Source organism: Pseudophryne corroboree, chromosome 5 (assembly GCF_028390025.1).
Source record: "Pseudophryne corroboree isolate aPseCor3 chromosome 5, aPseCor3.hap2, whole genome shotgun sequence".
Taxonomy (NCBI): Eukaryota; Metazoa; Chordata; class Amphibia; order Anura; family Myobatrachidae; genus Pseudophryne; species Pseudophryne corroboree.
The window spans coordinates 767,678,952-767,967,309 of NC_086448.1; the positions used below are offsets into that span (position 1 = coordinate 767,678,952).

A 288,358-nucleotide genomic window follows, 5' to 3' on the forward strand; every position below is an offset into this window, starting at 1 on the left:
CCAGTTTGTGCAAGGAGAGATTAATTGCTTCTTTTTTGGGGGGGGTCCAAACCAACCCGTCATATCAGTCACAGTCGTGTGGCAGACCCTGTCACTGAAATGATGGGTTGGTTAAAGTGTGCATGTCCTGTTTTGTTTATACAACATAAGGGTGGGTGGGAGGGCCCAAGGACAATTCCATCTTGCACCTCTTTTTTCTTTTCTTTTTCTTTGCATCATGTGCTGATTGGGGAGGGTTTTTTGGAAGGGACATCCTGCGTGACACTGCAGTGCCACTCCTAGATGGGCCCGGTGTTTGTGTCGGCCACTAGGGTCGCTAATCTTACTCACACAGCTACCTCATTGCGCCTCTTTTTTTCTTTGCGTCATGTGCTGTTTGGGGAGGGTTTTTTGGAAGGGCCATCCTGCGTGACACTGCAGTGCCACTCCTAGATGGGCCCGGTGTTTGTGTCGGCCACTAGGGTCGCTAATCTTACTCACACAGCTACCTCATTGCGCCTCTTTTTTTCTTTGCGTCATGTGCTGTTTGGGGAGGGTTTTTTGGAAGGGACATCCTGCGTGACACTGCAGTGCCACTCCTAGATGGGCCCGGTGTTTGTGTCGGCCACTAGGGTCGCTTATCTTACTCACACAGCGACCTCGGTGCAAATTTTAGGACTAAAAATAATATTGTGAGGTGTGAGGTATTCAGAATAGACTGAAAATGAGTGTAAATTATGGTTTTTGAGGTTAATAATACTTTGGGATCAAAATGACCCCCAAATTCTATGATTTAAGCTGTTTTTTAGTGTTTTTGGAAAAAAACACCCGAATCCAAAACACACCCGAATCCGACAAAAAAAATTCGGTGAGGTTTTGCCAAAACGCGTTCGAACCCAAAACACGGCCGCGGAACCGAACCCAAAACCAAAACACAAAACCCGAAAAATTTCAGGCGCTCATCTCTAATTAGAATGCTTAATATTTGTAGACACTCCCTTACTAATATGTGTAAGCCTGAATCCTCAGTGATGGTCCCTGAGACCAGGGTAATGCTGGGAAGTGGGTGGTCCAGTGTGCAGTGTGCCTGAAGTTGGTGATGGAATAAACAACACAGCAGTGACCTCACATGTCTCTGTGTCCTTATGACTGGATTTACAAACATATGAACAAAACACCTACCTCAAGCTTGGTGCTTTGACTGTGTAAGTCAGGAGTGGCCAACAAGTCAGAAACAAAGAGCCAAAAATTTTGTCAGGCACGTCAAAGAGCCGACATTGAGCCGCAAGCGCACATGCAAAAATGGGGTGTGGCCTTGTGCCTGCTAGGCCACGCTTTTGGTATGAAATACATTTAAAAAACCAGATCCACATAAAATACATTTTTAAAGTCAGATCCAACATAAAATACATTTAAAAAGCCACTTCCACATAAAATAATTGAGAAAGAAAAATCCACATAAAATATATTGAAAAAGCCAGATTCACATAATACACTTCCGCTCCCCCATGTGTTACTCCAGCCAGCACCCTGCTGTGTCACTTCAGCCAGCTACCTCATGTGTCACTCCTGCCCCCCCCCAACCCCCCCCCCCCCCCCCCCACACACACACACACTTTGCGCCATTGCAGCAGCCCCTTATGTGTTCTCTGTTTGCCAGTGGGTGTCTCACCTCTAGTATCTGGCTCTCTCTGTTCTCAGTCCCCGTAGTGCTGCTGCCTGTCTCGCTGGAGTGCAGCAGTTTCCGGATCTGTTATGGTCACGTGACTTCGAGTGTCGGGAGCCACATTTGAATAAAGAAAGAGCCACATGAGGCTCAAGAGCCACAGGTTGGCCACCGCTGGTGTAAGTGCTACAGGACCCTTGTTCATTTTAAAGATCATTATTGTCGTTCTGACCTTGTTCAGGGTCATTGTTGTTTTCTGGGTAGTATGTTTATTGCATTATTCGTTATTTGTCCGCTGATTTATATTATTCATTTCTTTCAGTCGATAATGAAATGCTTTGCAAACATTGATTTTTCTCCTGTCTCATGTTGGGAAATAAGTATTTCACCTTTAATGTAAATTTAAGGTCTCTGCAGCGCCAATTGGCCTATTCACGTTACTGTGTTTTACAGTCCCCTGGGTGATGTTATGGATATGATACACACGGAGAAGTAAGAGGAAATTGCGCACCAGTCATCATTACAACGGCAGACATTTTTGGGGCACAGTGTTAAATGCAAGAAGTCTGAATATAGGGTCCGATTCAGACCTGATCGCTGTTGTGCGAATTTGCACAGCGGCCGATTATTGAAAGATTGCGCATGCGTAGGCACAGCAATGCTCAGCCGCGACCCCAAACAGCGATAGAATGGTGAGAAAATTTCTATTGCACGGCGTACGCAAGGTGATTGACAGGAAGAGGACGTTTGTGGGTGGTAACTGGCCGTTTTCTGGGAGTGTCGGGAAAAACACAGGCGCTGCCAAGCGTTTCCTGGGAGGGTGTGTGACCTCAGCTCCGGCCCCGATCAGCCTGTATCGCACTGTAGGAGTAAGTCCTGGGCTGCGCACAGACTGGAAAAATCATTAGATGGTGAGTGAGTTGCAAACGGATTTGCAGATGTCCACTGCCTGGCAAAGTTTTCGCATGGCGTACACATGCATTCGCACACTTGCACGGAGCGGGTTTTCACTCTCCCTGGGCAGCGACTATCTGATCGCAGCCATTTGCAAATTTGCAGCACAGCGATCAAGTCTGAAATTATTAGGCCCATGGTTGCATAGGGTTACATTTACTAAGCAGTGATAAGAGTGGAGAAGTGAGCCAGTGGAGAAGTTGCCCATGGCAACCAATCAGCACTGAAGTAACATCTATAATTTGTATACTATAAAATTATACACAGCTGCTGATTGCTTGATGGGGAAACTTCTCCACTGGCTCACTTCTCCGCTCTTACCACTGCTTAGTAAATGTACCCCATAGTCTTGGAAGGTGAAAAACACACCTCAATGAGCAGCCACAGAGCCTCGAGCAATTGAAATGAGTCGCTACCCCACGTGCTAAGCCCCAGAGGGTGCACTTAATGTAGATTTTCCCTTGCAGCTGCAGGACCTCATCTAATCTATGGGTTAACGTACATTAGCTGTGGGTTTATAGTTTGTGGAAATTGCCTATTAACTGAATTAGCCGAGTGGTAAACACTGTGGCTAATTGAATTTGTCCCCAAAATCACATTATCACATTACTAGTAATAAAAAAACAAACGCTGTTATTGCAACCTCCATTATTCTTTTTAGCAAGCACTATAATGCGTAATATTAAAGCAGCAATCCCACACAGAAAGTTTTTTTTCTTTAAATATTAAGTTACTGTAAAAACTTTTTAAAAGTGTTATTTTTCTTAGCTGTTCTAGAAAGCATTATCTCCTTTTCAACTTTCTCTGGAGGGTAGACAAGCCAGTCACACCCACAGACTCACAGCTCTCAGAATGTCATGACACTCCAAAAGAGGGGAGATACAAGGGAAGGATTTTATAGGCATTCAGAGGGGAAGCAGTTAGCCGGGATCCCGAGGGAGGACACAATCCTGTCATAGAAATACAGTTACCAAACGGGATGCCGGTGTCAAAATACCGACAGACGGCATCCCTATCATCCTGACAATGGTTCGCACTGCCATCCTGCTGGCGGGGGGGTAGGGTGGTGTGGACGGGAGGTTAGGTTTAGGCACCAGAAGGTGGGTTAGGGAGCAGGGATGGGAAGGTTAGGGTTAGGGACCGGGGAGGGAGGGTTAGGCACATAGAAGGGGAGGTTAGGGTTAGGCACCAAGCGGGGAGGGTTAGGTTTAGGCAGTGGGGAAGGGAGGGCTATGCTTAGGCATCAAGTGGGAAGGGATAGGAACCACCGGGGACGGTTAGGGTTAGGCATCCACAAGGGACGGTTAGTGTAGGGAAAAGGTGAGGGTTAAGGGGCTAAACGGGGGGCTGCTGGGATTCTGATGGATGGGATGCCGCTGTCATACTGAACTCATACAGAGTTTAGAAGGGCATTCCAAAGCTTCTCTCCTAGCTACATCATGTATCATGTGACTGTAGTTGTGATGGTAGTCATGTGGTACTTAATTGCAGCCTAAGGAAACTGGAATTACCGAGGCTCTTCTTGCAGCCTTTCACAGTGATTATGAAAAAGAGACACCTCATTTATCATGGGATTGCTGCTTTAATCTCAACAGCCTTAAACCTCCTAACAGCTGAGGATTGTCATGTGTTCCTCAATTATAAAAACCAACCTAATACTTAAATATTAAATGAAGACACGGAGACATAGATTTTTCAAAAAATTGTCAGCTATTTATTTAAAATGAACTAATGCAATCTAATGACTGCATGAGATGTTAAACTTCAAAGTATGGTGGCACGATAGAACGGCTAAAACATCCCTAACCCCCGAACAAATAAAGGCGGTCCAGCAGATGTATACCAGTCAATGAAGGTGAGCGCACTTAAAATCAACCACCAATCGAACTCCAAGCAATTTCCTAATCCAAAAACAGGTAACTTGACGTTCTTTCCCGACAAAAGCGAGGTTCTGCTTAAAGAAACCACGGTCCGCCACCATACCCCTAACCCAAAGAACCCACTACCGAAAACAGATCCTCAATGAATAGACACAATCCATCTCTAGCTAAGTGAACCCCGTCTGGTTTAAATAAGTAAAAATATCAAAATGTAATTCTTTGGTGCCAAACCACTGCACCTCCACTACCTAACACAAATTTGGCTACATATTAATTGACTTTTCCTCCTAGCCACATCAATTGCTCTACAATCGATCACTCCTTGCCAACATAAACGGGGCACCATACAAGACCACACCACTCTACAAAACGGCCAAGCCTTCATAATCTCCTCCAAATCCCGTATCATCGACAACCGCAGATCCACTGCCTTCCTTTTACCCAGATCATTGCCACCTAAGTGAATGACCAAAATCCTAGGCACACCTAAAAGTCTAGCTTGCTCAAGAAGTTTGGCCTTCAGCTCCTGCCATAGCATACGCCTCACTCCTATCCATCTCACATCTGCCGACCTTTGAAATCATGGAGCCTCACCCGAGGCCATAAACAGCCAGCCAAAAAATATGAGTGACCAATCACCCAAATGTCAAACCTATCATCCCGCAAACCTATAAGGAGGGAAAAGCAAAAAAAAAGAAATTTCATTTATATCAACCAATTAAACCATAACGGGAATTAAACTGCTAGTAAATTGAGGATCTTCCAAAAAGAAAATATTAATAAGGAATAGAAATTTCCTTTTGGACAAGCTTCAAGCCAATCGAAGCAACATAAAGATACAGGAGGACCAGCCAAATTAATAAAAAAGGGGGGTGGGGGGTCGGGGAGTGTTGAGGGGGGGTTGGGATTAGGCTCACACAGATGAACTTGGCTGGAGGTGAAACTTAAAAACCTGCTGAGGGACTTTTTAATTAGAATCCAATTAGCTGAATTAGATATTAACTAGCCAAATTCAGTCCATCAGTCCAGGTAAAAAATTGTCAAAGAACTCCAGACCCCCACTGCCAACAGTGATGAGTAGCTAGCCATCCGAGTAGGGAGGACATGGAAGACAAAACAAGACCACAATGACGTAAAAGACCACTGAACAACCAAACTGTTAATATTAAACAACATTGCACCTACTCAACAATCGGCCGAATGTAACGCTTGTAACTAGTCGACTTCCATCGGGCCAAAGCCTTAATTTCGGCCACCGAAAACCCTGCGGATGCTGCAGAAGTGGCGGCCCCGATTCTAAACGAATGCAATCCGAAGTCACGAGGGGAAAGGCCCAAACCGGACAGGCAGTGCCGCATCATCCAATTAAATTTATACCTTGTCAAAGGTAACCCATCATAATGCAGAAGCCAAGAACCTTCCAACGAGGACCTCACCTCCGGGTAACGATTAGCCAATGTCACCGGACAACATCTCCTATCAACCGATGGCACCAAAGTGACCCATCGGCCCTTACCCAACTGGTCCGTTTTAGAGCGATGCAGCATGCACAGCAAAGACCCATCCCCCACGATAACATCCGAACGCAGCATAATGGAATCTGCCTGTTTGGAATCTGCAACCAACTCAGACACCCTAAATGCCCCATGAAACGCCATGGAAAAAGCTAATTCAAATAAGTGTTTCAAAGCTCGAAACCACCACTTCCGCAACCACCCTAATGATTGAAGGAAGGAGGGACACATCAATAGGCCGCCTCCTATCAGGCGGAACTGGCGCTGAGCGCGCCCATCCCTTCAGAGCCTTCGATAAAAGGAAACGCTTTATTTTGTTTTGGGGGGGGGGGGGGTTAAAAGAGGCTGACCTAGCCCCCTCACCAGACTCATAACACTACTAACCACCCCCACCCTCTTCTCCTACTGGACAAAAAGCCCCAACCCATAATGTCTCCCCAGGCCTGCCCCCAACCTATCAGGTTTAACCCACTCCTTTCCTATTCTGTCATTATGTTTTCTTTTATTTTACATGTTTATTTCCTAAAAGACATGTTGGGCCCAATTCAGAGTTGTGCAGAGAGAGTTAGATTTGGGTGGGGTGTGTTCAATCTGAAATCTAAATTACAGTGTAAAAATAAAGCAGCCAGTATTTACCCTGCACAGAAACAATATAACCCACCCAAATCTAACTCTCTCTGCACATGTTACATCTGCCCCCCCCCCTGCAGTGCACATGGTTTTGCCCAACTGCTAAAAAATTTCCTGCTGCGATCAACTTGGAATTACCCCCATGGTTTTGCCCAACTGCTAATAAATTTGCTGCTGCGATCATCTCTGAATTATACCCGTAAAGTTTTGTATACTATACATTTTAGGGGAGGGATCCTGGCGCTCACCATACCGACGCCAGAATCCCGACAGCCGACATACCACAACTATTCTCCCTCTTGTGGTGTCCACGACACCCCTGGAATGAGAATAACTAGCATGGTAGCGCGCCACTGTGCCCACAGTCTAGCGAGCGCAGCAAGCCTGCAAGGGGCTCTTTTGCGCTCACCCGCTGCCTGCATGCTGGCGGTCGGGATCTCGGCACCGGTATGCTGGGCATCGGGATCCCAAGCGTCGGCATAATGTAGTAGACCCATATTTTAGTAGTAACTACACAACTGCCTTTCCTCTATGAGCAAGAATGGTACAAGTTCTTCGCAAAGACCTATGCGTGACAATATCTTATCAGCACCATACTTATCCCTCTTCTACAGATTTAGTTCTCAGGGGGATATGTATCAAAGCGTGGAAAGTGATAAAGTAGAGAGAGAGATAAAGTACCAACCAATCAGCTACTAACGATCATTTTACAGGCTGTGTGAAAAATGACAGTTGGGAGCTGATTGATTGGTAATGTATCTCTCTCCACTCTAGCTTCAAGCTTTGATACATCTCCCCCTGAGTGTAAGATTGATTAATGGGGAGATGTATCAAACCTTGGAAAGAGTACCCAAAAAAAGTCAGGAGCTGATTGGTACATTATCTCTCTCCAAGCTTTGCTGCATCTCCCCCTTAGAGCTGCACCAGTAGCGGATCTTGCCACGGGCAAGCAGGACTTTTGCCCTGGGTGCCGCCTTCCGGAGTGCGCCGCACCATGGCAAGATCCGCCACTGTGCCCCCCGCAGTACCCCCCGCTGGTCCCCCGCTGCAAAGGGAACCAGACGCTACGCATCTAGTTTCCCTTCGTGAGAGGACCTTTGCGCACCGCACAGCATTGTGGCACAGACGCTAGGGGTCATAATTGACCTCTACTGTCTAATTTAGAGATGTGCACTTGAAATTTTTCGGGTTTTGTGTTTTGGTTTTGGGTTCGGTTCCGCGGCCGTGTTTTGGGTTCGACCGCGTTTTGGCAAAACCTCACCGAATTTTTTTTGTGGGATTCGGGTGTGTTTTGGATTCGGGTGTTTTTTTCAAAAAACACTAAAAAACAGCTTAAATCATAGAATTTGGGGGTAATTTTGATCCCAAAGTATTATTAACCTCAAAAACCATAATTTCCACTCATTTTCAGTCTATTCTGAATACCTCACACCTCACAATATTATTTTTAGTCCTAAAATTTGCATCGAGGTCGCTGGATGACTAAGCTAAGCGACCCTAGTGGCCGACACAAACACCGGGCCCATCTAGGAGTGGCACTGCAGTGTCACGCAGGATGGCCCTTCCAAAAAACACTCCCCAAACAGCACATGACGCAAAGAAAAAAAGAGGCGCAATGAGGTAGCTGTGTGAGTAAGATAAGCGACCCTAGTGGCCGACACAAACACCGGGCCCATCTAGGAGTGGCACTGCAGTGTCACGCAGGATGGCCCTTCCAAAAAACACTCCCCAAACAGCACATGACGCAAAGAAAAAAAGAGGCGCAATGAGGTAGCTGTGTGAGTAAGCTAAGCGACCCTAGTGGCCGACACAAACACCTGGCCCATCTAGGAGTGGCACTGCAGTGTCACGCAGGATGGCCCTTCCAAAAAACACTCCCCAAACAGCACATGACGCAAAGAAAAAAAGAGGCGCAATGAGGTAGCTGTGTGAGTAAGATAAGCGACCCTAGTGGCCGACACAAACACCGGGCCCATCTAGGAGTGGCACTGCAGTGTCACGCAGGATGGCCCTTCCAAAAAACACTCCCCAAACAGCACATGACGGAAAGAAAAAAAGAGGCGCAATGAGGTAGCTGTGTGAGTAAGCTAAGCCACCCTAGTGGCCGACACAAACACCTGGCCCATCTAGGAGTGGCACTGCAGTGTCACGCAGGATGGCCCTTCCAAAAAACACTCCCCAAACAGCACATGACGCAAAGAAAAAAAGAGGCGCAATGAGGTAGCTGTGTGAGTAAGATAAGCGACCCTAGTGGCCGACACAAACACCGGGCCCATCTAGGAGTGGCACTGCAGTGTCACGCAGGATGGCCCTTCCAAAAAACACTCCCCAAACAGCACATGACGCAAAGAAAAAAAGAGGCGCAATGAGGTAGCTGTGTGAGTAAGATAAGCGACCCTAGTGGCCGACACAAACACCTGGCCCATCTAGGAGTGTCACTGCAGTGTCACGCAGGATGGCCCTTCCAAAAAACACTCCCCAAACAGCACATGACGCAAAGAAAAAAAGAGGCGCAATGAGGTAGCTGTGTGAGTAAGATAAGCAACCCTAGTGGCCGACACAAACACCGGGCCCATCTAGGAGTGGCACTGCAGTGTCACGCAGGATGGCCCTTCCAAAAAACACTCCCCAAACAGCACATGACGCAAAGAAAAAAAGAGGCGCAATGAGGTAGCTGTGTGAGTAAGATAAGCGACCCTAGTGGCCGACACAAACACCGGGCCCATCTAGGAGTGGCACTGCAGTGTCACGCAGGATGGCACTTCAAAAAAACACTCCCCAAACAGCACATGACGCAAAGAAAAAAAGAGGCGCAATGAGGTAGCTGTGTGAGTAAGATAAGCGACCCTAGTGGCCGACACAAACACCGGGCCCATCTAGGAGTGGCACTGCAGTGTCACGCAGGATGGCCCTTCCAAAAAACACTCCCCAAACAGCACATGACACAAAGAAAAATTAAAGAAAAAAGAGGTGCAAGATGGAATTGTCCTTGGGCCCTCCCACCCACCCTTATGTTGTATAAACAGGACATGCACACTTTAACCAACCCATCATTTCAGTGACAGGGTCTGCCACACGGCTGTGACTGAAATGACGGGTTGGTTTGGACCCCCACCAAAAAAGAAGCAATTAATCTCTCCTTGCACAAACTGGCTCTACAGAGGCAAGATGTCCACCTCATCATCATCCTCCGATATATCACCGTGTACATCCCCCTCCTCACAGATTATCAATTCGTCCCCACTGGAATCCACCATCTCAGCTCCCTGTGTACTTTGTGGAGGCAATTGCTGCTGGTCAATGTCTCCACGGAGGAATTGATTATAATTCATTTTAATGAACATCATCTTCTCCACATTTTCTGGAAGTAACCTCGTACGCCGATTGCTGACAAGGTGAGCGGCGGCACTAAACACTCTTTCGGAGTACACACTTGTGGGAGGGCAACTTAGGTAGAATAAAGCCAGTTTGTGCAAGGGCCTCCAAATTGCCTCTTTTTCCTGCCAGTATAAGTACGGACTGTGTGACGTGCCTACTTGGATACGGTCACTCATATAATCCTCCACCATTCTTTCAATAGGGAGAGAATCATATGCAGTGACAGTAGACGACATGTCCGTAATCGTTGACAGGTCCTTCAGTCCGGACCAGATGTCAGCATCAGCAGTCGCTCCAGACTGCCCTGCATCACCGCCAGCGGGTGGGCTCGGAATTCTGAGCCTTTTCCTCACACCCCCAGTTGCGGGAGAATGTGAAGGAGGAGATGTTGACAGGTCGCGTTCCGCTTGACTTGACAATTTTCTCACCAGCAGGTCTTTGAACCCCAGCAGACTTGTGTCTGCCGGAAAGAGAGATCCAAGGTAGGTTTTAAATCTAGGATCGAGCACGGTGGCCAAAATGTAGTGCTCTGATTTCAACAGATTGACCACCCGTGAATCCTTGTTAAGCGAATTAAGGGCTCCATCCACAAGTCCTACATGCCTAGCGGAATCGCTCCGTGTTAGCTCCTCCTTCAATGTCTCCAGCTTCTTTTGCAAAAGCCTGATGAGGGGAATGACCTGACTCAGGCTGGCAGTGTCTGAACTGACTTCACGTGTGGCAAGTTCAAAGGGCAGCAGAACCTTGCACAACGTTGAAATCATTCTCCACTGCGCTTGAGACAGGTGCATTCCACCTCCTATATCGTGCTGAATTGTATAGGCTTGAATGGCCTTTTGCTGCTCCTCCAACCTCTGAAGCATATATAGGGTTGAATTCCACCTCGTTACCACTTCTTGCTTCAGATGATGGCAGGGCAGGTTCAGGCGTTTTTGGTGTTGCTCCAGTCTTCTGTACGTGGTGCCTGTACGCCGAAAGTGTCCCGCAATTCTTCTGGCCACCGACAGCATCTCTTGCACGCCCCTGTCGTTTTTTAAAAAATTCTGCACCACCAAATTCAAGGTATGTGCAAAACATGGGACGTGCTGGAATTTGCCCAGATTTAATGCACACACAATATTGCTGGCGTTGTCCGATGCCACAAATCCACAGGAGAGTCCAATTGGGGTAAGCCATTCCGCGATGATCTTCCTCAGTTGCCGTAAGAGGTTTTCAGCTGTGTGCGTATTCTGGAAACCGGTGATACAAAGCGTAGCCTGCCTAGGAAAGAGTTGGCGTTTGCGAGATGCTGCTACTGGTGCCGCCGCTGCTGTTCTTGCGGCGGGAGTCCATACATCTACCCAGTGGGCTGTCACAGTCATATAGTCCTGACCCTGCCCTGCTCCACTTGTCCACATGTCCGTGGTTAAGTGGACATTGGGTACAGCTGCATTTTTTAGGACACTGGTGACTCTTTTTCTGAGGTCTGTGTACATTTTCGGTATCGCCTGCCTAGAGAAATGGAACCTAGATGGTATTTGGTACCGGGGACACAGTACCTCCAACAAGTCTCTAGTTGGCTCTGCAGTAATGATGGATACCGGAACCACGTTTCTCACCACCCAGGATGCCAAGGCCTCAGTTATCCGCTTTGCAGCAGGATGACTGCTGTGATATTTCATCTTCCTCGCAAAGGACTGTTGGACAGTCAATTGCTTTGTGGAAGTAGTAAAAGTGGTCTTACGATTTCCCCTCTGGGATGACCATCGACTCCCAGCAGCAACAACAGCAGCGCCAGCAGCAGTAGGCGTTACACGCAAGGATGCATCGGAGGAATCCCAGGCAGGAGAGGAATCGTCAGAATTGCCAGTGACATGGCCTGCAGGACTATTGGCATTCCTGGGGAAGGAGGAAATTGACACTGAGGGAGTTGGTGGGGTGGTTTGCGTGAGCTTGGTTACAAGAGGAAGGGATTTACTGGTCAATGGACTGCTTCCGCTGTCGCCCAAAGTTTTTGAACTTGTCACTGACTTATTATAAATGCGCTGCAGGTGACGTATAAGGGAGGATGTTCCGAGGTGGTTAACGTCCTTACCCCTACTTATTACAGCTTGACAAAGGCAACACACGGCTTGACAAATGTTGTCCGCATTTCTGTTGAAATACTTTCACACCGAAGAGCTGATTTTTTTGGTATTTTCACCAGGCATGTCAACGGCCATATTCCTCCCACGGACAACAGGTGTCTCCCCGGGTGCCTGACTTAAACAAACCACCTCACCATCAGAATCCTCCTTGTCAATTTCCTCCCCAGCGCCAGCAACACCCATATCCTCCTCATCCTGGTGTACTTCAACACTGACATCTTCAATCTGACTATCAGGAACTGGACTGCGGGTGCTCCTTCCAGCACTTGCAGGGGGCGTGCAAATGGTGGAAGGCGCATGCTCTTCACGTCCAGTGTTGGGAAGGTCAGGCATCGCAACCGACATAATTGGACTCTCCTTGTGGATTTGGGATTTCGAAGAACGCACAGTTCTTTGCGGTGCTTTTGCCAGCTTGAGTCTTTTCATTTTTCTAGCGAGAGGCTGAGTGCTTCCATCCTCATGTGAAGCTGAACCACTAGCCATGAACATAGGCCAGGGCCTCAGCCGTTCCTTGCCACTCCGTGTGGTAAATGGCATATTGGCAAGTTTACGCTTCTCCTCCGACAATTTTATTTTAGATTTTGGAGTCCTTTTTTTACTGATATTTGGTGTTTTGGATTTTACATGCTCTGTACTATGACATTGGGCATCGGCCTTGGCAGACGACGTTGCTGGCATTTCATCGTCTCGGCCATGACTAGTGGCAGCAGCTTCAGCACGAGGTGGAAGTGGATCTTGATCTTTCCCTAATTGTGGAACCTCAACATTTTTGTTCTCCATATTTTAATAGGCACAACTAAAAGGCACCTCAGGTAAACAATGGAGATGGATGGATACTAGTATACTTATGGATGGACGAGCGACTGCCGACACAGAGGTAGCTACAGCCGTGGACTACCGTACTGTGTCTGCTGCTAATATAGACTGGATGATAATGAGATGAAATCAATATATATATATATATAATATCACACTAGTACTGCAGCCGGACAGGTAGATATATTTATTATGTAATGACTGATGACGGACCTGCTGGACACTGTCAGCTCAGCAGCACCGCAGACTGCTACAGTAAGCTACTATAGTAGTATGTATAAACAAGAAAGAAAAAAGAAAAAACCACGGGTAGGTGGTATACAATTATGGATGGACGAGCGACTGCCGACACAGAGGTAGCTACAGCCGTGGACTACCGTACTGTGTCTGCTGCTAATATAGACTGGGTGATAATGAGATGAAATCAATATATATATAATATCACACTAGTACTGCAGCCGGACAGGTAGATATATTTAATATGTAATGACTGATGACGGACCTGCTGGACACTGTCAGCTCAGCAGCACCGCAGACTGCTACAGTAAGCTACTATAGTAGTATGTTTAAAGAAGAAAGAAAAAAAAAAACCACGGGTAGGTGGTATACAATTATGGATGGACGAGCGACTGCCGACACAGAGGTAGCTACAGCCGTGGACTACCGTACTGTGTCTGCTGCTAATATAGACTGGATGATAATGAGATGAAATCAATATATATATATATAATATCACACTAGTACTGCAGCCAGACAGGTAGATATATTTATTATGTAATGACTGATGACAGACCTGCTGGACACTGTCAGCTCAGCAGCACCGCAGACTGCTACAGTAAGCTACTATAGTAGTATGTATAAGGAAGAAAGGAAAAAAAAAACCACGGGTAGGTGGTATACAATTATGGATGGACGAGCGACTGCCGACACAGAGGTAGCTACAGCCGTGGACTACCGTACTGTGTCTGCTGCTAATATAGACTGGGTGATAATGAGATGAAATCAATATATATATATATAATATCACACTAGTACTGCAGCCGGACAGGTAGATATATTTATTATGTAATGACTGATGACGGACCTGCTGGACACTGTCAGCTCAGCAGCACCGCAGACTGCTACAGTAAGCTACTATAGTAGTATGTATAAAGAAGAAATAAAAAAAAAACCACGGGTAGGTGGTATACAATTATGGATGGACGAGCGACTGCCGACACAGAGGTAGCTACAGCCGTGGACTACCGTACTGTGTCTGCTGCTAATATAGACTGGATGATAATGAGATGAAATCAATATATATATATATAATATCACACTAGTACTGCAGCCGGACAGGTAGATATATTTATTATGTAATGACTGATGACGGACCTGCTGGACACTGTCAGCTCAGCAGCACCGCAGACTGCTACAGTAAGCTACTATAGTAGTATGTATAAAGAAGAAAGAAAAAAAAACCACGGGTAGGTGGTATACAATTATGGATGGACGAGCGACTGCCGACACAGAGGTAGCTACAGCCGTGGACTACCGTACTGTGTCTGCTGCTAATATAGACTGGATGATAATGAGATGAAATCAATATATATATATATATAATATCACACTAGTACTGCAGCCGGACAGGTAGATATATTTATTATGTAATGACTGATGACGGACCTGCTGGACACTGTCAGCTCAGCAGCACCGCAGACTGCTACAGTAAGCTACTATAGTAGTATGTATAAAGAAGAAAGAAAAAAAAAACCACGGGTAGGTGGTATACAATTATGGATGGACGAGCGACTGCCGACACAGAGGTAGCTACAGCCGTGGACTACCGTACTGTGTCTGCTGCTAATATAGACTGGATGATAATGAGATGAAATCAATATATATATATATAATATCACACTAGTACTGCAGCCGGACAGGTAGATATATTTATTATGTAATGACTGATGACGGACCTGCTGGACACTGTCAGCTCAGCAGCACCGCAGACTGCTACAGAAAGCTACTATAGTAGTATGTATAAAGAAGAAAGAAAAAAAAAACCACGGGTAGGTGGTATACAATTATGGATGGACGAGCGACTGCCGACACAGAGGTAGCTACAGCCGTGGACTACCGTACTGTGTCTGCTGCTAATATAGACTGGATGATAATGAGATGAAATCAATAATATATATATATATATATAATATCACACTAGTACTGCAGCCGGACAGGTAGATATATTTATTATGTAATGACTGATGACGGACCTGCTGGACACTGTCAGCTCAGCAGCACCGCAGACTGCTACAGTAAGCTACTATAGTAGTATGTATAAAGAAGAAAGAAAAATAAAAACCACGGGTAGGTGGTATACAATTATGGATGGACGAGCGACTGCCGACACAGAGGTAGCTACAGCCGTGGACTACCGTACTGTGTCTGCTGCTAATATAGACTGGATGATAATGAGATGAAATCAATATATATATATATAATATCACACTAGTACTGCAGCCGGACAGGTAGATATATTTATTATGTAATGACTGATGACGGACCTGCTGGACACTGTCAGCTCAGCAGCACCGCAGACTGCTACAGTAAGCTACTATAGTAGTATGTATAAAGAAGAAAGAAAAAAAAAAAACACGGGTAGGTGGTATACAATTATGGATGGACGAGCGACTGCCGACACAGAGGTAGCTATAGCCGTGGACTACCGTACTGTGTCTGCTGCTAATATAGACTGGATGATAATGAGATGAAATCAATATATATATATAATATCACACTAGTACTGCAGCCGGACAGGTAGATATATTTATTATGTAATGACTGATGACGGACCTGCTGGACACTGTCAGCTCAGCAGCACCGCAGACTGCTACAGTAAGCTACTATAGTAGTATGTATAAAGAAGAAATAAAAAAAAAACCACGGGTAGGTGGTATACAATTATGGATGGACGAGCGACTGCCGACACAGAGGTAGCTACAGCCGTGGACTACCGTACTGTGTCTGCTGCTAATATAGACTGGATGATAATGAGATGAAATCAATATATATATATATAATATCACACTAGTACTGCAGCCGGACAGGTAGATATATTTATTATGTAATGACTGATGACGGACCTGCTGGACACTGTCAGCTCAGCAGCACCGCAGACTGCTACAGTAAGCTACTATAGTAGTATGTATAAAGAAGAAAGAAAAAAAAAACCACGGGTAGGTGGTATACAATTATGGATGGACGAGCGACTGCCGACACAGAGGTAGCTACAGCCGTGGACTACCGTACTGTGTCTGCTGCTAATATAGACTGGATGATAATGAGATGAAATCAATATATATATATATAATATCACACTAGTACTGCAGCCGGACAGGTAGATATATTTATTATGTAATGACTGATGACGGACCTGCTGGACACTGTCAGCTCAGCAGCACCGCAGACTGCTACAGTAAGCTACTATAGTAGTATGTATAAAGAAGAAAGAAAAAAAAAAACCACGGGTAGGTGGTATACAATTATGGATGGACGAGCGACTGCCGACACAGAGGTAGCTACAGCCGTGGACTACCGTACTGTGTCTGCTGCTAATATAGACTGGATGATAATGAGATGAAATCAATATATATATATATAATATCACACTAGTACTGCAGCCGGACAGGTAGATATATTTATTATGTAATGACTGATGACGGACCTGCTGGACACTGTCAGCTCAGCAGCACCGCAGACTGCTACAGTAAGCTACTATAGTAGTATGTATAAAGAAGAAAGAAAAAAAAAAACCACGGGTAGGTGGTATACAATTATGGATGGACGAGCGACTGCCGACACAGAGGTAGCTACAGCCGTGGACTACCGTACTGTGTCTGCTGCTAATATAGACTGGATGATAATGAGATGAAATCAATATATATATATATATATAATATCACACTAGTACTGCAGCCGGACAGGTAGATATATTTATTATGTAATGACTGATGACGGACCTGCTGGACACTGTCAGCTCAGCAGCACCGCAGACTGCTACAGTAAGCTACTATAGTAGTATGTATAAAGAAGAAATAAAAAAAAAACCACGGGTAGGTGGTATACAATTATGGATGGACGAGCGACTGCCGACACAGAGGTAGCTACAGCCGTGGACTACCGTACTGTGTCTGCTGCTAATATAGACTGGATGATAATGAGATGAAATCAATATATATATATATAATATCACACTAGTACTGCAGCCGGACAGGTAGATATATTTATTATGTAATGACTGATGACGGACCTGCTGGACACTGTCAGCTCAGCAGCACCGCAGACTGCTACAGTAAGCTACTATAGTAGTATGTTTAAAGAAGAAAGAAAAATAAAAACCACGGGTAGGTGGTATACAATTATGGATGGACGAGCGACTGCCGACACAGAGGTAGCTACAGCCGTGGACTACCGTACTGTGTCTGCTGCTAATATAGACTGGATGATAATGAGATGAAATCAATATATATATATATAATATCACACTAGTACTGCAGCCGGACAGGTAGATATATTTATTATGTAATGACTGATGACGGACCTGCTGGACACTGTCAGCTCAGCAGCACCGCAGACTGCTACAGTAAGCTACTATAGTAGTATGTATAAAGAAGAAAGAAAAAAAAAACCACGGGTAGGTGGTATACAATTATGGATGGACGAGCGACTGCCGACACAGAGGTAGCTACAGCCGTGGACTACCGTACTGTGTCTGCTGCTAATATAGACTGGATGATAATGAGATGAAATCAATATATATATATATAATATCACACTAGTACTGCAGCCGGACAGGTAGATATATTTATTATGTAATGACTGATGACGGACCTGCTGGACACTGTCAGCTCAGCAGCACCGCAGACTGCTACAGTAAGCTACTATAGTAGTATGTATAAAGAAGAAAGAAAAAAAAAAACCACGGGTAGGTGGTATACAATTATGGATGGACGAGCGACTGCCGACACAGAGGTAGCTACAGCCGTGGACTACCGTACTGTGTCTGCTGCTAATATAGACTGGATGATAATGAGATGAAATCAATATATATATATATAATATCACACTAGTACTGCAGCCGGACAGGTAGATATATTTATTATGTAATGACTGATGACGGACCTGCTGGACACTGTCAGCTCAGCAGCACCGCAGACTGCTACAGTAAGCTACTATAGTAGTATGTATAAAGAAGAAAGAAAAAAAAAACCACGGGTAGGTGGTATACAATTATGGATGGACGAGCGACTGCCGACACAGAGGTAGTTACAGCCGTGGACTACCGTACTGTGTCTGCTGCTAATATAGACTGGATGATAATGAGATGAAATCAATATATATATATATATATATAATATCACACTAGTACTGCAGCCGGACAGGTAGATATATTTATTATGTAATGACTGATGACGGACCTGCTGGACACTGTCAGCTCAGCAGCACCGCAGACTGCTACAGTAAGCTACTATAGTAGTATGTATAAAGAAGAAATAAAAAAAAAACCACGGGTAGGTGGTATACAATTATGGATGGACGAGCGACTGCCGACACAGAGGTAGCTACAGCCGTGGACTACCGTACTGTGTCTGCTGCTAATATAGACTGGATGATAATGAGATGAAATCAATATATATATATATAATATCACACTAGTACTGCAGCCGGACAGGTAGATATATTTATTATGTAATGACTGATGACGGACCTGCTGGACACTGTCAGCTCAGCAGCACCGCAGACTGCTACAGTAAGCTACTATAGTAGTATGTATAAAGAAGAAAGAAAAAAAAAACCACGGGTAGGTGGTATACAATTATGGATGGACGAGCGACTGCCGACACAGAGGTAGCTACAGCCGTGGACTACCGTACTGTGTCTGCTGCTAATATAGACTGGATGATAATGAGATGAAATCAATATATATATATATATATAATATCACACTAGTACTGCAGCCGGACAGGTAGATATATTTATTATGTAATGACTGATGACGGACCTGCTGGACACTGTCAGCTCAGCAGCACCGCAGACTGCTACAGTAAGCTACTATAGTAGTATGTATAAAGAAGAAAGAAAAAAAAAAACCACGGGTAGGTGGTATACAATTATGGATGGACGAGCGACTGCCGACACAGAGGTAGCTACAGCCGTGGACTACCGTACTGTGTCTGCTGCTAATATAGACTGGATGATAATGAGATGAAATCAATATATATATATATATAATATCACACTAGTACTGCAGCCGGACAGGTAGATATATTTATTATGTAATGACTGATGACGGACCTGCTGGACACTGTCAGCTCAGCAGCACCGCAGACTGCTACAGAAAGCTACTATAGTAGTATGTATAAAGAAGAAAGAAAAAAAAAACCACGGGTAGGTGGTATACAATTATGGATGGACGAGCGACTGCCGACACAGAGGTAGCTACAGCCGTGGACTACCGTACTGTGTCTGCTGCTAATATAGACTGGATGATAATGAGATGAAATCAATATATATATATATATATATATAATATCACACTAGTACTGCAGCCGGACAGGTAGATATATTTATTATGTAATGACTGATGACGGACCTGCTGGACACTGTCAGCTCAGCAGCACCGCAGACTGCTACAGTAAGCTACTATAGTAGTATGTATAAAGAAGAAAGAAAAATAAAAACCACGGGTAGGTGGTATACAATTATGGATGGACGAGCGACTGCCGACACAGAGGTAGCTACAGCCGTGGACTACCGTACTGTGTCTGCTGCTAATATAGACTGGATGATAATGAGATGAAATCAATATATATATATATAATATCACACTAGTACTGCAGCCGGACAGGTAGATATATTTATTATGTAATGACTGATGACGGACCTGCTGGACACTGTCAGCTCAGCAGCACCGCAGACTGCTACAGTAAGCTACTATAGTAGTATGTATAAAAAAGAAAGAAAAAAAAAAAACCACGGGTAGGTGGTATACAATTATGGATGGACGAGCGACTGCCGACACAGAGGTAGCTATAGCCGTGGACTACCGTACTGTGTCTGCTGCTAATATAGACTGGATGATAATGAGATGAAATCAATATATATATATATAATATCACACTAGTACTGCAGCCGGACAGGTAGATATATTTATTATGTAATGACTGATGACGGACCTGCTGGACACTGTCAGCTCAGCAGCACCGCAGACTGCTACAGTAAGCTACTATAGTAGTATGTATAAAGAAGAAAGAAAAATAAAAACCACGGGTAGGTGGTATACAATTATGGATGGACGAGCGACTGCCGACACAGAGGTAGCTACAGCCGTGGACTACCGTACTGTGTCTGCTGCTAATATAGACTGGATGATAATGAGATGAAATCAATATATATATATATAATATCACACTAGTACTGCAGCCGGACAGGTAGATATATTTATTATGTAATGACTGATGACGGACCTGCTGGACACTGTCAGCTCAGCAGCACCGCAGACTGCTACAGTAAGCTACTATAGTAGTATGTATAAAAAAGAAAGAAAAAAAAAAAACCACGGGTAGGTGGTATACAATTATGGATGGACGAGCGACTGCCGACACAGAGGTAGCTATAGCCGTGGACTACCGTACTGTGTCTGCTGCTAATATAGACTGGATGATAATGAGATGAAATCAATATATATATATAATATCACACTAGTACTGCAGCCGGACAGGTAGATATATTTATTATGTAATGACTGATGACGGACCTGCTGGACACTGTCAGCTCAGCAGCACCGCAGACTGCTACAGTAAGCTACTATAGTAGTATGTATAAAGAAGAAATAAAAAAAAAACCACGGGTAGGTGGTATACAATTATGGATGGACGAGCGACTGCCGACACAGAGGTAGCTACAGCCGTGGACTACCGTACTGTGTCTGCTGCTAATATAGACTGGATGATAATGAGATGAAATCAATATATATATATATAATATCACACTAGTACTGCAGCCGGACAGGTAGATATATTTATTATGTAATGACTGATGACGGACCTGCTGGACACTGTCAGCTCAGCAGCACCGCAGACTGCTACAGTAAGCTACTATAGTAGTATGTATAAAGAAGAAAGAAAAAAAAAACCACGGGTAGGTGGTATACAATTATGGATGGACGAGCGACTGCCGACACAGAGGTAGCTACAGCCGTGGACTACCGTACTGTGTCTGCTGCTAATATAGACTGGATGATAATGAGATGAAATCAATATATATATATATAATATCACACTAGTACTGCAGCCGGACAGGTAGATATATTTATTATGTAATGACTGATGACGGACCTGCTGGACACTGTCAGCTCAGCAGCACCGCAGACTGCTACAGTAAGCTACTATAGTAGTATGTATAAAGAAGAAAGAAAAAAAAAACCACGGGTAGGTGGTATACAATTATGGATGGACGAGCGACTGCCGACACAGAGGTAGCTACAGCCGTGGACTACCGTACTGTGTCTGCTGCTAATATAGACTGGATGATAATGAGATGAAATCAATATATATATATATAATATCACACTAGTACTGCAGCCGGACAGGTAGATATATTTATTATGTAATGACTGATGACGGACCTGCTGGACACTGTCAGCTCAGCAGCACCGCAGACTGCTACAGTAAGCTACTATAGTAGTATGTATAAAGAAGAAAGAAAAAAAAAACCACGGGTAGGTGGTATACAATTATGGATGGACGAGCGACTGCCGACACAGAGGTAGCTACAGCCGTGGACTACCGTACTGTGTCTGCTGCTAATATAGACTGGATGATAATGAGATGAAATCAATATATATATATATATATAATATCACACTAGTACTGCAGCCGGACAGGTAGATATATTTATTATGTAATGACTGATGACGGACCTGCTGGACACTGTCAGCTCAGCAGCACCGCAGACTGCTACAGTAAGCTACTATAGTAGTATGTATAAAGAAGAAAGAAAAATAAAAACCACGGGTAGGTGGTATACAATTATGGATGGACGAGCGACTGCCGACACAGAGGTAGCTACAGCCGTGGACTACCGTACTGTGTCTGCTGCTAATATAGACTGGATGATAATGAGATGAAATCAATATATATATATATAATATCACACTAGTACTGCAGCCGGACAGGTAGATATATTTATTATGTAATGACTGATGACGGACCTGCTGGACACTGTCAGCTCAGCAGCACCGCAGACTGCTACAGTAAGCTACTATAGTAGTATGTATAAAGAAGAAGAAAAAAAAAAAACCACGGGTAGGTGGTATACAATTATGGATGGACGAGCGACTGCCGACACAGAGGTAGCTATAGCCGTGGACTACCGTACTGTGTCTGCTGCTAATATAGACTGGATGATAATGAGATGAAATCAATATATATATGTAATATCACACTAGTACTGCAGCCGGACAGGTAGATATATTTATTATGTAATGACTGATGACGGACCTGCTGGACACTGTCAGCTCAGCAGCACCGCAGACTGCTACAGTAAGCTACTATAGTAGTATGTATAAAGAAGAAAAAAAAAAAACCACGGGTAGGTGGTATACAATTATGGATGGACGAGCGACTGCCGACACAGAGGTAGCTACAGCCGTGGACTACCGTACTGTGTCTGCTGCTAATATAGACTGGATGATAATGAGATGAAATCAATATATATATATATATATATATAATATCACACTAGTACTGCAGCCGGACAGGTAGATATATTTATTATGTAATGACTGATGACGGACCTGCTGGACACTGTCAGCTCAGCAGCACCGCAGACTGCTACAGTAAGCTACTATAGTAGTATGTATAAAGAAGAAAGAAAAAGAAAAAAACCACGGGTAGGTGGTATACAATTATGGATGGACGAGCGACTGCCGACACAGAGGTAGCTACAGCCGTGGACTACCGTACTGTGTCTGCTGCTAATATAGACTGGATGATAATGAGATGAAATCAATATATATATATATAATATCACACTAGTACTGCAGCCGGACAGGTAGATATATTTATTATGTAATGACTGATGACGGACCTGCTGGACACTGTCAGCTCAGCAGCACCGCAGACTGCTACAGTAAGCTACTATAGTAGTATGTATAAAGAAGAAAGAAAAAAAAAACCACGGGTAGGTGGTATACAATTATGGATGGACGAGCGACTGCCGACACAGAGGTAGCTACAGCCGTGGACTACCGTACTGTGTCTGCTGCTAATATAGACTGGATGATAATGAGATGAAATCAATATATATATATATATATAATATCACACTAGTACTGCAGCCGGACAGGTAGATATATTTATTATGTAATGACTGATGACGGACCTGCTGGACACTGTCAGCTCAGCAGCACCGCAGACTGCTACAGTAAGCTACTATAGTAGTATGTATAAAGAAGAAAGAAAAATAAAAACCACGGGTAGGTGGTATACAATTATGGATGGACGAGCGACTGCCGACACAGAGGTAGCTACAGCCGTGGACTACCGTACTGTGTCTGCTGCTAATATAGACTGGATGATAATGAGATGAAATCAATATATATATATATAATATCACACTAGTACTGCAGCCGGACAGGTAGATATATTTATTATGTAATGACTGATGACGGACCTGCTGGACACTGTCAGCTCAGCAGCACCGCAGACTGCTACAGTAAGCTACTATAGTAGTATGTATAAAGAAGAAGAAAAGAAAAAAAACCACGGGTAGGTGGTATACAATTATGGATGGACGAGCGACTGCCGACACAGAGGTAGCTATAGCCGTGGACTACCGTACTGTGTCTGCTGCTAATATAGACTGGATGATAATGAGATGAAATCAATATATATATATAATATCACACTAGTACTGCAGCCGGACAGGTAGATATATTTATTATGTAATGACTGATGACGGACCTGCTGGACACTGTCAGCTCAGCAGCACCGCAGACTGCTACAGTAAGCTACTATAGTAGTATGTATAAAGAAGAAAAAAAAAAAACCACGGGTAGGTGGTATACAATTATGGATGGACGAGCGACTGCCGACACAGAGGTAGCTACAGCCGTGGACTACCGTACTGTGTCTGCTGCTAATATAGACTGGATGATAATGAGATGAAATCAATATATATATATATATATATATATATATAATATCACACTAGTACTGCAGCCGGACAGGTAGATATATTTATTATGTAATGACTGATGACGGACCTGCTGGACACTGTCAGCTCAGCAGCACCGCAGACTGCTACAGTAAGCTACTATAGTAGTATGTATAAAGAAGAAAGAAAAAGAAAAAAACCACGGGTAGGTGGTATACAATTATGGATGGACGAGCGACTGCCGACACAGAGGTAGCTACAGCCGTGGACTACCGTACTGTGTCTGCTGCTAATATAGACTGGATGATAATGAGATGAAATCAATATATATATATATATATATAATATCACTAGTACTGCAGCCGGACAGGTATATATATTTATTATGTAATGACTGATGACGGACCTGCTGGACACTGTCAGCTCAGCAGCACCGCAGACTGCTACAGTAAGCTACTATAGTAGTATGTATAAAGAAGAAGAAAGAAAAAAAAACGGGTAGGTGGTATACAATATTATATATATATTATATACAATTATATATATATATATATATTAAACTGGTGGTGATTATTAAACTGGTGGTCAGGTCACTGGTCACACTATCAGCAACTTGCAAGTAGTACTCCTAAGCAGACAATCACAATATATATTATACTGGTGGTCAGTGTGGTCACAATGGCAGTGTGGCACTCTGGCAGCAAGTCCTGCTCTCAGACTCTAACTGCTCCCCACTGTCAGTGTCTCCCCCACAAGTCAGATATACATTATACAGTCACACTATCTATCACTTCAGCAAGTAGTAGTACTCCTCCTAATGCTCCCCAAAATTACTACTGTGTCTCTCTCTACTCTAGTCTCACTCTCTTCTCTATAAACGGAGAGGACGCCAGCCACGTCCTCTCCCTATGAATCTCAATGCACGTGTGAAAATGGCGGCGACGCGCGGCTCCTTATATAGAATCCGAGTCTCGCGATAGAATCCGAGCCTCGCGAGAATCCGACAGCGGGATGATGACGTTCGGGCGCGCTCGGGTTAACCGAGCAAGGCGGGAAGATCCGAGTCGCTCGGCCCCGTGTAAAAAAAAATGAAGTTCGGGCGAGTTCGGATTCCGAGGAACCGAACCCGCTCATCTCTACTGTCTATGCTGTGCTATGGGAGAGACGTCATGACTGACGTTTCTCCCATAGATCCGAGGAGAGGAGAGAAAAAGAGCGGCGGAGTAGGAGGTCTGCAGCGGTCTAGAATCAGGAGCCGGGATCGTAAGTATACATTTTTCTTTTTTTTTTTTTTCTTTCAGCGGCGCTTCAAGGGGAAAAAATGGGGGTGTAACTGACCACGCCCCCATATGAAGCCACGCCCCTATATTTTTGCCCGGGGCGCCACAAGGGCAAGAACCGGCCCTGAGCTGCACACAAGTGTGTTTGTACGAAGTGAGGTGAAAAAAAAAAAAAGAACAAAATTTGGCACTTACAGCAAATGCTCAGGAGGTGGTACTGTGCACTGCAGTAACACTGTGTATCCAAATTAAGAACTTCCATATTCAGTCTTTTCAGTTACAGTTAAAGTTTGAAATACATGAGGTGTAAAATTCGCTCCCACACAAACCAGCTGCAAGTTCTGTAAATGATGATGACGACGACTGTCACATCTGTGCTATAGATGCGTCTATTAAATTTAAAGATACACTTATTCTAAGAAGCATGCTGTATAAGACGCTGTATATGGTGCTGTATACATTACTGTTAATAAAATAGAATTATAATACAGGTAAAGGGTACAGACATATCTTTGCTTATATAGGGCAACTACCTTAGGCCTTATATGATCCGATCCAGTATGTATGGATATTTACACATTGGGGATCATTCTGACCTGATCGCACGCTAGTTTTATTCGCTGCACTGCGATCAGGTCATAACTGCGCATGTGTATACACCACAATGCGCAAGCGCATCGCACAGGTACAAAGCGGATCGGTGCTGGGCGATGGATTGTACAAAGAATCCATTCGCACAGCCGATCGCAAGGAGATTGATAGGAAGAGGTCATTTGTGGGTGGAAACTGACTGTTTTCTGGGAGTGTTTGGAAAAATGCAGGCGTGTCGAGGCGTTTGCAGGGCGGGTGTCTGACGTCAATTCCAGGACCGGACAGGCTGATGTGATGGCAGCGGCTGAGTAAGTTCTGGGCAACTCAGAAACTGCACAAAACTTTTTTGTACCGCTCGGCTGCACATGCGATCGCACACTTGCAAAGCAAAAATACTCTCCTCCGTGGGCGGCGACTATCTGATCGCAGCAGTGCAAACAAAACCCTAGCGAGCGATCAGGTCTGAATTAGGCCCATTACCTCTTACTATTTTTTGAGTAAGAAAAACTATTCAACAGGACTTAGGCTTAGGTATTAAGCCTTAAAAAGTGATAGAGTGATAAAGTACCAGCCAATCAGCTTCCTAACTGCCATGTTACAGGATGTGTTTGAAAATGACAGTCAGGAGCTGATTTGTTGGTATGTTGTGTTCTCTGGGCCTGATTCAGAGATATACGCAAATGCATTGCGAGTGTGTATGCAGTGGATGTGCGAAAATTTGTAGCCCCGTAGTAGCCCAGCATGGTGGCAGAAAGTAAAGAGTTGCAGGCTCAAACACGCCCCCAAAACAGTCGTGACACATCTGCATTTTTTCTGCCACTCTCTGTTACTTCCCCGAAATGGTTCCTGACTATCAGTCACTTTGCAAATATATGTATGCTTTCTGCGACCGCCATCACACAGCCATTGCGGCACATGCGCAGTGTGACTTAGATGTATGCGCAGACCAACAATAATCGTTCAACTGCAAAATAAAAGGGGTTTGCGCACATCTATGAATCAGGTCCTCAGTATAGTCTGCTGTGTATGGTCTTAGTTAGAAACAACCTACCTGTATAGAAATTATTTTAAATATTGTAAATAAAATGTAACTGAACACTGTCCAGTATGTGTAATGATAGAGTTGTATTTTATTATCGGTTTACTATGTGTGGGGGGGATTCAATCCAACACAATGGCCACAGATCATACTTGCCGACATTCTGGCTGCTCTCTGCGGGAGAGAGCAGCCAGGTCGGCTCAGCAGGGGGGCAGGGGCAGGCTGTGACGTGGGGAGGAGGTGGACCGGAGGCGGGACGGGGGCGGATCAGGGGCGGGACGGGGCGGAGTTACCAAATCACATCCTTTAAGCCAAGCCCCCACTCTGTAATGCCGCGATCCCCGGCATTACACTGCAGGGGGCGTGGCTATGATGACGCGATTCAGCAAGAATCGCGTCATCAACTGCCCGGACCGCCCACTTTACACAGTAAGTGGGCGGACGGGCAGGGTGACACCTGGTTCCGGGAGACTTGCCTGCTCTTCCGTGGGGCCGGGAGGGTCACCCGATTTTCGGGAGCCTCCCGGCCATTCCGGGAGAGTAGGCAAGTATGCCACAGATTGACTAAGGAGTGATAAGATGAGATGATGGGGTCATTCCGAGTTGATCGCACGTAGCAACTTTTTGCTGCTCGTGCGATCAACTAGACGCCGCCTATGGGGGAGTGTATTTTAGCATAGCAGGACTGCAATCGCTTGTGCAGCCCTGCTATGCAAAAAAAAGTTTCACGTAAAACAAGACCAGCCCTAGACCTACTTACCATTTGTGACAGATCCAGCGATGTAGGTCCCGGATTTGACGTCAGACATCCGCCCTCAAAATGCCTGGACACACCTACGTTCGCTGGACCACTCCTGGAAAACGGTCAGTTGACACCCCGACACGCCTTCCTCCTGTCAATCTTCTTGCGGTCGCCGATGCGACCGCTTTCCTCGTTCCCGGCATCGTTGCCCGGTGACGGATGTCGCCGGGCAATGGCACGCGTGAACAATGCGCACGCGCAGATCCAACCCGATCACACTGCTGCAAAGAAGTGCAGCGTGTGATCGGGTCGGAATGACCCCCGATGTGTGATCAATCATGTGAAACAAAGGGGGTAATTCCAAGTTGATCGCAGCAGGAAATTTTTTAGCAGTTGGGCAAAACCATGTGCACTGCAGGGGGGGGGGGGGGGGCAGATATAACATTTGCAGAGAGAGTTAGTGTAGATTTGGGTGGGTTATTTTGTTTCTGTGCAGGGTAAATACTGGCTGCTTTATTTTTACACTGCAATTTAGATTTCAGTTTGAATACACCCCACCCAAATCTAACTCTCTCTGCACATGTTATATCTGCCCCTCCTGCAGTGCACATGGTTTTGCCCAACTGCTAACAAATTTCCTGCTGCGATCAACTCAGAATTAGGCCCGTAGTACGTTATGTCGGCGGTCGGGCTCCCAGCGGCCAGCATACCGACGCCGGAATCCTGACCGCTGGCATACCGACAGCTGCGCTCGCCACGTTGTGGCCACGCTATCTATTCTCCCTCCAGGGGGGGTGGGGGCGTGGACCCCCAAGAGGGAGAAAAGCTGCCGGTATACCGGCGGTCGGGATTCCGGCGCTGGTATGCTGGTCGTTGGGAGCCCGGCCACCGACAAACAGAAGACCACCCGTATAGAGTATACACTGTGTCACAGTGTAAAACCTGAATGTATCGCTCGTCCAAAAGGGGTGTCTGCTTACAGTTCATGCATTTTTTTTAACTAAAGATTGTTAGGGTAGCCGTGGCCTAATTCATAAAGGCCAACTCTGTGTGAGATTCCGGGAGACTTCCTGAAATATAGCTGATCTCCCTGACAGACTGAAGAGCATACCTCCCAACTTTTAATATATAGGAAGAGGGACTTTGCTGCGCGCGTTCCCGGAAAAGGGGTGTGGCCTACAAAATAGGCGTGGCTTCACAGGTGGACCCGCGTTCGCGAGCCACGCCACCGTTTTCGTCACTGAGGGGGCATGCCCAGCGCTCTGTGAGCCGCTGGCATGCCCCCTCTCTCTCTGACTTCAGTGAATAGACGCTAAGCAGGGCAGCGAGAGACAGAGCCTTTCAACTGCCCCCCCCCCCTCCACCATGGGACACTGTGGCCCGCGGGTGGGACAGCGGGACAGTCCCCAAAAAACGGGACTGTCCCGCGAAAATCGGGACAGTTGGGAGGTATGCTGAAGAGTCTACCATCATTCTCTCCCCACCATGGAGGAAGCACTGGGTAGAAGAATAAGAAGGATGTGTGCTACAAGAAAATGGCCACAGATTTCCAGCACACTAACCTAATGGCTGCATACCTGGATGTGTGCCTAAGGCATACTTACCTACTTTTATGGTCTCCTCTCCAGGAGAAGCCTGGACAGGAGACACTGTCTGCAGTAACACTGCATTGGGCTCATTTACAATTGGATGTAAGTCAATGTTGGGATCCGGTCTCTAGGTTGACAAGACTTAGGTCGACAATGTCTAGGTCGACCACTACTAGTCGACATGGTTTCTAGGTCAACATGTCAAAAGGTCGACATGAGCTTTTCACTTTTTTTTTTCATTTTTTTTTTTTACTTTTTCATACTTTACGATCCATGTGGACTATAATTGGGAACAGTAACTTGTGCCGAGCGCAGCGAGGCACCTTGCCCGAAGCACGGCGAGCGAAGCGAGCCCTGTGAGGCGACACGGTGCACTAATTGGGGTTCCCCGTCACTGTACGGAGAAAATGACACCCAAAAAAGTGAAAAAACTCATGTCGACAATTTGTCATGTTGACCTAGTACACGTCGACCCAGAGTCCCTGTCGACCTCCTACAAACCATGTCTACTGTCGACCAATAGTGGTCGACCTAGACACTGTCGACCCAAGTCTCCTCTATCTAACATACCACACCCGTCACTGTTATGGTACACCTTTTACATGGAGCCATACACTCTACAGCATGATGCGCATACAGTAGGTGATGATGTCACAATCCTCCAGTAATGTTCTTTCAAAAGTAAGCAAGTATTGCCCTAATTAAGTTACACATCATGCGGGCAGCTGTGCACATACTGCTCTAACAGTGAAACCCAGAGGCATATCTAGGGTAGGGCGAGTGGGGCACGTGCCCTGGGCGCCTTGGCAGGCCCAGGAGAAGGGGGCGCCGCCGGCGTCCAGGGCATCATGCCCCACTCGCCCCTGTCAACCCTAAATGTGAGGGGAGGAGAGCGAAGCGTCTCTCCCTCCCCTCACCGCCGCTGCCAGCACTAGCAGCGCTGCCAGCAGCGCTGCTGTGTCCGGTCTCCGGCGTTAGCAAATCAGAGCTTGCGGACCGGCTCCTGATTGGCTGCTGGTCCGCGAGCTCTGATTGGCTGGCGAACCGGCGCCAGACAGCCGCCGGAGACCTAGAGCGGCGAGGGGAAGGAGAGGCGCTGCGCTGCGCTCTCCTCCTCTCACATAGCAACAAGAAGCCACCGGCCGGTAAGTGACGGGGGGAAGGGGGGGGGCGGCGGCACGGGGGGGCGGTCCGGCGGCACGGGGTGGCATGTATCTGGCACCAAGTGGGGCCTGGCACTGTGGGGCATGTATCTGGCACTGTCTGTGGGGCAATGTAACTGGCACTGTGGGGCATGTATCTGGCACTGTCTGTGGGGCAATGTAACTGGCACTGTGGGGCAATGTATCTGGCACTGTGGGGCATGTAACTGGCACCAAATGGGGCATGTAACTGGCACTGAGTGGGGCCTGGCACTGTGGGGCATATATCTGGCACTGTGGGGCAATGTATCTGGCACTGTGGGGCATGTAACTGGCACCAAATGGGGCATGTAACTGGCACTGTGTGGGGCCTGGCACTGTGGGGCATGTAACTGGCACTGAGTGGGGCATGGCACTGTGGGGCATTTAACTGGCACTGTGGGGCAATGTATCCGGCACTGTGGGGCATGTATCCGGCACTGTGGGGCATTGTATCCGGCACTGTGGGGCAATGTAACTGGCACTGTGGGGCATGTATCTGGCACTGAGTGGGGCATGTATCTGGCACTGTGGGGCAATGTATCTGGCACTGTGGGGCATGTATCTGGCACTGTGGGGCAATGTAACTGGCACTGTGGGCAATGTAACTGGCACTGTGGGGCAATGTAACTGGCATTGTGGGGCAATGTATCTGGCACTGTGTGGGGCAATGTATCCGGCACTGTGGGGCAATGTATCCGGCACTGTGGGGCAATGTAACCGGCACTGTGGGGCAATGTAACTGACACTGTGGGGCAATGTAACTGGCACTGTGGGGCAATGTAACTGGCACTGAGTGGGGCAATGTATCCGGCACTGTGGGGCAATGTATCCGGCACTGTGGGGCAATGTAACTGGCACTGTGGGGCAATGTAACTGGCACTGTGGGGCAATGTAACTGGCACTGAGTGGGGCAATGTATCCAGCACTGTGGGGCAATGTATCCGGCACTGTGGGGCAATGTAACTGGCACTGTGGGGCAATGTAACTGGCACTGAGTGGGGCAATGTAACTGGCACTGAGTGGGGCAATGTAACTGGCACTGAGTGGGGCAATGTAACTGGCACTGTGGGGCAATGTAACTGGCACTGTGGGGCAATGTATCCGGCACTGTGGGGCAATGTATCCGTCACTGTGGGGCAATGTATCCGGCACTGTGGGGCATGTATCTGGCACTGTCTGTGGGGCAATGTAACTGGCACTGTGGGGCATGTATCTGGCACTGTCTGTGGGGCAATGTAACTGGCACTGTGGGGCAATGTAACTGGCACTGTGGGGCATGTAACTGGCACTGAGTGGGGCCTGGCACTGTGGGGCATATATCTGGCACTGTGGGGCAATGTATCTGGCACTGTGGGGCATGTAACTGGCACCAAATGGGGCATGTAACTGGCACTGAGTGGGGCCTGGCACTGTGGGGCATATATCTGGCACTGTGGGGCAATGTATCTGGCACTGTGGGGCATGTAATTAGCACCAAATGGGGCATGTAACTGGCACTGAGTGGGGCCTGGCACTGTGGGGCATGTAACTGGCACTGAGTGGGGCATGGCACTGTGGGGCATTTAACTGGCACTGTGGGGCAATGTATCTGGCACTGTGGGGCATGTATCCGGCACTGTGGGGCATTGTATCCGGCACTGTAGGGCAATGTAACTGGCACTGTGGGGCATGTATCTGGCACTGAGTGGGGCATGTATCTGGCACTGTGGGGCAATGTATCTGGCACTGTGGGGCATGTATCTGGCACTGTGGGGCAATGTAACTGGCACTGTGGGCAATGTAACTGGCACTGTGGGGCAATGTAACTGGCACTGTGGGGCAATGTAACTGGCACTGTGTGGAGCAATGTATCCGGCACTGTGGGGCATGTATCTGGCACTGTGGGGCAATGTAACTGGCACTGTGGGCAATGTAACTGGCACTGTGGGGCAATGTAACTGGCACTGTGGGGCAATGTATCCGGCACTGTGGGGCAATGTAACTGGCACTGAGTGGGGCAATGTAACTGGCACTGTGGGGCAATGTAACTGGCACTGAGTGGGGCAATGTATCCGGCACTGTGGGGCAATGTAACTGGCACTGTGGGCAATGTAACTGGCACTGTGGGGCAATGTAACTGGCACTGTGGGGCAATGTAACTGGCACTGTGGGGCAATGTAACTGGCACTGAGTGGGGCAATGTATCCGGCACTGTGGGGCAATGTAACTGGCACTGTGGGGCAATGTAACTGGCACTGTGGGGCAATGTAACTGGCACTGAGTGGGGCAATGTATCCAGCACTGTGGGGCAATGTATCCGGCACTGTGGGGCAATGTAACTGGCACTGTGGGGCAATGTAACTGGCACTGTGGGGCAATGTAACTGGCACTGAGTGGGGCAATGTAACTGGCACTGAGTGGGGCAATGTAACTGGCACTGTGGGGCAATGTATCCGGCACTGTGGGGCAATGTAACTGGCACTGTGGGGCAATGTATCCGGCACTGTGGGGCAATGTATCCGGCACTGTGGGGCAATGTATCCGGCACTGTGGGGCATGTATCTGGCACTGTCTGTGGGGCAATGTAACTGGCACTGTGGGGCAATGTATCTGGCACTGTGGGGCATGTATCCGGCACTGTGGGGCATTGTATCCGGCACTGAAGGGCAATGTAACTGGCACTGTGGGGCATGTATCTGGCACTGAGTGGGGCATGTATCTGGCACTGTGGGGCAATGTATCTGGCACTGTGGGGCATGTATCTGGCACTGAGGGGCAATGTAACTGGCACTGTGGGCAATGTAACTGGCACTGTGGGGCAATGTAACTGGCACTGTGGGGCAATGTAACTGGCACTGTGTGGAGCAATGTATCCGGCACTGTGGGGCATGTATCTGGCACTGTGGGGCAATGTAACTGGCACTGTGGGCAATGTAACTGGCACTGTGGGGCAATGTAACTGGCACTGTGGGGCAATGTATCCGGCACTGTGGGGCAATGTAACTGGCACTGAGTGGGGCAATGTAACTGGCACTGTGGGGCAATGTAACTGGCACTGTGGGGCAATGTAACTGGCACTGAGTGGGGCAATGTATCCGGCACTGTGGGGCAATGTAACTGGCACTGTGGGCAATGTAACTGGCACTGTGGGGCAATGTAACTGGCACTGTGGGGCAATGTAACTGGCACTGTGGGGCAATGTAACTGGCACTGAGTGGGGCAATGTATCCGGCACTGTGGGGCAATGTATCCGGCACTGTGGGGCAATGTAACTGGCACTGTGGGGCAATGTAACTGGCACTGTGGGGCAATGTAACTGGCACTGAGTGGGGCAATGTATCCAGCACTGTGGGGCAATGTATCCGGCACTGTGGGGCAATGTAACTGGCACTGTGGGGCAATGTAACTGGCACTGTGGGGCAATGTAACTGGCACTGAGTGGGGCAATGTAACTGGCACTGTGGGGCAATGTAACTGGCACTGTGGGGCAATGTAACTGGCACTGTGGGGCAATGTATCCGGCACTGTGGGGCAATGTAACTGGCACTGTGGGGCAATGTAACTGGCACTGTGGGGCAATGTAACTGGCACTGAGTGGGGCAATGTAACTGGCACTGTGGGGCAATGTATCCGGCACTGTGGGGCAATGTAACTGGCACTGTGGGGCAATGTATCCGGCACTGTGGGGCAATGTATCCGGCACTGTGGGGCAATGTATCCGGCAACTGTGGGGCATGTATCTGGCACTGTCTGTGGGGCAATGTAACTGGCACTGTGGGGCATGTATCTGGCACTGTCTGTGGGGCAATGTAACTGGCACTGTGGGGCAATGTAACTGGCACTGTGGGGCATGTAACTGGCACTGAGTGGGGCCTGGCACTGTGGGGCATATATCAGGCACTGTGGGGCAATGTATCTGGCACTGTGGGGCATGTAACTGGCACCAAATGGGGCATGTAACTGGCACTTAGTGGGGCCTGGCACTGTGGGGCATATATCTGGCACTGTGGGGCAATGTATCTGGCACTGTGGGGCATGTAACTGGCACCAAATGGGGCATGTAACTGGCACTGAGTGGGGCCTGGCACTGTGGGGCATGTAACTGGCACTGAGTGGGGCATGGCACTGTGGGGCATTTAACTGGCACTGTGGGGCAATGTATCTGGCACTGTGGGGCATGTATCCGGCACTGTGGGGAATTGTATCCGGCACTGTAGGGCAATGTAACTGGCACTGTGGGGCATGTATCTGGCACTGAGTGGGGCATGTATCTGGCACTGTGGGGCAATGTATCTGGCACTGTGGGGCATGTATCTGGCACTGTGGGGCAATGTAACTGGCACTGTGGGCAATGTAACTGGCACTGTGGGGCAATGTAACTGGCACTGTGGGGCAATGTAACTGGCACTGTGTGGGGCAATGTATCCGGCACTGTGGGGCATGTATCTGGCACTGTGGGGCAATGTAACTGGCACTGTGGGCAATGTAACTGGCACTGTGGGGCAATGTATCTGGCACTGTGGGGCAATGTATCCGGCACTGTGGGGCAATGTAACTGGCACTGAGTGGGGCAATGTAACTGGCACTGTGGGGCAATGTAACTGGCACTGTGGGGCAATGTAACTGGCACTGAGTGGGGCAATGTATCCGGCACTGTGGGGCGATGTAACTGGCACTGTGGGCAATGTAACTAGCACTGTGGGGCAATGTAACTGGCACTGTGGGGCAATGTAACTGGCACTGAGTGGGGCAATGTATCCGGCACTGTGGGGCAATGTATCCGGCACTGTGGGGCAATGTAACTGGCACTGTGGGGCAATGTAACTGGCACTGTGGGGCAATGTAACTGGCACTGAGTGGGGCAATGTATCCGGCACTGTGGGGCAATGTATCCGGCACTGTGGGGCAATGTAACTGGCACTGTGGGGCAATGTAACTGGCACTGAGTGGGGCAATGTAACTGGCACTGAGTGGGGCAATGTAACTGGCACTGTGGGGCAATGTATCCGGCACTGTGGGGCAATGTAACTGGCACTGTGGGGCAATGTATCCGGCACTGTGGGGCAATGTATCCGGCACTGTGGGGCAATGTATCCGGCACTGTGGGGCATGTATCTGGCACTGTCTGTGGGGCAATGTAACTGGCACTGTGGGGCATGTATCTGGCACTGTCTGTGGGGCAATGTAACTGGCACTGTGGGGCAATGTAACTGGCACTGTGGGGCATGTAACTGGCACTGAGTGGGGCCTGGCACTGTGGGGCATATATCTGGCACTGTGGGGCAATGTATCTGGCACTGTGGGGCATGTAACTGGCACCAAATGGGGCATGTAACTGGCACTGAGTGGGGCCTGGCACTGTGGGGCATATATCTGGCACTGTGGGGCAATGTATCTGGCACTGTGGGGCATGTAACTGGCACCAAGTGGGGCATGTAACTGGCACTGAGTGGGGCCTGGCACTGTGGGGCATGTAACTGGCACTGAGTGGGGCATGGCACTGTGGGGCATTTAACTGGCACTGTGGGGCAATGTATCTGGCACTGTGGGGCATGTATCCGGCACTGTGGGGCATTGTATCCGGCACTGTAGGGCAATGTAACTGGCACTGTGGGGCATGTATCTGGCACTGAGTGGGGCATGTATCTGGCACTGTGGGGCAATGTATCTGGCACTGTGGGGCATGTATCTGGCACTGTGGGGCAATGTAACTGGCACTGTGGGCAATGTAACTGGCACTGTGGGGCAATGTAACTGGCACTGTGGGGCAATGTACCTGGCACTGTGTGGGGCAATGTATCCGGCACTGTGGGGCACTGTATCCGGCACTGTGGGGCAATGTAACCGGCACTGTGGGGCAATGTAACTGACACTGTGGGGCAATGTAACTGGCACTGTGGGGCAATGTAACTGGCACTGAGTGGGGCAATGTATCCGGCACTGTGGGGCAATGTATCCGGCACTGTGGGGCAATGTAACTGGCACTGTGGGGCAATGTAACTGGCACTGTGGGGCAATGTAACTGGCACTGAGTGGGGCAATGTATCCAGCACTGTGGGGCAATGTATCCGGCACTGTGGGGCAATGTAACTGGCACTGTGGGGCAATGTAACTGGCACTGTGGGGCAATGTAACTGGCACTGAGTGGGGCAATGTAACTGGCACTGTGGGGCAATGTATCCGGCACTGTGGGGCAATGTAACTGGCACTGTGGGGCAATGTAACTGGCACTGTGGGACAATGTATCCGGCACTGTGGGGCAATGTATCCGGCACTGTGGGGCAATGTATCCGGCACTGTGGGGCAATGTAACTGGCACTGTGGGGCAATGTAACTGGCACTGTGGGGCAATGTAACTGACACTGAGTGGGGCAATGTAACTGGCACTGAGTGGGGCAATGTATCCGGCACTGAGTGGAGCAATGTATCCGGCACTGTGGGGCAATGTATCCGGCACTGTGGGGCAATGTAACTGGCACTGTGGGGCAATGTAACTGGCACTGAGTGGGGCAATGTAACTGGCACTGAGTGGGGCAATGTATCCGGCACTGTGGGGCAATGTAACTGGCACTGTGGGGCAATGTAACTGGCACTGTGGGCCATTTTCAGTGGCCACACCCCTTCTGGAGCGTGGTCACACCCCTTCTGGCGCACGTACATTCTTTTTGTATGGTTTTTTTTTCCGGGGGTGGGGCGCCATTTTCCATCTTGCCCTGGGCTCCGAAAACCCTAGTTACGCCTCTGGTGAAACCTTAATGATAATCTCATAGAAAACGGGATGACATTTAATTAATCAGCACGATTACCCTAAAAATAGAAATATTTAAACCAACAATTTGCCCTTTAAATGAGAATTACCATGAATGTTAAATCTGTTTGAAAAATATGAGGAGCAATATATGGTCTACACAATGCAGCCATTAATTAGTATTCTATCATTGCATATGAACTCTACGTTAGTGATGTGCAACTTGTAATGTTGTAGATCAATGGCCACAGTGTCTACATAAGGCTGCGGTATTACTATAAATAAAAAAAGGGAGGGATTTAGGTTTTGCGCCTAGACAGGTATCTAAGACTGGGTACACAGTACTTGCGATGTGCACACGATATATTGTCTGAACCGGCGGATCGGGCAATATATATATCGTATACATCAAGTGTGTATACCCTATATCGTTAATGAGGTGCACTCCCGCGTGCCGTTAACGAGGTACAATATCTTTCATTTTCAACTTGAAATCTAATGTTATTGTACGAGACGGCATGTATCTGGATGTGTGTGCAGAGGCAAACGATATCGTTCGATATCGTGATGAGACGAAATCAATATCGTTCAGTGTGTACGAATGAAATTGTTTGCGGGGGATCTTGCACAATGTCACTGACATCGGCAAGTGTGTACCCAGCTATAGTCTTTGGCACAAGAGACAGATTTTATCCCCAATAAAAACCATATGGATAGAGGTACAAAGAGTAATTCTCTGGCACTGACTAATAGGCCCTACACACTGGCTGACATGACTGCACGATATGAACGATCTCGTTCATTAATGAACAAGATAAGGTTCATATCGTGCAGTGTGGAGGCTCCAGCGATGAACGATGCGCGGCCCCGCACTCGTTCATCGCTGGTCCCCCGTCGGCTGTACATGCAGGCCAATATGGACGATCTCGTCCATATTTGCCTGCACTTCAATGCAGCCGGGTGACAGGGGGAGTGAAGAAACTTCACTTACCCCATCACTGCCCCCCCGCCGCCGGGTCGCCCGTCGGCCGTATCCGCCGTCGGGCAGCTCGGCGGCGGATCGGCCAGTGTGTAGGGCCTATAAGATACAACAAAATGATGGTGCAACTCTAAATACTCAATAATGGCCCTCATTCCGAGTTGTTCGCTCGTTGCCGATTTTCTCTATTTTGCGATTAGCCGCTTACTGCGCATGCGCGATGGCCCTCATTCCGAGTTGTTCGCTCGCAAGGCGATTTTAGCAGTATTGCACACGCTAAGCCGCCGCCTACTGGGAGTGAATCTTAGCTTCTTAAAATTGCGAACGAAAGATTCGCAATATTGCAATTACACATCTCGTAGCAGTTTCAGAGTAGCTTCAGACTTACTCGGCATCTGCGATCAGTTCAGTGCTTATCGTTCCTGGTTTGACGTCACAAACACACCCAGCGTTCGCCCAGACACTCCTCCGTTTCTCCAGCCACTCCCGCGTTTTTTCCGGAAACGGTAGCGTTTTTTCCCACACGCCCATAAAACGGCCTGTTTCCGCCCAGTAACACCCATTTCCTGTCAATCACACTACGATCGCCTGAGCGAAGAAAAAGCGGTGAGTAAAAATCCAAACTTCATAGCAAATTTACTTGGCGCAGTCGCAGTGCGGACATTGCGCATGCGCACTAAGCGGAAAAACGCTGCGATGCGAAGAAATTTTCCGAGCGAACGACTCGGAATGACCTCCCATGTTCGCAGAGCGCATGCGCTTAGTTATTTTACTCAACAGTTAGGTATTTTACTCACTGCATTACGAGGAATTTTCTTCGTTCTGGTGATCGGAGTGTGATTGACAGGAAGTGGGTGTTTCTGGGCGGAAACTGACCGTTTTATGGGTGTGTGTGAAAAAACGCTGCCGTTTCTGGGAAAAACGCGGGAGTGGCTGGAGAAACGGGGGAGTGTCTGGGCGAACGCTGGGTGTGTTTGTGACGTCAAACCAGGAACGAAACTGACTGAACTGATCGCAGTGGCAGAGTAAGTGTCAAGCTACTCAGAAACTGCTAAGAATTTTCTATTCGCAATTTTGAGAATCTTTCGTTCGCAATTCTGCTAAGCTAATATACACTCCCAGAGGGCGGCGGCTTAGCGTGTGCAAAGCTGCTAAAAGCAACTTGCGAGCGAACAACTCGTAATGAGGGCCAATGAGCTGTAAATCTGTAAATGTCTATCTGGTTAAATAAATAAATCTTTATTGATCAAGTAACATGAGTACGAATCTAATAATAATGTTATTTATATAGCACTTTTCTTCCAATAGGACTCACAGTATTTTACAGTTATATTTACGACGCAATATGCAAAACAAACTTAAGAGAAAAGAGAACTTCTGTAAGCATTTGGGTTGTATTTTTTTTTTTTTTAGGAACTAAAGGGAGATTAGTAAAAGGTTCACATAAAGAGGTGCGCCTTGAGTCTGTTTTTGAAAGATTCTAGATTGGAGGCCTCTGGAACTGTGTGGGCCAGCGAGTTCCATAGAGTCAGAGCCCCAGATACATTCACATACCTCCCAACTGTCCCGATTTCAGCGGGACAGTCCCGCTATTCAGACACTGTCCCGCTGTCCCACCCGCACGGCATCTATTCAATGCTGGGAGGAGAGCAGGGGGCTGCCCAGGTGCTCGGGGAGTGCTGGGCACGCCCTCAAAATGATGCAAAAAGGGTCCGTGACGCAGGCCACTCCCCTCCCATCACAAGCCATGCCCCCTTTTCGGGTGCGCAAGCGCCCCAATCCAGGGATATGAAAAATTGGGAGTTATGCATTCATTTATAGATTGCAGTAATACTCCTTTTACACCAAATCCCGGGTCCAACCTGGTAGTTTGAGCATGGGCAGAGCCGGGGTGGGACCCGGGTCAGACACCGTTTACGCTGCACCTCCAACATGGGTTATTCCTGGGTAGGGCTCCCTGTACACTGAAACTTGGTCAGCCCTGCAAACCTATGGATGTCATAAGAAATGGGTAGATGCTAGAATCAAGTGGGCTAAGGGACCTTTTCCGTAAGGGGGAGGAGTTACGACGCAAGGGGGAGGAGCTAGGCCAGCGGGATAGTTCCTCTACTATCCACGCCACCAACTATTACCTTTAGTAATTAGGTGGTGAGCGAAGCGGAGCGGAGCGAGCCACCGTGCCCGAAGCGTGGCGAGCGAAGCGAGCCCGCGAGGGTACTTTTCGGGTACCCTGTTCGCCCGTAGCTCCTCCCCCTGGTGACGTAGCTCCTCCCCTCAATACATCACAAGGTCCCTTCAGCCCCTCCGATATAGAACCAACCATAAGAAATGGTCTTTCTCAGGCTTACAAAGATGAGGTCATAAAAAGTTGGACTGCTCTTTGCATTGCAGCAATTCTGGGCATCGAGCTACCAGTGTGTAGCCCGGAGTTAGTGTTTGTGCATTACTGCTGTTTGATGCAACCAGTGAGAGCATGTTGCAGCTTGTGACACTGTGCTACCTAGCGCAGTGTTATTTCATAAGGGGGAGGGCACAGTGTGTGATGTCATTTCTCTATATACCCCTTGCAGCCAGGTTTTTATATATATTCTTGTAGTTGACATCATCCTTAACCGTCCCTGTCACCTGCTGACATATTTCCTCCACTCCCCTTATATTGAGCGGCTCCCTTAACTCCTTGTCTGACCAGGTAAATATGCTTGACCAGGGACGGTCAAGGGGCATGCGAGATGTGAACAGGGGCGCATGGGCACTAAAGACGGGGGGCATGCCGCGATTCAGGGGGGCGTGGACTCACGACATGCCCCCATTTATATGGAGACAGGATGGGGGAAGGGGGGGGGGGAGCAGCCAGACCAGAGAGCCGGAGGCTGCGCTACACGCGGTCTACCAGGCTCTCTGTGGGACCGGACCGGCCCACCAGCCCTTCTGGCATGTCCGGCCCTGTGCTTGATTTTGTGCCTCCTGCATATCTTCTATCCTGTATGTACCTCTCTCCTGCAATGTATTATCCATCTCCTGCGTCTGCTCTGCTCGGGCAGACCTCATCACCTGCCAGCACCCAGGAAGTTCCAGTAAGGGGCTTTTGCGATGAACCGGGTCCTAAAACCGGGTCAGACTGTTTACACTGCAGCGTGCCCCGGCTCCTTCACATGTCCAACCCTGCTCGCTAAAATGGATTGCTGGGGCTAGAGACCAGGGTTGACCTTTACACTGAGCAGCGACCTGTGTCAACCTGACAATAACCCAGGTTTTTCAGGCACTATAAAAATAAGATTTTACTCACCAGTAAATCTATTTCTCGTAGTCCGTAGTGGATGCTGGGGACTCCGTAAGGACCGTGGGGAATAGACGGGCTCCGCAGGAGACTGGGCACTCTAAGAAAGATTTAGTACTACTGGTGTGCACTGGCTCCTCCCTCTATGCCCCTCCTCCAGACCTCAGTTAAGGTAACTGTGCCCGGAAGAGCTGATATTACAAGGAAAGGATTTTGGAACCCAGGGTAAGACTCATACCAGCCACACCAATCACACCGTATAACTTGTGATAAACTTACCCAGTTAACAGTATGAACAAACAACAGAGCATCAACCAATGGATGCCAACATAACATAACCCTTTAGTAAGCAATAACTATATACACGTATTGCAGAAAGTCCGCACTTGGGACGGGCGCCCAGCATCCACTACGGAGAAATAGAATAACCGGTGAGTAAATTCTTATTTTCTCTGACGTCCTAGTGGATGCTGGGAACTCCGTAAGGACCATGGGGATTATACCAAAGCTCCCAAACGGGCGGGAGAGTGCGGATGACTCTGCAGCACCGAATGAGCAAACTCAAGGTCCTCCTCAGCCAGGGTATCAAACTTATAGAACTTAGCAAATGTGTTTGAACCCGACCTAGTAGCAGTTCGGCAAAGCTGTAAAGCCGAGACCCCTCGGACAGCCGCCCAAAAAGAGCCCACCTTCGTTGTGGAATGGGCTTTCACTGATTTTGTATGCGGCAATCCAGCCGCAGAATGAGCCTGCTGAATCGTGTTACAGATCCAGCGAGCAATAGTTTGCTTTGAAGCAGGAGCACCCAGCTTGTTGGATGCATACAGGATAAACAGCGAGTCAGTCTTCCTGACTCCAGCCGTTCTGGTTACCTAAATCTTCAAAGCCCGGACTACGTCAAACAGCTTGGAATCCTCCAAGTCACAAGTAGCCGCAGGCACCACAATAGGTTGGTTCAAATGAAAAGATGACACCACCTTTGGCAGAAATTGCGGACGAGTCCGCAATTCTGCCCTGTCCATATGGAAAACCAGATAGGGGCTTTTACATGACAAAGCCGCCACTTCTGACACACGCCTAGCCGAAGCTAAGGCCAACAGCATGACCACTTTCCACGTGAGATACTTTAGCTCCACAGTCTTAAGTGGCTCAAACCAGTGGGATTTCAGGAAACCCAACACCACGTTAAGATCCCAAGGTGCCACCGGTGGCACAAAAGGGGGCTGAATATGCAGCACTCCCTTAACAAACGTCTGAACCTCAGGCAGTGAAGCCAGTTCTTTTTGAAAGAAAATGGATAGGGCCGAAATCTGGACCTTTATGGACCCTAATTTTAGGCCCATAGTCACACCTGACTGTAGGAAGTGCAGGAATCGACCCAGCTGGAATTCCTCTGTAGGGGCCTTCCTGGCCTCACACCAAGCAACATATTTTCGCCATATACGGTGATAATGCTTTGCTGTCTCGTCCTTCCTAGGCTTTATCAGCGTAGGAATAACTTCATACGGAATGCCTTTTTCTGCTAGGATCCGGCGTTCAACCGCCATGCCGTCAAACGCAGCCGCGGTAAGTCTTGAAACAGACAGGGCCCTTGTTGCAACAGGTCCTGTCTGAGAGGCAGAGGCCATGGGTCCTCTGTGAGCATTTCTTGCAGTTCCGGGTACCAAGTCCTTCTTGGCCAATCCGGAACAATGAGTATTGTTCTCACTCCTCTTTTTCTTACAATTCTCGGCACCTTTGGTATGAGAGGAAGATGAGAAAACACATAGACCGACTGGAACACCCACGGTGTTACTAGTTCATCCACAGCTATCGCCTGAGGGTCCCTTGACCTGGCGCAATACGTTTTTAGCTTTTTGTTGAGGCGGGACGCCATCATGTCCACCTGTGGCAGTTCCCATCGATTTGCAATCTGCGTGAAGACTTCTTGATGAAGTCCCCACTCTCCCGGGTGGAGGTCGTGCCTGCTGAGGAAGTCTGCTTCCCAGTTGTCCACTCCCGGAATGAACACTGCTGACAGTGCGCTTACGTGATTCTCCGCCCAGCGAAGAATTCTGGTGGCTTCTACCATCGCCACCCTGCTCCTTGTGCCGCCTTGGCGGTTTACATGAGCCACTGCGGTCTGACTGGATCAGAACCGGTTGGTCGCGAAGCAGGGTCTCCGCTTGACTTAGGGCGTTGTATATGGCCCTTAGTTCCAGGATATTGATGTGAAGGCAAGTCTCCTGCCTTGACCACAGCCCTTGGAAATTTCTTCCCTGTGTGACTGCCCCCCACCCTCGGAGGCTTGCATCCGTGGTCACCAGGACCCAGTCCTGAATGCCGAATCTGCGACCTTCGAGAAGGTGAGCACTCTGCAGTCACCACAGGAGAGACACCCTGGCTCTGGGGGATAGGGTGATTAACCGATGCATCCGAAGATGTGATCCGGACCACTTGTCCAGTAAGTCCCATTGGAAGGTCCTCCTATGGAACCTGCCAAAGGGAATGGCCTCGAATGATGCCACCCTCCTTCCCAGGACTCGAGTGCAGTGATGCACTGACACCTGTTTTGGTTTTAATAGATTCCTGACCAGTGTCACGAGCTTCTGAGTTCTCTCTATCGGGAGATAAACCCTTTTTCTGGTCTGTGTATAGGATCATGCCTAGGAGAGGCAGATGAGCTGTAAGAACCAACTGCGACTTTGGAATATATAGAATCCAGCCGTGTTGCCGTTTCACTTCCAGAGAAAGTGATACGCTGATCAGCAACTGCTCTCTTGATCTCGCTTTTATGAGGAGATCGTCCAAGTACGTGATAATAGTGACACCTTGCTTCCGCAGGAGCACCATCATTTCCGCCATTACCTTGGTGAATATTCTCAAGGCCGTGGAGAGACCAAACGGCAACGTCTGAAATTGGTAATGACCATCCCGTACCGCAATTCTGAGGTACGCCTGATGAGGTGGATAAATGGGGACATGAAGGTATGCATCCTTTATGTCCCGAGTCACCATAAAATCTCCCCCTTTCAGGCTTGCAATAACCGCTCTTAGCGATTCCATCTTGAACTTGAACCCTTTCAGGTATATGTTCAGGGATTTTAAATTCAATATGGGTCCGACCGAACCGTCTGGTTTCGGGACTACAACATGGTCGAATAATAACCCCCTCCTTGTTGAAGGAGGGGAACCTTGACCAACACCTATTGAAGATACAATTTATGAATTGCAGTTAACACTGTTTACCTCTCGTGGGGGGAAGCCGGCAGGGCCGTCGGTGAGGGGGCATCTTCTCAAAGTCCAGCTTGTATCCCTGAGACACAATATCTATTGCCCAGGGATCTAACAGGGAGTGAACCCACTTGTGGCTGAACTGACGAAGGCGTGCCGCCACCGGGCCTAGCTCCGCCTTGCGGTGGATTTTTGTAGAGGCCGGGGAGTACTTCTGTTCCTGGGAACTAGCTGTGTTGTGCAGCTTCTTTCCTGTGCCCCCGCCTCTGGCAAGAAAGGACGCACCTCGGACTTTCTTGTTTCTTTATTCGAAAGGCTGCATTTGATAATGTCGTGCTTTCCAAGGCCGTGCAGGAATATAAGGCAAAATATCAGAATTACCAGCTATAGCTGTGTAGACCAGGTCCGAGAACCCTTCTCCACACAATCCTCAGCCTTCCACATGCCTCTTAAGTCGGCATCATCTGTCCATTGCATATTCTACAGGACACGTCAAGCAGAAATCGACATAGCTTTGACTCTAGGACCCAGTATACTCATATCTCTTTGGGCATGTTTTATATCTATCTATCTATCTATCACTTAAGACAGCATCTTTAATATATATATATATCTCTATATATACATATATATATATATATATATATATATATATATGTATATGCATACTAGGGTCTCAATCTCTGCTGATAAGGTACCTGTCCACGCTGCCACAGTGCTATAAACCCATGCCGACACAATCGCCGGTCTGAGTAGTGTACTAGAATGTGCACGCTATCTGCAGGATCCCTGAGAATAGCTAGTGCTACCTTCTGTGCAAACAGGACACCCTAGGGGAAGATTCCCAACACATCCTGGCCCTAGTGGGGAAAGGATACTGCCTGAGAATTTTTTGTGGGAAGCTGCAGTCTCTTGTCTGGAGATTCCCGCTCTTTTTCCTCATGAGAGGAGGGAAATTTACCTCAGTTTTCTTCCCCTTAACATGTATACACTTGTGTCAGGGACAAATGAGTAATCAGTGATATGCAAATCATCTTTTATTACAATAATCATATATTGAATACCTTTCAGCCATCTTGGCTGTAACTTTGCATTATCGTAGTCGACACTGGAGTCAAACTCCCTGTCGATATCAGTGTTTATTATTTTGGATAGTGAGCATTGAGAGACTCTGAAGGTCTCTGTGACACAGGGACAGACATGGGTAGATTTCCTGTCTGTTCTCTAATCATTTGTGCAATAAATTCACCTTAGCACTTACACATATCCAAACAGGTGTCGGCGTTGTCGACGGAGACACCCTCTCACACACATATTTGCTCTATCTCCTCCTTAGGGGAGCCTTTTACCTCAGACATGTCGACACACACGTACCGACACACCACACACACAGGGGATGCTCTATTTGAAGACAGTTCCCCACAAGGCCCTTTGGAGAGACAGAGAGAGAGTATGCCAGCACACACCCCAGCGCTATATGACCCAGGAATCACACAGTATCTTAGTGTTAACCCAGTAGATGCTGTATATATTGTTTTTACGCCAAATTTATGTGCCCCACCTCTCTTTTACACCCTCTCTATCGTGCAGGGGAGAGCCTGGGGAGCTTCCTCTCAGCGGAGCTGTGGAGAGAAAATGGCGCTGGTGAGTGCTGAGGAAGAAGGCCCCGCCCCCTCAGCGGCGGGCTTCTCCCGCGATTTTGTGTAAAATTAATGGCGGGGGCTCATGCATATAACAGTGTCCAACTGTATATATGCTGCTTTTGCCAGGAGGTACTTAATTGCTGCCCAGGGCGCCCACCCCTGCGCCCTGCACCCTACAGTGACCGGAGTGTGTGGGTTAGTGTGGGAGCAATGGCGCATAGCTGCAGCGCTGTGCGCTACCTCATGTGAAGACAGGAGTCTTCTGCCGCCGATTTCGATGTCTTCTTGCTTCTGCCGGCTTCTGTCTTCTGGCTCTGCGAGGGGGACGGCGGCGCGGCTCCGGGAACGGACGACCAAGGTTAAGATCCTGTGTTCGATCCCTCTGCAGTTAATGGTGTCCAGTAGCCTAAGAAGCGCAACCTAGCCGCAGTTAGTAGGTTTGCTTCTCTCCCCTCAGTCCCTCGTAGCAGAGAGTCTGTTGCCAGCAGAAGCTCTCTGAAAATAAAAAACCTAACTAAAATACTTTCTTATTAGCAAGCTCAGGAGAGCCCACTAAAAGCACCCAGCTCTGGCCGGGCACAGATTCTAACTGAGGTCTGGAGGAGGGGCATAGAGGGAGGAGCCAGTGCACACCAGTAGTACTAAATCTTTCTTAGAGTGCCCAGTCTCCTGCGGAGCCCGTCTATTCCCCATGGTCCTTACGGAGTCCCCAGCATCCACTAGGACGTTAGAGAAAGGGGTATTAGTGAGTGAGGCAGGAATGGATGAGAAGCTACTTTAAGTATGTAGGGCCCCGGTCATATAGGGCTTTGACAGTCGGTAAAGCCAATCTTGATAAACAATTTGCAAACTTACGGTTAGTTAATAGCCAGGCGGCTGCATTTTGTACCAGCTGCAAGTGGTGCAATACTTTTATAATGTATAAAATTGTATTGTCTAGATTACCGTACAATAAAATCCATTTATTATTTTGGTGTGTTCTCCGGCGGTTTCATGGAGGGGCACCTTGATGCTACCAGTTCTCAACAACATCCTACCACAAGTGAGCCTATTTTAAAAGCAATATTATGGGGCTAATTGAGGTTGGATCGCAAATTGCGATCCGGACGGAATCTTTGCGGGGGTGCCGCGGGCGCATGCGCAGCGGGCCCTACTGCGTATGCGTCCGCATTTTCTGTGGGGGCCGCAGAAAATGCGGTCGCCTCTGCCTGTCAATCAGGCAGAGGCGGTCGCGGGGCGGGAGGGGGGTGGCAACGCTCCGTTTTTAGGGAGGAAACGGGGCATTGCGGGGATGGGGCAACCTGAACGGTGGGCTGTGCGGCGTGAACGGGGCATGTCGGGGGCGCGGCAGCTTCGTGACATCACACGCAGCTGCCGCGACAGGTAAGATGACTCTGGGACTCCTGCGGCCGCAGCTAAGCTGCGCCAGCAGGAGTCAACATTAGTTTCTCTGACGTCCTAAGTGGATGCTGGGACTCCGTAAGGACCATGGGGAATAGCGGCTCCGCAGGAGACTGGGCACAAGTAAAGAAAGCTTTAGGACTACCTGGTGTGCACTGGCTCCTCCCACTATGACCCTCCTCCAGACCTCAGTTAGAATCTTGTGCCCGGCTGAGCTGGATGCACACTAGGGGCTCTCCTGAGCTCCTAGAAAGAAAGTATATTTTAGGTTTTTTATTTTACAGTGAGATCTGCTGGCAACAGACTCACTGCAGCGAGGGACTAAGGGGAGAAGAAGCGAACCTACCTAACTGGTGGTAGTTTGGGCTTCTTAGGCTACTGGACACCATTAGCTCCAGAGGGATCGACCGCAGGACCCGACCTTGGTGTTCGTTCCCGGAGCCGCGCCGCCGGCCCCCTTACAGAGCCAGAAGCAAGAAGTGTTCCGGAAAATCGGCGGCAGAAGACTTCTGTCTTCAACAAGGTAGCGCACAGCACTGCAGCTGTGCGCCATTGCTCCTCATGCACGCCTCACACTCCGGTCACTGATGGGTGCAGGGCGCTGGGGGGGGGGGGGCACTGAGGGCAATATAAACACCTTGGCTGGCAAATCATCACAATATATAGTCCCAGGGCTATATATGTGATAAATTACCCCTGCCAGAATCCATGAAAAAAGCGGGAGAAAAGTCAGCCGAAAAAGGGGCGGGGCTATCTCCCTCAGCACACTGGCGCCATTTTTTCTTCACAGTGCAGCTGGAAGACAGCTCCCCAGGCTCTCCCCTGTAGTTTTCAGGCTCAAAGGGTTAAAAAGAGAGGGGGGCACTAAATTTAGGCGCAATATCTGTATACAAGCAGCTATTGGGGGAAAAATCACTCAGTTATAGTGTTAATCCCTGCATTATATAGCGCTCTGGTGTGTGCTGGCATACTCTCTCTCTGTCTCCCCAAAGGACTTTGTGGGGTCCTGTCCTCAGTCAGAGCATTCCCTGTGTGTGTGCGGTGTGTCGGTACGGCTGTGTCGACATGTTGGATGAGGAAGGTTATGTGGAGGCGGAGCAGAGGCCGATAAATGGGATGTCGCCCCCTGTGGGGCCGACACCAGAGTGGATGGATAGGTGAAAGGTATTAACCGACAATGTCTACTCCTTACATAAAAGGCTGGATGACGTAACAGCTGTGGGACAGCCGGCTTCTCAGCCCGCGCCTGCCCAGGCGTCTCAAAGGCCATCAGGGGCTCAAAAAACGCCCGTTACCTCAGATGGCAGACACAGATGTCGACACGGAGTCTGACTCCAGTGTCGACGAGGTTGAGACATATACACAATCCAGTAGGAACATCCGTTGCATGATCTCGGCAATGAAAAATGTGTTACACATTTCTGACATTAACCCAAGTACCACATAAAAGGGGTTTTATGTTTGGGGAGAAAAAGCAGCCAGTGTTTTGTTCCCCCATCAGATGAGTGAATGAAGTGTGTAAAGAAGCGTGGGTTCCCCCGATAAGAAACTGGTAATTTCTAAAAAGTTACTGCTGGCAAAAAAAGGAAAAAGGGTACCTTTCCCGCCAGAGGATAGGTCACGTTGGGAGATATCCCCTAGGGTGGATAAGGCGCTCACACGTTTGTCAAAAAAGGTGGCACTGCCGTCTGGGGATACGGCCACTTTGAAGGAACCTGCTGATAAAAAGCAGGAGGCTATCCTGAAGTCTGTATATACACACTCAGGTACTATACTGAGACCTGCATTTGCCTCAGCATAAATAGTGCTGCTGCAGCGTGGTCTGATACCCTGTCAGATAATATTAATACCCTAGACAGGGATAATATTTTGCTAACATAGAGCATATTAAAGACGTCGTCTTATATATGAAGGATGCACAGAGGGATATTTGCCGGCTGGCATCCAGAATTAATGCAATGTCCATTCTGCCAGGAGGGTATTAGAGACCCGGCAGTGGACAGGTGATGCTGCCTTTAAAAGGCACATGGAGATTCTGCCTTATAAGGGTGAGGAATTGGAATTGTTTGGGGATGGTCTCTGGGACCCAGAGCCGGCCATAGGTATAGGCAAACTAGGCAATTGCCTAGGGCATTTGATATGCCTAGGGGCATCAGCAGCTTCTGTTGATTAAAATGACATGCGGCATGCCTATATTCTGTGTGTAGCATTTCATATGCAGATACAGCCACAGTCTCACACAGTATATAGGCATGCTGCATATCATTTTAATCAGCAGAAGCTGCTTGTGCATCCTAGCCACATAGCAATGCAAATAAGTTTCATTTTAATAGAAAAAAGGTGCCCAACGTTAGCATTGAGGCAAGATTTATGAGGACACATCTGTATCCAAGCAGAGGCAGAGGTCACAGTGTTAGTGGCATGACTGTGTGCATGTGAGTGGGTTGGTTGTGCAGTAGTGTTCGGAATATGTGTAAGGAGCATTATGTGTGTCATATAAAAATGCATTAATAATGTGCAACATATGTGTGTCATTATGTATATAAGAGCATTAATAATGTGCGGCATATGTGTAACAGGGTACTACTGTATGTGTGTCATGTGTATAGGGGCACTAATAATGTGCAGCAAATGTGTAGGGGGCACTATGTGTGTCATTATGTGTATAACGGCATTAATAATGTGCGGCATATGTGTAAGGGACATTATGTGTAAAAGGGCATTAATAAAGGCTGTCATAGGGGGCGTGGCCTAACGGGCAACAGGGAAGGCTGTGATCCTTTGGAGCTCCAGGCTGAATCTATTAATAAACGTGCCCAAGCCTACCCTAAATACTCTCTGCCGGCCTTTTTCTCACACACCCGAACCTGCTGACCCGTCCGGCGCCGGGAGCCGGGTGCTGCGGAGTCGGGGGGGCCCCGTTTCGCCCTTTGCAGTCTGCGGCCTACCTCTGGTGTTGGAGCCGGGGCCTTGATTTTTGTGGCGGGCCGCCGACGCGAGCCGTTTGCTGGACCCGGACCATCCCACCACCCACCGCGGATCGCCTGCTCGGCTGACACCCACCGCTGCGGAGATCGCCGTCGCGCTGCCGGTGGACACAGCCAGGAGCCGAGGAGAGCCGGGACCACCTGAGGTGAGGGCTGCTGCGAGCGGCGGCGGCCATCTTGTGGTTGGCGCCGCCGTATACACTAACAGTGCTGCAATCGCTGGGACGTTTTTCTGGGGTCCCCAGACCTGACACCTCACCCCCAGCGCCCTCCCTATGCTGACCCCGTGCTCTGGTGGCCACTGAAACAGATAAGACCAGCAGCACCAGACATCTCCGGCGGCCATCTTGGGATTGGCGTCACCTCAAGATCTATTCCACAGCTTATACCTCCTGCACTACAGAGACAGCAGAGCCGGAAGATCTGCTAGGTCTCCCCTCACTACCCCAAAGGCTAGATCTCTTGTTGAGGCCCGCTGGTCCACCCTGACCCGCCCACGACCTGGTGACCCCCCAACTGTTTCTCCCTCGCACTCACCACCAGAGGCGCTAAACACCACCCGCAACTCACAAATCCTCATCAACTCCGAGGCTTTTAGTGGAGATTGGCGGGGACACGCCGGCCACTGCCCATCACACCGGGCAACTGTTGCTGCTGTTACAATCCAACACCCGGTCCCCCCTCCTAGGTGGCTTCTGGACACTAAACGTACCACCCCTCCGGTCCAAGTCTCCCCACAGGAGCGAGGCCGCCTCAGCCTTCAGCTCCGCACCTATTTTTCTCATTGTTGCACTCACTTATCTACAATACGCGACCGCACAACGCGGCAACGGAGCGCTGCCTCTGATCTACCAACGGTCACCCACGGCCACGACTGTGACGCCCGACCCGCAGCCCGCGGACCTCCTCTGCCGCGGTGACTAACATACTCACAAGCGGCACCGATTGGGTATACTTCAACTCTCTAAAACACCCACCAATTCTCATGTTCCACTGATCACATCATAACTCAGCCCTCCAGTGGTTCCCTCTCTGGCAATTAATTAGTCCTACCCTAACGCTTTGTGTGGTCCCCTTTCCCTCCATACCCACCCACCAAGGTGCAAACATGTCCAAACCCAACCCGAACACAAGAAGACGTGCGGGTACAGACATTTCCCAACATTTCACCAAAACCGACAAAGGCGACAAACCCTCCCAGCCCTCTGGCCCTCCCTCTCCCAGCCTATCGTTTCCAGGTGGAGTTGACCCGCTACCCTCGCCCGCCCCATCGACCAAAGAGGATATCATGGCTCTAAAGTCGCTCATAAAGGACTTTAAAGAATCACTAGAAACCAAGCTCGACAGAGCAGTTACCTCTATTAGATCGGATATCTCATCCTTATCCTCCAGAACCTCCAAACTGGAAGCCAGACAAGACGTCCTCCAAAAAGACCATATAGAAACGGTCAGAGATATAGACCATCTAATCCAAGACATAACAGCTCCGATCCAAGAACGAGGACTTGGAAAATCGCGAAAGGAGAAATAACCTCAGAATTCGCAACATTCCTGAGTCCATACTCCCGGCAACCCTCGAAACATATCTCCAAAGGCTGTTCTCCACTCTTTTGCCAAGTGCAGCTTCTCGAGAGCTGCCCCTAGAGAGAGCTCACAGAGCCCTCCGCCCTAGACCCCGAGATGGCGAACCCCCGAGAGACGTTATCATGCGCTTCCTCAACTTCAAGGATAAAGAGATGGTCCTTCTCCCGACCCGGGGCAAACCACATATAATGTTCGAGGATGTCAAACTACAATTTTTTCAGGACTTAGCCCCCTCCACTATACTTAAAAGGAGGGAACTCAGAGAACTAACATCAGCTCTACGCACACGTGGTATACGCTACCGTTGGGGTTTCCCCTTCAAACTCCTGGTCGAATATAATGGGAAAACAGTCATCATTAAAGACCCGAGAGATGGAAATGACTTCCTATCACACCTGGAGGACTCTGACCCACTTGCCGACTACAGCTCTGGGCATCACCCACCCTGATTATCTCAGCACCTATAACCACATTGACAACTCGTTCATTATATTGTTATAATATTCCTGTTGACTACCTGTTTTAGTTTTACATCTTGACCGTTCCATCTACATACTGTATATTATCTACCCTCACCTTTCTACAGCCCACCTCGCTAGCCCCACTATTTGAAGCCCCATGGTTTAAGCTACCCCCCTGGGCCCGCCCTCAAACATACCTCATGCAACACACAGACAACCAACACACACTCGCTATCCCTATATGGGAACTAAGATGTTCAATTCGAAAATCTAACTACAGTTTAGTTCTGTTGGTATTGATGTAGTATTGCTATTACCGTACTTATTGTTTGACCTTGCATGCTACCTTTTGACCACACACCACCTACACAAAGACTCATCCGCCTCTCAGCTGCTAGTGCCTCTATCACACAGACCACCACTGGAGGGACGTGTTCCTTCAACCCCTGTACTTACCACACAAGCCCACACAGGCCCACACTGTTGTTTTCAAGCATCTAGGCCCCCCCCCCCCCCACCTCCTCCCCACCTCCCCACCTGTGCCCGTTCCTTTTCGCTGGTCGTAAGGAACTCCTACACAGGCTCACCCTACCTCCCCCCCCCCCCTTTTTTTTTTTTTTTTTTTATCCTTTCTCTCTTCTTCTCTTTTCTTTTCCCTGTCCCTTCTCTTTTTCTCACTTACATTCCATTTTCTCATCCTCCTCTCCTCTTACGCCCCCCTCTTTCTCCTACATTTCTCCTCTGTGCACTCTCCTAACGCCACAAAAGATGCCCCTGCTCCTGGCGTCCTTGAACACCAAGGGTCTCAATACCCCCCAGAAACGCTCGTCCCTGTTCCGCTCGCTTCAAACCCTAAAAGCGGGAATCGTGCTCATTCAAGAAACTCACTTCAAATCCCGATCGCACCCTTCCCTAACCACTAAACGCTATCCAACGGCCTTTTACTCTTCAAGTCAATCGAAACACAATGGGGTGGCCGTCCTGATCCACTCCAAAATCCCATTCACACTCCATTCGACCCACACAGACTCGGATGGCCGATATATCATTCTGACGGGGACGCTCGGACATCTAGAATGCACGATTGCCACTGTCTACGCCCCCAACTCAGGGCAACCCTCTTTTTTTAACACCTTTTTCTCAGATCTAAACAAAATCAGAAAAGGTTACTTAATATTAGGAGGGGATTTCAACACTGTCCCAGACACCGATCTAGATAAATCCTCTGGTCAATCCCGCCCCCACCGAGATTCTCCCTCACGCTCTTTAAATAAACACATCCTCGAATCTGGTCTCTTCGACGTTTGGCGAGCTCTCAACCCAACAGCCAGAGACTATACCTTCTTCTCGACCCCACACCAATCATACTCCCGAATCGATCTATTTTACTGCGGCGCATTGCTCTCCCAACACGTACTAGACTCATCTATCCTCACTAATCCTTGGTCTGATCACTCTATTATCACCGCCTCCTTCGACTTCCTTGACACCCCGACTACTCGCCCCAATTGGAGACTAAACGAAACGCTCTTAAAAATCCCTCAATTCCAGGAAAAGATCAAGCTAGCTTTAGCCGACTATTTTTCCCTAAACATGACTGACTCTATGTGCACCCCACTAATCTGGGAAGCCCACAAAGCCGTAATCAGGGGACACATCATTAACTACGCGTCACATAGGAACAAAGATCGCAAACAAAAAATATCGTCCCTCACAGTTGAGGTCCACAACTTGGAAACACAACATAAGCAACGACCCTCGCAACCTCTCTACTCAAAGCTCACTTCCACCAGGGCCACTCTGAACGCGCTGCTAGCCGAAAAAACCGAGCACTCACTCCGCTGGCTGAAACAAAAATTCTACGAAAAAAGTAATAAAGCCGATTCACTATTGGCCGGCAGATTGAGGGCTCGGAAAGCGCACACTGCTATTCCGGCTATCAAAGACGAACATAACATCCTCCAATACAACCCAAAGACTATCAATTCTCTCTTTCGAACGTATTATGAGCAGCTCTACAATTTACCAGACACTTCCTCCACAATAGACCCGACCCACCCCACGATTACAGACTACTTAGCCTCCGCAGACTTGCCTCATATCGACACCAACACCTCCACGGCCTTGAACAAACCCATCACCCCCGAGGAATTATCCCTTGCCATTAGTAGTCAGAAACCATCTAAGGCCCCGGGCCCGGATGGCTACCCAATGTCATACTATAAAACTTTTCAACCCGCACTACTCCCCCACCTCACGTCATTATTCAACCTTATCTTGGATGGATCTTCCTTTCATCCCCACACCACCAAGGCCGTCATTACCGTGATCCCAAAACCCAATAAAGATCCCCAATTCATTTCTAACTATAGACCCATATCACTTTTAAACTCAGATCTGAAAATCTTCGCCAAAGTACTAGCTAATAGACTTAACCCTATTCTCCCCACGCTCATACACCCCGACCAAGTGGGCTTTGTTCAATCCAGACAGGCACTCGACAACACTAGGCGTGTCGTGGATATCATCGACCACATTAATCTCCACAAGATCCCATCCCTGACCCTTGCCCTAGGCGCAGAGAAGGCCTTTGACAGAGTTTCTTGGCCCTTCATGCAACAGACTTTACAACGTTTTGGCCTTCAAGGTAAATTTCTCCAAGCCATACAAGCACTATACCAAAACCCCTCGGCCTCGGTTCTCTCTAATGGCCTACTTTCGGACCCCCTCAAAATTTCAAATGGCACACGACAGGGATGCCCACTATCTCCCCTTATATTCGCACTCATCATCGAACCCCTTGCAAGCCACATCCGGACTAACCCTGACATCACGGGAGTCCAAGTCAACCATACTCAATACACCATCTCCCTCTTTGCCGATGACATTCTCCTGACCCTGACAAACCCAACTATTTCTCTCCCAAACCTTTTCCACGAACTAGCCATATATGGCAATCTTTCGGGTTATAAAGTTAATCAGACTAAATCCGAAGCCCTCTCTTTGCACATCCCCAAACTAACTAAGCTACAACTACAACAGAATTTTAACTTTTCCTGGCGCAGACGCTCCCTCAAATATCTCGGAATCTCCATCACCAAATCTTACAACTCACTCTACAAAGCTAACTACCCCCCTCTCATCACGTCAATCCTCACTGATATCCAACAATGGGAATCTTACTTTCTCTCTTGGGTGGGACGAATTAACGCTATAAAAATGAATGTCCTTCCCAAACTTCTCTACCTATTTCAGACACTCCCAATCTCCGTGCCCACCCAGACTCTTAACAAACTCCAGTCTTCCCTCTGTAAATTTATCTGGAACCACAAAAAGCCTAGAATCCGACGAGATATCTTAGCCAAACACTCTAAAAACGGGGGTCTAGGCCTCCCTATCCTTCAACGCTATTATGACTCGGCCAGACTAAGCCAATTGGCTGCCTGGCATGCCCCAGAACACACTAAAAGATGGGTCGATCTAGAGAGCGATTTGTTGGGAGTCCCCTCCATCTCTTACTTGCCCTGGCTCTCTAGCAATATACGCACCCCATCCTATCGTACCTCCCCCGCAATAGAATTGACACTTACACATTGGCGACACCTGAACAAAAAATTAAAATTATCAAGCCACCATTCCCCCCTGACTCCCATCTGGAGCAACCCTGCATTTACCCCGGGACTTTCTCGGGAAATGGCCCGCCCCTGGATCATGGCAGGAGTTACCAGAATACACCACTTCACAGGGACGCACTCTATTAAATCATTCTCTGACCTACAAACGGCGCACAACCTACCTAACTCACTGTTCTATCAGTACCTACAAATCCGCCACTTCCTTTCCTCTCTACAATTAAAGTTCCCTCTATCGACCCCCACACCTCTTGAGAGACTCTGCATCTACAACCCCACCAGTAGAGGCACCATCTCCCTCCTCTACAAAACTATCCTCAGCCCCACACCCCCACCTCTTGAACCACACGAGATAGCATGGGAGGCTGACATGGAGTACCACCTAGAGGACGAGGGTTGGGATGCAATCCACACCGCAATTTCACAATGCTCCATCAGCGTGGCCATACGGGAAAACTCATACAAAATATACACTAGATGGTACCTGGTACCGGACCGACTGCACAGGATCTACCCCGACACCTCCAACCTTTGCTGGAGAAATTGCGGCCAAGTAGGCACATTCTACCATATTTGGTGGACCTGCCCAGTGATTGTTCAATACTGGGCAAAGGTCCGTAAGCTTATTTCTCGACTAATCGACTTACCAAAGCCCTTATCGCCCTTGAACCTCCTCCTCTGCTCTCCGCCCGAGCACATCTCCAAGGAATCTAAAAACCTAGTCCTCTTCATATCTTGCGCAGCAAAATACCAAATAGCAAGTAATTGGAAGAAACCCGAATCCCCCAACAGCCAGGCTCTCACAAATAGAATCTGGTTTGTGGCAAACATGGAATACATCACTAGCCTTCGCCATAACACAGTTAAAAAGTTCCATTCCACCTGGCTCCCATGGTACAGGCTCCACGACCGCCCCCTCCCAGGACTAAACTAATTAAAGACCCCACCTTGCAACCACAACCCCTCCTTCAATATCCCCTCCCCCCTATCTTTTTTTTTATAATTTTTTTTTTTCTTTTCCTTCTCTCTCTCTTCACTTCTTCTTTTCCTCTCTCTCTACCCTATCCTCTCACTCTTATTTTTTCCTCCTATCCTCTGGACTCACGTCCCATTAAAGACGCTGTTCAATTCCCTTGCTTTCTCCCTCCCCACATAGCTCTGGATTCTTCGGATTCCAGTTCTTCTCCCTATCAATCATACCACACTTTTCCATTGTTCTCTCAAAGAAGTTTACTTACATGTTTTGTTTTTGTAATGACCCCTCTGTTTTTACAATCTCTTGTTTACTGCTTGTATATCGACAATTGACTCATCTGTTTCTAACATAAAATAAAAATCATATGATGAAAAAAAAAATAAAGGCTGTCATAATGTGTAAGGTGCATTATGTTTATAAGGACATTAATAATGTGTCTCATATGTGTAAGGGGCATTACTGTGTGGAATTATGTGTATAAATGCATTACTAATGTGTGGCATTATATGTATAAGGTGCTCTACTATGTGGCCTTGCATATAGAAAGGGCACTACTGTGTTGTCTAATGTGAATAAAGAGCAATAAGGTGTGGTGTAATGTGAATAAGGAGCAATTCAGTGTGATGTAATGTGAATAAGGGGCTCTACTGTGAGGAGTAACGTTTATAAGGTTGAGTGATACAACTGTGGGATGTAATATGAATTATGGACACTATCACATGATCGAATGTGAATATAGTTGCAGTACTGTGTGGCGTAATTGGAATTGGGGATACTATTGTGTGGCCATGCCCCTTGTCAGCAAAAATACACCCCTTTTTGGGCTGTGTGCCAAATGTGCGAACTGTTCCTATTTAAAATATAGGGGGTACAAACACCAAAATAAGGACCGCTATGGGTGAGGGGTGATGGTGCTGGGAAAGAGGTGCAAGGTCAGAGGCGGAACCAGCGGTGGTGCTAGGGGGCACCAGCCAAAATCTTGCCTAGGGCATCATATTGGTTAGGGCCGGCTCTGCTGGGACCTCGTATCCACAGCAACAGCTGGGAAGAAAAATTTTTACCTCAGGTTTCCTCACAGCCTAAGAAAGCACCGTATTTTCAGGTACAGTCCTTTCGGCTTCAGAAAAGCAAGCGGGTCAAAGGCGCTTCCTTTCTGCACAGAGACAAGGGAAGAAGGAAAAAGCTGCACCAGACAGCCAGTTCCCAGGATCAAAAATCTTCCCCCGCTTCCTCTGAGTCCACCGCATGATGCTGGGACTCCACAGGTGGAGACAGGTGCGGTGGGGGCGCGTCTCGGGAACTTCAGGGACCAGTGGGCTTGCCCACAGGTGGATCCCTAGGTTCTGCAAGTAGTATCACAGGGATACAGGCTGGAGTTCGAGGCGACTCCCCCTCGCCGTTACCTCACATCAGCCTTGCCTGCTGCCCTCGGAGAAAGGGAGGTAGTACTGGCGGCAATTCACAAGCTGTACTTCCAGCAGGTGAAATCAAGGTACCCCTCCTTCAACAAGGCCGGGGTTACTATTCCAGAATGTTGTGGTACCGAAACCAGACGGTTCGGTGAGACCCATTCTAAAATTGAAATCCTTGAACACTTATATACGAAGGTTCAAGTTCAAAATGGAATCGCTCAGGGCGATTATTGCAAGCCTGGAGAATTTCATGGTATCAGTGGACATCAAGGATACTTACCTGCATGTCCCTATTTACCCTCTTCACCAGGAGTACCTCAAAATTGTGGTACAGGATTGTCATTACCAATTCCAGACGTTGCCGTTGGTCTGTCCCCGGCACCGAGGGTATTTACCAAGGTAATGGCCGAAATAATTATCCCGTACTTGGACGATCTCCTTATAAAGGCGAGGTCCAGGGAGCAGTTGTTCGTCAGAGTAGCACTATCTCGGGAAGTGCTACAACAGCACGGCTGGATTCTGAATATTCCAAAGTCGCAGCTGGTTCCTACGACGCGTCTACTGTTCCTGGGTATGGTTCTGGACACAGAACAGGAAAAAAGGGTTTCTCCCGGAGGAGAAGTCCTAGGAGTTGTCGTCTCTAGACAGAGACCTCCTAATACAAATACAGGTGTCGGTGCATCAATGCACGCGAGCCCTGGGAAAGATGGTAGCTTCTTACGAAGAAATTCCATTCGCCAGGTCCCATGCAAGGATCTTCCAGTGGGATCTGTTGGACAAGTGGTCCGGGTCGCATCTTCAGATGCATCGGCGGATAACCCTGTCTCCAAGGGCCAGGGTGTCGCTGTTGTGGTGGCTGCAGAGTGCTCATCTTCTAGGGAGCCGCAGATTCGGCATACAGGACTGGGTCCTGGTGACCACGGATGCCAGCCTTCGAGGCTGGGGGGCAGTCACACAGGGAAGAAACTTCCAAGGACTATGGAAAAGTCAGGAGACTTCCCTACACATAAATATTCTGGAACTAAGGGCAATTTACAATGCCCTAAGTCAGGCTAGACCCCTGCTTCAACACCGGCCGGTGCTGATCCAGTCAGACAACATCACGGCGGTCGCTCATGTAAACTGACAGGGCGGCACAAGAAGCAGGATGGCGATGGCAGAAGCCACAAGGATTCTCCGATGGGCGGAAAATCATGTGTTAGCACTGTCAGCAGTGTTCATTCCCGGAGTGGACAACTGGGAAGCAGACTTTCTCAGCAGACACGACCTCCACCCGGGAAAGTGGGGACTTCATCCAGAAGTCTTCCAAATGATTGTACACCGTTGGGAAAGGCCACAGGTGGACATGATGGCGTCCCGCCTCAACAAACAGCTACAAAGATATTGCGCCAGGTCAAGGGACCCTCAGGCGATAGCTGTGGACGCTCTGGTAACACCGTGGGTGTACCAGTCGGTGTATGTGTTCCCTTCTCTGCCTCTCATACCCAGGGTAATGAGAATAATAAGAAGGAGAGGAGTAAGAACTATACTCATTGTTCCGGATTGGCCAAGAAGAGCTTGGTACCCAGAACTCCAAGAAATGATCTCAGAGGACCCATGGCCTCTGCCGCTCAGACAGGACCTGCTGCAGCAGGGGGCCTGTCTGTTCCAAGACGTACCGCGGCTGCGTTTGACGGCATGGCGGTTGAACGCCGGATCCTGAAGGAAAAGGGCTTTCCGGAGGAAGTTATCCCTACGCTAATTAAAGCTAGGAAAGAAGTGAACGCAAACCATTATCACCGCATATGGCGGAAATATGTTGTGTGCTGTGAGGCCAGAAAGGCCCCAACGGAGGAATTTCAGCTAGGTCGATTTCTGCACTTCCTACAGTCAGGGGTGACTATGGGCCTAAAATTGGGTTCCATTAAGGTCCAGATTTCGGCTCTATCGATTTTCTTCCAAAATGGAACTGACTTCACTGCCTGAAGTTCAGACTTTTGTTAAGGGAGTGCTGCATAGTCAGCCCCCGTTTGTGCCTCCAGTGGCACCGTGGGATCTCAACGTGGGGTTGGATTTCCTGAAGTCGCATTGGGTTGAGCCACTTAAATCTGTGGAGCTAAAATACCTCACGTGGAAAGTGGTCATGCTGTTGGCCTTGGTGTCGGCCAGGCGTGTATCAGAATTAGCGGCTTTATCATGCAAAAGCCCTTATCTAATTTTTTTATATGGATAGGGTGGAATTGAGGACTCGTTCCCAATTCCTTCCTAAGGTGGTATCAGTTTTCATGTGAACCAACCTATTGTGGTGCCTGCGGCTACTTGGGACTTGGAGGATTCCTAGTTACTGGACGTAGTCAGGGCCCTGAAAAATATATGTTTCCAGGACGGCTAGAGTCAGGAAAACTGACTCGCTATTTATCCTGTATGCACCCAACAAGCTGGATGCTCCTGCTTCTAAGCAGACTATTGCTCACTGGATCTGTAGCACGATTCAACTTGCACATTCTGCGGCTGGACTGCCGCACCCTAAATCTGTAAAAGCCCATTCCACGAGGAAAGGGGCTCTTCTTGGGCGGCTGCCCGAGGGGTCTCGGCTTTACAAATTTGCCGAGCTGTTACTTGGTCGGGTTCAAACACTTTTGCAAGAGTCTACAAGTTTGATACCCTGGCTGAGGAGGACCTAGAGTTTGCTCATTCGGGGCTGCAGAGTCATCCGCACTCTCCCTCCCGTTTGGGAGCTTTGGTATAATCCCCATGGTCCTTACGGAGTCCCAGCATCCACTTAGGACGTCAGAGAAAATAAGATTTTACTCACCGGTAAATCTATTTCTCGTAGTCCGTAGTGGATGCTGGGCGCCCATCCCAAGTGCGGATTGTCTGCAATACTTGTATATAGTTATTGCCTAACTAAAAGGTTATTGTTGAGCCATCTGTTGAGAGGCTCAGTTATATTTCATACTGTTAACTGGGTATAGTATCACGAGTTATACGGTGTGATTGGTGTGGCTGGTATGAGTCTTACCCGGGATTCAAAATCCTTCCTTATTGTGTCAGCTCTTCCGGGCACAGTATCCTAACTGAGGTCTGGAGGAGGGTCATAGTGGGAGGAGCCAGTGCACACCAGGTAGTCCTAAAGCTTTCTTTAGTTGTGCCCAGTCTCCTGCGGAGCCGCTATTCCCCATGGTCCTTACTGTCAAAGACGAAAAATATCATGCTACACGCTGCCATATATTCACCCCATGCGCTTGCCCGCTGCACGTGCACATTCTCTCCCGTGCGTGCACATATTCGCAACTGCGTAATGAAGCTTCTACGGCCGTGCGCATTGGCGCGTGATGTGCATTTACGGTAGGGTTTGTGTGCGTCTAGCGGGCGACTCAAATGTTACATAGTAAATCCAAATACTATGTTTTATAGGTAATGTTCCCCTTAATAATAACTGAAAGTTTGTTTATTGTAACTGGTCGCTGGACAGGGGAATTCCTCTTTGCATGATATGAAGGGTCAGACAGGGTTTGAGCAGTGGTGTTTGGTACCTAACTAAAGAACATTTTATTAGAAACAATCCGGTGCTGGTTAGGTAAAGATTAATCGCTCCTGCGTATAGTTATGTCTATTAGTAGTTTCTGGACATTTACTATATTTGCGGTTCATTGTCCATGTGGTGGGAATCCTGAGACTCCCTCCCACCTGAGCAGTCTGGAATAGTCACAGCCCACCTGTTCAAACAAACCTATGACCTTTTGTTGTAATGTGAAGACAGATTCCTGTGTCCAATGAACAATGAGATATAGGTCCCTTTGTAGTATACTGTATGCAGTGTATATAAGGAACAGCCAGTTTGGGCCAGCTTAGTCTTCTCTCCACAACGGTTTTCATCACTGATTAACTGGGAGCTGGATATCCAGATAGCGCAGACGATTCATTCCCATGTGTGTAAGTTATTCTCTGTAACCAACTTATTCTCTGTTTGTATTTGCCATACTATCTCTCTCTCTCTGTTATTGTTAAACTGTTGTATATTGTATATGTGTAGTTATTATGTTTAGATATTTGATGTTAGCCTGTAGTGTATGAACTGTTAACTGTTTTCCCCTTTTTACATAGCTAGATATTGTTAGTAAAGGTTTTGGAACCTTAGCAAGGTATTGTGTGTTTATTACATTGCTGAGAGTATTCAGAGCGTCTCAATCGCTCAAGAGGCTTTCATACAATAGAGGTTAATTAGCATTGCATTGTGCTCACATTACAAAACCAAGGTTTACAGTATAGGCTCAACCTTTCATTGTGTTGCATACAAGGTTTACTGAGTGTCATCCCAAGAGCGTCTGCGCCGCTCGTGTTCCCCTCGTGGTCACGAGCGTCCGCTACGCTGGTAGCGTAGCATTACGGTAGTTGGCCGCCTATAGCGTGCTCGACACCAAGTGTTAAGCTGTGAGCGAGCGTGCCGCATGTGCGTCTCGACCACGGCTAAGCGTCTGCTACACTAAGTGCGTACCCTTACGGTACCCCATACACCAATTGCGTACTGAGTCTCTTACCCGCATATAGTGAATGTTATAAGATAAATATTTAGCTTTATCATTACGGAGTCCCAGCATCCACTACGGACTACAAGAAATAGATTTACCGGTGAGTAAAATCTTATTTTCTGCTGACAAGCAGAAATTGCGAGGCGAACGCAATTTCTGCTTGTAGCAGGAGGAGGGGGGGGGGGCGCCGGTCAGCATGCTGGGTGTACTTGCCCAGCGCTGGGCGGCCCCCAGCATGCGTGCAAAAGGATAGCAAATTCTGCTGATTAGCATAATTTGCTGTCCTTACTGAATTGGCCCCTAAATTTGCTTATATACCAGCGCTTTTCATCACTTTGTGATTATACTTAAAATTCCGTAATGAAGCACGGGTATTCAGCGAGTATATTATAAGTGTTGAATTAATTTGTTACTCTTTATTATAAACCTGAATGTTCCATTGATCAAAGAATATTCCTCTTCTGAATTATCTATCATTAGATACAATGAGGGACTGAATGAAATATTTTACTGTTATCGTACAAAACAAGTGAATTGACAATGAAACATTCCCTGATACACCCGTCTTCTCACTATAAGCAGAGATCAGTCATAAAATACTACTAAGCAATTCATTTAAATTCATCCTAAAAATAACCGAGGGAAATAAAACTTTTTTTGTCCATGACTGAGGGGGACATTTACTAAGCAGTGATAAGAGCGGAGAATTGAGCCAGTGGAGAAGTTGCCCATGGCAACCAATCAGCTGCTCTGTACAATTGTATAGTATGCAAATTATAGATGTTACTTCAGTGCTGATTGGTTGCCATGGGCAACTTCTCCACTGGCTCACTTCTCCGCTCTTATCACTGCTTAGTAAATGTCCCCCTTAATCCAACTAAAAACGCCTTTTTGATGGTAGTTAAGAGAACACGTCATGGTTGGGATGGTTACAATCCATAACAATGCTTTTCACCTTCCGCAGCCTGTGTTTGACATAAATATCTTTCATTGAAAGCAGCCTTATACCAATAACATGTTCTGCAGATCTTACCACTCCCTGTAAAAGCTGATGGCCAGCCATTGACCTATTCCCATACCAAACTCTAATGTAATTAGACAAAACACTTTCTACAACACAACAATAGAAATGTATTAAATTACTTTTAAACAAGTTAATTACCTGCAATTTCCTAAGAAGACAAAGGTGGTATTGTGGGTTTACCATAGAGTAATTCAGTGGAAAACATAGGATTTCTGGAGAGGGGTTTCCAAATGCAATCCACAATCTCCCACATTGCAGAACATTGGCACAAGGGCAGGAATCTGGGGGAGCGGTAGAAGAACCTAGTACAGACCCTGGACATTAATGTAAACATTGGTATTTTTATGCACTTGATACAGTGTGGAATACAGTATTAATATTTAACGCTATAATTGGTCTATATAGGCTGTATCAAACACTGAAATAATACAAATAAGTGGTCAGGAAAAGTTTAAACATACCATAATAAATAAATATAAATACAGAATAGAACCAGTAGTGCACTTTCTAAGCTCACATTCTCCCACCTCATGGTAAGGCTCCTGTCTCTTCTTCCTGGTAGCTACTCTCTGGTCCAGCGCACTGATTGAGAACTCAGATCCACACACAGCAAACTTGGTAGAAGAAACTACTACCACTGGGCATGTGCAGCAGCTCTGCTCTGTCTCCTAAACTGCATGATGTGGCGGCAGCTCTAGTAATCGTATTATATACCATTGCTATTGTTGTCATTATTTGAGCCACCTGCCAAGAGGAGGGGGAGGGGGTTTCCAGGCAACCGGAACCCCCCCCTGCGTTTGCCTATGTAATTGTATATGGCCCAAAAATATGGACACTGAGCAGTTTAAAATTGCTCATCCTCTATACCTTAGCATCAATCAAGATAAGTGGTTGTATATCTGACCTTGATTGTCTAAAATCAATAATTATCTCAGGTGGAACTCCACTCCAACAATGGTTATACTTTACAATAGAATATGATTCAAAAACTGGGACACAAATGATGAGTAAAAAGAGGAAATAAAATAGGACATAAAACACCCATGGGGTGTCCCAGCCCTGATCCCAACATAATTTGTTCTCAAGAATTTAGAAGATACATATATATATAATTTTTGTGCTAAATTCTTTTAAAGCGTTCCAGCCTCTGCACAAGTACTGGGTTGGGGGTTCCCTGTCTTCTTGATCAGGGGGCTAATTCAGTATGGATCGCAAGTAGTGATTCGTACGAAATTATTGCGGGGTGCCGCGGGTGCATGCGCAGCGAGCCCTACTGCGCATGCATCCGCATTTTCTGCCTGATTGACAGGCAGAGGCGGTCGCGGGGCGGGAGGTGGGCGGCAATGCTCCGTTTTCTGGGCGGAAACGGAGCGTTGCGGGGGCGTGCCAGCCCAAATGGTGGGCTGGTACGCGCGAACGGGGGCATGTTGGGGGTGCAGCCGCGGCAGCTGCGACAGGAAAAATGGCGCCGGGACTCCTGCGGCCACAGCTAAGCTGAGCCGGCAGGAGTAATCCTTACTTTCTGCTAACAAGCAGAAATTGTGTGCTGTTAGCAATTTCTGCTTGTTGAAGGGGAGGCGCCGGTCATCATGCTGGGCGGCCCCAGCATGTGTTCTAAAGATTAGCAAATTCTGCTGATTAGCAGAATTTGCTAACCTTACTGAATTGGCCCCCAGATCAGCAAATTTGCTCAGTTTAGCAGGGTCCACTAACTATGGCCCTCATTCCGAGTTGTTCGCTCGTTAGCTGCTTTTAGCAGCATTGCACACGCTAAGCCGCCGCCCTCTGGGAGTGAATCTTAGCTTAGCAGAATTGCGAACGCAAGATTAGCAGAATTGCGAATAGAAATTTCGATGCAGTTTCTGAGTAGCTCGAGACTTACTCCTACACTGCGATCAGTTCAGTCAGTTTCGTTCCTGGTTTGACGTCACAAACACACCCAGCGTTCACCCAGACACTCCCCCGTTTCTTCAGACACTCCCGCGTTTTTCCCAGAAACGCAAGCGTTTTTTCGCACACACCCATAAAACGGCCAGTTTCCGCCCAGAAACACCCACTTCCTGTCAATCACACTCCAATCACCAGAACGATGAAATTTCTTTGTTAGGCTATGAGTAAAATACCAAACTCTTTTGCAAATTTACTTGGCGTAGACGCACTGCGAACATTGCGCATGCGCAGTTTGCGACTAATCGCTCCGTTGTGAAAAAATCTTACGAGCGAACAACTCAGAATGAGGGCCTATAGACGTCTGGAGCTACAACAGATCCTACAAAGGGTTAACATGATTTCTGTCTTTTGGTAGAGAGAACTCTAGAGTAATTGTAAATTAAGTAGACAGACCCTGCTGAATTGAAAAATGATGATGGGTCCCAGAACGGGTGTGGTTCATCAAATCGACAGTGTCTAGGTCGACAATGTTTAGGTCGACCACTATAGGTCAACAGTCACTAGGTCGACATGGATGGAAGGCCGACAGGGTTTCTAGGTCGACATGTGCTAGGTTGACAGGACTAAAGGTCGACATGAGGATTTTTTTTTTTTGTGTCGTTTTCTTCGTAGAGTGACCGGGATCCCAAATTAGTGCACCGCGTCCCCTCGCATGGTGCCTTCACTCCGCTACCGCTTCGCTCGGCACACTTTACCGTTCCAATCGTAGTCCACGTGGATCGTTAAGTATGAAAAAATTCAAAAAAAGAAAAAAAATGTGAAAAACTCATGTCGACCTTTAGACCTGTCGACCTTCCATCCATGTCGACCTAGTGACTGTCGACCTATAGTGGTCGACCTAAACATTGTCGACCTACACACTGTCGATCTTCAGACCGGATCCCCCCAGAACAGGGATCCCAGGCAAAGCACTAGAGTAGTGAAGAGGGGAGTTTGTAAAGTAACTTTAGAAAAGCTCCTTAAAGCCACTTACACACTGCTGTGTAAACAGAGATAATTAATCTCTATGGTGCATGGGATTTCAGCACACACTGACAGTTTCCAGAATGGAAATTGATGGACCAAGAATACTGCACATAGCATTCACGGTTGTCATCCATTCAGAACACTCAGTGTGTACTGTCATCCTGTTCAACGTAATCATCGGATACAGATAACTAAACAGGGGGGTACAAGCTGTGATGCCTGGGTGTGTCTGACATCTTGTCATGTGTATGGTCTATGCTCTACTGGATTGTAGAGTAGAGAGTAAAAGGACTGTAGAACATAAACTATTAGGGATAGTATATAATTTGGCAATTGTAATGGGCTGAGCAGTTTGACTCTACACTTACATAACAATAATGCTTTATCATGTGATTTATTGAATATTTTATTTTTATGCCTTTTGTTAACGTTGTTCGATTGTGAATAACAAGCAGAAAGGAAACACCAGGGAACCCACAGTAAGTGAACATTAGTTCTTGTTGATTATTAGTGCCCTGCAGAGACCAATGCTTATTGGCCAGATAGAAAATCCTTATGGAGTCAACAAAGATCTATATGTTACTATGACAACGTAGATTGCCAAACAATAAAATAATACAGTAATAACTTAATTGTCAAAGTATATTTGCTGCTTATGTTTGTAACATTGTTTATGTACTCCTGTTGTAATAGCGAATAGTACAAAAGAACTGTTCCTTCGAAAACTTGTTCTTTGATACGTAATAATCTGCAATATGCATATAAATTATTGTGTCATTATGACATTTGTGTTATATTATTAACAAGGTTTATCAACATTATAGTGTAATGTGAATGTGATGTTGGTATAACATGATCATCACACATCCTAATTATAGTTGAAGGCAAATACCAATAATCACCAAATTTTACTAAAGTGTAACACTGTGGGTTCTCAGACCCACTTACCTCACCTGAAGCTGCCAAATCACTGACAGGCCAGTCATCTCAGCGTGTTCCTATTTATTCAACTTCAGTATAATATTCCTGCTGCATTGGGGCTGCCATCTTTGCAGAGGTCAGCTGATACCATTACAGCCAGTCACAGAGACCTTACTACGCACATGACTCCAGTGTCCAATCCATGTGCAGAGTGCCCTATGTAAACCATTCCCAGGCACTGGTGCTTTGCCAGTTCAGTTTGTTAAACTGGTTTCTCATTCCTGCTCAGCAGCTCTTATTTCTGCCTCAGACCATACATTCCACTGTACATCATCCTGCCTATACGCTCAAGCTCAGCAGTGTGTCCCATCAGTTACCCACTGCTGCCTGTCTTGTGCACACTCCACTGTGCGCATTAAGTGCATTTACTGCTCTGGCTTCTAGCTTCCTGCAATTTTCACTGTGTTCAGTGCTTCCAGCTAGTCCAGGTGGACATTGTTGGAAATCCTAGTTCATATCACTACCAGTCTGCAACACCTGGCACTCTGCTACTAGCAGTGTGTCCATTTCCAAGCAGTGTGTTAGTGCTCTCATGTTGTTCCTGCTGTTCAGTGTGGTTCTCTGCTTTCCCTAATTACACCAGTGTGCTTCTCTGTCTCAGTCTTCAGACCTGCTGCTACTGTATATCACGGCCTGCTCCTTCCTGTCTGCAGAGACATAGGCCCTCATTCCGAGTTGTTCGCTCGGAGTTTTTCATCGCATCGCAGTGAGAATTCTCTTAGTGCGCATGCGCAATGTTCGCACTGCGACTGCACCAAGTAACTTTACTATGAAGAAAGTAAGTTTACTCACGGCATTTTCATCGCTCCGACGTTCGCATTGTGATTGACAGGAAATGGGTGTTACTGGGCGGATGCACGGCGTTTTAGGGGCGTGTGGCTGGAAACGCTACCGTTTCCGGAAAAAACGCAGGAGTGGCCGGAGAAACGGTGGGAGTGCCTGGGCGAACGCTGGGTGTGTTTATGACGTCAGCCAGGAACGAAAAGCACTGAACTGATCGCACAGGCAGAGTAAGTCTGAAGCTACTCAGAAACTGCTAACTCGTTTGTAATCGCAATATTGCGCGTACGTCGGTCGCAATTTTAAGAAGCTAAGATTCACTCCCAGTAGGCGGCGGCTTAGCGTGTGTAACTCTGCTACATTCGCCTTGCGAGCGAACAACTCGGAATGAGGGCCATAGTGCTGAAACACACACGCCGGCTTTTGCCGGTCGGGAAAAGCCAGATGGCTTTTTCCCGTGCCGGTATTGTAATTAACAGTGTGAGGGGTAGGGTCCTTTCACACTGCACGGCCCCGAACCGGCTGCAGGGTTGCAGCCGGAAATATCAACTGGAAGGTCCGGCTGCCGTGCCGGGGCCGTGCCGTCTTTGAAGGCAATGAACTGTGTGTGTGAAGGGGAGCTTTCACACACGTTTTTTTTTTTTCAAGCTGTGTCTAATGCTGCGCATGCGCACAGCATTACACACGGCTCAAAGCCGTTGTATGTGAGAGACTCTGCCGGACGGCAAAAAGCCGGACAAAGTTTGTCCGGCTTTTTGCCGTCCATGAAAAACCGGAGCGTGTGTTACAGCCCTTACAAAGCACATACCTCCGTGTGGACTCAACTGTAGTTGTGTTCACAGACTCCACCACTATATTCCTGCATGCACTTCATCATCGACTGCTAGTCATCGTGCAGTCTGTCACAGCCTGTGTATTCCTGTATACAGCTAAATACTACAATTCTCCTTAGTACCATCAAGTAATTATCTATTTCTGTCTACAGGCTTCCAGCAATCCATTCCGAATCTCACCTGCAGATGGTGCACATTCCTAGTATGTATCTTACTGTGCCATAGTGTTCCTGACACAACCATCAAGAGTTCCGGTATGAATGGTCGACCATGTTATGGTCGACAGTCATTAGGTCGACCACTATTGGTCGACATTGACATGGTCGACATGGACACATGGTCGACACATGAAAAGGTCGACATGCGTTTTTTAACTTTTTTTGGTGTCGTTTTTTGCGTAAAGTGACGGGGAACCCCAATTAGTGCACCGCGTCCCCTCGCATGGCTCGCTTCGCTCGCCATGCTTCGGGCATGGGGGTTAATTCCAAGTTGATCGCAGCAGGATTTTTTTTAGCAGTTGGGCAAAACCATGTGCACTGCAGGAGAGGCAGATATAACATGTGCAGAGAGAGTTAGAGTTGGGTGGGTTATAGTGTTTCTGTGCAGGGTAAATACTGGCTGCTTTATTTTTACACTGCAAATTAGATTGCAGATTGAACACACCCCACCCAAATCTAACTCTCTCTGCACATGTTAAATCTGCCTCTCCTGCAGTGCACATGGTTTTTCCCAACTGCTAAAAAAAATCCTGCTGCGATCAACTTGGAATTACCCCCATGGTGCCTTCGCTCCGCTACCGCTTCGCTCGGCACAGATTACCGTTCCAATCGTAGTCCACGTGGATCGTAAAGTATGGAAAAGTTCCCCAAAAGGAAAAAAGTTAAAAAACTCATGTCGACCTTTTCATGTGTCGACCTTTCATGTGTCGACCATTTTCATGCGTCAACCATGTGTCCATGTCGACTATGTCAATGTCAACCAATAGTGGTCGACCTAATGACTGTCGACCATAACATGGTCGACCATCTGAACGGATACCACCATCAAGCACTATTCATTCTCTATATTCTAGGTTCCAGTTATGTAGCTGCCACAGTCATGCACTGTACCTGTCCCCCTGCCTAGTACTACTCAGCTCTCCCTCCTATTCAGTATCCTGGAAACTCATGTTCAATTATTTGTGCATCTGTGCAAAAACCAAGAAAGAGGAGCTGTGTTGTTCAGTGGCAAACGCAGGATTTCTAGAGGGGGGTTTCCAAATGGAATCCACAATCCCCCACTTGGCGGAACATGGAATACAGTATTAATATTTAACACAATATATGGCCTATAGTGTAGGCTGCATCAAACATATTTAAATAATATAAATAAGATAAGTAATCAGGAAAAGGTTAAACATACTATAATAAATAAATACACAAATATAATGGATCCAGTACTGCACTTTCTATGCAAACATTCTCCCACCTCATGGTAAGGCTCCTGTCTCTTCTTCCTGGTAGCTACTCTCTGGTCCAGTGCACTGATTGAGGGCTCAGATCAACACACAGCAAACTTGGTAGAAGAAGCTGCTACCACTGGGCATATGCAGCAGCTCTGCTCTGTCCCTTACACTGCATGATGTGGCAGCAGCTCTAGTAATCGTATTATATACCATTGCTGTTGTTGTTATAATTTGAGCCACTTGCCAAGAGGAGGGGGTTTCTGGGCAACCAGAAACCCCCCCTGCATTTGCCTATGTTGTCTATGGATAATTTTGCTTCTCTCTATTTTTATAGTCAAGCAAGCTGCCATCCCACCAGAAAATGATGAATATGAAGCCCACTCCACTATCCACCCCTCCCCTGCGTATTAAACACCCCATACCACCCTGAAAGTCATGTACCGGGACCCCTTCCTTAAGCCCAATGCCCCCTTTTATAGTTTAGTGTTCTCCCTCCCGCCCCATCTCCCATCATCTGTGCGGTAAGGGCAGGGACGGCCCGACGCATACGCGGGCTACGCAGCCGCGTTGAGCACCAGGCAGTAGAGGGCGCTGCTGCAGACAGTAAGTCACAGTGACTCACACTCTACAGCAGCGGTGGCCAGCAAGCAGCGCGCACTGACATCTCCAGCGGCAGTGACTATCTTAAATTCGGTGCTGGACGTGAGCGAATCAGAGCTCGCGGACCGGCAGCTGAGGCTACTGATTGGCTGCCGGACCACGAGCTCTGATTGGCTCACGGGCCGGCGGCAAATTGAAGATAGACACCGCAGCTGGAGACGGAGGGGTAGGAGAGACGCACGCTGCGCTCTACTCCCCTCACAGCAGCAGGTGAGAAGCAGTGAGCATCACTTTTTTTGTCGGGGGGGGGGGGGGGGAGGCACTGTGGGGACATGTGTATCAGCACTGGGGGCATATCTGGCACTGTGGGAGGCACTTTGGGGGCATGTGTATCAGCACTGGGGGCATTTCTGGCACTGTGGGGCATGTGTATCAGCACTGGGGGCATATCTGGCACTGTGGGGGCATGTGTATCTGCACTGAGGGCATATCTGGCACTGTGGGGACATGTGTATCAGCACTGGGGGCATATCTGGCACTGTGGGAGGCACTTTGGGGGCATGTGTATCAGCACTGGGGGGCATATTTGGCACTGTGGGGGCATGTGTATCAGCACTGGGGGCATATCTGGCACTGTGGGAGGCACTTTGGGGGCATGTGTATCAGCACTGGGGGCATATCTGGCACTGTGGGGGCATGTGTATCAGCACTGGGGGCATATCTGGCACTGTGGGAGGCACTTTGGGGGCATGTGTATCAGCACTGGGGGCATTTCTGGCACTGTGGGGGCATGTGTATCACCACTGGGGGCATATCTGGCACTGTGGGGGCATGTGTATCTGCACTGGGGGCATATCTGGCACTGTGCACTGTGGGGGCATGTGTATCTGCACTGGGGGCATATCTGGCACTGTGGAGGCATATGTATCTGCACTGGGGGCATATCTGGCACTGTGGAGGCATGTGTATCTGCACTGGGGGCATATCTGGCACTGTGGAGGCATATGTATCTGCACTGGGCGGCATATCTGGCACTTTGGGGGCATGTGTATCAGCACTGGGAGCATTTCTGGCACTGTGGGGGCATGTGTATCACCACTGGGGGCATATCTGGCACTGTGGGTGCATGTGTATCTGCACTGGGGGCATATCTGGCACTGTGCACTGTGGGGGCATGTGTATCTGCACTGGGGGCATATCTGGCACTGTGGAGGCATATGTATCTGCACTGGGGGCATATCTGGCACTGTGGAGGCATGTGTATCTGCACTGGGGGCATATCTGGCACTGTGGAGGCATGTGTATCTGCACTGGGGGCATATCTGGCACTGTGGAGGCATGTGTATCTGCACTGGGGGCATATCTGGCACTGTGGAGGCATGTGTATCTGCACTGGAGGCATATCTGGCACTGTGGGGATATATGTATCTGCACTGGGGGCATATCTGGCACTGTGGGGATATATGTATCTGCACTGGGGGCAGAGCCGGCCCTAATCAATAAGATTTTGGCTGGTGCCCCCTAGCACCACCGCTGGTTCTGCCTCTGACCTTGCACCTCTTTCCCAGCACCATCACCCCTCACCCATAGCAGTCCTTGTACCCCCTATATTTTAAATAGGAACAGTTCGCACATTTGGCACACAGCCCAAAAAGGGGCATCTTCTTGCTGAGAAGGGACATGGCCACACAATAGTAACCCCAATTCCAATTACGCCACACAGTACTGCAACTTTATTCACATTTTATCTTGCGATAGTGTCCATAATTCATATTACATCCCACAGTAGTATCACTTTACCTGATAAACGTTACTCCTCACAGTAGAGCCCCTTATTCACATTACATCACACTGAATTGCTCCTTATTCACATTACACAACACCTTATTGCTCTTTATTCACATTAGACGACACAGTAGTGCCCTTTCTATTTGCAACGCCACATAGTAGAGCACCTTATACACATAATGCCACACATTAGTAATGCATTTATACACAATTCCACACAGTAATGCCCCTTACACATATGAGACACATTAATGTCCTTATAAACATAATGCACCTTACACATTATGACAACCTTTATTAATGCCCTTTTACACATAATGTCCCTTACACATATGCCACACATTATTAATGCCCTTATACACTAATGACACACATAGTGCCCCCTACACATTTGCTGCACATTATTAGTGCCCCTATACACATAATGACACACATACAGTAGTACCCTGTTACACATATGCCGCACATTATTAATGCCCTTATACACATAATGACACACATAGTGGCCCTTTACACATATGTTGCACATTATTAATGCATTTTTACATGACACACATAATGCTCCTTACACATATTCTGAACACTACTGCACAACCAAACCACTCACATGCACACAGCACTCACACTGCCACTAACACTGTGACCTCTGCTTCTGCTTGGATACAGATGTGTCCTCACAAATCTTGCATCAATGCTAACGTCGGGCACCTTTTTTTTTAATGAAAATGCATCTTATTTGCATTGCTATGTGGCTAGGATGCACAAGCAGCTTCTGCTGATTAAACTGATATGCAGCATGCCTATATACTGTGTGAGACTGTAGCTGTATCTGCATATGAAATGCTACATACAGAATATAGGCATGCCGCATATCATTTTAATCAGCAGAAGCTGATGATGCCCCTAGGCATATCAAATGCCCTAGGCAATTGCCTAGTTTGCCTATGCCTATGGCCAGCTCTGACTGGGGGCATATCTGGCACTGTGGGGATATATGTATCTGCACTGGGGGCATATCTGGCACTGTGAGGATATGTGTATCTGCACTGGGGGTATATCGGGCACTGTGCACTGTGGAGGCATGTGTATCTGCACTGGGGGCATATCTGGCACTGTGAGGACATGTGTATCTGCACTGGGGGCATATCTGGCACAGTGAGGACATGTGTATCTGCACTGGGGGCATATCTGGCACTGTGGAGGCATGTGTATCTGCACTGGGGGCATATCTGACACTGTGGGGATATGTGTATCTGCACTGGGGGTATATCTGGCGCTGTGGGGACATGTGTATCTGGCACCGGGGACATCAGTCATCCACTATCTCAATGTCACCCTGCCTCAGTCACCTATTATCTCCCTGTCACCCCTGCCTCAGTTACCCACCATCTCCCTGTCACCCCTGCCTCACCAGTAACCTATTATCTCCCTGTCAACCACTATCACCCTGTACCACGGGGAGTACAATTGTGTAGCCACACCCCTTCCTTGTAAGACCACACCCCTTTTATCCCATCAAGGAACGCCAAAATAGATTTTTGCTTACTAAAAAAATAAACTTGGGCCGGCCCTGGGTAAGGGAGTAATTAGTAGAAATGACTGCTCCAGGTCCTACATGCTGAGCGGAACATAGAACACCCCCTACCGCCCACAGGACATCAAAGCTGACGCTGATAGCACACCCCATCCCTACCGCTGGAGGATAGGTAGGGGCTCCAGTGCATTGCTTTGTCCAGGGGCCTACACTGGTGTTAAAATGGCCCTGCATGGGTGCACCTGATTGCAGGCAGGGCCGTCTTTTCGTATGGGCTCAATGGGCTCTTGCCCAAGGGCCCCAGGAGTTTAAGGGCCCTAGGCTGATAGCTGAGGGTCCCCTCTTTCCAGGGGTACCAGATTTTTGAAAATCGGCCCTGGGGAACTGGTGATATCTGACTTGAAAGCAGAGGTCCCCATCCAAGCCTGTTAATTGCTCTTTCCAGTCAGATATCTCAGGTTCTGTCTGATTTAGAGATTGTCTGAGGGTATAATCCAAAAGCTGTGACTCTCCCCTTTTGGTGGACACTGGCAAATTGTCTCTACTATGCCCAGAACCAGATATATCAGCCTTCATGCAGCTGGTCCCTGCTTCAGCTCCACACGACTAATATGCAGTTTTATATTTTCGTTGGTGAATTGCTCTGGCTCCTGAACTCTGATCCCCAAGTCCCCAGTACCTCCTGAAAGGATGGACTCTCTATTTTTTCCCCCCAATCTAAGCTAAGAAATATATTTTCAGGAACTTGAGATATCTGCAGTCAAGCAATCTGCCCCCCCCCCCCCCCCCCACCAGAAAATTATAAATATTAAGCCCACTCCACTATCCACCCCTCCCCTACGTATTAAACACCCCCTAACAGCCTGGAAGTCATGTACCAGAGATTCTTCATTCAGCCCAATGCCCCCTTCTACAGTTTAGCCCCATCTGGGCAGTAAAGGAGTAATTAGCAGAAATTACTGCTCCAGGTCCTACATGTTGAGCGGAAGATAGAACACCCTCTACCGCCCATGGGACATCAAAGCTGCCGCTGATAGCAACCCCCACCCATAATGCTGGAGGATGGGTAGGGGGCCCAGTGCATTGCTGTGCCCAGGGGCCTACACTGCTGTTAAGATAGCCCTGATTGCAGGTACACGCTATATGTATATCCAGACTTAGTTACTGATTAGCTGGAAGACTTTTCAATATCAGAGTATTATTCACCTATAGGGATTTTATTTAACTTTTGTCACCACCGGATCAAAAGCTAAAAGACAGAAAGAGGACCTCATGCATGGATTTTAATGTGTAATAAACTGAAAAAGAGACATTGAGCACGATTCAATTAGAAGACAGTTGAAAAGCGCCGGGAATTAAATCCCAGGGCTTTTCAATACAGTGCCCTGTGACACCCGACAGGGTGCGAACAGAAATTAGACAAAAGTGGCGGCACGATGCTGATTTCTGCCCAGTGTCGCGATAGGCATTTAAGTTGGAGAATGCCGGTTCTCCCAACAAAACACCCTGTTTAGTCCGGGAGAACGGGCATTCTCCGACTTACCACTGCACTCTATTGAATAGGCCTGGGAGCTAATTTCTGACGGGGTGTGGTATGGAAGGTAGATAGTAACTAGGTCGACCACTATTGGTCGACAGTAACTAGGTCGACAGGGCCTTTAGGTTGATATGGTCTAGGTCGACAAGTGAAAAGGTCGACATGAGTTTTTAGTGTTGTTTTCTTCGTAGAGTGACCGGGAACCCCAATTAGTGCACTGTGTCCCCTCGCAATGGCTCGCTTCGCTTGCCATGCTTTCGGGCAAGGTGCCTCACTCCTCTACCGCTTTGCTCGGCACAGATTACCATTCCAATCGTAGTCCACGTGGATCGTTAAGGTTCAAAAAAAGAAAAAATTGTGAAAAACTAATGTCGATCTTTTGACCTGTCGACCTAGAACATGTCGATCTAGACACCCTGTCGACCTAGTTACTGTCGACCAATAGTAGTCAACCTAGATAGTGTCGACCTAGTTACTGTCGACCTAGAGAGCGGATCCCTTTCTGACGCTATTCAACTGTCTTCGAATTGAATCGTGCCCCTTCATGGGGAGTGTTTATTTTATTCAGATATATTTATTCACTGTGCCAGTTTTTTATACATAACTATTTTATTGGTGCAGCACAGGTCCAGCTCGGGCAGCCATGGATATGCTGGTACTTGTAGTTCTATAAATGCCAGCATATCCAGTTTGTTTCTGTCAGGGCTTGCTGGGACCAAAAGGCTGAGCTAAGGGAAAGAACAGATGTCCCTACACTGACATGTGCAAAATACAATTAAAAACTAAAATACAATTAAAAACTAAAATGCAATTAGAATGTCATGAAATGACTTGGCAATAGAGATGGCAGCTAATGCCAAATGGTTGTTTGCATCCAAACACAATATTATAGAACCAGCAATTTGGATATGCATATTCATGCAATACAATACAATATCTAGAAAGCTGGGATCCAAACAGGAGACTACATCACAGGCACAGCTTTGTGCAAAAGTCCCATGCGATATGCATTCACTTTCCATTTTAGTATTGTTGTTAAAATATATATATATATATATATATATATATATATATTATTTACAAAGTATAAGAATTCTCAGCTTTGCACGGAACTGGCTTGCTTCACTAAAATTGTCACTGCTCGGCTCCCTTTTGTCATAGATTAATGTTTCATACACCCAAACCTTCTTCGACAAATGCTCTACTATTGTGAAAACCACATCAAATCGGTCCAGTGGTTCTGGAGATTAGCCCGAACAAACAGACGGACGCCTACTGGGAACTTTATTTTATACTATGTAGAGATACAGGCGGGGTGCAGCTAAAAGTTTGTGGGAAACACATAGCAAAATTTGAAGGGGCCACCAATGCTTTAGATTTAGCACTGAATTTGCTAAGGACACATAGCTCCTTAAACTCGGTGCCTACTACATAATCCCTTTAATCATTATTAAAAGGAAAATTGTTCTGACATCTTTAGGTTCAATTACGTGGCTCTGAACACGGTCTTGTCTCCTTTCGTCCATACTACTTCTGATCATTGGGAGGAAGAGGCCAGAGGTACACATGAGGAGGGGAGGCAGTCAGAGGCACGCTTGGAGGATGTCAGAGGTATATATGGGGAGAGGAGATCATAGACACAAATGGAGAGGTAGGAGACAGAGGCACTCATAGGGCGGGAGGCAGGGATACATATGGAAAGGGGAGACGATAGGTGCACATGGATACGTAGTAGGCAGAGGCACTTATGGGGAGTTGGTCAGAGGCACATTTGAGGATGCAGGAGGCAGAGGCATTCATGGGAAGGACTTGCCTATATTACTGATGACTCATGGAAGCAGGGGATGGAGGAGCATTAAGGAGAGATGGGAGCTGAGAAATGTGAAAGATGAGCTGTGATGATTTCCTTCCCAGTTCAGAGTTGCAGAATGAAGCCTTGGAGGGACAGGGGAGCTGCTGCTAATCAGTCTGACAGGGGCCTGCAGCGCTGATGATCCCTGCAGCAAACTGCTTCCTAGTCACAGACTGAAGTCTGCCTGTGAATATAGTTACATAGCGAGAGGAACTAGGAGTGGGAGTGTGCAGCTGTCTGTGATTGGTGTGGTGCAGCATGGTGGTTGCCATGGGAAACCTCTCCACTGGCTCACTTCTCCCCCTTTTGACTGCTTAGTACATCTCCACCTTAGACAGTTGTATTATATTTTACATAGGTGGGTTCAATGGTGCAAGTAGAATTTTTTTGTTAGTGTTACCGATAGTAAAAAGTGGCGTGGTCACACGAAACTAGGGGAGTGGCTACATGACAATAGGGGCATGGCCACATTATGCCACACTCCGTAATGCCCCTTACACATTATGCCAAACACTGTAATGCCCATTACACATTATGCCACACCGTAATGCCCCTTACACATTATGCCAAACACTGTAATGCCCATTACACATTATGCCACACACCGTAATGCTTATTACACATTATACCACACATTGTAATGCTTATTATATATTATGCCACACACCATAATGCCCATTACACATTATGCCAGACACCGTAACACCCATTACACATTATGCCACACACCATAATGCCCATTACACATTATGCCACACACAGTAATGCCCATTACACATTATGCCACACACAGTAATGCCCATTACACATTATGCCACACACAGTAATGCCTTACATATTATACCACACACCATAATGCCTAGTACATATTATGCTACACACAGTTATGCCACTGACACAATTTTATGTCCCACACATAAAAATGTCCCTTATAAATTATGCCCCAGCAATGGGCTGTGGTACTGTATACCACCACCATATTTCTTAGTGGTACTCCGTACCACCCCATACCACCCTGTACCACCCTACTTTCAGCACTGGGTGGGTTACAGCTGCAAAGTACTAATGGGCTGGTGGGTATATATAAATTAAAGCTGTGAAGAGTTGGGGGTGACTCTTTTCTCTCCCAAACTTGCTTACCGCTACCATTAGAGCTTCAAAATATGATACCTACAAAATTGCCATATTGTGCACCAAAGACATAACATTTATTAATCTAGTAATGCCCTATGTGCATACTCATTGCCCATTCCAGTTCTGTGTACACCCACAATCTGCCCCAGTGCCCATAACTGGCATCTTTGACAGCACAAGCATGTGCACAGTGTAACTATATACAATGATGTGGTTTGTGCAGCATTAGTTAGATGCCATAAAATCTCCCATGCTGTTATCAGGGGGATGTAGTCACAATGCTGACACGCATAATGTCAACCTCACAATGTCTACAGTTATCATGATGACATTGTCGAAATGTCGACATCCTCAGAATGTTGACATATTCATAATGTCGACTTTAGGGTTAGGCTGCAGGATGGGAGGGGTTAGGCACTAGGACTAGGTTAGGGTTAGGCTGCAGGATGGGAGGGGTTAGGGTTAGGCACTAGGACTAGGTTAGGCTGCAGGATGGGAGGGGTTTGGGTTAGGCACTAGGAGGAGGTTAGGCTGCAGGATGGGAGAGTTAGGCACTAGGACTAGGTTAGGGTTAGGCTGCAGGATGGGAGGGGTTAGGGTTAGACACTAGGACTAGGTTAGGGTTAGGCTGCAGGATGGGAGGTTCAGGGTTAGGCTGCAGGATGGGAGGGGTTTGGGTTAGGCACTAGGAGGAGGTTAGGCTGCAGGATGGGAGGGTTAGGCACTAGGACTAGGAGGAGGTTAGGGTTAGGCTGTAAGGGATGGGGTTAGGGGTAGGGATGCGGGTTAGGGTTATGGGGAGACTATTCACTGGAACACTGACGCATCCGATAACTCTGCCAGGCTCATCTGACTGCTAGGACCCCCAGAAGCTGACGATGAAGCTGCCACTGGGACTAGGTGAGGCACCACAAGACAACCAGGAAATGGTTTGTCGACATTTCAACCAAGTGTGGCACTGCTCCATGAAGGTGTCCAGCGGGGACAGCAGTCTGGCTCCACATTGTCTAAGGCATTGTTTTTCAACCACTGCGCCGCGGCACACCAGTGTGCCCTGAGCAGACTCCAAGTGTGCCGCCATAGAAGCAGAGCCAGGCCCGTCAGTATTTTGCTGCTTCTGAGGCCCTGGAACGATCAATACTGGTGGGTTTAGTGGTTGCAGAGCCAGTTCTAATTTTGGGCCCGGGCAGTGTTGGGCTCTTCTGGCTTTCTCAGATGTGGCTCAGGCGTTACCTATGGAGAAGCTGCGACATGACATCCTAGGACACGCAACTGCACCATGCATCACCATTATATTTGAGTTTCCCTTGCCAATATTTAAATCTTGTTCAGTGTGCCGCAAGTTGTATAAGGTTGAAATTCTCTGTGCAACAGTGTCGTCACCATGTTGTTATAAAAACGCCCCAAAACCGCTGCTGTTGGAAGGGCCCGGCAGGGGCCCCAGTTTGCTACCCCTCCCAGTATGCCTGTGCTGTAGCCAGTGGCAGTGGCACCATCTTCCCAGTGGTCTCTTCAGGAAGATGGCGCCGCACATAGAAAGCAAAGACTCTGGCACTGTGCCAGAGTCTTTATTCTCTAGTGGCCAGCGTCATATTCCCAAATATCACTGGAATGCTGGCACCGGCTGGGTAGGACTAGGAGGGACCTGCCTCCTAAGATTGTTCTACTGTGAGGCGTAATCTGAATTGGGGGTACTATGGTGTGACCACACCCATCCTTGTGAGACAACACCCCTTTTTGTTTTGCAACTAGGGAGGTGCCTAATCCCTTGCACTGGTCCCGGCTCTGCTTAATGAGGGGGTGGGGTGGGGGGGGGGGGGTGAGGGGAATGAGTTCCACCACCACTCTGAGACCACTTTAAGCACTGCCATGTACAATGTATATAAATACAGACATTTTACTGCACTTCAACAAGGGGATCTTTCAGCCTGAAACGTCTGCTTCTTCTGTTACTGTTTGCCTGCTTTAATTAATTAAAAAAAACAAAAAAAACAAAACAAAACTCTATTGAGCATGTTTTGGTGCAACTATTCACTGGCATGTAGACTTACCTGTCAGCTTGTGTAACAGATTGTAACCAGAGCAGCCAAAAATGGGTGAAGGGAGCGTGGCAAAATGGAAGGAGGAATGGCAGCGCCTCCTGAACACCCCCTCTCCGGAAGAATAGCTTTCTCGGCACTAGGAGTCACTCAGGGGGCAGCGTTGAACATTTGTCCTCCTCAACGGTGGCCAGACCGTTTTTTGGGGCGGCTGCGTGACGTCACACACAGCCATTCCGTTAAAGAAAATGGTGGCGTTGCAGCTGCATATGCTGGGGGCATCTGCTATTCCCCATTGATCATAAAATGTATTTGTAAACAATACTTGCAGTTTTTCATCGTTGACTAACACAAAAGATGCTTGGGGCTACTAACACATGGATAAGCCACGTAAAGCTTCTCATGGGTCAGTGGCATCACAACGGGGTGCAGTCCGCATCCGAGTGTCACCCACCAAGGGGCGAAACCAAACTGCCAGATCCTCTTCAGTGACAGGAGCCGGGTGTTGCACTGTGACATTACGTGCAGCACCCAGCCCCTGTCACAGTGCAGGAGCCGGCACCGCACACACACTAGTCCCCAGGTGCAGCCCGCAAACCCCGGGACACCCGGAGCGTCAAAACTGAGATTTTGGCAATGAGGCCACACCCCTACCCTTGAGACCATGCCCCTTTCTGCCATTGCACACAGCATTACCTCCTCCCCCCCCCCCCTCCTCTCCGGGTGTCACCAGTGACAGTGACGCCTCTGCCATGCTTGTAGCAGCTGCTCCTAAGATCTACGTCTGCAGCCCTGAGTGTTTGCCCCTGTGACTTGTTGATGGTCATAGCGAAGCAGAGGCTTACAGGAACTGAAGGGATTTGGATTGAAAAGAAAGAATAATGGGGATAAGGGGTATACGTGGTATAAACACAGTCTCACCTGCACCACATCCCGTTAGAACCTCTGCCTCAATTAGGTTCCTCTGCAGAGCAGTCACTTTAAGTCGGGTTCTGTTGTATAACCTGGGCAGAGTCAAGTTCTGAGTCAAGCATGACCGGAACACCAGCTGTCAGTGCAGTGCTGTACGCTGGAAGTCCAGCTGCAGTAAGTGACTTCAAAAATTTCACTCATACTGTATAGTCATTTTGGACAGGATAGTATCGGGTGACCAGCGGTTGGGAGACCGCCGGTCACCACACCGACGCCTGGATCCCGTCTGTCAGATGGCCAGCGGGGTGGGAGTGGGGGCGAGCGCAACTTAAGCCCCTTGCGGGCTCACTGCGCTTGCCACGCAGCGGGCTCACCACAGGTCCTGTTCCCATTCTATGGGTGTCGTGGACACCCACGAGTGGGAATAGTCCCCATGCCAAGCGGCGGGCTAGTCAGTGTTCGGGATGCCAGCGCCGGTATTGGGACCGCCGGTCACATAACCGCATCCCTGTTGGACTTGAGGAGCCTGCACACTGCACACTGCACGCGTCTGGTTTTTCCTTTATTGCTCCTCTCCCTGATGTCAGATTGGGACCATACATACATCAGTTCTTCTCTAGGTCACTAAGCTATACAATAGTGAAAACACAATATAAATTCATACAGTAGATTTTGTGTGATGCCAGAACGTACAGACAAAACAGACTAAATTTCACTTTCTTTTTCTTTTTTTTTTTGTCTCGATGGTCCATAAACCGTCCCTAGAAGTATAATTGTCAAAAAAATGTCTTTGTACAGACACAACCCTTACAGTTTTATTATATGTATAGATTTCTGTTGTAGGGTTTCCCTATTTATATTTGGCCATGTAAGGCTTTGTGTAAACCCAATTTCCACTGTTGTTATGTTGCTTGTTACTGTTACAGTGTTTCACTGATAACCTCAATTAAGGACAAAATGATGAAAAAATGGGAGTAAATCTGTGAAAATCACAAACATATTACGATTGGTCTGATTCCGCATATGCTACAGAAGTGTTTTTTCAAGCACTATGCCGTGGCAGACTAGTGTGCCCTGAGCAGTCTCCAGGTGTGCCGCCATACAGGGCAGCCATCAGGGGGGGACTATGGTGGCTGGTGTCCCGGGCCCTTACTGAGAGGGGGGCCCACCCCTGGCTCCTACCGCCAATACCTGTAGAGCTGCACCAGTCTGTGAATCAACAGCAGGATGATGCACAGGGAGGACTTCTTAAAACAAGCATTATCTGAGCATCAGCTCTCTGTAAATGGTTTCTGCAGGTCCGCAACACTCCACCTATATGTATCGGATTCGTCACAATGTATGACAACACATAAGTCACATAAGGGTGGAGCAGTGCAGCAAAAAAAATTTTTGGGGAGGGAGGGTCCCTATTTTGTCAGTCCAGGGCCCCACAATTTCTGATGGCAGCCCTGCCGCCATAGAAGCTGCTACTGAGGCCCTGGAACGATCAATACTGAAGGGTTTAGTGGCTGCAGAGCCAGTTCTAATTTCGGGCCCGGGCAGTGTTGGGCTCTTCTGGCCTTCTCAAACGTGGCTCAGGCATGACCTGTGGAGAAGCTGCGACATGACATCCTAGGACACGCAACTGCACCATGCATCACCATTATATTTGAGTGTGCCATGGCAATATTTAAATCTTCTTCAGTGTGCTGCGAGTTGTTAAAGGTTGAGAATCTCTGGTCTAAGGGGCACCAGCAAAAATATTACCTAAGGCACCAAATTGGTCGGGCTGGCTCTGCCATTACCCATCCACCTTAAGTATTGCGAGTTTCCTATGTACTTTAAATATCATCTGACTCGTCTGTCACCAACATTAGAGATAGAGATCTACACAAAGGAACTACAGAATAATATCACTTTGGGCAGCAACGATACCCCGTTCAATCTGCCGCTTCTGCCCGGGGTATTTGCCAAGTTAGCTCAGTGTGAAAGGGACCCCGTAAAAAAAAACCAACAGGTTGAGTGACCTGGGAAACCAACTCAGGTAGCGACCTGGGTTGGACACCGTCATCTGACCCAGGGTCCCATTCACACTGTATAGAGAGTTGTATCACTGGCACTTGGAGATGATGTCATCTCCAAGCGCCAGCAGAAGAGAAGCCGCATCAATAACCCGTGTCCAGCATGTGGTGTGAACAGGTTTCAAAACACTAGTGGGGCAGATGTATTAAGCCTGGAGAAGGGATAAAGAAGTGATAAAGTGGTGGTAAGTGCAAGGTGATAACACACCAGCCAATCAGCTCGTAACTTTCTTTATGCATTCTCCATGCTTAATATATCTATTGTTTGAACGAGGCTGAAGTTAGCTTCTTATTCGGCCAGCTTCTTATTCACTTCTTATTCAAGCTCTAGCTTCTTATTCACTTCTTATTCGAACTCCAGCTTCTTATTCAGATCATTCAGTTTTGCAAGGGTTAATGAGTCTTGGGTCACAAATTTGACACCTGAACTCAACAGAGTAGGGTCCCTTGCATATGACCCACTTGTATTTTGCTTGGCCCAACGCTGTTTTGGACATGAAATACACCGGAAAAGTGGACACAAACACCATTTTATAAATTGCCATTTTGAATAAGTAGCTGTAGTTTTTCAAGGGTTAACTAGTCTTGGGCCACAAATTTGACACCTGAAATCAACAAAGCGTGGTCACTTACATATGACCCACTTGTATTTTGCTTGGCCCAACACTGTTTTGGGCATGAAATACACTAGCAAAGTGGGCACAAACACCATAATTTACCATTTTGAATAAGTAGCTGTAGTTTTGCAAGGGTTAACCAGTCTTGGGCCACAAATTTGACACCTGAAATCAACAGAGGGTCGTCACTTACATGTGACCCACTTGTATTTTGCCTGGCCCAACGCCATACCTCCCAACATGACCCTCTCCAGGAGGGACAGAATGCTCTGCTCCTGGACTTCCCTCTTAATCTATCATACCTCCCAACATGACCCTCTCCAGGAGATACAGAATACTCTGCTCCTGGACTTCCCTCTTAATTTATGATTGCCATCACCTGTGCTGAAACATCTTGCTTATCCATTAACCTGTTCAAAACAGGTGATGGCAATCATAAATTAAGAGGAAAGTCCAGAAGCAGAACATTTTGTCCCTCCTGGAGAAGGTCATGTTGGGAGGTATGCCAACGCTGTTTTGGGCATGAAATACACTGGCAAAGTGGGCACAAACACCATTTTATAAATTGCCATTTTGAATAAGTAGCTGTAGTTTTGCAAGGGTTACCCAGTCTTGGGACACAAATTTGACACCTGAAATCAACAGAGGGTGCTCACTTCAGAGCCGAAACTAAGGGGGGGCTAGGGGGGCATGTGACCCGGGCGCGGGATTTGATAGGGCGCTGGGATCAGCTGGGTCTGACACAGCAAAGAATCTATTGAAGAAAAATGGGATTTGTAGTCATGTGTGCTACTGCTTAGACTTTATGCAGTAGCATAGAGACTACAAATCCCATGAGGCATTGCAGAAAGCTGGCCACGGTTGCTGGAGCTAGGGAGTCAGGGTAACGTCTAGTTTCCCTTCCTCAGCAGCGGCGGCAAGCCCAAAAAAGTATACTGCCCGCCCGCACGAGCTACGAATGTGGTCAGCTACTGACCTTTTTCTGGCCCCACACAGCATTGCATTCAGCCACAGCACAGTGATGGATGGAAGCAGGACAGCGAGAGATGACCGGAGGTAAAACACACACACACATTCACTGTGACTGGTGTTAACCCCTGCAGCTCATTCAAACTACTGCTCATTTTCACCACTGTGACAGCTACAGATATATATATATATATATATATATATATGTGTATGTGGCTGTGTACATATATACACACGTATGTGTGTGTGTGTGTGTATATATATATATATATATATATATATATCATGTGTGTATTACTGGTGTCTGCTGGTCTGAGGGATATCTGTGTTGAATTTGTTTGCTTCTTATTTTTTTTCTTTTTCTTTTTCTATTTTATTATATATTTATTTATTTATTTTGGGGGGGGCGCAAAATGTCTGTCTTGCCCCGGGTGCCGTTAGTCCTAGTTTCGGCCCTGCTCACTTACATATGACCCACTTGTATTCTGCCTGGCCCAATGCTGTTTTGGGAATGAAATACACTGGCAAAGTGGGCACACACACCATATTTTACCATTTTGAATAAGTAGCTGTAGTTTTGCAAGAGTTAACTAGTCTTGGGACACAATTGTGAGACCTGCAATCAACAGAATGTGGTCACTTACATATCACCCACTTGTATTCTACCTGGCCCAACATTGATTTGTGAATGAAATACGCTGGCCAAGTGGGCACAACCACCATATTATAATTTACCATTTTGAATATGTAGCTGTAGTTTTGCAAGGGTTAACTAGTCTTGGGCGACATATCTGATACCAGAAATCAAGGGTTAGATTAGCTCCTTATCGCACAGGGGAGTCACAGAGAGCCTATGTTGAGTTAAAGTTGTCTGAAGTCAGCTCCTATCCTTGCTTGAAGGAAGCTATACTCAGCAGGATTGGGGTGACGGGTCCCAGCAAAGCCCAAGAATATTATGAGTTGCAGCTGAACCCAAGTGAGCCTCCAATGGGCAAACTGGCATAATTGGCCAGACTGAGTAAAACCTGGTTACAGACAGAAAAAAACTCTTCTCAGTGGGTAGTGGAAGTGATGGCTCTAGACCAGGCTATATGGGTATTAGACCGTGGTGTAAAACACTGGGCCTTTGCAGGCTGACCCCCAGACAATTGAGGAGCTAGCAGTGGTGATTGAGAGGTACCTGACCCTGGGAAAATTTAATAAAGCCAAGCAAGGGTTACAGCCAGTACAAAAACCCAGTACCCAGATCCCCATTGTTAAACCAAACAGCCCGTCTCCAGTCATATATTTTGAGTGCAGAGAGCCCAGTCATGCACAGCGGTGCTTCCTAAAGCAGGGTGAGCTAGTGGATTGCAGCTCAGGGAAAACAGCACAACCTGTATTCAGTATGGCGCCTGGAATTATTTCCCCAGCTGAAACTACCCTGTTTCATCTGATGGTACAGATTGAAGGCTGTGATATCTGGGCCTTGGTTGATACTGGCAATGAATTGTCTATCATCTCTGCTAACCTGGTTCTTCCTGGGTCTGGCCAGGTTGTGCTTCTGGTAAAGGTGCTATGTATACTTGGTGACATAGAAGAATGCCCATGAGTGCACCTGCCAGTGGTGAATAAAGGAAAACCAGTAAAAATGGTAGCCACAGTAGTTTCCAAACCTCCTTATCCACTAATCCTGGGCCAGGACTTCCCACTGTTGCAGGAGTTTGTTACCTGGCATGACATTGGCAGACAGACAGAGGTTGAGCTGTCGCAGGGGCCAAGATCTACTGGAAGCCAAGGTTGTATGACTGTAAAGCCATCTCTTGCCAGTGAGATTGAGACACATTAGTCCCCCATTTGCAAAAGAGTGTCTTTGCAGGACTTTAGGCGAGATCAACATAACGATGGCAACTTGTCCAATACTTTTTAAAATGTGATGGTGGTAAATGGTAAGGTATACTCTGCTTTACCACCTGAAGGTGTACCTTACTTTATGTGAAAAACAATTTGTTTTACCTTGTAACTTATTTGCAAGGTAAAAGGGTAGACCAGTTGCTGATTCCCCGAAAACACGAGCAGCTAGTATTGAGGGCGGCTCGCATGCATTTATGGGGTGGCCATTTAGGGAGGAGAAAACTCTCCAGCGTATCCAGCTATGGTTCTCCTGGCCAGGCATTCATGCTGCAGTAAAAAAATATTGTCAGGAATGCCCAGTGTACCAAAAGAATGCACCCCAGACATAATTTAGGGTGCCCTTGATTTTCCTGACTATAATTTCCATGCCTATTGAGCCAATTTTTATAGATCTGATAGGGCCAGTAGAAAAATCAGATCATGGGCATCAGTATATATTGGTGACGGTGTACTACTCCACCGGGTACCCGGGGCCATACCACTATGTAACATGAAATCTAGCACTATTGTCCGGGAGTTCTTGATGCTGTATACCCATCTAGGAATACCAATAGAGGTCCTGACCGACTTAGGTACCCCTTTTGTGTCTAAATTAATGAAATACCTGTGTCGCCTGTTAAAGGTGGATAGAATTACCACTTTGGTTTACCCCCCGCAGACAGACGGCTTGGTCGAATGCTTTAACAGAACCCTTATGCAGATGATGAAAAGGGCAGTGTCACAGGAGAAGCGAGATTAGGACCTACTCTTACCTTAGCTAATGTTTGCAGTTTGAGAGGTACCCCAAGCCTCTTTTATAATAATAATAATAATAATAATAATAATTATTATTATTATTATTATTATTACTATCATCCTTTATTTATATAGAGACTTTATATAGAGACTGTATGGGGTTTAGACCATTCAAACTCCTCTATGGTAGACAACGCAGAGGGATACTAGATCTATTAAAAGATGGTTGGGAGCAGCAATTGTCCCAAGAGCCTAACATCGTTCAGTTTGTGTCCCAATTGTATGGCTGTCTAAGGAAAATTACGCCACTTCTGACCAAGCATATAGTAAGAGCTCAACAGGATCAAAAATGCAGTCATGGCGTTACTGCTGTCAACCAGACTTTTAATAGGGGCAACAAGGTACTGATACTTGTGTCTAGGTACGGCAGGAAGGTAGAAGGAAAGAGGTAAAAGTCTACCATGTGAATTTGTTGAAGCCTTGGCAAGTGCCAGTCAGCCCTCTTTAGTGGCTGTGAAAACCCCAGAATGTCAGGTGCCTACTGAAGTAACTTTGAGTCCTAGCCAGAAACAAGAAGTGGTAAACTTAGTAGCACAGTACCAGGTTGTGTTCTCTGCCCTCCTGGAGAAAACTCAAATCATACAGCATGACAATGTTACTCCACCCGGGGTGGTGATAAAACAAAGGCCATATTGTATATCTGAGGCCCAACAGGCAGCAGTAAAACGGGAACTGGAAGTGATGCGGCGCTTGGGGGTCATAGAGTAGTCAAACAGTGAATGGAATAATCCCATTTTTTTAGAGCCCAAGCCTTTTGGAGCTTTGAGATTCTGTAATGACTTCAGAAAATTAAATAAAGTTCCTCGGTTTGATTCCTATCCTATGCCCCGGGTTGATGAACTGGTAGAAAACAATAAGCCAGTATCTAACTACGCTAGATTTACTGAAAGGGTACTGGCAAATTCCTCTGATGGAAGCTGCTAAAGCAACAACAGCCTTCTCTACCACAGTGGGTTTGTTCCAGTATAAAGTCGCACCTTCCAAAGGTGGATGCACTGTTACAGTCTCTACAGGCACAAGGGTTCACATCTAACCTGGAGAAGTGTGCCATCATAACTGTGGAGGCAAAGTATCTGGGGTATATTGTATGCCAAGGGTAAGTTAAAACTCAACCCAGCAAGGTGGAAGCAATCCTCACATGGCCTAAGCTAAAATGTATATCGCAACTCAGTACATTCTTTGGTCTGGTGGGCTATTATCGTAGGTTCAGGGGTGGAACTTGCAGCTGTGCAACCGGTGCAATCTACCAGGGCCCCTCCACGATGAAGGGGCCCACAGCCGGAGGCACTACAATGAGTCAGACTGACTCTTTACATGCCACCTGCCGGCGCGCTGCAAGCCGCCGGTTCCCCTTAACAGAATGAGGCTGAGCTGGTGTGCAGAGCTGCGGTCTGGCCAGAGGGGCAGGATGATGCAGTGGAGGAGTCTGGAGAAGGAGAAGGGGCCATCTTCCCCTCTCATTCACGGGCAGCCCAGCTGTTTCTTTTTTCTACCGGCGCCGGAACATCACGTGACCATGCGGCTAAACTGTAGAGTAGCTGAGGTAGTGCAGCAGCATTCCTTGTAAGGCGGTCAGGCAGCTGTGTGTTTATTTATTTTTATTTTATTATACATTTTTCTAATTGTACATTTCATCCTGCAAACTCAGAATCGCGGACCTCGAAGAGGTGGAGCCTAGATTGAGGGGGCGGAGATTGGGAGGTGGTAGGCGGGGTTGTTACCGTAAGCTGGTCTCTCTGCAAATAGTAATGGTGACTGTGCAGTGATATATAACGTACAGCACAGCATAGCGTGACCCCACTAAGGCAGCCAGGCACAGGGTCATGTGTTGTCACCCAGGGTGCATGTTCTGCTGCTGGCTGCATGATGCATAGTGTGGGCATCTGTCTCCATGGGCCTTGTGTATCCTTGTACAAAGGAATTGTCCCATATTTATACAGTGAGAAGTCTCCTGAGTTTTTGTGGGAGTTGGATACAATTGGCCGACAGTTATCGTTACGAGTGATGTGCACCGGAAATTTTTCGGGTTTTGTGTTTTGGTTTTGGATTCGGTTCCGCAGCCGTGTTTTGGATTCGGACGCGTTTTGGCAAAACCTCCCTGAAATTTTTTTGTCGGATTCGGGTGTGTTTTGGATTCGGGTGTTTTTTTACAAAAAACCCTCAAAAACAGCTTAAATCATAGAATTTGGGGGTCATTTTGATCCCATAGTATTATTAACCTCAATAACCATAATTTCCACTCATTTTCAGTCTATTCTGAACACCTCACACCTCACAATATTATTTTTAGTCCTAAAATTTGCGCCGAGGTCGCTGGATGGCTAAGCTAAGCGACACAAGTGGCCGACACAAACACATGGCCCATCTAGGAGTGGCACTGCAGTGTCAGGCAGGATGGCACTTCAAAAAAATTATCCCCAAACAGCACATGATGCAAAGAAAAAAAGAGGCGCACCAAGGTCGCTGTGTGACTAAGCTAAGCGACACAAGTGGCCGACACAAATACCTGGCCCATCTAGGAGTGGCACTGCAGTGTCAGGCAGGATAGCACTTCAAAACAATTGTCCCCAAACAGCACATGATGCAAAGAAAAAAAGAGGCGCAATGAGGTAGCTGTGTGACTAATCTAAGCGACCCAAGTGGCCGACACAAACACCTGGCCCATCTAGGAGTGGCACTGCAGTGTCAGACAGGATGGCACTTCAAAAAAATAGTCCCCAAACAGCACATGATGCAAAGAATAAAAGAGGCGCAATGAGGTAGCTGTGTGACTAAGCTAAGCGACCCAAGTGGCCGACACAAACACCTGGCCCATCTAGGAGTGGCACTGCAGTGTCAGACAGGATGGCACTTCAAAAAAATAGTCCCCAAACAGCACATGATGCAAAGAAAAAAAAGAGGCGCACCAAGGTCGCTGTGTGACTAAGCTAAGCGACACAAGTGGCCGACACAAACACCTGGCCCATCTAGGAGTGGCACTGCAGTTTTCTAGCGAGAGGATGAGTGCTTCCATCCTCATGTGAAGCTGAACCCCTAGCCATGAACATAGGCCAGGGCCTCAGCCGTTCCTTGCCACTCCGTGTCGTAAATGACATATTGGCAAGTTTACGCTTCTCCTCAGACGCTTTTAATTTTGATTTTTGGGTCATTTTTCTGAACTTTTGTTTTTTGGATTTTACATGCTCTCTACTATGACATTGGGCATCGGCCTTGGCAGACGACGTTGATGGCATTTCATCGTCTCGGCCATGACTAGTGGCAGCAGCTTCAGCACGAGGTGGAAGTGGATCTTGATCTTTCCCTATTTTACCCTCCACATTTTTGTCCTCCATTTTTTAATGTGTGGAATTATATGCCAGTATCAATAGCAATGGCCTACCACTATATATACTGCGCACAACTGAAATGCACCACAGGTATGGATAGATAGTATACTTGACGACACAGAGGTAGGTAGAGCAGTGGCCTTCCGTACCGTACTGCTATATATACTGGTGGTCACTGTCAGCAAACTGCAAAACAAATGCACCACAGGTATAGAATCTAGATGGATAGTATACTTGACGACACAGAGGTAGGTAGAGCAGTGGCCTTCCGTACCGTACTGCTATATATACTGGTGGTCACTGTCAGCAAACTGCAAAACTAAAATGCACCACAGGTATAGAATCTAGACGGATAGTATACTTGACGACACAGAGGTAGGTAGAGCAGTGGCCTTCCGTACCGTACTGCTATATATACTGGTGGTCACTGGTCAGCAAAACTCTGCACTGTACTCCTCCTATATAATATACTGGTGGTCCCCAGTCCCCACAATAAAGCAGTGTGAGCACAGATATATGCAGCACACTGAGCACAGATATGGAGTGTTTTTCAGGCAGACAATGTATACTGGTGGTCACTGGTCAGCAAAACTCTGCACTGTACTCCTCCTATATAATACAGCTGCTCCCCAGTCCCCACAATTAAGCAGTGTGCGCACAGATATATGCAGCACACAGTGGCAAACGCAGGATTTGCATGGGGGGGTTTCCAGAACTGGGCGGAGCCAATCACGGGGGTGTGGACTGAGGTGACCCAGTATATGCTGGGTCCGTAAAACTAGTGTGTGTGTGTGTGTGTGTATATATATATATATATATATATATATATATATATATACACATATACATATATATATATATATATATATATATATACATACACACACATACATATACACATATACATAGCATATTAAACATGCATACATATATATATATATATATATGTACACACACATACAGTACACATATATATACACATGTGTGTGTGTGTATATATATATATATATATATATATATATATCTATATATCATGTGTGTGTGTGTTTATATGTATGTATGTATGTATGTATATACATGTGTATATATGTATGCACATGGATATATATGTACTATAATTAAAATAAAGTAAACTTTTATTGCACTTGCACTTACAAGTGCCACCAGGAAGACAGCAGGCTGCAGAGGACGCTAGACAGCCATTAATAATACTCATGCAGCTAAAAAAAAAAATGAAAAAATAAAAAAAATATATATATTTTTTTTTTTAGTGGAGGGGGGTTTCTGGGTGCTCGGAAACCCCCCTGGGTGCGCCACTGGCACACTGAGCACAGATATGGAGTGTTTTTCAGGCAGACAACGTATGCTGGTGGTCACTGGTCAGCAAAACTCTGCACTGTACTCCTCCTATATAATATACTGGTGGTCCCCAGTCCCCACAATAAAGCAGTGTGAGCACAGATATATGCAGCACACTGAGCACAGATATGGAGTGTTTTTCAGGCAGACAACGTATACTGGTGGTCACTGTCAGCAAATCTCTGCACTGTACTCCTCCTATATAATACAGCTGCTCCCCAGTCCCCACAATTAAGCAGTGTGAGCACAGATATATGCAGCACACTGAGCACAGATATGGAGTGTTTTTCAGGCAGACAACGTATACTGGTGGTCACTGATCAGCAAAACTCTGCACTGTACTGCTCCTATATAATACAGCTGCTCCCCAGTCCCCACAATTAAGCAATAAGCACAAATATTTTTGCATCAAGAATTCAAGATTAATAAACGGAGAGGACGCCAGCCACGTCCTCTCCCTAACATTTCCAATGCACGAGTGAAAATGTCAGCGACGCGCGGCTGCTTATATAGAATCCGAATCTCGCGAGAATCCGACAGCGGGATGATGACGTTCGGGCGCGCTCGGGTTAACCGAGCCATACGGGAGAATCCGAGTATGCCTCGGACCCGTGTAAAATGGGTGAAGTTCGGGGGGGTTCAGTTTCCGAGGAACCGAACCCGCTCATCACTAGTATTGATATTCATTATATCGACATGAAGAACTGTCAACAAACAGTCCCTTGTGATATAGCAGTTTCGTACTTTATACCGGTGACAGCAGTGCCTTTTTCTGGATCACATTGCATTGGCGATGTCTCAGCAGTGTTCTGGTGAGTATTTTCCCCACTATCCCTAATCCCTAAACCTTTCCCTAGTAGCTAACCTTAACCTTTTCCCCTCCTCAGAGCCTAACCCTAGCCACCACCCCAGTGCCTCACCCCCCCCCCCTACCCCCAGCAGCCTAACCCTAAAACTTACCCATAGTGCCTACTATTTTGGCGTTACGTGTAAAAGGAGCACTACTGTGTGGCGTAATGTGTATAAGGAGCTCTACTGTGTGGCGTCACCTGTATAAGGTTTATTACTGTGTGGTGTAACGTATATAAGAAGCACCACTGTGTGGCGTAACGTGTATAAGGAGCACTATTGTGTGGCGTAAAGTGTATAAGGACCATTACTGTGTGTTGTAACGTGTATAAGGAGCTCTACTGTGTTGCGTAACATGTATAAGGAGCAGTACTGTGTGGAGTAACGTGTATCAGGAGCACTACTGTGTGGTATAACGTATATTAAGAATACTACTGTGCGGCATAACATGTATAAGAGGCACTACTGTGTGTTGTAATGTGTATAAGGAGCACTACTCTGTGGCGTAACGTGTAGAAGGAGCTCTACTATGTGGCGTAATGCGTATAAGAAGCAGTACTGTGTGGCGTAACGTGTTTCAGGAGCACTACTGTGTAGCGTAATGTATATAAGGAGTACTTCTGTTCAGTGTAATGTAATGTAAATCGGTGTAATGTAATATGGTTGCACTACTGTGTGGCATAATTTGAATTGGTGGTACTAGTGTGTGCCCACACCCCTTTTCAATGAGACCATGCCCTATTTTTTGACACACATGTTTTGGATCTTGGGTGGGGGGTGGGGGCTGGGGCAATGCATTTTGTTGCACCTGGGCTCACCATGGTCTTGTTCCGCCACTGTGTAGGTTCATACACGAATTTGCCACAGGGCAGCATCATTCACTGAATGTCTGAGGAAACAGTCCCCAGACAAGATCTAATCGTAGATGTGCTAAATGTAGCACATCTACGATCATTTACGTTGACATGACTAGTCCGCCCCGCATGACTGGCCCTAGCCCCCCCGCGCCCCCCCACACCTCCCACATAGGTACAAAACCATTGCACAGTGGCGATGATTTTGTACCTGATGAGTATCTCCCTGCCAGCGCAGCTCCTGCATGCTGGCAGTCCGCTACTCGTCACATCCCGGGTCGCAGAGGCTGTGTGTGACACCAGGCAGCTGCCTCGGGCCGCCCCCCAACGGTCCAGACAGGCCTCCGTTGTCCGGACCGTGGTTTTAAAGCCGGTGGAGTGCCCCTTCCCGCCACGTGACCGCCTCTGCTTGTCAATCAGGCAGAGGCGATCAAAGCCCTCAGATGCTGATAGAATCTCACTGGGCTCCCGGAGTGCGCTCGCGCAGGGCGCACTCCACAAAGTAATTCAGACTGCGATCGCTGCCGCTGCAGTGATGCAGTCTGAATTACCCCCTAGGCCCGCAGAGACTGCTTTGCAGAATTTATGAAAAGCTTTGTGCGCAGAGCCGGTATTGCAGGCTCCTGATTTCAGGTGTCAAATTTCTGGCCCAAGACTGGTTAACCCTTGCAAAACTACGGCTACTTATTCAAAATGGTAAAATATGGTGTTTGTGCCCACTTTGCCAGTGTATTTCATACCCAAAACAGCGTTGGGCCAGTCAAAATACAAGTGGGTCATATGCAAGTGACCACCCTCTGTTGATTTTTGGGGTCAAATTTGTGGCCCAAGACTAGTTAACCCTTGCAAAACTGCAGCTACTTATTCAAAATAGCAATTTATAAAATGGTGTTTGTGCCCAATTTGCCAGTGTATTTGATGCCCAAAACAGCGTTGGGCCAAGCAAAATACAAGTGGGTCATATGTAAGTGACCACTATCTGTTGATTTCAGGTGTCAAATTTGTGGCCCAAGACTAGTTAACCCTTGCAAAACTACAGCTACTTATTCAAAATGGTAAAAAAACGGTGTGTGTGCCCACTTTGCCAATGTATTTCATGCCCAAAACAGCATTGGGCCAGGCAAAGTACAAGTGGGTCATATGTAAGTGACCACCCTCTGTTGATTTCAGGTGTCAAATTTGTAACCCAAGACTGGTTAACCCTTGCAAAACTACAGCTACTTATTCAAAATGGCAATTTATAAAATGGTGTTTGTGCCCACTTTGCCAGTGTATTTCATGCCCAAAACAGCATTGGGCCAGGCAAAATACAAGTGGGTCACATGCAAGTGACCACCCTCTGTTGATTTCAGGGGTCAAATTTGTGGCCTAAGACTGGTTAACCCTTGCAAAACTACAGCTACTTATTCAAAATGGTAATATATGGTGTGTGTACCCACTTTGCCAGTGTATTTCATGCCCAAAACAGCGATGGACCAGGCAAAATACAAGTGGGTCACATGCAGGTAACCATCCTCTGTTGGTTTCAGGGGTCAAATTTCTGGCCCAAGACTGGTTAACCCTTGCAAAACAAAATTTTCTGAATAAGAAGCTGGAGCTCGAATAAGAAGTGAATAAGACGTGACTAAGAAGCTGGCCGAATAAGAAGCTAACTTCAGCCTCGTATTGTTAGAGAATGTTTTGAAACCCTTGATCCGTGACGTGGGCTGGACCCGGGTTTTCAATGTGAAACAGGTATTAATAAACCCTCAGGAAAACAGCAAAGAGGAATAAAATCTTTCCCTGTGTGACTGCATATTATCAGTGTGTATCCAGCAAAGCCATGTAGTACATGTATAAAATACCATTTTTACACAGCCATCACCCCACCCCCTCATCATTCATTGCATAGGTGTTTTGCAAGGGGGGATTCCGGAATCTCCTGTTGGTGGATGAGATCACATCCCCAAGTCAGTGGGACTGCACCCAGGGGGATATCTGCAGCACACGTCTAGCAGCAGCTATATGACGCTGTCATGACGTCACGGATCGATGTGCTGCTAGATTTCAGGGGGGAGGGAACTCTGCCTAATGCATAAAACTCCACCTTCCTCACGTTGTGTCTCTGACACCAGCACAAAGAGCTGGTGCAGCCTCACTCTGCAATAATCAGCACAACAAGCAGCAGCAGCCTGCATATACTACCTCAGTCTGCTCCCAGAGCCACAATCTCATGCATTGGTGGGGAGGGGGCTGCTGCTATTCACTGGGACCTCTCAGGGCAGAGATCATGCAACCAGGCACTGAGTGAAGGACTGGTAGGAAGATGCAGCACAGAAGATAGAGGAATGCAGATGGGGACACAATGATAGCACTTGGTAGTCTTCCTCCCAATACCAGTCCAGCTCTGCATGCTATACCGACTTGCAGCCAGGACTCTTGGCATGTTCCTCCCAGGATCACACTGCCTGGTCCTCAGTGAGGGCTGCACTGACCACTCTGGTGCATCTCCAGTGCTTGCGGTATGCCTGCAATAGTAGGCTGTGTGTGCTGCAGGTAGGGGGAGGACCAGTCCTTGCTCCTCACTCCTCACAGTTCCCACACAGTAAATAATATTTCATCCACTGCTGCTCAGCTTGCAGTGTGGAGTCTACTATGGGCTGTGGAGGGAGCAGAGCTGATGCCATTGAGCCCCGTTATTACGAGAGCTGGACAAGAGACACTGAGTCCACCTGGCTGACCAGCACTGATACTGAGATCCCACCAGGAGGTCTTGGACATTGTCAGGACGACCACAGCACAGCAGAGTCTGGTGTCAGGGACAAGAGAGGATCCATTCACCCTGGTGAGACAACTACTCATCATCATCATCTTCCTCATCTCCACCACCAGCCAGATACTGATAGAAATTGCATTAATAGTCATCTACTGTACTCGTCTATCATTCAGTGTCCATCATTCTTATTAAGTTCATGTCTTACATTGTGGTTGCTCTGCCCAGTGTCTGCTAATACAGTATGCCCTGTGTGTTGTTTATTAAAATATAAAATACAATATATATATATATATATATATATACACACACACACACACACATATATTATATATACATACATATATATGTAAAATTGTATTTTTTTTTTACACAGTACCCACTGTTTAAGGCGTTAATTAGGCCAGAAAGTAGTTTACACTCATTAATAATCAGATGTCATTTAGATGAGTTGAACATTTTCTTCTTGTGAAACTGTAGCCAAAGTAAAAGTTAGTGGGTTAGTTACACAGTGACGTCTGGGACAGCTAGTGTTCTAAGACAGAATAAGCACGGAAAAATAAAATTCATTTATATGTTCCACAAATATTTTGCAGTGTTTTTGTTTCATTTGTTGGGGAAAATCTTCCAAATATAAAGAGTTTTTTTTGTTTGTTTTTTGGTCTGATTTTATTTAGCTGTTACCTAAGTACACCCAATGTAATAATAATGCATTCTACCAATCTTTTACCCAAATATTTTCTAGGGGGATCAGTACTAAATGCCGCCGGCCGGAATCCCGGCGGTCGAAATACCGACGCCGGAATCCCGACCACACAATCCCGACAGGGGTGGCGAGCGGAACGCAGCCCCTTGCGGGCTCTCTTCGCTCGCCACGCTACGGGCACGGTGCCTCGCCACGCTACGGGCATGGTGCCTCGCTACGCTCGGCACACTATTATATTCTCCCTCTATGGGTGTCGTGGACACCCACGGAAAGAGAATATGTCGGGATTGTGGCGGTCGGGATTCCGGCGTCGGTATTTCGACCGCCGGGATTCCGTCCGGCGGCATCTTGACCGCATCCCTTTCTAGGAAGACATGAATGTTCATTGTAAGCTAACTTTGTTTCATGCACAAAATAATTTATAATATTGTACAAAATTACGTACAGACTGTCTATATAAGGTGTATATGAAACATAAATGCTTTTTTCGTGTTTAAGCTTGGGTCCCATCTCCAAGATATGCAGATAATCCAAAAGATGAAAAATATAAAACACGTCTGGTCCCAAACCTTTTGGAAATGGGAGACTCAACCTGTATTGCTGCCATCTATATTTCATATAGTTTCATGTAATTTTTAATTATCTCAATTTATTTGATTTATAGGTAAGTTAAGAAATAATAAGCCTCCTGTAATATTGCTACATCAGCTTTTCATCTGTAATGTATTATTATTAGTATTAGTATTATTATACTACATTTAAGGTGAATTATGTTTTGCTTATTTATAATTCTGATGTTTAGCCGCAATATTCCTTGCATTAGTTTTACTTTTATGGGGTTTTTTGCCACACTTTAGCATTAATTATCAAATCATTTTAAAAATGAGTAGTCGCATTCCAATCAGTGGTTCTTTGTTTTTGAAGTCCATTAATGCTGGGGCGCTGAAAGGGGGGTTTACAAGTGACCAGAAATATTGCCTAAAACATACATGCCATAGCTCTGTGTAAATATTACAGGTGGGTCATGCAGAGAATAATCTCATCTGGCATTAGATAATAAAAATAGGGATGAATCATACCCATGAAAATCCTTCTATTTCATATCTTACGCGTTTTTTGTCCCAATTATATTTTTTTTTATTCTAAGGCAACTAACCATATGTATTTTTATTTTTATTTATTTTCAAGTGGTGGTAATCTCAATATATATGTGCTATCTAGATTGTTTGTAATTAGGATATTGTAATGTAATACTAGGTATTGTAAATTGCTATTGATCTAGAATGTGTGCTGTTGGGAATATAGTGTGTATGATTCATAGAAAAGCATGGCAGTGAGGAATAATCTAATTATTCCATTTGTTCATTGCGTCCAGTGGTTGTTACTGACATGAATTGCAGTTGCTTAGAAGCAGGACTGTCCATCATTTTATCAATGGCAATCATCTGGTTATATTTTCCATCTACGTCTAATATAACAGCCATCTGCTTTATTGGTCAGCATGGCAAACAACTTATACAGAGATAAATAATTTCTCCTTAGCAATCCCTAACAAAGACCATGTGGTTATTATGTCTGCCCATCTCTCCCAGCATCAAATCTTTATAAACCCTAGCTTCCGCTCCATCTCCAACATGATGGACAGGTGGCAAACCTCTGTACTCCGTCCCCTGAGTCTAACACCACTTGCTCCGCCCTGCAGGGAAGCCGAGAGGGGGGAAGGAAGCGGATGCTTATTACTCTGGCATTTTGTGGTGCCCAGGCCTCTTCAAGGGCCCAGATAGGGGCTCAGGTCAGCTTCAGAGGGGGACAAATGCCCTGCTTTGCAGACCTGCACATAGTATTCTACATTGAGGGGGGGGGCCTGGTATTTCAGAGGGGGCGTGGCCTCACCTACTGGATTTAGACACGCCCCCAGTAGCCAGGCCCCGCGGAGGTCTTAATGGCTCTGCTTCTCTAAATATAGTTGTTTAGAACAGGCCACACTTTACAGCCTGCTAGCGGTAAGGGGAGACCCTCTGTCAAAAAGCCCACTTCTGAAGATGGGGTACAAAAAGGGACCATATAGAATTCTATGATCCCGCCCACAACAATTACAGCAGAGAAGACACAGAACCTGTATTTCTAGGGCTGGATTCAATTTCACGCAAGCTGCCATCATCGCAGTTTCCTGCCAGTGACAGTAACGCACAAAGTCACTGGTCCCACGGCTAATTGAATCAGCCTCCTACTTTCTACACAGTGATGCACTCCGCCCTGTATATTATTGTGTGCTTGTGAAGGGGTAGATGGAAACAGGCACAGAGCAGATACTATACATAGACAATTATTTTACTCCTTTTGAATAAAACATTCGAGTCCAGCCCGGGGCACTGAACATGGGTTTCAAGCCATGTCACACTGGCTTGAAATACTGTTTACACAGCAGGTTGACCAGGGTTAACGCCGGAACGTCCCTTTGCTATCGCTTGGAGATGACATCTCCAAGTGCTGATGTGGTGAGCCATCTCTCTATTAGCCAGGTCACCATTGCCCCATTACCCGGTTATTTTTCTGGGGCCTTTTACACCGATCTGTGACCCGGATCAGCCCGGCAATAACCGGTGTAAAAGGGGTATAAGCTAATATTCTGCAAATTGTTGGAACACTATTAATATGAAAACTTGGACAAACCAAGTTTGCTGGTCAGTAAATTTATCAGTGGCTGGATAATGTATTTTGAAAGTAAACACATCAATGACCTAATGCGCACCTTCCCCTAATCGGAGCCTTTGGAGCATGTCACGTGCAGCCATTTTTCCTGAGTCTCACCAGGCTATGTGAAACTTTATTCAGTTTGCCACTTTAAAATGGCAAAGGAAGCGGGATGCAAGTGGGAGGACCAATCACAAGCCGCACACTCTTGATTTCTTTTCCCAGTTACACTACCTCACCCCCTCAGTTTTCGCCTAGGGCTTTAAGAATGGAGGAACTAGGGGGCTGTTCCATGCTGCCAATTTTCCAAGGCTTTAGCTAGGAGATGGAGCTCAATATTAAAACTTTTTTTACTACTGTATGAGAAAGAGTAGGTACAGTAACTGTGATTATCTCCTGATTCCATATAGGGTTGATGTATTAAACCATTTAAAGCAGACAGTGGAGTAGTGGCCAATAGCAACCAATGAGAGGCTACCTATAACGATAACGCGCTTGATAATTCATAGCTTGAAGCTGATTTCTTGTTTGTTTGGGCAACTTCACATGTTCTTGTTAGACATTTTAATACATTTCCACCCAAAGGGATGATATACAGTATAAACCTCAACACTAAGATGCCATGTGAGAGGGATGGTATATATTACAGTCATATCTGTACGTACCTAGATATTACCAAGATCTCAAGGAAAAATGTTTGGCCTCCTGGTTCTTTGCTGCCACCTATACTGCCAGGCTTTGTACAGATGCAGCCTCCCTTTCCGTACATTAAACTGGATTACATAATATAAATAACATGTTCTAATCCGTGATTGTTTCATATGTAGACACAGTTCACACAGACAATATGCAGGCTCTCGCTGAGACCGAAAAGCTCTTGTGGGTCATTTACATGAGAGATTTCCTTCCCACTGCTCATCTCTGATTATAGTATCACTGGTTGTGTTGATTGCTTCAATCGCTCATGCTATATATTAAATATAAAGGCTACATACACACTGGTGATTGTGATGTTAAATAAAAAAATGCATGTAACCCATATTGCATTTAATATGTGTTTGATTATGTTTCTGGTAGAAAGGAGGAAATTGTTGATGTGCATTAGATACACGGAACTAGAGATGTGCAAGGGAACATTTTTGCTGGATTTGGCTCTGATTCGTCGTCTGCATTTGGATTTGGCAAACCCCCATGACTGGTTTTGAATTTGGATTTGCATTTATTTTTTTCAAAAATTTACAAAAAAAGCTAAAATCACATAATATGTTCCAAGAGTATTATTATCCTCAACAAGATCAATTTCCAATTATTTCCACTCAATTTTGACCACCTCACAGCTCACCAATATTGACCAAAGGCTGCAGCAAGCTGGCTGGTTACTAAGCAACAAAGCAGCGGCACAAACACACAACAGTTTATTGCACATCTATGAAACATTACCACAGCGTATTGGGGTACTGAGCACAGAACAGTACAAACAATAGATCCTTCTATATTTTTTTTCCTGTTTATGAACTTGCAGCTTGGTTCAACTGCATGGAATCACAGGGTTTATAGATGCATGTGAATAAAGCGCACTAGGGTAAAGCGCAGCAAACAGTAGATCTATACATATTTTTTTTCTTCTTCTGTTTTTGGACTTGCAGCTTGGTTCAAAGTGCATGGAGTCACAGGGCTTATAGATGCATGTGAACAAAGTGCACTAGAGAAACGTACATTAAACAGTACAAACAATACAACTATGTATTTTTTTTCTTCTGTTTCTGAACTTGCAGCTCGGTTCAAACTGCATGGAATCACAGGGGTTGTAGATGCACATGAACAAAGTGCAGCAAACAGTACAAACAATCGAACTAGATATATTTCATATATTTTTCTGTTTTTGAACTTGCAGCTCAGTTCAATCTGCGTCGAGTCACAGGGCTTATAGATGCACGTGAACAAAATGCACTAAGGGACAATACAGCAGAGTACAGCACAGCTCCCACAGTTACTTTAGAGACTACATCCACTTGTGAGTATGTAGTCTCAGCACAACCAATACATCAGAGTGCAGTGCATTAGAGTGAAATGGCGCCAAGTCCCAGCCGCAGCGCCTTATATTAAATCCAAGTCCCGCGGGAATCTGAAACAGGAAGGGAAAACGTTCAGCCTCAATGTGGCATCTGATTCTGGCGGGGACTCGAAAACCATTCAGTTCGGAGCGCTACGGATTCCTTGGAATCCAGACCGCTCCGCTCTACGTGGAACTAGAACAAGAGGTATTAAAATGCAACCTAAGTACACGTACAGTAAGACACAAATATGTACTGTCTTGTGTGGCACAACTTCTGTTTTCACACTCGTCCGCATGTGTTGCATATGTATCTTAAACACAGAATTTTAATGTATGTATGTATGTATGTATGTATGTATGTATGTAGCCTAACAAATCTCCTTTTACTAAGTTGTATAGAACTAGTTCTGCAACTGTTGGTAGTGTAGCCGCTCCACTGTTGTTATGCCATTGCCTTTTTGTATAGTTACACTATGGGGGTCATTCCAAGTTGATCGCTCGCTAGCAGTTTTTAGCAGCCGTGCAAGCGCATTGTCGCCGCCCACTGGGGAGTGTATTTTCGCTTTGCAGAAGTGTGAACGCTTGTGCAGCAGAGCGCCTGCAAAATCTTTTTGTGCAAGAGTAGCCCTGTAGTTACTCTTCATGTGTGTTGAGTCTAACGATGGAGGGAACGGCTTTTGACGTCACACACCCGCCCAGCGAATGCCCAGCCACGCCTGCGTTTTTTCTGCTATGCCTGCGTTTTCGCAAACACTCCCTGAAAACGGTCAGTTGATACCCAGAAACGCCCACTTCATGTCAATCTTCCTGCGTTCAGCTGTGCGACTGGAATGTTCGTTACACTCTGTGCAAACCCACGATGCTCATTGTACCCGTACAACGGGCCTGCGCATTGCGGTGCATGCGCAAAAATGCCAATTTTTAGCCTGATTGTTGCGCTGCGAACAACGGCAGCTAGCAATCAACTCGGAATGACCCCCTATATTGGTTACTGTTTGAGCAGAATGGAAACTCGGCTTTCTCGATTAGCAGCATCCTGGACCTGATTCATAGATGGGACAAAATGCAAAGCTGCATGCAAGCAGCATTGTATACTCATCCTGTCTCCAGGAGGGACATGCAGGAGACATCTCAGTAGAAGAGACGCTGCCTGTATGTAGCTGTGATCCCAGCACTGCGACCGACATCGAAAGCTGAGATCCATTATCACCTCTTTGTGTCCCACGAAGATGGCCAGCGGAGTTATCTCCAGATTACTCAGCTGACTGATGGAAGCAGGGGCTGCGAGGCCAGGGGCTTGCTCTCCCCTCATAGAAAACAGAGGAGAATTGCCCGTTTCTGGTAACACAGGCCTCCCCCTCAACGCTGCTGCCTGTCATTTATGCAGCAGCAGAAGGGAAGTGCGGGCGAGATCACAAGGCCCATTCTGCGCATGCACAGCCGCAGATGCTCCATAATCAGGAATCTGCGTGTGGCGCAGGAGCTGCGTCGAACTCTGAATCAGGCCTAAGTTCCTTACCATGTAATATGCAGAAAATCTTTCTCCAAAGCCCTGCGCCGTGTTACAGTATCTCACTACCAGCAGCAATACAGATGTCACAGTAAACTTTATTCACTTCATATGGAACCTGATCATTTAAAAGATATGCGGTCAGAATCCCGACAGGATACCAACAGCGGGATCCCGAAGGTCGTGGGAGGGGATGGTTAGGGTTAGGCTGCAAGAGGGGAAGGTTAGGGGTAGGAGCGTACATGCCTACCTTCCCAGAACGGCCAGGAGGTTCCTGAAAATCTGGTTGCACTTCTGGCCCCCTGGAAGGGTGAGCAAGTCTCCCACCCCCCACCTGCTTGCAGCCCCCCCTCAGCCACCCATTTGCAGAGCACAAGTGGGCAGTCCGAGGGGACCCGATGATGCGATTCGTGCTGAATCATGTCATCATAACCCTGCCCCTGCTATACCTGATTTCTCTGCACTGTGTAGCCATGATGATGTGATGTGTCACCAGTCCCCCCGCACAGCCCACCACACCCCGTATGTGCTAACCTATGGGTAGGATTAGGGGCAGTGTAAAAATTCTTACCATGATCCGTCAGGATTCTGACTGTCGGGATCCCACTGTCAGGATTTTGTCCCTGGAGATGGTCAGTCTTATGGGCATGTCGCTGCGGAGGCTCTCAGCCGCTCACATGGGAGTCCATACTCGGACAGAGAACCTGCTCCTATCGTACGGCTGGTGCAAGTTTTAATTGTGCGTTTAAAGAAGCACCAAGTGGTATTTCAACGCCTAGGGGTGCTGACAGCAGGCATCTCTGTCCTTGCAGATTAGGAAGCATGGATGTACATCAGGGAAGGGCTTTAGCCCCGGTACCTGACACTACCTGCATGGTGTAAGCCATTGAAGCCTATGGGCTAGACCTCGCAAATCTTCCTGGGAGAAGGATCCGTATGATTCCTCCCCAGCAATAACCTCTCTCACATGCACAGTCTGCTGACAAAGTCCTGATAATGAATCTATGTGCCCCCAAATCTTATTTAATGGGCTAGATGAGTAAATATATAATTGCTGAGGCGCATTTAAACTTGTAGTATATATAATGATTGTCATTGTAGAGCACCAAGGTATATCCATAGAGCACGACGATGGGTTCGGTGCAGGAGGTGGACACTCTCTATGCGCACAGTAAGCATGTCGCCATGACAATGCCGACACAAGGAGCCCGAAACAGGTGTTATCTACAGCAGTCTACCCACATGGGTGTTTTAACTTTAAACACGCCGGTAAGCGGGTAGAAATGTAAAATTATTTTATCTGCCTTCCTAGTCCAAAACACATGCAGGTTACTTAGCCATAACAGGGTGACTTTCAGCAGATACAAGTACAGTACTCCCACTGCTACGAGCTGCCTTATTTATACATTATAGACACTTACAATATATTTGTACAGGAAGAGTTATACAAATGTCACGAGTAAACAGAGTGCAAGAGGAACCATGGTTTGGTTAGAACTTACTACGCTGCTGTGTCAACAGGAGGGACACTGAATAAAGACACGGAACGCTGCTGCAACTTTTATATATCGTATCTACAGTAGATGTTAAAGCATACTTGCTAACATTTACATTATCCCTTTCAGGAAAGTTCCCGGATGGTATACGCATGTGATCAGTGTGTGTGACTGTGTAATTATTATTGGGGACATGTACTAAGCAGTGATAAAAGTGGAGAAGTTGCCAATGGCAACCAATCAGCATTGACGTAACGTTTATCATTTGCATACTATAAAAGTATACAGAGCAGCTGATTGGTTGCCATGGGCAACTTCTCCACTGGCTCACTTCTCCACTTTTATCACTGCTTAGTCATACTTACCTACTTTGAATGTCTGCAGGAGACTTCAGGGGGAGGGGCCGGGCTGTGACATCATCAAGCCCCACTCCCACATCCGGAAAAATGCCGCAATTCCCGGGTGGCATTTTGCGTAATTTTAACCCCTTCCCCACTCCACGGACCCGCGAACTCAGGAGAGTATCTCTCCATCCTGCCCGCATCACTAGGATGCGAGAAGGATGTGAGAGACTTGCCTACTCTTCCGGGGGTGCGGGGGGCTACCCAAAAAACGGGAGCCTCCCGCAGCTTCCGGGAGAGTAGGCAAGTATGTGCTTAGTACATGTCCCCCTATGTCGGGAGGGAGGTGTGGATAGGGTGCGGGGCTGGGAGATTTACACCATTAGGTCCCACCCATTGGGAAGGCTAAGATGATGCATTTGTCTGAGTATCATTTAACTGCAGCTCCCTTCCCACAAATGTTAAAAGGCTCTGTTACATGATCACGTGGGGTGGGGGGGGGATTGAAGTGGTGCTATATAGTACAGGGATTCCCTGCGTTGTAAAGTAGGGGGTAGGACCCGGCCATGATGACTCAATTCAGCTCAAATTGCATCATCAATTGTCTGGGCTGCCCACTTCCCAAGCGAAGAGGGCAGCAGATTAGTGCTTACAGGAGACTTGCCTTCTCTTCCAAAAATCCGTCACAGCCACCACAGATTCACCCGGTTGTTCTGGGAGAGATGGTATGGAATAAAGACTGGAGGAAACTGATTGTCAATGCCACAGGCTATGGTATTAATGGATTTCTACACTCCAAAATTACATTTATTTTAGATAAGAATCCAGGCAAGCAAGCGGAATTGGTCAGTTAAGATGACTTCCCACTGCAGTGCCCCTAAAGATTAGAGTATTACGTTCTCACTCCTTGTAGGACATCTGGGGCCCCTCCCACATCTTTAAGACAATGTGCATTTGGTAACCCATATATTTATTTTATTCACAGTTTTTATACAGCACATTCTTCATTGACATCAGTCCCTACCCCAGGTGGACATCGCGCCAATCAGAATGCCGGCAGCGGGGCGAGCGATAAGAGTAGCCTTGCGGGCTCGGTGAACACCCATGAGTGGGAATAGCCCTGGTGCGCCGGGATTCCGGCTGGCGGCATTGTTGGCTGATGGGATTCCGGCGTCTGTATCCTGACCGCCGGGATCCCGACAGCCGGCAAATTAGAGGCATCCCCAGGGAAGCTGTACTTATCACATGGACAAACATTGGGTTGTATATGGAATCCGGGCGCCCAGAGGAAACCACCCAAACATGGGGAGAATATACAAACTCCACACATATTCCATGGTTGGAATGCAGATCATTACCCCAGAACTGTGAGGCAGCAATGCTATCCACTCTGGTCCCTAACTGCCATTATATGGCAAAAAGTTGAGACTACAGTAATCGTAGTTTTTGTTATATTAGTGGATGGGTGCCGTGTTGGTGGGCTTGCAAAACATGTCCTTTGGCCCACAGTGCAATGGCGCAAATCACTGCAACACAAACAGGGGGAGGGGCTATTATATGATTGAGAATTTCAGAATCACACCCACATCCCACCCATTTTATTAGTAGATAGGCGGGATGCTGGAGGGTGCAGTGCTCTTCCAGATGACTGTGGTGCTCATCTCATTTTCATAAGTTAGCAAGGATTCAGTATGATATCCTGGTTGTGAGAATGCCTGCGGTCACATGACTGACACCGGCACCCCGACCTTGAAGAAACCAATTTCAGAGGGGGTAAGTATTTGTAAATTCTTACCCCCTCTCCTACTCTATCCCTCTGGGGGTGGCGGCTAGGACTAACCCTCAGGGGGTGGTGCCTAGAGCTAAACCCCCGCCCCCAGTGCCCAACCCTAACCCTTGCTAGTGCATAAGCCTAACACCCCCCCCCCCCCCCAGGTCCTAACCCTATAAGTTACCCCAACACTTACCTTCGGGATAGCAGCTGTCAGGATTCCGGCGTTGGTCACATGACTGCTGGCATCCCCACAGCCCAGGATGCTAAATACATCCCATTGGCAACTGTCCAAACTGTGCATTTCTGCATAGTAACCCTGCAAACCTGTCACACAAACCCTCCTGTGTACCTAGAGAAGCACCCTGCTTCTTATATGGCAGCCTGTGGAAGTATAAGCAGAGTATACATGATTGTGTCATGTGCAAGGCATACTTGCCTACCCTCCAGGAATGGCCGGGAGGTTCACGAAAATCAGGTGACCCTCCTGTCCCCCCCGGAAGAGCAAGCAAGTCTCCCGATTTCAGGGGTCACCCCCTGCCCGGCCGCCCACTTAGCGAGTAAAGTGGGCGGTCCGGGCAGGTGATGACGCGATTCTTGTTGAATCGCATCATCATAGCCACACCCCCTGCTGTATAATGCCGGTAATAGCGGCATTACACAGCGGGGGCGTGGCTTACATGACGCGATCCAGCAGCCACGCCCTTGTTACGCCCCTGGCCCGTCCCCCTCTGCACGTCACCTCACTGCCCGCCTTCCCTGCTGAGCCGAACGGCTGCTCTCTCCCGTAGAGAGCAGTCCAAAAGTCGGCAAGTATGGTACAAGGACAGCAATGAAACAACAGTGCACATTTTCCTTGAACTTTTGTCAGTGCTAAACATTTCATTGCTGCCCTTCTATACGCCACACATTGCCTCATAGAGAGTACACGCCCCATAGCCTGCACTCTGTTCACGTCTGCATTACATTTGGAACCCGAGACAAGCAAGTGCTATACATGGGATCAATTGTTTGAGCCGACAACATCCACATACATAGAAACTTGTTTTTCTAGCAACAATACTCTGCTCTTCTAAGAGAACACTCTGGAGGAGATGTATCAAATCTTCTAAAGAGGACAGGTGGATCAGTTGCCTATAGCAACCTATCCGCTTCTACCTATCATTTTATAGACTGTAATTGACAGATGATTGCTAGAAGCTGATCGTTGCTATGGGCAACAAGCACTATAAATAACAAATGCATCTAATACTGTATAGCAGCTGCAAAATATCTCAGCAGTGTCACATAAAAGCAACTTATGTAACAATTGTAACCACGGGATGAAGAAGAATTAATAAACATCTGTGACACTATTGCTGCTTTTGTAACCACTACATAATATTACTGCTAGGAACTATCAATTGAAGCTTTAGAAGCAGGGTATAACCTGAGACATTATAGGAATACGAATTATAATAAGGAATACAGACAGCGCAGAAGCAATTTGTTTTAAATCACACTTTTATTTACACAGATTAATTTCTCTTTTTCTTATTTCTACACGTTATTCTAATTCTGTATTTTATATACTTCGCTTTGTATGACCCCAATTAAAAAAAGGGGAGCATATAGCCATATACTGTCTTATATGTGGCAATATTAAAGAGACTTACACCACATATGGGTATTGGAATTTTTAAAGAAATTAGTTTGTTATTGAATCCCGTTCGCACGCAGCGGTTCTTCGCTGCGGTGCGAATGGGTTGGAAATGCGCATGCGCGGCACCCACAATGCGCATGCGCGTCGTTGCCCGCCGGGCAATGACCAGAAGAGAGAAGAAAGTGATCGCTAGCACAATCGCAAGAAGATTGACAGGGAGGAGGCGTTTCGGGGCAGATACTCACCGTTTTCCGGCCATGGAGATCCGAGCGCAGGCGTGTCCAGGCGTTTGGAGGGTGGATGTCTGACGTCAATCCCGGGACCTTCGGCGCTGGATCTGTTGCACAGGGTAAGTAAGTCTGACCCTGGTCTTGTTTTGCAGGACATTTTTTTAGCATAGCAGGGCTGCACAAGCGATCGCAGCCCTGCTATGCTAAATACACTCCCCCATAGGCGGCGTCTAGTTGATCGCACGAGCAGCAAACAGTTGCTACGTGCGATCAACTCGGAATGACCCCCAAAGAACAACGATTTTAATGTAAAACATCATTTTATGGTAAGGGAACAAGTCCTGCTGGATTCCTTTTCCTTCTTTTCTGCTGTGGGCAACTTCTCTACTTGTTCTCTTTAAAAAGTTGAATACATCTCCCCCAAGTATACAAATCCACCTGCAGATCTCAGTGAATCATTTACAGATTGGAGTCAATGGACTTCATTTAACGAGTGCTAAAATGGCCCATCCTCAGAAGGTGCTCTACGCTTTGCTCTAGGGGGACGCCTCTGTAGAGTCTTGCAAGAAAGCAAGAAAGTCTCAGTAGGTGCACTGTGCAATGGCACACATGCCTACTGACCTGGAAGGACCACATTTTGGGAAGTTGTTGTTGAATCCCGGGCAAGTAGGATTTTGTCAACTTCCCTAATTCTGCATTGTGTGGAGTGCACCTAGGGATTCACTTACCCACTAAAATGCAACATGGCGGCATAAAAATTGTTCCTATTAAAATTTTGGTAAGATAACCCTTAGACCACCAGTCCCGATCGGGAGCAAAAAAAACAAATACTTTTTGTAAAGTGAAAATATTTGTATGCCTCAGCAAGAAATAGTTAGTAAATATGCTCTTTTAACTCTGATACAGTATTTCATTTTTTCACTCTCTGCAAAAACCATACTTAGCAATGAACGCTGTAATGCTCTGCCTAAATGTCCCATTGGCTATTCAGAGATCAATGCTGTAGCTGCTTATCTATATGCACCTCTACAAATCCGAAGATATTTGAGAGAGGTTCCAAGTGTAACATTCCACGAAACCTGAAGGGAAATAGGATTTCTGGTTCATGAGCATAACTACCAATCCAGCACGGGTGGCAGCTGCTGGGGCTCTGGCAGATGTGGGGCCCTGTTAAGCTGCAACCTACAGAGGTGCCAAAAAGGTGGTGAGCGGGGTTACCAAGTTCCCTTTCCCAGGAGTACAGGGAAGATGTATCCACGCACCTTCTACAAGGTGGACCCAATATGGTGTTGCCATATCCCAATGTCCTTGACCGGCCAGGTCATCTATGGTTCCTTTCTGAACAGGTACTGCAGACCTGTCTGCACCAGGTAAGGTAAAGGCAGATATCCCATTCAGTGGCGGAACTTGTGAGTGGGGGACCCAGGTGCAAAAATATAACTTGGGTCCCCTCCTCCACCCCAACCCAAGTTCATAATACGCCACATAGATTCAATGGGTGACAGGCTCAGGCAGAGGGTGACAGCGTAAGGCAGGGGGAGGCAGAGGGTGACAAAGGAAGGCAAGGGGAAGCAGAGTGTGCCAGCAGAAGCAGAGGGTGACATGGGAAGGCAGGGGGTGACAGTGGAAGGCAGGGAGAGGCAGAGGGTGACAGGGGGAGGTAGTGGCAGTTTAGCACTCGGTCAAGTAGACTCTGACAGTGCCAGTTACACCAGTTGCGAGCTGCCTTTAATTCATCGGCAGCAGTAAATAAATAAATGAAAAACTGGAGGGCAGCCCAGTGTTTCCGGGAGTGCCGGGCACACCCCAGATTGATGGAAATGGGGGAGGGGTGCCATGAGGTCACGCCCACAGCCAGGAGGTATATGATGGCCTTGTGGCTGGGGGTGTGACCTCATGGCACCCCGCCTCTGTTTCCATCACTCCCATATGTTGGGAGGTATGGTCTACTCTAAATACGTATTGTGAGTTAAAGATTTTTGGATAAAGAATTGGAGACCATCCTAGGAATGCCAGTACACATGGGGCACCTAGGGATAATGTGTAGGCTATAATGTGCTGAGATTAGTGTCAGTTGCAGCAGCTGAAATGTTTCTTTCTGAGAAATTTTTCTTATATGTCATGAATGGAATGATCATGTTTTCACTCATTTATAATGATCTGCTGTTGTCACCAGCGAGGAAAACGCTCATTACTAATATGCCCCTTGCCATGAATTCATCACTTCTATTAGTCATGGAAGTGATACCGTACAGACAGCGCTGAATTAAAGCACTTCTTGTGTCTGTGTGGGCGTAATAGAATTTCCACATCACTTTTTATTGACAAGACAGTGTAGATACAATAACCTGTAACATCAAGCACAGGAGATTTTATGGTAAAGAGTTTGTGCATTATGTCAAAGAGGATATATACGAGCAGGGCCGGATTAAGGTCCAAATGAGCCTGGTGCTGAAAATGATCAAGGGCATCTTGTGAGAAGTTGAGGAGGTGTGGCTAATGCTGTGTGGGTGTGGCCAGTGACATTTGGGCGTGTACACTCCCTACAATATAAGCCCCAATGTCTCCCAAAAGACATAAAAGTAGAACAACAGCATCACTTTGTAAGGAAATTAAAATTTTTATTTTAATTGTTATCATGTATGGCAACCATGTGACCAGCTGGGCAATTAAACATCATCATGCTGTCATGGTGATGGGCCTATTTTTATATGGGGCCTGGAGCTGTAGCTCCATCTGCCCTATTGTTAATCTGGCCCTGTATATGAGGGTAATCCAGAAGGTATCCGGACTCCAGGTCGACAACAAAAAGGTTGACACAACTTAGGTCGACGCCAATTGGTCGACACACCTTAGGTCGGCATGGACAAAAGGTCGACATGAACAAGGTCGACATGGAAAAAGGTCGACATTAGTTTTTCACAATTTTTTTCTTTTTTGGAACCTTTTCATACTTAACGATCCACGTGGACCACGACTGGAATGGTAATCTGTGCCGAGCGAAGCAGAGCGGAGCGAAGGCACCATGCCCGAAGCATGGCGAGCGAAGCGAGCCATGCGAGGGGACGCGGTGCACTAATTGGGGTTCCCGGTCACTCTACGAAGAAAACAACACCAAAAAAACATGTCGACCTTTTTCCATGTTGACCGAAGGTGTGTCAACCAATTGGCATCGACCTAAGGTGTGTCGACCTTTTTGTTGTCGACCTGGAGTCCCAGACCCATCCAGAAAGGCTGGTACAGTTTTGATACAATAGGGTCGCCAGTGCATGAGAGACGGCTGGTGAGGCCAGGGTCGGACTGGCCCACAGGGGAACAGGGGAAACCGCCGGTGGGCCCTACTGTCTGTGGGCCCTCCTCCTCCTCTAGGGATCAGGTTTCAAACTCTATCCTAGTGCACTTGAATTGTGCATTATACATATGTTACATTATACTTCACAAGAATTTGTTTTATTATACATTTACCAAGGGGCACAGAATGTGTACTCTGTAATGGTTAGCCAAACCTCTGTGGTGGCTGGCCACGCTCCCACTGGAGGCTGGCCACACCCTTAAGCATGGGCCCCTACAGCAGCATTCCCCCGGTGGGCCCTTCATTCCCCAGTCCGACACTGGCTGTGTCATGTCTGACCGTTATCAAGCCTCTTCTCACAGGTCCTTGTGCACTCTCCTAACTGCCCCCAGTCCTGACAAGAGAGCTTCTAGAAAATTCTACAAACCGTCATTATTCCCCCAACTTGTATCACTATACAAAATCCCATTGCAGAGACCCACAAACCCCTTAACCCATAACAGCAATTTACCTAGATATTATTTACCACAGTTCTGCTTATATTTTGGTTATATTAAACATAGTTACAGGTAACTATAGACCTAGGTTACACATACATACATACATACATACATACATACATACATACATACATACATACATACACAGATACACACACACACACACACACACACACACACACACACACTTTTATTTACTAACTCTCTTTCCATCCAGGCTGTCGACCTAGCACATGTCAACCTAGAAATCCTGTTGACCTTCCAACCCTGTCGACCTAGTGACTGTCGACTTATAGTGGTCGACCTAAACATTGTCGACCTAGACACTGTCAATCTAATGAGCCACACCCCAGCAAAACAGTATAGCAGTATAAAGTACAAAGGGGTAGATTTATTAAAATGCTGATAAGGATCTTTATATGCAGGGTCCCGCTTCACCACATTATCGTGGTGAAGCAGGACCTCTTTTCCGGTTCATTTATTAAGGCTGCTTTGTTCGTTATGGGAACGCAGTATCTCACCCCTCTGGCGATACGCGTCTTCCCATAACGGCTGTCATTCTTGGCTGCATTACCTACATCTGCGCCTGCGCTGTCCCGTAACTCCCAGCCTTCCTTTCAGGAGTTATGAGGGCGCATGTGCGGTTTGAATGCGTGTATTAAAACAATAAAGTTTATTGAGAGAAAATCAACAACAACAAAAAAGAGTAACTGTTTGGAGACCGGATCTTAGAGGCGAAGAGGAACAGGGTAGGAAAGACTAACGTTCAGGCACACCGAACGTTCATAAGTGAGCATGCTTATCGGTGCTCTGTCTAACAGATAGAGGCGCCGATAAGGCAGCGGGCGCATACCGCCCCTGCTTACAATAGCGATTCAATGGGATAATACATCAGGGGATGCGCTATCTGCGGCACATAACGTGTGCAGATAGCGCATTACCCCTTAAAGAAGGATAGTAAATCTACCCCAAAATCTTTAACTGAATCTGCACCTCTTTGGGCACTTATACTGTGCAATCGCTGCTCCTAATTCAACAGCAATGTATCATATAAACCTTCAGGTTGTAGGATACAGCAGAACAGTATGCCCGGCAACCCCCCCTGCTCTCGGCAACTGGTTCAAATTACGACAACAATAGCAATGGTATATAATACGATTACTCAAGCCGCCGCCACTTCATTCAGTTTAAGGGACAGAGCAGAGTTGCTGCACATGCCCAGTGGGGACAGAGCAGAGCAGAGTTGCTGCACATGCCCTGTGGTATTAGTTTCTTCTACCAAGTTTGCTGTGTGTGTGTGTGTGTGTGTGTGTGTGTGTGTGTGTGTGTGTGTGTGTGTGTGTGTGCGTGTGTGTGTGTGGATCTGAGTCCTCAATCAGTGCACTGGATCAGAGAACAGCTACCAGGAAGAAGAGACAGGAGCCTTACCATGAGGTGGGAGAATGTGTACTTAGAAATTGTAGTACTGGTTCTATTATGTTTGTGTATTTATTTATTATTATATGTTTAACCTTTTCCTGGCCACTTAACTTATTTATATTATTTAAATGTTTGATACAGCCTATATTATAGACCATCTATAGTGTTAAATATGAATACTGTATTCCATACAGTATCCAGTGTATAAAGACCAATGGTTACATTAATGTCCAGGGCAGTGCTCGAAGTGGGCCGGTATGCAACGGTATGGTATACCGGCACTTCTTCGAGCACTGTCCCCTGCCGGGCCGGGGGCATTGCTGTGCAGCAGGCTATCCCCAGTCACTCGGCAGCAGCTGATATAGCCAGGCCTGGGCGGGGCCTGACAGCTGAGCTCCCCCCTCCTCGCAGCCTGTGCTGCTACCAGAATCACATTGCCGCTCTAAGAGTCCCCGGTATCTGCTCTCAACCCTGCGGCCGCAGCTGAGCGGCCTCCGTGCACTAGCTGGGCTTGCGGGCACGTCTCTGCAGCTGTGCCTGGTGCTGCAGGCGGTGCTGTGGGGAGGTAAGCGCTGTGCACAGGGGCCTGCATACACGTGTAGCGGTCTACATATGTTACTCAGCATATCATGCTCTACCCCCCAGTGTACTGCATGGGTGTGGTCCTCTGTAGCTGTGTGTGTGCACAGGATCTGCTATATATATGTTACTGTAATTCATGATATAAATGCCTTTATATGTTCAGTGTATGTGCTGTGGTGGGTAAGTACATTGCAGTCCTGACACTGCCCATTATTGGGTGTGCAGGTCCTAGTTGGCTTTGTGGTTCATCCTAATTAATGCTCAGGGCAGTGCTGTATATACGCCCCCCAGATGTTCCCAGTTCCATCCACTCAGCAGGGGCCAGATGGCATTGTAATAACCACTGAGTGTGCCACTCAGCTACTCATTGGCGTCCGCTCCTGATTGGCTGCCGTTCCGCGTCAGATTTGAAATAGTAGCGCCACATCATAGGAGCCAGTGCAGTGCCGCACCACCAAAGGCCGCCGACCACAGCTTCCTCCTTACTCCTCCGTATCACCGCTGCTCCTCTGCTGCCCTCGGTCCTTCTCTGCACCATCTCTGAGGCCCACAGCCTCCTCCACCCTGCGCCAACCACAGCCTCCTCATGCACCGCAGACCACAGCATCCTCAGCACCACGCTGCTAAATAGGTAATCTTACCCGGCTGCCTTTCTCTCTCCCTGGTCTCTACTGTATGCCCATGCTGTCCCTCTCTCTGTCACTCTCCCTGTCCCTATGTCTTTGCTGTCACTCTCTCTGTCCCCAAGTCCCTGCTGTCACTTTACCTGTCCCTCTGTCACTCTCTCTGTCCCTGCTGTCACTTTCCCTGTCCCTCTGTCACTCTCCCTGTACCTATGTCCCCGCTGTCACTTTCCCTGTCCCTCTGTCACTCTCCCTGTCTCTATGTCCCTGCTGTCACTTTCCCTGTCTCTCTGTCACTCTCCCTGTTCCTATGTCCCTGCTGTCACTTTCCCTGTCTCTCTGTCACTCTCCCTGTCCCTATGTCCCTGCTGTCACTTTCCCTGTCCCTCTCCCTATGACCCTGCTGTCACACTCCCTGAATTTTGTCTCATTTCATGTGGCATAATGTGAATTTTTTCTTATTCCATGTGGCATTATGTGAATTTCGGCTCATTCTGTGTGGTATAATGTGAATTTCTGCTCATTCTGTGTGCTATAATGTGAATTTCGGCTCATACCGTGTGGTATAATGTGAATTTCGGCTCATTCAGTGTGCTATAATGTGAATTTCGGATTATTCAGTGTGCTATAATGTAAATTTCGGCTTAATCAGTGTGCTATAATGTGAATTTCGGCTCGTACCATGTGCTATAATGTGAATTTCGGCTTATTCATTGTGCTATAATGTGACTTTTGACTCATTCAGTGTGCTATAATGTGAATTTCGGCTTATTCATTGTGCTTTAATGTGAATTTTGACTCATTCAGTGTGCTATAATGTGAATTTCGGCTTATTCAGTGTGCTATAATGTGAGTTTTGGCTCGTACCGTGTGCTATGATGTGAATTTCAGCTTGTACCGTGTGCTATAATGTGAATTTCAGCTCGTACCGTGTGCTATAAGGTGAAAGGGGCACCAGTACTAGATAGTATAAGGGGTTCTACTACACTGGACACGCCCCCTTTTGGTGACTACGCCCCCTTTTCGGCGCAAGCATAATTGCATCCTTAACTTTTCCATACCCCCACTTAAAAATTTCCACTTCGACCACTGGTCCACGGTCATTACCAGGTTCTTCTAATGCTCCCCCAGACTCCCGCAGTTGCTCCAATGTTCTGCAGAGTCGGAGATTGTGGATTGCATTTGGAAACCCTCCTCCAGAAATCCTGTGTTTGCCACTGATCTCCAGAGGCAATGCCTCACCCAGTGTCAGACTGGGGCATGAAGGGCCCACCGGGGGCATGCAGTGGTAGGGGCTCATGTTTAGGGGTGTTGCCGGTCTCCAGAAGGGGTGTGGCCAGCCACCACATTGGTTTGCCTAACTATTAGAGTGTGTATGGTCTGGGCCCCTTGATAAATATATATAGTAAATACTAATCTGGTACAGTACCATGCATGCACTAGCAGTAACAGCAATGTACTGTAGAAAATACACCATAGTCCCGTGCAGTATAATGTAAAACATGTATATGTATATGTATATAAGTGCACAGTCCGGAACCTGATCCCTAGAGGAAGAGGTGGGGGCAGCGGGAAAGCTGCAAGTGAATGTAATTAAAACAGATCGTTGACAAGTGCCGCCAACAGCACCCCCTCCCCTGCAACGCTATGTTACCTAGTTAAGGCCCTGACAAGGATTGTCTCAGGAGAGGGTACAATCTCACCCTATATTAGGTCATCAAGAAGATCGGTTGCCCAGAAGTGGCCGTCTTCTATCATCCTTCTGCATTTGGTGTCTGTTTCTCCAGAAAACACCAAGTACAAGATACATATTCTAGTGGAAAGAACCAGCACACACAGAAACTAGTGATGAGCGGGTTCGGTTTCTCGGAAACCGAACCCCTCCCGAACTTCACGCTTTTTACACGGGTCCGAGGCAGACTCGGATCTTCCCGCCTTGCTCGGCTAACCCGAGCGCACCCGAACGTCATCATCCCGCTGTCGGATTCTCGCGAGGCTCGTATTCTATCGCGAGACTCGGATTCTATATAAGGAGCCGCGCGTCGCCGCCATTTTCACACGTGCATTGAGATTGATAGGGAGAGGACGTGGCTGGCGTCCTCTCCGTTTAGAATAGAAATAGATAGTGAGAGTGAGACACTTGATTTACTGGAGCTTAGGAGTACTCAGAGAGTGCAGAGTTTACTAGTGACTGACCAGTGACCACCAGTGCAGTTTTATTATTATTTAATATAATCCGTTCTCTGCCTGAAAAAAAAACGATACACAGTGACACAGTATACCATATCTGTGCTCAGCCTCAGTGTGCTGCATCATCTATGTATATCTGACTGTGCTGAGTGCTCACTGCTCACACAGCTTAATTGTGGGGGAGACTGGGGAGCAGTTATAGCAGGAGTACATATATTTAACAGTGCACACTTTTGCTGCCAGAGTGCCACTGCCAGTGTGACTGACCAGTGACCAGTGACCACCAGTATATTGTGATTGTCTGCCTGAAAAAGTTAAACACTCGTCGTGTGGTGTTTTTATTCTATAAACGCATTCTGCTGACAGTGTCCAGCAGGTCCGTCATTATATAATATATACCTGTCTGCAGTAGTGATATATATATATTTTTTATATCATTATCATCCAGTCTATACTAGCAGCAGACGCAGTACGGTAGTCCACGGCTGTAGCTACCTCTGTGTCGGCAGTCGCTCGTCCATAATTGTATACCTACCTGTGGTGGTTTTTTTTTTTTTCTATCTTCTTCATACTAGTAGTTAACTTTAGGAGTCTGCAGTGCTGACAGTGTCCAGCAGGTCCGTCATTATATAATATATACCTGTCCGGCTGCAGTAGTGATATATATATATTTTTTATATCATTATCATCCAGTCTATATTAGCAGCAGACGCAGTATGGTAGTCCACGGCTCTAGCTACCTCTGTGTCGGCAGTCGCTCGTCCATCCATAATTGTATACCACCTACCTGTGGTGTTTTTTTTTTTCTATCTTCTTGATACTAGTAGCTTACTTTAGGAGTCTGCAGTGCTGACAGTGTCCAGCAGGTCCGTCATTATATAATATATACCTGTCCGGCTGCAGTAGTGACATATATATATTTTTTATATCATTATCATCCAGTCTATATTAGCAGCAGACGCAGTACGGTAGTCCACGGCTGTAGCTACTTCTGTGTCGGCAGTCGCTCGTCCATCCATAATTGTATACCACCTACCTGTGGTGTTTTTTTTTTTTCTATCTTCTTGATACTAGTAGCTTACTTTAGGAGTCTGCAGTGCTGACAGTGTCCAGCAGGTCCGTCATTATATAATATATACCTGTCCGGCTGCAGTAGTGATATATATATATTTTTTATATCATTATCATCCAGTCTATATTAGCAGCAGACGCAGTACGGTAGTCCACGGCTGTAGCTACCTCTGTGTCGGCAGTCGCTCGTCCATCCATAATTGTATACCACCTACCTGTGGTGTTTTTTTTTCCTATCTTCTTGATACTAGTAGCTTACTTTAGGAGTCTGCAGTGCTGACAGTGTCCAGCAGGTCCGTCATTATATAATATATACCTGTCCTGCAGTAGTGATATATATATATTTTTTATATCATTATCATCCAGTCTATACTAGCAGCAGACGCAGTACGGTAGTCCACGGCTGTAGCTACCTCTGTGTCGGCAGTCGCTACCTGTGGTGTTTTTTTTTCTTTCTATCTTCTTCATACTAGTAGTTAACTTTAGGAGTCTGCAGTGCTGACAGTGTCCAGCAGGTCCGTCATTATATAATATATACCTGTCCGGCTGCAGTAGTGATATATATATATTTTTTATATCATTATCATCCAGTCTATATTAGCAGCAGACGCAGTACGGTAGTCCACGGCTGTAGCTACCTCTGTGTCGGCAGTCGCTCGTCCATCCATAATTGTATACCACCTACCTGTGGTGTTTTTTTTTTTCTATCTTCTTGATACTAGTAGCTTACTTTAGGAGTCTGCAGTGCTGACAGTGTCCAGCAGGTCCATCATTATATAATATATACCTGTCCTGCAGTAGTGATATATATATATTTTTTATATCATTATCATCCAGTCTATACTAGCAGCAGACGCAGTGCGGTAGTCCACGGCTGTAGCTACCTCTGTGTCGGCAGTCGCTACCTGTGGTGGTTTTTTTTTCTTTCTATCTTCTTCATACTAGTAGTTAACTTTAGGAGTCTGCAGTGCTGACAGTGTCCAGCAGGTCCGTCATTATATAATATATACCTGTCCGGCTGCAGTAGTGATATATATATATTTTTTATATCATTATCATCCAGTCTATATTAGCAGCAGATGCAGTACGGTAGTCCACGGCTGTAGCTACCTCTGTGTCGGCAGTCGCTCGTCCATAATTGTATACCTACCTGTGGTGTTTTTTTTTTTTTTTCTATCTTCTTCATACTAGTAGTTAACTTTAGGAGTCTGCAGTGCTGACAGTGTCCAGCAGGTCCGTCATTATATAATATATACCTGTCCGGCTGCAGTAGTGATATATATATATTTTTTATATCATTATCAACCAGTCTATATTAGCAGCAGACGCAGTACGGTAGTCCACGGCTGTAGCTACCTCTGTGTCGGCAGTCGCTCGTCCATCCATAATTGTATACCACCTACCTGTGGTGTTTTTTTTTTCTATCTTCTTGATACTAGTAGCTTACTTTAGGAGTCTGCAGTGCTGACAGTGTCCAGCAGGTCCGTCATTATATAATATATACCTGTCCGGCTGCAGTAGTGATATATATATATTTTTTATATCATTATCATCCAGTCTATATTAGCAGCAGACGCAGTACGGTAGTCCACGGCTCTAGCTACCTCTGTGTCGGCAGTCGCTCGTCCATCCATAATTGTATACCACCTACCTGTGGTGTGTTTTTTTTCTATCTTCTTGATACTAGTAGCTTACTTTAGGAGTCTGCAGTGCTGACAGTGTCCAGCAGGTCCGTCATTATATAATATATACCTGTCCTGCAGTAGTGATATATATATATTTTTTATATCATTATCATCCAGTCTATACTAGCAGCAGACGCAGTGCGGTAGTCCACGGCTGTAGCTACCTCTGTGTCGGCAGTCGCTACCTGTGGTGTTTTTTTTTCTTTCTATCTTCTTCATACTAGTAGTTAACTTTAGGAGTCTGCAGTGCTGACAGTGTCCAGCAGGTCCGTCATTATATAATATATACCTGTCCGGCTGCAGTAGTGATATATATATATTTTTTCTATCATTATCATCCAGTCTATATTAGCAGCAGATGCAGTACGGTAGTCCACGGCTCTAGCTACCTCTGTGTCGGCAGTCGCTCGTCCATAATTGTATACCTACCTGTGGTGTTTTTTTTTTTTTTCTATCTTCTTCATACTTGTAGTTAACTTTAGGAGTCTGCAGTGCTGACAGTGTCCAGCAGGTCCGTCATTATATAATATATACCTGTCCGGCTGCAGTAGTGATATATATATATTTTTTATATCATTATCATCCAGTCTATATTAGCAGCAGACGCAGTACGGTAGTCCACGGCTGTAGCTACCTCTGTGTCGGCAGTCGCTCGTCCATCCATAATTGTATACCACCTACCTGTGGTGTTTTTTTTTTTCAATCTTCTTGATACTAGTAGCTTACTTTAGGAGTCTGCAGTGCTGACAGTGTCCAGCAGGTCCGTCATTATATAATATATACCTGTCCGGCTGCAGTAGTGATATATATATATTTTTTATATCATTATCATCCAGTCTATATTAGCAGCAGACGCCGTACGGTAGTCCACGGCTCTAGCTACCTCTGTGTCGGCAGTCGCTCGTCCATCCATAATTGTATACCACCTACCTGTGGTGTGTTTTTTTTCTATCTTCTTGATACTAGTAGCTTACTTTAGGAGTCTGCAGTGCTGACAGTGTCCAGCAGGTCCGTCATTATATAATATATACCTGTCCGGCTGCAGTAGTGATATATATATATTTTTTATATCATTATCATCCAGTCTATATTAGCAGCAGACGCAGTACGGTAGTCCACGGCTGTAGCTACCTCTGTGTCGGCAGTCGCTCGTCCATCCATAAGTATACTAGTATCCATCCATCTCCATTGTTTACCTGAGGTGCCTTTTAGTTGTGCCTATTAAAATATGGAGAACAAAAATGTTGAGGTTCCAAAAATAGGGAAAGATCAAGATCGACTTCCACCTCGTGCTGAAGCTGCTGCCACTAGTCATGGCCGAGACGATGAAATGCCATCAAAGTCGTCTGCCAAGGCCGATGCCCAATGTCATAGTACAGAGCATGTAAAATCCAAAACACCAAATATCAGTAAAAAAAGGACTCAAAAATCTAAAATAAAATTGCCGGAGGAGAAGCGTAAACTTGCCAATATGCCATTTACCACACGGAGTGGCAAGGAACGGCTGAGGCCCTGGCCTATGTTCATGGCTAGTGGTTCAGCTTCACATGAGGATGGAAGCACTCAGCCTCTCGCTAGAAAACTGAAAAGACTCAAGCTGGCAAAAGCACAGCAATGAACTGTGCGTTTTTCGAAATCACAAATCCACAAGGAGAGTCCAATTGTGTCGTTTGCGATGCCTGACCTTCCCAACACTGGACGTGAAGAGCATGCGCCTTCCACCATTTGCACGCCCCCTGCAAGTGCTGGAAGGAGCACCCGCAGTCCAGTTCCTGATAGTCAGATTGAAGATGTCAGTGTTGAAGTACACCAGGATGAGGAGGATATGGGTGTTGCTGGCGCTGGGGAGGAAATTGACCAGGAGGATTCTGATGGTGAGGTGGTTTGTTTAAGTCAGGCACCCGGGGAGACACCTGTTGTCCGTGGGAGGAATAGGGCCATTGACATGCCTGGTGAAAATACCAAAAAAACCAGCTCTTCGGTGTGGAAGTATTTCAACAGAAATGCGGACAACATTTGTCAAGCCGTGTGTTGCCTTTGTCAAGCTGTAATAAGTAGGGGTAAGGACGTTAACCACCTCGGAACATCCTCCCTTATACGTCACCTGCAGCGCATTCATCATAAGTCAGTGACAAGTTCAAAAACTTTGGGCGACAGCGGAAGCAGTCCACTGACCAGTAAATCCCTTCCTCTTGTAACCAAGCTCACGCAAACCACCCCACCAACTCCCTCAGTGTCAATTTCCTCCTTCCCCAGGAATGCCAATAGTCCTGCAGGCCATGTCACTGGCAATTCTGACGAGTCCTCTCCTGCCTGGGATTCCTCCGATGCATCCTTGCGTGTAACGCCTACTGCTGCTGGCGCTGCTGTTGTTGCTGCTGGGAGTCGATGGTCATCCCAGAGGGGAAGTCGTACTCGTAAGACCACTTTTACTACTTCCACCAAGCAATTGACTGTCCAACAGTCCTTTGTGAGGAAGATGAAATATCACAGCAGTCATCCTGCTGCAAAGCGGATAACTGAGGCCTTGGCATCCTGGGCGGTGAGAAACGTGGTTCCGGTATCCATCATTACTGCAGAGCCAACTAGAGACTTGTTGGAGGTACTGTGTCCCCGGTACCAAATACCATCTAGGTTCCATTTCTCTAGGCAGGCGATACCGAAAATGTACACATACCTCAGAAAAAGACTCACCAGTGTCCTAAAAAATGCAGTTGTACCCAATGTCCACTTAACCACGGACATGTGGACAAGTGGAGCAGGGCAGGCTCAGGACTATATGACTGTGACAGCCCACTGGGTAGATGTATGGACTCCCGCCGCAAGAACAGCAGCGGCGGCACCAGTAACAGCATCTCGTAAACGCCAACTATTTCCTAGGCAGGCTACGCTTTGTATCACCGCTTTCCAGAATACGCACACAGCTAAAAACCTCTTACGGCAACTGAGGAAGATCATCGCAGAATGGCTTACCCCAATTGGACTCTCCTGTGGATTTGTGGCATCGGACAACGCCAGCAATATTGTGTGTGCATTAAATATGGGCAAATTCCAGCACGTCCCATGTTTTGCACATACCTTGAATTTGGTGGTGCAGAATTATTTAAAAAACGAGAGGGGCGTGCAAGAGATGCTGTCGGTGGCCAGAAGAATTGCGGGACACTTTCACCGTACAGGCACCACGTACAGAAGACTGGAGCACCACCAAAAACGCCTGAACCTGCCCTGCCATCATCTGAAGCAAGAAGTGGTAAAGAGGTGGAATTCAACCCTCTATATGCTTCAGAGGTTGGAGGAGCAGCAAAAGGCCATTCAAGCCTATACAACTGAGCACGATATAGGAGGTGGAATGCACCTGTCTCAAGCGCAGTGGAGAATGATTTCAACGTTGTGCAAGGTTCTGCAACCTTTTGAACTTGCCACACGTGAAGTCAGTTCAGACACTGCCAGCCTGAGTCAGGTCATTCCCCTCATCAGGCTTTTGCAGAAGAAGCTGGAGACATTGAAGGAGGAGCTAACACAGAGCGATTCCGCTAGGCATGTGGGACTTGTGGATGGAGCCCTTAATTCGCTTAACAAGGATTCACGGGTGGTCAATCTGTTGAAATCAGAGCACTACATTTTGTCCACCGTGCTCGATCCTAGATTTAAAACCTACCTTGGATCTCTCTTTCCGGCAGACACAAGTCTGCTGGGGTTCAAAGAACTGCTGGTGACAAAATTGTCAAGTCAAGCGGAACGCGACCTGTCAACATCTCCTCCTTCACATTCTCCCGCAACTGGGGGTGCGAGGAAAAGGCTCAGAATTCCGAGCCCACCCGCTGGCGGTGATGCAGGGCAGTCTGGAGCGACTGCTGATGCTGACATCTGGTCCGGACTGAAGGACCTGACAACGATTACGGACATGTCGTCTACTGTCACTGCATATGATTCTCTCCCCATTGAAAGAATGGTGGAGGATTATATGAGTGACCGCATCCAAGTAGGCACGTCAGACAGTCCGTACTTATACTGGCAGGAAAAAGAGGCAATTTGGAGGCCCTTGCACAAACTGGCTTTATTCTACCTAAGTTGCCCTCCCACAAGTGTGTACTCCGAAAGAGTGTTTAGTGCCGCCGCTCACCTTGTCAGCAATCGGCGTACGAGGTTACATCCAGAAAATGTGGAGAAGATGATGTTCATTAAAATGAATTATAATCAATTCCTCCGTGGAGACATTGACCAGCAGCAATTGCCTCCACAAAGTACACAGGGAGCTGAGATGGTGGATTCCAGTGGGGACGAATTGATAATCTGTGAGGAGGGGGATGTACACGGTGATATATCGGAGGATGATGATGAGGTGGACATCTTGCCTCTGTAGAGCCAGTTTGTGCAAGGAGAGATTAATTGCTTCTTTTTTGGTGGGGGTCCAAACCAACCCGTCATTTCAGTCACAGTCGTGTGGCAGACCCTGTCACTGAAATGATGGGTTGGTTAAAGTGTGCATGTCCTGTTTATACAACATAAGGGTGGGTGGGAGGGCCCAAGGACAATTCCATCTTGCACCTCTTTTTTCTTTCATTTTTCTTTGCGTCATGTGCTGTTTGGGGAGTAGTTTTTGGAAGGGCCATCCTGCGTGACACTGCAGTGCCACTCCTAGATGGGCCAGGTGTTTGTGTCGGCCACTTGGGTCGCTTATCTTAGTCACACAGCTACCTCATTGCGCCTCTTTTTTTCTTTGCGTCATGTGCTGTTTGGGGGGTGTTTTTTGGAAGGGCCATCCTGCGTGACACTGCAGTGCCACTCCTAGATGGGCCAGGTGTTTGTGTCGGCCACTTGGGTCGCTTATCTTAGTCACACAGCTACCTCATTGCGCCTCTTTTTTTCTTTGCGTCATGTGCTGTTTGGGGGGTGTTTTTTGGAAGGGCCATCCTGCATGACACTGCAGTGCCACTCCTAGATGGGCCAGGTGTTTGTGTCGGCCACTTGGGTCGCTTATCTTAGTCACACAGCTACCTCATTGCGCCTCTTTTTTTCTTTGCGTCATGTGCTGTTTGGGGGGTGTTTTTTGGAAGGGCCATCCTGCGTGACACTGCAGTGCCACTCCTAGATGGGCCAGGTGTTTGTGTCGGCCACTAGGGTCGCTTATCTTAGTCACACAGCTACCTCATTGCGCCTCTTTTTTTTCTTCTTTGCGTCATGTGCTGTTTGGGGAGTAGTTTTTTGAAGGGCCATCCTGCGTGACACTGCAGTGCCACTCCTAGATGGGCCAGGTGTTTGTGTCGGCCACAACCCCCAAATTCTATGATTTAAGCTGTATTTTAGGGTTTTTTGAAAAAAACACCCGAATCCAAAACACACCCGAATCCGACAAAAAAAATTCGGTGAGGTTTTGCCAAAACGCGTTCGAACCCAAAACACGGCCGCGGAACCGAACCCAAAACCAAAACACAAAACCCGAAAAATTTCCGGTGCTCATCACTAATAGAAACATTAATAATATATAAATACTTTGGGGGATATTCAATTTGGTCCGAAGAGACATCGGGAGTAAAAATCCCCGATGTTTCTTCGGGTGCTGCGGTCGGGCTATTTAATTTGCTCGGCCGGTAACAAGTCCTCTTACACCCGAAAACACACAGGTTCAGTGAAACCTGTGTGTTTTCGGGTGAAACAGCCCCGTTTTCGGTTGAAAACGGGGCTGTTATCGGGCATTTTGCTTCGCCTGCCGGAGGCAGATGAAGCAAAACCCCCGATAAGCCGCGGCACGCGCCGGCTTATCGGGGCCAATTAAATAGCCCCCACCGGCCGATACTTATCACCCGGCACCCCGGGCCAAATTGAATATCCCCCTTTCTTTCTTAATACATAATAATAAACATTATCAGCTGCAACTAATGATTCCTAGAAAATGTCAGCTCTGTTCATTCGAATGGAACTGAAATACTCCCAGTCCTTGGAGAGCCAGCCCGGTGTAGCCTACCACGCTGAGCACTGACAGAAAGTATCTTGTAGCACAACACTGATATAATTAACTGACAGCAGGGAAATCCCACCGCATTAGTTCTTGTTCCTGCTCAAGATTGATGAGTCTTAACAGCCTGCAAGTGACAGATGCGACGGAGCTTTACATATCATAGCGCGACTCCTGCTGATTGAAATACATATGGCTCACCCAAGCAGCTATAGAAATGTACATTAAGCATACTATATGCATTTATAAATATTAAACATATGTCGTTATCTATGGGAGGTTATCAAGATAGAGAAAAATCTAAATGACATAGAGCAACGCAGCGCACTGCGGAACTGGTTCTGAGTCAGACGCAAGTGGGTTCACGGACTTTAGCATATTGCGCATGCGGCGTGAAAAGCTGTCAGCCACTGCACATGCGTCCAATCATATGCATAATGCATGCGGATGGAGATTGTAAGTGCAGACAGATTGATCAGACCAGTGGGGTCATTCCGAGTTGATCGCTCGCTAGCTGTTTTTAGCAGCCATGCAAACGCTATGCCGCCGACCACTGGGAGTGTATTTTAGCTTAGCAGAAGTGCACACGAAAGCATCGCAGAGCGGCTACAAAATAATATTGTGCAGCTTCAGAGTAGCTTCAGACCTACTCAGCGCTTGCGATCACTTCAGACTATTCAGTTCCTGATTTGACGCCACGAACACGCCCTGCGTTCGCCCAGCCACGCCTGCGTTTTTCCTGGCACGCCTGCGTTTTTCGAACACTCCATGAAAACGGTCAGTTGACACCCAGAAACGCCCACTTCCTGTCAATCACTCTGCGGCCAGCAGTGCAACTGAAAAGCTTCGCTAGACCTTGTGTGAAATTACATCGGCTGTTGTAAAAGTACGTCGCGCATACGCAGCGAACATTTTCAGCTAGCGATCAACTCGGAATGACCCCCCAGGGCTGGACTGTCCATCTGGCAAATGCCAGAAGGGCTGATGAGCTGGTTGGCCAGGCCGGTCTCACAGAGAGCCGGGAAGGCCGCACACAGCGCAGCCTCCAGCTCTCTGGTTTAGCTGCTCCCACCGGTCTCCATGTAAATGGAGGCCCAGTCCGTCCCTGGATCAGACCATGAAAAGGGCGTTTCTGGGCAGTAACTGGGCAGTGACAGTGCAGGAGCACGAATCTGCTCTATCTAGTGGGAGTGTCGTGGGCATGCAGTGCCGTAACAGGGCAGCAGTGATGCCTACTCTGGGAAGTAGGGCGCTGCCTGGAAAGTACTAAGGATGCTCCAGGCAGCACCACAGGCTCCTCTGCAGTAGTGCTAGTGTGTGTGTGTGTGTGTGTGTGTGTGTGTGTGTGTGTGTGTGTGTAATTTACAATCAGAGCGACCAGGTAGCATCAGAGTGATCAGATCATTATCTACCTGCCTCCAAAGAAGCGCAGTGTGCCTATACATAGCGATGGTGGCTGCAGATGAAAGAATGGTGGGCAGGATGCAGATGCATTGATGTTCAGCATTGTTATGATTCCAGCACTCTGGTCTGAGGAGATCTTATAACAAGGACCTGAGCACTGGAAAGTAATGCTGGGAAAGGGAGCGGGAATGGAAAATAGCCCCTGGCGCCCTAACTCCGTTGTTTCGCCCGTGCTGTCAGAAATCCCTTGTGAGACTATGGTTGCTTGAGCCTATGGCAGCCGCGTTTGAAGGGCGGATTACGTCTGCCCAACTCCGATGCCCCCTCAGGTCTTAATGGGAGACAAAGGGAAATCCGAGACAGGGTGATAACAAGGGGCCCTCTAACTAAGCAACAAGGCCAGGGGCTACAAGCTAACTTAAACCTAGAATATGTGCGGAAAAAAACGCCAGGGAAAAGGACAACCAAAATACCACTTGTCCACTCTCCTACCCGGCACCGCCGAGTTCCGGAGAGGACTTGTGGAAGCGGAACCCTCCGCAAATGCTCCGAAACAGAATACAAAATAAAGCGGGCTGAGCCGCAGCACACGGCAGAGCCGCAACTCACGAACACCACACGAGATTCTCTGGCGGTCGTTGCGGACAATAAGGGACCAGAAGACTTCTTGGGATGAGATGACAACTCCAAGATTCAGGACCTCTGAGGACAGGAATGACCGGACACAGCAGGACTGGAACAGACGTTCAGCAAACCTAAGCAGCATGCAGGAAGCTATTACCGGCGTCTGTGTGAAGCACTGAGAAGGTATTTAGCAATGAGTCCTCCAATCAGATGTTCAGAATCTGATTACCCTAAATGCTGTGCAGCTGCCCTGCTGCACGCCCTGAAAACCAGTGTGTGTGTGTGTGTGTGTGTTGTTAAATTGACGCCCGTGGCGTCCCCGTTGCTAGGGTCCAGGCGGCTCAGCGCACCCGGCGTCCCTGCGTTGCTAGGGAGCCGGCGGCTACGCGCGCACGGCATCCCAGCGTTGCTAGGGACCCGGCGGCTAGCACGCTCGGCGTCCCTAGTTGCTAGGCGCCGGGCCGCGAGGACATCGCGGACCCCGGCGCCTAACAAGCATAAACTGGCATATTCTTGCGTTAGCATAAGCTTCTGCTAGTAGTGTAAAAGTAGGCTGCCGTGCAGAAAAGCAGGCACTACAATAAGTGGTGGAACTGATATATAAGCAATACAGTCACTGACTGAGGGGTGTAATAATGGGTATTATAAAATGCGGTCGCATACCTCCCAACCATACTTGCCTACACTAGATTTCTCCTCTCCAGGAGAAGCCCAGAGAGGAGACGCTGCAGGAGACTTCGGGGGGCGGGACCGGACAGTGACATCATCAAACCCTGCCCCCACATCAGAAAACGCCACAATTCATGGTTCCGCGGGAAGGAGGCAGGGCTAAATTGATGCAATTTATTGGAAGGAAAGGCTTACTTTCCTTCCAATAATTTCACAATAATTAATGGTAATATTCTCTTTTTTTAAAGAATATGACAATCTGAAAAATGTAAATAAACGGACATGGTGGTCATTCCGAGTTGATCGCTAGGTGCCATTGTTCGCAGCGCAGTGATCAGGCTAAAAATTGGCATTTCTGCGCATGTGTATGCACCGCAATGCGCAAGTGCGTCATACAGGTACAATGAGCATCGTTGGTTTGTACAGAGTCTAACGAACATTCCTGTCGCACGGCCGAACGCAGGAAGATTGACATGAAGTGGGCGTTTCTGGGTGTCAACTGACCGTTTTCAGGGAGTGTTCGAAAAAACGCAGGCATGCCAGGAAAAAACGCAGACGTGGCTGGGCAAACGCAGGGCGTGTTTGTGACATCAACACAGGATCTGAACAGTCTGAAGTCACCGCAAGCGCTGAGTAGGTTTTGAGCTACTCTAAAACTGCAGAAAAAAACTTTGTAGCCGCTCTGCGATCCTTTCGTTCGCACTTATGCTAAGCTAAAATACACTTCCGGTGGGAGGCGGCATAACGTTTGCAGCACGGCTGCTAAAAACTGCTAGCGAGCGAACAACTCGGAATGACCACCATAGTGCAACAAGTGGAGATGAATAATCATTTGAAGATTTATTGGTTGCACTCACATACACAGGTTTGAATGGTGCATAATATCCTCAGATGGCATATGATCCATATCCAAATAAGTATATCGGTAAACTGGAAACTTAGAAAGATAAATACACGCCCACTTCATGTCAATCACTCTGCGGCCAGCAGTGCGACTGAAAAGCTTCTCTAGACCTTGTGTGAAACGACATTGTTCGTTGTAATAGTACGCCGCGCGTGCGCATTACGCCGCATACGCATGCGCAGAAGTGCCTTTTCCTCTAACGTCCTAGTGGATGCTGGGGACTCCGTCAGGACCATGGGGGATAGCGGGCTCCGCAGGAGACAGGGCACATCTAAAAAAGCTTTTAGGTCACATGGTGTGCACTGGCTCCTCCCCCTATGACCCTCCTCCAAGCCTCAGTTAGGTTTTTGTGCCCGTCCGAGAAGGGTGCAATCTAGGTGGCTCTCTTAAAGAGCTGTTTAGAAAAGTTTTTTTTTAGGTTTCATTCAGTGATTCCTGCTGGCAACAGGATCACTGCAACGAGGGACTTAGGGGAGAGATCTCCAACTCACCTGCGTGCAGGATGGATTGGGATCTTAGGCTACTGGACACTGAGCTCCAGAGGGAGTCGGAACACAGGTCAGCCTGGGGTTCGTCCCGGAGCCGCGCCGCCGATCCCCCTTACAGACGCTGAAGAAGACGGCGGAACGGAGGTCCGGAAACAGGCGGCAGAAGACTTCACAGTCTTCATGAAGGTAGCGCACAGCACTGCAGCTGTGCGCCATTGTTGTCACACGGCTCACTGACCTAGTCACGGAGGGTGCAGGGCGCTGCTGGGGGCGCCCTGGGCAGCAATATAAGTACCTTATTGGCAAAATAAATACATCACATATAGCCATTAAGGCTATATGTATGTATTTTAACCCAGGCCAGTTCTTAAAAACCGGGAGAAAAAAACCGCCGAAAAAGGGGCGGAGCTTATTCTCCTCAGCACACAGCGCCATTTTCCCTCACAGAAAGGCTGAGGGGAAGGCTCCCATGCTCTCCCCTGCACTGCACTACAGAAACAGGGTTAAAACAGAGAGGGGGGGCACTGATTTGGCGATATAAATATATATTAAATGCTATAAGGGAGGAACACTTTTATAAAGGTTGTCCCTGTATAATTATAGCATTTTGGTGTGTGCTGGCAAACTCTCCCTCTGTCTCCCCAAAGGGCTAGTGGGTCCTGTCCTCTATCAGAGCATTCCCTGTGTGTGTGCTGTATGTCGGTACGTGTGTGTCGACATGTATGAGGAAAATGTTGGTGAGGAGGCGGAGCAAATTGCCTGTAATGGTGATGTCACTCTCTAGGGAGTCGACACCGGAATGGATGGCTTACTTGTGGAAGTACGTGATCATGTCAACACGCTGCGAGCCGGTTGACGACATGAGACGACCGGCAAACAAATTAGTACCTGTCCAGGCGTCTCAGACACCGCCAGGGGCTTGTAAAAACGCCCATTTACCTCAGGGACACTGACTCCAGTGTCGACGGTGAAGAAACAAACGTATTTTCCTTTAGGGCCACACGTTACATGTTATGGGCATGAAGGAGGTGTTACATATTTCTGATACTACAAGTACCACAAATAAGGGTATTTTGTAGGGTGTGAATAAACTACTTGTAGTTTTGCCTGAATCAGATAAATTAAATGAAGTGTGTGATGATACGTGGGGTTCCTCCGATAGAAAGTTATGGGCGGTATACCCTTTCCCGCCAGAAGTAAGGGCGAGTTGGGAAACACACCTTAGGGTGGATAAGGCGCTCACACGCTTATAAAAACAAGTGGCGTTACCGTCTCCAGATACGGCCGCCCTCAAGGAGCCAGCTGATAGGAAGCTGAAAAATAGCCTAAGAAGTATATACACACATACTGGTGTTATACTACGACCAGCAATCGCCTCAGACTGGATGTGCAGCGCTGAGGGGGCTTGGTCGGATTTCCTGACTGAAAATTTTGATACCCTTGACAGGGACAAGATTTTATTGTCTATAGAGCATTTTAAGGATGCATTTCTATATATGCGTGATGCGCAGAGGGATATTTGCATTCTGGCATCAAGAGTAAATGTGATGTCCATATCTGCCAGACGAAGACACGACAGTGGTCAGGTGAGGCAGATTCCAGACGGCACATGGAAGTATTGCCGTATAAAGGGGCGGTCCATCGGACCTGGTGGCCATGGCGACAGCTGAAAAATCCACCTTTTGTTCCCCGAGTCACATCTCAGCAGAAAAGGACACAGTCTTTTCAGTCTCAGTCCTTTCGTCCCCATACGGGCAGGCGGGCAAAGGCCAGTCATATCTGCCCAGGGGTAGAGGAAAGGGAAGAAGACTGCAGCAAGCAGCCCATTCCCAGGAACAGAAGCCCTTCACAGCTTCTGCCAAGTCCGCAGCATGACGCTGGGGCAGTACAAGTGGACTCAGGTGCGGTAGGGGGTCATCTCAAGAGTTTCAGCACGCAGTGGGCTCACTCGCAAGGGGACTCCTGGATCCTACATGTAGTATCCCAGGTGTACATTGGAAATTCGAGACGTCTCCTCCTCACAAGTTCCGGAAGTCTGTTTTACCAACGTCTACCTCCGACAGGGAGGCAGTATTGGAAACAATTCACAGGCTGTATTCCCAGCAGGTGATAATCAAAGTACCCCTCCTACAACAAGGGAGGGGGTATTATTCCACACTATATTGTGGTACTGAAGCCAAACGGCTCGGTGAGATCTGGAATATTTGAACACTTACATACAAGCGTTCAAATCAAGATGGAGTCACTCAGAGCAGTGATAGCGAACCAGGAAGAAGGGGACGAGATGGTGTCACTGGATATCAGGGACATTTACCTACATGTCCAAATTTGCCCTTCTCACCAAGGGTACTTCAGGTTCGTGGTACAGAACTGTCACTATCAGTTCAGACGCTGCCGTTTGGATTGTCCACGGCGCCCCGGGTCTTTACCAAGGTAATGGCCGAAATGATGATTCTTCTTAAAAGAAACTTGGACGCTTTCCTGATAAGGGCAAGGTCCAGAGAACAGTTGGAGGTCGGAGTAGCACTATCTTTAATAGTTCTACGACAGCACGAGTGGATTCTAAATATTCCAAAATCGTAGCTTTTCCGAGGACACGTCTACTGTTCCTAGGGATGATTCTGGACACAGTCCAGAAAAAGGTGTTTCTCCCAGAGGAGAAAGCCAGGGAGTTATCCGAGCTAATCGGGATCCTCCTAAAACCAGGAAAAGTGTCAGTGCATCATTGCACAAGAGTCCTGGTAAAAATGGTGGCTTATTACGAAGCAATTCCATTCGGCAGATTTCACGCAAGAACTCTTCAGTGGGATCTGCTGGACAAATGGTCCGGATCGCATCTTCAGATGCATCAGCGGATAACCCTATATCCAAGGACAAGGGTGTCTCTCCTGTGGTGATTACAGAGTGCTCATCTTCTAGAGGGCCACAGATTCAGCATTCAGGATTGGATGCTGGTAACCACGGAGGCCAGCCTGAGAGGCTGGGGAGCAGTCACACAGGGAAAAAATTTCCAGGAAAGTGTGATCAAGTCTGGAGAATTCTCTCCACATAGATGGAGCTAAGAGCGAAATTATAAGGCTCTAAACTTAGCAAGACCTCTGCTTCAAGGTCAGCCGGTATTGATCCAGTGGGATAACATCACGGCAGTCGCCCACGTAAACAGAAAGGGCGACACAAGAAGCTGGAGGGCTGCAAGGATTTTTCGCTAGGCGGAAAATCATGTGATAGCACTGTCAGCAGTGTTCTCTCCGGGAGTGGACGACTGGGAAGCAGACTTCCTCAGCAGGCATGACCTCCACCTGGGAGAGTGGGAACTTCATAGGGAAGTTTTTCCGCATGATTGTGAGCCATTGGCAAAGACCAAAGGTGGAAATGATGGCGTCCCGCCCGAACAAAAAACGGGACAGGTATTGCGCCAGGTCATGAGACCTTCAGGCGATAGCTGTGGATGTCCTGGTAACACCGTGGGTGTAACAGTCGGTGTATGTGTTCCCTCCTCTGCTTCTCATAACCAAGGTATTGAGAATTATAAGACATAGAGGAGTATGAACTATACTCGTGACTCCGGATTGGCCAAGAGGGACTTGGTACCCGGAACTTCAAGAGATGCTCACAGAGGACTAAGGGCCTGGGGAGCTAAGAAGGGACTTGCTTCAGCAGGTACCATGTCTATTCCAAGACTTACCGCGGCTGCGTTTGACGGCATGGCGGTTGAATGCCGGATCCTTAAGGAAAAAGGCATTCCATAAGAGGTCATACCTACCCTGGTCAAAGCCAGGAAGGAGGTGATCGCACAACGTCATCACCACATGTGGTGAAAATATGTTGCGTGGGTGAGGCCAGGAAGGCCCCACGAAGAAAATTCAACTAGGTCGATTTCTACACTTCCTGAAAACAGGAGTGTTTTGAGCCTAAAATTGGGGTTCTTTAAGGTTTTAAGTTTCGGCCCTGTAGAATTTCTTCCGAAAAGAATTGACTTCAGTTCCTGAAGTCCAGATTGTCAAGGGAGTATTGCATATACACCCCTTTTTGTGCCTCTAGTGGCACCGTGGGATCTCAACATAGTGTTGGGATTCCTTAAAATCATATTGGTTTGAACCGCTCAAATCTGTGGATTTGAAATATATCACATGGAAAGTGAACATGCTGTTGACCAATATCTCACATGGACAGTGACCATGCTGTTGGTCCTGGCCTCGGCCAGGCGTTTGTCAGAATGGGCGGCTTTGTCTTGCAAAAGCCCATATTTAATTTTCCATTCGGACAGGGCAGAACTGGGACTCGTCTCCAGTTGTCTTCCTAAGGGGGTGTCAGGTTTTTCACCTGAAACAACCTATTATGGTGCCTGCGGCTTCTAGGGACTTGGAGGACTCCAGGTTACTAGACGTTGTCAGGACCCTAAAAATATATATATATATATATATATAGTTTAGGACGGCTGGAGTCGGAAAGTCTGACTTGCTGTTTATATTGTATGGCACCCAACAAGATGGGTGCTCCTGCGTCTAAACAGACGATTGCACGTTGGATCTGTAGCACAATCCAACTTGCACATTCTGTGGCAGGCGTGCCACAGCCTAAATCTGTAAAGGCCCACTCCACTAGGAAAGTGGGCGCATCTTGGGCGGCTGCCCAAGGGGTCTCGGCATTACAACTTTGCCGAGCAGCTACGTGGTCAGGGGAGAACACGTTTGTAAAATTTTACAAATTTGATACTCTGGCTAAGGAGGACCTGGAGTTCTCTCATTCGGTGCTGCAGAGTCATCCGCACTCTCCCGCCCGTTTGGGAGCTTTGGTATAATCCCCATGGTCCTGACGGAGTCCCCAGCATCCACTAGGACGTTAGAGAAAATAAGAATTTACTTACCGATAATTCTATTTCTCGTAGTCCGTAGTGGATGCTGGGCGCCCATCCCAAGTGCGGTTTGTCTGCAATGCTTGTACATAGTTATTGTTACAAAAATCGGGTTATTCTTGTTGTGAGCCATCTTTTCAGAGGCTACTTCGTTTTGTTATCATACTGTTAACTGGGTTCAGATCACAAGTGGTACGGTGTGATTGGTGTGGCTGGTATGAGTCTTACCCGGGATTCAAGATCCTTCCTTATTGTGTACGCTCGTCCGGGCACAGTACCTAACTGAGGCTTGGAGGAGGGTCATAGGGGGAGGAGCCAGTGCACACCATGTGACCTAAAAGCTTTTTTAGATGTGCCCTGTCTCCTGCGGAGCCCGCTATCCCCCATGGTCCTGACGGAGTCCCCAGCATCCACTACGGACTACGAGAAATAGAATTATCGGTAAGTAAATTCTTATTTTTTGCCTCATCACTGCACAGCGAACGAATGCAGCTAGCGAACAACTTGGAATGACCACCTGTGTCCTTTTGTTTTAATTTTTCAGATTGTCATAGTCTTTAAAAAAAGAGAATACTACCATTATTTATTGTGAAATTATTGGAAGGAAAGTAAGCCTTGGTTTCTTTATACTCGGTTCTCTATGGTAGCGCCACGTGTGATCATATTCTTTTCTATTATCTTTGAAAATGGATTTGGGACTTCTCGAGTGCCCTTTGGCGTGCGTGCCCGAAAGGGGACGTGGCCACAGCAAAAGGGATGTGGCCTCACGGGAATGCCGCGATTGCGAGCCATGCCACACGTTGTCATTACTGTGGGGGCATACCCAGTGCTCTGTGAGCTGCTGACATGCCCCCAGTCCCTCTGCCTCATCTATTCAACTCTGCTAGGCAGAGCAGTAAGTGATAAGTGGCCTCCCAACTGACCCCCTCAACCACCCGCTCCCCACCCCCCCTCCCTTCCCAGGCTACAGATGGGACAGCTGGGCAGTCCCAGAAAAACAGGACTGTCACGTGAATATCAGGAAAGTTCGGAAGCATGCGTCGGTGAGTGAGGGGGGATAATAATCGGTATTTCTCTAACGTCCTAAGTGGATGCTGGGGACTCCATAAGGACCATGGGGAATAGCGGCTCCGCAGGAGACTGGGCACAAAAGTAAAGCTTTAGAACTACCTGGTGTGCACTGGCTCCTCCCCCTATGACCCTCCTCCAAGCCCCAGTTAGATTTTTGTGCCCGAACGAGAAGGGTGCACACTAGGTGGCTCTCCTGAGCTGCTTAGTGAAAAGTTTAGTTTTAGGTTTTTTATGTTCAGTGAGACCTGCTGGCAACAGGCTCACTGCATCGAGGGACTAAGGGGAGAAGAAGCGAACTCACCTGCGTGCAGAGTGGATTGGGCTTCTTAGGCTACTGGACATTAGCTCCAGAGGGACGATCACAGGCCCAGCCATGGATGGGTCCCAGAGCCGCGCCGCCGGCCCCCTTACAGAGCCAGAAGACAGAAGAGGTCCGGAAAATCGGCGGCAGAAGACGTCCTGTCTTCAACAAGGTAGCGCACAGCACTGCAGCTGTGCGCCATTGCTCTCAGCACACTTCACACTCCGGTCACTGAGGGTGCAGGGCGCTGGGGGGGGCGCCCTGAGACGCAATAAAAAACACCTTGGATGGCAAAAAATGCATCACATATAGCTCCTGGGCTATATGGATGAATTTAACCCCTGCCAAAATACATAGAAAAACGGGAGATAAGGCCGCCGAGAAGGGGACGGAGCCTATCTCCTCAGCACACTGGCGCCATTTTCCCTCACAGCTCCGTTGGAGGGAAGCTCCCTGGCTCTCCCCTGCAGTCACTACACTACAGAAAGGGTTAAAAAAGAGAAGGGGGGCACTAATTACGCGCAGTATTAAAGATACAGCAGCTATAAGGGGAAAAACACTTATATAAGGTTATCCCTGTATATATATAGCGCTCTGGTGTGTGCTGGCAAACTCTCCCTCTGTCTCCCCAAAGGGCTAGTGGGGTCCTGTCCTCTATCAGAGCATTCCCTGTGTGTGTGCTGTATGTCGGTACGTTTGTGTCGACATGTATGAGGAGAAAAATGATGTGGAGACGGAGCAGATTGCCTGTAATAGTGATGTCACCCCCTAGGGGGTCGACACCTGAGTGGATGAACTGTTGGAAGGAATTACGTAACAGTGTCAGCTCTGTATAAAAGACAGTGGTTGACATGAGACAGCTGGCTACTCAGCTTGTGCCTGTCCAGACGTCTCATAGGCCGTCAGGGGCTCTAAAGCGCCCGTTACCTCAGATGGCAGATATAGACGCCGACACGGATACTGACTCCAGTGTCGACGGTGAAGAGACAAATGTGACTTCCAGTAGGGCCACACGTTACATGATTGAGGCAATGAAAAAAATGTTTTACACATTTCTGATAATACGAGTACCACCAAAAAGGGGTATTATGTTCGGTGAGGAAAAACTACCTGTAGTTTTCCTGAATCTGAGAAATTAAATGAGGTGTGTGATGATGCGTGGTTTTCCCCCGATAACAACTGATAATTTCTAAAATGTTATTGGCATTATATCCTTTCCCGCCAGAGGTTAGGGTGCGTTGGGAAACACCCCCTAGGGTGGATAAAGCGCTCACACGCTTGTAAGAACAAGGGCTCTACCCTCTCCTGAGATGGCCGCCCTTAAGGATCCTGCTGATAGAAAGCAGGAGGGTATCCTAAAATGTATTTACACACATACTGGTGTTATACTGCGACCAGCAATCGCCTCAGCCTGGATGTGCAGTGCTGGGTTGGCGTGGTCGGATTCCCTGACTGAAAATATTGATACCCTAGATAGGGACAGTATATTATTGCCTATAGAGCATTTGAAAGATGCATTTCTATATATGCGTGATGCACAGCGGAATATTTGCCGACTGGCATCAAGTCTAAGTGCGTTGTCCATTTCTACCAGTAGAGGGTTATGGACACGACAGTGGTCAGGTGATGCGGATTCCAAACGGCATTTGGAAGTATTGCCTTATTAAGGGGAGGAGTTATTTGGGGTCGGTCTTTCAGACCTGGTGGCCACGGCAACAGCTGGAAAATCCACGTTTGTACCCCAGGTCGCCTCTCAACATGAGAAGACGCCGTATTATCAGGCGCAGTCTTTTCGTGGGCAAGCGGGCAAAAGGTTCCTCATTTCTGCCCCGTGACACAGGGAGAGGAACAAGGCTGCAGAAATCAGCCAGTTCCCAGGAACAGAAAACCTCTCCCGCCTCTGCCAAGCCCTCAGTATGACGCTGGGGCTTTACAAGCAGAATCAGGCACGGTGGGGGCCCGTCTCAATGAATTTCAGCGCGCAGTGGGCTCACTCGCAAGTAGACCCCTGGATCCTTCAGGTGATATCTCAGGGGTACAAATTGGAATTCGAGACGTCTCCCCCTCGCCGTTTCCTAAAGTCGGCTTTACCGATGTCTCCTTCTGACAGGGAGACAGTTTTGGAAGCCATTCACAAGCTGTATTCCCAGCAGGTGATAATCAAGGTACCCCTCCTGCAACAGGGAACGGGGTATTATTCCACACTGTTGTGGTACCGAAGCCGGACGGCTCAGTGAGACCGATTCTAAATCTAAAATCTTTGAACACTTACATACAGAGGTTCAAATTCAAGATTGAGTCACTCAGAGCAGTGATTGCGAACCTGGAAGAAGAGGACTACATGATGTCTCGGTACATCAAGGATGCTTACCTTCATGTCCCAATTTACCCTTCTCACCAAGGGTACCTCAGGTTTATGGTACAGAACTGTCACTATCAGTTTCAGACGCTGCCGTATGGATGGTCCACGGCACCCCGGGTCTTTACCAAGGTAATGGCCGAAATGATGATACTCCTTCAAAGGAAGGGAATTTTAGTTATCCCTTACTTGGACGATTCCCTGATAAGGGTATGATCCAGGGAACAGTTGGAGGTCGGTGTAGCACTATCTCAGGTAGTGTTGCGGCAGCACGATTGGATTCTCAATATTCCAAAATCGCAGCTAAAAGATTCCGACGACTCGTCTTCTGTTCTTAGGGATGATCCTGGACACAGTTCAGAAAAAGGTGTTTCTCCCGGAGGAGAAAGTCAGGGAGTTATCCGAGCTAGTCGGGAACCTCCTATAACCGAGCCAAGTCTCAGTACATCAATGAGATGGTTCTGGAAAAAATGGTGGCTTCCTATGAAGCAATCCCATGCGGCAGATTCCACGCAAGAACTTTCCAGTGGGACCTGCCGGACAAATGGTCTGGCTCGCATCTTCAGATGCATCAGCGGATAACCCTGTCACCAAGCACAAGGGTGTCTCTCCTGTGGTGGTTGCAGAGTGCTCATCTTCTAGAGGGCCGCACATTCAGGACTGGGTCCTGGTGACCACGGATGCCAGCCTGCGAGGCTGGGGAGCAGTCACACAGGGAAGGAATTTCCAGAGCTTATGGTCAAGCCTGGAGACATCACTTCACATAAATATCCTGAAGCTAAGGGCCATTTACAATGCTCTAAGCTCAGCAAGACCTCTGCTTCAAGGTCACCCGGAGTTGATCCATTCGGACAACATCACGGCAGTCACCCACGTAAACAGACAGGGTGACACAAGAAGCAGAAGGGCAATGGCAGAAGCTGCAAGGATTCTTCGCTGGGCGGAAAATCATGTGATAGCACTGTCAGCAGTATTCATTCCGGGAGTGGACAACTGGGAAGCAGACTTCCTCAGCAGACACGACCTCCACCCGGGAGAGTGGGGACTTCACCCAGAAGTCTTCCACATGTTTATAAAACTCGACAAGTATTGCACCAGGTCAAGGGACCCTCAGGCAATAGCTGTAGACGCTCTGGTAACACAGTGGGTGTACCAGTCAGTGTATGTGTTCCCTCCTCTGCCTCTCATAACCAAGGTACTGAGAATTATAAGATGGAGAGGAGTAAGCACTATATTCGTGGCTCCGGATTGGCCAAGAAGGACTTGGTAACCGGAACTTCAAGAGATGCTCACGGAGGATCCGTGGCCTCTACCTCTAAGAAGGGACCTGCTCCAGCAAGGACCCTGTCTGTTCCAAGACTTACCGCGGCTGCGTTTAACGGCAGGGCGGTTGAACGCCGGATCCTGAAGGAAAAAGGCATTCCGGATGAAGTCATCCCTATCCTGATCAAAGCCAGGAAAGATATAACCGCAAAACATTATCACCGCATTTGGCGAAAATATGTTGCGTGGTGCGAGGCCAGTAAGGCCCAGACGGAGGAATTTTCAACTAGGTCGATTCCTACATTTCCTGCAAACAGGAGTGTCTATGGGCCTGAAATGGGGGTCCATTAAGGTTCAAATTTCGGCCCTGTCAATTTTCTTCCAAAAAGAACTAGCTTCAGTCCCTGAAGTTCAGACGTTTGTGAAAGGGGTACTGTATATACAGCCTCCTTTTGTGCCTCCAGTGGCACCTTGGGATCTAAATGTAGTTTTTGGGTTCCAAAAGTCACATTGGTTTGAACCACTTAAATATGTGGAGTTAAAATATCTCACATGGAAAGTGGTCAAGCTGTTGGCCCTGGCCTGGGCCAGGTGCGTGTCAGAATTGGCGGCTTTATCCTGTAAAAGCCCTCATCTGATTTTCCATTCGGACAGGGCGGAATTGAGGACTTGTCCTCAGTTTCTCCCTAAGGTGGTTTTCAGCGTTTCACCTGAATCAACCTATTGTGGTGCCTGCGGCTACTAGGGACTTGGAGGACTCCAAGTTGCTAGACGTTGTCAGAGCCCTGGAAATATAGGTTTCCAGGACGGCTGGAGTCAGAAAATCTGACTCGTTGTTTATTCTGTATGCACCCAACAAGCTGGGTGCTCCTGCTTCTAAGCAGACTATTGCTCGTTGGATTTGTAGTACAATTCAGCTTGCACATTCTGTGGCAGGCCTGCCACAGCCAAAATCTGTAAAAGCCCATTCCACAAGGAAGGTGGGCTCATCTTGGGCGGCTGCCCGAGGGGTCTCGGCTTTACAACTTTGCCGAGCAGCTACTTGGTCAGGAGCAAATACGTTTGTAAAATTCTACAAATTTGATACCCTGGCTGAGGAGGACCTGGAGTTCTCTCATTTGGTGCTGCAGAGTCATCCGCACTCTCCCGCCCGTTTGGGAGCTTTGGTATAATCCCCATGGTCCTTACGGAGTCCCCAGCATCCACTTAGGACGTTAGAGAAAATAAGAATTTACTTACCGATAATTCTATTTCTCGTAGTCCGTAGTGGATGCTGGGCGCCCATCCCAAGTGCGGATTGTCTGCAATACTGGTACATAGTTATTGTTACCAAAAAATCGGGTTATTGCTGTAGTGAGCCATCTTTTCTAGAGGCTCCTCTGTTATCATGCTGTTAACTGGGTTTAGATCACAAGTTATATGGTGTGATTGGTGTGGCTGGTATGAGTCTTACCCGGGATTCAAAATCCTTCCTTATTGTGTACGCTCGTCCGGGCACAGTATCCTAACTGAGGCTTGGAGGAGGGTCATAGGGGGAGGAGCCAGTGCACACCAGGTAGTTCTAAAGCTTTACTTTTGTGCCCAGTCTCCTGCGGAGCCGCTATTCCCCATGGTCCTTACGGAGTCCCCAGCATCCACTACGGACTACGAGAAATAGAATTATCGGTAAGTAAATTCGTATTTTTAGACGATGGTGCCTGCTGCAATTAGTAAACCTGGGTCACTCATATACAATGCAGTCAGTGAGTGAGGGTGTAATAATGGGGTATGGCGGACCTGCTGCATTCAGTGAGGGGAGCACTGATCTAAAATGCAGTAACTGAGTGGTGTAATAATGGAAATTAGAGGTGAGGACAACATGGTGCAACCAGTGAGGGGGAAAGTAATATACTGTAATAGATTATAAGGAGGAAAAACAAATAATGTAAGGGGCATACAAGATGGAGCCACGGTTATCTTGGCTACTCTGCTGCGCCTAGGTACATCATGGTTTATTAGCATAAACCCTTCATCTATTGTTCTCAGCTGTAATACAATACAGAGAGAACAATACATCAGGGGATTAAGTCATTACAGCAGGGGATCAAGTCTGACTGCCCTGGCTCACGTAATCCTATTAAAGGCCAAGATACAGATGTCTCCATCTGTAAATCAGGAATGAAATATAGTACTATGGATTGTTTGAGGGAGGGGGGCTCTAAATTGGTATCTTGCTTAGGGCCCAATGAGGTTTAAATCCACCTCTACATCTATGTCTATGGATATAACAGATACATTGGTATTTGCTGAGGTTATGAAGTGGACTTCACATATGATTGTGCTTTACTGTGATGTTGAAGTGGACCTGTTACAAAGAACTCTAGGCTGCAGCCATGGGGTAGGGGTCACTACCGATGGCCTCTAGCAAGCAATGGGTGGCTGACAAAGCCCATCCAACCCCATGTAACACTAGAGACATTTAGCATTTGTGGGCAAACTTGGCCAGGTATTATTGCACAGCAAAACAAGCCTTGAGTAAAATCCCACGGGAAGACCACCTTTCAAATGAAAGAGCAGCCGCTTACACTGGAGGGCAGAAGGCGCACACTCCTCCCAGTGTCCCAAATGTAGCTTACAGTATCACTTTGCTGGCCAGGATCTGAGCCCCACCATGGCTAAAGAAAACAGGAGGAACATAAAGGGTAGGATGTATCAAAAGTTTTTTTTGTGGTCAAACCTCCGAAAATGTAGTTTTGACTGCTAACCGCATATGCACCAAGCTCCGGAATGCGATGCAGTCAACAGTTTGGAACCAGTGGGTAACGCCATCTTTACATGGCGTTACCCAATAGAAGTCTATGGAGGAGGAGCCTTCAGTGCAGCCAGAATCTCTGGTGGGCAGCCCAGCATCTCCAGGGTTTCCTGTGAAGCCATACCCTCTGCCCATGAAGCCACATCCCCTTTCCAGGGGGTGCGCCTCTTTGGCAAGCACGGGTGGGGCTTTTGGCCACACTGGTTGTCACCAACCCCGATACTGCCACTAACCACACCCTTTATAAAGTAGCACAGTGGCACAATGATTAGTTTGAGGCCTCACAGCACAGTGGTCTCCAGTTTATGCGTGTGTGGATTCCCTCTGGATATTCCAGTTTCCTCCAACAATCCAAAACAAATACCAGTAGCTTTACTGGCTTCTGACCATAAATTAACGTGATTCAGGTTGCTTTGCGATGCGACTGCAATCTGCCCTAAACAGCGCCAATGCGCACACGCAGGTCCCGTCTTACGCATGCTGCCATCCCATTGGCTGCAAACGCCTGTGCCTTATTGACAGCTTGGAAGCGATGCAGCTTTGCGGGGGTGAGACGCTTCAAACGGGGGTGGGACGGCACCATTTTCGGTGCAGCTGTGTGTCGTCAAGCGCAGTGGCTCCGAAGGAAAACATGCCGGTGGTGTACCTGCCTTCACATCCACAGTTGCTGCGACCGCAGTTAAATTGCGGTTGCAGCAGGTGGGTGGGGCGGTCAGCATGCTGGGTGTCCTTGCCCTGCGTTGGGCGGCCCCCACCATGCGATAGACAGGATTGCAGATTCTGCTTTTTAGTAGAATCTGCAATCCAATTTAAATAACACACATAGGGGCAGATGTATTAACCTGGAGAAAGCATGGGGATGTGATAAACCAGTGATATGTGTAAGGTGATAAAGGCACCAGCCAATCACATCATAACTGTTAATTTACATATTGGAGCTGATTGGCAGGTGGGTTTATCACCTTGCACATATCACTGGTTTATCACTTCCTTATTCCTTCTCCAGGTTAATACATCTGCCCCATAGATTGTAAGCTCTGCTGAGGAAAGGACTTATGTGAATGACTAAATATTCTCTGTAAATTGTTGCAGAATATCTGTGCACTATATAAATGTTAATAAATAAGCAGCCTTAACATCGCCTCAGCTGAACAAATAAATATTTTTGGAAGTTATTTTATGGTGATGATGCAGAATGTAGGAACTTTTCCTAAAGACATACAAAAAAAATATTCTTTGCATTATAGTTTCAAATTCGGAGATGACACATCAATATGTTTTAAGTAGGATACAAGTGTGGGCTGTGGGTAGCACACAGCGAATACAGCAAATGAAATGTCTCTGCTCAGTGAAGGAGAGGGCATGACACCAATATGATGAGATATATGCTATAAATTGGGTTGTACAGATTTGCAGAAGATTGCTTTTATGTGTGGCTAAATTACATAACAAATAGCGTTTATTCTGCAATTTAGCTTTATACCAAATTTGCCACTGGGTAAAGTCATGCACTGTTTAGTCATCCACTGTGTGTGTCATTAGCCCGACAGTCATAAGATTATTTAGTAAAAGTTTCTTAAAGAGATGACCTATACAACTTGTATTTCTGAAGTAATGTCTCTCCCAGCTGACAAAATAAACGTCCTATGTTCAGGGCCCAAGCGGTTCACTAGAAACTTACCAGAGCCTATGAGGGGATGTAATAGACTGCGAGTGCACTTGCCGGAACCCACTCGACTTTCAGTGTAAACTTGCTGAATCTAATTACGTTGCGAGAATGAGGCTAACTCGACAATCATTTATCGATGTGTGTCAGGTTAATAAGCCCAGGGCTGAAACTAGGATTTTCGTAATCCGGGGCAAGGCAGTAATTTGGTCTGGTGGGTTATGTGCCCCCCTACAATCATTTATCGATGTGTGTCAGGTTAATAAGCCCAGGGCTGAAACTAGGATTTTCGTCATCCGGGGCAAGGCAATAATTTGGGCTGGTGGGTTATGTGCCCCCCTAGCCCCCCCCCCCCCCCCCCTCCCCCGGGCCCCCCTAGTTGTGGCCCTGATAAGCCACACTCCAGGGCATTCCAGTCTGCCTCTAATGTGTTTGCTAGAAACACTCTATTTACTTAAAGACAAAAACATAGTCCCCCCCTCTCAGCATAAGCAGCATATCTCTTGTATCTAGGCTGGTACTGGAAGAAATATTAAAGGGGCATGCAGTGGGGAGCTAAGCCTTTGATAAATACAAGACTATCTGTGGCGAAAGCAGACATTTACGCCAGATAGAGCTTTGCAGAGCTTCATAAATACACCCCCTAAGTTTGACATGTCTATCAGCAGGTTATAGAATGCCTCAGAATGTTGTATCAACAAATAACGCTCGGTCTATAACACTAATTCATGCAGGGAGCTCAGTAAAGCCTCAGAGAACACGGACAGTTTGATTTTCTCACCATTATTACTGATGTGCGCTCAGTGCCAGGCTCAGTGTGGTTTCGTGATTGCAGTATCACAGAGCTGTCATGTACTTATCACATTTTACCACACTTCCCTTTTAAGGGTTGTTACTTTCATGTTCTCCGCCAGCCAGTTTCAAACACAGGACTTTGTGAAGCTGCGTTCTCACATTGGGGGTAATTCCAAGTTGACCGCAGCAGGAAATTTTTTAGCAGTTGGGCAAAACCATGTGCACTGCAGGTGGGGCAGATATAACATTTGCAGAGAGAGTTAGATTTGGGTGGGTTATTTTGTTTCTGTGCAGGGTAAATACTGGCTGCCTTAATTTTACACTGCAATTTAGATTGCAGATTGAACTCACCACACACAAATCTAACTCTCTCTGCACATGTTATATCTGCCCCCCCTGGAGTGCACATGGTTTTGCTCAACTGCTAAAAAAAATTCCTGCTGCGATCAACTTGGAATTACCCCCATTGTAAGGAGTTGTGTCCTTGATGAGACCTTTTTTATGCAAGATATATATTATTTAACTGTGTGTTTTCATTCTTAGCTCTAGTCTGTTACCATTGTACATTTTTTAAAGTTGTTTTAAATTTGTAATAATTTTCATATTTTGTGCGGCCTTCTGTTTCCTGACAGATTTGTAATCTGGATAATTGATATAAATTGCCTAATTGTTGTGAGATGTTGAGAAATCATTGTTGCTTTGGTAGATTTGTATGGGGGATGGATGAACTAGTGATCTCTATAGCATAATACATCATGTGGTTACTGTAAGGATGGGCATCCCTATGGCCAGTGACATTGAACTGTTTGCGGCAATTACAACAAAGAATAATTTTCAAGTATTAGAAGTGCTAGAGTGTGAAAATTCAGATATCACAACAGCTACAGCACCAATTATGACCACCAGGTGGCAATAGTCTTTTCGTTAAACATTTAAGGGGCATGTTTATCAATCCTCGCAAAAAAAGAAAAAGCTCAGATAAGAATAGTTTCTTATCACTGCATTTTGCAGCAATAAGAAATTACTTATCAGGGCAATGTATCAAGATTTTTGTACAGGGATATGGACTCCAACAGAACCCTGACCCAGCAAAGCTACAAAACATGCACGGCCAGGGTTGGACTGGCCCACAGGGCCATATTCCAGTCTGTGCCATTGAATTATAAATTATACATACAGTATGTTACCTTATACTGCACAGTACTATGGTGTATTTTCTACAGGGCATTACTGTTATTAATCTGGTACTTTATCATGCTTGGACTAGCAGTATTTGATATATATATTTATCAAGGGGCCGAGACCATGCACTCTAATAGTTAGCCAAGTCTCTGTGGTGGTTGGCAACACCAATTCTGGAGACTGCCATACCCCTAAACATTGGCCCCTACCACTGCATCCCCCGGTGGGCCCATCATGTCCCAGTCCGACGCTGTGCACGGCCACTACCGGAGATATTGCAATATTGTAGCCTATAGGCTTCAATGGCTAACACAATAAAAAGAAAGGCAATGTTCACAAAGCCAAGCATCTCAGAGCTTCATACGTTTGCCCATAGTGTAGTCCTTGTACACTTCTGTGCAGATTGCAGTTGAAAATAGAGGAACTGCAGCAGATATCAGCTAATGGGGTCAAGCTCTGAAAGCAAAGCTTTTCAAGCTTGGTAACTGGAGGGTTATGCAGTCCCTATAGAAAGCTATGGGAACTATTTTTGAGATCCTTAGTAGGGATGATTTTTAATCATTATTTTTTAATTTTTTGACCTTTTCCACGATCCACGTGGACTATGATTGGGAATATTAACCTGTGCCAAGCGCAGCGATAGTGGAGCGAGGCAAATTGCCCGAAGCATGGCGAGCGAAGAAAGCCATGCGAGAGGACACGGTGCACTAATTGGAGTTCCCCGTCACTTTTCAATGAAAACTACACCAAAAAAAAGTTTTAAAAAAAATGCATGTCAACCTTTTCCCATGTCTACCTAATGACTGTGTCAACCTATTTCAGGTGTCGACCTAGTCACTGTCGACCAATAGTGGTCATCCTAAAGACTGTTGATCTAATGCATGTCGACCCTATGACCCATACCCAGGCAAACTAGGCAGAAACCTTGGCCAGGAAGCAGGGCCATCTTAACGTATAGGCACACTGAGCAGCTGCCCAGGGCCCCACAATTCTAGGGGCCTCCGAGCAAGGGTGTGTGGTCATCACACAATCAGAGCAGCGAGGCAGCATTATCTGCTTGCCTCCCAGCCTACACCCAGACAGCGAATGACTCTCAGCATGCTGATTGGTGGATGGCTGGAGCTATCTCCCAATCAGAGTGCTGACAGCAATTCTCGTGTGGAAGCATGAGCAGAGATGGCGCTGGACAGTAGGAGGAGTAATTTACTATTATTTAAATTTATTCCTGTGAATAGGTGGTAGGAGCACCAGTGCATTGCTTTGCCCAGGGCCTACTATGCCGTTAAAGCAAAAGGTAGTATAGAGCAGCTAGAAGTGGACTATACTTTTTATAAGTATATATGGTGTTGTGTCTCTGCACTTCTGTCCAGCTTTAAGTCCTCCAGCCAATGCCCATTAGTAGTCCAGGCTTGGTCCCAGGACCTGAAAAGGAGAAATTCTTGGTCCTCCAACCATGCCATTGGATTGTAAACATGAATGGGGACTAGCTGGAGTTTGTAGCGGGAGAAAGATCTGAGTCTCCTATGTATCTCCTCAGCACATCAGAGCAGGGCTGATGAGAGCAGGGCTGAGGAGATACATAGGAGTAAAATGGTAAAGGACCAGCCAATGGCATACTGAGATCTCAGCTTGCCCTTTGTAAGATGTAACTTCAGAATTGAGTGCAAACAAGAACTTTAATGTCCGCCAGTAAAATGCTTGAATTTATTTCTGCAGAGATTGCCTCTCTAGATGTATCTGGCTTTGTGGAATTTTGAAGTGCCCTAATTAATAGAATTGTTGCAGAAGAGAAAAACACAACATCACCGCAACATCAGCTGAGATGGAAAAACACAGAGCTTATAATAAAGCTTATTGAAGAGTTTGTGTAATGACAAAATAAATGACAGCCTCGTGTAATGAATGGAAAGAAGAAAAATAATCTACTCAAAGGGTTTAAGTTAAACAGTGAGATGAGCAAAATGTGTCCCCATTAGGCAAAGGATGCTAAAGCATAGGAATACTGTATGGGTGAAATGGAAGAAGGGGAGTCTCACAAACATGCACAGTCACCAAACTGAAATCAACCTTCTCCTATCAAATAGACTGGAGGTAATTTACGAAGTGCAGCCACGCACCCCACAAAACGCCTTGGTTGTGCTTATGACGGTTCTTACCAACCAATGCATCGCTGCAACCTAGAACAGCGCCTATGTATTTGCAGGAGGCCGAAAAATCTTCAGCATCCCACTGTGATATAGTGCAAATGTCACATCAGAGTCCAGCGTCCTGCTACTTTATCACTACCTCCTTCACTACAATAAGTACCATGCAGTTTATACTCATTTATGTTAATGATGGAAGTGAGGGGACATAGGTCCTGCTTTTATTGGAGATCATTTATGAAACGCGTTAACAGGCGATCTACTGTACAGGGCAGACTCAGCTTTGGACTAGCTTAGACTTCAACCAGGAAAGTTAGGTTTGAAGAGCAAGATGGCAGCGTTTGTGAAAGATCAGAAGTTCACAGGGCGAGAGTTAGAGGTTGGGAAGAGTGAAGGCATCCAACAGAGGTACTGATGAGGTTCCCAGGGGCACCTTGTTTAGTGAAGCACTGCAGAAATCAAATGATATTTTTTTTGGAGTGAGGATATTGTAATGAGATAAATGAGTGGGAATTACTAGTATTCCTTACATTGTGCATATATTCCCAACCTTTCCCGTACCAACGCATTTCATAACTTTGGGCCATACCTTTGCCGCTGGATTCGTGCACATCTTAATATACACCCCACCCCCACTGCTCTATTTGCACTTGCACATATCCCATATAAGATGTTGGAGGTCCTTCTGATATTGGCGTCCACTGTGCATACGCATGACTTGGAATAGAAGGCCTCTCCGGCAACACACCACACACATCAAATTTATTGTGAATTTGCATTGTTGCCGCCCAGATGCCACCCAGAAACGGCCATTTACCGGCTGCAGATAACCAGGTAAGATACATACTACTCTGTATCATTGGTACATTCACATAGATTCATGTGCATCCCAGAATACAGGCCCATATCATTAACTACAAAAGAGGTCCCTAATATTCTTCCCTCATGTCTCATGGGTAGAGTTCTGAAGAGATGAAGAGATGGAAGTAAATGTAGCTCCTTATACAAAACCTACAGATGAGAAGCGCCAGAGACCAACCATTGCAGAAGGTAATCGTTTCTTTCTAGGCTAGGAATTAGCAATTCAACCAGGGCCTGTGCGTGTGGTAATGAAGTAAATTAGGGCAGGAAAGGTGAAATCCCAGGAATGGTAAGCTTGTCTGTACCCAAGTACTGCAGTGTAGTTGAGTTTGTGGAAAGGTCCTATACCTTCTTGCAGAACATCATTACGGAGAAAGTGTTATCTCGGTGTGGTATATGCGAGATCGACATTCACCATGTTGACACTAGAATGGCATCATGGTCTGAATGTCAAAGGCAGAGCTGGATGCATCGCAAGGTGTGCGGGCATCTGTGCGGGCAGCACATGCACCTAACTTGCTACAAGTCATCATCAACACCATGCGGTAGTGTAACCGCTCCCGGAGGTCACCCTTCTAGGGGGTGACAGCAAAATGCTGACTCCTCCGCAGTGACAGGAGTTGGGTGCTGCAGTGTGACATTAGCCGAAAAGGAGCCGGCAGTGCTGGAAGACTCTCCGAGGGCAGTCCGCACGCCCTCGCAGTGATGTAATCTGGGGCTTCCGCTACGAAGTCATGTCCCTTTTATATGAAGCCCCGCCACTTTTCGAACGGATGCAGGGGGTCTCTTGACCGCATTGGGTGTCACCCCGGTGCCGCCACTGCCCCCATGTACTTGCTCCTATTCAATACTAAATGAAAAAGATAAAACTCACAGCAGGCATAAATCCGTTTCTCTCTGAGTTAATGTGAACAATCCCTTCTTAAAATGTGCCACATGAGAACACCCCTTTGCATCACAGTTCCGTCACTGGACGTAAATGTAAGCTCAGTATGTTTTCGACTCGGCATTGCTGTGCGCCCATTTCAGACCATGCACTGTGTGAATATATTCAAGATACGATCCGTATACGGGACAAAAGGACAAGTGGAGGTGTTGGCCATATCACCCAATCAGATTCTAACTATCATTTTACCAAAAGGACTTGATAAGTTATAGAGTCTGATTAGTTGCTATCAGTAACATCTCCACTTGTCCTCCTTATGAGGTTTGATAAATCTCCAACTAAGGGGTAAATGTAATAACCTGGTTTTGACTTTTAAATGTTTTGCCACTTTAAAACTTTGGCCAGACTCGCTGCACAAGGGCGTAGCTACCATAGGTGCAGGCAGTGCAGCTGATATGGGGCCCAGAACTGAAAGGAGCCCATCTTCCCTGTCAAAGTTACATGTGTTACCATTGGGTGGTTCGTAGGGTTCCTTTCAAACTTTTTCCTTGGGGCCTGCAATAGTGTGGTATAAATTAATTGTAGGGCATTTTAATGTTACAATATATAATATGAACCGGGGCACTGTAATGAGGCACAATATGAACGGGGAGCACTATATATAATAATGTACATTGGGAGTACTGTGTGGCATAATGTGTACTGGCAGCTCTGAAATGTGACATACTCTAGGGTGAACTTAATCAGGGTGAACTTAATCACTACTACGATTCATAAAAGAAACTAACTAGGGCACTACTATGGGGCATAACATTAAATAAGGCTCTACTATGGTTCAGAATATGAACTACAGTACTGTAGGACACTATTATAGGGCATAAAATTAACTGCTGCAGAGAAGTGTCTCTCTAGAAGCATTGGGATGGGAGGCCCATTCAAAATGTTGCTATGGGGCCCACAAAGTTCTGGCTACACCCCTGCTCGCCGGTAATTCGCCGATACATGCAATCCACAGGTTATTATAGTTACATCTATGGGGTCTGTTCATGAAGCAGTGAAAAGAGTGGAGAAGTGAGCCAGTGGAGAAGTTATCCATGGCAACCAATCAGCTGCTCCGTACAATTGTATAGTATGCAAATTATAAATGTTACTTCAATGCTGATTGGTTGCCATGGGCAACTTCTCAACTGGCTCACTTCTCCACACTTTTCACTGCTTCATGAATGGACCCCTATGTCTTTTGTGTATAGAACAATTGATTTACTATGCCCTGAATTAGTTGCCCATGTAGGAATGGGCCGCTGCATATAATAGGGAATTTATTCAAGTTTGACCTGTCCTTATTTCTTTTAGCTCATTTAAATATGTCTTATGCATCAAATATATAATTATTGTGATTTAAGGTACTTAAACAAGAGAAAAATTGTGACCAAATTATTATGCCTATTACATGCCCTAGCCATCCATTGTACGAAGCAAACATCATCCATTGTGTTATAAAACCAGGTCTCAATATCTAAAAAAAAAGTTGACTTGTCACATCCTGGCTTCAGCGCTCATTATCACTGCACCATTCATTCATAAATAAGTCCCAATACACATTTACCATGGAGCTATATTTGTAGTAGCAATTATCCAAATGTAACTGCTGGAACATATTGCGCTGTCACAAAATATTTGGTTTTAGTGTACAAATCTGTTGTAGAGTTTTAAGATTAATTTTGTTAAAAGAAGGTATTTATTGATGTAACAATTGTGCATTTACATAAGATGGGGAACAGGCTCATCTGTACAACCATATGTCTAAAAAAGTATATTCTGGTAATAAAATCTGCAGCACCGATGGCTAAGCCTTTTCAAAACAACATTGCCTTCTATTTAGTATCTGTAGCTGAAGAGTGTACTTGTCGCTTGTTCGCAGAGGAGCAGGTATACTAAAACAGGGTGTGGATCATCAAATCGACAGTATCTAGGTCGACAATGTTTAGGTCGACAGTCACTAGGTCGACAGGGTCTGAAGGTTGACAGGGTTTCTAGGTCGACATGTACTAGGTCAAAAGGTCAACATGAGTTTTTCAATGTTTTTTCTGCTGCGGGGTACACTGGGCTCCACAAGGATAGACATAGGGGTGTAGAGTAGGATCTTGATCCGAAGCACCAACCGGCTCAAAAGCTTTGACCTTCTTCCCAAGATGCATAGTGCCGCCTCCTATATCACCCCGCCTCCGTGCACAGGAGCTCAGTTTGTAGTTGGTGCTTGCAGTGCAAGCATGTGACAGGAAAAGCTGCTCACAGCAGCTCTAGAAAAAGCTTTTTCTGAGAAAAAAAGAAGACTACAAGGACTGCAGCAGAGGCACAGATTGTGCTGGATGTCAGTAGACATTGCCTGCTGCAGCTCCATCTCTCCCCAGCGGCGCTGTACACTCCGGAGCCCTGGTTTCCGGGTACCTACAGCAGGAGGCTCCGGTTTTCTTCCAAGTTAGTCACACATGGCTGGGGCTCTCCGGGATCGCGTGGCCGCACTTCAGGAGGAGGTAAGTGGGTCCCGCTCGCGGGACCCGCACTTTATCGTGCTCCGGCGCGGCCGGTGGGAGGCGGGCCGCGTGTGCTGGCGGTGGACACTGTGGCAGTACAGGCGATCCCACTGGGTGCAGGTCAGATTTTCTCTCTAAACCTTTTTTACAAGTAGCCCGCAGTACCCGGTGGTTTTGCCAGCAGAGGGGATAAGGCTTAGACCTGGAGCCCCTCCCCCAGCCCCAGGGCACCATTTCCCGCAAATGTTCCTGCCCTGGAGCTGCATATCTGTCTCTCCCTCACTCCCTGGCAGTGTCTGCGGCGCCATTATCCCTCAGCTCACTGTACCTGGGAATGCTTGGGCAAATCCTCCTATGTAAAGCCGCCTGGTTGTCAGTGCTGTGACTTTACAAGACACTTAAGTATTCTACCTGCCTTTTTTAGTCAGTGTTAGTTAAGAAAGAGTGCACTTAGTCAGGGTTTCCTAGTACAATTACCCTGTGATATACATCCAGTTCTTACTGTGTATTGTTATATCTATTGTTATATAGCTGTGTAAGCTAGTCCAGTGCAGTATTATTGTTAGTAATAACCTCTGCATTGTACAGACTGTGACTATTTGTGTGTGCATTTGATAGCTGAGTGGTGTTCATTTCGTGTCTTTCACTCAACCTGCTATCCCTATATTCTATAACCTGAGGGGGCTTGGTGCGTCAGGTTTTATCTAATATAGGATTTTCGCAAAGATATACTGTATTACGTATTTTTCTCTGTGATTTAGTCACCATATCTCTCCTTTATCTCTGCTGGTGCTGACTACACTGCGCAGGGGTTTGGGCTAGAGGTATTGTGCTGCTGACAAATTGTACTGTGTTACCTGATACTGCAAGTTATATCATGTCTGCTTCTGAGGGTAACAGTTCTGGGGCTGAACACACTGCCGATGTTGCTGAAGCCGCAGATACTCATGAGGAGAATATAGCAGCTTTGGGCTCTGGTTCTGGGGGCTCCTTGCCCCCCAGTGGGACGGTGGCAACGGGGGCAAATAATGACCCGCCGTGGGCCACTTTTTCCACGCTTCTGCATACGCTAGTTCATAAACTAACACCCCCTATGGGATCCCCAATGCCGGTGCAACCGTTTGTGGTCCCTGCAGCTAACCCGCCGTGGGCGGTTGATTTATCTGCTCAAATAAAGAAGTTGTACCAGTCCCTGACTACTAAAAAGTCTGACCGGCGCTCGCCTACGTCCAAGTGGTCCTCTAAGCGAGCGCTTGTCTCCTCACAATGCACTGCTGTCACTGACACCTCGTCGGATGAAGACGGCACTTACACTGACCCCACAGGTTCTGACTCAGATATGGCTGATGGGGAGGGTGGTTCACATGTGGATGTTCCTGATCTTTTGGAGGCTATTAAGTAGTGATGAGCGGGTTCGGTTTCTCGGAAACCGAACCCCCCCGAACTTCACGCTTTTTACACGGGTCCGAGGCAGACTCGGATCTTCCCGCCTTGCTCGGTTAACCCGAGCGCGCCCGAACGTCATCATCCCGCTGTCGGATTCTCGCGAGGCTCGGATTGTATCGCGAGACTCGGATTCTATATAAGGAGCCGCGCATCGCCGCCATTTTCACACGTGCATTGAGATTCATACGGAGAGGACGTGGCTGGCGTCCTCTCCGTTTAGAGTAGACTAGAGAGTAGTAGAGACACTTGATTTACTAATTTTGGGGAGCATATTAGGAGTACTACTTGCTGATAGTGTGACCAGTGACCACCAGTTTAATTAATCATTAATCCGTTCTCTGCCTGAAAAAAAACGATACACAGTGTGACACAGTCACATACCATATCTGTGCTCAGCCTCAGTGTGCCCTCAGTGTGCTGCATCATCTATGTAATACTGTATATCTGACTGTGCTGAGTGCTCACTGCTCACACAGCTTAATTGTGGGGGAGACTGGGGAGCAGTTATAGCAGGAGTACATATTTTAACAGTGCACACTTTTGCTGCCAGAGTGCCACTGCCAGTGTGACTGACCAGTGACCAATGACCACCAGTATATTGTGATTGTCTGCCTGAAAAAGTTAAACACTCGTCGTGTGGTGTTTTTATTCTATAAACGCATTCTGCTGACAGTGTCCAGCAGGTCCGTCATTATATAATATATACCTGTCCGGCTGCAGTAGTGATATATATATATTTTTTATATCATTATCATCCAGTCTATATTAGCACTGCAGCAGACGCAGTACGGTAGTCCACGGCTGTAGCTACCTCTGTGTCGGCAGTCGCTCGTCCATCCATAATTGTATACCACCTACCCGTGGTGTTTTTTTTTCTTTCTATCTTCTTGATACTAGTAGCTTACTTTAGGAGTCTGCAGTGCTGAGCTGACAGTGTCCAGCAGGTCCGTCATTATATAATATATACCTGTCCGGCTGCAGTAGTGATATATATATATATATATATATATATATTTTTATATCATTATCATCCAGTCTATATTAGCAGCAGACGCAGTACGGTAGTCCACGGCTGTAGCTACCTCTGTGTCGGCAGTCGCTGGTCCATCCATAATTGTATACCACCTACCCGTGGTGTTTTTTTTTTTTTTTTCTATCTTCTTGATACTAGTAGCTTACTTTAGGAGTCTGCAGTGCTGAGCTGACAGTGTCCAGCAGGTCCGTCATTATATAATATATACCTGTCCGGCTGCAGTAGTGATATATATATATATATATATATATATATTTTTATATCATTATCATCCAGTCTATATTAGCAGCAGACGCAGTACGGTAGTCCACGGCTGTAGCTACCTCTGTGTCGGCAGTCGCTCGTCCATCCATAAGTATACTAGTATCCATCCATCTCCATTGTTTACCTGAGGTGCCTTTTAGTTGTGCCTATTAAAATATGGAGAACAAAAATGTTGAGGTTCCAAAAATAGGGAAAGATCAAGATCGACTTTCACCTCGTGCTGAAGCTGCTGCCACTAGTCATGGCCGAGACGATGAAATGCCAGCAACGTCGTCTGCCAAGGCCAATGCCCAATGTCATAGTACAGAGCATGTAAAATCCAAAACACCAAATATCAGTAAAAAAAGGACTCAAAAATCTAAAATAAAATTGTCGGAGGAGAAGCGTAAACTTGCCAATATGCCATTTACCACACGGAGTGGCAAGGAACGGCTGAGGCCCTGGCCTATGTTCATGGCTAGTGGTTCAGCTTCACATGAGGATGGAAGCACTCAGCCTCTCGCTAGAAAAATGAAAAGACTCAAGCTGGCAAAAGCACAGCAAAGAACTGTGCGTTCTTCGAAATCACAAATCCACAAGGAGAGTCCAATTGTGTCGTTTGCGATGCCTGACCTTCCCAACACTGGACGTGAAGAGCATGCGCCTTCCACCATTTGCACGCCCCCTGCAAGTGCTGGATGGAGCACCCGCAGTCCAGTTCCTGATAGTCAGATTGAAGATGTCAGTGTTGAAGTACACCAGGATGAGGAGGATATGGGTGTTGCTGGCGCTGGGGAGGAAATTGACCAGGAGGATTCTGATGGTGAGGTGGTTTGTTTAAGTCAGGCACCCGGGGAGACACCTGTTGTCCGTGGGAGGAATAGGGCCATTGACATGCCTGGTGAAAATACCAAAAAAATCAGCTCTTCGGTGTGGAAGTATTTCAACAGAAATGCGGACAACATTTGTCAAGCCGTGTGTTGCCTTTGTCAAGCTGTAATAAGTAGGGGTAAGGACGTTAACCACCTCGGAACATCCTCCCTTATACGTCACCTGCAGCGCATTCATCATAAGTCAGTGACAAGTTCAAAAACTTTGGGCGACAGCGGAAGCAGTCCACTGACCAGTAAATCCCTTCCTCTTGTAACCAAGCTCACGCAAACCACCCCACCAACTCCCTCAGTGTCAATTTCCTCCTTCCCCAGGAATGCCAATAGTCCTGCAGGCCATGTCACTGGCAATTCTGACGAGTCCTCTCCTGCCTGGGATTCCTCCGATGCATCCTTGCGTGTAACGCCTACTGCTGCTGGCGCTGCTGTTGTTGCTGCTGGGAGTCGATGGTCATCCCAGAGGGGAAGTCGTACTCGTAAGACCACTTTTACTACTTCCACCAAGCAATTGACTGTCCAACAGTCCTTTGCGAGGAAGATGAAATATCACAGCAGTCATCCTGCTGCAAAGCGGATAACTGAGGCCTTGGCATCCTGGGCGGTGAGAAACGTGGTTCCGGTATCCATCATTACTGCAGAGGCAACTAGAGACTTGTTGGAGGTACTGTGTCCCCGGTACCAAATACCATCTAGGTTCCATTTCTCTAGGCAGGCGATACCGAAAATGTACACAGACCTCAGAAAAAGACTCACCAGTGTCCTAAAAAATGCAGTTGTACCCAATGTCCACTTAACCACGGACATGTGGACAAGTATAGCAGGGCAGGCTCAGGACTATATGACTGTGACAGCCCACTGGGTAGATGTATGGACTCCCGCCGCAAGAACAGCAGCGGCGGCACCAGTAGCAGCATCTCGCAAACGCCAACTCTTTCCTAGGCAGGCTACGCTTTGTATCACCGCTTTCCAGAATACGCACACAGCTAAAAACCTCTTACGGCAACTGAGGAAGATCATCGCAGAATGGCTTACCCCAATTGGACTCTCCTGTGGATTTGTGGCATCGGACAACGCCAGCAATATTGTGTGTGCATTAAATATGGGCAAATTCCAGCACGTCCCATGTTTTGCACATACCTTGAATTTGGTGGTGCAGAATTATTTAAAAAACGAGAGGGGCGTGCAAGAGATGCTGTCGGTGGCCAGAAGAATTGCGGGACACTTTCGGCGTACAGGCACCACGTACAGAAGACTGGAGCACCACCAAAAACGCCTGAACCTGCCCTGCCATCATCTGAAGCAAGAAGTGGTAACAAGGTGGAATTCAACCCTCTATATGCTTCAGAGGTTGGAGGAGCAGCAAAAGGCCATTCAAGCCTATACAACTGAGCACGATATAGGAGGTGGAATGCACCTGTCTCAAGCGCAGTGGAGAATGATTTCAACGTTGTGCAAGGTTCTGCAACCTTTTGAACTTGCCACACGTGAAGTCAGTTCAGACACTGCCAGCCTGAGTCAGGTCATTCCCCTCATCAGGCTTTTGCAGAAGAAGCTGGAGACATTGAAGGAGGAGCTAACACGGAGCGATTCCGCTAGGCATGTGGGACTTGTGGATGGAGCCCTTAATTCGCTTAACAAGGATTCACGGGTGGTCAATCTGTTGAAATCAGAGCACTACATTTTGGCCACCGTGCTCGATCCTAGATTTAAAACCTACCTTGGATCTCTCTTTCCGGCAGACACAAGTCTGCTGGGGTTCAAAGAACTGCTGGTGACAAAATTGTCAAGTCAAGCGGAATGCGACCTGTCAACATCTCCTCCTTCACATTCTCCCGCAACTGGGGGTGCGAGGAAAAGGCTCAGAATTCCGAGCCCACCCGCTGGCGGTAATGCAGGGCAGTCTGGAGCGACTGCTGATGCTGACATCTGGTCCGGACTGAAGGACCTGACAACGATTACGGACATGTCGTCTACTGTCACTGCATATGATTCTCTCCCCATTGAAAGAATGGTGGAGGATTATATGAGTGACCGCATCCAAGTAGGCACGTCAGACAGTCCGTACTTATACTGGCAGGAAAAAGAGGCAATTTGGAGGCCCTTGCACAAACTGGCTTTATTCTACCTAAGTTGCCCTCCCACAAGTGTGTACTCCGAAAGAGTGTTTAGTGCCGCCGCTCACCTTGTCAGCAATCGGCGTACGAGGTTACATCCAGAAAATGTGGAGAAGATGATGTTCATTAAAATGAATTATAATCAATTCCTCCGTGGAGACATTCACCAGCAGCAATTGCCTCCACAAAGTACACAGGGAGCTGAGATGGTGGATTCCAGTGGGGACGAATTGATAATCTGTGAGGAGGGGGATGTACACGGTGATATATCGGAGGATGATGATGATGAGGTGGACATCTTGCCTCTGTAGAGCCAGTTTGTGCAAGGAGAGATTAATTGCTTCTTTTTGGTGGGGGTCCAAACCAACCCGTCATTTCAGTCACAGTCGTGTGGCAGACCCTGTCACTGAAATGATGGGTTGGTTAAAGTGTGCATGTCCTGTTTATACAACATAAGGGTGGGTGGGAGGGCCCAAGGACAATTCCATCTTGCACCTCTTTTTTCTTTCATTTTTCTTTGCGTCATGTGCTGTTTGGGGGGTGTTTTTTGGAAGGGCCATCCTGCGTGACACTGCAGTGCCACTCCTAGATGGGCCAGGTGTATGTGTCGGCCACTAGGGTCGCTTAGCTTACTCACACAGCTACCTCATTGCGCCTCTTTTTTTCTTCTTTGCGTCATGTGCTGTTTGGGGAGTGTTTTTTGGAAGGGCCATCCTGCGTGACACTGCAGTGCCACTCCTAGATGGGCCAGGTGTTTGTGTCGGCCACTAGGGTCGCTTAGCTTACTCACACAGCTACCTCATTGCGCCTCTTTTTTTCTTTGCGTCATGTGCTGTTTGGGGAGTGTTTTTTGGAAGGGACATCCTGCGTGACACTGCAGTGCCACTCCTAGATGGGCCAGGTGTTTGTGTCGGCCACTAGGGTCGCTTAGCTTACTCACACAGCTACCTCATTGCGCCTCTTTTTTTCTTTGCGTCATGTGCTGTTTGGGGAGTGTTTTTTGGAAGGGCCATCCTGCGTGACACTGCAGTGCCACTCCTAGATGGGCCAGGTGTTTGTGTCGGCCACTAGGGTCGCTTAGCTTACTCACACAGCTACCTCATTGCGCCTCTTTTTTTCTTTGCGTCATGTGCTGTTTGGGGAGTGTTTTTTGGAAGGGCCATCCTGCGTGATACTGCAGTGCCACTCCTAGATGGGCCAGGTGTTTGTGTCGGCCACTAGGGTCGCTTAGCTTACTCACACAGCTACCTCATTGAGCCTCTTTTTTTCTCTGCGTCATGTGCTGTTTGGGGAGTGTTTTTTGGAAGGGCCATCCTGCGTGACACTGCAGTGCCACTCCTAGATGGGCCAGGTGTTTGTGTCGCCCACTAGGGTCGCTTAGCTTACTCACACAGCTACCTCATTGCGCCTCTTTTTTTCTTTGCGTCATGTGCTGTTTGGGGAGTGTTTTTTGGAAGGGCCATCCTGCGTGACACTGCAGTGCCACTCCTAGATGGGCCAGGTGTTTGTGTCGGCCACTAGGGTCGCTTAGCTTACTCACACAGCTACCTCATTGCGCCTCTTTTTTTCTTTGCGTCATGTGCTGTTTGGGGAGTGTTTTTTGGAAGGGCCATCCTGCATGACACTGCAGTGCCACTCCTAGATGGGCCAGGTGTTTGTGTCGGCCACTAGGGTCGCTTAGCTTACTCACACAGCTACCTCATTGCGCCTCTTTTTTTCTTTGCGTCATGTGCTGTTTGGGGAGTGTTTTTTGGAAGGGCCATCCTGCGTGACACTGCAGTGCCACTCCTAGATGGGCCAGGTGTTTGTGTCGGCCACTAGGGTCGCTTAGCTTACTCACACAGCTACCTCATTGCGCCTCTTTTTTTCTTTGCGTCATGTGCTGTTTGGGGAGTGTTTTTTGGAAGGGCCATCCTGCGTGACACTGCAGTGCCACTCCTAGATGGGCCAGGTGTATGTGTCGGCCACTAGGGTCGCTTAGCTTACTCACACAGCTACCTCATTGCGCCTCTTTTTTTCTTTGCGTCATGTGCTGTTTGGGGAGTGTTTTTTGGAAGGGCCATCCTGCGTGACACTGCAGTGCCACTCCTAGATGGGCCAGGTGTTTGTGTCGGCCACTAGGGTCGCTTAGCTTACTCACACAGCTACCTCATTGCGCCTCTTTTTTTCTTTGCGTCATGTGCTGTTTGGGGAGTGTTTTTTGGAAGGGCCATCCTGCGTGACACTGCAGTGCCACTCCTAGATGGGCCAGGTGTTTGTGTCGGCCACTAGGGTCGCTTAGCTTACTCACACAGCTACCTCATTGCGCCTCTTTTTTTCTTTGCGTCATGTGCTGTTTGGGGAGTGTTTTTTGGAAGGGCCATCCTGCGTGACACTGCAGTGCCACTCCTAGATGGGCCAGGTGTTTGTGTCGGCCACTTGGGTCGCTTAGCTTAGCCATCCAGCGACCTCGGTGCAAATTTTAGGACTAAAAATAATATTGTGAGGTGTGAGGTGTTCAGAATAGACTGAAAATGAGTGGAAATTATGGTTATTGAGGTTAATAATACTTTGGGATCAAAATGACCCCCAAATTCTATGATTTAAGCTGTTTTTTAGGGTTTTTTGAAAAAAACACCCGAATCCAAAACACACCCGAATCCGACAAAAAAAATTCGGTGAGGTTTTGCCAAAACGCGTTCGAACCCAAAACACGGCCGCGGAACCGAACCCAAAACCAAAACACAAAACCCAAAAAATTTCCGGTGCTCATCACTACTATTAAGTTGATTTTACAGTTTACGAATGATCCCGAGCCATCCGTTCCTCCTAAGAAACCAGATGGGTTCAAGCGTCAGAAGGTGGTTAAACTAGTTTTACCTCACTCTGACCACCTAATTGATATACGTCAGGAACCCTGGGAAAACCCAGGTACGAAGTTTGTGCCTCAAAAGAAGATGCTGGCTCGCTATCCCCTCGCGCCGACGCCGTCTAAGAATTGGGAAACGCCTCCTCCAGTGGAATCACATGTGGCTAGGATGGTGGTTTCCTCAGCTCTACCGGTCACCACCGTCACGTCTCTAAAAGAGCCTACGGATAAACGTGTGGAGGGTTGTCTGAAAGTGATTTACACCCTCACGGGTGCTGCACAAAGGCCCACTATTGCAGCTACTTGGGCTGCAGAGGCCATTGAAGCATGGGCCTTGGAGTTAGATGTTGAAATCTCCTCTGACCATGCTAGACAATGCTTGTCTTATATTGTCACAGCTTCTCGTTGTATTAAAACGAGGCGGCTTCTGATGCCGGTATCCTGGCAGCCAAGGCCTCTACTACGTCAGTCCTGGCTCGCCGGATATTGTGGCTGAGATCCTGGTCTGTGGATTTGGACTCTAGAAAAACCCTGGAGGTACTCCCTTTTAAGGGAGATATTCTGTTTGGGGAGGATTTAAATAAGATTCTGGCTGACTTGGCTACTGCCAAAACTGCCTGTCTGCCAAGTACTGCTCCTTCTGTGTCGAAGGCTAAAGGTACTTCCTTTCGCCCCTTTCGTCCTTCAGGTAAAGCAAAAGGTCAGCCGTACAACAAGCAGGCCCGCACTTCCAAACCTGGTGAGCCTAAGCCCAAAAGAGCCTGGGCGGCCCGTCAGCCAGCTTCCAAGACAGATAAGCCTGCCGCATGACGGGGCGGGCCTCCCTCTGGGGGATCCCAGGGTGGGGGGCCGGCTTCTAGGGTATACCCAGGAATGGTTGAAGGCCACTTCAGATGCCTGGGTACAGGAAGTCGTCACTCGAGGTTACGCCATAGCCTTCAAAAACCGACCCCCTCATCAATTTTGCCAGAAAGATGTCCCATTGGACAAGACAAAGGCAAACACTCTACATTCGGTGGTACAGACCCTCCTGGATACAGGAGTCGTAGTACAGGTGCCTCTTGCGCAGAGGGGCCGGGGGTACTATTCTCCGCTGTTTCTAGTCCCGAAACCGAATGGGTCCTCCCAGCCCATTCTCAACCTCAAGGCATTGAATAGGTTTGTGAAGGTTTCCAAGTTCCGGATGGAAACCCTTCGCTCTATAGTTCTGGCCTTTGAACCTGGGGACTTCATGGTCTCCCTGGATATACAGGATGCTTACCTGCATATTCCTATATCAGTGTCTCATCAGCAATACCTGAGATTTGCGATTGGCAACTGCCATTACCAGTGTCGGGCATTACCTTTTGGTTTGACAACGGCTCCGCGAGTCTTTACAAAAGTCATGGCGGTGATGATGGTGGTACTCCGCCATCAAGGGGTCAGGATACTGCCGTATTTGGACGACTTGTTAATCCTGGCAAATTCCCCAGAACTTCTCCTGCGTCATCTAGATGTGATGGTCCGGTTTCTGCAAGCCCACGGGTGGCTCATCAACTGGAAGAAGTCATCCCTGATCCCTGCTCAGAGCATGGTGCATCTGGGAGCACTATTGGACACTCACAACCAGCGGTTGTTCCTGTCTCAGGAGAAAGTACTGAAACTTCAGGACAGGATTCGTTGCTTCCTATCTTGTCCGCAAGTGTCGATACATTCGACGATGCAGGTGCTGGGCCTCATGGTGTCAGCATTCGACATGGTGGAGTACGCTCAATTTTGCTCTCGCCCACTCCAGAGGCTGATTCTAGCCAAATGGGACGGCCTGCCTCACCGGATAAGGTCTCAACTGATCTCATTGACTCCGGAGGTCCGTCTGTCGCTGCTCTGGTGGCTCCGGGACCAGCAACTGTGCAGGGGCTATCCGTTCTGGATATCTGACTGGGTCCTGTTGACGACAGATGCCAGTCTAAGAGGTTGGGGCACGGTGCTGGAGCAACACTCCCTTCAGGGGCGGTGGACCAAGGAGGAGTCCCTCCTCTCGATCAATATTCTGGAGTTGTGGTCGGTCTTCAATGCCTTGAACCTAGCCCAGCATTTAATTCAGAACCATCCTGTTTAAGTACAGTCAGACAACGCCACCACAGTGGCTTACATAAATCATCAAGGTGGCACTCGAAGCCGCCTAGCAATGAAGGAAGTCTCACGGATACTGCAGTGGGCAGAAAGCCATCTACCGGCCATATCGGCAATATTCATTCCGGGAGTCCTGAATTGGGAAGCGGACTTTCTCAGTCGTCAGGACGTGCATGCCGGCGAGTGGGGCCTCCATCCAGAAGTGTTTCAACTCCTAGTGGAAAGGTGGGGCCTTCCAGACGTAGATCTGATGGCGTCTCGACACAATCACAAGGTTCCGGTCTTCGGAGCAAGGACAAGGGATCCTCAAGCAGCATTCGTGGATGCACTGGCGGTACCGTGGAGGTTTCGGCTGCCGTACGTGTTCCCTCCGGTGTCACTCCTGCCCAGGGTAATTCGGAAGTTCAAGCAAGAAAAAGGAATTCTGCTTCTCATAGCTCCAGCGTAGCCCAGACGGCACTGGTTCTCAGACCTGCAAGGCCTATTATCAGAGCGTCCAATTTTACTTCCACAACGCCCAGAGCTCCTCATTCAGGGCCCCTGTGTCTACCAGGACCTAGCCCGGCTGTCTTTGACGGCGTGGCTCTTGAAGCTTCCGTCTTAAGGGCTAAAGGGTTTTCTGAGGCGGTCATTCAAAGTATGTTGCGGGCCCGGAAACCGTCTTCTGCTCGGATTTACTATAGGGTCTGGCATTCTTACTTTGTTTGGTGCGCATCTAACGATTATGACGCTTCCAAGTTTAGTATAGCCAAGTTGTTGGCTTTTCTTCAGCAGGGCCTGGACTTAGACCTGCGTCTGGCCTCCCTCAAGGTTCACATATCTGCTTTGTCGGTGTGGTTTCAGAGAAAAATTGCGACCTTACCTGATGTGCATACCTTTACTCAGGGCGTGTTCGTATCCAACCTCCCTATGTCCCGCCTGTGGCTCCTTGGGACTTGTCGGTGGTTTTGGGGGCGTTAAAAGAGTCTCCGTTTTAACCTTTTGGTTCAGCTGACCTTAAGTGGCTTTCCCTTAAGTTGGTGTTTCTGCTGGCTATTGCTTCAGAGAGAAAAGTGTCGGATTTGGGTGCCTTGTACTGTAGTTCCCCATATCTGATATTTCACTGTGACCGGCCGGTTCTTAGGACTCGTTCCGGCTATCTACCTAAGGTGGTTTCTTTGTTCCACCTTAATCAGGAGATTGTAGTTCCGGCACTTATTTCTCCTGATCTGTCTCCCAAAGAGCTGTCTTTGGATGTGGTACGGGCTCTCCGTATCTATGTGAAGAGAACTGCTCCTATTAGGAAATCTGATTCTCTTTTTGTTGTGTTTGGGTTTCTCAAACGGGGCTGGCCTGCTCACAAGCAAACTCTGGCCAAATGGATTAGAATGGTGATTGCACATGCTTATGTGAAGGCTGGTCTCTCTGCTCCTGATCACATTAAGGCCCATTCTACTCGGTCTGTTGTACCTTCTTGGGCGGCCCAACGTGGTGCGACCCTTGAACAATTGTGCAAGGCGGCTACGTGGTCCTCTGTGAACATGTTCATAAGGTTCTATGCCTTCAATACTGCCGCTTCCCAGGATGCTTCCTTTGGACGCAGGATTCTTGTGCCCGCTACAATGCGTCCCCTCCCATAAGGAACTGCTTTAGGACATTCCCTATGTCTATCCTTGTAGAGCCCAGTGTACCTCGCAGCAGAAAATGGGTTTTATGGTAAGAACTTACCTTTGTTAAAACTCTTTCTGCGAGGTACACTGGGTTCCACAAGGCGCCCACCCTGACGCACTTAGCTTCTTTGGGTTGGTATGGCATTTTCCGCTGACACTTCTTCTGTCGGGAGAGTGTGGTGTTTGTGGCAACTGGCAGTTGTCGTCTCTTTTACTTGCTACTGCATTGGGATGGTTAACAAAACTGAGCTCCTGTGCACGGAGGCGGGGTGATATAGTTGGCGGCGCTATGCATCTTGGGAAGAAGGTCAAAGCTTTTGAGCCTGTTGGTGCTTCGGATCAAGATCCTACTCTACACCCCTATGTCTATCCTTGTGGAGCCCAGTATACCTCGCAGAAAGAGTTTTAACAAAGGTAAGTTCATACCATAAAACTCGTTTTTGGTTTCGATTTCTCCGTACAGTGACCGGGAACCCCAATTAGTGCACCGTGTCCCCTCATATGGCTTGCTTCGCTCGCCATGCTTCAGGCATTACAATCGTAGTCCACGTGGATCGATAAGTATGAAAAAGTTCAAAAAAATAAAAATAAATTGAAAAACTCATGTTGACCTTTTGACCTGTCGACCTAGCACATGTCGACCTAGAAACCCTGTCAAGCCAAAAATAGCGCTGGTTATGGAGAATGCAAATGACTAGTTACGACCCTCCCTTATTCCCTCCCATATATATGTGTCCTCCCATCTTCCCTCATTGGTAAACAAGTCTAGAATTGTCTAATTTGTCCCTGCCATTGTGTTGTGTGGTGCGCTATCCCTTATGACGTCACGGAACCATTGTGGAGTCGTACAAATAAACAGTAACAACAATAAGTATCTTTAGATCAGACAAACACAACCATTAATGGAAACATACGTATGTCATGTAAGATACAGTACATCACAATTGTAACACCAGCTTTTGATGAGAATTTGCTTTTCCACATTCTGTTCTGAGAGGGATCCAGTCAGATCCCTCCCAGCACCCCTTGCGGTCACCATGCAGTGATCACTACGGACAGCTCTTATCGAGATAGCTGTCCTTTGCATTACTATTCTCATATGTAAGTACATATGCGATTAATATAGACGTGGTAAGATTGTGCCCACAATATGTAAAAATAACTACCTGTGCCGTAACTATACATTTTAGGGCCCTGTGCCAGAAAGAGAATTAAGACCTCCCCACCCCATATTAGAAATAGAAACAATGCGTGCCTAAGGCAGGTGCCAAAAATGAAGGGGCGTGATTTTGTGGGAAAGTATAATATAGTATAGAATAGTAGCAATTCACTTTACACCACTCAGTAGTGTCCGTTATTCACATTACACCACACAATTTTGCCCCTTTTACATGTTACACCACATAGTAGTACCCCTTATACCTGTAACATCACACAGTGGTAACCCTTATACCTGTTACACTACACAGTAGTACCCCTTATACCTGTTACACCAGACAGTAGTGCCCCTTACACCTACACAGTAGTACCTCTTATGCCTGTTACACAGCACAATAGTAACCCTTATATCTGTTACACTGCACAGTAGTACCCCTTATACACGTTACACTGTATAGTAGTGTCCCTTAGACCTGTTACACTGCAAAGTAGAACCCCTTATACACATTACACTGCCACTTATACCTGTTATACTGCACAGTAGTGCCCCTTACACCTGTTACACCGCACAGTAGTACCCCTTATACACATTACACTGTATAGTAGTGTCCCTTATACCTGTTACACCGCACAGTAGTACCCCTTATACACATTACACCACACAGTAGAGCCCCTTATACACATTACACCACAGTAGAGCCGCTTATACACATTACGCCATAGTAGAGCCGCTTATACACATTACGCCATAGTAGAGCCAATTCTCCTCATTCCTCCTCCTCCTCCTCCTCCTCATCATCATCATCATTCCCCACCCCAAAACTGCTGTGCAGCATCATCATCATCATCATTCCTACTCCTCATTTCTGACAGTATAATTTAGATTGTTAATATTAAGTAAAATTGTACAGCACTTACCAATTTCTGTGACTGAAGGCAGTGGGGCTACACTGTCACTGGGTGCTGCACTGCTCCCTTGCTGCTGCTGTCTGGTCCTGTACTGTAGGCTCTCCATCAGTTCAGGCATCAGACTCAGTCCTTCACTCAGCTTAGCTCACTCTGGCAGAGTTTCTGTCAGCGCCCGTCTTGCTACCTTCTCTCCTGAGTCCTGACTCCTGCTGCTTGCTGTGCGCTGCCTGCCCCAATGCCACATCTCTTCAGTGCAGGTCACTGTGGGAATGTACTGGGAGAGAAGTCATGACATCTCTCCCAGTCCCAAGAGGCGGGGTAGGGGGAGGAGTACACGGGCAGGCAGATGCAGCGCTGCCCACTGTAATGTGTAATGGTAGCGGTGCACCCTGCAGAGAAGGATTAATTATACATTGCAGTGGGCAGTACACAGCAGGCGGCACATACAAAGGGCATTGCGGGTGGATGCATACGGTTCCGCCCATAGGGCATATGTGCTATGTGCAGCGCACTGCCTGCATCACCCTAGTTATAGCCCTGATAACTACATTTTGTTACATGCATAATTACAGCCTCTATAATGTATATACCATCGTTGCTTTGCATGAAAATTTCTCAGGATACATACGAACAGCCCCAGTTACTGTATTCTCATATAGCATTCTGTAAAAGACTGTGGTCTACCCAAGCCTTAGGGTCTACTGCTTATAATATGTGTAAGTCATAACAAATACCTCTTGCACCCCACATTTACAATAGAGGGGTCTATAATCAATGATCATCACCCATGGCTCCAGCACTGTGAGCTGTATAGAGCACAATGTACAGGCACAGGCTGTGATTCATCCATTGATTTGTTAGCTGCCGGAGATTTAATTGCCATCTGAATTGTACTGCAATGTTTCTGGAATCTATATTTGAGCGCACCGGCAATCTCGTGCGCAGATTGTGAAATAAGGATATCTTACCATTTACACAAAGTTCCCTGTGTTGCAAATGAGGGTTCGTCTGATACTGCTGCAATTTTTAAACCTGTATCCCTGATGATATGATGCCGGTATGCAAATTATTGTTACGCTTTTTCTGTAGTCCTTTGTTGGAAAAATCTGCATATATTAAAGCTGTTTCCAATCTGTCTGCTTGAGGTTTCCGTAGACTCTAGACAGGTAATAGTACTGAGAAATAATTCGAGCAACATTCCAGTACAAACGCAACTAACTAAGAAGATAGAGAACCACTGCGCCCTAAGTGACGGCTGTCGAGGTCGACTCTGGGTGTTACTCAACACCTGTAATCCAAGATACAAAGCCAAAAAATGAGTGTTTCCTCAACTGCGCAGTACTAAAAATGTGTAATAGAACAATACACGTGGTACCGGAAAATCAATGTACATAAGAATGCAAAGATATAAAGTCAATGTACTGATATGTGGGGATTCCTTTCACAGATTTCTTCTTGTCGTTTATTCAACGGAGTTCCCTCTAAGATAGTTCAATGTCCCTCAAATGACAAAAGACGAAAGAACAACATCGTATGATATGTCTCTAGTCCACTGCTGTTCCAAAGTGTCTATCTTGGATGTATGAAGATAGTTCGTACCGTACTCACATCTCAATGAATGGTTATCCTCATGTAAAGGTTTCTTTTCACGTTCGGACTCCTCCTATCAGGATAGATGTTCTCCAAAGGTCCTTTTCGTTGCCTAGGACGTCGTACCCAAAGTAGGAGGGATAAAGAAGGAAACAACCAAATTTCAGTGGGACTCCAAAGTGATATATTCCCTATAATTTCATCCAGAGATAAATGTACTGTAGCGTACCGTACTCACATCCGCAAGTACTACTGTATACACATAAAGGTTTCTTTAAAATAATTCTTCAATATATCGATGTAGTAAATTGTAGGTTTATGCTGTAGGGAAATAGGCATACCCCACTAACAGTGTTCTAGAAGGGGACGTTCTCATAAAGGTATCTTTGGACTTTAGCCTAGGTTCTCGCGATCCTGGGCCGTCGATATTAAGTTCTCCCAATCAGGCACTGAGGTCAGGCAGGGGGGCTCAGAGTAATGCAGACTCCAATCTCTTTGGTCACTATGGATATTTTGTCATTTGATATAGGTCCTAGGATCTCGTAAGAGTTTGGTGCAGTTTCAAGGACAAATGGTCTTAGGGGAAGCCTTCCCAGCACACGGCAGCAAAATTACAGTGCACACACATACGCTTTCTGTCAAATGCTGTCTTTGATCTGCGTCAACTTTAACGCTGTCATTAACAAGTTAGCAGTTGACACAGTATTTAGATTTCTACGTGAGCGCTCATTATATGAATACAGTAGGAGCATATGCAGAGTTACAAGCGAACGGAATTGCAAAATCCAATAAGTTACCCATATAAACCAATCAGCTTCTAGCTAGCATTTCTCAAGGACATTCTATAAAATTATAGGGAGAAGTTGATTGGTTGCCATGGGCACCTTGTCCACTTCTCCACTGTTTAGGAGATTTGATATAGTACATTTCCCTCTAAGACAGGCTTTTTCAACCAGTGTGCCGCGACCAGTTGCAAGGTGTGCCGCGGAGCCAGAGCAGCTTCCTACACTTTCAGAGTGAACTGTTGGCCCGGGCTCTTCTTAGAGGATCAGTCATGCTCCGGCCGTGACCTATGCCTTGATGACACGGCGGTATGATATCATAGGTCACGGACACTGCATCTCACCACCAAGCCAGCCCACCCGCCTGCATACCTATCTTCCAGTTCCCGCCTGCATCCACAGCTTTCCTTGCCCACCCACATCCACACCTGCCCGACTGCCCGCTGCTCAGTATTCACAGCACTCCACTATGAACAACCCCTGCCACTGAGGGACAGGGAGGAGGACAGCTGACCGGTAGGGGCTAATATTTGTTATGTTATTTCTCCTGTGGGGAGCAATAGGATTTATAGATTTATGGGGGAAACAATGTGAATAATTCATGTCCGGAGCAATAGGATTTATGTGGGGAGAAATGTGATTGATTTATGTGTGAGCAACATGATTTATGTGGGTAGCAATGTGATGTGTTTTTTTCTGTGTAGGCCAATGTATATGTGGATTTTTTTTACTGTGAGGGCCAATGTGTGTGTTTTGTTTTTTTCTGTGAGGAACTGATGGTGCGCCTTGGTAATTTTAAAATATTGGGGGTAATTCCAAGTTGATCGCAGCAGGAAATTTTTTAGTAGTTGGGCAAAACCATGTGCACTGCAGGTGTGGCAGATATAACATTTGCAGAGAGAGTTAGATTTGGGTGGGTTATTTTGTTTCTGTGCAGGGTAAATACTGGCTGCTTTATTTTTACACTGCAAATTAGATTGCAGATTGAACACACCACACCCAAATCTAACTCTCTCTGCACATGTTATATCTGCTTCCCCTGCAGTGCACATGGTTTTGCCCAATTGCTAACAAAATTCCTGCTGCGATCAACTTGGAATTACCCCCATTGTTCAGTGTGCCGCGAGTAAAAAATGGTTGAAAATCATTGCTCTAAGAGGTCAATCCTATTAGGTGCAAGTTGCCAGTTGTTTCATGAAACTCGCAGACTGCGCAAATGTGCGCTCCTGAGAGTTTTTTCAGTCCAATAAAAAAATGCCTATTTGCGGTACTCGCCGCGGGGGTTTGCAAATTGTCAGCCATATGCAATGTGAGAGAAGTGCAGTTACCTGCTGCTTTACTTAGAAGAGCAAGAGGTGAATAGATGGCGTACAGCAGAGGTTCCCAAACTGTGTGCCATGGCTCCCTGGGGTGCCTCGGGACACTTGCAGGGGTGCCCTGGGTTGGTGGTCCAGGACCAATTCAAATTATTCATGGTCAATATAATAGGCAAAACCAGTGCTGGTGGCCGCCAGTCATAAAATATGTGGCCAAACAGAAGCAAATCTTGTCCCTCACCACGCAACTGACCCTAAGGATGACATTTAAACGCGATCTACTTGATGTAATATTTCTTTCTAAATTTCTCAATAAGAAACTTTTGGCCTAGGGGTGCCGTGAAAAAAATTCTGATATTATAGGGCGCCGTGATTCAAAAAAGTTTGGAAACCACTGGCGTACAGCATCTATTCAGCTGAGAGAGGGACTTGGGGCAGCCCAGCAGCTCCTGGGGAGATGGGCATGCCACCAGCATGACAAAGACGGGAAGGCGTGTCTTGCAGGTACGGCATTTCCTGTGAGGCCATGTCCCCTTGCTGAGATGCCACGCCCGCTATAGCGAGGCCACTCTCTGTTTCTGTGGCTGTAGGGGGGTGGAATATATGACATTAAAACAGCACACCTATGAAAAAAAAGGAAAAGAGGTGTGTTTCTTAATATAATTACATCAGCATTTTTCTTACAGCAACCCTCGGCCAAAAGTTTCTTATTGATAAATTCATAAAAAATATATACATTTAAGTGAATTGTGCTTACCTGTAATCCTTAGGTCCAGTTATGTGGTATTAGGCAGGTTGTGCTTCCAATTGCCTACATATTTAAGATTGGCACTGGCACCAGCTCTGGTTTTACCTATCACCTTGACCATAAATAATTTGATTTTGTCCTGGACCACAAACATGAGGCACCCTTACAAGTGACTCATGGCAATTGCCCATTGCCATAATTCCTGATTCCTTATCATGAAACTATTTATAGGGAGTTAACTATTCCCATGCCACAGAAATCAGATCACTGTTCTCAATAATTTGATGATTGTAATAAATATAAATTAGGATTATATAATTGTCGCAACAATATAATTGATTTATTTTAATTTTGCTAAATAGCTTATTTTTATCATGTCTCATAAATAAGCCTCATAATTGATCTTCTGCAGGAAGAACCTTGTTGAGAACATGGTTCGCAAATGATTGACAAATTTTTAAAAATTAAAAAAAAAACACAAATCAAGAGCACAACGTAGTGTAGTAGTTGTCAGGTCTGTAGTTTTGTCTGTCCCCGGAGGGGGCACTAGTGGGTCAGTGTAGGTGTGATAGATAAAACGAGGAGGCTGAAGAAAAGTCCTGCGCATATGCGCTTGATATTTATAATCTCACAGGGGTCACACAGCAACTGAACAACAGATGAATGAAAACAGTTGATGATGGGTTGGAAATCAGCAACAACAGGAATGGAGTATGAATGGTATAACTGATGACTGGAATAATAAATGATAACTTAATCCGATGAAATTAATATTCAAAAAGTCACTGATAACAAATGAGTAATGCAGATGAACTTGAAACTTGATATAACGGTAATGGCAATAATGAAATCACATGAGACAAATAAAACTCCGGTATATAATGAATGGCAATAAAAGCACACAGTCTTTGTAGAAGCACACCTTCTTTAAGCCAAGCAAGGCCCAAGCAGGAGACAGCTCTAACCAGTGGCGTCACAACATGGGTGTGGGGGGTGCGGCCCGCACCCGGGTGTTACCCTCTGAGGGGTGACACCAAAGTGCCGGCTCCTGCTCAGTGGCAGGAGCTGGATGCTGCAACCCAGCTCCTGTCACAGTGCAGAAGCCAGTACTGCAGATTCAGCAGTCTCCGGGTGAAGCCCGCATCCCCCGGACCCACAATGTGCCGAAAACGGGGTCGGGACGCGAAGCCATGCCCCCTTCCACGAAGCCACGCCCCCTTTTTCACCCGCGACCGCACCGGGTGTTTTAAAAGTAAGTGACGCCTCTGGCTCTAACACAGCAAGTTATTAAATGCTGAATGCAATGCACAGTGTTGAATGCTGGTAATTAGGTGCACAGGCTGAGAAATGAGAAAACACCTGGAGAAAGTCTTTTACTGCAAGTTGTTGTGGCAGACTGTAGCTGGAGTTCGTAGCAGGCTGGAAAACTGAAGACTGAAGATGAAATGACGGAATGACAACAAGGAAACCACTGGAAACAGGAACACAGAAATCAGGAGAACTTGTACACGGAATGTGACTCGTTGTCCGAGGCGATGAGACTGAGCCACAGACTGGAACTTATACCCCTTGCTCTGTGGTGATTGGTTGCTGGAACCCTGTGTGCAAACACCTTGCAGGATTGGATGTCCAGATCAGCTGAGTGCAGGTGTCATGGCGGCGCCCATGCTGGACAGACGCCGGCACACAGCGGGGCACACACTGGATGCGGTTCAGGAGTACTTAGCGACACAGAACATGGCACTCGCGAACAGTGCATTCATGCAGCCGTGACTGGGGCTGTGACCTCCGGAGGCCTGCACACCAGCGTGCTGGTAAGTGAGATGCTGCTGAATGCTGATTCCTGACAGTAACCCCTCCTTTATGGGTGGGCACCAAACACCCCCGAGGCTTGAAAGGGAAGAGTCTGTGGAAAGCTTGAACTAACCGTGGAGCATGAACATCAGTTGCGTTGATCCAACTCCTCGCCTCAGGACCATATCCGGACCAGCCAATCAGGTATTGTACACGACCATCGCGATACCGGGAGTCCAGGATCTTCTCCACTTCGTATTCCGCACCCCAATGAGTCTGAACCTTTGGAGCCGCTGGAAGAACTTTCTGGAAACGGTTAAGAATCAATGGTCTAAGGAGAGAAATATGAAATGAGTTGGGAACTTTCAAATAGGAAGGTAATTTCAACTTATAAACCACTGGATTGATGACACGCTCTACTGGAAATGGACCAATGTATCGTGGAGCGAACTTTATTGAAGGGACTCTAAGACGGATGTTTCGGGTAGACAGCCAGACTTTATCACCTGGATTTAAACTAGGAACTGCTCGTCTTTTTCAGTCAGCAAAAACTTTATACTGATGAGATACTTTCTTGAGGGATAAGTGAATCTTTTTCCAAATCTGAGAAAACTGTTGAAGAACTGAAGAAGCTGCGGGCACATCTATGATGGGTAAATCTTAAAAATATGGAACTCTGGGATGTCGACTATAAACTGCAAAGAAAGGAGTGGTGTCTGTGGACGTATGGTAACAGAAATTATGAGCAAACTCCGCCCAAGGCAAAAAATCTACCCAGTCATCCTGTGAGGAAGAAATATAGAGTTTTAGGAAGGTCTCAACTTCAAGCTCTTGGTTTACCCTCTCTGTCTGACCATTTGTTTGAGGATCATAGGCCGTGGAAAATTTAAGTTTGACTTGCAGCGCAGAACACAGGGCTCTCCAGAATTTTGCCACAAACTGTACTCCCCGATCAGATATTATTTAGATTGGAAGTCCATGTAATCTGAAGATTTCATGGAGAAATAACTGTGCTAATTTTGGAGCAGAAGGCAACCTCATGAGTGGAACAAAATGAGCCATTTTCGAAAATCTGTCGACCACTACCCAGATGGTTCTCATACTCTTTGGAAGGAGGAAGGTCCGAAATAAAATCCATCGAAAGATGAGACCAGGGATGACTTGGAATAGAGTTTTGCAATAATTGGCCTGCAGGAGCCTGACGAGGAACTTTGTGTTGAGCACACTTGGGACATGAAGCTATGAATTCTTGAATATCTGCTTTCATGTGAGGCCACCAGTAGGTTTGAGACAAAAACTTTAAAAGTCTTTAGGACTCCAGGGTGACCAGTGAACATGGACGTATGAGCCCAAGACAGGAGATTTGGACGAAGCTCAGGAGAAATGAACATCTTGCCTGGAGGTAGAACTAGGGATACATTGGTAGTGGCAAACACAACAGGATTAAGTACTGGTCGAGAAACTTGTGCTGAAGATTCCTCATTAGAGCTCATAGAGCGAGATAGTGCATCTGCTTTGACATTTTGAGAGCCAGGTCTAAACAGCAACTTAAAGTCAAAACAAGAGAAGAATAAGGCCCACCTTGCTTGTCAAGGATTTAGACACTGCGCTGCCTTTAAGTAAAGAAGGTTCTTGTGGTCCATGTAGATGGTGATGGGGAATCTTGCACCCTCCAACAGATACCTCCATTCTTCAAGGGCTAGTTTGATTGCTAGAAGATCCTGATCACCGATGGAATAGTTCATCTCAGCGGGCAAGAATCTACGAGAGAAAAACCCACAAGGGTGAGTCTTACCATCAGCGCCGACTTGGGACAGGACTGTGCCCACGCCAACTGTTGAGGCGTCCACTTCTAGAACGAAGACCTTGTTGACATCTGGCTGTTGTAACACAGGAGCTGAAACAAAAGCTTGTTTAATTTTATGAAAGGCAGACCGTGCTTTTTCAGACCACTGGGAAGGATTCCCCCCTTTCTGAATGAGGCAAGTAATTGGAGCTATCAATGTAGAAAATTCTTTAATGAACTTTCTATAGTAATTGGCAAAGCCAATGAAACGTTGAACTGACTTGAGTGTCGTAGGTAGAGACCAGCCTCTAATTTAGCTGGATCCATTTGAAGGTCAGTACCAGAGATAATGTACCCTAGAAAAGGCATTGAAGGAGCTTCAAACGTGCACTTGGATAGTTTTCCATAAAGATGATTCTGTCGAAGACGTCGAAGAACCTCTTTCACTTGTTGGCGATGGGAAACTAAATCACGAGAGAATATCAAGATGTCATCAAGATAAACTACCACACATTCGTACAGAAGATCTCTAAACACTTTGTTGACAAAGTTCTGGAATACTGCTGGGGCATTGTTCAAAACGAAGGGCATCACTAGATATTCGTAGTGGCCATCGCGGGTATTGAAGGCAGTTTTCCACTCATCGCCACTTCGGATCCTGATGAGATTGTAAGCCCTGCGGAGATCTAACTTAGTGAAGATGCGAACACCTCTGACTCTGTCAAACAGTTCTGTAATAAGTGGCAGAGGATAGGTGTTTTTAACAGTGATGTCGTTTAAACCCTGATAATCGATACAGGGAAGTAATCCTCCATCTTTCTTCTTAACGAAGAAGAACCCCGCACCGGCTGGAGACGAAGACGGACGGATAAACCCTTTTTGCAAATTCTCCTTTATATACTCACTCATCGCTTGAGTCTCAGGAACAGAGAGAGGGTAAGTGCGCCCTCTAGGTGGCTTACTCCCTGAAACCAAATCAATGGGACAATCCCATTCTCAATGGGGAAGCAGGACATCAGCGGCCTTTTCGCTGAAGACGTCAGCAAAATCTTGATAGGCCTCTGGAAGACCAGACTGGAGTTTTACACCTGACGATCTCACTGGATGTACTTGGGCCAAACATGAATGGAAGCAGGAAGGACTCCATGCTGTAAGCTGTAGTGTGGACCAGTCGAATTGTGGATTGTGCAATTGAAGCAGAGTGAGATCTTGGGAAGAAAGAACTTTAACTAAGGTCCCTAACTTGACTCCTCCTTTACAAGTTAGGACCTGGTGTTTCCCGAACGAGCAGGACAGGAACCAATCAGATGACCAGCAGCAGCACAATAGAGACACAGTCTTTCCCTTAACCTTCTTGACTGCTCTTCAGGTGTTAAGCGAGACCTATTCACCTGCATAGGTTCATAAGGAGTAATGGGTAAGGACTGTACAGGAGGCATAATTTGATGCCTGTGAAGGTCACCTCGAGAACGTTCATTGGTTCATTCGCGTAAACGTAAAATCCAATTTAACACATAAAGAAATTAGGGCTTCCAGTTGCTCCGGGAGATCTCCGGTAATTAACTCATCCTTTATACGGTCAGATAGACCATGCCAGAAGGCGGCAACCAACACCTGATTATTCCACTCCACTTCTGATGCCAATGTCTGGAACTGGATAACATATTGTCCCACAGCACGTGTCCCCTGGAGAATCTGAAGGGGGTCTGAGGAAGCGGAGGTTGAACGCCCAGGTTCATCAAAGATGCGTCGGAATGCAGCAACAAAATCTGTGTAGTTATTCAAAAGGGCGTCTGCTCGCTCCCACAGCGGGGAGGCCCAGTTCAAGGTGGAGCCAGACAGAAGGGACACAATATATGCGACCTTTGCCCTGGGTGTTGGAAAATTCTGTGGCAGCAATTCAAAGTGGACTTCACATTGGTTCAGAAACCCATAACACATTTTAGGATTACCATCAAATTTGCTTGGTGTAGGGAGATGAATACGAGATGTTGAAACAGGAGCAGCTGGAGAACTGGAAGCTGAGGAACTGGAACTGAAACTGAAGATGGAGCTGGAGGGACAGGGTTTGAGAAGGACTGTTGTAGAGTGTCCAGTCGGGAAGACATCCCTTGTAGAAATTGTATAATCTGCTGTTGTGCAGCCTCTTGATCATCCAGTCGTGACACCAAACTTTGGAGTGCCTCTGACCCCACACTCTGAACATCGTCCGGGTCCATGGGCCTCGGACAAACTGTCAGGTCTGTAGTTTTGTCTGTCTCCGGAGGGGGCACTAGTGGGTCAGTGTAGGTGTGATAGATAAAACGAGGAGGCTGAAGAAAAGTCCTGCGCATGAATGCTTGATATTTATAATCTCACAGGGGTCACACAGCAACTGAACAACAGATGAAAGAAAACAGTTGATGATGGGTTTGGAAATCAGCAACAACAGGAATGGAGTATGAATGGTAACTGGTATAACTGATGACTGGAATAATAAATGATAACTTAATCCGATGAAATTAATATTCAAAAAGTCACTGATAACAAATGAGTAATGCAGATGAACTTGAAACTTGATATAACGGTAATGGCAATAATGAAATCAGATGAGGCAAATGGAATTCCGGTATATAATGAATGGCAATAAAAGCACACAGTCTTTGTAGAAGCACACCTTCTTTAAGCCAAGCAAGGCCCAAGCAGGAGACAGTTCTAACACAGCAAGTTGTTAAGTGCTGAATGCAATGCACAGTGTTGAATGCTGGTAATTAGGTGCACAGGCTGAGAAATGAGAAACACCTGGAGAAAGTCTCTTACTGCAAGTTGTTGTGGCAGACTGTGGCTGGAGTTCGTAGCAAGCTGGAAAACTGAAGACTGAAGATGAAATGACGGAATGACAACAAGGAAACCACTGGAAACAGGAACACAGAAACCAGGAGAACATGTACACGGAATGTGACTCGTCCGAGGCGATGAGACTGAGCCACGGACTGGAACTTATACCCCTTGCTCTGTGGTGATTGGTTGCTGGGACCCTGTGTGCAAACACCTTGCAGGACTGGATGTCCAGATCAGTTGAGTGCAGGTGTCATGGCGGCGCCCATGCTGGACAGACGCCGGCACACAGCGGGGCACACACTGGATGCGGTTCACGGATACTTAGCGACACAGAACATGACGTTCGCGGACAGTGCATTCATGCAGCCGTGACTGGGGCCGTGACCTCCGGAGGCCTGCACACTAGCGCGCTGGTAATTGAGATGCTGCTGAACGCCGATTCCTGACAGTTGTAAAATGGTCTGTGTGCAAATTACATCAGGACTCTGGAGAACTGCAGAAGTTTGTCTTTACTCTCTCTACATGCATGCAGAAACACTTCCTGTAGCCTATAACACTTCCTGTATAACAAAGGGATTTGGCAGTAACTTCTGCCATCCACATACAACATACATCTACATTAGTAACCCCTAGCACCAGGGACTGTCCATCAAGCACATTGTGCCATAGGTTACTACAGTATACATTTACTTTGTGTTCTTCGATTTGTTAGCTGTATCAATGGTGTTAAGAACAGATTCTGGAAGATGCAACAATCATTACTGAACTGTTTTTATGTTTATATATGTTTTTAAATTGCTACATAACCGTTTTGTTGGTTGCACAGTTTAAACTCCTGCTTTCTGTTCTCTTATGTTCATTTATTATTTATTTAATACAGTTACTCGCTTGGAGCCTATGACTTAGGCTGTGGGGAGGGGGTGAGGTCTTCCTATGGAGTAAAGCATACAGTACTTTCCCACTTTGTCTGTCTCCTCTCTGGGAGAAGTCCGAAGAGGACACACGCAGACCACTTCAGGGGGGCGGGACTGGGCTGTCACGTCAGTAGAAAATGCAAATGAAAGAGCGCTATTCACATCCAAAGTGGATTTTATTTTACAATACCCAAATATAGCAAATTTCTATGCCGGCCGGCAATACATATACATATATTAAAAACAACAATATAGCTATTTAAAATCCTAAAAACAGATGAATGAATGATTATATTCAAAGCAATCCTTTTCACCTGCTTATTTAAGAACAAACGTCCCACTTGTTTATTTACGTCTCCTTATTCCTCAGATATCCAGAGTTATTGCTATACTTTCAATCAGCCGGATTTTCTGTGAATGCCTTAAGTCCAGCAATAAAGCATTTTATATTCACATACGTTGTTCACTTGCTCCCCAGCCTTATGCTAGAACGTGCTTATGTCCATATATCCGTTTATACTGATTAATGGAGCATGTATTAGTCATATATAAGGTGCATCCTTGTTCACAGCTGGATCATATTTTAAAGTGATTAGTGCAGAGGTATTTCTTATGACCAAAAAGTAGGTATACCATGCATATACTTCTATTTGTTCACAATGCAGGTATTATTCCTCCTGGCTTATTCGCCGTGGTTAGCTTTATATATAATAGATATGACCTTGCGCTTTGTCCCCGGAAAAAGTGCTTTGTCCTCCCGGCCGGTGCTCGTATTCTCGGCCTTATCTGGAGTCCGTGGGCAGATGAATCATCCAGCGCTCCCCTCCTCAAGGGTGATATACAGCCGGCCAGCTGATACTATTCCGTCTGCTGCAGTCTGTGGTTTAACAACGGAGACAGACAGACGCGTTTCCCCGCCTACTACCAAGCATCGGCGGCTTCCTCAGTGTCAGTAGACCTTGACCCCACCATGGGAAAATTTGTAGGTCCGTGAACAGGGGGCAGGGCCTAATAACATGAAATTGTATCATTAAGCCCTGACTCCTATCCGTGGATCTGCAAATATGGTAATTTTCTCCTCATCCTTCCCGCTCCACTCTTCCAGGGGTGTGGGGCACTACCTGAAAAATCTGGAGTCTCCCGCAACTTCTGGGAAGAAAGATGTTCTGTTACATATAGAAGAAACTGAGAAATTTAGAGTTAAAGATAATTAGAACTTAAGAATTGGATACAGCACTTTTATCCACAAAATACGTCAGTAAATAGACTACCAACATTTAAAGTAACATTGTTAATATGATCCGTAAGGGGATGTAGTTAATATTCTGGCGGTCAGGATCCCGGCGGTCAGAATACCGACACCGGGATCTCAACACCAATCACGATGCTGGAATCTCGACAGCCAGCATCCCCACCTTTGTAAGTATAGCGCCTGGATTAGTCTTAGGGCCGGGGTGGGGATAGTTTAGCCGCAACCCAGTGAGGTTAGGGTTAGGATGCGAGGGGGTGGGGAGGTTAGGGTTAGGCTGCGGGGAGCAGGGGTTAGGCATCCATGGGAAGGGTTAGGCTGTGGGGGAGGGAGGGTTAGGTTTAGGCACTGCCGCAGGAAGGTTAGGCGGTATCCGTTCAGATGGTCGACCACGTTATGGTCGACAGTCATTAGGTCGACCACTATTGGTCGACATTGACATGGTCGACATCGACACATGGTCGACACATGGAAGGTCGCCACATGAAAAGGTCGACATGAGTTTTTTAACCTTTTTTTTCTTTTGGGGAACTTTTCCATACTTTATGATCCACGTGGACTACGATTGGAACGGTAATCTGTGCCGAGCGAAGCGAAGGCACCATGCCTGAAGCATGGCGAGCGAAGTGAGCCATGCGAGGGGACGCGGTGCACTAATTGGGGTTCCCAGTCACTTTACGCAAAAAACGACACCAAAAAAGTTAAAAAAAAACTCATGTCGACCTTTTCATGTGTCGACCATTTTCATGTGTCGACCATGTGTCCATGTCGACCATGTCAATGTCGACCAATAGGGGTCGACCTAATGACTGTCGACCATAACATGGTCGACCATTCATACCGGAACCAGGTTAGGCACTATAGGGGGAGGTTAGGGTTAGGCTGCAGGGGAGGGAGGGTTAGGTTTAGGCATTGCCACAGGGAGGTTAGGGCACTATAGGTGGAGGTTAGGGTTAAGCTGCTGGAAGAGAGGGCTAGGGGAGAGGGGAGAACAGCCCCAACTCTTTGTAGGCTTCGGGATCCAGGTGTCGGTCTTCTGACCGCCGGAATCCCAAGTACCGACATATCATATCTTCCTTCTAGATACACACTGGATGCTTAAATGCTGAGAAATTATCAGAGGTTGATCAGCCATGTTTGCCATTAACTGTTTATACTGTACCAGGGCACGGAACCCTTTATATATTATTTATTTATTTATTACCAGTTATTTATATAGCGCACACATATTCCGCAGCACTTTACAGAGAATATTTTGCCATTCACATCAGTCCTTGCCCCAGTGGAGCTTACAATCTATATTCCCTACCACATGCACACACATTCTCGCTAGAGTTAATTATGTCAGGAACCAATTAACCTACCAGTATATTTTTGGATTGTGGGAGGAAACCGGAGTACCCGGAGGAAACCTACACAAGTACGGGGAGAATATACAAACTCCACACAGTTAGTGCCATGGTGGGAATTGAACCCGTGACCTCAGTGCTGTGAGGCAGTAATGCTAACCATTACACCATCCGTAATGTAATTGCTAACAGATTCATAATATGCAAAAATTTAAGAAATGCTTTTTTATATAATAAACTTATTGATGGTAACGTTTTAAATTAACACAAGATACATTTAAAGGTTAAGTTGATTCATTGATTTTTTTTTATTTTTTACTTCAGCTGGGACAAACTCAAAGTGAAGCTATTGGAATAATTTCCATTTCTAATGTACTATACCTAGAGAACTGCTAAGCAGTATTGGGAAATGGCTCCAGACGCCAGTCGCAGCATCTGTGCTGAGAACGATGAATATTATATTGTTGTAATTCAGGTCTTGCTACATACTCATGAAGATTGACACATCAGTCTGAAAAAGCTTGTCTTTATGCATGCTACAGACCTACTGCACGCCTGAATTCCTAAACTCTATTACTTATTAGGAGCCAGGCTTCTAGATGAGCCGCATCTTATGTGCAAAATCAAATGAGGGTTCTGATCTGCGGGAGGGATTTCATTTTCCTGGCAATTGGCAAAAAGGTGCATTCATCCTGATACAGTATGGGAACACTTTAATTCAAACGCATCACTCATAGGAATTAGAAATCAGTGGGGGGGGGGTTATCCAATTAACCGCGATAGTGCAGCGGATGCGAAAAATGGGTGTTTTTCATGGTTTTTTCATTGCCCTGTCCAATTAGGTCCCCCAAAAAACATGGGTTTTTCTCACGAAACTACATAGGTCCCGCAAAAAAGTCGCAGAACCTATGTATTTTCATGACACTTATCACAGGTCAAGGGGAGGAGCGCATTGCATCGGGGCTAATTGGATAGCCCCCGGCAAACCAATTAGCTGCGGTTAATTACTGTGGCTTATTGGATACCCCCCAGTGTGTTTCTTTACATTGTTTCTAAAGGTGGGTACACACTAGGCAATGTGCTCTATAAGCAACGTCGCCTAGAGTGTTCCCTTCCCCGCCAGGATGTTCGTCGACAGTGCGTACAAACTGAGCGATGTGCCAACGATATCGCTCAGTGACGTCACGCTGCAGCCGGCTTGTGTATGCAGCTTTTGGACGACAGTCCAAATTGAACTGCATGCACGGCCGACACCGAGGATCGTTAACAACCAGCGGGACCGCGCATCACTCGTCGTTAGCCATCGTACACACTAACCGATAACGCGATATGGTAAACTACGTCGCTCAGGAAGGGCAAAAGGAGCGACGTTGTTTACTTTATCGGCAAGTGTGTACCCAGCATAACAGAGATCTCTGTAAAAGTTTTGTGATTTTGTTTTATGTTTATATTTTATTCTTTGTTTTATATTTTTAAACTATATATAAATATACATTTTTTTTAGCAGTTCCCATCCATAGTTGCTGTTTATTAATTTTATTCAAGGATGCCGAGTGATTATTACTTTTATTCTACAATAAAAAAAAAATTATTCACTCACATATCTTAATATCGCCTGTAGTAAAAATATATATATATATTTTTTTTTTAAACGATTTTATTTGTTTAGAAGAATACAAATTCACATATAATTGCATCCAAAAAGCAATGTTACAATACAACAAGGTACTAAAACATGACAGCTGTGTGTACGAAACATACATGGTAAGAGTAGGGGAGGAATATTCCACCCCCAATCCTAACAGTTACCAAAAATTTCACACTGCAATCAAACAGAGTAAATCAGTGTGTAGAGTACACAAACATATCAAAACAATCAATTGTCAAAAAAATAATAATCAAGGAATGTACATCAAAGGGAAAACACATCGAGGAGGGGGAAGAGGGGGGGAAGACAAGACAATGCGCTCTCTAGACAGGAAGGTAAAGATAAATAGTCTTTGGGCTCACCAACACCGTATGATCATAATAAATAAAGTAAAAGATTATAACCTCAGCACATTAAACAATCAAATGGACTCAACGTTTGTATAAGTCCCAGGAGGTGTTTTCAAACAGCTTCTCAATATGTGTCTGTGTTTCTGGGTCCAGACTGTTAATATATAGCTCCCATTTTGTATAAAAACAAGCTACACCCCTCTCTGTATAGTCTATTTATTAAGCCTTGGATGGAGATAAAATCTTTGGAGATAAAGTACCAGCCAATCAGCTATCGGGTCTTTTGTTAGTCTCTAGGAGAAAGTCTGATTGACATAGATTATAACTTTATTCCAAAAATTTAAATTTTCCCACATGTCCAAAAGCTGTGAAAGGAGGAAGTGTGCAATGCAGAGCCGGCCTTAGGCATAGGCAAACTAGGCAAATGCCTAGGGCATTTGGTATGCTTAGGGGCACCAGCAGCTTCTGCTGATTAAAATGATATGCGGCATGCCTATTTTCTGTGTGTGACTGTGGCTGTATCTGCATACGAAATGCTATGTGTATTCCTGGAAATCACTGTAATGTAGCATTTCGTATGCAGATACAGCTGCAGTCGCACACAGAATATAGGCATGCTGCATATCATTTTAATCAGCGGAAGCTGCTTGTGCATCCTAGCCACATAGTTATGCAAATTTGATGCATTTTCATAAATGCAGCCCAACGTTATCAGAGCTGCCAGCTGACTCATGCCAGGCATCTCCTGCAGAACTAGCAGTGGTACTAGGGGGCACCAGCCAAAATCTTGCCTAGGGCATCATATTGGTTAGGGCCGGCTCTGGTGCAATGTATGGCATTTTAAGCATTCACTAGTCCCATCTGGGAACATATGTACTCTTTGGGCCGGAACAATATACGCCCTGTGTAGCACCTTGAAATACACCTCCTGTAACTGAGCCAAATGCAGATACTTAAACGTCAGCTGGCATGGTTTCATGATAGTGGCCTGATCTGGGAAACCTGGAATATGCTCCCCCCCCCCCCCCCCCATTTGGAGAAACAGAGCGTTTCCATAATTTCTCTCTTTGCAATACTCTAATATGATCGTAAAAATAGGATAGTCTATAAATGGAAGTATGCGTGAGAGTGAGGAGGGTGTGTATCGGATTGAAGACATCCTCCGAAGACATAGGTGGAGCCATTGAACTAATAAAATGCCGGACTTGTAAGTACATATAGAAATTTGAATTAGGCAGACCAAATTTAATTTTCAACACCTCAAATGTCATCAAATGAGTCCCACCCGGGTCATACACGTCCCTATTAGAGGCAATGCCAACCTCCTTCCACTTTTGGAAATTCACATTGTCCAAGCCATGACTAAAGCTAGGGTTACCCCAAAATGTAGTGAATCGGGAGGAGCTCGGATTCCTGTGTAATTTGGAATTCGAGTACTGCCAAGCAGCATAAATATCCACAAATAAAATATTTTATTTAAGCAAAACAGGTAGTTTATGGTTCGGAGTGTGGAGAAGTACACAGGGGGAGAAAGGGGCAAACAATTCTTCCTCCATCAAATAATTAGTAAAACAAGAGCGCTTCCAGAGCCAATCCGTAATATACTTGAATAGGACTGCCCTGCTAAATACGTCTAGATCAGGAATACCCAGGCCCCCCTCCAATTTTGGCAGCTGAAGTTTAGCATAAAAGACCCTCGGTTTCTTCCCTCCCCATAAAAATCTAGAAAACATAGAATCTACATATTGTTTATCGTTTTTGGTAGTGTACAGTGGTAGCATTTGTAATATATACGAAAGTTTTGGGAAGGCAATACATTTAAGGACAGTGGCTCTACCCAGCAGTGATAGTGGTAAATTGGCCCAGCCAGTCAAAAAAAGCATGGAGAGCCGCCAGAACTGGTTTAACATTAACACTGTATACCATCTCTAGTGATGCAGGTATGAAGATGCCCAGATACTTAAGAGTTTTTCAGGCTACAGGAAACTTAGCTAAGATGGGATGGACTTTGAATAGGGATGCATCCCCCGATAGAGGAAGAAGTTCTGATTTGTTGAGGTTCACCTTGTAGCCAGCAAAGGAACCAAACCCATCAATAATAGAAACAATAGATGATATAGATTTGCAGGGATCAGAAATAAACAACATATTATCAGCATATAATGCCAATTTAACTTCAATCTTTCCTACCAAAATTCCAGTAAAAGAAGAAGCGTCACGAAGAGCAATTGCCAGGGGCTCCAGGGCCAAAGCAAAGGGGACAAGGGACATCCCTGGTGAGTGCCCATCTGAATATAGAAGGGGGATGAAATATACCCATTACCCAACACTTGAGTGGCCGGTGCCATATATAAACCAGATGGCAATTCTACAAAGGCAGTTGGGACCCCAAATTAGTGTAAGGTGTCAAATAAGTGGTCCCAAGTAATCATATCGAAAGCCTTTTCGGCGTTGAGCGAAAGGATAACATTGGTATCGGGGCATTTCGAGAATTGTAACCATTGCATCACTGTTAATACTTTCCTAATGTTTACCACGGACTGGTGGACCCAGATAAACCCTGATTGATCTGGGTGCACTATAGATGGAAAAATAAGCTTTAATCTATGGGCTATAATCTTGGTACGAATTTTATAGTCTGTGTTGAGCAATGAAATGGGCCTATAGGACTCCGGGAGTTCAGAATCCCGACCTGGCTTCGGGAGGACCCTAAAAAACGCTGAATTAAACTGACTGGGCAAGTCTTCACCCGAAAGTATAGAGTTATAAAAAAATCTGTAACGGTTCACATATATGGGGCAATAATATTTTATAATAATCGTTGGATAGGCCGTCCGGCCCCGGGGCTTTGCCAGTTTTCAAAGCCTTAACCACCTTTTCAACACTCTTCCTTAGAAATAGGGGTCATTAAAGAGGATGCCTGAATATCAGTCATCTGAGGCAGTGTGAGACTAGACCAACAAGCTTCCTTATTAGACAGATTAACATGGAACTGGGAATATAACCGCAAGTAAAATGTACTCAGAACCTCCGTGATCGGTGCATTAGACCGAACCCTAGTACCGTCCCCAGTGCGGAGGGATTTAATCACGGAAGGAGGATGGCGCCCCTTTAATAAAAAAGACAACAACTTGCCCAGTTTATTACCATATCTATAAAAATTGGTATTTTTGTCAAAAGTATGCTTAGCCTCTAAGTGAGACAAAATATTATAAAAAACCGCCTTCTTATGATTATAGTCAGCTCTGTGCACTTGGGTACGGGTTACTTTGAACATTTGATAGGAAGCAGTCAGGTCAGCCTGTGCTTCTAAATAGGAAGCAGCAAGGGTTTTATCCCTATGGGCACAATATGAAAGAATCACTCCCCCACATAATAGGTTTAGAAGCCTGCCAAAACAGTAGTGGCTTCTCTTTCTCATAGAAGGCGTTATTGTGTCTATAATCCAGCCATGCTGCTTCGGGCATGTTGCGGAATTTCAGAGAGTTTGCCAGATGTGCTGGGAAGCACCATTGCCTTACGGGGCCCTTATCAGTATGCACCGATAGTTTCATCCAACACAGAGCATGGTCAGAAATGCTAATGGTCTCTATTTTAGCATCCACAACTTTCGGGAACATATGCTCAGACAGCAGCAGATAGTCAATGCAGGAGAGCGTGCCATGAGCTGCAGATAAGCATGTATAATCCCGTTCAAGGGGATAGCATGCCCTCCATACATCCACCACCTTTAACTGATGAGATAAATAGGGGATACCAACTTTGGGGGGATGACCACCTTGCCTTGAAGAAATATTCCTATCTAAAGTGGGAGAGGACACTACATTAAAATCTCCACCTAATATAATGGACGAGTCAGCTTGGTCATACAGTTTGTGTAACACATCTAGAAAAAAACTTTAGGATGTGCGTTGGGAGCATACACATTGCATAGTAATAAACGAGTGTCTTCTATGGAGAGATCAACTATAACATAGAAACCCTGGGGGTCAGCAAGTACGAAATGAATAATATAGGACAAAGATTGCTTAATCAGGATGACCACACTTCGGGCCTTAGAAGTATATTCGACAGAAGCTAAAACAGACCAGCGTAACGCATTCAGTTTGGCAATCTCCGCTGGGAGAAGATGCGTTTCCTGTAGGAACGCTATATCCATACGGAGCTTATTCAAGTACATAAGAATCTCCTTTCGTTTAGCCGGGGAGTTTATGCCCCCCACATTCCAAGTGCTAAAGGTTAAGTATGACATATAACAGGTTATAACATGCACAAAACTGAAACGGTGAGCACATATGGAAAACAACAGGCCTGCTGTTGCCTACATAACCTCCATAATATGAGAGCAACCAAATGGAGGAGACAAGACAAGACACATAAAGGGACATCAACATAAAAACAAAAAAATATAGCAGGACCTGGGACACTAACTTGTCCCATCTGTCCGAGACATATGAACCTCCAGTCATAAACATTTGTATAACATTTGAAGAAATCAAGGAGTGCTTATCCCTAGCACACCCCAGCTTACATGAAAGGTCAAAAAGAAAAATCCTAACAGTCCCACAGCAAAGACGACCTGAAAGAGAACAGGACCTGCAACATTAATACTGATGAGGAAAACAGCATATACTAGGCAGGTAACACCCCTCTCATAAGAGTAAGTATACAGTGAGCTTGCAAGCAACTCCTCCTGAAGCCAGTGAACTAATAATCATAGATACCTATAAAGCTTAAGGCCTCAGTCTCATGTATCTAGACAGGGAGAACCGGGAGAAGGCGGAGCCCTCGATTTCCTCCTTTTCGATAAGAAACCATCAGCGTCAGCGGCATTAGTAAAGTCCAGGAAAGTGTCCCCCTCGAAGATGCGGAGGTGTGCTGGGTACAGTAGTGCAAACTTTTGGTGCTCCTTAACCAAGCTGGAACAAATCTGGGAAAAGTCTTTCCGTGGACACGACACGACCGCTGAATAATCTTGAAAAAGGCGCAGGTCCCCGCCATCCCATGAAAGATCACTGTGTCTCCTGGAGGCAGACCATATAGCCTCTAATGCTGAAAGTTCAAACAACGAAAGATCACTACACGTGGCCTGGCATTCTGGCCTGTTCGGGACGGTCCCAAATGATGAGCCCTCTCCACCACTAAGTCAGCACATTCATCTCTGATATCCAACAATTCTGGGAGGGAGGGAGAGTTGTAAAAAGCGGTACAAGTCTGGTCCTTTAAGGTAGTGGTTCTCAACCTTGGTCCTCAAGTACCCCCAACAGTTCATGTTTTCCAGGTCACCTAGCAGTTGAACAGGTGTATTCATTACTCACTGACACATTTTAAAAGACCCACAGGTGGAGCAAATCATTTCACTTGCAATCCTGTGAGGAGATCTGGAAAACATGAACTGTTGGGGGTACTTGAGGACCGTGGTTTAGAACCACTGCTTTAAGGGATTCTGCTAAGCCCATAAGGGGTCGTTCCGACACGTACGCACGCAGCGGTTTATCGCTGCGGTGCGAACGGGTATGGAATGCGCATGCGCGGCGGCCGCAGTGCACGTGCGCAACGTTGCCTGGTGACAGGGGTCGCTGGGTTACGTCGCGTCTACCGAAGGAAGTGGTCGCAGAGCCGACCGCAAAGAAGATTAACAGGAAGAAGGCATTCCAGGGCGGATTCGGACCGTTGGCTGCCGTTTTTGGGGAGTGGTAAGGAAAACGCAGGCGTGCCCAGAAGAATGGAGGGCACATGTCTGACGTCAGAGGCGGCTTCAGGATCGCAGGGATTGTCGCACAGGGTAAGTAGGTATAGGGCTGGTCAACTTCTGCTTGAAAATTTTTTAGCTTAGCAGGGCTGCACAAGCATCGCAGCCCTGCTAAGCTAAAATACACTCCCCCATAGGCGTGTACTAGTTGATCGCAGCAGCAGCAAAAAGTTGCTGGCTGCGATCAACTCGGAATGACCACCAAAATGCAGAGGTTGTTCCTCCTTGACCTATTTTCTAGGTCGTCTAATTTATTCATCACTTGATAATAGGATTTTTGCAAGGTGCCAGTGGACGTTTTCAATTCAGCCACATCTTGGAACACCTCCCCAAAATGCTGCTCAGTAGTCACCACTCTCTGTGACAGTTGCTTTATCTGAGACTTAATATCATTAGACATCCTGTGTTAGCTTGGCAGAATGAGCCTCCATGAGGGGCCCCATTGTTACATTAATTGCCTTTACCACATCTCCATACGTGACAGGAGCTGCAGCATCAGGGGAAGCAGGCTGATACCTGTCCTCCAGCGTCCCTGCACTCTCTAGCATGTCATGTGCGGTGGCCATATTGGAATCTGCGCGCCTCCGTTCTGAGCGAGATCATTGCTGTTTGGCAGGCATTGGGGAGGTAAGAAACTTCTCCATAAGGTGCTGGAGATGTTTCTCTCACATTTGCTGCAGAAACCGCTGGGAATTGAGCTGCTGGCGCGGCTGTGCGGGCTGCGAAAGCTGGGGCCACAGCGGAGCTCACACACCAGGCACCCGATCACATGGGAGCTGGAACCGGAAGTCCTCAAATATATTTTTTCTTATTGTTTACCAATTACTTCAATCTGTAAATACATTGTTGTAAATCTTATTACGTGTACTATTACTGTTATCAGTTATGAGTATGATGTGATTGGTGGCATTATCGATACGGGAGAGACCCATGTATAACTGACCATTGAGAAGACCTCACTGTGCAAGTCCACACCAATGACGTTAAAGGGGCAACCAGTGTCGTGTGGGGAAGTGCGCTGAGAGAACTAATACCATTTGGCCACCTCCTGCATGTTCCTGACAGCAGTGCTGCTGACTCAGGTGGGCGTCTTGTGGCTTCTGGCTGGCTGCTCAGGGTCCTGACAGTAGGCGGAGCCTGTCAGGACCCTGAGCAGCCAGCCAGAAGCCACTGCTGATGTTCCTTAATTGTGGTGTTTAGAAATCACCAAACCATCAGTCAACAAATTGGTTTCAGTGGTAATTGCCACCTTCATCCAGGACTGCCTAGTCACAAATGACAGCAAAGCTGATATAAATACCTGAAGTGATGCGTACACATGATTGGCGGAAGTCACATTATTGCCAACCACGCCAACGGTGAAATCCAGGTTTGGGCAATCCATATTTGTGGATTGGTCTAACCTGGACTTCACTGCTGGCGGGTATGGGTCGTTGGCTCGACACAACTTAGGTCAACCACTGAAGGTCGACATGGGCATGAGGTCGACATGCACTAGGTCGACATGGGCATTATGTCGACATGTACTAGGTTGACAGGAGAAAAGGTCGATATGAGTTTTTGGACTTATTTTGGTGTCGTTTTCTTCGTAAAGTGACGGGGAACCCCAATTAGTGCACGGTGTCCCCTCACATCAAGGTGCCCCGCTGCGCTCAGCGCAGGTTACTGTTCCCAATTGTAGTCCACGTGAATCGTAAAGTATGAAAAAGAAAAAAAGTGTGAAAACCTCATGTCGACCTAATGCCCATGTCAACCTAGTGCATGTCGACCTAATGCCCATGTCGACCTTCAGTGGTCAACCTAATTACTGTCGATCTAAGTTGTGTCGACCTAACGACCGTATCCCCTGCTGGCGTGGTTGGTAATACTGTGATTTCTGCCAACCATGTGTGCGCATCACTTCCGGTGACACGTCATCTGTAGTAATAGGACTGTGTCCCTTGTATTCATCTGATTAGATGCTGACACGGATTAGGCCGCACTGCCAACACCAGATGGCATATATTGAGATACCGATGAGCATGTGCTACACAAGTTTGTATAACAAATTTGTTCACAGATGGTCAGATGGTTTGGTGATTTATTGACTGCAATCTCTAATATGTAAATATAATATATATATATATACATACACATACTGTATTTTATGCTAAAACCCCATGAGCTTGTTAAGTACTTGTTTTATGATTCATTATAATTAAAAGAAAATGATATATTTTATTAGCCATATTCTTCTACAATACTTTCTATAAGCAGCAGACAAGACGCAGGATTTCATAAGGTGCTCTATGTAGCTTGTCATTAGTTTTCCTGTCTTGCTTGCGGAGGTCAGATGACCCTGAGAAAGCTTTTCATCTTCATGCTATTTAGACATTTCTTTCAACCAGGAATTTCTTTTGCTGAAAAATTTAGCAGCAATTTATAGTAGCAAATTACTTTAACACTCTCTACCATGCAAAGTGCCCTGAGAAGTTCCTGGTACTTCAAGTGGAAAATACACATTTTGAGGAGCATTGTGTAGCACAAAAGGCCACTGACCTTGTATTGTAAAAAATGTTGCTGGGATCAAATAACTGGACTGGAATATGTCCCTGAGGACATTCAGTAATGACTAGATACATGTATTGCTAAGAGTACATTGTTCCTACTTGTGTATCCACAGCCAATTACATGTGGTCAGGTACCTAAGAAATGAATAGACCTCTCTTTTGTCTTTTGAGCAGCTTCAGTGTACAATACCAGTTTCAGTATGCCAATATCAGCTTCAGTGTGCCACTGGCAGCTTCAGTGTACCAGTAGCATCTTCAGTGTACCAGTGCCAGCTTCAATATGCCAATATCAGCTTCAGTGTGCCAGTAGCAGCTACAGTGTACCAGTAGCAGCTTCAGTATACTAGTACCAGCTTCAGTGTACAATTCCAGCTTCAGTATGCCAATAGCAGCTTCAGTGTACCAGTGGCAGCTTCAGTGTACTAGTATAATGTTCAGTGTACCAGTGGCAGCTTCAGTGTACCAGTACCAGCTTCAGTGTACAATTCCAGCTTCAGTGTACCAGTGGCAGCATCAGTGTACCAGTACCAGCTTCAGTGTACAATTCCAGCTTCAGTGTACAATTCTAGCTTCAGTGTACAATTCCAGCTTCAGTATGCCAATAGCAGTTTCAGTGTACCAGTGGCAGCTTCAGTGTACAAGTAGCAGCTTTAGTGTACCAGTAGCAGCTTCAGTGTACTAGTACCAGCTTCAGTGTACAATTCCAGCTTCAGTGTACAATTCTAGCTTCAGTGTACAATTCCAGCTTCAGTATGCCAATAGCAGTTTCAGTGTACCAGTGGCAGCTTCAGTGTACAAGTAGCAGCTTTAGTGTAGCAGTAGCAGCTTCAGTGTACTAGTACCAGCTTCAGTGTACAATTCCAGCTTCAGTATGCCAATAGAAGCTTCAGTGTACCAGTGGCAGCTTCACTGTACCAGTGGCAGCTTCAGTGTACCAGTGCCAGCTTCAATATGCCAATATCATCTTCACTGTGCCAGTAGCAGTTTCAGTGTACCAGTATCAGCTTCAATGTACTAGTACCAGCTTCAGTGTACAATTCCAGCTTCAGTATGCCAATAGCAGCTTCAGAGTTCAATATTCAATATTGCAATACCAGCTGCAATGTGCATTATCAGATTTAATGAGGAACATCAGCTTAAAAGCTCATTCACACATAAACTCCGGAAAATGTTTTTGTTTTGTTTTTAAAAAAAAGGGGCAATCACTTACAAGGCAAAACCATGCCTTGTAAGTGATTGCCCCTTTAAAAAAAGTCAGAGATCTGCTGCCATCCCGCACCTCATGGCTATCTCGGACGCCATTACATCCCGTCCAATGTGTGTTTTAGCAATTCTTTTATTAGTGCATTTCCGTGTACTTTATATTCATGTTTACCAGTGCAATTTAGTATACTCGTAGCATGCATGACTGCATGAGAAATAGGTCAGGCCTCATTTTGTCATTTTAACAGTGGACCTAACATTTTGGAATATAATGGCTGGAATGAACAAGGAACCATTCATCCTATTATTAATGTGGTTTCTAGGCATTTTATTACACGATAACAGCTGATACCTACCTGAGCAAGCCCAACACTCCTGTGTTACATAAATAATACAAATGTGATTAAATAGAAATAAATACATTGATACATCTCATTTGTTTGTGGCAAATTATACTCTAATTAGATAGCAGAGACAGATCATTCATTCCACCACTATTTATCATTGCAGTGATTTCTGAAGATGGAAAGTCAACCCAAACATGTGTCACATTGTCATCCTCTGGCAAAGAAGGACTCAAGAAAACCAATTCAGGGACACAATGTGGGAAACCAACAGTCTACTCCACAGGAACAAAGGCGCAGAAACAGAAGGGTGTGTGCAGGACGACTGAGGTACCACTGTTTGCTCTCCTGCTCCTTAAAGTCACCTACATATAGTAGAAGCAGCCATATTGTGGGATGAGCTAATACTTACTTTGAACCTCGCGCATTAGTGAAGTCACCGGCTTTTACTGAGCAGATAGTCTGCATTCTCATGAATATTGGTTCATCCACAATTGCCAACATTTCTGTTAGGGATAAAATAGGCCACACCACACCCTGATCTGCTCCAGATAATCGAGCCATACCCAATTTGTGAGAAGCCAAAACCTTTATTGGCGTCCCTTTTGAATGTTAGCAGTTATGGGCTAATCCTATAAAATGGCTGCCTCCACTCTGTTGTAAGGACAGATACACTTTATTATGTACTGTGTATTGCACATACCTCCCATCTATCTACCGGCATAAAGAGGGACATCTGTGCCCAAAATTAGGCGGCGCCACCTCGCTACCAAGAGTCATGGCCTTGCAGGAAATACCTTGCCCACAAGCCATGCCACCATTTTCTGTCACTGTGGGGACATACCCAGCACTCTGGGAGCTGCTCGCCATGCTTCCAGTCCACCTCTCCCGTGACTGGATGACGTGTGCATGCGCACAGCATCTATTCACCGCTGCAAGTGAAGGGGGGGGGGGTCTCCCTACTCCCCCCCCCATCACTGTGGGACACTGCGGCCCATGGATGGGATGGCAGTAACAAAGCTAAATATTTATCTTATTAAAAACACGTTAAAGGTTAAAGAACACAGTACGCAATTGGCGCAAAAAGTACCGCAAGGGTACTCCCTTAACTATACCTTAAGGAATGTACTTATACTGTAAACCTCTGTGTAGTGGTAGAGTGTAAATGCAACACAGAATAACCTTATTACCTTTAAAGCTGTTCGAGCGTCACCGACGCTCTGAGAATACTTAACACTATAAGGAATACACAGATACCGTGCTCAGGGTCCAACGCCTAATATATATATTATGAATGATATACTTGCAAAAGAATTAATACAAATACAAATCATACACTACAATATAACATAGACTACCTAACCAGATAACTACACAGGAAATACAATACAATACAATACTATTTAAGGGAAAATAAGAGAGAAAGAGGGGAAGAGAGAGAGAGAGAGAAATGGCTCATAATAACAAGAAGATCAATATGATTTCAGAGAAGCTTACACATGTGAGGAACAATCGCTGCGCAGTTATTCAATGCTGAGAATCTTTGTGGAGAAAATACTTGACCTTACCCATACTGGCTGTCCCTATATACAACACAACCCTACAATACCGCATGGGACAGAAGCTAGACTCCATTTTGAGAAAACTCCCATGAAGACTGCAACACATGGTTGAAAGGGGGAGGGGAAAATACCCGGCAGCAGCCATTTTAGATTTGCAGGTCCAAACACATGGCACTCTCTGCTACCCCACAATCACATAGCAGAAGACACAAGACTCCATTTTATTCCAAACTGTCCAAGCCTCAGAACAATGCATATGTTCTGATTTTACAATTCCAAACCATCTAAATCACCTTTCACAATTTCAATCCAACTTCCTAGAACCATCTTATTCACTTTCACATTCCAAACAACTTCAGTATCTCAATAACCAGAGCATATTCATCACAAGACCAGATCACAATGTAACCACACATCTCAGCCTGCCATTGCTACCAGCACATGTTCAAACGTAACTGCATGGTGGTATTTATGATTAACAAGATATATTATAACTAACCAGCACAATCTATTTTAAATCACCATAGGCAAACAAATACCACAAATGCTATGCTACAGGTTGTCTAATGTCCCAGCTACCATCACAGATTCCCAGATCTATCACACAAACACCCAACAATCACACAACCAAGTTACAATATCCTATTTAAACCAGAAAGCAATCTGTCTATATTTCCTTATCTAGCCATGTGAATTCAATACTTAGCCTTTGGTGCCTGGTGATGATCCAGCCATGCTTCTGGGAGCTTTGTTCTGAGTGTAGCTTCATTACATCTGTTCTCTGAGGCCACCTGCAAAAACTGACCCCCAACCCCCCCAGACAGGAACTATCCTCCTGTGTGTCTGTTCCTAGGGGAGGGGTCTCTCTCTCTCCTTTGTATATGTTAATCAGGTTCAGCCCTGAAAATCTTAGTAAAAGGTTGGCTTGATCATCCATTGTTCTCAACAAAGTGATCTCAGCTTTTATACATATAATCATATCTATCCGCTGCAATGTCCCACAACTTCACAACCAGCATCAAACTAACCCACACATCATTCTGCTTGCTTTAATACCAAACATGATGGGCGCATCTGGTTCTGTTCAGATAATACATATTCATGACATCAATTCATCAGCCAATTCTAAATCTCCATGATGTCTGGTGCTTGACATTATTATAACCATGTACTGTATGAAACAAGCGCCGAATCCATCTCCGTGCCATGTCCGAGCAAATGCGTGTGTTTCCATATATTGCTGTGCTCGCTGCGCATATTTGCAAGTATATCGACTTAAATGTGTGTGTGGTTTGTATGTTCTCTCTATGTAATATTTTTGACTTTGACAGTCCACCCTTTGGCAGTCACCAATAACTGCCACTTCCTAAAACATTTCAAAAAGAGAAAAATATATGTCAGGGGTTAATACATTTACATGGTTGGGTAGGGGAGGAGAGGAGAAGGTAGAAAAAGGGTATGACCTAGTGAGATAGCAGAAGCATGTGTGTATGAATCCGTGCTTGGGGGTCATGTATCATCGTGCCGTACGTGTTTTAAATCAAGCTTCGAGGTATTGCGAAGTATACATTTGAATTCCTTCTTATCCCGTGGTACGGGTCTGTGGATGGGCTGTCAAACTTTACCGAGCTCTTTTCGGCTTTGGTTGTAACAAAATGGGGGAGCACATTTTAGTTGATGATACATGAATGGGGGTGATATGTGATTGCTGATATCTGTGCCTGTATTCCCTATCGACTATGTGTGTCATTACCTGAGGGTTGTAGAAATGAAGAAAAGACATCATTACGGTAAATGCGGTGGTATTCTATGTCAGGTAAATGAACATTCGTCGATTGAGGTCTTGTTTGGTGTCTGTTGAATGCAGTCTTCTTTGTGCTTTTGCCCATAAGGTGCGAGCAAAAGCTGTCAATGTCCATAGATTTACAAAAGTGTTGGGCTAGCGTAATTTTAAAATTTCTAGGGAAACTGGGGATCCATGGCATAGTTCATCAAAAATCTGTGTATCAGGTTGTCAAAACTTCTTCTTTAATCCATCTGTTGTCTGTATATCGGCTCATCAAACTCCTCGTCCAAGTGGGTCTTTTTACCTTGGAGAAAACGGAAAAACAGGTGAAAGAAACGGACCGTAGAAATCGCATTTTCATCACATCATTGTTTCTACCGTTGGGTCATAAATCAAGTCCATTGGAATTACAGTTTCCTCACTCCTTAGACTCATTACCTCAGGTAGTACTTTTCCAATATAACACAATCCTTCAGAGTTTGGGGCAAGCCGCTCATACGCCTTTCTCCCGCATATGAAATATGCATCATCGGGGAGAACATATGGGACGGAGTAGGACATAACCATATTACACACCTTCCATGTGAAATCTCCTAACCCTAATTCTTCCATCTGCTTAGTACACGTATCAGGTTGTACGATATGTGCACAGTATCCTGGTGATACCTCTCCAACTCTCGTAATCCTATTTCCTAAGGTATACCTATACCGGAAAGATTTTCCTCTACTGGCTATGTGGCGTACAAGCTCTGTATCTGTCGGCATTCTATCTGCTCTATATGAAAAGGTCATGGTTTGGTTACTCCATGACACTTCCCAATTTCCCGGCTTTCGGGGATTGGAGATGTTAAAACATAATAGGGACCTATCCACATGATATTGGTGGAGCTTCAAACTAGGAGGACTAGAGATATTAAACCTCCTGTCCACCGGTCTCCCACCCTTTAGCTCAAGTACCTCCCCTACCGTTAAAGGAAATGGTACTAGCCCTGATTTGCTATGACCTTGAGGTACTTGAGAGCATACCCAACAATCTGTCTTATTTAACACACTACCCACTAAGGAGTGATAGTCACTCAATGGATGCCGGTCCATGTGGATATTAAAACTGGATTGGCATTTCTTAATGCACCCATCCTCAACTACATTGTTACAGAGCCTACAGATACAGTTTTCTTTTCAGCTAACAATGTTTACAAATAACATGGCTGTTAGATCGTTTCCGGTACTCGCCTTTGCTCGGTGCTTGTGTTGCTATTGGAAATTTACACCTCCGTCTTAGTCATTGGAACCTTTCTGGATCCTTTCTCGACCTCACTGGTACTCTCACCGAAACAGACTGCTCGGGTCAACGTCATGGTCAACAGGAAAATCCATATCACAGTCTCTCGGGGCAAGTCCATCTTACAGGAGGAGAAAAGAAGAAATTTGTAATGGGGTACAGAAAATCAGTTTGAGGGGTAGAGAAACTTGTTACGATAATTAGTTCTCTCGTCTTGTTGTTCTTCTTGTTCTGCTGTCTTCTCAAAGGTGCTGTCTCTCAGTCTTCCAAACGAACATCCTGGTGATGCAATATTCCCTCCAAACCAGCGATCTTTCTGTAAGGAGCAAAAATCTTGCATTACCATTTGTCTAACTGATGGGTGACATACCATCTTTAAAACATGAAAGCATGAGTGAGAAGAGAGAGAAAACAACAACAGCAAAAAACAAAACAAAAGAGAGAGAACAATTTATATGCATGTGTATATTACTTAAATCAACAATAGCCATCAATAGGAAAAGAGAAAAAAAACATTTTTCAAACATTTTAAAACATTGTCAGATCATCAGGCTGTCATATCTACATGTCTAATGGTTTCCTTGCGCAGTCCCTCCCCCCCAGCACTTTCATATTCCATTGTCTGTATCTGGCCAGAATACATTGATGCGGATTGGTCATGCTGGGGTTTGGTAGACTTCTGCAAAGACCAAGTATATATGCAATGTTTGAATCCTACCAATATTCGTCAGAGATGGGGAGAGAGAAAAAGAAACATTTCACAGATACATTTACAACGTTTCACCCGGTCATTCCTGTGTCTTCAGGGAATGACCTCCCAATTCATTAACTATTACCTCAGGCTTACCATCAGTCCTAATGATCACCTTTCCTGATTGCACATTATGGGTGTGGCTCAAAATTCTTCCTATATGGTCCCTGTTTATAATTGTGTGTGTTTTAATTTTACTCATTTCTCTGTCTAGGGGGTCTGACTTTATGTGTGCTATTACAGTTGCTGGCATAATGCCCTTCTCTTTTACAAAGATAACAAACCCGGGGCTTCTTCCAAGTGTCAGTGACCTGAGGTTTTGGTTGATTTGATGCCTCCTCAAACGCTCGGATGCTCATCACCATCAACCGCTTTCCCTGTACCTCCCTGATTCCTTGGATACCATGATTATGTCGTTGTCTAGGGCGTTGATATACCTTCTGTGAATCTTTGATCATACACTTAGATCTTTCCTAGGATCTGGGAAATCAGACATGATTGATCTCAATTCTGTCCGGGACCAGGGATGGCGCATTGCACTGTCCTTGACGGGAATGATTCCCTGATCGTCAGTCTTCCCATTGGGGACTGTGATTCACCCTGACAGGACTAAACTCAATTACATCACCTTGTTTTGGTCTTACAATATGGGGTACATTTGTTTGTGCGTGATATAAAACTTTGTACGTACCTGTGGACACGACCTCACCTGACCCTCCGTTAGGGGGTTTGATTATTGCCTTTACCGATTTGGTCGCGTCCACCTGGATGTCTTGTGTGATGGTTGCTGGGAGAGGTGCCGACATCGTGCTGGGCTCACTTTCTTGTTCGTATTCCTGAGGGAAGTTTAACATGGGGTGCGACTTGCACAGGTTAACATTTGTAATTTTTTACACTTTCATTTTCATAAACATTGTTACATTTTACACTTTCATTCTTAAGACAGTTACTAAGTGCGTTTTTATCGTACAACCTTGTGCCTTTCTCCGCAACCACAATTCTCTCCATTGCCATGTCTCTCCTCCCAAGATGAAAGTCAGATATGTCAGTTACCTCTCTTTGAAATTCACTTTCCTGTTGCCACAGGTTTAAACAATCATAATGTTTGCTCCGTCTCTTTGCTGATTTAATGAGACATATCCTTCTCCTTAAATTCGTTAACACTTCTGTGCTGAAGCTACCTACTCTTGGGAATTTCTCCCCGTCATGTACTGTCATTCTCTCCCATTCATCACATAAAGCTTCTGTGTGACTTCCGTATTTCTCACACATTACATACCTTGCCGACCCGACTGGTCGGTTCACTGAATCAACCCGAACCGAGGTTGATCGCCCCCTACCTGAACAAGTGGCCCCCATAGTTCGAAGGTGTTGCTTTATTCAGCCAACCCTTACGCAAACCAAAATGTTCAAAATAGGCTGACGGTGGCGGTTTACCGAGAACCCCACTCACTCGCCCACGCCGACCAATACGACCTGATCACACCGATATGGTGCTGGCGTACTCGACCCAGGGCCCCTGCGACCTGAACCTCTATTTACTGGAACCTGTGAGGGTGATCCGAAGAACACTTACTCTTTCCAGTAACTATTGGTTGTTGGATAGTTCCTGAGTGAGCAGCGAACCTCCCTTAAAATAAAAAAAATTACACAAATCACGTTAGAATGTACAAATAGCGTTTATGACCTTCGTACACAAATAGTACCGGTCAGGTTTACTAATGTACACAATTACGTGCGGTCCAATCGTTCAGCACATAAGCAACTAATCTTATGTACGGAGCGACCAGTGGAATCGAAAATTACGGCTGCGAATTCCTTCAGCCAGAGCTTGTATGGCCTATATGGGTGTTGCACCAACCCTTTCTTGGTGTTGTGCCTGTGGACTGTATAGCGGACTTCCTTGTCTGCTGTACCTAAACCTGCTGGTCTGCTATGACCTCCTGGTCTGTTACAGTATGACCTCCTGGTCTGCTACACTCTAATGCTCAAATTGTATGTTTTAACCAGGGATGCCTCCCTAGCCACCATGTACGTCACTTACACGCATGTACCTCACGAGAACTCGACTTTTCTTGTGGTTCAACCTCAAAAATTGTAAAAACAAACACTCACTCACCACATATACACTTTTGTTTCTATTTCTATTTCTGCGCAGAAATTTCTCTTTAGACCAGATGTGTTACCAATTAGGAGAAGGATCTGTTAATTTAAATTTCGAATGTTAGAATAGATTTGCGCGATTTATCGCCTTGCGTTATTTACCGCGTTGCGCTATTTATCGCGTTGAAAAAAATTAACACTTGTGATTTGAGTTACGTGGGCGTACCCGTACGCTCCGTTGCGTAATATACGCTGCGTGCGTCGGCCTTTGTGTTGCATTCGCGAGTCTCAGTCTTTTGTTAGAGACACGTGTACGCTGGCCACAAAAATACAATTAGCACGTTTATCAATGTAGATGATCTTTAACTGTAATCATCTACCAAGCACCACACAGGTCTTTCCTTGTATCTCAGGTAAAGCTGTGCGTGTGTCTTACAATTTACCCCTTAATGTATTACTTTTACACTTTAACTATTTAAATAGCGACAAATCTCTCTTAGCACGTTTATCAATTCAAATGGCAAACAGGAAGGTGAGATATGTGAAAGTACACAGATGAAAATGCAATTCTAAATTTAATCTAATAACATACATTGATGTAAGCACACGCATATAGATTTTACATATAAGTACCAATCACTATTACTTATGATTGACTATGATATAGATTAAATAAATGCATTAAAAAACTCATTAAATGATGATTTCTTTTTGACAATGGATGGCTGATTATTTCCTGAGTCAACTGAAAATCAGCCGTTCAAAAAAAAATAAAAAATTTTGACCTTCCCAAAATGGCCGCTGCTCCTCCCCCTTCTACCTCCATGAGGGTCACACAAAATGGTGGACAGACCATGCGGCCTCTCCTGCCATAAAGAAAATCACCATGCTAGCTCCCAAAGTAACTTTTAAATGTACTTTTAAACCTACTTAAACAGATAAACAATCTAATCTTAATCAAACACGATATGATCCATTTGAACCTGGTTTTGCGACAATAAAAATACATTTTAGCATCTTAAATATTATGAGAAACGCCTTGTCCCTTAAAATTTCCTATCAGCGTCTTACTGATACCACAATACATTAACGTGGATGTTTTTTTTGTTTTTTTTTCCAGCATTTTGCGAGATGTCCATCATTAGCCGGTCAATTACAGCCGCGTTTGTAATGTACAGTGCATCATTAAGATCGTGATATCCCGGACCAGAGCCCCCATCTAACAAAGCTAAATATTTATCTTATTAAAAACACGTTAAAGGTTAAAGAACACAGTACGCAATTGGCGCAAAAAGTACCGCAAGGGTACTCCCTTAACTATACCTTAAGGAATGTACTTATACTGTAAACCTCTGTGTAGTGGTAGAGTGTAAATGCAACACAGAATAACCTTATTACCTTTAAAGCTGTTCGAGCGTCACCGACGCTCTGAGAATACTTAACACTATAAGGAATACACAGATACCGTGCTCAGGGTCCAACGCCTAATAAATATATTATGAATGATATACTTGCAAAAGAATTAATACAAATACAAATCATACACTACAATATAACATAGACTACCTAACCAGATAACTACACAGGAAATACAATACAATACAATACTATTTAAGGGAAAATAAGAGAGAAAGAGGGGAAGAGAGAGAGAGAGAGAAATGGCTCATAATAACAAGAAGATCAATATGATTTCAGAGAAGCTTACACATGTGAGGAACAATCGCTGCGCAGTTATTCAATGCTGAGAATCTTTGTGGAGAAAATACTTGACCTTACCCATACTGGCTGTCCCTATATACAACACAACCCTACAATACCGCATGGGACAGAAGCTAGACTCCATTTTGAGAAAACTCCCATGAAGACTGCAACACATGGTTGAAAGGGGGAGGGGAAAATACCCGGCAGCAGCCATTTTAGATTTGCAGGTCCAAACACATGGCACTCTCTGCTACCCCACAATCACATAGCAGAAGACACAAGACTCCATTTTATTCCAAACTGTCCAAGCCTCAGAACAATGCATATGTTCTGATTTTACAATTCCAAACCATCTAAATCACCTTTCACAATTTCAATCCAACTTCCTAGAACCATCTTATTCACTTTCACATTCCAAACAACTTCAGTATCTCAATAACCAGAGCATATTCATCACAAGACCAGATCACAATGTAACCACACATCTCAGCCTGCCATTGCTACCAGCACATGTTCAAACGTAACTGCATGGTGGTATTTATGATTAACAAGATATATTATAACTAACCAGCACAATCTATTTTAAATCACCATAGGCAAACAAATACCACAAATGCTATGCTACAGGTTGTCTAATGTCCCAGCTACCATCACAGATTCCCAGATCTATCACACAAACACCCAACAATCACACAACCAAGTTACAATATCCTATTTAAACCAGAAAGCAATCTGTCTATATTTCCTTATCTAGCCATGTGAATTCAATACTTAGCCTTTGGTGCCTGGTGATGATCCAGCCATGCTTCTGGGAGCTTTGTTCTGAGTGTAGCTTCATTACATCTGTTCTCTGAGGCCACCTGCAAAAACTGACCCCCAACCCCCCCAGACAGGAACTATCCTCCTGTGTGTCTGTTCCTAGGGGAGGGGTCTCTCTCTCTCCTTTGTATATGTTAATCAGGTTCAGCCCTGAAAATCTTAGTAAAAGGTTGGCTTGATCATCCATTGTTCTCAACAAAGTGATCTCAGCTTTTATACATATAATCATATCTATCCGCTGCAATGTCCCACAACTTCACAACCAGCATCAAACTAACCCACACATCATTCTGCTTGCTTCAATACCAAACATGATGGGCGCATCTGGTTCTGTTCAGATAATACATATTCATGACATCAATTCATCAGCCAATTCTAAATCTCCATGATGTCTGGTGCTTGACATTATTATAACCATGTACTGTATGAAACAAGCGCCGAATCCATCTCCGTGCCATGTCCGAGCAAATGCGTGTGTTTCCATATATTGCTGTGCTCGCTGCGCATATTTGCAAGTATATCGACTTAAATGTGTGTGTGGTTTGTATGTTCTCTCTATGTAATATTTTTGACTTTGACAGTCCACCCTTTGGCAGTCACCAATAACTGCCACTTCCTAAAACATTTCAAAAAGAGAAAAATATATGTCAGGGGTTAATACATTTACATGGTTGGGTAGGGGAGGAGAGGAGAAGGTAGAAAAAGGGTATGACCTAGTGAGATAGCAGAAGCATGTGTGTATGAATCCGTGCTTGGGGGTCATGTATCATCGTGCCGTACGTGTTTTAAATCAAGCTTCGAGGTATTGCGAAGTATACATTTGAATTCCTTCTTATCCCGTGGTACGGGTCTGTGGATGGGCTGTCAAACTTTACCGAGCTCTTTTCGGCTTTGGTTGTAACAAAATGGGGGAGCACATTTTAGTTGATGATACATGAATGGGGGTGATATGTGATTGCTGATATCTGTGCCTGTATTCCCTATCGACTATGTGTGTCATTACCTGAGGGTTGTAGAAATGAAGAAAAGACATCATTACGGTAAATGCGGTGGTATTCTATGTCAGGTAAATGAACATTCGTCGATTGAGGTCTTGTTTGGTGTCTGTTGAATGCAGTCTTCTTTGTGCTTTTGCCCATAAGGTGCGAGCAAAAGCTGTCAATGTCCATAGATTTACAAAAGTGTTGGGCTAGCGTAATTTTAAAATTTCTAGGGAAACTGGGGATCCATGGCATAGTTCATCAAAAATCTGTGTATCAGGTTGTCAAAACTTCTTCTTTAATCCATCTGTTGTCTGTATATCGGCTCATCAAACTCCTCGTCCAAGTGGGTCTTTTTACCTTGGAGAAAACGGAAAAACAGGTGAAAGAAACGGACCGTAGAAATCGCATTTTCATCACATCATTGTTTCTACCGTTGGGTCATAAATCAAGTCCATTGGAATTACAGTTTCCTCACTCCTTAGACTCATTACCTCAGGTAGTACTTTTCCAATATAACACAATCCTTCAGAGTTTGGGGCAAGCCGCTCATACGCCTTTCTCCCGCATATGAAATATGCATCATCGGGGAGAACATATGGGACGGAGTAGGACATAACCATATTACACACCTTCCATGTGAAATCTCCTAACCCTAATTCTTCCATCTGCTTAGTACACGTATCAGGTTGTACGATATGTGCACAGTATCCTGGTGATACCTCTCCAACTCTCGTAATCCTATTTCCTAAGGTATACCTATACCGGAAAGATTTTCCTCTACTGGCTATGTGGCGTACAAGCTCTGTATCTGTCGGCATTCTATCTGCTCTATATGAAAAGGTCATGGTTTGGTTACTCCATGACACTTCCCAATTTCCCGGCTTTCGGGGATTGGAGATGTTAAAACATAATAGGGACCTATCCACATGATATTGGTGGAGCTTCAAACTAGGAGGACTAGAGATATTAAACCTCCTGTCCACCGGTCTCCCACCCTTTAGCTCAAGTACCTCCCCTACCGTTAAAGGAAATGGTACTAGCCCTGATTTGCTATGACCTTGAGGTACTTGAGAGCATACCCAACAATCTGTCTTATTTAACACACTACCCACTAAGGAGTGATAGTCACTCAATGGATGCCGGTCCATGTGGATATTAAAACTGGATTGGCATTTCTTAATGCACCCATCCTCAACTACATTGTTACAGAGCCTACAGATACAGTTTTCTTTTCAGCTAACAATGTTTACAAATAACATGGCTGTTAGATCGTTTCCGGTACTCGCCTTTGCTCGGTGCTTGTGTTGCTATTGGAAATTTACACCTCCGTCTTAGTCATTGGAACCTTTCTGGATCCTTTCTCGACCTCACTGGTACTCTCACCGAAACAGACTGCTCGGGTCAACGTCATGGTCAACAGGAAAATCCATATCACAGTCTCTCGGGGCAAGTCCATCTTACAGGAGGAGAAAAGAAGAAATTTGTAATGGGGTACAGAAAATCAGTTTGAGGGGTAGAGAAACTTGTTACGATAATTAGTTCTCTCGTCTTGTTGTTCTTCTTGTTCTGCTGTCTTCTCAAAGGTGCTGTCTCTCAGTCTTCCAAACGAACATCCTGGTGATGCAATATTCCCTCCAAACCAGCGATCTTTCTGTAAGGAGCAAAAATCTTGCATTACCATTTGTCTAACTGATGGGTGACATACCATCTTTAAAACATGAAAGCATGAGTGAGAAGAGAGAGAAAACAACAACAGCAAAAAAAAAAACAAAAGAGAGAGAACAATTTATATGCATGTCTATATTACTTAAATCAACAATAGCCATCAATAGGAAAAGAGAAAAAAAACATTTTTCAAACATTTTAAAACATTGTCAGATCATCAGGCTGTCATATCTACATGTCTAATGGTTTCCTTGCGCAGTCCCTCCCCCCCAGCACTTCCATATTCCATTGTCTGTATCTGGCCAGAATACATTGATGCGGATTGGTCATGCTGGGGTTTGGTAGACTTCTGCAAAGACCAAGTATATATGCAATGTTTGAATCCTACCAATATTCGTCAGAGATGGGGAGAGAGAAAAAGAAACATTTCACAGATACATTTACAACGTTTCACCCGGTCATTCCTGTGTCTTCAGGGAATGACCTCCCAATTCATTAACTATTACCTCAGGCTTACCATCAGTCCTAATGATCACCTTTCCTGATTGCACATTATGGGTGTGGCTCAAAATTCTTCCTATATGGTCCCTGTTTATAATTGTGTGTGTTTTAATTTTGCTCATTTCTCTGTCTAGGGGGTCTGACTTTATGTGTGCTATTACAGTTGCTGGCATAATGCCCTTCTCTTTTACAAAGATAACAAACCCGGGGCTTCTTCCAAGTGTCAGTGACCTGAGGTTTTGGTTGATTTGATGCCTCCTCAAACGCTCGGATGCTCATCACCATCAACCGCTTTCCCTGTACCTCCCTGATTCCTTGGATACCATGATTATGTCGTTGTCTAGGGCGTTGATATACCTTCTGTGAATCTTTGATCATACACTTAGATCTTTCCTAGGATCTGGGAAATCAGACATGATTGATCTCAATTCTGTCCGGGACCAGGGATGGCGCATTGCACTGTCCTTGACGGGAATGATTCCCTGATCGTCAGTCTTCCCATTGGGGACTGTGATTCACCCTGACAGGACTAAACTCAATTACATCACCTTGTTTTGGTCTTACAATATGGGGTACATTTGTTTGTGCGTGATATAAAACTTTGTACGTACCTGTGGACACGACCTCACCTGACCCTCCGTTAGGGGGTTTGATTATTGCCTTTACCGATTTGGTCGCGTCCACCTGGATGTCTTGTGTGATGGTTGCTGGGAGAGGTGCCGACATCGTGCTGGGCTCACTTTCTTGTTCGTATTCCTGAGGGAAGTTTAACATGGGGTGCGACTTGCACAGGTTAACATTTGTAATTTTTTACACTTTCATTTTCATAAACATTGTTACATTTTACACTTTCATTCTTAAGACAGTTACTAAGTGCGTTTTTATCGTACAACCTTGTGCCTTTCTCCGCAACCACAATTCTATCCATTGCCATGTCTCTCCTCCCAAGATGAAAGTCAGATATGTCAGTTACCTCTCTTTGAAATTCACTTTCCTGTTGCCACAGGTTTAAACAATCATAATGTTTGCTCCGTCTCTTTGCTGATTTAATGAGACATATCCTTCTCCTTAAATTCGTTAACACTTCTGTGCTGAAGCTACCTACTCTTGGGAATTTCTCCCCGTCATGTACTGTCATTCTCTCCCATTCATCACATAAAGCTTCTGTGTGACTTCCGTATTTCTCACACATTACATACCTTGCCGACCCGACTGGTCGGTTCACTGAATCAACCCGAACCGAGGTTGATCGCCCCCTACCTGAACAAGTGGCCCCCATAGTTCGAAGGTGTTGCTTTATTCAGCCAACCCTTACGCAAACCAAAATGTTCAAAATAGGCTGACGGTGGCGGTTTACCGAGTACCCCACTCACTCGCCCACGCCGACCAATACGACCTGATCACACCGATATGGTGCTGGCGTACTCGACCCAGGGCCCCTGCGACCTGAACCTCTATTTACTGGAACCTGTGAGGGTGATCCGAAGAACACTTACTCTTTCCAGTAACTATTGGTTGTTGGATAGTTCCTGAGTGAGCAGCGAACCTCCCTTAAAATAAAAAAAATTACACAAATCACGTTAGAATGTACAAATAGCGTTTATGACCTTCGTACACAAATAGTACCGGTCAGGTTTACTAATGTACACAATTACGTGCGGTCCAATCGTTCAGCACATAAGCAACTAATCTTATGTACGGAGCGACCAGTGGAATCGAAAATTACGGCTGCGAATTCCTTCAGCCAGAGCTTGTATGGCCTATATGGGTGTTGCACCAACCCTTTCTTGGTGTTGTGCCTGTGGACTGTATAGCGGACTTCCTTGTCTGCTGTACCTAAACCTGCTGGTCTGCTATGACCTCCTGGTCTGTTACAGTATGACCTCCTGGTCTGCTACACTCTAATGCTCAAATTGTATGTTTTAACCAGGGATGCCTCCCTAGCCACCATGTACGTCACTTACACGCATGTACCTCACGAGAACTCGACTTTTCTTGTGGTTCAACCTCAAAAATTGTAAAAACAAACACTCACTCACCACATATACACTTTTGTTTCTATTTCTATTTCTGCGCAGAAATTTCTCTTTAGACCAGATGTGTTACCAATTAGGAGAAGGATCTGTTAATTTAAATTTCGAATGTTAGAATAGATTTGCGCGATTTATCGCCTTGCGTTATTTACCGCGTTGCGCTATTTATCGCGTTGAAAAAAATTAACACTTGTGATTTGAGTTACGTGGGCGTACCCGTACGCTCCGTTGCGTAATATACGCTGCGTGCGTCGGCCTTTGTGTTGCGTTCGCGAGTCTCAGTCTTTTGTTAGAGACACGTGTACGCTGGCCACAAAAATACAATTAGCACGTTTATCAATGTAGATGATCTTTAACTGTAATCATCTACCAAGCACCACACAGGTCTTTCCTTGTATCTCAGGTAAAGCTGTGCGTGTGTCTTACAATTTACCCCTTAATGTATTACTTTTACACTTTAACTATTTAAATAGCGACAAATCTCTCTTAGCACGTTTATCAATTCAAATGGCAAACAGGAAGGTGAGATATGTGAAAGTACACAGATGAAAATGCAATTCTAAATTTAATCTAATAACATACATTGATGTAAGCACACGCATATAGATTTTACATATAAGTACCAATCACTATTACTTATGATTGACTATGATATAGATTAAATAAATGCATTAAAAAACTCATTAAATGATGATTTCTTTTTGACAATGGATGGCTGATTATTTCCTGAGTCAACTGAAAATCAGCCGTTCAAAAAAAAATAAAAAAATTTGACCTTCCCAAAATGGCCGCTGCTCCTCCCCCTTCCACCTCCATGAGGGTCACACAAAATGGTGGACAGACCATGCGGCCTCTCCTGCCATAAAGAAAATCACCATGCTAGCTCCCAAAGTAACTTTTAAATGTACTTTTAAACCTACTTAAACAGATAAACAATCTAATCTTAATCAAACACGATATGATCCATTTGAACCTGGTTTTGCGACAATAAAAATACATTTTAGCATCTTAAATATTATGAGAAACGCCTTGTCCCTTAAAATTTCCTATCAGCGTCTTACTGATACCACAATACATTAACGTGGATGTTTTTTTTGTTTTTTTTTCCAGCATTTTGCGAGATGTCCATCATTAGCCGGTCAATTACAGCCGCGTTTGTAATGTACAGTGCATCATTAAGATCGTGATATCCCGGACCAGAGCCCCCATCTAACAAAGCTAAATATTTATCTTATTAAAAACACGTTAAAGGTTAAAGAACACAGTACGCAATTGGCGCAAAAAGTACCGCAAGGGTACTCCCTTAACTATACCTTAAGGAATGTACTTATACTGTAAACCTCTGTGTAGTGGTAGAGTGTAAATGCAACACAGAATAACCTTATTACCTTTAAAGCTGTTCGAGCGTCACCGACGCTCTGAGAATACTTAACACTATAAGGAATACACAGATACCGTGCTCAGGGTCCAACGCCTAATAAATATATTATGAATGATATACTTGCAAAAGAATTAATACAAATACAAATCATACACTACAATATAACATAGACTACCTAACCAGATAACTACACAGGAAATACAATACAATACAATACTATTTAAGGGAAAATAAGAGAGAAAGAGGGGAAGAGAGAGAGAGAGAGAAATGGCTCATAATAACAAGAAGATCAATATGATTTCAGAGAAGCTTACACATGTGAGGAACAATCGCTGCGCAGTTATTCAATGCTGAGAATCTTTGTGGAGAAAATACTTGACCTTACCCATACTGGCTGTCCCTATATACAACACAACCCTACAATACCGCATGGGACAGAAGCTAGACTCCATTTTGAGAAAACTCCCATGAAGACTGCAACACATGGTTGAAAGGGGGAGGGGAAAATACCCGGCAGCAGCCATTTTAGATTTGCAGGTCCAAACACATGGCACTCTCTGCTACCCCACAATCACATAGCAGAAGACACAAGACTCCATTTTATTCCAAACTGTCCAAGCCTCAGAACAATGCATATGTTCTGATTTTACAATTCCAAACCATCTAAATCACCTTTCACAATTTCAATCCAACTTCCTAGAACCATCTTATTCACTTTCACATTCCAAACAACTTCAGTATCTCAATAACCAGAGCATATTCATCACAAGACCAGATCACAATGTAACCACACATCTCAGCCTGCCATTGCTACCAGCACATGTTCAAACGTAACTGCATGGTGGTATTTATGATTAACAAGATATATTATAACTAACCAGCACAATCTATTTTAAATCACCATAGGCAAACAAATACCACAAATGCTATGCTACAGGTTGTCTAATGTCCCAGCTACCATCACAGATTCCCAGATCTATCACACAAACACCCAACAATCACACAACCAAGTTACAATATCCTATTTAAACCAGAAAGCAATCTGTCTATATTTCCTTATCTAGCCATGTGAATTCAATACTTAGCCTTTGGTGCCTGGTGATGATCCAGCCATGCTTCTGGGAGCTTTGTTCTGAGTGTAGCTTCATTACATCTGTTCTCTGAGGCCACCTGCAAAAACTGACCCCCAACCCCCCCAGACAGGAACTATCCTCCTGTGTGTCTGTTCCTAGGGGAGGGGTCTCTCTCTCTCCTTTGTATATGTTAATCAGGTTCAGCCCTGAAAATCTTAGTAAAAGGTTGGCTTGATCATCCATTGTTCTCAACAAAGTGATCTCAGCTTTTATACATATAATCATATCTATCCGCTGCAATGTCCCACAACTTCACAACCAGCATCAAACTAACCCACACATCATTCTGCTTGCTTCAATACCAAACATGATGGGCGCATCTGGTTCTGTTCAGATAATACATATTCATGACATCAATTCATCAGCCAATTCTAAATCTCCATGATGTCTGGTGCTTGACATTATTATAACCATGTACTGTATGAAACAAGCGCCGAATCCATCTCCGTGCCATGTCCGAGCAAATGCGTGTGTTTCCATATATTGCTGTGCTCGCTGCGCATATTTGCAAGTATATCGACTTAAATGTGTGTGTGGTTTGTATGTTCTCTCTATGTAATATTTTTGACTTTGACAGCAGGACAGTACCCGAAAAACTGGACTGTCCCATCAAAATCAGGACAGTTGGGAGGTATGCCTGCTAACTACATTTTATGGACTGTTGACATGACAGAAAATGTGTATGGTTTCCTAAGTGTGGAGAATCTCAGCTAACACTGACTTGTAGGAACAAAACGCTGTATTACACCTCAGTATCACACCGTTGTATCATACTGCTGTATCACACCGCTATATCATACTACTGTATCACACCACTGTATCACACCATTGTATCATACCGCTGCATCACACCGCTATATCATACTACTGTATCACACCGCTGTATCACACCATTGTATCATACCGCTGCATCACACCGCTATATCATACCACTGTATCACACCATTGTATCATACCGCTGTATCACACTGGTATATCATACTACTGTATCACACCACTGTATCACACTACTTTATCACAAACCGCTGTATCACACTGCTGTATCATACTGCTATATCATACTACTGTATCACACCACTGTATCACACCGTTGTATCATACTGCTGTATCACACTGCTATATCATACTACTGTATCACACCACTGTATCACACCATTGTATCATACCGCTGTATCACACTGCTATATCATACTACTGTATCACACCTTTGTATCATACCGCTGTATCACACTGCTATATCATACTACTGTATCACACCACTGTATCACACCATTGTATCATACCGCTGCATCACACTGCTATATCATACTACTGTATCACACCACTGTATCACACCATTGTATCATACCGCTGTATCACACTGCTATATCATACTACTGTATCACACCACTGTATCACACCATTGTATCATACCGCTGTATCACACTGCTATATCATACTACTGTATCACACCACTGTATCACAAACCGCTGTATCACACTGCTGTATCATACCGCTATATCATACTACTGTATCACACCACTGTATCACACCATTGTATCATACCGCTGTATCACACTGCTATATCATACTACTGTATCACACCACTGTATCACACTACTTTATCACAAACCGCTGTATCACACTGCTGTATCATACCGCTATATCATACTACTGTATCACACCACTGTATCACACTACTTTATCACACTGCTGTATCATACCGCTATATCATACTACTGTATCACACCACTGTATCACACTACTTTATCACAAACCGCTGTATCACACTGCTGTATCATACTGCTATATCATACTACTGTATCACACCACTGTATCACACCATTGTATTACACCTCTGTATCACACCGCTATATCATACTACTGTATCACACCGTTGTATCATACCGCTGTATCACACTGCTATATCATACTACTGTATCACACCACTGTATCACACTACTTTATCACAAACCGCTGTATCACACTGCTGTATCATACCGATATATCATACTACTGTATCACACCACTGTATCACACTACTTTATCACACTGCTGTATCACAAACCGCTGTATCACACACCACTGTATCACACTACTATATTACACTACTGTATCACGATAAGAAAAAAATAATCATTTGTTTTAAATGTATGTGTCTAAGGGTTAAGACAAACAGTTCAGCGCTAAAGCTCTAATAATGTAAATTACACATTATGTGGAACATGCTCTAGAGAACATTCTGTTTACTGTAGAGATGATGAGAAGCTAGAGCACATCCATGTATAATCAGTGCTCATTAGGATAGGGCTACACGTGCCATTTTTGTTTGATGATGTTAAAATTATTATAATAATAATAATCATTATTATTATTATTATTACTTTTAGTAGCAAAATATTGTAATAATATTTGTATTATAATAGTATATAATCATGTAAAATATTAAAATATATAATATTTATCATTACATTAAGGTGCAGGTAGAGTTTTAATGACATAAAGTCACTTATCCACTGGCTTGCTACTACTAATACTATTATATAATATTGGCGGAGATTGCGGTTGGAAGATGAACGCTGTTGGTCTTGTGTGTAGTTATCTCTCTACTAATAAGCTCCTGTACAGCCAGAATGAACAAGGCAATCAGCCTGAAAGTCTATGGGCCTAATTCAGACCTGATTGCTCCTATGCAAATCTGCAGAGGTCTGCGATCAGATAGTCGTCGCCCAGACAGAGTGAAAACCTGCCCCGTGCAAGTGTCTCTCCCAGACAGCGGACATCTGCAAATCACCTTGCGTATGCCTAGCGATCAAAATTTTCGCACCATTCTGTCGCTGTTTGGCATTGTGCCTGCGCATTGCGGTACATATGCATGCACAGTCATTCGATAATCGCACGCTGTGCGGTCAGGTCTGAATTAGGCCCTATATTGGCCCTTGGGTCAAGTGTCAGAACAGGTTCATCCTATAAGTGTCAAGTTCTGTAAATCCACAAATATAGTTGAATAATCAGCTTAGCCTCAGTGCACTATCTATGTAATATCCCAAGTGATGGCTTGGCTGCATTGGCGTGCGCAGCACATTTTATTAGGGGGTGCACCGTCGGAATGGTGTGTCTAGCACCACCTTTTGGGCGTGTCTAACACCATCTATTGATGGTCAACGCAATATAAAATATACATACTTGTACCAATCCTAATAAAGTAGGTACATTGTCAGATGTTGTGGTGTGCACCAAACCAACACCCCTGATGGCACTCACTGTAATTACACTGCTCCTCCTCAGCCTGGTCTGGCTCACCCTCTCTTTCCCCTGCAAGCTGCAGCAGCTTACTTACAAGTCAGCCACTCACTATCACTGACAGTAGCAGACTAGTACTGCTGTTGCTGGAAAAACAAGTGACGTGTCAATGCTACTGCCGACCGCCTGCCAGTATTGAATTTGTCTTCCTAAGAGGAACGCTGGCTGCATGCTGATCCTCATCAGTGGCTGGCGCTGGCATAGCATAGAAGGAGAGAGGTGGGCATGTGGCGGGTGTGGCAGGTGGGCGTGCGAGCAGCATGACGTAATCACATCACATAATGCTGTTTTTGTACATGGAGGTGGAGCCGGGAGTTTGAAAGCCGGTGGCAATGGCACCCTTGATTAACCCAGGCGTCCGGTCAGTAATGCAGTCCTGACAGGCTGCAGCGCAGAGGGGACAGAAAAACAGCCTGCTCGGCGATCGCTGCATCAGGCATGTGAGATCAGGGTGCCAGACATTAGGGGGTGCCTGTGCGCACCAGGCACTACCCCTGCGCACACCTATGCTTGGCTGATAAGGACAAAAACACATAGCAACAGCGTATTTTATTATTGTTTCAATTGTTTTAATAGTCTTTATTTAATCTGCTGCAGAGCAGATGAATCTAACCATGTTACTCAAGTCACAGGACAGTCCCTATAGACGCAGGAGCACTACAATTCCCATAATGGCATATTAACCGAACATGGTTTTCATTTAAGTTTTTCTTATGGTAAATACTCATCTTCAGCCAATATTTAAAGCCAAGTAATAGCTATATTGAGAACTACATCAAATATGAGATCATTTGTACAGTTAATTTGGCCCATTTAAAAAAAATCAGGGACATAATATGGGGTAAACCTTTAAAGCCTGGGCGTTATGTACAGCTGGCGACTTTATGTTTCACGGTTTATTTTATTTTACACCGCCTATGAAACAAATCTTCATTGGGACGCATAATAATATTATTATTTCTTATATTATTTTCAGCAGGCTAAAAGAGACAGCAAGAGGATGTCCAAAAAAGAAGTCACAATCAACTTATCGAAAAACTTGCGGCCAATGGACAGCGACGGGCGGATTGCAGAGAACTGTGTCAAATAGGACAGGACGGTGGAAGCTGGGGAACACTTTACCAACCATTTGCGCACTTTAAAGAGCGAAATGCCGAAAGGGATATAGAATCCGCTGAGAATTTAAAGACAACTTATTTTCTTAAAACTTTTAGTTCTCTTTCTTAGGAGCAGGTATGGGACGTGGCGCTTATACACCTAGGTATAGAGAAGGGCAAATAAGACATAGTGGTTTGTTGTTGAGTGCCTTGAGTGATACATCTTTCCCAGTAGCAAGTTAATGGGAACATATCGAAATGCGTATACGGTTATCCTTATAGATGTACGGAAGCTGAGGTGCATTGAACAATAATTGCTGCATCTATATTTAATGCGCTCTCCATGGTTTATTAGGGAAAGGAGCTGCACGCAGTTTGATCCTTCCAGTACGAGGCGTTATCTTGTGACTTTACTCCACCAGTATATCTGAAATGTTAAATAGATTATGCTTGACGTCTCTAATAGGGAGAAAATTCTGTGATTGCCAAAACAACTGCGCGTAGGTTGTTTTTACTTCATTTTAATAGTAGGTTGTTTCTCTTTTCTATTTTAATCTAATAAAGAGGCCTGCATATTGTGCTTATACTACTCCTGTTAGTGGCTGTGTATTCCTCAATGGCTTGGAGTCATGCATGCAATAACCGACAACGTCTGATCTGTAGATGCTAAGCCAAATCCTTCTGCCCAGAGTCACATCATGTCTCTGTGGGTGACTGTCCGTCTTTGGGTGTTTTCATTCGAATCTTACTTACTAGTAATACAGGGTGGAGGAAAAGGTACAGTTTACTACCAGCTTATTACGGTGTCTCAATATGTTGGTTCTCTAGTCACAACTCCAGTCCACAAGGGCCAATAAGAATATTTATTACATTTGTACCTTTGTGGTTATGCGTGTTTTTCTGTAAACCTGATTTTATTTGTCTATTCTGTAGATTATTACATCTGTATAATTGTATGTCAGATGCAGAGTTAAGGGAAAACATGGCATCCCCAGTCCATAACTTCTAAAAGTGCTTGATGACCCATCAAAACAGTCATTTCCAAGCGTCTGCAGACAGCGGAGGCAGCCATGTTGTGGACTGATATTTAAGAGAATGCAACCTGGAACTTGTGTCATCACTGTGGTTCTTTGTTTTCTGCAGTCCTTCAATAAGAGAGATATGTACTAAGCCGTGGAGAGGGATACATTATGAACCAATCAGCCCTCAACTGTCATGTTACAGGTTGTGTTTGAAAAATGACAGTTATGTGCTGATTGGTTGTTACTTTATCTCTCTCCACTTTATCTCTCTCCAATACATCTGCCCCTAAGTGACTCTGAGAGACGAGTCAGAAAGCATCATATTGCCTTACAAAGTTTACCACGGTCTGACTTCAGCAACTGGAATATAATAACCTTAATAGTCTCCTGATAGGACTGCTGATTGAACCAATCAAAAGCTTTGTTTTGCATGTCATGTTGCAGTGATGTCTCTAGTACTGTATATTTATAGGCTACATAATCGTGAATATTGTCCACAAAATCATTGCTCTCGCTGTGTATAGATAAGAGGTAGACACTAGCTACATTTTCAGTACTGTTCTGTGGAAAATTCAATTCTACTATTCCACAGCAAAATGTATTCACCGTTGCAATCCCAGGACCATGGGCGCAGTTGTAGTGAGTGCAAGGGGTGCTGTTGCTATAGGGCCCAGAGACCTAGAAACAGTGTCGGACTGGTGCATGAAGGGACTTCCGAGGGAATGCAGTGGTAGGGGCCATGTTTAGAAGTGTGGAGTCTCTAGAAGGCGTGTGGTCAGCTGCCACATTGGTTTGCCTAACTAGAGAGTGTATGGACTTGGCACCTTGATAAATATATATAGTAAATCATGCTAGTGTATCATGATAATGTGGCAGATTCATTGATGTTTCTATAATGAGTGCAACGTGTGTGGTGCACACCACACACTGCACACGTGTTGCAATACTTACCTTTCAGGAATTACGCGTCGTCAGGCGCTACAACTGCGGCAATGATCACAGCCAAAATAGCTGCTGCTCATGTACAATAGCGAAATTAGTTTCTGGAACATATTGGGCACCATGTTTCTAGAGACCCCGGAGTCTGCACACGGGCCTCCTCTGTTAAAATGCCCCTGACCAGATTAATACCAGGAATGCACTGTAGAAAATACACCATAGTCCTGTACAGTAGAAGGTAACATATGTACTGTATAATGAGTGCATAAAATGAACTAGGGCTTATTACTGTATGGCGCATAAAATTAACTAGGGCACTATTACTGTATGGTGCATAAAATGAACTTAGGTAATATTATGGGGCATAAAATAAGCAACCACTGTGAAGAGAGGTTTCTGTCTAGAAACATGAGGGAGGGGCCCCTTCAAAATGTTGCTATGTGCCCCATAAAATCCTGGCTACACCCATGCCCAGGACTATTCATTAACTATACAGTCCACAAAACGCTAATTGATAAATATGGTGCAAAGCAGCATGCCATGTGATGGAGGCACGAAAGTGGTAATATGGTCTTATCTGCCACCATCAGCTTTATAAATACTGAACTCACGTTTGAATGGCGTAGGTGTAGAACCATTATGACTCGTTGGCTATTATCATAAACATCCATATAATGAACCAATAAGGTCTGTACCATCTCCAACATGCATGAGCAGTGGGAACTGCGGCGCGCACCCTCCCCTCTACCAGCTCCCACTGCAGTGAGATGGGAAAGACTTTAGTCGTAGAGTATGGAGGACTCTGTGAGCGCCTCAGAGTGTGACACAGAAATGAAAGACAGTTTTGTGGAGAGATCTAGCATGCTCCAGTGCCAATGGTACACAACAATGGATGATGGGAAAATCGTACGCAACTCAGTTGCGCCTCCACTTACGGATGAAGAGACATTCGTGACTGGTAACAAGACGTTTGTGTGTAGGCAAAGTTTAGTTAGGGTATGTCAACGGAATTGCAGGCTCTGTTGCGCATAGCCAGTGGTTCTCAAACTGGGTGCCGTGGCGGATTCGGTATGATTTCCCGATGGACAGGATGCCAGGGGTCAGAATCTCGACAGTGGGATCTCAACCATGAAAATCCCAACAGCCCCCCGGTAAAGACCCTAACCTTCCTCTGTTCCCTACCCAAACCCTCCCTTGTAGGTGCCTATACCTAACCCTCCCCGGTGGTGCCTAAGCCTCCCCGGTGGTGACTAACGCTAACCCTCCCTTTTCCGCTGCCTAACCCTAGCCCTCCCCGCCTGGTGCCTAACGCCTACCCTCCCCTTCTTAGTCTCTAACCCCCCTCCACGGTACCTAACCATAACCTTCCCCGTGCAGCATCCTAACCCTAACTCCCTTACTAGGGCCTAAATCTAACATTCCCCCCTTCCCCCAACACAGCAGGAATCTGTAACTACGAATGGGATTCCATCCTCCATCTGGATTTAGATGGTGAGCTTATGCCGTCGTTTGGGATTTCTGCATTGGTATTTCGACCGCCGGGATCCCATACATTGGCATACTGAATACATCCTGCCGTGGCACCCTGGGGTACCTTGGGGCACTTCAGGGTTGTCCTGAGTTGATGTCTAGGACCAATTTAATTGATCTATTTATGGTATATGTGATAGGCAAATACAGTGCTTGTAGCTTCCGATAATAGTGACGGCCATAAAACCGACTGCATGTATGGGGTGGTTTGGCTGTTGAGATACCTACCACTCAGCATACGTGCTCCGTGCTGGTATTATAGGAACAATTACAGCCAACGCTGCATCTGACACTCTAACTTTTTGTTAGTTTTTGTTTTTGTTTTTTTTGCTATGTATTTTTTCAGTGTACATGTGTGCGTGCATCATTGTGTATTATATCTATAGAACATAAGAATGGTACAAACTACGGGTGTGGTTCATTAGGTCGACATGAGTTAGGTCGACATACATTGGGTCAACATGCATTAGGTCGACATGATCACTAGGTCAACATGGTCATTAGGTTGTCATGTGCTAGGTCGACATGGGAAATGGTCGACATGAAGGGTTTTTTTACTTATTTTGGTGTAGTTTTCTTCGAAAAGTGACGGGGAACCCCAATTAGTGCACTGTGTCCCCTCGCTTCACTCGTCATGCTTCGGGCAAGGTTACCGTTCACAATTGTAGTCCACGTGGAGTATGAAAAAGGTAAAAAAAAAAAATGAAAAAATTGTGAAAAACTCATGTCGACCTTTTTCCATGCCGACCTAGTACATGTCAACCTAATGAGCATGTCGACCTAGTGATCATGTTGACCAAACGTGGTCGACCTAATGTATGTCGACCTAACTCATGTTGACCTAATGACCGCCATCCATTGACGTTTCTATAATTGGCGTCTATAATTGGCGCAATGTGTGCGGTGCACACGGGCCCCTGGGTTCAGGGGGGGGCCCACACCACACACATTGCACCCATTTAAATACTTACCTAACTGGAGTCCAGCGGCGGGTGCAGCGTCCGTGGTGGAAATCACCGACAAAATGGCCGCCGCGCATGCGCGGTAGCCAAATTGGTCTCCGGATCATGGCGGGCGCCATGTTTCTGGAGACCTGCGCATGCGCAGTAGACTCCGGCACATTGCCGGAGTCTACAGCGCCGTTCAGAGGAGGGGGCCCACCCGGAGGTGCACACAGGCCCCCTCCGCTGTATAAACGCCCCTGCCGCCGTCCACAAACTCCACTGCCTCTAATACTCCTGCATTTGGCCCTGTGTCGTTTCATGACTGACTGGGAACCACCAGAAAATAAAATGTATCTGACTCACTGCTTGATCCTGAGTTCTCAATATAAGGCTGCTCTTTAAAACCCGTTAGACAACTCTTATGAAGGGCTATTGTGACGTATCCACCGGCAGTTATTTCTGTTCCTCATTTATACATCCTGTCAATCTCTCAGTGTTCTATTGGTCCTCTCTCATGTGTCTGACTGTTTGTCTTTCCTCCAGACGTTTCTGTACACAAATAGCTTATACCTTGCTTTACAGGGCTGCTAGATAGGTTATTACCTAACGCTGGTCTTTATCTCCAGTTCAGAGATGCACTCCTTACTATTTAATGCTCTTATGAACTTTTAATAAATATTCTTTTACTCTGCATATTTGTGTTTTCATTTTATTCTTCCCTGAGAATGGGACTGCTGGTTATTAGGTTTATGTCACACAATAACTAGTATGGTATAAGAGTTATGGCCCCCATACATTAGCAGTGGTGCCGAGGGGGAGGGCCCAAGTTCCGCATCGCCCTTACCTAGCAGCAGCAGCAGCAGCAGCAGGTCTTCTCCTCAGTCCAGCACACATTACTGTGTGATGGGATGCAGTCAGGGCCGGATTAATGGCCACATGGGCCTGGAGCTGAAAATATTCAAGGGCCTATTGTGAAGAAAAAATAGGGGAGGTGTGATCAGTTCTGTGTGGGTGTGGCCAGAGCCATATGGGTGTGTACATCCCCTACACTATCAACTCCAATATCTCCCTAAATATGTAACATACTTGCCTACCCTCCCGGAATGGCCCCCAGGAAGGTGGGCAAGCCTCCCGCTTTCCCCCTCGGCCGCCCGCAGCAGTGAACAAGTAGGCGGGCCGAGGGGGTCTGATGACGCGATTCGCGCTGAATCGCGTCATCGTAGCTCCGCCCCCCGCTATGCAGCGCCTCGTTTCTCGGCACAGCACAGCGGGGGGGGGGGAGCGATGATGCGACCCTGATGCAACGCCCCTCGGACCGCCCATCCTGCTGCCGGCTACGCCCCCGACCCACCCGTCCTGCTGCCGGCCACGCCCCCCATTCACCTACAACGCTGCCTCCTCCCGGAGGAGGAGGCAGCAAAGTAGGTAAGCCTGATATGTAAAAATATAAAAAAAAATGCATAAATAAATAGTGATGTGCACCGGACATTTTTCGGGTTTTGTGTCTTGGTTTTGGATTCGGTTCCGCGGCCGTGTTTTGGATTCGGACCCGTTTTGGCAAAACCTCCCTGAAAATTTTTTGTCGGATTCGGGTGTGTTTTGGATTCGGGTGTTTTTTTTTACAAAAACCCCTCAAAAACAGCTTAAATCATAGAATTTGGGGGTCATTTTGATCCCATAGTATTATTAACCTCAATAACCATAATTTCCACTCATTTCCAGTCTATTCTGAACACCTCACACCTCACAATATTATTTTTAGTCCTAAAATTTGCACCGAGGTCGCTGGATGACTAAGCTAAGCGACCCAAGTGGCCGACACAAACACCTGGCCCATCTAGGAGTGGCACTGCAGTGTCAGACAGGATGGCACTTCAAAAAAATAGTCCCCAAACAGCACATGATGCAAAGAAAAAAAGAGGTGCAATGAGGTAGCTGTGTGACTAAGCTAAGCGACCCAAGTGGCCGACACAAACACCTGGCCCATCTAGGAGTGGCACTGCAGTTTTCTAGCGAGAGGATGAGTGCTTCCATCCTCATGTGAAGCTGAACCACTAGCCATGAACATAGGCCAGGGCCTCAGCCGTTCCTTGCCACTCCGTGTCGTAAATGGCATATTGGCAAGTTTACGCTTATCCCCAGATGCTTTTAATTTTGATTTTTGGGTCATTTTACTGAACTTTTGTTTTTTGGATTTTACATGCTCTCTACTATGACATTGGGCATCGGCCTTGGCAGACGACGTTGATGGCATTTCATCGTCTCGGCCATGACTAGTGGCAGCAGCTTCAGCACGAGGTGGAAGTGGATCTTGATCTTTCCCTATTTTACCCTCCACATTTTTGTTCTCCATTTTTTAATGTGTGGAATTATATGCCAGTATCAATAGCAATGGCCTACTACTATATATACTGCGCACAACTGAAATGCACCACAGGTATGGATGGATAGTATACTTGACGACACAGAGGTAGGTAGAGCAGTGGCCTACTGTACCGTACTGCTATATATTATATACTGGTGGTCAGCAAACTGTGCAAAACTGAAATGCACCACAGGTATGTATGGATAGTATACTTGACGACACAGACGTATGTAGAGCAGTGGCCTTCTGTACCGTACTGCTATATATTATATACTGGTGGTCAGCAAACTGTGCAAAACTGAAATGCACCACAGGTATGGATGGATAGTATACTTGACGACACAGAGGTAGGTAGAGCAGTGGCCTACTGTACCGTACTGCTATATATTATATACTGGTGGTCAGCAAAACTCTGCACTGTACTCCTCCTATATAATACTGCTGGTCCCCAGTGCCCACAATAAAGCAGTGTGAGCACAGATATATGCAGCACACTGAGCACAGATATGAAGCGTTTTTCAGGCAGACAACGTATAATACTGGTGGTCACTGGTCAGCAAAACTCTGCACTGTACTCCTATATAATACTGCTGGTCTCCAGTCCCCACAATAAAGCAGTGTGAGCACAGATATATGCAGCACACTGAGCACAGATATGGAGCGTTTTTCAGGCAGACAACATATAGTGGGGGTCACTGGTCAGCAAAACTCTGCACTGTACTCATCCTATATAATACTGCTGGTCCCCAGTCCCCACAATAAAGCAGTGTGAGCACAGATATATGCAGCACACTGAGCACAGATATGGAGCGTTTTTCAGGCAGACAACGTATAATACTGGTGGTCACTGGTCAGCAAAACTCTGCACTGTACTCCTCCTATATATAATACAGCTGCTCCCCAGTCCCCACAATTAAGCAGTGTGAGCACAGATATATGCAGCACACTGAGCACAGATATGGAGTGTTTTTCAGGCAGACAACGTATAATACTGGTGGTCACTGGTCAGCAAAACTCTGCACTGTACTGCTCCTATATAATACTGCTGGTCTCCAGTCCCCACAATAAAGCAGTGTGAGCACAGATATATGCAGCACACTGAGCACAGATATGGAGCGTTTTTCAGGCAGACAACATATACTGGTGGTCACTGGTCAGCAAAACTCTGCACTGTACTCCTCCTATATAATACTGCTGGTCCCCAGTCCCCACAATAAAGCAGTGTGAGCACAGATATATGCAGCACACTGAGCACAGATATGGAGTGTTTTTCAGGCAGACAACGTATAATACTGGTGGTCACTGGTCAGCAAAACTCTGCACTGTACTCCTCCTATAATACTGCTGGTCCCCAGAATAAAGATATTTGTACTGCAGCCACGTCCTCTCACTATCATTTCCAATGCACTAGTGAAAAATGGCGGCGACGCGCGGCTCCTTATATAGAATCCGAATCTCGCGAGAATCCGACAGTGGGATGATGATGTTCGGGCGCGCTCGGGTTAACCGAGCAATACGGGAGAATCCGAGTATGCCTCGGACCCGTGTAAAAAGGGTGAAGTTCGGGGGGGTTCGGATTCCGAGGAACCGAACCCGCTCATCACTAACAAATATGTGAGAAAAATAGAAATAAAATCTTAATAGTTATGCTTCATGGCAAACCATGTGGCCAGCTGTTGGCTAATGATCGTCATGCTGCCATGATTATGGGCCTATTTTTATGTGGAGGCCTGGAGCTGTAGCTCCATCCGCCCCATTGTTAATCTGGCCCTGGGTTCAGCTAATGAAATTGCAACTATCTCGCTTCTGGGCTCCGAACTTAGGGGGTAATTCAGATCTGACCGCTGCTGTACGTTTTCGTACAGCGGGCAATCAGGTTCAAACTGCGCATGCGTCGCAATGCGCACGTGCGTCGGACAACAACAATGGGTATCGCCGGTCAGCGATGGGATGGTGCGAAAAATCCGATCGCTCGGGCGTCCACAAGGTAGTTGACAGGAGGAGGCCGTTTGTGGGTGGCAACTGAGCGTTTACAGGGAGTGTCCGGAAAAACGCAGCGTTTTCAGGGAGCGTGTCTGACGTCAGCTCCGGCCCCGATCAGCCTGTTCTCATCACACTGTAGGAGTAAGTCCTGGGTTGCGCGCAGACTGCACAAAGTGAATTTTCACAGCTCGGCATACACATTTGATTGCACACTTGCACGGCAAATTTACACTCCCCCTGGAGGCGGCGACTATCTGATTGCAGGACAGCAAAATTAGCAGCCCAGCGATCAGATCTTTTTGTTTTTTGTATTTTACATGCTCTCTACTATGACATTGGGCATCGGCCTTGGCAGACGACGTTGATGGCATTTCATCGTCTCAGCCATGACTAGTGGCAGCAGCTTCAGCACGAGGTGGAAGTGGATCTTGATCTTTCCCTATTTTACCCTCCACATTTTTGTTCTCCATTTTTTAATGTGTGGAATTATATGCCAGTATCAATAGCAATGGCCTACTACTATATATACTGCGCACAACTGAAATGCACCACAGGTATGGATGGATAGTATACTTGACGACACAGAGGTAGGTAGAGCAGTGGCCTACTGTACCGTACTGCTATATATTATATACTGGTGGTCAGCAAACTGTGCAAAACTGAAATGCACCACAGGTATGTATGGATAGTATAGTTGACGACACAGACGTATGTAGAGCAGTGGCCTTCTGTACCGTACTGCTATATATTATATACTGGTGGTCAGCAAACTGTGCAAAACTGAAATGCACCACAGGTATGGATGGATAGTATACTTGACGACACAGAGGTAGGTAGAGCAGTGGCCTACTGTACCGTACTGCTATATATTATATACTGGTGGTCAGCAAAACTCTGCACTGTACTCCTCCTATATAATACTGCTGGTCCCCAGTGCCCACAATAAAGCAGTGTGAGCACAGATATATGCAGCACACTGAGCACAGATATGAAGCGTTTTTCAGGCAGACAACGTATAATACTGGTGGTCACTGGTCAGCAAAACTCTGCACTGTACTCCTATATAATACTGCTGGTCTCCAGTCCCCACAATAAAGCAGTGTGAGCACAGATATATGCAGCACACTGAGCACAGATATGGAGCGTTTTTCAGGCAGACAACATATAGTGGGGGTCACTGGTCAGCAAAACTCTGCACTGTACTCATCCTATATAATACTGCTGGTCCCCAGTCCCCACAATAAAGCAGTGTGAGCACAGATATATGCAGCACACTGAGCACAGATATGGAGCGTTTTTCAGGCAGACAACGTATACTGGTGGTCACTGGTCAGCAAAACTCTGCACTGTACTCCTCCTATATAATACTGCTGGTCCCCAGTCCCCACAATAAAGCAGTGTGAGCACAGATATATGCAGCACACTGAGCACAGATATGGAGCGTTTTTCAGGCAGACAACGTATAATACTGGTGGTCACTGGTCAGCAAAACTCTGCACTGTACTCCTCCTATATATAATACAGCTGCTCCCCAGTCCCCACAATTAAGCAGTGTGAGCACAGATATATGCAGCACACTGAGCACAGATATGGAGTGTTTTTCAGGCAGACAACGTATAATACTGGTGGTCACTGGTCAGCAAAACTCTGCACTGTACTCCTCCTATATAATACTGCTGGTCTCCAGTCCCCACAATAAAGCAGTGTGAGCACAGATATATGCAGCACACTGAGCACAGATATGGAGCGTTTTTCAGGCAGACAACATATACTGGTGGTCACTGGTCAGCAAAACTCTGCACTGTACTCCTCCTATATAATACTGCTGGTCTCCAGTCCCCACAATAAAGCAGTGTGAGCACAGATATATGCAGCACACTGAGCACAGATATGGAGTGTTACTGTTTTTCAGGCAGACAACGTATAATACTGGTGGTCACTGGTCAGCAAAACTCTGCACTGTACTCCTCCTATAATACTGCTGGTCCCCAGAATAAAGATATTTGTACTGCAGCCACGTCCTCTCACTATCATTTCCAATGCACTAGTGAAAAATGGCGGCGACGCGCGGCTCCTTATATAGAATCCGAATCTCGCGAGAATCCGACAGTGGGATGATGATGTTCGGGCGCGCTCGGGTTAACCGAGCAATACGGGAGAATCCGAGTATGCCTCGGACCCGTGTAAAAAGGGTGAAGTTCGGGGGGGTTCGGATTCCGAGGAACCGAACCCGCTCATCACTAACAAATATGTGAGAAAAATAGAAATAAAATCTTAATAGTTATGCTTCATGGCAAACCATGTGGCCAGCTGTTGGCTAATGATCGTCATGCTGCCATGATTATGGGCCTATTTTTATGTGGAGGCCTGGAGCTGTAGCTCCATCCGCCCCATTGTTAATCTGGCCCTGGGTTCAGCTAATGAAATTGCAACTATCTCGCTTCTGGGCTCCGAACTTAGGGGGTAATTCAGATCTGACCGCTGCTGTACGTTTTCGTACAGCGGGCAATCAGGTTCAAACTGCGCATGCGTCGCAATGCGCACGTGCGTCGGACAACAACAATGGATATCGCCGGTCAGCGATGGGATGGTGCGAAAAATCCGATCGCACGGGCGTCCACAAGGTGGTTGACAGGAGGAGGCCGTTTGTGGGTGGCAACTGAGCGTTTACAGGGAGTGTCCGGAAAAACGCAGCGTTTTCAAGGAGGGTGTCTGACGTCAGCTCCGGCCCCGATCAGCCTGTTCTCATCACACTGTAGGAGTAAGTCCTGGGTTGCGCGCAGACTGCACAAAGTGAATTTTCACAGCTCGGCATACACATTTGATTGCACACTTGCACGGCAAATTTACACTCCCCCAGGAGGCGGCGACTATCTGATTGCAGGACAGCAAAATTAGCAGCCCAGCGACCAGATCTGAATTACCCCCTTAGTCCCCTGCTCCTGGTGACAGGAATCATAAAAGAACCGTGTTTAAAGCATGAGTGCTCTGTTTCCCTCACTACCTCTGCTGGAGCACCACTCAGTGTCTCTACCACATCTGCTGTAAATCAGCAATGACACTGTGACATAGGGGTCTATTTACTAAGCCTTGGATGGAGATAAAGTCGCTGGAGATAAATTACCGGCAATCTCGGTGCGCCAGGTCCCGGAGACTCGGGCACACTGAGCATCTTTCGCTCTCAAAATGTGCATCTTATTCACATAAATAAACAACTAGATAGGGCAAAAATTGCTAGCTTGCACTCAGTGGCGTAACTATAAAATAGACGCACCCCCCCCCCCAAATAAATAACTTCAAACGCCCGCCCCCTTATGGTACCTGCTAGTTGTCAGGGGTTCTGCTCGTTGTCAGGGGATCTCCCCCTCTGGCCATCGCTGCAGGTCTGCGTTCCTGTCGCATCTGCCCCCATTATAAATGTCCCTCCCAAAATAGCCAATGCCTCCTTTAGCATACCTAATTACTGTCTCTTCTGAGGCAGCAGCCATTTTGGAAGGGTCATTTTCAATGGTGGCATGCGCGATGGGACCGCAGACAAGTATCTGCAGCTCCAGGCAGTGGAGTAGCAATAGTGCCCGCAGACCACCAGCGCCTCCAAGCCACCGGGGATCTTTGGGGTCTATTGCTACGTCACTGCTTGCACTGATCAATCTGATGTGCGACATTTGTTTATATGTGTGAACCGAGTCTGAATCTGCATAAGTCGGGCTCAGATGCAGTGCCTGCAACTTTTTCTCACGCCAAGTTCCGTTGCGTTTCATCTGAGACTTATGCGATCCTTACTGCAGTTTCCCCATGGTTGGGAAACTGCACGCGCAGACCCTGTTCTGCGCAGGTGCAGAACGGGTCCTGCGATCGCATCACAGGGATGCGAACGCCTCTGCCTGTTAATCGCAGGGAGGGACAGGGACGGGGAGGGCTACCGTTTTCCGGGAGCATTGAGTCCAAGGACTGTGTCGCATTACTCAGCCTGCCGTCGCAGGTCAACATCGCAACGTTCATCAGAGATGCTATCGCATCACAAACGCAGGTAGGAGGTGGTATGCACCGCCTCCTGCATATGCACTGCAATTACAGCAGCCTTCCAAAATTGCATATTTACTTGTGTTAACTGTATTCACATTACGTAGGTTTAATTTACAGTACAGTGCGCACCACCAGAAGCTAAAAGTTCTTAAAGTCACAGGAAAGTTCACACCACGTATGTCATTTGTGTCCCGGATGCTGAAGACAACCCACAAAACACAGTAATGGGGTGAGACTGAGTAAGACCATATGTTGCTATAGGCAACATTTTTTGTGACCTTTTCCCACCTTCATAGGTAAAAAAAAAAGTCATTTGGGCCCATGTGTCCATTGGGTAGTAGACAAGAGATGAGGGTTGTCATTCCGAGTTGTTTGCTCGCAAGCTGCTTTTAGCAGAATTGCACACACTAAGCCGCCGCCTACTGGGAGTGAATCTTAGCATAGTAAAATTGCGAACGAAAGATTAGCACAATTGCGAATAGACACTTCTTAGCAGTTTCTGAGTAGCTCCAGACTTACTCGGCATCTGCGATCAGTTCAGTCAGTATCGTTCCTGGTTTGACGTCACAAACACACCCAGCGTTCACCCAGACACTCCCCTGTTTCTTCAGACAATCCTGCGTTTTTCCCAGAAACTGCAGCGTTTTTACAAACACACCCATAAAACGGCCTGTTTCCGCCCAGAAACACCCACTTCCTGTCAATCACATTACGATCACCAGAACGAAAAAACCTCGTAATGCCGTGAGTAAAATACCTAACTGCATAGCAAATTTACTTGTTGCAGTGCGAACATTGCGCATGCGCAATTAGCGGAAAATCGCTGCGATGCGAAGAAAATTAGAGAGCGAACAACTCGGAATGACCACCTAGGTGCTAAATTTACTATACAGTGATTTTTAAAGCTGCTGCGCCTTCAGTGGTTTTGGAATTTAAAGGGGCAGCTATTTTCAATAGAAAGTCCGTCGCGTTTTGTGTTGTAACTGCCAAGGCCACCGAAGATACTGTGTTTCTGAAGAGTGCTGCATAGCTAATTTAGCTCTAAACTGCTTAATGAATAATCTGGTTCTGGAAGAGAGATGGAATAGAAAATATTACTGTCAAAATTAATGAATTGTTTTTCAGTTTCTATCCTGTGGGAGCGATAGGAAAGGATTCACAAACTAGAGGGTCAATTCAGTTAGGCGCAACACAGTCGCATCCATGAGTGCAGCTATATGCTCATGGACTCATGGATTATTTGTTCGCAGACCCATAGGGCGAGATTCAATTGTTATATCGCACCACCTGATCTCCCGTCTAAAGTGATGGGAGATCGCGGGGCGATATTCAATTATTCTATTTTATCGCGCATATCGCATCCAAACTAGAGATGAGCGCCTGAAATTTTTCGGGTTTTGTGTTTTGGTTTTGGGTTCGGTTCCGCGGCCGTGTTTTGGGTTCGAACGCGTTTTGGCAAAACCTCACCGAATTTTTTTTGTCGGATTCGGGTGTTTTTTTCCAAAAACACTAAAAAACAGCTTAAATCATAGAATTTGGGGGTCATTTTGATCCCAAAGTATTATTAACCTCAAAAACCATAATTTACACTCATTTTCAGTCTATTCTGAATACCTCACACCTCACAATATTATTTTTAGTCCTAAAATTTGCACCGAGGTCGCTGTGTGAGTAAGATAAGCGACCCTAGTGGCCGACACAAACACCGGGCCCATCTAGGAGTGGCACTGCAGTGTCACGCAGGATGTCCCTTCCAAAAAACCCTCCCCAAACAGCACATGACGCAAAGAAAAAAAGAGGCGCAATGAGGTAGCTGTGTGAGTAAGATTAGCGACCCTAGTGGCCGACACAAACACCGGGCCCATCTAGGAGTGGCACTGCAGTGTCACGCAGGATGGCCCTTCCAAAAAACCCTCCCCAAACAGCACATGACGCAAAGAAAAAAAGAGGCGCAATGAGGTAGCTGTGTGAGTAAGATTAGCGACCCTAGTGGCCGACACAAACACCGGGCCCATCTAGGAGTGGCACTGCAGTGTCACGCAGGATGGCCCTTCCAAAAAACCCTCCCCAAACAGCACATGACGCAAAGAAAAAAAGAGGCGCAATGAGGTAGCTGACTGTGTGAGTAAGATTAGCGACCCTAGTGGCCGACACAAACACCGGGCCCATCTAGGAGTGGCACTGCAGTGTCACGCAGGATGTCCCTTCCAAAAAACCCTCCCCAAACAGCACATGACGCAAAGAAAAAAAGAGGCGCAATGAGGTAGCTGTGTGAGTAAGATTAGCGACCCTAGTGGCCGACACAAACACCGGGCCCATCTAGGAGTGGCACTGCAGTGTCACGCAGGATGGCCCTTCCAAAAAACCCTCCCCAAACAGCACATGACGCAAAGAAAAAAAGAGGCGCAATGAGGTAGCTGTGTGAGTAAGATTAGCGACCCTAGTGGCCGACACAAACACCGGGCACATCTAGGAGTGGCACTGCAGTGTCACGCAGGATGTCCCTTCCAAAAAACCCTCCCCAAACAGCACATGACGCAAAGAAAAAAAGAGGCGCAATGAGGTAGCTGACTGTGTGAGTAAGATTAGCGACCCTAGTGGCCGACACAAACACCGGGCCCATCTAGGAGTGGCACTGCAGTGTCACGCAGGATGTCCCTTCCAAAAAACCCTCCCCAAACAGCACATGACGCAAAGAAAAAAAGAGGCGCAATGAGGTAGCTGACTGTGTGAGTAAGATTAGCGACCCTAGTGGCCGACACAAACACCGGGCCCATCTAGGAGTGGCACTGCAGTGTCACGCAGGATGTCCCTTCCAAAAAACCCTCCCCAAACAGCACATGACGCAAAGAAAAAAAGAGGCGCAATGAGGTAGCTGACTGTGTGAGTAAGATTAGCGACCCTAGTGGCCGACACAAACACCGGGCCCATCTAGGAGTGGCACTGCAGTGTCACGCAGGATGTCCCTTCCAAAAAACCCTCCCCAATCAGCACATGATGCAAAGAAAAAGAAAAGAAAAAAGAGGTGCAAGATGGAATTGTCCTTGGGCCCTCCCACCCACCCTTATGTTGTATAAACAAAACAGGACATGCACACTTTAACCAACCCATCATTTCAGTGACAGGGTCTGCCACACGACTGTGACTGATATGACGGGTTGGTTTGGACCCCCCCCAAAAAAGAAGCAATTAATCTCTCCTTGCACAAACTGGCTCTACAGAGGCAAGATGTCCACCTCATCTTCACCCTCCGATATATCACCGTGTACATCCCCCTCCTCACAGATTATCAATTCGTCCCCACTGGAATCCACCATCTCAGCTCCCTGTGTACTTTGTGGAGGCAATTGCTGCTGGTCAATGTCTCCGCGGAGGAATTGATTATAATTCATTTTAATGAACATCATCTTCTCCACATTTTCTGGATGTAACCTCGTACGCCGATTGCTGACAAGGTGAGCGGCGGCACTAAACACTCTTTCAGAGTACACACTTGTGGGAGGGCAACTTAGGTAGAATAAAGCCAGTTTGTGCAAGGGCCTCCAAATTGCCTCTTTTTCCTGCCAGTATAAGTACGGACTGTGTGACGTGCCTACTTGGATGCGGTCACTCATATAATCCTCCACCATTCTATCAATGTTGAGAGAATCATATGCAGTGACAGTAGACGACATGTCCGTAATCGTTGTCAGGTCCTTCAGTCCGGACCAGATGTCAGCATCAGCAGTCGCTCCAGACTGCCCTGCATCACCGCCAGCGGGTGGGCTCGGAATTCTGAGCCTTTTCCTCGCACCCCCAGTTGCGGGAGAATGTGAAGGAGGAGATGTTGACAGGTCGCGTTCCGCTTGACTTGACAATTTTGTCACCAGCAGGTCTTTCAACCCCAGCAGACCTGTGTCTGCCGGAAAGAGAGATCCAAGGTAGGCTTTAAATCTAGGATCGAGCACGGTGGCCAAAATGTAGTGCTCTGATTTCAACAGATTGACCACCCGTGAATCCTTGTTAAGCGAATTAAGGGCTGCATCCACAAGTCCCACATGCCTAGCGGAATCGCTCCCTTTTAGCTCCTTCTTCAATGCCTCCAGCTTCTTCTGCAAAAGCCTGATGAGGGGAATGACCTGACTCAGGCTGGCAGTGTCTGAACTGACTTCACGTGTGGCAAGTTCAAAGGGCATCAGAACCTTGCACAACGTTGAAATCATTCTCCACTGCACTTGAGACAGGTGCATTCCACCTACTATATCGTGCTCAATTGTATAGGCTTGAATGGCCTTTTGCTGCTCCTCCAACCTCTGAAGCATATAGAGGGTTGAATTCCACCTCGTTACCACTTCTTGCTTCAGATGATGGCAGGGCAGGTTCAGTAGTTTTTGGTGGTGCTCCAGTCTTCTGTACGTGGTGCCTGTACGCCGAAAGTGTCCCGCAATTTTTCTGGCCACCGACAGCATCTCTTGCACGCCCCTGTCGTTTTTTAAAAAATTCTGCACCACCAAATTCAAGGTATGTGCAAAACATGGGACGTGCTGGAATTTGCCCATATTTAATGCACACACAATATTGCTGGCGTTGTCCGATGCCACAAATCCACAGGAGAGTCCAATTGGGGTAAGCCATTCCGCGATGATCTTCCTCAGTTGCCGTAAGAGGTTTTCAGCTGTGTGCGTATTCTGGAAAGCGGTGATACAAAGCGTAGCCTGCCTAGGAAAGAGTTGGCGTTTGCGAGATGCTGCTACTGGTGCCGCCGCTGCTGTTCTTGCGGCGGGAGTCCATACATCTACCCAGTGGGCTGTCACAGTCATATAGTCCTGACCCTGCCCTGCTCCACTTGTCCACATGTCCGTGGTTAAGTGGACATTGGGTACAACTGCATTTTTTAGGACACTGGTGAGTCTTTTTCTGACGTCCGTGTACATTCTCGGTATCGCCTGCCTAGAGAAGTGGAACCTAGATGGTATTTGGTAACGGGGGCACACTGCCTCAATAAATTGTCTAGTTCCCTGTGAACTAACGGCGGATACCGGACGCACGTCTAACACCAACATAGTTGTCAAGGACTCAGTTATCCGCTTTGCAGTAGGATGACTGCTGTGATATTTCATCTTCCTCGCAAAGGACTGTTGAACAGTCAATTGCTTACTGGAAGTAGTACAAGTGGGCTTACGACTTCCCCTCTGGGATGACCATCGACTCCCAGCGGCAACAACAGCAGCGCCAGCAGCAGTAGGCGTTACACGCAAGGATGCATTGGAGGAATCCCAGGCAGGAGAGGACTCGTCAGAATTGCCAGTGACATGGCCTGCAGGACTATTGGCATTCCTGGGGAAGGAGGAAATTGACACTGAGGGAGTTGGTGGGGTGGTTTGCGTGAGCTTGGTTACAAGAGGAAGGGATTTACTGGTCAGTGGACTGCTTCCGCTGTCACCCAAAGTTTTTGAACTTGTCACTGACTTATTATGAATGCGCTGCAGGTGACGTATAAGGGAGGATGTTCCGAGGTGGTTAACGTCCTTACCCCTACTTATTACAGCTTGACAAAGGGAACACACGGCTTGACACCTGTTGTCCGCATTTCTGGTGAAATACCTCCACACCGAAGAGCTGATTTTTTTGGTATTTTCACCTGGCATGTCAACGGCCATATTCCTCCCACGGACAACAGGTGTCTCCCCGGGTGCCTGACTTAAACAAACCACCTCACCATCAGAATCCTCCTGGTCAATTTCCTCCCCAGCGCCAGCAACACCCATATCCTCCTCATCCTGGTGTACTTCAACACTGACATCTTCAATCTGACTATCAGGAACTGGACTGCGGGTGCTCCTTCCAGCACTTGCAGGGGGCGTGCAAATGGTGGAAGGCGCATGCTCTTCACGTCCAGTGTTGGGAAGGTCAGGCATCGCAACCGACACAATTGGACTCTCCTTGTGGATTTGGGATTTCAAAGAACGCACAGTTCTTTGCGGTGCTTTTGCCAGCTTGAGTCTTTTCAGTTTTCTAGCGAGAGGCTGAGTGCTTCCATCCTCATGTGAAGCTGAACCACTAGCCATGAACATAGGCCAGGGCCTCAGCCGTTCCTTGCCACTCCGTGTGGTAAATGGCATATTGGCAAGTTTACGCTTCTCCTCCGACAATTTTATTTTAGGTTTTGGAGTCCTTTTTTTACTGATATTTGGTGTTTTGGTTTTGACATGCTCTGTACTATGACATTGGGCATCGGCCTTGGCAGACGACGTTGCTGGCATTTCATCGTCTCGGCCATGACTAGTGGCAGCAGCTTCAGCACGAGGTGGAAGTGGATCTTGATCTTTCCCTAATTTTGGAACCTCAACATTTTTGTTCTCCATATTTTAATAGGCACAACTAAAAGGCACCTCAGGTAAACAATGGAGATGGATGGATTGGATACTAGTATACAATTATGGACGGGCTGCCGAGTGCCGACACAGAGGTAGCCACAGCCGTGAACTACCGCACTGTACTGTGTCTGCTGCTAATATATAGACTGGTTGATAAAGAGATAGTATACTCGTAACTAGTATGTATGTATAAAGAAAGAAAAAAAAACACGGTTAGGTGGTATATACAATTATGGACGGGCTGCCGAGTGCCGACACAGAGGTAGCCACAGCCGTGAACTACCGCACTGTACTGTGTCTGCTGCTAATATATAGACTGGTTGATAAAGAGATAGTATACTCGTAACTAGTATGTATGTATAAAGAAAGAAAAAAAAACCACGGTTAGGTGGTATATACAATTATGGACGGGCTGCCGAGTGCCGACACAGAGGTAGCCACAGCCGTGAACTACTGTACTGTGTCTGCTGCTAATATATAGACTGGTTGATAAAGAGATAGTATACTCGTAACTAGTATGTATGTATAAAGAAAGAAAAAAAAACCACGGTTAGGTGGTATATACAATTATGGACGGGCTGCCGAGTGCCGACACAGAGGTAGCCACAGCCGTGAACTACCGCACTGTACTGTGTCTGCTGCTAATATATAGACTGGTTGATAAAGAGATAGTATACTCGTAACTAGTATGTATGTATAAAGAAAGAAAAAAAAACCACGGTTAGGTGGTATATACAATTATGGACGGGCTGCCGAGTGCCGACACAGAGGTAGCCACAGCCGTGAACTACCGCACTGTACTGTGTCTGCTGCTAATATATAGACTGGTTGATAAAGAGATAGTATACTCGTAACTAGTATGTATGTATAAAGAAAGAAAAAAAAACCACGGTTAGGTGGTATATACAATTATGGACGGGCTGCCGAGTGCCGACACAGAGGTAGCCACAGCCGTGAACTACCGCACTGTACTGTGTCTGCTGCTAATATATAGACTGGTTGATAAAGAGATAGTATACTCGTAACTAGTATGTATGTATAAAGAAAGAAAAAAAAAACACGGTTAGGTCACTGGTATATACAATTATGGACGGGCTGCCGAGTGCCGACACAGAGGTAGCCACAGCCGTGAACTACCGCACTGTACTGTGTCTGCTGCTAATATATAGACTGGTTGATAAAGAGATAGTATACTCGTAACTAGTATGTATGTATAAAGAAAGAAAAAAAAACCACGGTTAGGTCACTGGTATATACAATTATGGACGGGCTGCCGAGTGCCGACACAGAGGTAGCCACAGCCGTGAACTACCGCACTGTACTGTGTCTGCTGCTAATATAGACTGGTTGATAAAGAGATAGTATACTACTAATATTATATACTGGTGGTCAGGTCACTGGTCACTAGTCACACTGGCAGTGGCACTCTTGCAGCAAAAGTGTGCACTGTTTAATTTTAATATAATATTATCTACTCCTGGCTCCTGCTATAACCTATAACTGGCACTGCAGTAGTGCTCCCCAGTCTCCCCCACAATTATAAGCTGTGTGAGCTGAGCAGTCAGACAGATATATAATATATATAGATGATGCAGCACACTGGCCTGAGCCTGAGCAGTGCACACAGATATGGTATGTGACTGACTGAGTCACTGTGTGTATCGCTTTTTTCAGGCAGAGAACGGATATATTAAATAAACTGCACTGTGTGTCTGGTGGTCACTCACTATATAATATATTATGTACTCCTGGCTCCTGCTATAACCTATAACTGGCACTGCAGTAGTGCTCCCCAGTCTCCCCCACAATTATAAGCTGTGTGAGCTGAGCAGTCAGACAGATATATATAATATTATATATAGATAATAGATGATGCAGCACACTGGCCTGAGCCTGAGCAGTGCACACAGATATGGTATGTGACTGAGTCACTGTGTGCTGTGTATCGCTTTTTTCAGGCAGAGAACGGATTATATTATGTACTCCTGGCTCCTGCTATAACCTATAACTGGCACTGCAGTAGTGCTCCCCAGTCTCCCCCACAATTATAAGCTGTGTGAGCTGAGCAGTCAGACAGATATATATAATATTATATATAGATAATAGATGATGCAGCACACTGGCCTGAGCCTGAGCAGTGCACACAGATATGGTATGTGACTGAGTCACTGTGTGCTGTGTATCGCTTTTTTCAGGCAGAGAACGGATTATAAATAAAAGTGGTGGTCACTGGTCACTATCAGCAAAACTCTGCACTGTACACTACTGAGTACTCCTAATGCTCCCCAAAATTAGTAAATCAAGTGTCTCTCTAATCTATTCTAATTCTAAATGGAGAGGACGCCAGCCACGTCCTCTCCCTATCAATCTCAATGCACGTGTGAAAATGGCGGCGACGCGCGGCTCCTTATATAGAATCCGAGTCTCGCGATAGAATCCGAGCCTCGCGAGAATCCGACAGCGTCATGATGACGTTCGGGCGCGCTCGGGTTAACCGAGCAAGGCGGGAAGATCCGAGTCGCTCGGACCCGTGAAAAAAAACATGAAGTTCTGGCGGGTTCGGATTCAGAGAAACCGAACCCGCTCATCTCTAATCCAAACGGGTCAATTTTTTTGCACATTTCAGCTCATCACCCCCGGGGGGGAGCGAGCTCAAATGATGTTATCGCAGAAACTATTGAATAGCTGCTGGCATGCGTGGCTGGGTGTGTGAGGGGGGAAAAACGATTGAATCTCGCCCATAGGTCTATAAATATACACAAGTACGAGGTGAGATAGGGCAGCAAGATAGGGCAGTGGGACGGGGGAGAGTTCAGCTGCCATTGTCTGAGTTTCGCTCACCTCGTGGCTAATTGAACTGACCCCAAGGAATCCTGCAGTCATAATCTGCGCCACCTTCTTATTCCCAATAAGGATTCTTTGCTCACTTTCCTGTGCAATTATATGGGACATGAGGAAAAATGAGTGAAGACACATTGCAGATGGTCAAAAACCTGTGGTCGCAACACTGTCTTTTTCAATTGCTTTGTTTTATTGCTGCTTCTGATTAATCTTTACAAAATGTACCTGAAGCCAGGGCCGGACTGGGACCAAAAATAGGCCCTGGAATTTTTGAAGCACAGAGGCCCACCTCGGTGTCAGCATCTGACTCCTCCCCTTACTATTCCTGACTCCTCCTACTTCTTAGTCTATGCTCTTACAAATATAATTAATATTATAACAACATACAAGTGTACATCATTCTGTATTAAAATACACACAACCATTGGTTGAAGTGGAAATGTTGAAGTGGGGGTATGGAAAAATAAAGGTTGTAACCAAGCGCGCGCGCTCCAGAAAAGGGGCGTGGACACGCACGCGCCCCATCCACTTGAATGAGAGCGTCTGTGTGCACTCCCGGCGGGGCTAAGCGGCGACCAATCAGACAGAGAGTGTCCCATAGAGGTACCTTCGGCGCGCACGCCAAAAAAAATAAGAATTTACTTACCGATAATTCTATTTCTCATAGTCCGTAGTGGATGCTGGGGACTCCGTAAGGACCATGGGGGAATAGCGGCTCCGCAGGAGACTGGGCACATCTAAAGAAAGCTTTAGGACTAACTGGTGTGCACTGGCTCCTCCCCCTATGACCCTCCTCCAAGCCTCAGTTAGGATACTGTGCCCGGACGAGCGTACACAATAAGGAAGGATTTTGAATCCCGGGTAAGACTCATACCAGCCACACCAATCACACCGTATAACCTGTGATCTGAACCCAGTTAACAGCATGATAACAGAGGAGCCTCTGAAAGATGGCTCACAACAATAATAACCCGATTTTTGTAACAATAACTATGTACAAGTATTGCAGACAATCCGCACTTGGGATGGGCGCCCAGCATCCACTACGGACTATGAGAAATAGAATTATCGGTAAGTAAATTCTTATTTTCTCTAACGTCCTAAGTGGATGCTGGGGACTCCGTAAGGACCATGGGGATTATACCAAAGCTCCCAAACGGGCGGGAGAGTGCGGATGACTCTGCAGCACCAAATGAGAGAACTCCAGGTCCTCCTCAGCCAGGATATCAATTTTGTAGAATTTTACAAACGTATTTGCTCCTGACCAAGTAGCTGCTCGGCAAAGTTGTAAAGCCGAGACCCCTTGGGCAGCCGCCCAAGATGAGCCCACCTTCCTTGTGGAGTGGGCATTTACAGATTTTTGGCTGTGGCAGGCCTGCCACAGAATGTGCGAGCTGAATTGTACTACAAATCCAACGAGCAATAGTCTGCTTAGAAGCAGGAGCACCCAGCTTGTTGGGTGCACACAGGATAAACAGCGAGTCAGATTTCCTGACTCCAGCCGTCCTGGAAACATATATTTTCAGGGCACTGACAACGTCTAGCAACTTGGAGGCCTCCAAGTCCCTAGTAGCCGCAGGCACCACCAATAGGCTGGTTCAGGTGAGACGCTGAAACCACCTTGGGGAGAAACTGAGGACGAGTCCTCAATTCCGCCCTGTCCGAATGGAAAATCAGATAAGGGCTTTTTCAGGATAAAGCCGCCAATTCTGACACGCGCCTGGCCCAGGCCAGGGCCAACAGCATGACCACTTTCCATGTGAGATATTTTAACTCCACAGATTTAAGTGGTTCAAACCAATGTGACTTTTGGAACCCAAAACTACATTGAGATCCCAAAGTGCCACTGGAGGCACAAAAGGAGGCTGTATATGCAGTACCCCTTTTACAAACGTCTGAACTTCAGGGACTGAAGCTAGTTCTTTTTGGAAGAAAATTGACAGGGCCGAAACTTTGAACCTTAATGGACCCCAATTTCAGACCCATAGACACTCCTGTTTGCAGGAAATGTAGGAATCGACCCAGTTGAATTTCCTCCGTCGGGCCTTACTGGCCTCGCACCACGCAACATATTTTCGCCAATTGCGGTGATAATGTGTTTGCGGTTACATCCTTCCTGGCTATGATCAGGATAGGGATGACTTCATCCGGAATGCCTTTTTTCCTTCAGGATCCGGCGTTCAACCGCCATGCCGTCAAACGCAGCCGCGGTAAGTCTTGGAACAGACAGGGTCCTTGCTGGAGCAGGTCCCTTCTTAGAGGTAGAGGCCACGGATCCTCCGTGAGCATCTCTTGAAGTTCCGGTTACCAAGTCCTTCTTGGCCAATCCGGAGCCACGAATATAGTGCTTTCTCCTCTCCATCTTATCAATCTCAGTACCTTGGGTATGAGAGGCAGAGGAGGGAACACATACACTGACTGGTACACCCACGGTGTTACCAGAGCGTCTACAACTATTGCCTGAGGGTCTCTTGACCTGGCGCAATACCTGTCGAGTTTTTTAATCATGTGGACGACTTCTGGGTGAAGTCCCCACTCTCCCGGGTGGAGGTCGTGCTGAGGAAGTCTGCTTCCCAGTTGTCCACTCCCGGAATGAATACTGTTGACAGTGCTATCACATGATTTTCCGCCCAGCGAATAATCCCTGCAGCTTCTGCCATTGCCCTCCTGCTTCTTGTGCCACCCTGTCTGTTTACGTGGGTGACTGCCATGATGTTGTCCGATTGGATCAACACCGGCTGACCTTGAAGCAGAGGTCTTGCTAAGCTTAGAGCATTGTAAATGGCCCTTAGCTTCAGGATATTTATGTGAAGTGATGTATCCAGGCTTGACCCTAAGCCCTGGATATTCCTTCCCTGTGTGACTGCTCCCCAGCCTCGCAGGCTGGCATCCGTGGTCACCAGGACCCAGTCCTGAATGCCGAATCTGCGGCCCTCTAGAAGATGAGCACTCTGCAACCACCACATGATGGATACCCTTGTCCTTGGTAACAGGGTTATCCGCTGATGCATCTGAAAATGCGACCCGGACCATTTGTCCAGTAGGTTCCACTGGAAAGTTCTTGCGTGGAATCTAACGAATGGGATTGCTTCGTAGGAAGCCACCATTTTTACCCAGAACCCTTGTGCATTGATGCACTGAGACTTGGTTCGGTTTTAGGAGGTTCCTGACTAGCTCGGATAACTCCCTGGCTTTCTCTTCCGGGAGAAACACCTTTTTTCTGGACTGTGTCCAGGAACATCCCTAGGAAACAGAAGACAAGTCGTCGGAACCAGCTGCGATTTTGGAATATTGAGAATCCAATCGTGCTGCCCCAACACTACCTGAGATAGTGCTACACCGACTTCCAACTGTTCCCTGGATCTTACCCTTATCAGGGAATCGTCCAAGTAAGGGATAACTAAAATTCCCTTCCTTCGAAGGGATATCATTTCGGCCATTACCTTGGTAAAGACCCGGGGTGCCGTGGACCATCCCTACGGCAGTGTCTGAACTGATAGTGACAGTTCTGTACCATAACCTGAGGTACCCTTGGTGAGAAGGGTAAATTTTGACATGAAGGTAAGCATCCTTGATGTCCCGAGACATCATGTAGTCCCCTTCTTCCAGGTTCGCAATCACTGCTCTGAGTGACTCAATCTTGAATTTGAACCTCTGTATGTAAGTGTTCAAAGATTTTAGATTTTAGATTTAGAATCGGTCTCACCGGGCCGTCTGGCTTCGGTACCACAATAGTGTGGAATAATACCCCGTTCCCTGTTGCAGGAGGGGTACCTTGATTATCACCTGCTGGGAATACAGCTTGTGAATGGCTTCCAAAACTGCCTCCCTGTCAGAGGGAGACGTCGGTAAAGCCGACTTTTGGAAACGGCGAGGGGGAGACGTCTCGAATTTCAATATGTACCCTTGAGATATTACCTGAAGGATCCAGGGGTCTACTTGCGAGTGAGCCCACTGCGCACTGAAATTCATTGAGAACGGGCCCCCACCGTGCCTGAGCTTGTAAGGCCCTAGCGTCATACTGAGGGCTTTTGCAGAGGCGGGAAAGGATTTCTGTTCCTGGGAACTGGGTAATCTCTTCAGCCTTTTTCCTCTCCCTCTGTCACGAGCAGAAAAGAGGAACCTTTTGTCCGCTTGCCAACAAAGGACTGCGCCTGATAATACGGCGTCTTATTTTGAGAGGCGACCTGGGGTACAAACGTGGATTTCCCAGTTGTTGCCGTGGCCACCAGGTCTAAAAGACCGACCCCAAATGTCCCCTTTCAAAGGCAATACTTCCAAATGCCGTTTGGAATCCGCATCACCTGACCATTTTACTGGTAGAATTGGACAACGCACTTATACTTGATGCCAGTCGGCAAATATTCCGCTGTGCATCATGCATATATAGAAATGCATCTTTTAAATGCTCTATAGGCAATAATATACTATCCTTATCTAGGATATCAATATTTCCAGTCAGGGAATCCGACCATGCCAACCCAGCACTGCACCTCCAGGCTGAGGCGATTGCTGGTCGCAGTATAACACCAGTATGTGTGTGAATAAATTTTTGGATACCCTCCTGCTTTCTATTAGCAGGATCCTTAAGGGCGGCCATCTCATGAGAGGGTAGAGCCCTTGTTCTTACAAGCGTGTGAGCGCCTTATCCCCCCTAGGGGGTGTTTCCCAACGCACCCTAACCTCTGGCGGGAAAGGGTATACAGCCAATACTTTTTAAGAAATTATCAATTGTTATCGGGGGGAAACCCAAGCATCATCACACACCTCAACTAGCCCTTTGGGGAGACAGAGGGAGAGTATGCCAGCACACACCAGAGCGCTATATATATATACAGGGATAACCTTATATAAGTGTTTTTCCCCTTATAGCTGCTGTATGTTTTAATACTGCGCCTAATTAGTGCCCCCCTCTCTTTTTTTAACCCTTTCTGTAGTGTAGTGACTGCAGGGAAGAGCCAGGGAGCTTCCCTCCAACTGAGCTGTGAGGGAAAATGGCGCCAGTGTGCTGAGGAGATAGGCTCCGCCCCCTTTTCGGCGGCCTTATCTCCCGTTTTTCTGTATATTCTGGCAGGGGTTAAATGCATCCATATAGCCCAGGAGCTATATGTGATGTATTTTTTGCCATGTAAGGTATTTTTATCATGTTTTATTGCGTCTCAGGGCGCCCCCCCCAGCGCCCTGCACCCTCAGTGACCGGTGACAAAGCTAAATATTTATCTTACTTAAAACCCTTTAAGAGGTCTAAGAACACTGTACGCTATTGACGTATGGAATACCGTAAGGGTACGCACGTTGCGTAACAATCGCTTAGCCGTAGTCGAGACGCTCAAGCGTCACGTTCGCTCACGGCCAAGAGATCACAGACAGGCACGCTATTGGCTGCCGACTAACGTAATGTTTCGCTATAGCGTAGCGAACGCTCGGGACCACGAGGAGATCACCAGCGGCGCTAACGCTCACAATGTTAAACCTTTATGTGTAAACCATGAACAATGTATTATACAGGAAAACCTTAGTGAAATGATAGAGTGTAGATGCAACACAGTGTAACCTTATTAACTCAAAAGCTGTTCGAGCGTCACCGACGCTCTGAGAATACTTAACACTATAAGAAATACACAAATACTGGGCTTAGGGTCTAACGCCTTATATAAATGTTATACTTGAAAAGAATAATACAATACAAGTCATACACTACAATATAACACAGACTAACTAACCAGATAACTACACAGGAAATACAATACAATACAATTACGGTTAAGGGAAAATGAAAGAGAAAGAGGAGGAGAGAGAGAGAGAGAGATATGGCTCACAATAACAATAGACAATATGATTGCGGAGAAAAACTTACGCACAAGGGGAACGATCGCATGCGCCTCGATATCCAGCTCCCGATTATCAGCAATGAGAACCGTTGAAGAGAGTGAGCTGGATATGGTCGGCTTGTCTATTTATGCCCCACACACAATACAATTCAATGGTCCCTACAATCTCATTGTTCATTGGACACAGGAATTCGTCTTAGTATTATAACAAAAGGTCATAGGTTGATTCATACAGGTGGGCTGAGACCATTTCCAACTGCTCAGGTGGGTGGGAAACTAGGTTTCCCGCCGCATGGATAAGTAAGTGCAAATAATAGTAAAAGTACATAAACTTCTTATGTCCATAACTATTCGCACGAGCGATTAATCTGCTTCAAACCAACACCGGAATATTGCTAATTAAATACTCTTCCGATGGATACTAAACACCACTGTATGACCCATGTCTGACCCTTCGTATCAAACAAAGAGGGATCTCTTTGTCCATGAACATGCTATATTAACTAAACTTTCAGAATCTATCAAGGGGACCATGATCTACAAAATACATTATATAGTTAAAATATGTAATGAACGAGTCGCCCGCTAGACGCACATAAACTTTACCGTAAATGCGCACACCGTGCGCCCGCGGGTGCCCGCAGCGGCGAGTGTGCGCACGCACGGCAGGGATCATGAATGTGCAACAGGCACTCGCATGAGGTGCAAATATGGCAGTGTGTAGTGTGATATTTTTCTGACTTTGACAGTCCACCCTTTGGCAGTCAACAATAACTGCCACTTCCTAAAACATTTCAAAACGAGAAAAATATATGTCAGGTATAAATACATTTCCATGGTTGGGTAAGGGAGGAGAGAAGAAGGTAGGAAAAGGGTATGACCTAGTGAGATAGCAGAAGCATGTGTGTATGAATCCATGTTTGGGGGGTCATGTATCATCGTGCCGTACGTGTTTTAAATCAAGCTTCGAGGTATTGCGAAGTATACATTTGAATTCCTTCTTATCCCGCGGTACGGGTCTGTGGATGGGCTGTCAAACTTTACCGAGCTCTTTTCGGATTTTGGTTGCAACAAAATGGGAGAGCACATTTTAGTTGATGATACATGAATGGGGGAATATGTGATTGCTGATATCTGTGCCTGTGTTCCCTATCGACTATGTGTGTCATTACCTGAAGGTTGTAGAGATGAAGATAAAGAACACTTATGGTAAATGCAGTGGTATTCTATGTCAGGTTAATGAACATTTGTCGGTTGAAGTCTTGTTCGGTGTCTGTTGAATGCAGTCTTCTTTGGGCTTTTGCCAAAAGGTGTGGGCAAAAAGCTTTGTCAATGTCCATAGACTTACAAAAGTGTTGGGCTAGCGTAATTTTAAAATTTCTAGGGAAACTGGGGGTCTATGGCATAGTTCATCAAATATCTGTGTATAAGGTTGTCAAAACTTCTTCTTTAATCCATCAGTTGTCTGTATACAGGATCATCAAATTCCTCGTCAAAAGTGGGTCTTTTTACCTTGGAAAAACCGGAAAAACAGGTGAAAGAAACGGACCGTATAATCGCATTTTCATCACATCATTGTTTCTATAGTTGGGTCATAAATCAAATCCATTGGAATTACAATTTCCTCACTCCTTAGACTCATTACCCTGGTACTACGTTTGCACTTCGTTAAAGCCTGACCGCATCTAAATATCAAGCCAATCGATATGACAACACCTAAGATACATAGGAGAAACTTCCCTACATCCATTATGACTCCTTGAGCCCATTCTCCTAAACCAGAGAACCAATTTCGCGGGTTCAACCATGACACCCAACCAGTCAGCTCATTACCCACAGCAGCAAGGGTGAGATTGTGTCTCCTGCAAAATTCCCACTTTAATTGGAGAATTGTTAGGGTCTCCTGCCCTGTGCTGCCACGTCGTCATGGCAACCGGGAGACAAGTGCTAGTGGAGTAACCTGAGCGCAGCTGATACTCCGTTTCGGGTCTTTTGCTGTGCAGTGGTTATAGGCTCTGTGCACGGCAGGGGATCCGGTGCTGGTTTTTGTGCTCACAGTCTGTGAGGTCTGAGTGGGGCGTGGACAGCACCTGCTTTATAAGGCCCCTTTTCAGGGTAAGCAGATGCTGCTGAATCTTTGTTGGTTAGTCAGTTCATGAAAGTTAGCCAGTACTGTGTAGCTATGTATTTGTTTGTTGCTTACTGCAAATAGGCCTGGGGATTTGGTATTACACTCTGCCAATCCAGACCTAGCAGTAAGACTGGAGTCAGTCGTTTAGCTTGCTGGGGTTCTGTTACTACTCTGTGAACTTAGCAAGTTTGCGGCTGTATTCTAAGACTTGCCTGTCTAATCCTGTCTCACTGTGCTAGGTGTCAGGGGTCAGTTTAGTGGCAGTAAGCTAAAACCTGTGCACTGCAAGTGAGAATTAGGATTGTGGAGATTCTCCTTGTGTCTATCATTCCATCTCTGACCAAGGAGTTTACTGCCACACCCGTTGGTAACCCTTTAGGGTTTTGCTGTTGCCCTTAGCAACAGCATTTCGGGTTCTCTACGTATTAAAACACAACATCTTGCTTTTCCATCTGAGCAGTTCTAATACAAGGGAGATACCCAGTTCCTTAGCCTCTGGGCTTCTCTGTTCACTTTGTGTGTATTTTGTTACCCTATCACCTTCTGTGTACGTTATGTCATATCCCCCAGTTTGTCTGTGAGTCCATCTGTTTTGCATAACAGTTCAAACACCAGTACATTCCTGCAGACACTGGAGTGCATAACAGTTGAGACACCAGTACCGAAGAGGTCTTTCTAACCAGATAAAGGACCAACTGGTACAATATCCCTTGCCTGATAGCTTGGATCAGCTCATGCAGTTATCCATCCGGGTGGATAGACGGCTGAGAGAGCGTAGGCTTGAAAGGGAGAGATCCCTGTAGCAGAGTGAGCCGCGTTGTTATAGGCAAACTCCGCCATGGACAGATGAGCAACCCAGTCAGTCTGACACTTGGAGACATAACACCTGAGGAACTGCTCCAAGGACTGGTTCACCCTTTCAGTCTGCCCATTAGACTGCGGATGGTAGCCTGACGACAAGCTGACAGAAATCTGGAGATCGGAACAAAATGCCCTCCAGAATTTGGCCACAAACTGGGATCCGCGGTCAGAGACCACATCAAGTGGCAACCCGTGGAGACGCACAACATGCAGCATAAATAATTCAGACAGGCGTCTGGCTGATGGCAGCCCAACCAGTGGAACGAAGTGCGCCATCTTCGAAAACCTGTCAACGACAACCCAGATGGCTGTCATCCCCGAGGATTTGGGCAAGTCCACCACAAAATCCATTGAAATGTGGGTCCATGGCTTAGATGGGATAGAGAGTGGATGTAATGGGCCAACAGGAACCCCTCTAGGAGTCTTATTTCGGGCACAGATGTCACATGCCCGAACCCACTGATCCACATCCTTAGCCACCGAGGGCCACCACACCGCCCTAGATAGCAACTCCCGAGTTCTGGCAATACCCGGGTGACCTGCCGACTTCTTGGCATGGAATTCCAGGAACACTCGCTGTCTTAACCTAGGAGGCACAAACAAAAGACCTACCGGAAGGTCTGGAGGAGCCTGCTCCTGTGCTCTAAGGACTAATGATAAGAGGTCCTGGGTAATGCCCACTTTAATACATGATGGGGAAACAATGGGCAACGGCTCCTCGGTGGTCTCCTGGATTGGAGCAAAACTCCGCGAGAGCGCATCAGCCTTGATGTTTTTTGACCCAGGGCGATATGTTCTCCAAAAAAGTTGCAGAGGTACTACCTCCCCATCGCCCCTATGACTGTGCCATTGATTTGTTGCCAAATGCTAAGCTTCCCAAGAGCAGGTTGTACTCCCTGTCACGTCCTGAGACTCAGGCTATGGCAGAGTACATTCAGGAGAACTTGGCTAAGGGATTTATCAGACCTTCACAGTCTCCAGTTGGGTCGGGGTTCTTCTTCGTGGGTAAAAAGGACGGTTCGTTGCGACCCTGCATCGACTTCAGGGAATTGAACCGTATCACGATTAAAAACTCATACCCACTGCCTCTCATTTCGGTCTTGTTTGACCAGCTTCGTACTGCCACCATTTTTTCTAAGATTGACCTACGCGGTGCGTACAATCTAATCCGAATAAGAGAGGGGGATGAATGGAAGACTGCCTTTAATACCCACTCAGGGCATTATGAATATTTGGTGATGCCTTTTGGGCTCTGTAATGCCCCGGCAGTCTTCCAGGATTTCATGAATGATGTGCTCAGGGAATATTTGGATAGATTCTTAGTTGTATACTTAGATGACATCCTAATCTTCTCCCATTCCCTGGAGGAACATCAGAAGCATGTACGCTTAGTCCTCCAGAAACTCAGAGACCACCGGCTTGGGGCGAAGCTGGAGAAGTGCGAATTTGAAGTTCAGCAAATCGCATTTCTAGGATATATTATCTCCCCAGAAGGTTTCCAAATGGAGGGTTCCAAGGTACAGGCAGTCCTGGATTGGGTGCAGCCCACTAGTTTGAAGGCGCTTCAGCGTTTCCTGGGCTTTGCGAATTTTTATAGACGATTTATCGCTGGATTTTCGTCTATAGTGGCGCCCTTGGTGGCACTCACTAAGAAAGGGGCGGATGTTGCTCACTGGTCTTGTGAGGCTAAAGCGGCTTTTGCCCGTCTCAAAAGGGCATTTGTTTCGGCCAAGGTGCTGCGACACCCAGATCCAGAGCGTCCTTTTGTGGTGGAGGTGGATGCCTCTGAGATGGGTATTGGGGCAGTGCTTTCTCAGATGGGAGTGTCTGATAATCGCCTTCATCCCTGTGCTTACTTTTCCCGTAAATTTTCGCCTGCCGAAATGAATTATGACGTGGGTAACCGGGAATTGTTGGCTATTAAGGATGCACTCGAGGAGTGGAGACACTGGCTTGAGGGGGCTAAGTTTGTGGTCTCAATTCTCACTGACCATAAGAATCTGGCATATTTAGAGTCAGCGAAGCGTCTCAATGCCAGGCAGGCACGATGGGCTTTGTTTTTTGCTCGCTTTAATTTTTTGATAACATATCGCCCTGGGTCAAAAAACATCAAGGCTGATGCGCTCTCGCGGAGTTTTGCTCCAATCCAGGAGACCACCGAGGAGCCGTTGCCCATTGTTTCCCCATCATGTATTAAAGTGGGCATTACCCAGGACCTCTTATCATTAGTCCTTAGAGCACAGGAGCAGGCTCCTCCAGACCTTCCGGTAGGTCTTTTGTTTGTGCCTCCTAGGTTAAGACAGCGAGTGTTCCTGGAATTCCATGCCAAGAAGTCGGCAGGTCACCCGGGTATTGCCAGAACTCGGGAGTTGCTATCTAGGGCGGTGTGGTGGCCCTCGGTGGCTATGGATGTGGATCAGTGGGTTCGGGCATGTGACATCTGTGCCCGAAATAAGACTCCTAGAGGGGTTCCTGTTGGCCCATTACATCCACTCTCTATCCCATCTAAGCCATGGACCCACATTTCAATGGATTTTGTGGTGGACTTGCCCAAATCCTCGGGGATGACAGCCATCTGGGTTGTCGTTGACAGGTTTTCGAAGATGGCGCACTTCGTTCCACTGGTTGGGCTGCCATCAGCCAGACGCCTGTCTGAATTATTTATGCTGCATGTTGTGCGTCTCCACGGGTTGCCACTTGATGTGGTCTCTGACCGCGGATCCCAGTTTGTGGCCAAATTCTGGAGGGCATTTTGTTCCGATCTCCAGATTTCTGTCAGCTTGTCGTCAGGCTACCATCCGCAGTCTAATGGGCAGACTGAAAGGGTGAACCAGTCCTTGGAGCAGTTCCTCAGGTGTTATGTCTCCAAGTGTCAGACTGACTGGGTTGCTCATCTGTCCATGGCGGAGTTTGCCTATAACAACGCGGCTCACTCTGCTACAGGGATCTCTCCCTTCCTTTGTGTGTATGGGCATCATCCTAAGGCCAATTCTTTTGACCCCCTGGACTCCACGCCTGGTGGTTCCTCTGTGGTTTCGGTCCTTAGAGGTATTTGGCGGAAAGTGAAGAAAGCCCTTGTGTCTGTGTCATTAGTGACCAAAAGGATTTTTGATAAGCGGAAAAGACCCTGCAGCTTCAAATTAGGAGACTTCGTCTGGTTGTCTACCAAGAATTTGAAGTTGAGACAGCCATCTCATAAGTTAGGGCCCCGGTTCATCGGCCCTTATAAGATCACCAGGGTTATCAATCCGGTGGCATTTCAGTTAGATCTGCCCCGTTCTTTGGGTATCAATAAAACATTTCATTGTTCCCTTTTAAAACGGGCGATTAGTAATCCTTCTTCCAGTGGAAGACCTTCCCCTCTTCTGATACGTGGCCAGAGGGAGTTTGTTGTTGAAAGGATTCTTGACTCCAAGGTGGTTCGGGGTCGGCTGTCATTTTTGGTGCACTGGAAGGGGTATGGCCCGGAGGAGCGGTCGTGGGTGCGCAGTTGTGATCTTCATGCCCCCAGACTGATACGCTCTTTCTTCTCGCAGTTCCCCGATAAACCCGGTGGTAGGGGTTCTTTGACCCCTCGTCAGAGGGGGGTACTGTTAGGGTCTCCTGCCCTGTGCTGCCACGTCGTCATGGCAACCGGGAGACAAGTGCTAGTGGAGTAACCTGAGCGCAGCTGATACTCCGGTTCGGGTCTTTTGCTGTGCAGTGGTTATAGGCTCTGTGCACGGCAGGGGATCCGGTGCTGGTTTTTGTGCTCACAGTCTGTGAGGTCTGAGTGGGGCGTGGACAGCACCTGCTTTATAAGGCCCCTTTTCAGGGTAAGCAGATGCTGCTGAATCTTTGTTGGTTAGTCAGTTCATGAAAGTTAGCCAGTACTGTGTAGCTTTGTATTTGTTTGTTGCTTACTGCAAATAGGCCTGGGGATTTGGTATTACACTCTGCCAATCCAGACCTAGCAGTAAGACTGGAGTCAGTCGTTTAGCTTGCTGGGGTTCTGTTACTACTCTGTGAACTTAGCAAGTTTGCGGCTGTATTCTAAGACTTGCCTGTCTAATCCTGTCTCACTGTGCTAGGTGTCAGGGGTCAGTTTAGTGGCAGTAAGCTAAAACCTGTGCACTGCAAGTGAGAATTAGGATTGTGGAGATTCTCCTTGTGTCTATCATTCCATCTCTGACCAAGGAGTTTACTGCCACACCCGTTGGTAACCCTTTAGGGTTTTGCTGTTGCCCTTAGCAACAGCATTTCGGGTTCTCTACGTATTAAAACACAACATCTTGCTTTTCCATCTGAGCAGTTCTAATACAAGGGAGATACCCAGTTCCTTAGCCTCTGGGCTTCTCTGTTCACTTTGTGTGTATTTTGTTACCCTATCACCTTCTGTGTACGTTATGTCATATCCCCCAGTTTGTCTGTGAGTCCATCTGTTTTGCATAACAGTTCAAACACCAGTACATTCCTGCAGACACTGGAGTGCATAACAGTTCTGACACCAGTACTTTCCTGCAGGCACTGGTGTGCATAACAAGAATATCATCCATCTTTTGGTCTATGACCTCGACCGGGTCCTCGGTACTATTCGTTATATATGTGCAGCATTTCACGCCGTACTGCGTTGCCAGTGTGACACAATATCCACCTGTCACTGCCGTGAGATAATTAAGAACCATTCTATGCTGAACCAGTTCTGTTTTATAAGCTTGAAGTTCTCTTCCAGTATACCTAAATGTGTCATCATACATTTCTGTGATATTGTCTAACAAATTTGCAAGCGCAGATATGTATCTATAGTTCAGCACTCCTCTAGCGGTGCGAGTGAAATCTAGCGCAAGTAGAACCTGAATCCCGGTGGATTCATGGATCATGTCAGAGGCCGAATGCTCTGTCCTTTCTGTCAGTTGCCTTTTAACTACGTGCTCGTAATGGGTGTGAGTATAAGGAGCTTGGGCACCACGGTGTATATCTTTCATTTTGGCATGTGATACAGTCATTACCTCAGGCAGTACTTTTCCAATATAACACAATCCTTCAGAGTTTGGGGCAAGCCACTTATACGCCTTCCTCCAGCATATGAAATATGCATCATCGGGGAGAACATATGGGACGGAGTAGGACATAACCATATTACACATCCTCCATGTGAAATCTCCTACCCCTAATTCTCCCATCTGTCTAGTACACGTATCAGTTTGTACGATATGTGCACAGTATCCTGGTGATACTTCTCCAACTCTCGTAATCCTACTTCCTAGGGTATACCTATATCGGAAAGATTTTTCTCTACTGGCTATGTGGCGTATAAGCTCTGTATCTGTAGGCATTCTATCTGCTCTATATGAAAAGGTCATGGTTTGATTACTCCATGACACTTCCCAATTTCCCGGCTTTCGGGGATAGGTAATGTTAAAACATATTAGGGATCTATCCACATGATATTGGTGGAGCTTCAAACTAGGAGGACTGGAGATATTAAACCTCCTGTCCACCGGTCTCCCACCCTTTAGCTCAAGTACCTCCCCTACCGTTAAAGGAAATGGTACTAGTCCTGATTTGCTATGACCTTGAGGTACTTGAGAGCATACCCAACAATCTGTTTGATTTAACACACTACCCACTAAGGAGTGATAGTCACTCAAGGGATGCCGGTCCATGTGGATATTAAAACTGGATTGGCATTTCTTAATGCACCCATCCTCAACTACGTTGTCACAGAGCCTACAGATACAGTTTTCTTCAGCTAACAATCCTTCACAATTCCTTCTATTGTCAATGCTATCGGATCGTTTTCTGATACTCGCCTTTACTTGTTGGTTAAGTTGTTCTTGGAAAACTACGCCTCCATCTTTGTCATCAGAACCCATTCCAGAACCTCTCTCGACCTCCATGGTACTCTCGCCGGAACAGACTGCTCTGGTCAACATCATGGTCAACAGGAAAATCCGGATCACAGTCTCTTGGGGCAAGTCCATCTTATAGGAGGAAACGGAGAAGAATGAGAAGGGGAAAAAAATAATTGAGGGAGAGGGGATAGGAAGTGGAGAAAAACAATAAAAGGGAACAGGGAATCGACAACTGCTTTTGATCTTATGATTTTCAATGCTCAGGTGCCGCCTCAGTCCTCCTGGAACAGACACTCCAGTGATACAACTTCCTCTACCGTCTGTTCCTTATCACGGGACCTCTCTGGATCAGCAACCTTCTTACAGTGGGACGAATGAACCCAAGTCTCTCTCTCGGCAACCTTCAATGCTGTAGTGCTAGTCAATAAGACTTGGTATGGTCCTTCCCATCTGTCAATAAGGCAACCTGAGCGTAGAAAATTCCGTATCATTACATAATCCCCAGGTTCAATGTCATGACAATTACTATCTGGTAAATCAGGAATCACTAACTTCAAATTATCATTTTGATTCCTTAGCTGTCTACTCATGTTAACCAGGTACTTTACAGTCACTTCATTGTTACACTTCAAATCATCCTGAGGGTTAATCATAACATGCGGTTGTCGACCAAACAAGATTTCAAAGGAAGACAGATTAAGAGGGGACCTGGGAGTGGTTCTGATGCTGTACAGTACAATGGGTAAAGCTTCTGGCCATGTCATTCCTGTCTCTGCCATAACTTTGCTCAGTTTATTTTTAATAGTACTGTTCACTCTTTCCACCTTCGCACTCGCCTGTGGACGGTATGGAGTGTGCAGCTTGCTATCAATTCCCATCAACTTACACATTCCTTGAAAGACATCACCTGTAAAATGGGTACCCCTATCACTTTAGATTATTCTAGGGATACCATATCTACATACAAATTCCTGCACAATTTTCTTAGCAGTGAACATAGCGGTATTTGTGGCCGCAGGAAATGCTTCGACCCAATTTGAGAATACATCTATACAAACAAGTACATATTTCAAATTTCGACAAGGGAGTAATTGAATAAAGTCAATCTGTATTACCTGAAAAGGGCCGCCTGTAGGTGGGATATGAGATGGTTCTGTTGGTATTGCCTTTCCGATATTCTTTCTCAAACAGGTAAGGCATGACATTGCTCTCTTACTCGCATGAGATGAAAATCCTGGGGCGCACCAATATGCTCTTACCAACTTGCACATTCCCTCCTTGCCCAGATGAGTCAGCCCGTGTGCTGCCTCAGCTAAACATGGAAGGTATGCTCTGGGGGCCACTGGTTTACCTTGTCCATCCGTCCAGAGTCCTGAGGACTCCTGGCCATATCCCTTTGCCTTCCAGACTGCCTTTTCCTGTGTGGAACACAAATTTTGCATTTCACACAACTTCTGTGTGTTGATGGTATTAAATACCATCAATTGTGTGGTGTCTGTCTGTCTGGGGGTACCAGCTGCTAACTTAGCTGCTTCGTCTGCTCGGCTGTTACCAAGTGATACTGGGTCCTGGCTATATGTGTGTGCTTTACACTTGATAACAGCCACTCTGTCGGGTTCCTGTATTGCTGTTAGAAGCCTTTTGATGTGAGCTGCATGCGCTACCGGTGTACCAGCTGCCGTCATGAAGTTTCTGAGGCGCCATAGGGCTCCGAAATCATGGACTACCCCGAAGGCGTATCTAGAGTCGGTGTAGATATTGGCTGACTTGCCCTTAGCCAATTCACATGCTCTGGTTAGGGCGACCAGTTCAGCAACCTGGGCTGAGTGAGGTGGGCCTAGCGGTTCTGCTTCTATGGTGCCTTGGTCATCTACGACTGCGTATCCAGTACACAAGTCTCCCGAGTCTGACTGTCTGTGACAACTACCGTCCATGTAGAAAGTTAGATCTACATCTTCCAGTGGGTTGTCACTGATGTCAGGCCTTGCGGTAAAATTTTGGGTCAAATATTCCATACAATCATGTGTGTCCTCCTTTGTATTAAATCCTCCTTCCCCACCACTCTCATCCTCCACCCTTTGTGCCTGTCCAGGCACACCTGGGAGATATGTTGCAGGATTTAATGCACTGCATCTCCTTATGGTGATGTTTACGGGGGCCATTAGTGCCAATTCCCATCTTGTAAACCGCGCTGATGAGACGTGCCTGGTTTGGGCAGAATTTAGCAAGGCTGACACTGCATGTGGTGTATGAATTGTGAGGTTGTGACCTAGCACTACATCTTCGCTTTTCGTTACTAGCAATGCTATCGCAGCAACGCTTCGCAAGCATGTGGGGAGGGATCGCGCTACCTTATCTAGCTGAGCGCTGTAGTATGCTACCGGCCTGCTGGCATCACCATGCTTTTGGGTTAGGACGCCTGCCGCGCAACCAGCACTTTCTGTTCCGTACAGCTCAAAGGGTTTCCCATAGTCTGGCATACCTAATGCTGGTGCCTGCGTTAGGCACTGTTTAAGTCTCTCAAATGCCATCTCGGACTCGTCTGTGTGCGAAATCCGATCGGGCTTGTTTGAGGAAACCATCTCCTGCAAAGGTAATGCTAGAATGGAAAATCCTGGGATCCAGTTACGGCAATACCCACACATTCCTAAAAACGTTCTGATCTGTTGCTGGGTTTGAGGCAGAGCCATGTCTCTAATTGCTTGAATTCTATCAGCGGTCAGGTGTCTCAGTCCTTGTGTTAGACAGTGTCCCAAATATTTTACTTTAGTTTGGCATAATTGTAACTTGTCTTTGGAAACCTTGTGTCCTGTGTCTGAAAGATGAAACAGGAGCTGTTTCGTATCCTTCAGGGATGCTTCCAATGAATCTGAACACAGTAGTAAATCATCCACGTACTGTATCAATATTGATCCACTCTCTGGTTGGAAAGACTGTAAACAATCATGCAAAGCCTGAGAAAATATACTTGGACTATCTATGAAACCTTGTGGTAATCGAGTCCATGTGTATTGGACTCCTCTGTATGTAAATGCAAACAAATATTGACTGTCAGGATGTAGGGGTACCGAAAAGAAAGCGGAGCAGAGGTCAATAACAGTGAAAAATTTCGCAGTGGGAGGGATCTGCATAAGGATGACAGCTGGATTTGGCACTACGGGTAACTGACTCTCAACTATTTTGTTAATCCCCCTTAGATCCTGCACTAGCCTGTAACCCCTCCCCCCACTCTTTTTCACAGGGAAGATGGGACTATTGGCAGTGCTGGATGTTCTTACCAGAATGCCCTGTTGTAGCAAGCGCTCTATTACTGGGTAAACTCCTAACTCCACCTCTGGCTTCAGAGGGTACTGTGGGATTTTTGGAGCTATCCTACCATCTTTTACTTGTACAACTACCGGAGCTACGTTTGCCATTAATCCAGTGTCCTGTCCATCTTTAGTCCAAAGTGACTCTGGTATCTGGGATGTCATCTCTTCTATTTGGGATGGAATATTATTTGTCATAATGGTATGTGTCATTAATTTTGATGGGGAGTCTAACATGTCTCGCACTTCCTGAGCGTGATTCTCAGGTATGTCCAAGAATACACCTTCAGGAGTACAATAAATGACGCACCCCATTTTACACAATAAGTCTCTTCCCAGGAGATTAGTCGGTGCCGATGCAGCCAGCAAAAAGGAATGCTTGGTATGTAAAGGCCCTATTGTAATCTCGGCTGGTTTGCTAACAGGGTAATGCTGGACTACTCCCGTTACTCCCATGGCTGGAATTGTCTTACCAGTGGTTCTCATGCCCACTGTCGAATTTATCACTGATTTGGCTGCCCCCGTATCTACAAGAAAGTTTAATGATTTACCAGCTACATTAATTGCAATTTCGGGTTCACTTCCAAGACTTGCAATCAATTTTACTGGCTGCAGATTACAGGTATGGCCACACCCCTATTGGGTATGGTGACCTCCCTGAATCCCGCTGGCAGCAACTACTTGTGAAGGGGTTAAATGGGAACTACCAGAGGCTTGCCAGTCTCTGTTCGGGGGGTATCTTTTTGTTTCCCCTGCATGTGGCTCATAACTCCGTTTCTGTGGACCCTGCTCCCAATGTCGTGTGTCGTGTCGTTGTCTAGGGGGTTGATAAGACTTTTGTATGTTTCTCGATTTACAGTCTCGTGCAAAGTGTCCCTCTCTATGACAAGAATAACAGGTTACCACATTTGACTTACCCACAGGGTTTGGTGATTTATACAAAGGCTGCCTTGTGGTCAGGGCCTGTATACTTACGGCCATTAACTTATCACCTTGTAATTCCCTGTGTCTGGTGATATTCCGATCGTGATCAATAGCTGCCTCTCTCAAAGTAGCCACCGACAGACCTCGCCAACATGGTTGCGTGGTCTGTACCCTTGTCTTTAATGCCTCTTTTAAGCCATCCATTAGTACAGACACTGCTACTTCTCGATGGTTTATGTTTGTTTTAATGTCCTCTATGCCTGTGTATTTTGCCATATCTAGTAATGCCCTGTGAAAATACTCTGCAGCTGTTTCTGACACCTTTTGTTTAATGGAGAATATCTTGTTCCATTTAACTACAGCTGGGAAATACTCCTTTAACTGTAAACTTATCCTTTTTACATTATCTTTGTTGTACACATCTGTAAGAGGTACATCCTGATCCAATCCACAGTCAGCTAGAAATTGAGCCGAGTAGACATTGGAGGGTAAACAAGCCCTCAGCAATACCTGCCAGTCTTTGTTATTGGGCTCTAAAGTGTTCCCTAGGTCTCTGATGTATTTCTGGCTAGCAACTAAGTCTTTCCTAGGGTCAGGGAATTCAGACACTATGGTTCTTAATTCCATTCGGGAAAATGGGCTATACATGGCAATGTTCCTAATGGGAGTGACTCCTGTGGTGTCTGTTTTCCCATTTGGAACAGCTATCACCCTAACAGGATTAAGTCTAGCAACATCATTCTGTGTAGATTCTACAGCCTGTGGTGAAATGGTTTCAGCATAGTGTATGGTGCCGTACTTACCCGTAGATACAACCTCACCTGTCCCTCCGCTAGGGGCCTTTGTTACTAATCTTAAGGGTTGGGCCGTGCCTACTGTAGTTTCTGATATGGTGGCTGCTAGAGAGAGCGCTGATATTGTTGCCGATTCGTCCTCTTGATCACACTCCTGGGGAAAGTTCAAAACAGGGTACAACTTGCACGGGTTAATACTTGCATTGGTTAACTTATTAACATTTACACAGTTGCTAAGTGTTTGTTTGTTACACCCTAATGCGTCATTCTCCGCAACCAATTTCTCTCCCGTTACGTAAGGTGGTGGCGGGGCCGTGGCCATCAGTTTCCTGATAGGGTTAGATCTTGCCGCCTGAGCCAATCCTCTCTGTATTTCACCCTCCTGTTGCCATAACTGCAAATAATCATAATGTTTGATTCGTCTCTTTGTTGATTTAATGAGACATATCCTCCTCCTTAGATTTTGTAACACTTCTGGGCTAAAGCTACCTACTCTTGGGAACTTCTCCCCGTCATGTACAGTCATTCTCTCCCATTCAACACATAAAACCTCTGTGTGTGAACCGTATTTTTCACACATTACGTACCTTGCCGACCCGACTGGTCGGTTTACTGAATCAACCCGAACCGAGGTTGATCGCCCCCTACCTGAACAATTGGCCCCCATACCTGTAGGCGTTGCTTTCTTCAGCCAACCCTTACAAAAACCAAAATGTTCACGATAGGCTGACGGTGGCGGTTTACCGAGTACCCCACTCACTCGCCCACGCCAACCAATACGACCTACACACTGCCCTAGTGCTGGCGTACTCGACCCAGGGCCCCTATGAACCTTTGTTTACTGGAACATGTGAGTGTGATCCGCAGAGCATTAACCCTTTCCAGTAACTGTTGGTTGTTGGATAATTCCTGAGTGACCAGCGAACTTCCCTTTAGAAAATAAAAAATTACACAAATCACGTCAGAATGTACAAATAGTGTTTATGACCCGTTTCGTACACAAATGGTACTGGTCAGATTTAACTAATGCACACAATTACGTGCGGTACAATCGTTCAGCACATAAGCAACTAATCTTATGTGCAGAGCGACCAGTGGAATTGAAAATTTCGGCTGCGAATTTCTTCAGCATGAGCTTTAATGGCCTATATGGGTTCTGCACCAACCCCCTGGGTTGTGCTCTTTTCTCTATTTATAGCGGACTTCCTTGTCTGCTGTACCTGGACCTCCTGGTCTGTTCTGGACCTCCTGGTCTGTGCTACAGTGTGACCTCCTGGTCTGCTATACTCTAATGCTCAGATTCTATGTTTAACAAGGGATGCCTCCCTAGCCACCATGTACGTCACTTACATGCATGTACCCTGCGAGAACTCGACTTCTTGTGGTTCAACCTCAAAAATTGTATAAACTTATATATACAAAACACTCACTCATCACATGTACACTTTTGTTTCTATTTCTATTTCTGCGCAGAAATTTTCTTTCCTTTAGACCAGATGTGTTGTAAATTTGGAGAAGGATCTGTTAGTCTAAATTTCGGACACTAAAATAGACTTTCGCTATTTATCGCGTTGCCACCTTTTCGCCTGTTACAATAACACTAGTGTGTGATTTGAGTTACGTGGGCGTATCCGGACGCTCCGTTACGTAATATACGCTGCGTGCGTCGGCCTTTGAGTTGCGTACGCGAGTCTCACCCTTTGTTAGAGACACGTGTACGCAAAGCAAATATCCACCGTAACACAATTTACACGTTTATCAATGTAGATGATCCTCGATCATTTACCGAACACCACACCAATCTCTCCTTGTATCTTTAGGTAGAGCTGCGTGCGTGCTTTGCACTTTATCCCTTAATGTATTACTTTTACACTTTAACTATGAAATAGCGACAAATCTCTCTTAGCACGTTTATCAATTATAAAATGGAAAACAGGAGAGTGATATATGAAAATACACGAATAAAAGAAATGCAGATATGCGTGTGTGCGTACGCAAGACAGAAATAAACAGTTTTAAAAGACACTAGCGTGTTGTTCTTACCTCCGGTTCCGGATTCCCTCAGCACCCTTTACTAAGCGAAGCAGACGCTTATCCAGACAGCACTACGAGGAATATGATCTCCCGCCCTTTGCTGATGGATAATGTCTGCTGAAATTACCTAGTGCAGATATGTGAAGGACGGACGAGCCGCCAATTGACAAAGCTAAATATTTATCATACTTAAAACCCTTTAAGAGGTCTAAGAACACTGTACGCTATTGACGTATGGAATACCGTAAGGGTACGCACGTTGCGTAACGATCGCTTAGCCGTAGTCAAGACGCTCAAGCGTCACGTTCGCTCACGGCCAAGAGATCACAGACAGGCACGCTATTGGCTGCCGACTAACGTAATGTTTCGCTATAGCGTAGCGAACGCTCGGGACCACGAGGAGATCACCAGCGGCGCTAACGCTCACAATGTTAAACCTTTATGTGTAAACCATGAACAATGTATTATACAGGAAAACCTTAGTGAAATGATAGAGTGTAGATGCAACACAGTGTAACCTTATTAACTCAAAAGCTGTTCGAGCGTCACCGACGCTCTGAGAATACTTAACACTATAAGAAATACACAAATACTGGGCTTAGGGTCTAACGCCTTATATAAATGTTATACTTGAAAAGAATAATACAATACAAGTCATACACTACAATATAACACAGACTAACTAACCAGATAACTACACAGGAAATACAATACAATACAATTACGGTTAAGGGAAAATGAGAGAGAAAGAGGAGGAGAGAGAGAGAGAGAGATATGGCTCACAATAACAATAGACAATATGATTGCGGAGAAAAACTTACGCACAAGGGGAACGATCGCATGCGCCTCGATATCCAGCTCCCGATTATCAGCAATGAGAACCGTTGAAGAGAGTGAGCTGGATATGGTCGGCTTGTCTATTTATGCCACACACACAATACAATTCAATGGTCCCTACAATCTCATTGTTCATTGGACACAGGAATTCGTCTTAGTATTATAACAAAAGGTCATAGGTTGATTCATACAGGTGGGCTGAGACCATTTCCAACTGCTCAGGTGGGTGGGAAACTAGGTTTCCCGCCGCATGGATAAGTAAGTGCAAATAATAGTAAAAGTACATAAACTTCTTATGTCCATAACTATTCGCACGAGCGATTAATCTGCTTCAAACCAACACCGGAATATTGCTAATTAAATACTCTTCCGATGGATACTAAACACCACTGTATGACCCATGTCTGACCCTTCGTATCAAACAAAGAGGGATCTCTTTGTCCATGAACATGCTATATTAACTAAACTTTCAGAATCTATCAAGGGGACCATGATCTACAAAATACATTATATAGTTAAAATATGTAATGAACGAGTCGCCCGCTAGACGCACATAAACTTTACCGTAAATGCGCACACCGTGCGCCCGCGGGTGCCCGCAGCGGCGAGTGTGCGCACGCACGGCAGGGCTCATGAACGTGCAACAGGCACTCGCATGAGGTGCAAATATGGCAGTGTGTAGTGTGATATTTTTCTGACTTTGACACCGGAGTATGAAGTGTGCTGAGAGCAATGGCGCACAGCTGCAGTGCTGTGCGCTACCTTATTGAAGACAGGAACGTCTTCTGCCGCCGATTTTTCCGGACCTCTTCGCTCTTCTGGCTCTGTAAGGGGGCCGGCGGCGCGGCTCCGGGACCCATCCAGGCTGGGCCTGTGATCGTCCCTCTGGAGCTAATGTCCAGTAGCCTAAGAAGCCCAATCCACTCTGCACGCAGGTGAGTTCGCTTCTTCTCCCCTTAGTCCCTCGATGCAGTGAGCCTGTTGCCAGCAGGTCTCACTGAAAATAATAAACCTAAACTAAAACTTTCACTAAGAAGCTCAGGAGAGCCACCTAGTGTGCACCCTTCTCGTCGGGCACAGAAATCTAACTGAGGCTTGGAGGAGGGTCATAGGGGGAGGAGCCAGTGCACACCAGGTAGTCCTAAAGCTTTCTTTAGATGTGCCCAGTCTCCTGCGGAGCCGCTATTCCCCCATGGTCCTTACGGAGTCCCCAGCATCCACTTAGGACGTTAGAGAAATGGGTATGGCCAATTAAAATGGGACGTGATACACAGACATATGCCCCCAATAGTGCAGTGCCAGATCCACAATTGCCCCCACAGCAGTGCTGCAGCTGCTTACCGCTGCTGTTGCTGCTCCTCCGGCTGTGATGTGAGGGTGTTAGGAGGAGAGCTCAGAGCGTGGGCGCGCGGCTATGTCTGGCGCCGGCGTGTAGGTCTTCAAACTAGCCGCCGGTTCGTGAGCCAATCAGAGCTCGCGGACCAGCAGCGGCGGCTCCTAATTGGCTGCCGGTCCGCGAGCTCTGATTGGCTCACGAACTGGCGGCTGGTTTGAAGTCCGCTACACGCAGGGCCGGATTAACAATGGGGCGGATGGAGCTGCAGCTCCAGGCCCCCCATTGAAAATAGGCCCAAAGCATCCCAGGCAGTTCAGCAAGTGGTGACAGGAAAACATTTTTCCTGTCACCACCACAGCCCATCTCACTCCCCTTCCGCCCATCCAAAATAACACCACCTAATTACCCCTGCCGGCAGCCGCCCGACAGAAGCCTCTCTCTCCTATGTCAGTCCGATGTTATGACTATGTCAGGACCCCGGCTGTGGATAGGCTGTCTCTGCGGCTGCCTGAACGCTGGAGGATCTGGAGGGCAGGGATGCGGCGCGCCGATGGACCCTGATGAGTTTCGCCACCGGAGAACAAAGACCCGCACCTGCTCTGGAAGGATGGAGGAGATCAGAGGATGCTGGGAGAGGCAGGGCCAGAGACGAGCCCGGCTGCATAACCCGGGCGCGGCGCAGGCAGTGAGAAGGGAGCCCCGCAGTGAACACCCTGTCTGGAGGACCCCCAGGAGTCAGACCCGGAAAGCCTGCCCTGCCGGAGACATTTCAATGGAGGAGAGTCTGATGGTGGGAGCGCCGCAAGGAGAGGAGCCACCCAGCACCAACTGAGAGAGGAGGCGTGCAGTGCCCTGGTCAGCTGGAGCAGCCGCGGGTGACACTGCCATGGGTGAGACCCCTGGTTAAGTTGCTTCAGCTGGGCTGGTAGCAGGCAAGTGCTGGTTTCTGAGGTCAGGTAGAGGCCGCTGTGGAGTAGAGAGGGGAGGATGTGCCCAGGTAGAAGCTGATATAGGTGCCGTTACATTGGGCCCTGTGTTCTGCCTGTATTAACCCTTCGGCTTATAGTGGGTGTGTTAGTGCCAGAGGATGCCTGGTAGGAGTAGAGTGATATGAGAGCTCTTTATTGTCTGTTGGGAAATTGTTTAATCATTGGGGGACAGGCTTCTGCTAGGAGCAGTGTCAGATTCATCTACACTGTAAAGACCCATACACACTGGGCGATTGTGAGCTGAGAGCAGGTCACTTTTGGTGTGTTGAGCTGCTTTCAGCTCAAAGCCGCACAGTGTGTATGCCCCGGTGATGCGCGCTTCCGTTTCATCGCTGGCGGCCGCCGTTCATCTACTGGTATTACCAGTAGATGAACGGCGGGGTGAGCGGCTTTCCGTAGCTATGGAAAGCCGTTCACCCCCGCTGACTTTGCTGGGCGGGGGGAAAAGCGCTCAGTGTGTACGCACTGAGCGCTTTTCAGCCCAGCGATGTCAGCCATCATCTCTGTGCATACACGCTGGGCAAAAACGCCCAGTGTGTGTGTATGCACCTTAAGTCTCCGCTGGGCCAGTCCCGTTCTCAGCTCTGCCGGCCCAGGGTAATCCATACGTCTGCTGGGCTGGCTGCAGCGCTTCCAGGATTTTCACTCCACTGTGGAACGCAAACCAGAGGCTGCCATCTGCTCTGTCTTGCTGGCACTTCCAGGTGCCATTAGCTGGGCAGGAGCAGCAGCTGCCAGCTCAAGGCTTCCAGGTGGGCAGGCTGCATGAGGGTCTGGCTGGGGTGGTGTACATTCCCAACCACATTTCCCACTGGTAAGTCAGATACTACTGTATCTGTTGATATTTGGGCTATTTTGTTTTATGTATGAACAAAATGTTTCAGTGTACATTATTAAATCTCATGTTTTTATGTGATAATGTGTATGCATGTGCATGGTGTCTGGGCATGTTGGTGTATGATAGTGTCTGTGTTTGTACAGTACATACTGTATGAGAGACTGTGTGTACACATCTGTGTGTGGTGTATGAGAATATTTATACATTAACATTAACAAAAAAGCATGCCATGGAATAAGACAACAACAAATCATGAAATAAAGCAAAGCACATCATGGAGGGAGCATGTGCCTGACTCAGACTAAAGAGGACTCAGTCTGGGAAACAATTATTAACAAAAACTCCTGAGGCCTAAAGGGTCACAGGGATGGGGGTGGGGGTTGTTAGCCGGTGGTGGCACATGTGCTTTACAATCTCAGGGCCATTTTCATGAAGAATACCCTGAGAATTGTTGTAACTGGATTTTCGGGGACGGAGCTTTCTCGCAAGCTCTGCCCCTTTATGTGATAATTGATACATCCTTATGATGTATTCAATTATCACAATGCGATTTTGGTTGAATTTATCGCATCCCATCCACATCTCCGATGTGGATTGTGATAAATATGCCTCATAGGGGGTCATTTCGAGTTGATGGCATGTAGCAATTTTTTGCTGCTTGTGCGATCAACCTGACACCGCCTATGGGGAGTGTATTATAGCATAGCAGGGATGTGATCGCTTGTGCAGCCCTGCTATACTAAAAAAGTTTTCTACAAAACAAGACCAGGGTGAGACTTACTTACCCTGTGCGATGGATCCAGGGATGAAGGTCCTGGGATTGACATCAGACAACCGCCCTCCAAACGCCTGGACACGCCTGCGTTTGGATCTCCACGCCCGGAAAACGGTGATTATCCGCCCCGTAACGCCTCCCTGATGTCAATCTCCTTGCGATCGCGCTAGCGATCACGCTAGCGATCACTTTCTTCTCTCTTCTGGTCGTTGCCCGGCAACGGCTGTCGATGGGCAACAACGCGCGTGCGCATTGCGTCCGCCGCGCATGTGCAGTTCTGACCCGTTCGCACCACAGCGAAGAACCGCTGCGTGCGGACGGGTCAGAATGACCCCCATAGTGTGTATGTACTGTAGTAGTGATATAGATGAAGAGATGTAGTGTGGGAAGGAAGTGCAGTGATGTAGTATGCCACATCACCCCATGTCCACACCGTAAAATATTCTCTGTGGCGCTAATCACACCCACTGCGCAATACACAATAGGCCCGTCAGAAATGTCAGCTCCAGGCCCATGTGGACCTTAATCTGGCACTGGCTACACGCCACCAGACATAGCCGCGCTGGCGCGCTCTCTTCTCCTGTCTCAGTGACACAAGCGGGGGTCGGCTGGACCGGCTCACGTGGCCATCGGCCGTTCTGGCATTTGCCAGAAGTGCCAGATAGCCAGTCTGGCCCTGCCTGAAGCTGATATCGCTGTAGTTTTCCTGCCTCCACAAACCTGTCTTCAATTGGCTGCAAAACAATATTAAAAGGTGTTACCACAATATCATTTATCACATGTATATATAAGCAGAATCAGACAGGTTATGTGCACATAGGCTTTACACTCCTGTCTTATTGACATAAGCAAATGAGCATTACATTAAAGTGCCGCAGAATACATGTGCGCTATATAAATAACTTAATAAAATAAATAAATTGGAAGCAAAATGCATCAGGTTTTGGATCCAAAATATTTTAATATATTCTGTTTTCTCTTTGTAAATTCCATCTCACATACAGGGGTCAATTCTATAAGCAGCGTGGGGGCCAGTGCCGCTGTATCTCCCCACCTAAAGGCCTGATCTCACCACGGACTTGCAGATTTTTGTACGCAGCCAAACAAACTAAATTCAGTGGGGGGAATTCAATTGTTTGAAAACTCAGTTGGGTGTCTGTTTTTTCCTAACAATTGAATACCCCCCAGAGAGTCCAGAGGCAGCGTAAGTGCGGTATACAGACAAAAGCTGCAGCAAATGGATTGGCAAGTAAAAAAAATATATAACAAAAAATATAAAACATAAAAAGGAGAAAAGAGTGTGCATTTAAATATAAATATATATATATATATATATATATATATATATATATATATATATATATACATATACAGTTTTTTACACATGGAACATACAATTGCCGGCATAATGTTATGTTGGGGTCAAGCAGGTTGGGGGACAACCTGTAAGAGTATATGGGGGAAGTGGGGGTAATCTGCACGTGGGTGACTTACAACGGCTGCTGGGGGTGGCCTATGTAGTTACAGCTGCTGGGTTAGTGGCAGGGAGGCAGAGGTTACGGACGCCGGCGGTGGCATGCGCAGTGTGAGGAAGTCCATACAGACACTTCAGCTGCAGTTTGATAAATATCATCTTAAAAAGCTGCTTCACAAAAATAGATTTTCGGAAGTGATATTTTTATAAGGGAATCATGATCAAAAATTTGTGAAATGTGAGGGTGAGAATTAAAAACTAAAAATTCTTATTTCTCAGTTTTTTTTCATAATGAATATGCCCCATGCCACAAAACAAGAATACAATACATAAGGATGCAAGAAAATGTCATTGTGAAACATAATGAACTGAAACCACGAACATCACAAATGATGTATAAGCAGCTGAAGTACAGATGGAGCCATGCTAGTCGCGGTTCCGTCTGTAACTAGGGGCGCGCCTATCTCTGACAACGTCTCCACCCGGCCGGGAGGGCGCGCGTGACGGAGACGCACCCCGTTCACTTGAATGGAGAGCATCTCAGTCCATGCGCCCAGATAGAGACTCTCACAATGGGAGCGTCTCTCTGCACTCCCAGCGTGACTAAGCGGACGGATCGCCCAGTCACGCCGGGAGTGCGCGCCTGCGATTGAGCTGCCTCAGATAAGCGCGGCTCCATCTGTGCCCGACATTGCCCAGGTTTAAATGTTAAAGTTATTAACGTATCAAGGAGTTAGATGGAACTATCAATATTTTAAAAATAATTAGCAGCTCTTCCAACACACCAATGAGGTGGCTGCCCTGTGTCGTTTTTTTTTATCTTGGGGTGTCGCCGGTAGCCCTAATCCCCAGCTCTCTTTTTTTTTTTTTTTTATAATCACCTTTACCTCAACGGTGTTCCTGCCGGCCGGCCCAAGTGGTGTTTCTACAGCCATCTACGTGCTAATTCTAGATATGTGTAAGAATTTGCACTGGCACGAGCTGTAGCACTGATCTCATGTGCAGACTGTAAATTCTTTGCCATAGGGACTACGCGGGGCAAATTAATCAGCGGTGCCATAGTGCGTCTCATAATAAACTGCATGTCTTTCTGCAGCACTGCGCCCCCCCTGCCCCTCTCAGCAGTACCATGGGGGACACTGTTTCTCTCCACCCGTGTCTGGATGAATTTGGCCTTGCTCCCATAGGTCATTGTGCTGCGTGACTCTTCAAAGGCACTATCTGCAGGGCTGACGTGTGCAATCATGACCATTCTGCTTTTCCCGCTCAGTGCGCCCTTTAGCAGCCAGGTCAGTTTACTGTCCCGATAGTTTATATGGCTGCCTGGTTTCTCGCGCAGTGCCATGATGCACTTTCTGAGGGCGAGGAGGGAGCGGTTGATGTAACCTCCTTCTTTCATGGTCTTGCCACTGTTGGTAGTCTGGCTTGCTCGCTCTGATCCTGCCAGGTCCACCATGTACAGGCGGCCTGTGCTAACCCCATCACTGCCTGTTTGTTTTACGGTGATTTGTAATATGGCATGGGAGCGTGATGAGGTCTTATTAGCTGTTGTTGTTGTTTCAGAGCGCCTTTTGTTTCCCATCTTCAGCAGATTCATGGCCTCCTCAGGAGTGCTAGGAGAGAACGCAGTAATCCCTAGTATTTTGGTGTTACCATAAGGATCCTCTCTGAGGGCCAAAGATCCAGAAGAAGGTTTTAATAGGTCCCGGATTGTTTCATTGTAGATCTCAGCATATGACAATGATACAGAGAAATTATCTCTCCTTCCGGTCTCCTCAATAGTCTTATACAGGTCCTTCAGGGTGCGATAAATCACTCCGGGCTCGCGAGGCTTACCCATCATAGTATAGGTCTTCCCTGTGCCTGTTGGGCCGTAGGCGAATATGGCAGCATTGTACCCAGCTAGGATGTCATCCACTATGTTCTTCATCGTGGAATCATATACATTTTCCTGAGTAGCTGCCTGATCGAACACGTGGTTAAAGGTGAATGTTGTTTCTCTTGTCCTGCTCGAGCGCAGTACGTCATAAGGATCCTCGCCAGGGTCCTTCAGTAGCAGCGTCTGCGGACCAAGTTGGTGTATGATGCACTGGGCTCGATTCTTAGTCTCCATCAAATTAAATGGACGGATGCGCAGAGCCACAGTCACCTGATGGTCTATAGCGTTCTTCTGTTCAGTATTCATCTTCTCGATTCTAATCTCAGAAAAGCGAAAGAAAATTATCTGTGTGTTGGCACTAGTCCAGCAATATCAGATATGAGCCAGGAAGCAGCCAGCTGCCTGTTCTATACCCATCAGCTGCATTATGACATCACTATGACATCACAATCAGCTGTATTATGACATCACTATGACATAGACACACACCACCACTACCACATATACACACACATAGTACGCACACCCACCACCACCAAATTACACACTCACATAGTACACATTACACACACATACTGTACACACAGCATATACACAGTACATACACCACCACCACCACATATACACACACATAGTACGCACACCCACCACCACCAGATTACACACACACATAGTACACACTACACACACACATACTGTACACATAGCATATATACAGTACACACACCACCACCACCACCACATATACACACACATACATACACTACCACCACATATACACACTACATGCACATACAGTACACATAGTACATATACCATACCTCCCAACTGTCCCAATATTTTCGTGGGACAGACCCATTTTTCTGGGACTGTCCCACTCGCGGGCCATAGTGTCCCATGGTGGTGGGGGGGAGCAGTTGGAAGGTTTCTGTCACTGTGCATCAGTGAACAGCAACAGTGAATAGGCACTGTGCGCCAGGGACGTGCAGTCAGGGGAGGCAGGGGAGGTAGTGCCTCCCCTGTCATTAATGATTCAAATGATACAAGGAAGATATACTTATGACACATATTCTGTGTCATAAGTATATACTTTAGCCTTTGTATTATTTGAATCATTTTTACACTGTAAACTGTTTAAAATAAGAATTTACTCCCTGGTAATTCTATTTCTCGTAGTCCGTAGTGGATGCTGGGTACTCCGTAAGGACCATGGGGAATAGACGGGCTCCGCAGGAGACTGGGCACTCTTTAAAGAAAGATTAGGTACTATATCTGGTGTGCACTGGCTCCTCCCTCTATGCCCCTCCTCCAGACCTCAGTTAGGGAAACTGTGCCCGGAAGAGCTGACACTACAAGGAAAGGATTTGGAATCCAGGGTAAGACTCATACCAGCCACACCAATCACACCGTACAACTCGTGATAACTATACCCAGTTAACAGTATGAATAACAACTGAGCCTCACTGAACAGATGGCTCATAACAATAACCCTTTAGTTAAGCAATAACTATATACAAGTATTGCAGACAATCCGCACTTGGGACGGGCTCCCAGCATCCACTACGGACTACGAGAAATAGAATTACCGGTGAGTAAATTCTTATTTTCTCTGACGTCCTAGTGGATGCTGGGTACTCCGTAAGGACCATGGGGATTATACCAAAGCTCCCAAATGGGCGGGAGAGTGCGGATGACTCTGCAGCACCGAATGAGCAAACTCAATGTCCTCCTCAGCCAGGGTATCAAACTTGTAGAATTTTGCAAACGTGTTTGATCCCGACCAGGTAGCAGCTCGGCAAAGTTTTAAAGCCGAGACCCCTCGGGCAGCCGCCCAAGAAGAGCCCACCTTCCTCGTGGAATGGGCTTTGACTGATTTAGGATGCGGCAGTCCAGCCGCAGAATGTGCAAGTTGAATCGTGCAACAGATCCAGCGAGCAATAGTCTGCTTAGAAGCAGGAGCACCCAGCTTGTTGGGTGCATGCAGGATAAACAGCGAGTCAGTCTTTCTGACTCTAGCCGTCCTGGAAAATAAGATTTTACTCACCGGTAAATCTATTTCTCGTAGTCCGTAGTGGATGCTGGGACTCCGTAAGGACCATGGGGATTAGCGGCTCCGCAGGAGACTGGGCACAACTAAAGAAAGCTTAAGGACTACCTGGTGTGCACTGGCTCCTCCCACTAAGACCCTCCTCCAGACCTCAGTTAGGATACTGTGCCCGGAAGAGCTGACACAATAAGGAAGGATTTTGAATCCCGGGTAAGACTCATACCAGCCACACCAATCACACCGTATAACTCGTGATACTATACCCAGTTAACAGTATGAAATATAACTGAGCCTCTCAACAGATGGCTCAACAATAACCCTTTAGTTAGGCAATAACTATAAACAAGTATTGCAGACAATCCGCACTTGGGATGGGCGCCCAGCATCCACTACGGACTACGAGAAATAGATTTACCGGTGAGTAAAATCTTATTTTCTCTGACGTCCTAAGTGGATGCTGGGACTCCGTAAGGACCATGGGGATTATACCAAAGCTCCCAAACGGGCGGGAGAGTGCGGATGACTCTGCAGCACCGAATGAGCAAACTCTAGGTCCTCCTCAGCCAGGGTATCAAACTTGTAGACTCTTATAAAAATGTTTTAACCCGACCAAGTAACAGCTCGGCAAAGTTGTAAAGCCGAGACCCCTCGGGCAGCCGCCCAAGAAGAGCCCACTTTTCTCGTGGAATGGGCTTTTACAGAATTAGGGTGCGGCAGTCCAGCCGCAGAATGTGCAAGTTGAATCGTGCTACAGATCCAGCGAGCAATCGTCTGCTTAGAAGCAGGAGCACCCAGCTTGTTGGGTGCATACAGGAGAAATAGCGAGTCAGTTTTCCTGACTCCAGCTGTCCTGGAAACATATACTTTTCAGGGCCCTGACTACATCCAGTAACTTGGAATCCTCCAAGTCCCAAGTAGCCGCAGGCACCACAATAGGTTGGTTCACATTAAAAAATTATACCACCTTAGGAAGGAATTGGGAACGAGTCCTCAATTCCGCCTTATCCATATAAAATACAGATAAGGGCTTTTGTATGACAAAGCCGCCAATTCTGATACACGCCTGGCCGACGCCAAGGCCCACAGAATGACCACTTTCCACGTGAGGTATTATAGCTCCACGGATTTAAGTGGCTCAACCCAATGCGACTTCAGGAAATCCAACACCACGTTGAGATCCCACGGTGCCACTGGAGGCACAAACGGGGGCTGACTATGCAGCACTCCCTTAACAAAAGTCTGAACTTCAGGCAGTGAAGCCAGTTCAATTTTGGAAGAAAATCGATAGAGCCGAAATCTGGACCTTAATGGAACCCAATTTTAGGCCCATAGTCACCTCTGACTGTAGGAAGTGCAGAAATCGACCTAGCTGAAATTTCTCCTTTGGGGCCTTCCTGGCCTCACAGTACGCAACATATTTCCGCCATATGCGGTGATAATGGTTTGCGTTCACTTCTTTCCTAGCTTCAAATAGCGTAGGGATAACTTCCTCCGGAATTCCCTTTTCCTTCAGGATCCGGCGTTCAACCACCATGCCGTCAACGCAGCCGCGGTACGTCTTGGAACAGACAGGCCTCCTGCTGCAGCAGGTCCTGTCTGAGCGGCAGAGGCCATGGGTCCTCTGAGATCATTTCTTGGAGTTCTGGTTACCAAGCTCTTCTTGGCCAACCCGGAACAATGAGTATAGTTCTTACTCCTCTCCTTCTTATTATTCTCATTACCCTGGGTAAGAGAGGCAGAGAAGGGAACACATACACCGACTGGTACACCCACGGTGTTACCAGAGCGTCCACAGCTATCGCCTGAGGGTCCTTGACCTGGCGCAATATCTTTGTAACTTTTAGTTGAGGCGGGACGCCATCATGTCCACCTGTGGCCTTTCCCAACGGTGTACAATCATTTGGAAGACTTCTGGATGAAGTCCCCACTCTCCCGGGTGGAGGTTTCTTAGTTGTCCACTCCGGGAATGAACACTGCTGACAGTGCTAACACATGATTTTCCGCCCATCGGAGAATCCTTGTGGCTTCTGCCATCGCCATCCTGCTTCTTGTGCCGCCCTGTCGGTTTACATGAGCGACCGCCGTGATGTTGTCTGACTGGATCAGCACCGGCCGGTGTTGAAGCAGGGGTCTAGCCTGACTTAGGGCATTGTAAATGGCCCTCAGTTCCAGAATATTTATGTGTAGGGAAGTCTCCTGACTTTTCCATAGCCTTGGAAGTTCCTTCCCAGTGTGACTGCCCCCCAGCCTCAAAGGCTGGCATCCGTGGTCACCAGGACCCAGTCGTGTATGCCGAATCTGCGGCCCCCTAGAAGATGAGCACTCTGCAGCCACCACAACAGCGACACCCTGACCCTTGGAGACAGGGTTATCCGCCGATGCATCTGAAGATGCGACCCGGACCACTTGTCCAACAGATCCCACTGGAAAATCCTTGCATGGGACCTGGCGAATGGAATTTCTTCGTAAGAAGCTACCATCTTTCCCAGGACTCGCGTGCACAGTGGCGGATTTAGCGGGGGGCGATTAGGGCGAACGCCCCCCCCTACATATACCGGCACCGGGATGGAGGCCGGGTCCCGGCGCGGTATTGGGAACGGGGTGGAGAGCGGTGCAGCACGGCGGGGGACGAGGAGAGAGAGGAGCGTCCTAACGCGCGTACAGCGACCTCTGTTCTGACCACGCCCCCTCCTTCCTGTACGCGCGTCAGGACGCTCTCTCTCTGTCTTCGTCCCCCGCCGCGCTACACCGCTCTGCACCCCGTTCCCAATATCCTGGCGGGACCCGGCCTCCATCTATGAGGTGGGAGTGTGTATGTGTGTGTGTGTGTGTGTGTGTGTGTGTGTGTGTGACTGTGTGTGTGTGTGTGACTGTGTGTGTGTGTGTGACTGTGTGTGTGTGTGTGTCCCATTTCTCTCCCCCCCCCCCCCCCCCCCTCTTCTCCCTGCATTATTTGGCTGAATTTTTCCTCATTCTGTGTGCTATGTAATTTTTGCCTCATACAGTGTGCTATAATGTGATTTTTCCCTCATTCTGCGTGCTATAATGTGATTTTTCCCTCATTCTGCGTGCTATCATGTGAATTTTGCCTCATTCTGCGTGCTATCATGTCATTTTTGCCTCATACAGTGTGCTATAATGTGATTTTTCCCTCATTCTGCATGCTATCATGTGAATTTTGCCTCATTCTGCGTGCTATAATGTCAATTTCGACTCATTCTGCGTGCTATAACGTCATTTTTGCCTCATACAGTGTGCTATAATGTGATTTTTCCCTCATTCTGCGTGCTATCATGTGAATTTCGGCTCATTCAGTGTGCTACAATGTGAGTTTCGGCTCATTCAGTGTGCTACAATGTGAATTTCGGCTCATTCAGTGTGCTATAATGTGAATTTCGGCTCATTCAGTGTGCTATGATGTGAATTTCGGCTCATTCAGTGTGCTACAATGTAAATTTTGGCTCATTCAGTGTGCTATGATGTGAATTTCGGCTCATTCAGTGTGCTATGATGTGAATTTCGGCTCATTCAGTGTACTATAATGTGAATTTCGGATCATACTGTGTGCTATAATGTGTTTTCCTTCCATAAGACCATCCAGTCAGGTGTCGACTCCCTAGGGGGTGACATCACTATTACAGGCAATTGCTCCGCCTCCATACCATTTTCCTCCTCATACATGTCGACACAACGTACCGACACACAGCACACACACAGGGAATGCTCTGATAGAGGACAGGACCCCACTAGCCCTTTGGGGAGACAGAGGGAGAGTTTGCCAGCACACACCAGAGCGCTATATATATATACAGGGATAACCTTATATAAGTGTTTTTCCCTTATATAGCTGCTGTATTTATTAATTTGCCAAATTAGTGCCCTCCCTCTCTTGTTTTACCCTGTTTCTGTAGTGCAGGACTGCAGGGGAGAGCCAGGGAGCTTCCCTCCAACGGAGCTGTGAGGGAAAATGGCGCTTGTGTGCTGAGGAGATAGGCTCCGCCCCCTTCTCGGCGGCCTTTCTCCCGCTTTTTTAAGGAAAAACTGGCAGGGGTTAAATGCATCCATATAGCCCAGGAGCTATATGTGATGTATTTTTTGCCATCTAAGGTGTTTTTATTGCGTCTCAGGGCGCCCCCCCCCAGCGCCCTGCACCCTCAGTGACCGGAGTGTGAAGTGTGCTGAGAGCAATGGCGCACAGCTGCGGTGCTGTGCGCTACCTTATTGAAGACAGGACGTCTTCTGCCGCCGATTTCCCGGACCTCTTCTGTCTTCTGGCTTTGTAAGGGGGCCGGCGGCGCGGCTCTGGGACCCATCCATGGCTGGGCCTGTGATCGGTCCCTCTGGAGCTAATGTCCAGTAGCCTAAGAAGCCCAATCCACTCTGCACGCAGGTGAGTTCGCTTCTTCTCCCCTTAGTCCCTCGATGCAGTGAGCCTGTTGCCAGCAGGTCTCACTGAAAATAAAAAACCTAAAAACTAAACTTTTCACTAAGCAGCTCAGGAGAGCCACCTAGTGTGCACCCTTCTCGTTCGGGCACAAAAATCTAACTGAGGCTTGGAGGAGGGTCATAGGGGGAGGAGCCAGTGCACACCAGGTAGTCCTAAAGCTTTACTTTTGTGCCCAGACTCCTGCGGAGCCGCTATTCCCCCTGGTCCTTACGGAGTCTTCAGCATCCACTAGGACGTCAGAGAAACAGAATTTGTCGGCAGATAAGAACCACTTGGCCCATCTAGTCTGCCCCTTTTTTTTTTTTTTTTTTTACATTATTTTTATCTATAACCTTATCTGATCCTTATTTCTTTGTAAGAATATCCTTATGTCTATCCCATGCATGTTCAAATTGCCCTACTGTCTTATCCTCTACCACCCCTGATGGAAGGAATGGCGATTCGCCAGTCTGTATCACCAGTGCGCAGGGTTCTCTCCACTAACTGGCAACATTTTATTAGTAATGGCAACAATAGGAAATTTTAGAAGCGAACGGGAAGGGCATTACTAAGTGGGAGGGGCTATGATTAGGGGGAGGAGTCATCATTCTTAAACCGCCCCCCCTAAAAGTTAAGTCTAGATCCGCCACTGCGCGTGCAGTGATGCACCGACACCTGTTTTGGTTTCAGGAGGTCTCCGACCAGAGATGACAACTCCTTGGCCTTCTCCTCCGGGAGAAAAACCTTCTTCTGTTCTGTGTCCAGAATCATACCCAGGAACAGCAGACGCGTCGTAGGAACCAGCTGCGACTTTGGAATATTCAGAATCCAGCCGTGCTGTTGGAGCACTTCCTGAGATAGTGCTACTCCGACCAACAACTGCTCCCTGGACCTCGCCTTAATAAGGAGATCGTCCAAGTACGGGATAATTATAACTCCCTTCTTTCCAAGGAGTATCATCATTTCGGCCATTACTTTGGTAAATACCCTCGGTGCCGTGGACAGACCAAACGGCAACGTCTGGAATTGGTAATGGCAGTCCTGTACCACAAAACGGAGGTACACCTGGTGAGGTGGGTAAATGGGGACATGTAGGTAAGCATCCTTGTGTCACGATCCGGGTATCTGGACGCCATTTCTTACCCATCAGATGCCTCCTAAGGCTGGCTCAGCGCTCCAGGACCGGATTCCATCTGTTATCCTGATGTGTACATTCCTGTATCCTCTCCTGTCACTCTGGGACGCTGTCACAGTAAACGCCATATTACACCTGGCATGGCGTCTCCCGCGGCCTCCGCCGCCGTCCCTGAACTTCTGCATGCAGAGTGTCTGAGTGGCGATTACGTCAGCCGCGGCCTCCACTGTGTCCGCGTGGTTGGATGTGCATCTGTCAGCCTGGCGCCTCCTGTCTCCGGTGGCCGGCGCCGCCATTACTGTTTTCATTACCACATGGATTACAAACCAAACTTCCCTCCAAGTGTCTGCATGGGTGCAGCCATCTTGGATTCTGTCAGCTGATCATTTCCACCAATCTGTTCTCAGTATTGATAATCTGCATAATTGCCTAGCCAATCCCTTCCTTGCTGCAGGTATAAATACACTGTGCCTGAGCAAGGAAGGCGTCAGTGCTTTGGTTGTCAAACCTAGTTCCTGTTTGTCTCTCTCCTGTGATTGTCTTCCAGGTTCCAGCTCCTGTCTCAAGACTTCCACCATAGAGACCCGCACCAGCATTCCACCTGCGGTGTAGCCTGACTCTCCAATCCATTGTGGATTCATCTGTTTCCAGCTACAACATTACCTGCTTCCAGCTCAGCTTCCAGCAGAGTACAGCTTCCCTTAAAGGGCCGGTGTCCTTTCTACACTTTACCACTCTCCACCGGTATTATTATTTCTCCGCTCTCAAGTTCTACATTTCAGTTCATATTTCATCGCTCCCAAGTTCATTTATTATTTAACTGGTTCCAGCCAGTATCCACTCCGTGCTAACAACAGTCTGGTTCCAGCCAGTATCCACAGCAGCTGTTTTATCTTCAGCAACCCAGCTTTTCCTGGAACACCAGCTGGCACAATCCTGGGTTATCTCCATTGCTACAGTCGGGCCTGGTAAGGACTTTCCATCTAGAAGATCATAAGAACTATCTCACACTACCAGTGCCCTGTGGCTCCTGCCATTCTGTAGTACCCAGGAACTGTATTTATTCTTTGCTGACTTTTACGTTTTCTTTTACTGCTGCTGTGTTGCGGAGTTGTCATAATAAACATCATTGACTTTTATCCAAGTTGTCGTGGTCACGCCTTCGGGCAGTTATTATTCATGTTACTTACATGTCCAGGGGTCTGATACAACCTCCCAGGTTCCGGTACATCTCAGCCCCTACAACTGAGGCTGCCTCCCGTCAGCTCAGGCCCTCAGTTGTGACAGTAAGCACTGACCTAATGAATCCAGCCGGAGACCAGGATCAAGCGGCCAGGCCGATGCAAGAACTGGCAGCCCGACTAGAACATCAGGAGGCTGCACAGGGCCACATCATCCGCTGTCTCCAGGATCTCTCTACTCGGCTGGATGGGATTCAGACAACTCTCCGTGGATCAGGCGCGTCTGGTGCGTCAACCACAGTGACTCCAGCTATAACCCCACCCACCTTACCCATTTCTGCTCCACGTCTTCATCTTCCAACGCCAGCAAAATTTGACGGATCTCCAAGATTCTGCAGGGGATTTCTCAACCAGTGTGAGATTCAGTTTGAGCTACAACCTGGCAATTTTCCCAGTGACCGTACAAAAATTGCCTACATTATTTCTCTTCTCAGTGGCTCAGCCCTTGATTGGGCATCACCGTTATGGGAGAGGTCCGACACCCTGCTATCTTCCTACACTGCCTTCGTGTCAACATTCAGGCGCATCTTCGACGAGCCAGGCCGGGTAACCTCAGCTTCATCCGAGATTCTCCGTTTACGCCAGGGGTCACGTACTGTAGGACAATATCTGATACAGTTCCAGATCCTGGCATCCGAACTGGCATGGAACGACGAGGCCCTGTATGCTGCATTCTGGCATGGCTTATCTGAGCGTATTAAAGATGAGTTAGCTACCAGAGACTTACCTTCTAAGTTAGATGAGCTAATCTCACTCTGCACGAAAGTTGATTTACATTTCAGAGAGAGAGCAACTGAGCGTGGAAGATCATCTGCTCCAAAATCTTCTGCTCCTCCTCCTCGTCAACTGTCACCATCTAAAGATGAGCCCATGCAACTTGGCCGTTCCCGTTTAACTCCTGCTGAGCGCCGAAGACGTCTCTCCGAGTTTCTCTGTCTCTATTGTGCAGCTCCGTCTCACACCATTAATGCCTGTCCCAAACGTCCGGGAAACTCCAAATCCTAGCTCGCCAAGGAGAGGGCCGGCTAGGAGTAATGATCTCCTCTCCATCTCCTCAAGATTGTAATCTCCCAGTCTCGCTTCAAGTTGCTCAACGTTATCGGAACGTCATTGCCCTCCTTGATTCCGGAGCAGCTGGGAACTTTATTACCGAAGCCTATGTTAAACGGTGGTCCCTACCCACCGAGAGACTTCCTTCGTCCATTTCTTTAACTGCCGTGGATGGCAGCAAAATTTTTGATGCAGTTATTTCTTTAAGGACTCTACCAGTTCGTCTGAGAGTGGGAGTTCTTCATTCCGAACTTATTTCTTTTTTAGTGATTCCAAGAGCCACACATCCTGTGGTCCTGGGCCTTCCATGGCTCCGTCTTCACAATCCTACAATTGATTGGACGACTACGCAAATCCTGGCATGGGGTTCCTCCTGTGCTGAGACATGTTTGTTTAAAGTATTGCCTGTCTGTTCTTCCTCCCCCAGGTCGTCTGATGTTCCACCTCCTCCATATCAAGATTTCACGGATGTGTTCAGTAAAGCTTCTGCTGATATCCTTCCTCCTCATAGAGAATGGGACTGTCCGATTGATCTCGTTCCAGGGAAGGTTCCACCTCGAGGCCGAACTTATCCGTTGTCTCTGCCTGAGACGCATTCTATGGAGGAATATATTAAAGAGAACCTAGCAAAGGGGTTCATTCGACCTTCTTCTTCTCCAGCCGGCGCAGGCTTCTTTTTTGTAAAAAAGAAAGATGGTGGTCTGCGGCCGTGCATCGACTACAGAGGTTTGAACGACATTACCATCAAGAACCGTTATCCTTTACCCCTGATTACTGAGCTCTTTGACAGAGTTAGCGGAGCTACCATCTTTACAAAGCTGGACTTGCGAGGTGCATACAATCTCATCCGGATCCGTGAGGGTGACGAGTGGAAGACCGCCTTTAACACCCGTGACGGACATTATGAGTACCTCGTCATGCCCTTCGGATTGAGCAATGCTCCAGCTGTCTTCCAGCATTTTGTCAATGAGATCTTCAGAGACATTCTATACCGTCATGTCGTGGTCTATCTAGACGATATCCTCATTTTTGCCAACGATTTAGAGGAACATCGTTTTTGGGTTAAAGAGGTTCTGTCCCGTCTCCGTGTCAATCACCTCTATTGCAAATTAGAAAAATGCGTCTTTGAAGTCAAGTCCATTCCGTTTCTAGGGTACATTGTGTCCGGTTCCGGACTAGAGATGGATCCTGAGAAACTACAAGCAATCCAAAATTGGCCGGTACCCTTAACCCTCAAAGGGGTCCAGAGGTTCTTAGGGTTCGCCAACTATTACCGAAAGTTTATACGAGACTTTTCCACCATTGTGGCGCCTATTACTGCTTTCACTAAGAAGGGTGCTAACCCGTCCAAGTGGTCTGAAGAAGCCATGCAAGCATTTCATCTTTTAAAACAAAGGTTCATCTCTGCGCCTGTTCTGAAACAGCCTGACATCGACTCTCCTTTCATCTTAGAGGTGGATGCCTCCTCCGTTGGAGTAGGAGCGGTGTTATCTCAGAGGGCTAAAGATGGCCATTTACACCCTTGCAGTTTCTTCTCCCGGAAGTTCTCCCCAGCTGAGCGCAACTATGCCATTGGCGACCAGGAGTTGCTAGCCATCAAGCTCGCTCTAGAAGAGTGGAGGTATCTGTTGGAGGGAGCTTCTCATTCAATCACCATACTTACAGACCACAAGAACCTTTTATACCTGAAGGGCGCACAATGTCTCAACCCTCGTCAGGCCAGATGGGCACTTTTCTTTTCCAGGTTCGACTTTAAACTCCAGTTCTGTCCGGGCTCTCAGAATCGCAAGGCCGATGCCCTTTCCCGCTCATGGGAGCAAGAAAATGAGTCAGAGTCTTCAGACAAGCATCCTATTATAAATCCGTTGGCATTCTCCACGGTAGGGATGGACTCTACGCCCCCATCAGGGAAAAGTTTTGTGAAGCCGATGCTAAGGAAGAAGCTCATGCATTGGGCCCATGCTTCCCGTTTTGCCGGACATACAGGTATCCAAAAAACCCTGGAGTTTATCTCTAGGTCCTATTGGTGGCCAACTCTGAAAAAGGACGTCTTGGAGTTTATTGCATCTTGCCCAAAGTGTGCCCAACATAAAGTATCCCGCCAGTCGCCTGCGGGGCAACTGGTTCCACTATCCGTTCCCCGTCGACCATGGACCCACTTGTCGATGGATTTCATTACAGACTTACCCATGTGCAACAAGTTCAATACCATCTGGGTGGTAGTTGACCGGTTCACCAAGATGGCACACTTCATTCCTTTCACCGGTCTTCCGTCAGCTTCCAAGTTGGCTCAAGTATTCATACAAGAGATCTTCCGACTCCACGGTCTTCCTGAAGAATTATCTCAGATCGAGGAGTTCAATTCACAGCCAAATTCTGGCGAAGTTTATGTCAAGTCCTCCAAGTCAAGCTAAAGTTTTCCACGGCTTACCATCCTCAGACCAATGGTCAAACCGAGAGGGTGAATCAGGACTTGGAGGCCTTCCTCCGCATCTATGTGTCCTCCTCTCAAGATGACTGGGTTCAATTACTTCCCTGGGCCGAGTTCTGTCATAACAACCAGTATCATTCTTCATCTGCTTCAACACCATTCTTCACTAACTTTGGATTCCACCCTAAAGTCCCTGAGTTCCAACCGCTTCCAGCAACTTCTGTCCCCGCAGTGGATACCACCTTGCATCAGTTTGCCAATATCTGGAAGAGCGTACGATCAGCTCTGCTCAAGGCATCGTTCAGGTACAAGAAGTTTGCGGATAAGAAGCGTCGAGCAGTTCCTGCTCTCAAGGTGGGTGATCGGGTATGGTTATCCACGAAGAATTTGAGGTTAAGAGTTCCCAGTATGAAGTTTGCACCTCGCTATATCGGTCCTTTCAAGATTGAACAAGTCATCAATCCTGTTGCTTACAGACTCCAGTTGCCTCCCTTCTTAAAAATACCCAGGACATTCCATGTTTCCCTGTTGAAACCGCTGATCTTGAATCGGTTTCATTCCTCACTTCCTCCAACTCCGAAAGTCCAAACTCAACGAGGCGTTGAGTATGAAGTGGCCAAGATCCTGGACTCACGTCACCGTTACGGTCAACTACAATATCTTATTGACTGGAAAGGTTATGGTCCTGAGGAACGTTCATGGACCAATGCTTCTGATGTCCATGCTCCTGCCTTGGTCCGGAGATTCCATTCCAAGTTTCCTCAAAAGCCAAAGAAGTGTCCTGGGGCCACTCCTAAAGGGGGGGGGTGCTGTCACGATCCGGGTATCTGGACGCCATTTCTTACCCATCAGATGCCTCCTAAGGCTGGCTCAGCGCTCCAGGACCGGATTCCATCTGTTATCCTGATGTGTACATTCCTGTATCCTCTCCTGTCACTCTGGGACGCTGTCACAGTAAACGCCATATTACACCTGGCATGGCGTCTCCCGCGGCCTCCGCCGCCGTCCCTGAACTTCTGCATGCAGAGTGTCTGAGTGGCGATTACGTCAGCCGCGGCCTCCGCTGTGTCCGCGTGGTTGGATGTGCATCTGTCAGCCTGGCGCCTCCTGTCTCCGGTGGCCGGCGCCGCCATTACTGTTTTCATTACCACATGGATTACAAACCAAACTTCCCTCCAAGTGTCTGCATGGGTGCAGCCATCTTGGATTCTGTCAGCTGATCATTTCCACCAATCTGTTCTCAGTATTGATAATCTGCATAATTGCCTAGCCAATCCCTTCCTTGCTGCAGGTATAAATACACTGTGCCTGAGCAAGGAAGGCGTCAGTGCTTTGGTTGTCAAACCTAGTTCCTGTTTGTCTCTCTCCTGTGATTGTCTTCCAGGTTCCAGCTCCTGTCTCAAGACTTCCACCATAGAGACCCGCACCAGCATTCCACCTGCGGTGTAGCCTGACTCTCCAATCCATTGTGGATTCATCTGTTTCCAGCTTCAACATTACCTGCTTCCAGCTCAGCTTCCAGCAGAGTACAGCTTCCCTTAAAGGGCCGGTGTCCTTTCTACACTTTACCACTCTCCACCGGTATTATTATTTCTCCGCTCTCAAGTTCTACATTTCAGTTCATATTTCATCGCTCCCAAGTTCATTTATTATTTAACTGGTTCCAGCCAGTATCCACTCCGTGCTAACAACAGTCTGGTTCCAGCCAGTATCCACAGCAGCTGTTTTATCTTCAGCAACCCAGCTTTTCCTGGAACACCAGCTGGCACAATCCTGGGTTATCTCCATTGCTACAGTCGGGCCTGGTAAGGACTTTCCATCTAGAAGATCATAAGAACTATCTCACACTACCAGTGCCCTGTGGCTCCTGCCATCCTGTAGTACCCAGGAACTGTATTTATTCTTTGCTGACTTTTACGTTTTCTTTTACTGCTGCTGTGTTGCGGAGTTGTCATAATAAACATCATTGACTTTTATCCAAGTTGTCGTGGTCACGCCTTCGGGCAGTTATTATTCATGTTACTTACATGTCCAGGGGTCTGATACAACCTCCCAGGTTCCGGTACATCTCAGCCCCTACAACTGAGGCTGCCTCCCGTCAGCTCAGGCCCTCAGTTGTGACACCTTGATGTCCAGTGATACCATGTAATCCCCCTCTTCCAGGCTTGCAATAACCGCCCTGAGCGATTCCATTTTGAACTTAAACTTCCTTATATAAGTGTTCAAGGATTTCAAATTTAGAATGGGTCTCACCGAACCGTCTGGTTTCGGTACCACAAACATTGTGGAATAGTAGCCCCGTCCCTGTTGAAGGAGGGGAACTTTTATTATCACCTGCTGGAGGTACAGCTTGTGAATTGCCGCCAGCACTACCTCCCTGTCCTGGGGAGTAGCTGGCAAGGCTGATTTGAGGTAACGGCGAGGGGGAGACGTCTCGAATTCCAGCTTGTATCCCTGAGATACCACTTGTGGAACCCAGGGATCCACCTGTGAGCGAACCCACCGGTCGCTGAAGTTCCGGAGACGGGCCCCCACCGCACCTGGCTCCACCAGTGGAGCCCCAGCGTCATGCGGTGGATTTAGTGGAAGCAGGGGAGGATTTTTGTTCTTGGGAACTGGCTGTATGGTGCAGCTTTTTCCCTCTACCCCTGCCTCTGGGCAGAAAGGACGCGCCTTTAACCCGCTTGAATTTCTGGGGCCGAAAGGACTGTACCTGATAATACAGTGCTTTCTTAGGCTGTGAGGGAACCTGAGGTAAAAATGTCGACTTCCCCGCTGTTGCCTTGGAAACGAGGTCCGAGAGACCATCCCCAAACAATTCCTCACCCTTGTAAGGCAAAACCTCCATGTGCCTTTTAGAATCCGCATCACCTGTCCACTGCCGAGTCCATAATACTCTCCTGGCAGAAATGGACATTGCATTAATTCTAGATGCCAGCCGGCAAATATCCCTCTGTGCATCTCTCATATATAAGACGACGTCTTTAATATGCTCTATGGTTAGCAAAATCGTATCCCTGTCGAGGGTATCAATATTTTCAGACAGGGTATCGGACCAAGCTGCTGCAGCACTACACATCCAAGCTGAAGCTATTGCAGGTCTCAGTATGGTACCTGAGTGTGTATATACAGACTTCAGGATAGCCTCCTGCTTTCTATCTGCAGGCTCCTTTAAGGCGGCCGTATCCTGAGACGGCAGTGCCACCTTTTTTGACAAGCGTGTGAGCGCCTTATCCACCCTCGGGGATGTCTCCCAACGTAACCTGTCCTCTGGCGGGAAAGGGTACGCCATCAGTAACTTTTTAGAAATCACTAGTTTCTTATCGGGGGAAGCCCACGCTTCTTCACACACTTCATTTAACTCATCATGCAACGGATGGCCCTAGTGGAATGTACATTAGTCTCGTCCTCGTCGACACTGGAGTCAGACTCTGTGTCGACATCTGTGTCTGCCATCTGAGGTAGCGGGCGTTTTTGAGCCCCTGATGGCCTTTGAGACGCCTGGGCAGGCACTGGCTGAGAAGCCGGCTGTCCCACAGCTGTTATGTCATCGAACCTTTTATGCAAGGAGTTGACACTGTCGTGTAAAACCTTCCACATATCCATCCACTCTGGTGTCGACCCCGCAGGGGTGACATCACATTTATCGGCACCTGCTCCGCCTCCACATAAGCCTCCTCATCAAACATGTCGACACAGCCGTACCGACACACCGCACACACACAGGGAATGCTCTGACTGAGGACAGGACCCCACAAAGTCCTTTGGGGAGACAGAGAGAGAGTATGCCAGCACACACCAAAGCGCTATATAATCAGGGATTTACACTGACACAAAGTGATTTTTCCCTATAGCTGCTTTTCATATACAGTTTGCGCCTAAATTTAGTGCCCCCCCTCTCTTTTTTACCCTTTGAGCCTGGTGCTTCTGGCTCTGCAAGGGGGACGGCGGCGCGGCTCCGGGACCGGACGACCGAGGCTGGGCCTGTGTTCGATCCCTCTGGAGCTAATGGTGTCCAGTAGCCTAGAAGCCCAAGCTAGCTGCAAGCAGGTAGGTTCGCTTCTCTCCCCTAAGTCCCTCGTAGCAGTGAGTCTGTTGCCAGCAGATCTCACTGAAAATAAAAAACCTAACAAATACTTTCTTTACTAGAAGCTCAGGAGAGCCCCTAGTGTGCAACCAGCTCGAGCCGGGCACAGATTCTAACTGAGGTCTGGAGGAGGGGCATAGAGGGAGGAGCCAGTGCACACCAGATATAGTACCTAATCTTTCTTTAAAGAGTGCCCAGTCTCCTGCGGAGCCCGTCTATTCCCCATGGTCCTTACGGAGTATCCAGCATCCACTAGGACGTCAGAGAAATGTCTTTCTGTCTCGGAGGCACCACTCTTGGTGCCTCCTGCTGTCAATGTAACAGGACCGGAAACGGGGGGCTGGGCCAAGCATTGGGTAGTGAAATCCCATTAAAAAAAGCAGCAGAAGCGGCACCTAATAGCAGTGCCGCTTTCACAGGGGCGTGCTTTCAGCCCATATCAAAGCACGCCCCTGTCACTGAGGAAGCGATGATTGGGTAGTGGGCAGGGCCGGCCCTTTCATTACTTCTGTACGTGGAACTGCTACGAGGCTGTGGGCGCGGAGGGTGCCTGAATCCCAATTACAGTGTCAGATCCAAGATGCACTGCAGCACTAGGTGCCTGTGACATTGGGTGCCGAGCGAGTCCCCCCTCAGGTCAGTCCCATGCCCCCCTTCTGCTGGGCCAGTTCCTACTGTGTGCAGGGCTAGATGGCCGCTACCGCGATCGGTGCTCTGATCGGGTAGTGGTCACTGGTCCTTCTTTAGTAAAGGCTGCAGTAAAATAGCTGTGGGAGGGCTGCTGTGAATCCCCTGCAGCACAGCTCTCCCACGGGACTCCAGTCGCAGCAGCCAGTAACACAGAAGCCGGGTAGGAGGCTCCCATACAGGGGAAGGTTGGGCAGGTGCACATAAATCTCTCCCCATGCTTTTTATAATAGGATTTTGGTACCTCCTTTTCTCTTAGTCCGTAGAGGATGCTGGGGACTCCAAAAGGACCATGGGGTATAGACGGATCCGCCGGAGCTTGGGCACAATACAAAGACTTAAACTGGGTGTGAACTGGCTCCTCCCTCTATGCCCCTCCTCCAGACCTCAGTTAGAAAATTGTGCCCAGGAGAGATGGACAATTTCAAGGAAAGAATTTATTGTTATAACACAGTGAGTGTCATACCAGCTCACACCTCAAACACACCATAGAACGTGGCATTCAGTAAAATACCAGCCAACGGCATGCACAAAACACAGCCACATGCTGAGAGAATATGTAACACAAACCATGAGTCCACAGAAACAAAAATACGACCCCGCATGCTATGTCATGAACAACGGTAACAACCACCAGATAGAAAAGACACACCACCAGGGTGTAACCAAAAGCAATAACCGCAGACACCGTACGCACTGGGACGGGCGCCCAGCATCCTCTACGGACTAAGAGAAAAGGATTTACCGATAGGTACCAAAATCCTATTTTCTCATACGTCCTAGAGGATGCTGGGGACTCCAAAAGGACCATGGGGTTTATACCAAAGCTCCAAAACGGGCGGGAGAGTGCGGGCGACTCTGCAGCACCGAATGAGCAAACATAAGGTCCCCAAAAATCAGGGTATCAAACTCGTAGAGCATCGCAAAATCGTCTAACCCTGACCAAGAATCCGCTCGGCAAAGTTGAATTGCTGAGACTCCTCGGGCATTCGCCCAAGAAAAGCCCTTCTTCCCAAAAGAAGGAACCTCCACCGACTACGGTGACGGCAAAGCAGCCGTAGAACCAACATGCCAAACCGCATCACAGATTCAGCATGTAACAAACTGCATAACGCAGTCCCCCAAAATAAGCTGGGAACATACCAGATAAACAGGGCCTCTGTTTCTCCCAACTGAGCCAAATTGATGACCTACATACTCAAATCCCTGGCTAAATCAATGGAATTTGAACGAGCTAATGCCTAAGTAACCCCCGGCATTAAAATAGGTCGATTTCTGCGAAACCCAGAAACTACTCTTGGTAGAACTACCAACCGAGTACTCAATTCCTCTCTATCCACTTGAAAGATCAAACAAGGCTCTTGTGAGACAAAACCACCACTTCCGACCCCCGCCTTGCGGACGTCAACATCAATAGCCTGACCACTTTCCAAAAGAGAAATTTCGTAAAGAAACTTATTAGGCTTGCCTCCACATCGGCTTGTAAAGTATGGATAAACACGACCTAGCTGAAAGTCCTCCATAAGAGCCTTCCTAGATACACACCGAGACACATAATTACTCCAACAACGGTGGCAACGCTGTGCCGTCAGTTCTTTCCTAGCCTGAAGAATTCAAGAAACGACTTCACTGGGAACACCCATTCGGCTTAGGATACGACATTCAACCGCCCCGCCGTTAAGGGCAGCCTTGGTAAGTCCTGATACACGCCCCGATCTTGTTGTAACATTACCTCACTTAAAGGAAGAGGGCAGTAATTTTCTTGTGGGTAAACCATGAAAAAACTGAATAGCCAACCCTCGCTGGTTAGACCGGATCTCAGAGGATCATCAGAACCTTCGATCATCTTACGCTTACCACTGTCAGAAAGGTGAAAGCGGAGAGGCCACCTAGACCGACTAAAAACACCCACGGTGTCACGAGGATGTCCACCGCTATATCCTGAGTGT

At 46.7% G+C, this 288,358-nt stretch overlaps 2 protein-coding genes across 2 annotated transcripts; one reads left to right on the forward strand and one right to left on the reverse strand.

The window, feature by feature from the left end:
- Positions 1–97,555: 97,555 nt before the first annotated feature.
- Positions 97,556–222,582, forward strand: BAALC (BAALC binder of MAP3K1 and KLF4). Its single transcript, XM_063924240.1, has 3 exons — positions 97,556–98,290; positions 195,542–195,705; positions 217,334–222,582. The coding sequence occupies exons 1-3, from the start codon at positions 98,101–98,103 to the stop codon at positions 217,445–217,447; spliced, it is 468 nt and encodes a 155-aa protein (XP_063780310.1). The 5' UTR covers positions 97,556–98,100; the 3' UTR covers positions 217,448–222,582.
- Positions 222,583–268,261: 45,679 nt separating this feature from the next.
- LOC134929426 (kinesin-like protein KIF19) lies at positions 268,262–269,676 on the reverse strand. Its single transcript, XM_063925056.1, has one exon. It carries the CDS (start codon positions 269,609–269,611, stop codon positions 268,352–268,354), a length of 1,260 nt encoding a protein of 419 aa, XP_063781126.1. The 5' UTR covers positions 269,612–269,676; the 3' UTR covers positions 268,262–268,351.
- Positions 269,677–288,358: the final 18,682 nt, after the last annotated feature.

What these genes read in the sequence shown, in the direction of transcription:
- LOC134929426 (XM_063925056.1), bottom strand. Translation starts at nt 269,611, where the DNA reads ATGAATACTGAACAGAAGAACGCTATAGACCATCAGGTGACTGTGGCT.
- BAALC (XM_063924240.1), top strand. Translation starts at nt 98,101, where the DNA reads ATGGGCTGTGGAGGGAGCAGAGCTGATGCCATTGAGCCCCGTTATTAC. An exon ending in GAGAGGATCCATTCACCCTG is followed by an intron (nt 98,291 to 195,541) that starts GTGAGACAACTA and finishes TTATCATTGCAG; the next exon opens with TGATTTCTGAAGATGGAAAG. An exon ending in GTGTGTGCAGGACGACTGAG is followed by an intron (nt 195,706 to 217,333) that starts GTACCACTGTTT and finishes TATTATTTTCAG; the next exon opens with CAGGCTAAAAGAGACAGCAA.